The sequence below is a fragment of the Mobula hypostoma genome, chromosome 4 (assembly GCF_963921235.1).
Source record: "Mobula hypostoma chromosome 4, sMobHyp1.1, whole genome shotgun sequence".
NCBI classification, from domain to species: Eukaryota; Metazoa; Chordata; class Chondrichthyes; order Myliobatiformes; family Myliobatidae; genus Mobula; species Mobula hypostoma.
In genome coordinates, this window is record NC_086100.1 from 124874202 (window position 1) to 125162559 (window position 288358).

Here is a 288358-nt window from a genome sequence, read left to right on the forward strand (position 1 = left end):
CACTGGATGAATATCAAAGCACAGATGGAAATGCACACATGCTTGCTAGAGAAGATGAAAGAGCTCATTTGGCAGAGAACCAGTTTGCATGTTTCTTCAGTAGCTGAGTCTTAGGAATTAGATCTCCATTGCCATTTGAAACCTGAACTTAAAAGAGAGATGCTGAGTTATCTTTTCCTAACTTTTTTCTGGTATTCTGTAAGTACAAACTTCTTTATCTCACGTTCTTTCTTTGCTCCTTTTAAGATATTCCTCAAAAGCTCTTTTAATGAGGCATAGAACAGTTGCTGCAACAGCTTCCTTACCTGCATGGTATAAAATTTAACAATGCTCCATGAAGATATTTGGCAGGTTTTACAATGTTAAAGCCCTATATAAATACAAGAAATCCTCACTATTAATCTACCCAGTATAAACATCAAAGTAATATCACTGACGGGACCACAGCAGGTCTAAAGATTTTTTATACATGAGGGCCAAAGCATTATGGATAAGATAATAAAATGATACAATCCTGAACTCATATAAAGGCCTTCTGCTGTAGCCTGTAGAAAGAGAAAATCACAGAGGAAATGAATTGGAACTAGGCCTACAATGTCTCTCCATCGAAATGCTCATCTTTATTTTTAAACCCCAATCACAGTCCCCCTGTCATATGATCTTTGCAGTAATGCCTGCTTTGCAAGCTTTTTTAAGATCGCTGTTCCTAGAAATTGGACATATTTTCTTTCTGCACAAATTGCACATAAAAGCTGTTTTGAACATGGTAGATTGCTTATCAATTATTCCCAAGTAGAAAAGTGTCCATAAGAAAATTGTTCCGTGCACCTGACGTGACTCATGTTTGCTTGGTGTCAATGAATTATACCGTTGGTCACGATAGGCCATTGACACCTAGAACGTCAAATCTCTGGGTGACAGCAAAGACCTTTATAGTCAGCACACAACAAACTAGTGCTCACTTTGCAACTGCAATTAAAGAGTTTTCACCATTACAGTAATGTCCAAATATCTAACCCTACTCTTCAATAGACAATGCCATATCCAATAATTAACTGGAGGTCCTTTTACAGATTGCAGTCCATTTCTGACATCACATACTACCTGGTCCTCTGTTCAGAATGCAGCTTACAGAGGCTTGGGACCAATAGTTGGGAAGTTCATTACCACGTGGTAGTGGCATAGCGGCTGCCACCTTTCCATTGAGATTCTGATGGGACTCCATACTGTCAGCCCTGTTTTAACATGCAAACTAGTGTGCAATTTGTGCTTTAAGCAATGCATTCAAACATGCAGTTTCTCGAACAAGGTGTCAAAAACTTGTGAAGGAGGTAAATGCTACAGAGATCATATACAGGAGAGAATTTGAAGAATATCCCTCTTCTTATATGATGACAGAGTCGTACTGTGGTGCATGCAGCTGTCTCACAGTTTCAGCAAGCCAGATTAGATTCTGACCTCATCTCTTGCCTGCATAGAATTTGCATGATCTCTCGTTTACCACAGGGGTTTCCTCTGGGGTCTCCAGTCATCTCCCACATTCCAAAGGTATACTGGTTGACTTGATTGGTGATCAGTGGAGGAGGTATTAATTGGTATATGTGAGAGATCTCTCCTGGAAGGAGCATAGATTTGATGGATCTTACAGTCTCCTTTTATGTTTTAAGGAAATATGGAATAATACTGCACAATTTAGCAAATTATTTTGGAAGAAACCTATCTTTCCATTCTTAGGCAATCTAATGGGATCTTGGATGACTTACTTTTATTCAAGCTGAGTTACGAGGTGGTTGATGTGGCAAAAATGGACAGAAGGTTATCCTCCTCCTGCTTTGCGGACCTCTGTGTGCTCCTGACGAATGCATTTGAGTTCTCAAAGCCATCCTACATGTTCCTTCACTACTTCAATGGTCATGGCCAAGGATTCCCATGAACTAGTGCAAGTGTATCATGTGAATAATGCTACGAGGTATAAGCAAGCAGTTTTTTGTGAGTATGCCTGAATCTTTCTCTCTGTATTCTTGGTAGCCTCTTAACACTGCACAGCTTGGAATGGAGTGTCTGTTGTCTGTTTCAGGAGTCTGCTGTTGGGCATGCACATTTAGGTTACCACACTAATGGGTCATTAATTGACTTAAGTTGCTGGTGGAAGCTTGGGCGAAACCTAAGATATAAAAATTCTGGCCTATATGCACTTTAGATATCATCTGAGACAAGTGAGTATAATCAGGACCAGAATTCCAGGGATGTTGACCTGGGAGAAACTGCTGATGTTGGTTTCCTTATCCTATTAAGGATTTTGTAGAATCAACATTAGTGGTACCTCTCCTGTGCTTTCCAGTTCTTGCTCAGTGAAGTCCATACCTCAGGAGGAAAAAAGAGAATAGGGATCACACTGTCTAGAAGGTCATCATCTTTGATTGAGCCAAGTTTGAGATATTGATCCTCAAAATTAAATTATAAGCAGCACATGTTCAGCACATCAAAATAAGTCCAATTTGTATGCATTTCAATTCTATGTTTGGTTCATCGATAATTATAATCCTCCACCCCACAAGTGGCCATGACATCAGCAGTGCTGCGAATTCATTGGAGAAGTTGATCCTTAAAAGGATTTCCCGTAAAGTTATTTAAATACAATTAAGTATTTGGAGGAATGTTAAGGGGTTTATGGACTTGATGTCATTCATTATACATTTTTTGCTACAAACTGAGGGTTGAGCTACAATATCTTAGACAGAAGCTAGATGTATTCAAATTTAAAAACAAACATTCGCCAGTCTAATTATACACTCTAGGACACTTCCTGGCAAAGTGTTAATCTTTGATGGACGAAGAGTTGCATGGGTACAAGGGTTTGAAGTCGATCCACGTGCATCAGACATAAAGCAAAACAACCAGGCTTTAAGAGACAGAGGCCCAGAGGCAACAGATGACTGCAAGCACATTTACGCATGCCAGAAAACTGTAGAAACTTTAGCTGGACAGAAGCATATTTGGCAAACACTGTTATGAATTTACAATGCTCCTTGTCCAGTGTACATCACAGCCAATGCTCTATACACAAATCAGTCGAGTTCTAGGCCTCCACAATCCATGAGAAAGACTCCAGGAACATGGCTTCTATGAGAAAACAGGGTTGGACACTCTGAACACTATTTTTGAAAACTCACAGAAGAAAATATAAAGTAGTGCATCAAGAAAAGAATCTACTGCTATCCTGTCAACCCATCTTCATCATATTAGTATTCAGCTACAGGATTCTGATCTACTCTTTCCAAATTTCCTATATCCTGCATCTTAGTTAAGATTTAGACAAGCAGACTAAAGATTAAAATATGCCTTGTAGTGTATAAAATCTGTTAATTAGTTCCACTGCGCTATATGCAACTACAAACGTTTGTATTTATACCCTCTTACCTGTAGGCTGCTGCTAATTTTCACATATTCTAGCAAGTAATTATCAATGATAACAGAAAGCTAAATAAAGAATACTTCTATTGTAAAGTTTGCACGTATATAATGGTGTTTTAATGTGTCCTGAAAAACTCATTACATTGTTCTAGTTAAAAGGCTTTGGTTGCATACCAGCTTTCAACAGTTGAAGTGGAGGTTATGATGTCAATATTTCTACACTGCCATTTTATGTTTCAGTTAGAACTGTAACAGATCCAGACTATCTGAATGCCTTTTCCTAACTGCTCCTAGTCTACATCCTTGAGGCTGTGCAAACTTCTATGCAGATAGGCTACTTCTCGTTCAAGGACATTTTCTTTGCCTCCAGATCTTCATGGAATGAAGCAGTTATCTTTCAGAAGTCACTTTACTGGGACATCAGCCTTATAGCTTTGTTAAGTGGTCAGCCATTAGGTTCTTGGAAAATTTCTGAATCTGGTTTCTCTGAAACATCGAATGGGTTACCAGATCCCCAACAACTTCTATTTTGGCTTCCTTCAAAATCGGATGATCAGCCACTAAGAAGGTAAAAACAAAATATGTTAAAATATTACAGTGTCATATTTCCATAAATAATATTACTTAATTTGTTTGCCATCAGCCAAATAAATTTCAATTCCTGGGGAATACCCATTGGAAAATCAGTTCATTTGGTTAGAAGAGCCAAATAAAGTTTTATATAAGATTTACTGTCCATTAAGTTAAAAGAATGAAAATTTGGCAGGTTCCATAATGTGTCTATGCTTCTGATATCCACAAGACAAGTTTAGCTCTCCCAGGTCCTGTTTCTCCCTATAGACCCATTCCACAACCCCACAGCCATAAAACCTCTCCGAATCACATGTCCACCAGATATAATTCCTGGTGGATGTCTGCTGCTGCTGGACACTTACCCTTTTGCTCATTGGTTTTTGCTTTTAGACAAGGAAATGGACCCTGTCTGGGTAGGAAATGGGAGTTAAAATTCCCAGACAGCAAACAAATGAAAAAAAAAGCCTTAACATAATCAACAGGACCATAGCAACCCCTGCCTTGCTAGACTGCCCTGCAGCTACACTGCTACCCTGAACTCCGTGCAGTTTGGTCACTATCAGGACCACTTCACCTGTGGTTCACCACTAGTGGAGATTCTAAGCCACCAGTAGTGCATGCTGAAGGTTCCTGAAAAAACCAAAGCATATTATAAGGCTTTAAAATTATATATCTATCAGACCCTAATACAGTTAGGGGCAAAGTCTTGGTCCTTCCCCTCGTGATTGCAGGATTATGAATTCTGTTCATATTGTACTCTTGAATGAATTCTTTAGTGAAGTGATGCAAAATCCAAATGTAATCTAATCTTATCTGGTTTCTGAAAATTCTCATTTTATACTTTACATGGCAAAATATTCATACATATTACTTAAAGTTGAACAGTCATTCATTTATTCAGGTGCCTTGCCGTTTGGCGTGGGTGATCATGCCTCTCCATCCATCACGGTCCCTGACCCTCCGAATTGTAGTTGTTGCCTTCCCTGTTTCTCACCATGATGTTATTCCATCTATCATTTTCATTCTCTGTCTGCCTCTGCTTCTTTTTCCTTCCAGATTTCCAGTTGTAACTAAATGCTCTAATGTCTCTCTTCGCACGATGTGCCCAAAGAATCTTGATTGCTGTTTTCTGATTATTTTAAGTAATGTACGTTTTGTTTTCATTCTTTGTGGAACTTCTTCGTTGGTTATCCTGTTTGTATATGATATGCATAGCATTCTTCTGAGGAACCACATCTCTGCAGCATTGATTCTTTTTTCCATTGCATATGTGATGGTCCATGACTCGCAGCCATACATCAATATAGAAAGAATGTAGCAGCTGAGAGTTCTAAGGCGGATGTCAATTGCTATTTTCTAATTCGTTAGGATGTTTCTCATTTCTGTAAGTGCTGTTCTTGCCATTGCTAGTCTTGCTCTTATGTCTGTTTCGCATTTGCCATCAGATGTTACCCATGATTCAAGGTACTTGAAGTTGTGAACTTGTTTCAGGATTTCATTTCCAATATGATCCAACAGTTTGGGATATCAGGTTTCTTTGATATTACCATTACTTCAGTTTTCTTTTTGTTTAAGGTTAGGCCAAGTCTTTCGCTCTCTGTGTTGATGGTAGATACTAGGTTCTGTAAATTTACTTCACTGTTTGCTGTCAGTACAGTATTATCTGCATAGCGGAGGTTGTTGATATTGTATCCTACACTTATTCCATGTAGGTCTGGTATGGTTCTCATGATGTTTTCACTGTACAGGGAGAACAGGTCTGGTGATGGAACACAACCCTGTCTGACTCCTTGCTTTATTGGCTGATATTTACTAATCTTGTTGTCTATCGGTAAGGCTGCACTTTGTTGCCAGTTGAGATTCCTGATTATTCTTAGATCTTTTCCGTCGATATTAACATCTTTAAGCATTTTCATGATGGCTTTGTGTTTCACTGTGTCAAAGGCTTTTGTGTAGTCAATGAAACAGAAGTATAGGTCTTGTTGTACTTCTGTTGACCTTTCGATAATTTTCCTGAGGATATAAGTAGCGTTTGATGTTCCCTTGCCTTCCACAAAGCTGTACTGTTCCTCACTGATCTCTGGTTTAATTTTGTTTCTCATTCTGAGCATGATAATTCTAAGTAGAATTTTTATGAGGTGGCTCATTAAGCTAATTGTTCTGTGTTGTCCACACTATGGTTTCTTTGGCAGTGCAATGAATACTGTCTTTAAAAGATCTTCTGGTACTTTGCCACTGTTGTATATTCTATGCAATAAGATTGCTAATTTCTCTACACCAAAATCTTCTAGTGTTTCATACAGTTCAACCGGAATGTTATTTGGTCCTGAAGGTTTCCCCTTTCACATTTTCTTCATAGCATGTTCCACTTCTTCTTTTGGTATTGCTGGGCCCTGGTTGTTGTTGCCAATATCAAAGTTGTCCTCTCGGTCTTTGTCATCGTATAGGTCTTTGATGTATTTGTTGAACAGTGCTCGAATGAATAAAAACTATTTTTGAGTTCTGTTGAATAATAATGCACAGTAGATAAATAGCTCATGATTATTTCATATCAGCACATGACTAGGATTTCTCTACGAGAGCTTAGATGGTATTGCGGCTGATGGGCATAGGTGAGTCTTGAAAAAGCGACTCGGCCCAAAACGTCAACTGTTTACTCTTTTCCATGGTTGCTGGCTGGCCTGCTGAGTTCCTCCAGGCATTTTGTGTGTGTTGCTTTGGATTTCCAGCATCTGCAGATTTTCTTGTCTATTTTTATTAGAGCTTTGTTCCTGTCAATATTTCCTTCCTTTTAAGACCAACACTGCTGTTCATTCCTTCTTGGTTTAACAACTGTAACACTTAAAACTATATTTTACTGTGGTGTTTTCAAGCACTTTCTATCTTCTGTTCTGGGTTTAACACCAGATACTACCTAGTCAGTGCAAGATGTACAGAGAGTTTTAGGCCTTTCTGAATCTTTACCCTTCTGACACATTGTGAAAATGGTGTATCTGATAAGCATAAAGCAGATTCATCGGGATCAGTCAGATTACAATGGTACGGTTAGTGAGTGGGCATCGTTAAACTGAAGTATTAATTTTTGTGAATAGGCTGCTTTCCCCGGAGGAAAATGATAATAAGAAGGCTGCAGTCCAATGGCCTCACTTGGATACATATTCCATTTTAACCAGACATCATCCCAGAACAGTACGGTCTCCATTCTCCCAGCAGAATCTTGCTTCTGAAATCCAAATAAATTAGCTCTAACTGTAGTTATAAAACAGTTCACTAATGGAGCTGCTGTTTTCCCCATAAAGCTATCACTGGCTATCACAGCGCTTGCCCATCTCAACATTTTACCAGCCAACTTAACTCCAATTTTAATAATTTAGTCAGAATATATCTCTATCACTTCCACCAGTGAAATTTGGGTGGTGTTGATATTGGTGTTGAGAAAAACTAATGAAGGTCAGGAGTATTTCTGCTCTCACTCACTCTTTGCCTGGACAGAGCAAGGCTAGATTTCCCTGGTTCTCATTTTCTGCCCCACCAGTCTTCCCATCCTCCATAATCTCCACCACCTTTGAAGAGATTCTTCCACCAGACACATCTCCTGCCATTTCAGCATTTTGAAGGGACCATTCTCTTTAAGACATCCTGACATACTATTCTGTCTCCACCAATTCTTCTTCTTCTTACAGCTCTTGGCCATACAGGAGATATCAAGCAGTAGTAAATCAGAGCAACTGGACTTGCTGTGTTGTCCAGAAGACATTTCACCACTCATCTGAGAGGCTTCTTCATGGTGGGGAGTGTCCCATTTTATGAACTCTTTATAGCAATCACATGAAGATCGTTAAGTGTCATAGAGGTAATGAGAGGGTCATTAGTCTATCTTTGCATGAATGGAAGTGTGAACTGTTGTGGAGATGACGGGGTAAAGATGTTGGGACTGCATTGTAAATAGCTAACAAGAGAAAATCTGCAGATGCTAGAAATCCAAGCAACACACACAAAATGCTGGAGGAACTCAGCAGGCCAGGCAACATCTATGGAAAAAAGTACAGTCAATGTTTTGGGCCAAAATCTTTTGGCGGGACTGGAGAAAAAAAGCTGAGTTCCTCCAGTATTTTGTGTGTGTTGCTTGTAAATAACTGATAGGTGGTGTTGTACCTCACCCCCTCTGTTCATGGATGGGCTTTCCAGTTTGACAAAGGTGGCTTTTTTAACCACTCTTTCCTCCTGTTCTCCCTGTCCAAAATGTGCACATTGTTATCTTCAAAGGAGTGTCCCTTGTCCTTCAAGTGTACAGTTCATACTTCTATTCATGCAAAGATAAGACTAATGACCCCCTCATTACCTCTATGACTCTTAATGATCCTCATGTAATTGCTATATCTTTAAACAACCCACAGAGTTCATAAAATGGGATACTACCCACCATGGATCAGAACTGAAGAAGCCTCTTGGATGAGTCGTGAAATGTCTTCTAGAAAACACAGCAAGTCCAGTTGCCTTGATTTACATTGATCTGGATGACTGAGAACCTTCATAGACAAAACCACAAGAGATGCAATACCTATGCCTTCATGTCCAACTCCAACTATTCAGGGATCAAACAGTCCTTCCAGGTGTGTCAATGATTTATATAACCTCTTCCAATCTAGTGCACTATATTCAGTGTTTACAATTTAATATCTTCCAAACCGAAAAACCACATGCAGACTGGGTTCTGTTTTGCCAAACAACTGCATTAATACAGGAGTTCCTCATGTTTTCTGTTACTTGCTATTTTGATTTTCATCCACTCTGATTTGTCTGCCTGTGACCTCCTTCTCTGTTATAATGATGCCCAGCATAAGTTTGAGGAACAAAGGATCATAATTCTCCTTCCCTTTCTGTCACAATTAGCATGCGGCATTCAAGTACCATGTCAAGTCCTGGCCCTGGTGGCTTCCCAGTTCTGAGTCAAGTCCTGGCCCTGGCGGTCTGTGATTCCTGTCTTGTCGTACCCCCTTGTCTGAATCTTCTCTGCCCCTCTCACCTCTAGCCCTCGTCTGCAGCCCCCACCTGCACTTCGGTCTAGTTCCAACGCCGGGGCTAGATAGGTACTGTCTGGTGTTCATTCGTGTTGGTCTTGTTTTGTCATGTCCTCGCCTCCGTGGGGTAAGTCAGACCGTCTTGCTGTTGCCCCGTGGGGGGGTCATGTCTTGTCTTGTCTGGTCCTAGCCTCCGTGGGGGTAAGTCTGGCCGTCTTGCTGTTGCCCCGCGGGGAGTCATGTCTTGTCTTGTCTGGTCCTTGCCTCCGTGGGGTAAGTCTGGCCATCTTGCCGTTGCCCAACGGGGGTCATGTTCTGTCTTGTCTTGTCCTCACCTCTGTGGGGTAAGTCAGGCCGTCTTGCCGTTGCCCCGCGGAGGGTCATAAGTCCCGGCCCTATGTCCTGTACCCAAGGAGGGATCCCGGCTCTCTGTTCTGTGTGTGAGTCCCGGCCCTATGTCCTGTACCCAAGGAGGGGTCCCGACTCTGTGTTCTGTGTATGTGTCCATGGTTCCATGTACCTGCTCCCCGAGACCGAGGCTCTGTGTTCCCATGTTCCTCCTCTCCCTAGCCCATGTCATGTCCTTGCCTGGTTCTGGGGTCCGAGCCCGAGGCAAGACCCAGGTACTGGGTCCTTGCCCAGTCTCTGGCTCAGAGTCCATACCCTAGCCTCTTCATGTCTCCTCTAGTTCTGGGAGCCGATTCCGAGTCCCAGCCCAGACCCTTGTCCCAGCCTAGTCATAGTCCTGGGTCCTTGTCCAGTTTGCTACTCCTGTTACTGCCTTGCTCTCCTGGTATCATACAATAAACTAAATCTGAGTAACCTCACAAGATGTGTCTTGCATTTGGGTCCACCCTTGCTCCCCATGCCCCGCCATTGTGACATCCTCACCCTCCCTTCAGCTTGTTCCCAACTTGTTTTCTCCCCTTCCCATTTCTGATCAAAGGGTCTTCGATATGAAGTCTGATTCTCTTTCCACAGATGCTGCTTCAGAGTATTTCCAGAGTTTTCTGCTTGATTGTAACTTTTTTCAAGAATCAGTACAGGGACAATGTGCTTAAAAATAAATAAATTATTGGATCCTGAAGAAATTTATAAATAAGACATACAATTGACAGGAAGTTAATGGGTTTCTTTAATGAATATGGCTGTGGCTTTGGCGAGGAGCATGTGAAAGATAAAGCTCACTGTCTAATGTTAAATTGCTGTGAATAAAACCGAGAAGCACAAGCAATTAATGAGAAAATACAATAGCTCTTCAGGAAACGAGCTGCAGCCTGTACAAAACAATTTCCTTCAGTCAATTAATAATTGTTCATTGACAGAATAATACATCAATCTATTCATTACAACAATATGCTCTAATCTAAAAAAATAAATAACCATATCCTTGTGTGTAGTTTTTATAAACCAAAACAGGCAGCTGATGATGCACTATATCAGATTGATGACTTTAGCTCTTGGAAATTACCAAATATGTAATTGTATATAACAAGCTAACACACAACTTTGAATTAATAAATAAAAATAAGAATTAAACAATTTGATGGTTTCTTTTAAATAACAAAATAATTATGAACTCATTTTAATTCCCCAAATTAACCTAATCTATGTTGTAGTTCATAGATTAGGTTAAACAAATCTGTGCTTCCGAGTCGTGCATATTGAGGGAAAATCCAAGCTTAATTCTTATTTTCATTTTAAACATCACATTTCTGATTGATTTTAATAGCTATAAATAGGGCATATTCACAAAGTTTGCAATTTGAAGACAATAAGAGCCCCTAATCCAAACCACTAAATGTTCTCAATTCATTATTCAAATAATGCTGCATAACATTCTTGGCCAAATCGTTTTACAGATGATTCCAGAGATTGAGTCCTGAGATAAGGGGATTACCTAAAAGGAGAGATAATCAATACTTGATGGAATTTAGGAGAATGACATGCGATATCAGAGAACTTTGAGATTCTAAGAGGTGCAGACTGGATGGAGGCGGAGAGGATTTCCACTGGCTGCCAATATAGAACTAAGTCTATGGTCTCAGTATAAGGGTCAGAAATATGGGACTGCGATGCATGGATAAATATTTACTGCAGCAGACTATAAATTTGGAAAATTTTGCTTCAAAGGGCTGTGAAGCTCAGTCAATGAAAGCTCAATCAATGAACATAGCTAATGTTCTGTTGTTTAAGAATGGCTCTAAGCATTTGCCAGGAAACTATAGGCCTGTGAGCCTGACATATGCTATTGGAAGGTATCGGAAGTGATTGGAAATTAAGTATTTGGATAGACAGTGACTGATTGAGGATAGTCAGCCTGGCTTAGTGCATGGTAGGTCATGTAAAACCAATCTCACAGAGTTTTTTGAGGATGTTACCAGGAAGTTTCATGAAGTCAAGGTAGTGGATGTTGTCTACATGGACTTTAGCAAGGCCTTTGACAAGGTCCTGCATGGGAGGCTGGTTAAGGAGGTTTAGTCTTTTGGCATTCAGAATGATGTAGTAAATTGGATTAGACATCGGCTTCACAGTAAAAGCCTGAGAATGGTAGTGGATGGTTGCCTCTCTCTGACTGGAGACCAGTGACTAGTGGAGTGCCACAGGGATCAGTGCTGGGTCCATTGTTGTTCGTCATCTATATCAATGATCTGGATGATAATGAAATAAACCTGATCAACAAATTTGCACATGACACCTAGATTGGGGATGTAGTAAACAGCAAGGAAAGCTATCATGGCTCAGCTAGAACAGGGGTCCCCAACTTTTTTTGCACCGTGGACTGGTTTAATATTGACAATATTCTTGTGGATCAGCCAACGGGGCAGGGGGTGTTTAAGTAGGGTTGCCAACTTTCTCACTCCCAAATAAGGGACAAAAGTAGCAGTCAAATACGGGACACTTGGGTTTACCCCGAGAAAGACTACCATGACCATGAAGCCTTGCACGGGCACCTGTGTGCACATGCGTGTAGGTGCCAATTTTTTTCCTACAAATCGGTTTTGGCTTAATCTTCCTGAATCTGTTAAGTGAAACTACACTGTACATACATTATTTCTACTTTATACCCGCTGTGTATTTATCGTATTATTACTGCTTTTACTATATGTTAGTGTTATTTTAGGTTTTATGTGTTATTTGGTATGATTTGGTAGGTTATTTCAAGTTCAACAGTGCGTGACAGGGAATGGGGAAAGGTGCAGTTGACTCATATCGTTTCATATCTCCAAATCATATCGTTTCCTCGTAGCCCGGTAGCACATGCTTTGCGGCCTGATACCGGTCCGCGGCCTGGTGGTTGGGGACCACTGATCTAGAAAAATGTGCTGAATATTGGCAGATGGAATTTAATGCAGACAGGTGTGAGGTGTTGTACCTTGGGAGAACAAACCAGGGTAGGGTTTACACAGTGAGCACTAGGGCATTCAGGAGTGTGGAAGAACAGAGGGATCTGGGGTTACAGATCCATAATTCCTTGAAAGTGATGTTACAGTTTGAAAGGGCCGTAATGAGAATTTTTGGCACATTGGCCTTCATACATCAGAGTGTTAAGGAATAAGGATGTTATGCTGGAGATGTATAAGATATTGGTGAGGCCTAATTTGGAGTATTGTGTCCAGTTCTGGTTATCTATTTACAGGAAATGTATCAATAAAATTGAAAGAGTGCAGAGCAAATTTACAAGGATGTTGTCAGGACTTGAGGACCTGAGTTATAAGGAAAGCTTGAACAGGTTTGGACTTTATTCCCTGGAGCATAGGTGACTGAGGGGAGACTTGATAGAGATGTACAAAATAAGGGGTATAGATGGAGTAAATGCAAGCAGGCTTTTTCTACTGAGGTTGGGTGAGACTACAACTAGAGGCCATGGGTTAAGAGTAAAAGGTGAAATGTTTAAGGGGAACATGAGGGGAAACTTCTTTACTCAGACCCTGACGAAGGGTCTCGGCCTGAAACGTCGACTGCGCCTCTTCCTATAGATGCTGCTTGGCCTGCTGCGTTCACCAGCAACTTTGATGTATGTTGCTTGAATTTCCAGCATCTGCAGAATTCCTGTTGTTTACTCAGAACATGATGAGATTGTGGAATGAATTGCAAGTGAAAGCAGTGGATGTGAGTTCAATTTCAACATTTGAGGGGGAGGAGAAGTTGGCGGCGCGACGCAGTGCGTGCGGCCGCTCCGAATTGGTATCGTATTTGTGAAGTAGGATGCCGTGCACAATCTTGATTTGATGGAAATAGTAGTGAGAAGCACGGAGGAACATCTGGAGAAACTTCTGAAATGCCTGCTTCGCTGCCACTGCTACTGTGCGATCCAGAATCTCCGGAGGGGAAGGCCCCAGATCCTCAGCTTTGCCTATCGCCTGTTGCCGGGGCCGAGGTCGAAGCGCTGGGCAGAGATGGTGCTCGGTGTTCGGTGTTGGAGAGCTGGTCGGAGGCTCAAAGTTTTCGGAAGGACTCGGAGTCAGACTGTGGTCAGGTGCTTCCAGGATGCTGCATCGGCAATTTGCGGCGCTGGAAGCTCATGGCAGGAAGAGTTTTCTTCCTTCAACTGTCTGCGTGAGCTGATGGGACTTTCGAGAGACTTTGAGACTTTTTTTACTGTGCCCATGGTCTGTTCTTCTATCAAATTATGGTATTGCTTGCACTGTTGTAACTATATGTTATAATTATGTGATTTTTGTCAGTTTTTTTTTAGTCTTGGTTTGTCTTGTGTTTCTGTGATATCATTCTGGAGGAACAAACTGTATCACTTCTTAATGCATGTATTACTAAATGGCAATAAAAGAGGACTGCGTGTCCTCATAATCTAAAAAAAAATTTGGATAGGTATATCGATAGGAGGGGTTTTGAACACACTAGGGAATTTAAACTGTGCACAAAAGGTTGTCAACCTCTACCTCGTTGGCATGTTAAGTACATTTCACGATCGTATACAACCATGTTTCCTCTTCCGGTTTCTGATGCGGACAGTGTTGACAACATGGAGTTTGTGATGATTTGTCTGCAGATTTTAGAACTGGTTTATTTATACTGTTTTCATTGAAAAAAAATTACTTAATGTGCACATGTTGTTGACACTGGGCAAAAAGATTGCACAGCACAATGTTTTTGTGTACATTGATCATTACAAATTAGAGGGAACATTTGTAGGAACCTTAGCTACATATATGTGCCTAAGACTTTTGCATAGTCCTATACTTCTAATTCCTCCACTTTATTGCTCTAATATGACAAATTCAGTTGGGAGCAACAAAATATGAAGTATATGATAGGGTACAAATGGAGTCAGTTGGATGGGGTTGAAATGAGTCTGTTTTTATGTGAGAGGTATCAGGAAAAAGGTGATGAACTTAGAACATGGATCAGCATATGGAACTATGATATTATGGCCCTCAGTCTAGTCACCCTCTTGTTCTTCATATACTTGTAGAATGCCTTCAGGTTTTCCTCGATCTTACTTGTCAAGGTCTTCACATGTACCCTGTTCTTGTTGTTCTTCAAGTGACGGGGTTGGGGATTGTTATTGTTACTGTTTTCTTTCTGCAGGGGAGGGGGGAGGGACTTTGGGGTCGGAAGGAGAGTTGATGTCTTTTCTTTCATCAACTCCCATGGTCTTTTTTCGGCACATAATGACTATCTGGAGAAGACAAATATCAGAGTTGTTTTGTACATGCATACTTTGACAATAAACTGAACCTTTGAGCATGCCAATGTTAAGACAGGATTGCTGGAACTTTTGAAAAAACAGTTTCATGGAAAAATCTTCAATGCTGGATGGGATACATCCCAGATAACTACAGGAAGTGAGGAAGAGATTGCTGCAACCTTGGTAAAGATCTTTGTGCCTTCACTAGCTACAGGAGTAGTACCAGAATATTGGAAGATGGTGAATGTTATTCCTTTGTTCAAGAAAGGTAAAGGGAATGATTATAAACCAGCAAGTCTTACACCTGTAGTGGGCAAACTGTTGGAGAGGATGTTTAGAAACAGGATTTACAAACATTTGGATTTGCATAGTCTGATTAATGATAGTCAGCATGGCTTTGTGAAGGGCAGGTTGTGCCTCAGGAGCCTGATTGAATTCTTCAAGGAGGTGACCAAACAAAATGATGAAGGTAGACCAGTGGCTGTGGTGTATATGGATTTTAGTAAAGTATTCAACAAGGGCAGAAACATTGCATATATTTAATGCTGAGATGAATGTATTTCTAAACAGTAAAAGAGTTGAGAATATGGTGAAAGGGTAGGAAAGTGGACTTAAAGACTGTCAAATCAATGAGGATCCTACCAAATGAGCAGAATGAAGGTGAATGGCCTACTCCTGTTTGCACATTTATGGTCAGTTGCAAGTGCACACAAAATGCAGAAGACAGCTTATTGTTTATTGCGCTTCCCAGGAGCTTGTGATGGTAGATTAATACCATAATGTTTTAGTGCTGCCAGTAAAGTGCGACTGGTGCATTCAGGAGAAATGTTGATGCACAGCGACTTAAAGAAATATTCACATATATGAAGAATGCGTAATGTATTTTTGGGGTAGACTTTAGAATATACTGGGAGCGTTGCCAGGCTCAGTTCCAAACACTTCTAAATAAGGGAATGCACTTAACTATGTCTAACTTCAATACACATCAATCTATTGTATTTTTGTTACACTGACACACAATGAAATTAACATGTTCTATAACCACATGACTTATTTATATATTGTATGTAAGTCCACTACAATGGATTTCTAGATTTTGACAATTTGGGGAAGTTTTTGTTAAAGAGGGGTTGCTGTAGAACCAACATGTGGCATAGCTCCACTGCCTGACTTTACTGCATACTGTGGTGCTAGAAAAGATAGGATGTTGCTGTAATTGGCAGTTGGTCAGCAGACTTCATGAAAGGTTAGAAGTACCAATAATTCTTAAATACAACTAAAGAGGCAAGCAAAGTGAACAGTGAAGAAGATTTGGGGCTTTGCAGGATCAGAAAGAGGTTTCTGACTTAATGCAAGGGTAGTGTTTGTTGGGGTTTGGTTTCAGAAGGAAGGGAGATACTGACCTATGCCAGCTGCTGGCTGGAAATGTTGCAAGGCAATAGAGACTGATTCCAATGACGTCCTCAGTTTCCAGACAGAGGCACAGTCTAGGCTACAGTGTAGACAACATTTAGTTTGTTTCTCCATATAGTCTTCAGTCAGGTGCAAATAGCCTGCTGTTAAAGAAGTCCATAAGACATAGAGTAGGAGCAGAATTAGGCCATCTGGCCCATCGAGTCTGCTCTGCCATTCAATCATGGCTGATCTTTTTTTTTCCATCTCTTCCTCAACCCCAGTTCCCGGCCTTCTCCCCGTAACCTTTGATGAAATGTCCAATCAATAAACCTATCAATCGCTGCCTTAAATATGCCCAATGACCTGGCCTCCACAGCTGCATGTGGCAACAAATCCTACAAATTCACCACCTGAAGAAATGTCTCTGCATCTCTGTTTTGAAAGGGCGCCCCTCTTTCCTGAGGCTGTGCCCTCTTGTCCTACACTCTCCCACCATAGGAAACATCCTTTCCACATCTACTCTGTCTAGGCCTTTCAACATTTGAAAGGTTTCAATGAGATCCCCCCTCATCCTTCTGAATTCCAGCAAGTACAGACCCAGAGCTATCAAACGTTCCTCGTATGATAACCCTTTCATTCCTGGGATCATCCTTGTGAACCTCCTCTGGACGCTGTCCAATGCCAGTACATCTTTTCTAAGATGAGGGGCCCAAAACTGTTCACAATACTCAGGGTGAGGCCTCACCAGTGCCTATTTAAGCCTCAACATCACATCCTTGCTCTTGTATTCTAGAACTCTTGAAGTAAATGCTAACATGGCATTTGCTTTCCTCACCACCGACTCGACCTGCAAGTTAACCTTCAGCGTGTTCTGCACAAGGACTTCCAAGTTTCTTTGCATCCCAGATTCCTGGATTTTCTCCCCGTTTAGAAAATAGTCCACACATTTATTTCTACTACCAAAGTGCATGACCATACATTTTCCAAAATTGTATTTCATTTGCCACTTTCTTGCCCATTCTCCTAATCTGTCTAAGTCCTTCTGCAGCCTACCTGTTTCCTCAACACTACATACCCCTCCACCAATCTTCATATCATCTGCAAACTTGGCAACAAAGCCATCTATTCCATCATCTAAGTCATTGATATACAGCATAAAAAGTAGTCCCAAAACCGACCCCTGTGGAACACCACTAGTCACTGGAAGCCAACCAGAAAAGGATCCTTTTATTCCCACTTGCTGCCTTCTACCAATCAGCCAATGGTCCAACCATGTTAGTAACTTTCCTGTAATACCATGGGCTGTTAACTTGGTAAGCACCCTCATGTGTGGCATCTTGTCAAAGGCCTTCTGAAAACCCAAATATACAACATCCACTGCATCCCCTTTATCTATCCTACTTGTAATCTTCTCAAAGAATTTCAACAGATTTGTCAGGCATGATTTTCCCTGAAGGGAACCATGCTGACTTTGTACTATCTTGTCCTGTGTCACCAAGTACTCCATCACCACATCCTCAACAATTGACTCTAACATCTTCCCAAGCACTGAGGTCAGGCTAACTGGTCTATAATTTCCTTTCTGCTGTCTCCCTATTTCTTAAAGAGTGGAGTAACATTTGCAATTTTCCATTCCTCTGGCACCATGCCAGACTCCAATAATTTTTGAATGATCATTTCGAATGCCACCACAATCTCTAACACTACCTCCTTCAGAACACTAAGGTGCAGTTCCACTGGTCCGGATGACTTAGGTCTTTCAGATTTTTGAGCACCTTCTCCCTTGTAACAGTAACTGCACCCACTTCTCTTCCTACACACACTACAACATCAGGCATACTGCTAGTGTCTTCCACAGTGAAGACTGATGCAAAATACTCATTTGGTTCATCAGCCATCTCCTTGTCCCCCATTATTATTTCTCCTGCCTCATTTTCTAGCGGTCCTATATCCACTCTCATGTTTCTTTTATTATTAACATACTTAAAAATACTTTTACTATCCACTTTGATTTGCTAGCTTGCTTTAATATTTTATCTTTTCCCTTCTAATGATTTTTTTAGTTGCTCTCTGTAGATTTTTAAAAACTTCCCAACCCTCTATCTTCCCACTAATGTTTGCTTTGTTATATGCCCTTCCTTTTGCTTTTACAATAACATTTGACTTCCCTTGTCAGCTACGGTTGTACTATTTTACCATTTGAGTATTTCTTCATTTTTGGAATACACGTGTCCTGCACCTTCCTCATTTTTCCCAGAAACACACCCCATTGCTGCTCTGCTGCCATCCCTGCCAGCAGCTCCTTCCAATTTACTTTGGCCAACTCCTCTCTCATACCACTGTAATTTCCCTTACTCCACTGAAATACTGCTATATCAGACATTACTTTCTCCCTATCAAATTTCAAGTTGAACACAATCATATTGTGATCACTGGTTCCCAAGGGTTCTTTTACCTTAAGCTCGCTAATCGCCTCCAGTTCATTACATAACACGCAATCCAGTATAGCTAATCCCCTACTAGGCTCAATGACAAACTGCTCTAAAAAGCTATCCCTTAGGCATTCAACAAACACACTCTCCTGAGATCTGTTACCAACCTGATTTTCCCAATTGACCTGCATGTTAAAATCTCCCTTGACTACCGTAACATTGCCCTTTTGACTCGCCTTTTCTATTTCCTGTTGTAATCTGTGGTCCACCTTCCAGCCACTGTTGGGAGGCCTGTATATAACTGCCATCAATGTCCTTTTACCCTTTCAGTTTCTTAACTCAACCCACAAGGATTCAACATCTTCCGATCTCATGTCACATCTTTCTACTGATCTGATGCCATTCTTTAGCAGTAGAGCCACACCACCCCCTCTGCCTACCTTCCTATCCCTCTGATAAAATGTGTAACCTTGGATGTTCAATTCCCAACTACAACCATCCTTCAGCCATGATTCAGTGATGGCCACAATATCATTCCTGACGATCTGTAATATTGCAACGAGATCATCCACCTTATTTCTTATACTACGCGCATTTAGATACAACAGCTTGAGTATCGTATTTGCTGCCCTTTCTGACTCTGCATCCCTAATGATTTCAGACTCAGCTTGTTGTCTGCAACTAAGTCCCATCACCTGCCTGCCCTTCCTGACAAACTGACTGCACGTTATCTTTACTTTTTCTCTACCATCAGTCCTTTCCTGAGTCCCTTCACTCCATTCCCACCCCCTTGCCAAGTTAGTTTAAACCCTCACCAACAGCTCTACAAACCTGCCCGCAAGAATATTGGTCCCCCTTGGGACCAAGAAACAGCAAGGCATCATCTTTCTCATGGTCAATGAGAAGGGAAATCCTGAATTCCCATACTTCTCTTTCCAATCATGCTGTCAATTACTTTTCCTCTGAAGGTCATTTAATGCTATTTCCTTTGTCACAAGGTTTATGCAGATATTGAGACTGTGAGAATTCTTTGTCCCGTGTGACTGGAGATAGGTAATGATTAACTGTAAACAGCATAGGTAGTGTCTGTAGGACACTATTGTCCCAGAGATATTGGTGAACAAACTCCTAAGTCTAAATACACCACTGTGTAACTGGGTGTTGGACTTCCTAACCAACAGACCTCAGGATGCACCGCCCCCCATCATCCTCAACACGTGCCCCCAGGGCTGTGTGCTGAGCCCACCACTGCACACTCTGCTCACACACAACTGCATGGCCAAACACCCGAGCAATCCCCAGTGACACAACAGTGGTGGGGTTCATCGCCAGATGCAGCAATATCATGAAGGATTCCACCCACCCTGATTATGGACTGCCTGTCCCATTCCCATCAGGGAAGAGGCCACACAGCATCTATGCTGGCATCACTAGACTCAAAAGCAGCTACTTTCCCCCAAGCCATCAGGCTGGTCAACACCTTCACCCATTTGCCCACCATTACATACACTGCATATTACCTGACATCCCTTTATGTGCTTACAATCTGTCTATGCACTGTATATAACAGTTACTTATACATTGTGCTTAATAGAATTGTTTCAATATTTATATTTATTGTGTTTTGTTTTTATATTGTGTCCTTTACCCTTAGTGTGTTTTTTTTATGCTGCATCAGATCAGGAGTAGCAATCATTTCACTCTCCTTTACACTGGTGTACTGAAAAATGACAATAAACAATTATAAATCTTAAATCTGGAAACAGGGTTAGAAATTACAGTCAAAATTAGCAAACGTTTATTGCTATGAAACAGGTTTTAGGAACTAAGCAGGATAGGCTTGAGGTCAATGCCTTAACTGTTCCCAGCCTCCTGAGTATAATTAAAGTGCCAATCCATTTCCTGAAATTTGGTTGACTGCACACTATTGTACACTGCAGAATTTGGCAGGTTGCAGCTGCCTCTCTGTCCCACATGGAATTCTTTCCCATTTAACCATTCTCCCACACACAATCTGATTCACGCACCCATGTTAAATTTGTCTCCACAGTATCAGAAACTAAATTTTGTACATCATTCGTCAACAAATATCGTACAATATTGTCAATGACGGCGACACCTCCCTTACTGATAGGTTGAAGGCTTTCTATGGACAATTTGACCTATTGAATGATGTGACATTGAGGAAAACCCCCTCTCTTCCTGAAGAACAGGCACCCTCCTGTCTGGCCGTAGTTGAAGTGAGGAGGACCCTCGCCAGGGTAAACCCATACAAAGCTGCATACCTGGTCAGGTACTGAGGCCCAGCTAACAGAGGTCTTAATGGACATCTTAAATGTCTCTCTGAAACAGTTCACTGTCCCTGCATGCTTCCCAGCAGCCACCATCATTCCAGTGCTCAAATGAGCAATAGTAACTGGCCTAAATGATTATCGCCCAGTAGCATTGACATCAACAGTCATGAAGTGCCTTGAGTGGCTGGTAATGGATCATATGGAATCCCACCTTCCAGCTACATTGTACCCTTTCCACTTTGTCCACTGCTCAAACTGGTCCACTGATAATGCCATAGTATCAGGCCTCCATTCCTTCCTATACCACCCAGAAAATGATGCCTTGTATGCCAGGATGTTGCTCATCAATTTCTGCTCGGTGTTTAACATGATCATCCCTCAGAGGCTGGTGGGTAAACTGTCCTATTGGGACTCAACTCCCCCCTCTCTAAGTATTGGACTTCTTGACAGAAAGTCCCCAGTCAGTCCGAGTTGGCAGCAACACCTCAAGCTCTATCATGTTGTGTGTTAACCCCCTGCTGTTCACACTGCTGGCTCATGACTGCACTGCCAGATTCAGCTCAAACCACATCATTAAGTTCACTGCTGATACTGAAGTGGTTGGCAACAATGATAACCTCACCAACAACAACTATGAGTCGGCATACAGAGAGGAGGTACAAAAACTTGTTAAGTGGTGCAAGAACAACTACCCGAGTCTCAATGTGGACAAGACAAAGAGGTGATTGTGGACCTCAGGTGGAGAACTCTCCCCAGCCCCCATTCTAACAACTTTCTACAGGAGCACTATAAGCGCCCTTTCTGGCTGCATCATTGGGTGGTCCAGAAGCTGCAATGATTCCGACTGGAGGACCCTACAGAGGACAGTAAAAACCACCAGGAGAATCACTGGGGTCTCCCTCCCTGTATTTATGATATTTACTGTGAGCGTTGTAGGTGAAGGGCCTGAAGTATTGTTGTGGATCCCTCCCACCCATCCCACAATCTCTTTGACCCACTGCCGTCAGGACTAGGACTACTAGACAGGGTAGCAGCCTCTTCCCTCAGGCTGTGAGACGAATGACCCTGCCATCACCAAGGTCTCATCAATAGCTGTTTACTGTGCTGTTTTCTCTTTACTGTTTACCTACGCTTTACTACAAGCATTTTTAATAACTTAATTATAGAATAATATTTTGGTTGTATGTATATATGTTCTGTGGGAGCACTGTTGTCAGCACCACAGCAATGTTGTGTTGTTTGCTCAGATGACAATAAACTTGAACTTGAAGTATTTTATTGCAATCCAGAAATGATTAAAGCCCGCATGTGCCTCGGTAGCTGGTACAGTGTCTATTTGAAGATTTCCAATAATTGATCATGGGGTTCTGCTTACATTTTGCTTTTAACTGTTAGTGCAACAATTTAGTTTAAAAGTTAAATTTTACAGTTTATCACCAAAAAAGATATATATTTAATTCAATAATGTGTAGTCTAGATGTGGCAGAATATTCCATTTGCCTCCTGTAGTGATTTAGGATTACAGTGGTTCCTCAAATTCTTGTAATATTACAGGATATAACAGGAGGCAATTTAACATTGTTAGTAACGTTCATCCTTCTCTTTGTTTCTGTCAAACCACCGATCAACACCAAGGAAGGGATGGGAAAAACATAAGAACAGGTCATGCTTCTCAAGAATAATCCTTTTGATTAAGATAAAAAACCTCAAATATTAACAAAAACATTCTGTATCGACAGCTTCAAGTAGTGGATTTTTAAATGGGCTTCCCCCCACTAATTTTCATTTCCCTTCAAGAAAAGGGATCTTGGATGTAAAGGGGTTTCAGACATAAAAGGGTTTCAGCTTTTCATCCCAAATCCACAGCAGAAGAAATCTGCCAGAATAGCAGTATAGTGGATGTAGCTATCGTATGAACATAGTATACATAACATTGATTATAAAGCAGCTATGGTTGGTAAATTACAGAATTATTTTTCATACTTACATATATATTTGAAACCCTCTTCTCCATTCACTACGGGTCTCACCCATGTTGATCGGTAAGTTGAACGATCGCCCAAGCCAGCACCCGGAGGTGGATATATTGTAAAAGCCAACTCTACTACTTGTTTCTTTGTTAATGTTTCTGACTGACTGTTATAGGATCCTAAAACATAAAAAAGAAAATATTGAATAACCTTTACTTATTTTATTCAAAATTGATTAAACAAAATAAATACCCAATGCCATAGGCCAGAGAAATATGTTTATCTCTGCCCTTTATCCTTTAGTACGTTCGCTTCTCAGTATGGACATTTGCTCATTTTCAATACAGGACTTTGTTGTCCAGTGATGAAAATAGGGCTCCTTTATGAATAGTTACTGAACCAAGATGACAGTTTTGCTTTCTGACGACACAGATCTCTGACTAAGTCTTGTCTAAGTCTAAGTCTTGCAAAACTTAAATCACATCAAAGGAATCACTTCCCAATTAAGATAACAAACAACAGGAATTCTGCAGATGCTAGAAATTCAAGCAACACACATCAAAGTTGCTGGTGAACGCAGCAGGCCAGGCAGCATCTCTAGGAAGAGGTACAGTCGACGTTTCAGGCCGAGACCCTTCGTCAGGACTAACTGAAGGAAGAGTGAGTAAGAGATTTGAAAGTTGGAGGGGGAGGGGGAGATCCAAAATGATAGGAGAAGACAGGAGGGAGAGGGATGGAGCCAAGAGCTGGACAGGTGATTGGCAAAAGGAATACGAGAGGATCATGGGACAGGAGGTCTGGGTAGAAAGACAAGGCGGGGGTGGGAACCCAGAGGATGGGCAAGGGGTATATTCAGAGGGACAGAGGGAGAAAAAGGAGAGTGAGAGAAAGAATGTGTGTATAAAAATAAGTAACAGATGGGGTACAAGGGGGAGGTGGGGCATTAGCAGAAGTTAGAGAAGTCGATGTTCATGCCATCAGATTGGAGGCTACCCAGACGGAATATAAGGTGTTGTTCCTCCAACCTGAGTGTGGCTTCATCTTTACAGTAAAGGAGGCTGTGGATACACATGTCAGAATGGGAATGGGATGTGGAATTAAAATGTGTGGCCACTGGGAGATCCTGCTTTCTCTGGTGGACAGAGTGTAGGTGTTCAGCAAAGCGGTCTCCCAGTCTGCATCGGGTCTCACCAATATATAAAAGGCCACATCGGGAGCACCGGACGCAGTATATCACCCCAGCCGACTCACAAGTGAAGTGTTGCCTCACCTGGAAGGACTGTTTGGGGCCCTGAATGGTGGTAAGGGAGGAAGTGTAAGGGCATGTGTAGCACTTGTTCCACTTACACGGATAAGTGCCAGGAGGGAGATCAGTGGGGAGGGATGGGGGGGACTAATGGACAAGGGAGTCGCGTAGGGAGCGATCCCTGCGGAAAGCAGAGGGGGGGGAGGGAAAGATGAGCTTCATGGTGGGATCCCGTTGGAGGTGGCGGAAGTTACGGAGAATAATATGTTGGACCCGGAGGCTGGTGAGGTGGTAGGTGAGGACCAGGGGAACCCTATTCCTAGTGGGGTGGCGGGAGGATGGAGTGAGAGCAGATGTACGTGAAATGGGGGAGATGCGTTTAAGAGCAGAGTTGATAGTGGAGGAAGGGAAGCCCCTTTCTTTAAAAAAGGAGGACATCGCCCTCGTCCTGGAATGAAAAGCCTCATCCTGAGAGCAGATACGGCGGAGACGGAGGAATTGCAAGAAGAGGATGGCGTTTTTGCAAGAGACAGGGTGAGAAGAGGAATAGTCCAGATAGCTGTGAGAGTCAGTAGGCTTATAGTGGACATCAGTGGATAAGCTGTCTCCAGAGACAGAGACAGAAAGATCTAGAAAGGGGAGGGAGGTGTCGGAAATGGACCAGGTAAACTTGAGGACAGGGTGAAAGTTGGAGGCAAAGTTAATAAAGTCAACGAGCTCAGCATGCGTGCAGGAAGCAGCGCCAATGCAGTCGTCGATGTAGCGAAGGAAAAGTGGGGGACAGATACCAGAATAGGTTTGGAACATAGATTGTTCCACAAAGCCAACAAAAAGGCAGGCATAGCTAGGACCCATGCGGGTGCCCATAGCTACACCTTTAGTTTGGAGGAAGTGGGAGGAGCCAAAGGAGAAATTATTAAGAGTAAGGACTAATTCCGCTAGACAGAGCAGAGTGGTGGTAGAGGGGAACTGATTAGGTCTGGAATCCAAAAAGAAGCATAGAGCTTTGAGACCTTCCTGATGGAGGATGGAAGTATATAGGGACTGGACATCCATTGTGAAAATAAAGCGGTGGGGGCCAGGGAACTTAAAATCATCGAAAAGTTTAAGAGCGTAAGAAGTGTCACGAACATAGGTAGGAAGGGATTGAACAAGGGGGGTAAAACCGTGTCGAGGTATGCAGAAACGAGTTCGGTGGGGCAGGAGCAAGCTGAGACAATAGGTCGGCCAGGACAAGCAGGTTTGTGGATCTTGGGTAGGAGGTAGAAACGGGAAGTGCGAGGTGTGGGAACTGTAAGGTTGGTAGCAGTGGATGGGAGATCCCCTGAGCGGATAAAGTCGGTGATGATGTGGGAGACAATGGCCTGGTGCTCCTTAGTGGGGTCACGATCGAGGGGTAAATAAAAGGAGGTATCCGTGAGTTGTCGCTGTGCCTCGGCAAGGTAGAGGTCAGTACGCCAGACTACAACAGCACCCCACTTATCGGGGGGTTTAATAATAAGGTTAGGATTAGTGCGGAGGGAGTGGAGAGCAGAGCTTTCCGAAGGTGTGAGGTTGGAATGGGGACAAGGTGCGGTGAAGTTGAGACGGTTGATGTCCCATCGGCAGTTAGCGATAAAGAGATCCAGAGCAGGCAGAAGACCAGAACGGGGTCTCCATGAAGAAGAGGAGGGTTGAAAATGGGAGAAGGGGTCATCGGTGGGGGTGGAAGAGTCCTTGCCGAAGAAGTAGGCTCGGAGACGGAGATGGAGACGGCGGAAGAAGAGTTCCGCATCATGGCGAATGCGGAACTCGCTGAGGTGTGGGTGAAGAGGGACAAAGGTGAGGCCCTTACTGAGGACAGAGCGTTCTGCCTCAGTTGAAGGTCGGAGGGGATGGTAAAGACCCGGCACGGATGAGAGCTGGGATCAGAGGCAGGGGGGAAGGCTGGGGGTGTCAATGGAGAGGGGAGGGTTGGGGTGAGAGGAAGATGGAGCCTCTGAGGACCCAGGAGCTGACGATGGGATCTGAAGGAGATGGGATTGCAGAGTATTGGTGGGGGAAGGGGAGACGGGAGTCACAACAGCAGCACATAAAGACCCAGCCTGGAGTTCAAGGCTGGAATCTTGAGAGCTCGGATCAGAGGGGGGAGGGGGGAGGCTGGAGGTGTCAGTGGAGAGGGGAGGGTTGGGGTGAGAGGAAGATGGAGCGTCTGAGTACCCAGGAGCTGATGATGGGATCTGAAGGAGACGGGATTGCAGAGTATTGGTGGGGGAAGGGGAGACGGGAGTCACAATAGCAGAATCACACATCAAAGTTTCTGGTGAACGCAGCAGGCCAGGCAGCACCTCTAGGAAGAGGAAGAGGTACAGTCGACAATTAAGATAAACTTAGATGATGAAATTTACCACTGACTACCATCTGAGAAAAAAGGTTGTTTGAAAATGAAGACCTCATACAAAGCTTATGGTACACCAGGCTTTAATGATCTCTGCCCTCCTGTTTTCCTCTGGGTCATGAACTACTAACAGCTCAGGGCAGAGCAAAGCATTGAGAAGAAACTGCCAATATTCTAGCCACAAAATCCTCCCAAACCTCTGGCACAATAAGACAGCATCTGTATCCACTCCCAGATGAACATCCCAGCATTACACTAATTGGCTCTGTTGGTCAGGTCATGTTGTTTGTGTACTCAATACCAGATTCCTGAAATAGATACTCTATCCAAAGCTCTGCCCTGACAAGACGATAATAAATGCACAGAGAAACTGACTTAAGGATTTTCTCAAACCTTCCTTGAAAGAATCCTGAGCCTACAGCTTCTCAAGGAGGATTTAGAGGATTCAGTGTGGCACTGAAATCCTTAAGTCCATTCATCAGCAGGAGATAGAATATAAATGTCAGAAGGAATGCACCATTTCCCAAACCCACCTATCTGCCTGCCTCATCACCTCTTGTTCTGCTGGTGGTAGAACCTGCAGGTCCCACACTGAGGCTATCAGCCACCTTGGCACTCACAGGACTGAATGGAAGCAAGTCAGCTTCAATCCCAAGGAATTGCTTAAGAAGACAAAGATGCACCACATATACCATTAATTGGTTTCCTCCTCTGGTGAGCATTGCCCTCCTGACATTAGGAGTGAAGCTGCCCATGATAACTTCATTGGGAACTTGTCACACCAAATCTATTACCAAATAATAGGCACGTCAGGGCTGCATCAAAATCAAGGAAACCACTGTTCCTTGATTCCAAGAGATTCCAATGATACATCTCATTTAACAGAAAGGCACAATGGAATTCACCAACATTCAGACAAAAAGACCTCATCACTGACCATATGACACCAATAATTGGGTTAAGACCTATCACTCAAAATATGGAAAACATTGAACTAATACAAGCTGGTTAGGTGATTGTGCTATCTTTTACACTGTTGGAAACTCAGATCATGCTCTAGTTCTAACCACTGCAATGGAAGATAAACAATGGATTAATTTCTCAAAAAATGTCCCCTCTGACCTTTACCAGAGAACATGGCCAAGATTCATGACTTGGATGCAAAACTTAGACATTAATATATCTAATGATCCAATGACATGCAATAAGATTACCAACTGTAGTAAATAGCGATGGTATGAATTGGAATAGAGTTGAATGTGCAATGATTATTGGACAATATAAATTAACAAATGTTCATAACAAAGTGAGCTGGTAACTGTTAGAACTTTTAGTTTCAAGCTATGCGATTTGAAGAATGCACGATATAAATGTTATTTTCCTTTCACTATTGCCAGAGAAAACATCTGTAACAGCAGCAGTGACAAAAGTAAATAAGACACAGGCAGGATCTAATGGGTAAAACAATCTTTTTGAATTTGACACCGTGCCACTTGCATGAAAACTCCACAGTTACACTAATAAGTTCTGACATTTACAGTAACTTTCTAAATATACTATTAGTGTAAGAATTAAAGAATCTTTGTTACAGGTATTTTGTTGTGGGTTGTTTTACCTATTTTTCCTGAAAACTTTTTTCTGTCACTAATTGTAGATATTTTAAAGATACATGTTCCCAAACTTCTATTAACGGGGCTAAAAATATTTTAAAAATATTAAGTGACTAAGTTAAAACATTTCTCATAAGACTTCACATTCAAGAAAACCAGTTTCAAACTTGCTGTTCAGAAAGTAGATAATATAACATATAAGAGTAAGTTTAAAGTTACACCTGCTGTACTAGGCATCTATGTTTTGATATCATAAGAAGCAAGACTATCTAGTCTTGGAAGGGTGCACAAACTTTCTACTACTTATGATGCTAAATTTATTAAATCATACCTGGAAATCTGCAACACAGTGACATCTTCATCATAAAATAACTTCAAACCAAAGCTTTTATCCTGACTCTTAAAACATTAATTTAGGGCTGAAAAATAAAGCAATTTCCCGAAGAGCTTTTATGTGTCTCTGTGCTCAATTTAATAGACTTAGCAGTTCATTGCAAATTCACAGATACCAAATGAGATGGTCCTTAGTTCAACTCTGTCCGCTGGCAGAGATGCTTCCATGACTGCTTCAGTGCCAGAGCAACAGACAGACAATTACATACTTTACACAAACTATAAACATCTTTTGGAAGCATGTTCAATCTTTGCCTTCAGGTTTTCTCTGTCTTACAGTACATCTCCTGCTTTGGGCTATCTGGCTGCGTGGGAGACAGACTGGCAAATTTCTTGGGTCATAGTCAAGGCTTGGGACAGCTATCCCTAGTGCCTCTGGGCCCTCTGCTCAATCGAGACTCCAACTCTACAATCCTCTCTAAACTGTTTGGATTTCTGTTGTTGGCCATCAGAAACCATAACAGGAAAAGGAGATGGGCTGCTGAACTCCCATAACCATTTCATTCAGACTGTCAAGAAGTGAAAAAATGTATATTGCAACAATATTTTGCTTGCTACCTAAGTAAACTGAATAAACACAGACACATGTTGAAGTGCCATAAAAAGTGCTATAACAAATTGTTCATGCACCTAACGTGGCCTGTAGAGGTTGGTATTTGGATGATATATGCAAGTGGAAATCAAACCCGAATCCAGGCACCCAACCCGTACTATTTTCTGTCATAGCGGCTCATTCCATCCAGTGCAGTAATTAAAGATACAGCTTTCCAGTCTGCGTGGTATAGTCACACTTTATCAGTGAACAACCAACTCTGTTAGTCCTGACGAAGGGTCTTGGCCTGAAATGTCGACTGTACCTCTTCCTATAGATGCTGCCTGGCCTGCTGCGTTCCACCAGCATTTTGTGTGTGCAACGCTGTATGTGTCTACTTAAAAATTTGTCATCTATTTAAAGAATAATAGTCATGCAGGCCAAGTGATGATCCCATGTAAACTCAGAGTTTATCACTGAAGAAAATTCAACAGGAACATAATCAGAAGTTAAAGAAAGTGAAAATGCTGTTGATGCCTTGTTATTGGTGACTGATCATTTTCAGTCTACAGATCTCACTTCCTGTCTTATTTTTAAGCAAAACACACGCAAGCTAAAAATGTTCTTCTCATAACCGTGTTACCAATTTCACAAGTTTAAGTAAATTAAGAGTTTCTTCTATGTCTGATCGGTTTGAGACAAAGAATATTCAATTAAATGCTACAGAATACTGCCACGATATCAGGAGAGAAAAATCTTTCTATCTAATACTTTGTTCTCTTTCTCTTCATTGTAACAATGCTATCATTTGTGGATAGTGAACCACAAACGACGACTTTTTTCGTCGTTGATATAGCCAAAGATATCAGGACTACGAAGGGAGGCAGGATAACAAGCTGTGAGGGAGAACACAGTTAAGCCAATTTCATATCTTTCTGGGCATCCATGTGCATGTTCTATAACAGAGTTCACTGAGTAAAGAGGAACATGAATTTCCTCTATCTGTAACAGTGTAAAGTTAAAATCAATTCTTTCTAAGCATTCATTTGCTAATTCAGTATAGTTCAAGATTTATTGTTTGCATAACTATTTTAGAAGGGCTATGTACCATAGCTAACATAGGATAACAGGGCTAGTAAGCTGATTCCTTAATCAGGCAGTTACAAGAAGTTCTGACCAGCAAAGATAGGATTCAGAGCACTATCAGTGCCATCTGTGATATCTGTATTTATGGTTACAAATCTCAATATTGACAAAATAAACCATCAAGGAAATGGTCTAGAAAGTCAACACAGTGAAACTTGTGTTTCTATTGCAATATCTCATACGATCCCTAATTTTGATTTTCCTTTCATTAATTTGTAATGTTGTGCCTTGTCCTCTACCCAATTAAAACAATTAAAGTTCCATCTGAAACTTTACCAAGGTGCTTCAGGAAAAGATAACCAGGCAACAACTCATACAAATGCAAAAGAATAACGTGTTTTGAAGAGAGAACATCAGGAACAGATAAGGGAATAAGTCAGGTAACTGTTCTGTCAATGAAAATGATTATAGACTACCTGATCATTGGCTTCAACTCCATTCTTCAGCCCAAATCCCTTAAGCCTTGATTCCCATAGTGCAAAATCTATTTAACTTGGCCTTCAGAAACCTTAATAACTCAACATTCACAGCCCTTTTGCGGCTGAAAACTACAAAAATTCACAACTTTCAGACAGAAGATCCTTCTTATAGATTTTAACCTAAAGACCAATATCCTGAGTTTATACTCCATTATCCAGGTTCCACTTCTTGCGATAGAAGCTGTACAGGTTTCCCCCGCCATTGGAAGGTAGAGCGTTCCTATGAAACGGTTTGTAAGCCGGAATGTCGTAAAGCGAAGAAGCAATTACCATTTATTTATGTGGGAAAAATTTGTGAGCGTTCGCAGACCCAAAAATAACCTACCAAATCATCCCAAATAACACATAAAACCTAAAATAATGGTAACATATAGTAAAAGCAGGAATGATATGATAAATACACAGCCTATATAAAGTAGAAATACTTCTCTACAACGATTGCCTGCACAGATCTCCGTAGCAAAAATCTCATGCAAGCGCTATTGGCAAGAACACTCTCTCTAGTAACCTTTATGCTATGAAGCTGCCAAATCATACCAAATAACACGTAAAAATACACAGTTGATATAGAGTAGAAATAATGTATGTACAGTGTAGTATCACTTACCAGAATTGGGACAGCGCCGAGCACACTGATGATGGTGTGTTAGGCTGAGTCGTCGCAGACTGGAGTGGTGCAGTGGCCCCCACCCTCCAGGCAGTGAACCGATACCGATCCGCGAAGAATGCAGGGGTACAGCAGTAGCCGGGACGCATCCAGCACATTTTTAAGAAAAAAGCTGAAATAAACATGCTAATTAATTAGGTACCGCCCGGCACGTAATTGTCGGCCCAGATCAGAGGCGATTGCTGATTGCGTCGCCTCTGATCTGGGCCGACATTTACGTGCCGGGTGGCACCTAATTAATTAGCTTGTTCATTTCGGCTTTTTTCTTAAAGATGTGCTGGGTGCCTCTCAGCTACCGCTGCATTCTCCACGAATCGGTATCTGTCCGCGGCCCAGGGGTTGGGACCACTGGGGTGGTGGGACACTGGGGTGTCATCTCATCGTCGATCAGGGTAGGCAGCTCATCTTCTCCTATGACTGCCCACCTCGATGTTGAAGGTCGAGGTTCGTCGTCTGTTGTGGCTGATGTGGAAGGCTTGCTTGACTGCTTAGCCTCGCATATTTTTCTATCATACAGTTCTTTGTAAGCACTCAAACCGGCCTGCAAATATGCCCTAACCCAACGTACCCTTCCAAAATTAAATTCGTACTTTATCATTGCAGCGAAAATCTCACGCAGTTGCTTCACGTTCAGTTCCTGGGTGACTTCACCTTCGGTCGGTTTGCTACTGTATTCGGTTTTGATTGTTATCCTTTCTTCTTGCAACTGCATCAGTTCTTGGTTATGGGATGCCAAAACCTCTTCAACATCATTTTCGTCAACTTCCACAAGCCAAACTCACTTTGTCCTTACTTCGTTCACCACGATCGAAATGCTTAATCATGTCTAGTTTTGCGCTAAGTGTAACACCCTTACGAGCTCTTTTAGGCTTTTCCGATACCTTAGAACTCATCTTGCTAACAGCTGCTCACAGGCACGTGTTTAAGCAGTGCTGGCAAGAATGCCATTCCGAATCTGGGGGACAGCGGCTGCTCGGGGCACGTGGCGCGCTGCCTTTTATCGCGCGCTGATTTTTTTTCGCGCGCTGCCTTTTTCGTAACAGTGAAAACACCTTAGCAAAAACAGGGAACTAATGTAGGTCTTTCATAACAATGAGGTTTTGTAAAGCAAACATTCAAAAAGCGGGGGACACCTGTACTTTATATCAATGATCGAAGCTAGAATTAAGGACCCCAATACAACTAGTCAACAGTCATCAAAGGAAGTAGCTCTGATAGTTGAGTAATAGATCTTGAAAGGATGATTATTGAGGTTATCAGAAGTTAATCATTCATCCTCAAGACATCAATTTAGTTCCTCGGATCAGTGTCTTACACCCTCAAGCAAACGATCTAAGGGTCTTGGGGCCAACTAACTTCTACTGATTCATCAATGACCTTTTTTTCCTTAATAGATGAGAACAGATGTTAGCTGATGATTGCACAATTTCCTTTAGAACTTCTCGAAAAACAAAACATGTTTGGGTTAAGTGCAGCAAGACCTGTATACCGTTCAGGGATAGATTAATATGTAGCAAGGAACATTTACCACAGGAAAGTGACAATGATAGTTTTGGTCTTTGCGATATTTAGCCATCTGAAAGAGCAGCCATCCAGGAGTAAACATCAGACAAACAAGATGCATGGCAGTGTACAGAAATGTTATCATCCATGTGAAACATGGTAATTGTCTTTGGATGATGTCACAAAGCAACAATGTGTAGAGAGGGAAGAGGATTAAAAAATATGTTTTTTACAACTCTAGAGATGACAAAGCAGTATCAAAAAGCCACTGATGTATCTAGAACTGAATAGATAAAAGTGAAATCAAATAAAGGTCACATCAGCTGGAGCAAGCTGGTGTGATTGTCAAAGACCACAAAGAGATTGGAAAGTGGGAGCAAGTTTCATGGACTCAAGCTACTGATACAGAGGATGCAAGCTTTGATGTTTGTTGTTGGCCCATGAGTAAGAGCTAGATGATGAAAATTAAAGATGATACAAAAGGAAAAGTAGGACCATGTTTGTAGATGGCATTGCATTTAGAGATGCATGAGAACTTGGAGATATGGTAAAAGTTTCAAACATAAGGACATCATTTCAAGTACATTTATTATCAAAGAATATATAAATTATACAACTTTGAGATTTGCTTGCTCACAGATAGCTACAAAGCAAGAAACCCAAAAGAACCTAATTAAGGAAAAAAAAAGAATAAAAACGAAAGACCAACTCTTAGTGCCCAAGAGAAAGAAAAAAAAATACAAATCATACAAACAATTGAAGCGAACAAAAGCATTCCGAACCAAAACTGAGTCCTCAGATCTGAACCCCAGAGCAGCCTGGAGTAGGCCCAAAGCCTCACTTAACAGTTCATCAAATTAGCACACAGCACAGCAGCCAGAACAGCCTTCATAGCCTCAGCACCACGGAGATGACCATCACGGAGAACAAGTGAAATCGGATCTCATCATGAAAGACACCCTGTCTTTACAGTTTACCTGGGCCAGCGTTTAGATTGACCATACAACAGAAGATTGTGGAGAGTGAGCAAAATCAACACTCCTCCAATCTGGGCTGGCATTTAAATTGTCTGAATGGTGAATGGCACCTCACTCTAGGACCGGGCACCTCTGCTATGAAAGGCTCCAGGCCTAGAGCACGCTCAGATTTTGTCACCCAGCCAAAGCCACTTTCAAGCCCTTCAAAGCCGCTTGGTGCCCAGAGTGATCCGACCTCGCACCCGGGTCAGTTGTACAGGCATCAGAAATGCATCTGCAATGATTCTGCAACATAACATCTCGGCTCATCCCCCGAACTCACCTCACCATCACTCAACCCTTCACTGTTTGTGACGATAATTTAACACAATTTACCTCAGGAAAGGTCTTTTTAGTGATGTTTTAAGTCAGATTTCTTAGTTTTTTGACTACCAGAAAGCTGTCACACACGTCTGGAAGTGCCATCTCAACTGGAAGTGATCTATTTATAATGTCAGATGGCAACAGAGGATAGCAATAGATTGGGTGCTAACTCTGTTTGGATCTATTTTGGGATGTTACAGCAGAAAGATGAAACTACATCAGAAAAATGAAACTACGTGGTTGAACAACCCCCTCCAACCAATATCCAAGCAGCCTCTTCTTTCAGTTAGTCCTGACGAAGGGTCTCGCCCCGAAACGTCAACTGTACCTCCTCCTAGAGATGCTGCCTGACTTGCTGTGTTCACCAGCAACTTTTATGTGCGTTGCTTGAAATTCCAGCATCTGCAGATTTCCTCGTGTTAGCCTAGGCCAAACCTAAGGGGCCAATGACCAAATCTTCAGTCTGAATTAGGCAGTGGCTTATCTCTTTCTCCTCTGTTTTCACCTTGTTTCTCTTTCCTGTTAAAGGGAAGCAATCTTTCTCTGCAGGTGCAATGGTAACCTTACAATAGCACATGTGTTGAATGGGAAGGCCCAACCCGTATAATTCATGAACCTAGTTAATACATGGAAACACCTCAAGACCCATTCAATTGATATCAGTAATGTCCACAATCAGCTGCATACTGGCAAACTTACCACTCAGAATCCTCACATTTGTCACCAAGAGATTTTATTTACTTCAATGGGATTCTGGAAATCTGACAGAGCTAACAACCTGTGCAATGGAAAATAATGGGCTTGGGCTTGAAAAAAAGGCAAGGATAGGTACGTGGGACCAGAATTTTACAGCATTTATAGAAACACAGTTGAGGAATGGGCAGGACTCCCACTAGCTTCAAAAGGGCAACTATCATACTAGCGCTTTGAGAGGTTGGTTATGGCTAGAATCGACGACCTCAGCTTGCTGCAATCTGCCTATCGCCACAATCGACCTACACTGGATGCAATCTCACTGGCTCTCCACTCAGCCTTGAATCACCTGGACAATGGTAATACCTACGTCATACTGCTGTTTACTGATTACAGTTCAGTGTTCAACACCCTCAGTTCTAATCAACAAGCTCCAAAACCTGGGCCTCTGTACCTTGACTTCCTCAACAGAAGACCACAGTCTGTGCGTATCAGAAACAACACCTCCCCTTCGCTGACAGTCAACACTGGCGCACCTCAAAGATGAGTGTTTAGTGCATTGCTACTCTCTCTACACCCACGATGGTGCGGCTGAGCACAGTTCAGATGCCAGCTATAAACTTGCCGACAACACAGCTATTGTTGGCAGAATTTCAGAGGGTGATGAGGAGGTGTACAGGAGTGAGATAGATCAGCTGGTTGAGTGGTGTCACAGCAACAACCTTGCACTCAACGTCAATAAGACCAAGGAATTGACTGTGGACTTCAGAAGAGAGAAAGAAGAGAGGGAATATACACCAGTCCTCATCGAGGCATCAGAAGCGGAATGGATGAGAAGTTTCAAGTTCCTGGGTGTCAACAGCTCAGAGCATCTATCCTGGGACCAGCATTTTTATACCATTACAAAGAAGACACAACAGCAGGTATATTTCATCAGAAGTTTGAGGAGAATTGGTTTGTCACCAAAGACAATCACAAATTTCTACAGATGTACAGTGGATTGTATTCTAACTGGTTGCATCACCATCTGGTACGGAGGGGCCACTGAATAAGATTGGAAAACACTGCAGAAAGTTGTGTGCTCTGCCAGCTCCATCATGAGCACTAGTCTCACCAATATCCAGAACACCTTCAAAAGGTAATGCCTCAAAAAAAGGTGGCATCCATCATTAAGGACCCCCCTCACCCAGGACACGCCCTCTTCTCATTGTTACCATCAAAGAGGAGGGAAAGGAGCCTGAAGAAACACACTTAATGCTTCAGAAACAGCTTCTTCCCTTCCACCGTCAGATTTTTGAATGGACAATGAACCCCTGAACACTTCCTCTCTTCTTGCAGTACTTATTTAATTTAATTTTCTTTCTTATATATCCTTCTTGCTGTAATTAATAGTTTTTTATTATTATGTATTGCAATGTACTGCTGCCACAAAACAACAAATTTCATGACATATGCCAATGAGATTAAACCTGATTCTGAACAAATTATGAACCCTGTGTTCTGCTGACAATGGAAGTGAGTAATGATATGCCCAGTGGAATCTTCCACTAGTCATGTAATCACAGACGCATATGTGAAATTAACATCGATTGCCAGGAAATGTTTGGGCTGAATATGCAGATTATACCACAAAAGACAAAAAAAATCAATCTTTATTGCCAAATACTAATGTAAATTTAAAAATAGTGATTTTAATGACAAGGTTGTCATGACCTCTTTAGCACGCCAAGGCAGAAAGCAATGCATGACCTCTCTATCAAGTTTCAGGTGCAGATCATGAAAAAATTTCTAAATATATGCATTGTTACGAAGGCTCACAACTTCTTATGACAAACACAAACACTTTCTTTGCCACATATAGTTCTAGATATTTTCCAAAGTTGAGGCAACCATTATTTGCATTCAAACTAACTATTTTACCAAATTCACAAACTTTAGTCACCCAAAGAGGCACTTTGATTGAAGAATTTTGGGGGTAACTTTAATTTGACAGTAAGGAAAATGGAGCAACTATTCCTTTGATACAATCTTTTGCTGAACAGCTCAGATCAAAATTATCCAGCACCACACCTCAGACGCACATCAATACACCCTCAAACTGTGCTTTTATTCTCCTTTTTTGCTGTCATTGTGAAGAGCAAATACAAATCATGACCCTCTAGTTACCAATCTAAAATGAACAAAACTGCAGATGCTAGAATTTGGAACAAAACCAAGATGCTGGAAGAACTCAGCAGTGAAGCAGCATCTGTGGAAAGAGAAACCAGTGAATATTCTGAAGGCAGCGTCCCTTCCTCAGAACTACAGAGGCAATGTAGGTGTGGATTCTCCTGCACTTTGTGGTGTCTGTTATAGGTAGTCTATGTCTTAGAAGTACATAGGAAGTCAGGGATGACTGCTGTTCAGTAGACCATGAGCGTAAACCCTGGTTTGAAACTGGCCCTTGGGAAAGGGGATATTGAAGAAGAAATGAATCAGGGAGGGAGATTTTACATATACATATTCAACATTTATAGCATAGCACTCTGCACCTCTCTACTTAGTTTCCTTCATCTTTCATACCACCTTTCAAAACTCCTTCAAACCTCTCCTATACCAATGTTTCCTGTGCTGATTTTCTTTTATTAGATAAGGGTCCAATCTGCTCACAATATTCCAAGTGGAATACAAAATAAATGCCTGCCTGAATGGAACGTGTTTGATGGTCATTTCTGTGTTCTACGTCAGCTGTGTTCTACATCGAGCAATTCTTGGCATTGGTCAGTCTTGTCAACTCACAAGTAGCACAGAATGATATCATTATTTCAGCCTTAAAACCTGTTGCTTTGGGCAGATAAGGCTTGTCAGCTGTGGTTTAGATTAGATTATGAGAACACTCAGTCCTCTTTTATTGTCATTTAGAAATGCATACATGCATTAAGAAATGATACAAGGTTTCTCCAGAGTGATATCACAGAAAACAGGACAAACCAAAGACTAACACTGACAGGACCACATAATTATAACATATAGTTACAGCAGTGCAAAGCAATACCATAATTTGATGAGGAACAAACCATGGGCACTGTAAATAAAATCTCAAAAGACCCCGAGTCGATCGTCTCCCGAGTCCCTGATAGCAGGCAGCAAAAGGGAGAAACTCCCTGCCATAAACCTCCAGGCACTGTCAACTTGCCGATGCCTTGGAAGCAGCTGACCACAGCCGACACTTAGTCCATCCATCCGAAAACCTCGAGCTTCTGACCAGCCTCTCCGATACAGCCTCCTGAGCGCCATCCTCTGCCGAGCACCTTCGACCTTGCCCCGGCCGCTGAAACACACAAAGCCGAGGATTTCGGGGCCTTCTAATCTGGAGATTCTGGTTACCACACAGTAGCAGCAGCAGCGAGGTGGGCATTTCAGAAGTTTTCCAGATGTTCCTCTGTACTCTCACGTCCGTCTCCATCAAATCAAAATTGTGTACGGTCCCCTACTTGACAGATAACAGACATCACCACTGAAGTGGCCGCGCGCACTGCCGTCGTGCCACCATCTTCTCCTCCTCTGGTTGGCAGCTCATGTAGGAGAACGAGAACTCTGATCCCAAACCTCCGCTGCCATGTTGCTATACCCACTCATGGGGAAGACTTGGGAGCCCTTAAGGTAGTCCTATGCCAAGTACAACGCTGACTGGCAACTTCCATGACACCACTGATGCCAAACTTTCTCGGTCTCTGCTGTTCCTTTGGGTTCATCATCTGTGTAGAGAGGGGGAGCGTGCTGCATGGGCAACAGCTTCCTCTCCATATCATACAGTCCTGGCTTGCACATCAACTGAACATAGACAGCTAGGATGCAATACCCATAATTGACCCCAGCCAATGGAAGGCTTCAGGTTGTTCAGGGACAGTACATTGGTGGACACTCAGAGGGTAACGTCATCACTGCACTTCTGACCCAGGAAGCCTGCTAGATTAGTAAATTATAGATCAGCAGCCGTGGACTCATTTATTCAGCACTGAAAGAGCTCCACACCCGTAAATCTCTTGACTTTTAAGCAGCAACCATCCTCCGCCCTCCCCCACCAACTTTCCTATCTTCCATTCCTTTGCTTTCAGTCTCAATCACATTCAACACTGCCTCATGATCTTATGGCATCCAATTGTCCACTAAATTGTAACCTCCAATTCCCTGTTGATCCAAATCTCAGCATCTGATAGCTATCCCTTCCTCTTCTGCCATTATTAGTTCCTGCTCCCAATGACCCACACCACTTCAACAACAACATGCTTAGTCTTGATGCTGATCTCTTCTTTTCCACACTCTCCCTACAGTACATCAACAGTTGTTGATCTCCACTACTAATACTTCTCAACCTCCAAATGCCCTCTGCATTGTAAAGCCCTTCCTGCCCACCTCTGCCATAGGCTCAGTTAAGTCTGTGGCCAACTTTCTGAACCAGCAGTGGGATAGGGTGACCAGATGGCACAAACTCATCTGTAAAAATGAGTCAGTACCAGGACTGTTAAGGCCAAGGTGTTGGGCTCCAGTGAAGTACGTCAACGGCCAAAGTAGTTGTTGGTCTACTACATCTGCATTTGTCGAGCACACTGTTTTGGTGGCACTAAAATTGCTAGGCAATGATCCCTGATCCAATCTCCATGTTTTCCAATTTTTATAAAACTAGGTCACAGAACTGAAACTCAACCAGCCGTGATTTACATATCACAAATACTGCAGTCATGTTAAAAGTTAACTATCGATGGACTAGCACAAGCATTGTTGGCAATGTTGCTAATGTTGGCAATGGATGTGTGGTAGTAACACAGTTATGGCTATTGGGGTGGATTGGGGCAATGTCTCACCTTACAGGCTTACTGCAAATTCTGTCCCTTCTCCTTTTCCCAAAATGTAAGTCTTACATTGCTTATTAATTTTCTTTGGTGTAAAAACCTTAAGCTTTGTTTGTAACAATATTAAAAATGTACAGATTCATGCACTTTCCTAGTAAAGATTAATATAAATAGATGAATGGATATAGTAAGTTTAGATCTTGTTTTGGTTAAGGACTGCCCGAGATGTATAGGTCTCTGCTTGTGAAAAGAAGTTGTTTTATAAATATGTGATCATAAACACAATGCTGTAATGATTTATAGAATATATGAAGTGCTTTGTTGCAAGTAGATCTCATTTGTTGAAGGAAAATACATCTCCAGTTGCATCTAAACCGATTTTTTAAGAGGAAGACCTTAAGTTTTAACAGTGCGAAGATTCAGAAATTACTCTTCAAATTTTAGCAGCTATTCTCCATCCAAGTTAAGTGACAAGGCACAATTAAACAACAAGCTACAGATTCCATCAAAAACTGTTGGTATAACTCTCAATATTTTACAGTGGTCATCCGGACTGACCATTCACAGAGCAGTGAGGACTTGGTGTTTGCAAGTCTCCTCTCATTTTTAGCTGATAGAATGATAGAACATAACTCAAAGAATCGTCATATGGTGTATTTGAGTTTATCCAAATTGTACAGCAAACATAGATTGTTCAGAAAACAATCTAGTTAAAACATAAAGGAAACAAATGTCAGGAATAGTGTTGACATTTGTTTTATTTGTTTACTTTTGAAGGAAAATACAAACATATAGGAAGAAAATGTAGTTGATTTTTTAAAGTATTATATAATTATTTTGGAAAAAAGAATAAAACTGGTTATTCTTCCCAGGTTTTAACACCTAAAACTATATTGAACCACATGTCCCTGCGCAGGCAAGGTGTGTTTCTATGTGCCCAATAGTGACACTCAGTGGTGAAACAGAACTTCTACTGCAGTAATCTTACTGCATTATGTTAGATTTTAAAGTTGAGATGAACAGGAAATTTTCTTAACATGAAATGACGAAGCACATTTCAAAATTAATTCAATGCTTTCAAAGCATTTTCATTGCAATAAAAAATACATATTCCTTAGAATGGATTCTTATCCTCTTTAGACAGTCCCTTGAGATTGAAGATGACTAGAGACCAAAGACTAGCAAATTTCTATAAGTGTGCAAAAGAGAGCATTCTGACTGTAGGTATCACCGCCTGGTATGCAACTCCAATGTGCAGGATTGAAAGAGACTGCAGAGGGTTGCAGAATCAGCAACCCTCCATCTCCATCACGGCCACAACTCTCGCCACCGAAAGGCAGTGTCCCAAAAAGGCAGCATCGATTATTAAGGACCCTCACCATCCAGGACGTGTCTTTTACTCATCATTACCATTGTGGAGGTGGTAGAGGAGCTTGAAGACCCATTCTCGGTGTTTAGGAATGGCTTCTTCTCCTCTATCATCAGATTCCTGAATGGTCCATGAGCCTATGAGCGCTACCTCCCTAATCTTCTTTTGCACTATTTATTTATTGTAACTTATAGTAACATTTATGTCTTGCACTGTTCTGCAGGCTCAAAACAACATACGTCAGCAATAACAAACCAGATCCTGATTCTCATTCTGATCACTCTTGTTCTATGGTGCTAGAGGTCAAACCTGCGGCAAGGCAGGGACCTCAGACATTTTCACAGACGGGGGCAAAAGACATTTAAGCGAGGCAAGGGGAAAGCTTATAAGGCGAAACATACTTTCATCCACTGAGCAGGGTTTGAGAGTGCACCCAGTGCAAGGAGATGAGGGTATCAACATCATCCCAGATGCTTGATCTCTTCCTTGAATGGTCATGAGCCAAGGATTCCAAGAATTAGAGAGGATGTAACAATTTTTCAAGGAGGATTTAAACACATCTTTGAATATTTTCCTCTATCTGCCTGGTATTCATTTCCCCTGACTGCTTGGAGTAGAAGGTCTATTTGGGAGTCCAGATTTCTGCCATGTAGATTAACGATCACAATAAATTATAATGTCTTGAGAAATACATGATACATAAGCAGCTTCCTGTCTACTTCAAGGATGGTTTGCACTTGAAACATTCAAAAGATTGCTTTCTTTCCCTCTTCATGGGTACCATGGTAGTCTGCTGGAGAAGGAAACATGGATCAAGGGAAAGCTAGCCAACTGGATACAACATTCACTCGATGGTGTGAGAGAGAGGGTGGTAGTAGAGGGTTGGTTTTGTCAGACTGTAACCAGCATTTTGCTGCAGGGATCAGAACCAGATCCACTGTTGTTTGTCATTTATATTAATGATCATACCATACCATAATGGAGGAACATGTTTATGCCAGTCCTGGAACGACAGTCCATTGCTCCATGTACCCAAATCATTTTGTGTCAAAGAAAATTATGCTGAGAATGGATAGTTACTTTCTGTGCTTGCTTGTTTTCTTTGTTTATCATTAAAGGGACATATGTGTGATATGCCCTTTAAGAATCTTCACTCTGTGAAAAAAGCTCTCTCTGTGTATATATTGTTACACTGTATATGTTGAATGGGCTAAATCCAGTTGGTGTATTTAATAGTAGACACGCAGAAAAAAAAGCTGTTGTTCCTCTGTTTAATGGAGAACTTCACTATTTAACTTCATGGTACTCCAGCATCATCTGAATGATAATGAATCAAACAGGATCACACTTGGCTTTAATTTACTTAAAACCAGTGGCACTCAGTTACCACTGTGAGCTGTTAACCTTTATAAAAGTGTTCTGGAAATGGAAGGCTAAACACAGCAGAGAAAGATGGGGAAATGGTCTTCCAGCTCTCATACTAACTTAGCCTATGATTGATGGTTAGTTGAGACCAGACAGCTGACTGCAAAACAAATGTACCCCTGCTGGCACAGATCACTTCTTTCTCTCTGACTGCCAGACCAAATGAATTGCTAATGCTCCCTAAATGGAAATAATTCTTTTCAAATGCTTGACAGCAAAATGACTACTGGAATGGATTTGGAATATAAGGGAAGCAATAATTTAAAAAAATAAATACAAAACAAAACCTTCATTCAAAACCAAATGCTATAAAATCAGGCTAGTTAAATCCTAAATACATGCACACCTCTTTACAGAAAGCTAGGAAAGGTTGAGCTGAAAATCCAGTTTATAACGAGGTCAAGTATGCAAACCTCATACCAAAAGTCTCATAAAACTGCTGAAAAATCAGCAGCTTCTCTGAAACTACACCTATAGGTAACAGTGACATTAAAGGGAAGTACTACCAGCAGCAAGAAAAAGAAAAGTTCTATTACTTTTACAATGAAAGTTTACAAAGAAATTGTTGGCAATTCTAAGTGTTGGTTGGAAAGAGAGAAGCAGAAATGCGATGTACAGTTGAGTAAAGTTGACTACAGAGGCATGAGAGAGGAGCAAGTCAACAAGTTGATTGGAAGGGGGCCCTAGCAGGGCAGATGGTGGAGCCAGGAGTTTCTGGGAATAATTTAGGAAACACAATGGAATTTCATCCCAAAAAAAAAGAAATACGATGAGGCAACCATTGCTGACCAGGGAAGTCAGGGCAATATTAAAGCAAAAGAGAAGGTATACAATACACTGAAGATTAACCAGAAGCCAGAGGATTGGGAAGCCTTTAAAAGCCACAGAAGACAAACAAAAAGGCTATATGGGAGAAGCTGAAATATGAAGGATGGTAAACTAGCCAATAATATAAAAGAAGATTTCAAAAGGTATATTTTTAGATATATAAGGGTAAAAGAGAGACTAGAGGGGACATTGGTCTGCTGGAAAATGCTGCTGAAGAAGTCAAGTTTTCAGATGATGCCACAATAGGTGGAGGGAGAGGTAGTGTTGCAGAGGCAAGAAGATTGCAGAAGGACTTGAATAGGTTGGGAGAGTAAGTGAGGAAGTGGGATATGGAACGTAGTGTAAGGAAGGGTGAAATTATGCACTTTGGTAGACAGTAGACAATAGACAATAGGTGCAGGAGTAGGCCATTCGGCCCTTCGAGCCAGCAACGCCATTCACTGTGAACATGGCTGATCATCCACAATCAGTATCCTGTTCTTACCTTCTCCCCATATCCCTTGACTCCGCTATCTTTAAGAGCTCTATCTAACTCTTTCTTGAAAGAATCCAGAGAATTGGCCTCCACTGCCTTCTGAGGCAGAGCATTCCACAGACCCACAACTCTCTGTGTGAAAAAGTTTTTCCTCAACTCCGTTCTAAATGGTCTACCCCTTATTCTTAAACTGTGGCCTCTGGTTCTGGACTCCCCCAACATCGGGAACATGTTTCCTGCCTCTAGCGTGTCCACTCCCTTAATGATCTTACATGTTTCAATCAGATCCCCTCTCATCCTTCTAAATTCCAGTGTATACAAGCCCAGTCACTCCAATCTTTCAACATATGACATTCCTGCCATCCCTGGAATTAACCCAGTGAACCTACACTGCATTCCCTCCATAGCAAGAATGTCCTTCCTCAAATTTGGAGACCAAAACTGCACACAATACTCCAGGTGGGGTCTCACCAGTAAAGAGCAAAGGTGGAAACTATTTTATAACTGGGGCCAGAATTCAGAAATCAGAGGTGCAAGGGGACTTGGGAGTCTTAGTTCAGGATTCCTTCAAGGTTAACTTGTAGTAAAGAATGCAAGTGCAATGTGGGCATCCATTTCAAGGAGACTAAATGAATGGGTTAAGGGTTATGGGTAGAAGCGGGAAGAATAAAATTGAAAAAATATCAGCCAGGAGTAAAAGATAGAACAGATTCAATGCGCTGAATTAATTCTGCTCCTATACCTTGTGGTCTTATAATTCTGGCTTCATGTTATTAGCAACTGGACTATCACTTGAAGAATTTCAGGAATGATTATCACAATCCTTTATCTATAATGGGTGAAAGTGGAAGGTAGTGGATATGCCAGTTTTTAGTGTAAGTTGAAGTAGGCCAAGATATTTGACTGTGTAAATTCACAAGCTTATTCAGACTTAGCTGTGGATATACAAGTTGCTAAATTGTTTTTTACAACTTGTTTCTTTTATTAACAGAGTGACAGAGAAGTTTAATTGTCCATTCAATTCACTGGCTTTTTCCTCCATGTAATGTTCTCCTCATTTTAGTTCCTGTTCTCTTCTGCAAAGCTTAATCTATATCAGTATTAATGTCCATAATCACAACTATCTTATATTTTTTCCATCTCTTATTCACACTATCAATGTCCATTCCATAACACTCCAAAAATTCATTCTGCTCTCCTTTCTACTCTGCCCTACAAATGATCCTTACACTCCCTGTCTTCCCTATTTCCTGCTTAATCCACACAGCAGTACGTTTACTTCACACTGGCTTTCTTTAATCCTGTTTTCATTCCTCTCTCTGCTAGTTTTGATTCCTAATTAACTGAATGCAAAAATATACCATGAGTAGTTATTTTGATTATAATATCAAAAATTCTGAGTTCTTATGTTTCAAATATTATCTTAAAATTTTCAGTAAAATGCAGTCATTTAAAATTGCTTCATTAATTAAGTTTAAAAAGCATGCATAAAATTCACAGCTTGAAAGTGTAATGCAATGTCCGTGGCACAAGAGAAAGATGACATGCCCACTCGTTATGCTTAATGGTTTAATGTTGTCGAGTACATATTTACTTATTTAGAAATACAGCACAGAATAGCCCCTTCCAGCCCTTTGAACCATGATGCCAGCAACCCACCACTTTAACCCTAGCCTAGTGGCAGGACAATTTGCAATGACCAACTAATCTGCTAACCACTATAACTTTGGCCTGTGGGAGGAAACCTGAGCACCTGGAGGAAATCTACAGTTGAAGTCAGAAGTTTACATACACCTTAGTCAAATACATTTAAACACAATTTTTCACAATTCCTGATATCTAATCCTAGAAAACATTTCCTGTCTTAGGTCAGTTAGGATCACTGTTTTAAGAATGTGAAATGTCACAATAACAGCAGAGAGAATGATTTATTTTAGCTTTTATTTCTTTCATCACTTTCCCAGTGGGTCAGAAGTTTACATACACTTTGTTAGTATTTTGGAGCATTGCCTTTAATTTGTTCCATTCCTCCAGTCAGAACTGGTGTAACTGAGTCAGGTTTGTAGCCCTCCTTGCTCGCACATGCTTTTTCAGTTCTGCCCACAACTTTTCTATCGGATTGATGTCAGAAAATGATGTCAAGTCTGGTTCATCCTTGGGAGCAATTTCCAAACGCCTGAAGGTACCACGTTCATCTGTACAAACAATAGTATGCAAGTATAAACACCATTGGACCACGCAGCCATCATACCACTCAGGAAGGAGACACATTCTGTCCCCTAGAGATGAATGTACTTTGGCACAAAAAGTGCAAATCAATCCCACAACAACAGCAAAGGACCTTATGAAGATTCTGGAGGAAACAGGTAGACAAGTATCTATATGCACAGTAAAACGAGTCCTATATCGACATAACCTGAAAGGCTGCTCAGCAAGGAAGAAGCCACTGCTCCAAAACAGCCATAAAAAAGCCAGACTACAGTTTGCAAGTGCACATGGGGACAAAGATCTTACTTTTTGGAGACATGTCCTCTGGTCTGATGAAACAAAAATTGAACTGTTTGGCCATAATGACCATCGTTATGTTTAGAGGAAAAAGGCTGAGGCTTGTAAGCCGAAGAACACCATCCCAACTGTGAAGCATGGGGGTGGCAGCATCATGTTGTGGGGCTGCTTTGCTGCAAGAGGGACTGATGCACTTCACAAAATATATGGCATCATGAGGAAGGAAAATTACGTGGATATATTGAAGCAACATCTTAAGCCATCAGCCAGGAAGTTAAAGCTGGGTTGCAAATGGGTCTTCCAAATGGACAATGACCCCAAGTATTACTTCCAATTTGCTTAAGGACAACGAAGTCAAGGTATTGGAGTGGCCATCACAAAGCCCTGACCTCAATCCGATAGAAAATTTGTGGGCAGAACTGAAAAAGCGTGTGCGAGCAAGGAGGCCTACAAACCTGACTCAGTTATACCAGTTCTGTCCGGAGGAATGGAACAAAATTCCAGCAACTTACTGTGAGAAGCTTGTGGAAGGCTACCCAAAATGTTTGACCCAAGTTAAACAATTTAAAGGCAGCGCTACCAAATACTAACAAAGTGTATGTAAACTTCCGACCCACTGGGAAAGTGATGAAAAAAATATAAGCTGAGATAAATCATTCTCTCTACTATTATTGTGACATTTCACATTCTTAAAATAAAGTAGTGATCCTAACTGACCTAAGACGGGGAATGTTTTCTGGGATTAAATTTCAGGAATTGTGAAAAACTGAGTTTAAACATATTCGCCCAAGGTGTATGTAAACTTCTGACTTCAACTGTACATGTTCACAGGGAGGATGTGCAATTTCCTTTGAGGTGACATTAGAATTGAACTCCAAATTCTGACACCCCAGGCTGTAATAGCGTTGTGCTAAACCCTGATACGATGAGCGGCCACTTTATTAGGTACCTCCTGTACCTGATAAAGTGGCCATTGAGTTAATGTTTGTGATCTTTTGCTGCTGTAGCCTATCCATTTCAAGGTTTGATGTGCTGTGCAGAAATGCTTTTCTGCACACCACTGCCATATCGTGGTTACTTCAGTTACAGTCACCTTCCTGTCAGCTTGAACCAGTCTGGCCATTCTCCTCTGATCCTTTGCATTAACAAGGCGTCTTTGCCCACAGAACTGCTGCTTACTGGATGTTTTTATTTGTTCACTGGAGATTCTGCAGATGCTGGAAATCCAGAGTAACACACATGAACAAAATGCTGCAGGAACTCAGCAGATCAGAGGGCAGCCATGGAGAGGAATAAAGAGTCGACATTTCGGTCTGAGACCCTTTATCAGGACATGAAGGCCCTTGGCCTGAAATGTTGACTCTCTCTTCCTCTCCATATATGTGGCTGCATCTTCTGAGTTCCTCCAGTACTTTGTGTATGTTTAGTTCTCAGCTACTTAAGGACTTGAAATTAAAAATCTTCACAACAACAGATCGTAAACAAGCGATCTTTAATACTTTAAAACTATGCAAGGAAAGCCAGCTACCGTCTGATGGTTTTCCTGCTGCTCTTATTAAACATGCAATAGTCAAAAGCATGCAGCTGGACTTTCAGAGGAAATTCCAACAAGGTCAAATTCGAAGACCTGCTGTCTGGTTTTCTGACCAACTGATGTACATTGGTAAGCAGTGCAGAAGCAGATACACTCAGTGGCCACTTTATTAGGTTCCTGCTGTTCATGGTCTTCTGCTGCTGCAGCCCATCCACTTCAATCTTTGAAATGGTCTGCATTCAGAGATGCTCTGCGACACACCACTGTTGTAATGCACGGTTATTTGTGTTATTGTTTCCTTCCTGTCAGCCTGGACCACTATGGCCATTCTTCTCCGACCTCTCTCATTAACAAGGCATTTTTGCCCCCAGAACTGCTGCTTACTGGCTGTTTAATGCTTTTCATATCATTCTCTGCAAACTCTAGAGAGACTGTTGTGTGTGAAAATCCCAGGAAATCAGCAATTTCTGAGATACTCAAACGAGCCCATCCCACCGCAACAACCAATCCACAATCAAAGCCACTTAGATCACATTTCCTCCCAATTTTGGTATTTGGTCCAAATAACAACTGAACCACTTGACTACGTCTGCATGCTTTTATGCATTGAATTCTTCCACGTGATTGGCTGAGTAGATATTTGCAATAACGAGCAGGTGTTCAGGTGTACCTAATAAAGTGGCCACCGGGTGTAGATTGTCAGTCTCTGGGGGTCATCACTGAGCAGAAACTCAGTTGGAGCAAGCACATAAATATTTTGGCTACATCAGAAGGTATACTCTGGTAAGTGACTCACTCTTGACATATCAAAACAAATCAGAAAAATTCTCAAGTACTCACATGATGAGTCATAAGGAGGAGCAGGAGTAGGCCTTCTGGCTCAACATGACTGCTCTGCCATTGTTCATCTGGTTGTGTACTAAATTCCACTCAACTTCCTTTTCCCCATAAACCTTAATACCTCTACAATGCAAAAATCCAACAGTGGCTTAATTATAGTTAATGAGGTAACATCTACGGCTTCCACAGATTTATTGCTCTTGGAAAAACAGTTCCCCCTAATTTTTGTCCTAAGTCTACTCACTAAAATTTTCAAGTTCAAGTTCAGGTTTAATTATCATTCACCCATATCTGGATATCCACAAATACAGCCAAATGAATCTGCGTTCCTCTGGGGCTAAGGTAAGAAACAAAGTACCAACAGTCATACACAGCACAAGGCACATATAAGATAGCAAGTAAACATTCAGTCACACAATAAAGTATACATAGCCCAACTCCCCGAGTGAAATTACCTGTAAATTGGTGGTCATGGGTGTAATCAGCAAGAACAAGCTGTTCTCAACAGTCTACTGATGAATGTACGCACGTATGCATGCAATCTAGCATTGTCATTCTACCAATTGAAAACTGCAGGGCAGCACAACTGAGCAGGGGCAAGCCCCCGGTCCAGCTTGGACGTTGTGCTACAATGCCTCCATCCTCTCCTCTCCTGGACTGCTGCAACAGTCAAGCCTGCAGCTTGAGGCCCAGTCCTTGCTACAAATGAGGCCATGCAGTTCCCTCACCGCCTATCTATCTAATAAACAGGGCCCAACAGGGCCTTGTGATCGCAAGAGAAACATCCAAGACAATCACTTGCTGTCAGACTGCACACCACCTTCACACACCGACTCTGAAGCCTTTCTGTAGCAGGCCACTTCAAGTCCCGCTCCTTCAGCTTCTCTGCCAATGAATAGCTCACTGATGGAGTAGACCTGCAGTACATGAAGTTCTTAATGTCCAGCATTGACTTGCAATTGTAAAAAAGACATTTAAAAAAAAACACAAACACCTTTGGTTGGCCTCCAAGAGGCTGCTGCCTCCAAATGTGCCGCCATCCTACTGTAATCTTGAGACTATGCCCCCTAGTTCTAGTTTCACCTACCAGCAGAAACAACTACCCTGCCTCTATCTTAGCTATCACCTGCATAAATTTTATATGTTTCCTTTCATTCTTAATGGTGGTTAAGAAGTCTTATAAGTCAGGGGACTGAGTTCAAGAACATCAGGTAATGACGCAGCTCCATAAAAATCTGGTTATACCACACTTGGAGTATTGGGTGTAGTTCAAGTTCCTTCATTATAGAACGGAAGTGGAAACTGTAGTGAGGGTGCAGAGAAGATTTACCAGGATGATGCCTGGATTGGAGAATATGTGTTTTGATGATAGGTTCAGTGAGCTAGAGCTATTCTCTTTGGAGCGAAGGAGGATGACAGGTGACTTGATAGAATCAGAATCAGCATCTAATATCACTGGCATTATGTCATGAAATTTGTTAACTTTATGGCAGCAATATAATACAATACATGATAAATAAATATAGAGAAAAAACTGAATTACATGTATATATGACTATTAAATAGTTATGTTAAATATTGTTAATAATTATGTTAAGTAATGCAAAAATAATGGAAATAAAAAAAAGTACTGAGGTAATGTTCATGGGTTCAGTGTTCATTTAGAAATCGGATGGCAGAGGGGTAGATGCTGATCCTGAATCATTGAGCGTGTGCCTTCAGTCTCCTATATCTCCTTCCTGATGGTAATAGTGTAAAGAGGGCATGTCCTGTGTGGTTGGGGATCCTTAATGATGGACAATACTTTCCTAAGGCACCGCTCCTTGAAGATGTCTTGGATACTAAGAACACCAGTACCCATGATGGAGCTGACTAACTTTACAAGTTTCTGCAACTTATTTCGATCTTGTGCCATAGCCCCACCACTTTCCCCGTTACCAAATAGTGATGCAGCCAGACAGAATGCTCTCCACAGTACACTTGTATAAGTTTTCGACTGTTTTAGTTGACAATCCAAATTTCCTCAAACTCCGAATTGAATATAGCCACCGTCTTCTTTATGGCTGTGTCAAAGGTTGCGTCCAAGTTGGGTCCTCAGAGACCTATGCAACACCACTAGTTACCAACAACCAACCAGAAAAGGATAAGAACATAAGAACATAAGAAATAGGAGCAGAAGTAGGCCATCTGGCCCATTGAGCCTGCCCCACCATTCAATAAGATCATGGCTGATCTGTCTGTAAACTCAGCTCCATCTACCTGCCTTTTCCCCATAACCCTTAATTCCCTTAATATGTAAAAATCTATCTAACTGTATCTTAAATATATTTAGTGAAGAAGCCTCAACCTCTTCCCTGGGCAGGGAATTCCACAGATTCACCACTCTCTGGGAATAACAGTTTCTCCTCATCTCCGTCCTAAATCTTCTCCCCTGAATATTGAGGCAATGTCCCCTAGTTCTAGTCTTCCCTACCAATGGAACAAACTTTCCAACTTTTATCTTATCTATCCCTTTCAAAATTTTGTCTGTTTCTATAAGATCCCCTCTCATTCTTCTGAACTTCAGAGAGTATAGTCCCAGGTAACTCAATCACTCCTCATAGGTTAACCCCTTCATCCCTGGAATCAACCTGGTGAACCTCCTCTGCACTGCCTCTGAAGCCAGTATATCCTTCCTCAAGTATGGAGACCAGAACTGCACACAGTACTCCAGGTGCGGCCTCACCAGTACCCTGTATAGTTGCAGCATGACCCCCCTGCTCTTGAATTCAATCCCTCTAGCAATAAAGGCCAACATTCCGTTTGCCTTCTTAATAACCTGTTGCACCTGCAAGCCAACTTTCTGCGACTCATGCACAAGCACTCCCAGGTCCCTCTGCACAACAGCTTGCTGCAATCTTTCACCATTTAAATAATAAGCTACTCTTCTATTATTCCTTCCAAAGTGGATGATTTCGCATTTACTGATATTGTATTCCATCTGCCAGACCTTGGCCCACTCACTTAACCTATCTATATCCCTTTGCAGACTCTCCACATTTTCTGTACAATTTGCTTTTCCACTCAGTTTAGTGTCATCAGCAAATTTTTCTACGCTACACTCAGTCCCCTCTTCCAAATCATCAATGTAAATGGTAAACAGCTATGGGCCCAGCACCGACCCCTGCGGTACCCCACTCACCACTGACTGCCAACTGGAGAAATACCCATTTATACCAACTCTCTGCCTTCTATTAGTTAACCAATCCACTATCCATGCCAATACATTACCCCTAGCTCCATGCATGTCTTTAGTGATAGAGATTGTATCAAGGTCTTCATTTCCCATTGCATCTATAATCAGAATCAGAATCAGGTTTAATATCACTGGCATATGTCATGAAATTTATTGTCTTTGTGGCAGCAGCACGATGCAATTCATAATAATAGAGAAAAACTGTGAATTACACTAAGTATATACTGTACAGAAAATAGCTGAATTAAATAAGTAGTGCAAATAAAAAAATAAAGTACATGGGTTCAATGTCCATTCAGAAATCGGATGGCAGGCGGGAAGAAATTGAATTGTTCAGTGTGTGCCTACAAGTTTCTGTACCTCCTTTCTGATGGTAGCAGTGAGAACAGGGCATGTCCTGGGTGATGGAGGTCCTTAACGATGGATGCCACCTTTTTCAGGCATCGCTCCTTCAAGATGTTCTGGATACCATCTCTTCGTCACATCTCTCTTCTGCATGTTAGATGTCTTCGCCCACCACAAAAACCAACACAAAATGGTCATTCAAATCTACGACCATTTCCGCGTTATCCAATATTAATTCCCTCTTCTCATCTTGTTGTCTCATCTGTTCTGACAGCATTTCCCAAACTTACAACCACTATCACCAAAACAGACTGGAGCTGGAGGCATATGAGAATATGTTTCCAAGTTGTACTCCAACCTGACTTGAATATATATTAGTTTTCTTTTATTTTCTATGAAAATAATTCCTAGGCCTCCTCTTCAACAAATCAACAAATTTGCAGATGGCACCAAGATTGGGGTTGTAATGGACAACACGGAAGACTATCATGGCTTGCGGATGGATCTGGACCAGCTGGAAAGATGAGCTGGAAAATGGCAAGTGGAATTTAATGCAGATAAGTGCAAGGTGTTGCACTTTGGTAAGATCAACCAGGGTAGGTCTTACATCGTGATTGTTAAGGCACTCAGAAGTGCTGTAGAACAAAGGGATTTGGGAATACAGGTTCATAATTCATTGAAAGTGATGTCACAGGTAGACAGGGTAGTAAAGAAAGTTTTGGTGCATTGGCCTTTGTAAATAAAAGTACAAGAGATGTTGTATAAGACATTGATGTGGCCTAATTTGCACTATTGTATGTGATTTTGGTCACCTACCCCCAGGAAAGATGCAAATAAGGTTGAAAGAGTACAGAGAAAATTTACAAGGATGCCAGGACTGGAGGACCTGAGTAAAAGGAAAGATTGAGTAGATTAGGACTTTATTCCTTGCAACATAGAAGATTGAGGGGAGATTTGATAGCTGTATACAAAATTATGAGGGATATAGATAGGTTAAATGTAAACAGGCTTTTTCCCACTGAGGTAGGATGGGACTACAACTAGAGAACATGGTTTAAGGGTGAAAGGTGAAATATTTAAGGAGACTATGAGGGGAAAGTACACTCAGAGGGTGGTGAGAGTGTGGAATGAGCTGCACCAAATGAAATATAGCTGCTATCTTGCCTGCTTTATAACTGCATCGTTATGTTGGGACCTGTTTGACCCTCAGAGATCTTGACACCCAGGAACTTACAATTGCTCACTCTCTCCACTTCTGATCCCTAATCAGCTCTTTCGTCTTACTGACATTGATTTCAAGGTTGTTGCTGTGACACCACTCCACTAGTTGGCATATCTCACTCCTTTACGCCCTTTCATCTCCATCTAAGATTCTACCAACAATGGTTGTATCATCAGCAAATTTATAGATGGTATTTGAGCTATGCCTAGCCACACAGTCATGTGTATATGGAGAGTAGAGCAATGGGCTAAGCACACACCCCGAGGTGCGCCAGTGTTGATCATCAGCGAGGAGGAGATGTTATCACCAATCCGCACAGATTGTGGTCTTCCAGTTAGGAAGTCGAGGATCCAATTGCAGAGGGAGGTACAGAGGCCCAGGGTCTGTAACTTATCAATCAGGATTGTGGGAATAATGGTGTTAAATGCTGAGCCGTAGTCAACGAACAGCATCCTGACATAGGTGTTTGTATTGTCCGGGTGATCTAAGGCCGTGTGAAGAGCCATTGTGATTGTGTTTGCCGTAAATTTATTGTGGTGATAGGCAAATTGCAGTGGGTCCAGGTCCTTACTGAGGCAGGAGTTGCTTCTAGCCATGACCAACCTCTTAAGGCATTCCATCACTGTGGATGTGACGATAGTCATTAAGGCAGCTCACAGTACTCTTCTTAGGTACTGGTATAATTGTTGCCTTTTTGAAGCAGGTGGGAACTTCCAACCATAGCAGTAAGAGGTTGAAAATGTTCTTGAATACTCCCGCCAGTTGGTTAGCACAAGTTTTGAGAGCCTTACCAGGTATTCCACTGGGACCTGCCACCTTGCAAGGGTTCACCCTCCTGAAAGACAGACTGAGTTCCAGCAAGGTCAAGTTCAAGCACCAAGCCTGGTTTTCTGACCAACTGATGTAAATTAATAAGCAGCTCACATGCAGATACACTCAGTGCCACTATATTGTGTACCAGTGTACTTAGAGTGTATGCTTGTGGTCTTCTGCTAACGTAGCCATGCACTTCACCCAACATGTTGCACATTCAGAATAGCTCTTCTGCACACCACTGTTGTAATGCGTGGCTATTTGAATTACTGTCACCTTCCTGTCAGCTTGAACCAGTTTGGCCATTCTCCTCTGATTTCTCACATTAACGAGACATTTTTGTTCACAGAACTGCTTCTCACTGGCTGTCTTTTGCTCTTCACATCATCCTCTGTAAACTCTAAAGACTGTTGTGCATGAAATCCAAGACTATCCCCCTAGCTACCTCCCAACCCTTCCCCCTCACTTTGTTATTCTGACGTCTTCCCCCGTCCTTTCCAGTCCTGAAGAAGGGTCTCAGCCAAAAATGTTGACTGTTAGTCATTTCCATAGATGCTGTCTGACCTACTGAGTTCCTCCAGCATCTTGGGTGTGTTGTTTTGGATTTCTAGCAACTGCCGAATTTCTCGTGTTTATACTTTGCACAATAAGATCATTTAGCAACAGACCATGTTGAGCAGAGTGCATTGATAGTCATTTGACAGCATAATAGTGAACCTGAGCTTCCTAAAGATACTGCCATATAACGGAACCTCATCATCATCATCTGCCTGTGCGCTGTGCTGTGTGACTTCCTGTGAACTGCAGCTTTCTGACCTCCTCTGCTGTGCAGCTGTTTAGTGCCCATTATTTTCACTTACCCTACTCTTCATCTTGGTCTCAGCTGAGTTCCAAAGTATGCACACTAAGGCAGAAGCCATGCTGACATGATAGATCAGAAGTCCAATGATGGAGATTAACCAAATTATCTCTCATTTTAACCTCTCCCAATATTTGTGAAGAAAGCCTTTCACAAGTGCTATCAAGAAGGCAGCCTGTCAGTTTTAGAAACATAGAAACATAAAAAACCTACAGCACACAAAGCTGTGCCGAACATGTCCCTACCTTAGAACTACCTAGGCTTTACCCATAGCCCTCTATCTTCCTAAGCTCCATGTACCCATCCAGGAGTCTCTTAAAAGACCCTATTGTTTCCACCTCCACTGCTGCCGCTGGGAGCCCATTCCACGCACTCACCACTCTGCGTAAAAAAACTTACCCCTGACATCTCCTCTGTACCTGCTTCCAAGCACCTTAAAACTATGCCCTCTCGTGTTAGCTATTTCAGCCCGGGGGAAAAGCCTCTGACTATCCACACGATCAATACCTCTCATCATTTTATACACCTCTATCAGGTCACTTATCCGGTTTACTGCCTTCACATCTTGATTCATGGCACGTTCCATAACTACTGGCAATCCATGTATCAATTGATGAATTACTAAAAAAAACCTGTTAACATTGATTTTATTGATCACTTAAGCTATCAATAGCTAGGCCCTTCCAAGGGAGTTGACCGTAATCAGTTTGATATGCTGGAGCTTTGGGACCAGCTTCTCAATGTCCTGTCACTTTTGTTGGATTGAAGCCTTTATCCTCTCCCAAACCCATATGGTGCTACAATTTGAAACCGAGCCACTGATGTGCTGAGACAGAGAACACCTTGCTTTGTTAGCAAGAAATATACTGAGTCTACAATAGCACTCTCAATATTTATCCATTTTCATCAGTAGTCCTAGAATGGTTGTTACATATTTGATTTACATAATTCACACTTCTTGTAATTAATCAGCTTGAATGCAGAATCATGTCCAATGGTCTCTAGCCACAGGAGAGAATACCTCCTGTGATTTTATTTTTCGTTACTAGGCCTCCATTATTTATGACATTTTAGATAATGTTGTTAGATATTGATTTCTTCAATGCATTCACATGTTACAAAATTTATTTTTAAATCTAATTTTGAAATGTTTATGTTGTTTTGTTGATTGAAAATAATCTCGAATTTGGGAAAAGGACTATCATATAATGCACTTTTTCATTACTGAACCATATGAAGCATTCATAAATTAAATCACCAAGAATATTTTGTTTATAATCCCATCATGTTCCCGAACAATGACTGTGATTCTAAACCCAGTTACCCATACGGGAATTTTCTGATTTCTAATTATTGAATGTAAACCTCAGCTCCTACCTTGTATAAATAATATTAACTCAGTGGTCTTTATTATGTACACTTGACAACCTGCTCATTAATTCAAATATCTAATCAGCCAATCACGTGGCAGCAACTGAATACATAAAACTATGCAGACATGGTCAAGAAATCCTATTGTGGTTCAGATCAAACACCAGAATTGAGAAGAAATGTGAACTAAGTGACTTTTAACAGTGGAATGATTGCTGGTGCCAAATGGGGTGGCCTGAGTGTCTCAGAAACTGCTGATCTCCCGGGTCATACTACGACGCTGCTGTTGATAGATCTGCTCAGATAATGACAGCCGCAGCAACCCTGAAGGAGGAAAATCGGGTTGTTTGGCCTTTATATACTTATCTCTCAGCTGATTTTTCATCTTTTTGGAAAGTCAATTGTGATGCAGTAAGTTTCCGAAATGACGATCAATGAGCTGATTGTTAAGTATACAAAGGCCAAGCATTTGGAGGACATACAACAACTAACAGTGCACTGATGATGTCTCCTTGTTTGGTGGTGAAACACTTGTAAGTAAATTGCCAAGATTGGAGAACAACTCAACCCAACCATCTGAGCTACATATTTTCTCAATTACTTCCTATCTCTACTTTAGATGAATACCTACTAGTAAAGAACTTTCTCTTTTAAAAAAAAAAGCTATGTTCTCTAATCCTGCAATTTAAGCAGAACCTAGGTGAGATGCACCAAAAGTCGTGCTTCCTTGCATCCCTCCAGAGCCTCACATGCCTTCAAGCAGTAGAACTGGGGTAGTTGCTTATGTACAATGCTTAAATATTTAAAATGTATACCAGAATGCCACTTATGTCTTTAACACATGCCAAAATGAATGAATTAGCGACATGTCAAGCTAACCCAAAAAAAACAGTAGGACAATTTGACTGCTTATACTGTCTGACAACAGACATCCCACTCCAATAGCATTCCTGCAGAAATCAGAAGAAACCTAAGCTTGTATATTTTTATATGGAATTTTATTTGGGCTAAAATTGGCAAACGCAAACTGATTTCTTTCTAATGGGAGGCTTTTTATTATTGTCTGTGCCTGCACATGCCCATGACTTTGGGAGCTTTCTGCACTTTCTTACAACCACGATATAGAGTTTTTAAAACTTTTTGTCAGAACAACAGGATCTAAGGCTAATCAATCTAATGATTATGTTTGGAGAAGCAATGCATGCAAGTAAAAATTTTTTTTAAAAGCAAAAGAAATATCAATCTCTGGTAAATAAAGTGTTTGCTTCAAAGACATTTATAACATTAGCACAAAATTCTTCAGATACGTAAGAAGCCATCTGTACCAACCATGTCTGAGTGCTAACCCAAAGACCTTCAATTCTCCCAGGTCACTCTTACTGCCAGAGGACTTCGGTGTGAGCAAATCATGATCCATCAGGGTGAAAAATATCATAAAAAATATCCAAGGACTCTCAAAACGAACAATATTTTTTCCTGGAAAGCTGCTGAAAGTATCTGTTAATGATAGCTTTTGTATTGTTAGGAGCAATTTTTAAATCTAATTGCACTGTGAGTAAGTAGGTAATAACATTATAATTAGGAGCAGCAGTAGACTATATGACCCCTTGAGCATGCTTTGCCACTGAATAAAATCAATACTAATCAATTTGACCACGGCTCAGTTCAATAAACCTTGAGTCCCCTGTGAGTAAATATCTATCCATCTCAGCCTTAAGTATATTCAACAAGTCAGTCTAGTCACTCTTTAGTGAAGAATTCTGAAGTAATACAAATCTCTGGGAGAGGAAACTCTACTCCCAAATGACTTGTGGACGTGTAATCTCTCTACACTTCTAGTCTCCACCATGATAATCTTAGGGTCTTCCACTTCTTCCTTGAACATATGCTCAACCTGCTCTGTTCCACCAATAAACTCAGTTTCCTGGCTGGACAAATTCTTCTTCAATCCCATTCAACAAAATATTTGCTACATTCTTGATTTCATCCCCTCTCCCACTGGACAAAGCAAGAGATCCCTTGTTTCCCTACGTCTCACCAGTATTCGCATTTAATTGATCACCTTCCAAGAGACACAATTTTCCTTCCCCTCCCATTATAGCATTCCTAAAGAGCCATTCTCTATGTGGTTTCCTGATCCAATCTTCTATCCACACTAACCACTCCGCTTCGTGTCAATTTACCATGAAATCACAGGAGATGCACACCTGTGTGCTTTACCTTATTTTTGTCCAACTGGGCAGCTAAACTGTACTTCCAGTTGAAGCAGTGACTCACTTGTAGTGACTTTAACATAATGTACTACACTTGGTACTTCACAAGATGGTCTCCTCAATATTGGAGATGTCACGTATGGTGGAACATTTTACAGACATTTTCATTCAGTCCTTAGAGATCATGGTGAGCTTCTGAATTGAACTCCCGATCTCGTTCCCTGTCTGACCTTTCTGCCCATGGAACTCTGCACTCTCTCAATAAGACCCAGCGTAAGCTAGAGGAACAACACCTCATCTTGCGCCTAAGGCATGATACAGTCTTCTGGGCTTAATATTAAATTCAGCAATTTCAGGTAATTTGCGGTCTTTAAATCAAAACTGGTCAGTTCTGTTGTAAGATCATCCATTTGCAATATTAGCTCAGGTTTTCTTTCTCCAGAAAATCTGTTCAATTTGCCAGCCTTTGCCAATTTTCTGCTTTTGGTTTTAGTTCCCTGCAACAGCTTTGATTTGAATTTCACAATTTTTACATGTTCCCATGTTTGTTTTCTGTATCTCTAACTACATTGTTGCTATATTAACCACATGACTTTGTATCATCTTACAACACTGGCCTAACACCTTTCAAAGATATTCCCTTTATCCTATCCACCCATCCTCTCGGCAACTTGGAACACATATGATTTCCCACTTTTCCAGCTCCAAAGAGAGCTATTTGAGCTGAAACATTAACTATTTATCTTTACACAGATGCTCTCTCACCTGCAAAGTATTTTCAGTGTTCTTGGTTTTTATTTCAGATTTCCATCTTCTACAGTTTTTGATTTTCAGGAAATCTGCGTTAACTTCCTAAATGAATAAATTCTTCTGAAATTATGCCCCATATTTCTGAATACATGCATCAGATGAAATATTCCCTCAGTATTTACATTGTTAAGTTGTTCAAAATCTTATATTTCTCAATGAGATTGCCACTTCTAAATGCAGAATGTATAGGCCCTGCTTCTTTAACCTGCTTTTGTAAGACATACCTTTCAGCCCAGAATTCAACCTATTGAACTTCACTGAAATGTCTTCAAATGCAGACGCATACCTTAAGGACTGCCTGCACTACTCTAAGTGCTTCTTTAACAGAGTCCTGTGCAGCTGTAGTAAGACTTCACTCATTTTATATTTCATTATGTTTGCATAAAATTCAATGTACAGTACATTTGCCTTACTTGCTGTATGCACCAGTAAAGTAATGTTCTGTGGTCCAAATACGAGAACATCTAGATTATTCTGTACAAAGGTATTCTGATGTCTCTCTTTATTTAAATAATATCCTCCTTTTCTGTTCTTACCAAAATGGATAATCTCACATTTACCACTTTATACATCATCTCTCACTTGATCCATCTAAATCTCTTTATAATCTCTTTGTAGAATATAGAACACTACAGCACAGTACAAGCCCTTTAGCCCACAATGTTGTGCCAACCTGGTTAACCTACTCTAAGATCAATCCAACCATTTCCTTCTACATAGCCCTCCATTTTTCTATTATCCATCTGCCAGTCTAAAAGTTTCTTAAACGTCCCTAACATGGGCCGCAGAAAATTATTACACCAGTAGATACAGCAAGTAATCAAGGAGGCAAATGCACACTGATTTTTATTGCAAACATGATGAATTTCCTCCTCACAAGCAGCTTTACATCCTATACTTGTATTGCCAGTAGGTGAGACCACAACACATCAGTCCCTTCACTCAAGCCATTCATGAGGCCTGAAGTTGTTAGGAATTAACCTGTTACTATTAGAATTTTCATCCTGTCTTTGGAATTTGATGATTTTATAATGATCAGGACCACATTTGCTGTATTTCTTTATGACAGAGCCATCATTGAACCATCTATGCATTAATATTGAAATCTTTCTTCTTAAAATTATGGTAATTAACATCTCTCAAGATTATTTCTATTACTTTGTATGTGTCCAACCATCCCACTTGCCTACATCCTATCAAATCTATAACTATCTCTGCACTATTTGAAGTGCAAGTCAAATTTCCAAATGGTGCATTACAGTCTAAAATGTAGCTGATAAATAAATGATAGCACTGCTAGAGGGTGGTGAATTCATGAATTTACTACGCTTCCCTCCACCACCCAAGAGGTTTCATCTTTGTGTACACTCAAGATGAAAATGGTCTTTGGGATATTAAGGGAATTAAGTTTAGTGCAGAAACATGATATGGAGATAAAAGCTGAGTCATGATCTCACTGAATGGCAAAACAGGGATAATGGCCCAAATAGCCTCCTCTAACGTTTATTTTATATATATGTACACACACTTACTGAAGTGAAAAACACCACTTCCTACTTCCCTGAAGTTTGAGTAGGTTTGGGCCCTATATCTGTGAAAAAGTATGGAGAGGGTCCAGTGGATGTCTACGAGAATGATTCCAGGAATGAGACGGTTAATGTGTGAGGAGCATCTGAATGCTCTGCATCTGTAATTGCTGGAGTTCAGAAGAATGGATGCGGGGGGGGGGGGGGGAGGTGCCTCAGTAAAACCGACAGAATAAAGAAAGGCCTAAATAGACAATATTTCCATTAGTGGGACCAGAGGACACAGCTTCAGAATAGAAGGATGTCCCTTTAGAACAGAGATGAAGAGGAATTTCTTTCACCAGAGTTCGGTGAATCTCTGGAATTCATTGCCATGGACAGTTGTGGAGGACTTTGGGTACACAGAATTTAAAACGTCGGTTGATAAATTCTTGAATTGGACGGGTGTCAAAGATCGTGGGGAGAAGACAGGAGAATGGGGTTGAGAGGGAAAATAAATCAGCCATGATCAAACAGAGGAGCAGATTTAATGAATTGAATGGCCTAATACTGTTGCTATGTACTATAATCTTACGAAACTGCTAATATAACATAGCCACTAATAAATACAACAGGAATTGAAGAGGGAGGGCTTGGGCCAAATGTTTCTACCATACTAACAATCTGCTGGAAGAACTCAGACTTGGCCCTGATTTTACAATGATATCTGTTGGGTTCCCCATCAACAGGAAGATCCTTCTCTGTATACCCTTTCAAAATTCTGTGCGTCTTAGTGAAATTGACTCTCAAATGTTTGTACTCTAGGGAAAATAAGCCTAATTTATGTAAGAATATGAAGCTTAATTCTTCCTTTACATACTGCTGGGCCTGTGCTGAACTCCTTCCAAGACCAACATATCCTATTACAGTCTAAACAGGACTTTATAGAGTTGAAGAAAAAATGTTGTCATCTTCCTCTTCCAACCTTCTTAAATATAGAGGCTAACATTCCATTAGCACTCAATTACATTTTAGTTAATTAGTACAGATGGATTGTCAATCTCTTTGGACTTTGTTTTTCAGTGGTTTTCATAATATATAATAATTGCCTAATTATCCTTCAGCTTAAAAAGAAAATTTTAGAGGAAATGTCATACTTAAAGGCATTGAAATACTTCTGTTTCATCCTATACTAATCTGTCATTGTTTCTTTGAAATTGAAAACTCCTGCTGTGTACTTTTACTATGCTATCAATCTCTTGCAAAACTGGAAACCTTGGATATGATTGTCAATATTGTTGTGACTTTAATAAACATAGTGAATAACTGTGGTTCCAGCATAGATCATGTGGGAATTATAGGCTACTTAGCCTGATTTCAGTGGTTGCCAAGATGGTAGAATCCATTACTAAGGATGTTATTTCTGGGCACACAATAAAATAGGACAAATTCAGCATGGAAAGAGAAATCTTGCTTGTAAAATTTGTTGGAATATTTTTAAGAAATAAGAGGCAGGATAGACAAAGGAGAGTCAGAGGATGTTGCTTATTTGCATTTTTAACAGGCCTTTGACAAGGTGCTGCCATGAAAATACTAAACAAGATAACAGCCCATGATATTACAGGAAAGATACTAGCATTGTCAGCAGTTTGGCCTACTGGCAGGAGGCAGAGTTGGGATAAAGGAGGCTTTTTCTGATTGGTTGTTAGTAACTAGTAGTGTTCTGCCTGGGCTGGTGTTGGATCCGTTACTTTTCACATTATATGTTAATGATGGATGACATAATTGTGGCTTTGTGGCCCAGTTAGCAGAGATACAAAGATAGGTGGAGGGGGCAGATAATGTTGAGAAAACAGGGAGTCTGCAAAAGCACTTGGACAGACTAGGAGAATGGGCGAAGAAATGGCAGATGAATACAGAGTAGAGAAGTGTATGGTCATGCACTTTGGTAGAAGGAATAAAGGCTAACCATTTTATAAACAGGGACTAAATTCAGAAATTGGAGCAGCATAAGGACTTGGAAGTCCAAATGTAGGATCCCCTAAAGGTTAACTTGTATCTTGAGTTGGTTGTAAGGAAGGCAAATGCAATGTGACTAGATCAAGATGACTAGAATATAAAAACAAGGATGTAATGCCAAGACTTCACAAGGCATTGGTCAGACCACATTTGGAGTATTGTGAGCAGTTTTGGGCCCCATATCTAAGAAAGGATACACTGGCATCGGAGAAGGCCCACATGAGGTTTACAAGAACAATTGCAGAAATGAAAGGGTTAATCCATGAACCAGAATCAGAATCAAATTTAATATCATTGGTATATGTCGTGAAATTTGTTAAATCTTACAGCAGCAGTACAATGAAATACATGATAAATAAATATAGAGAAAAAACTTACATTTAAGTAAATATATGTCTATTAAATAGTTAAGTTAAAATGAGCGAAATAACAGAAATAAAAGTGTATTGAGGTAGTGACCGTGGGTTCAATGTCCATTTAGAAATCGGATGGCAGAGGGGAAGAAGCTGTTCCTGAATCGCTGAATGTGTGCCTTCAGGCTTATGTACCTCCTTCCCAACGGTAACAGTGTAAAGAGGGCATGTCCTGGGAGATGGTGATCTTTAATGATGGATGCCGCCTTCCCAGGGCACCACTCCTTGAAGATGTTTTGGATACTACAAAGGCTAGTACCCATGATGAAGCTGACTTTCTGCAACTTGTTTCAATCTTGTACCACAACCTCCCCCCACACCCCACCCCCCATACTAGACAGTATTGCAGCCAGTCAGACTGCTCTCCACAGTACATTTGTAGAAGCTTTTGAGTGTTTTAGTGGACAAACCAAATTTCCCCAGACTCTTAATAAAATATAGCCGCTGTTTTGCCTTCTTTATAGCTGTATCAACAAGCTGGCTAAACCAGGTGAGGGTAGCCGACGGGTCTCAAACCCTCGGTGAGATAGGGAGTTGTCTATCCCGGCATGTGAAGACAGACTCCGGCGGACTGAGCGGACAAGACAAATGGAAGGTCCAATGGTCAAGAAGGCGGTCTCTGCAAGCGTCGTGGAACGTGTAGAGCACAACAAGACACAGAAGATGTCCTGGTCATCCACTGCGCCCAGTCCCATCTCCAGCCGTCTCGACTCTTGTCTTGCCACTGGATCCAGATGGGAATTGGGAAGAGAGGGTGAGGCTGACGCTGCGCAACTCTCCCTCACTTAAATCCAAATCAAGCGCTAGTCTCGACACCATCAAGCTGGCTGGTGGCACAGTGACATCAGCGCTAGACTCCAGGAAGGAGCGAAGGTTCCCGAGTTCAAATCCAGTCGAGCTGCTCCCGGGCACGCTTTCCATCCGTGCCAGGTTGAGTGTGGAGCTAGCAACTCGACATCGTAAAAAGTACTAATGGTGTTGAGGTCTTCAACGATGACGATGGACGAACCTTATCACTGCATCAATAATAGTTGCGACCAGGTTAGGTCGTCAGCGATAGGTCCCAGGAACTTAAAATTGCTCACTCGCTCCATCTGAAGTTCTGTTAACAATGGTTGCATCATCAGCAAATTTATAAATGCTGTTTGAGCTATGCCTAGCTACTCATCCATGGGTGCAGAGGGAGTAGAGCAGTGGGCTAAGCACACATCCCTGTGGAGCACCAGGGTCAATGAGATGGAGATGTTATTTCCATTCCACACAGAATGTGGTCTTCTGGTTAGGAAGTCAAGGATCAATTGCAGGGGGATGTATAGAGGCCTAGGTTCTGTAGTTTTTTGATCTATAGCTGAGCTATAGTCAATAAATAGCATCCTGACATGGGTACTTGCATAGTCCAGTTGATCCAAGGCTGCATGGAGAGCCATTGGGATCAGATCTACTGTAGACCTATTGTGGTGATAGGCAAATCGCAGTGGGTCCAGGTCCTTCCTGAGACAGGTATTGAATCTAGCCATGACCAACCTCTGAAAGCATTTCATCAGCATAGATATGTGTTACTGGATGATAGTCATTGAGGCAGTTCATACTGCTCTTCTTGGGCACTGCTATAATTGTAGCCCTTTTGAATCGAGTAGGAACTTCTGACCGTAGCAGTGAGAGATTGAAAATGCCTTTGAATACTCCCACAAGTTGGTTGGCACGGGTTTTCAGAGCCTTACCAGGTACTCCATCGGGACCTTCTGCCTTGCAAGGGTTCGCCCTCTTGAAAGACAGCCTGACGTTGGCCTCCGAGACATAGATCACAGGGTCATCGGATGCTGCAGGGATCTTCATAGCTGTGGTTTTATTCTCCCTTTCAAAGAGAACTCATCTGGTAGTGAAGCATCGCTGCCATTCATGATGCTGGATTTTCCTTTGTAGGAAGTAATGGCCTGCAAACCCTGCCAGAGTTGACATGCATCCAATGTCACCTCCAACCTCTCCTGGAATTTTCTTCAGTTATGCAATAGCCCTCCTCAAGTCATACCTGGTTTTCTTATAAGACCTGGATCGCCAGACTTATGCCACAGATCTAGCCTTCAGCAGATTATGAGTCTCCTAGTTCATACATGGCTTTTGGTTTGGGGATGTACAGTAAGTTTCCGTAGGCACACACTCATCCACACAGGTTTTAATGAACTCAGTAACAACTGTGGCATACTCATCCAGATTCGAAGATGAATCCCTGAACATGGCCCAGTCCACTGATTCAAGCACTCTAGCTAGCGCTCCTGTGCCTCCCTGGTCCATATTTTCTTGGTCCTCACTACTGGTGCTGCAGTCTTTAGTCTCTGCCTATGCTCAGGTGGTCAGACTTTCCTAGGTGTGGGCGTGGAATAGCTTGGTAAACACTCTTGATGGTGGTGTAACGGTGGTCCAGTGTGTTATTTCCTCTGGTAGTACAAGTGTTTTGTTGATAATAATTATTTTGGCTTTAACAAGCTGGCCTGATTAAAATCCCTCAAAATGATGGGGAAAGCATCAGGATGTGCTGTTTCATGCCTGTTGATTACATCGCTCAGTTTGTCTAGAGCTTGTTTGACATTAGCCTGAGGTGAAATGTACACTGCTACCAAAATGATCACTGAAATCTCTCGTGGTAGGTAAAATGGCTGGAACTTAATTGAGAGATATTCCAGACCTGGTGTGCAATATCTGGATGTCACTAATACATTAGTACATCAGAGGAGGTGATGATGAGGGGTACACCTCCACCTCTGCTTTTGAGAGACTGTCTGACCTATCTTGACGATGTATTGTGATCCCATCTATTCAAATTGCTGTATCTAAAATGAAAAGGGTTAACTAAAATTCCATAAGAAAAGGACGCACGCATTCCTAATGTCCCTCTGAAACAGCACCTTAGATCTGAATTGTTGATTTTATTTACCAGAGACTGCTTGCTTGTCAGCAAGATAGTTGGTATTGGGAGTGGAAATCCTCGTTCTTTTTAAACGCACCATCAGAAACACATGAAGTCTATTTGATGACTTTAGGCCTATGCTCATTGGAGGTTAGAAGAATGAGGGAGGGGAGGTTACTGAAAGACCCAGACAGAATGACGTGGAGAGGATATTTCCAATAGTGGGAGGTATAGGACCAGAGATCACAGCCTCAGAAGGCAGGACAGCCCTTTTAAACAGAGATGAGGAGGAACTTTTTTAACCAATGGGTGAGGTAGCTGTGGAATTTATTATCCCATTCAGCTATGGAGGCCACATAATTTAGTATATTTAAAGAAGAGGTTAATAGGGTCTTGATTAGTAAGGGCATCAAAACTTTCATGGAGAAGGAATGGGGTTGAGAAGGAAAATACATCGGCCATGATTGAATCATGGAGCAGGATCGATGGGCCGAAAGGCATACTTCTGCTCCTATGTCTTTTGAGAAACACTTTATTCATTTGTGTACATTAACCATAGTCTCCATGTTCCACTAACTAGCCAGTTCTTTAATCAGACCAATAATTTGACCCCAGTTACATCAGTTTTAATCTATTATTCTTATCAAATGCTTTCGAGGTCCTTCAGAACTGAACCATGTAATGTCCTGTCTATTACAATAAACACTTTCTCAAAGAATTCAATTACGATATACCTTTTGCAAATCATCATTGCTCTTGCTGATCAATTAAAATTTCTTCAAATGCCCAGTCACTCTGTCCTTAATTATAGATTTCACTAACTTCCACATAACAGATGTTACAGTAACAGGTGTATAATTTTGTGGTTTCTACTTCTCACATTTCTTAAATAATGGAACTACACTTGTTTCAATTGGTTTGCTAGTTATGAAACTTGCATTTGTGTGTGAAAATGCCATTGGCACATTACACAAGAATGGACACCCAGCAGCTGAATGACGTTTTTAGATCACACATCTTTTCATTGCTGCTAGGAGGTTATATTATTACACATTTGGTCTCTCAGATGTTATGCCTGTTGCTGCTTACACAGTACAAATTTTCTCCATTTTGAAGTTCAGATCGCACCTTTTCTTTCCCTCCTCCTACGATATTTTGGCTATTAGTTTTCATACATTTCAGCTGCAAAAGCTTGAAAAATGCCAACGTACGTCATTGGCATGTATTAGCATATATTACCCCCCTTTAGACTACTTCTCCTAACTGACTCGAGTTTCAGAATTTTCTCACTTTTAGTTTAAATCAGTTGATGAGAAAACATTATTTTTCACATCAGTTTCTTTGCACTTGGATCTGTAGAAATAAATCCTTTTCCTGAAGTTTTTAAGTTTGCTTAACTTATTAAATTATACTTGGGCACAGTCAAGGAAGGTCATTGTTGAAACCAGAAGGAAAATGGTGTAAAAAAATGGATCAATGGCATATGTGAGGGTACCAGAAAAGCTTTTACCCAAATACCAAGAAATAAAGAGTAACATCTTAAGAACAGAATTATAATGAAGGATGTGTTGGCGTGTGGCCAAGTGGTTAAGGCATTCATCTAGTGATCTGAAGGTCGCTAGTTTGAGCCTTGGGTGAGGCAGCATGTTGTCTCCTTGAGCAAGGCACTTAACCACACATTGCTCTGCGACGACACTGATGCCAAGCTGTATGGGTCCCAATGCCCTTCCCTTGGACATCAGTGGCGTGGAGAGGGGAGACTTGCAGCATGGGCAACTGCATTCAACTTCTTCCATTCAACTTTGCCCAGGCCTGCCCCCTGGAAACTTTCCAAGGTGCAAATCCATGGTCTCACAAGACTAACGGATGCCTATATAATATGGAAGGAAAATGTAAGAAAGGAATGTGGCAATCAAGCAGCAATATAAAAGGGCAGAGCATCAGTTAAAGTTCTGTCATTTTCCCAATACTTTGTAATGCTCACATTACATTACAGAATGTCACTACACCAATACATATCATATAATTATAGTATACTGCACATAAAACTCTTGAGATGCTTCATGTTTTGCTAACGTTGAAGCAGAAAAGTTTCAAGGGAAACCTGTCAGTGGTCTAGGAAGAAAGAAACATGAAAAAATACAAGAACATTGTGGAAAATGAGTTCTGATGAACTGGCTCATGAAAAAAAATAATGGGAATACCTAACAGCTAAATGACTTGGACCCAATAATTTTACAGTATTAAGAAAATTAGAAGTTCTGAACAATTTGAAATTGTCTTCACCTCACACTATAAAAACACCAGGCCAAAATGAATTTATTTTAAATATATTTGGATAACATTCAGCAGTAACATGAAACCATAAGTTGTTGCAATACCGAGGAATCACTGAGAGCAAAACAAATCAACAAGAGATTATACAGCAGGTCACAGATTTAGGATAAGAGAAAGTTTAGAGTTTGCTAAGCAATGGCTGCAGTTGGTTGAAATGATAGTCATGCACAAATTATAACAAACTTAAGCGATGTTTGTTAGTAAAAAAAGGAAAATTTCTCTTGCTCCTCATCTTCTGCAAAGCTACCTATTGAAGCCTAGTGTTTTTTATGTATACAAGTATCCACAAAACTGCACAGTTCACCTGCTACCGCAAAGACCTTTTCTCTTTTGTTTTAGATCATGATTTAAGGGTCTGACATTACTTACTCAGCAATCTTTACCTTATAGCTTATAAATGGACTTGGAGTGGTAGCTGATCTAAACAATCTGACAGAACCAGATTTCCTGACTACTTTCTGCAGAAACTCCAATGAGCCACCTTAAACATCTAAGCCCACAATCTGGTTTGGAATGAGCTTCAGAAAAAAATGTGCAGACAATTCCCCTTTAAGGAAAGTCATCTTATTATCTTGTGAATATGACCTCATGTACATATTGCCCGAGGGCAGGGGATCTACTCAAATAAAAACAGTGAAAAAATCATTTAATTTATTTACAAAAACTTTTGAAAGGATCTATAATCAACAGCAGTCTCCTTTGTGAATAATAGAGCCAAAATCTTTGTATAGAATTGTGCAAGCTAAAGCTGAAATTATAGGGCCAAAGAGAAACTAAGTCATAGTCATTGTGAAATTAATTATATTCCATTTGTAATAATTTGCAAAAGGAAACTTGATATCTATAGCATTTGGCCAAGCATACATGAAATATCCTTGGTGATTATAACTATTTTAACTTCTATTTTCTATTGTGTTCACATGGTAAATCCTATTTGTTATCAGCAGAGGCTGTCAGCTTCATGCTTTAACTGCTGAGATTAGGTTCATTGTTCAAGGATGTTGGAATCTTACAGAAAGTGCCAGGCACTGCCTCATCTGCAGCTGTGCAGAGGTAAAATTGGTCATAAGGTAGCATATGGATTTCTGAATGACACGATTGAGTAATTGTGAAGTTTCTTTATCTTTGTCCCATTCCACCATTATCTCCAGGCTATATCACACCTCTTGTACCATTCTGCTGTTGACTGGAAATGTGAAGAATAATGACAAATCTGGAACCTGCTGGAAATCTGTGAAGTTGGTAGATCATGGAGATAACATCCTTTTGATACTAGCATTGCTGTAATGAAGCTTCTGTTCAAACTTATACCGTCTATTAACCTTCCCAAATGAACCCACGTTCAGCAGCAGGAAAGATCATGGGAATGTATACAATTTATTGAGATCAACAGCTAGTGGCAGATAATTGTGGTCTGATTCTATTGGCTGCTGCTCCAATTCTGAAATCTGCAGAGTGCCATAGAGTGAAGAATGTGACCTTGTCTTTTGATTCTGGATGTGAGTGCATGGGAACAATGCTTTGGGTTGCCACACTTCCTGACAAACACAACCTGATACAACCAAAGCAAGGGCCTCTTTGTTTATAAATATCATTGTGTGGTCAGCAGTACAGTAAAATGCGTGGAATGGGAGAAGGAACACAAGAAACGCTGCAGATGGTGAAAATCCAAAGTAACACGCACAAAATGCTGGGGAAGCTCAGTAGGTCAGGCAGTATCTATGGAGAGGAATAAAGAATTGATGTTTCAGGCCAGACATTTCATCAGGACTGCAGCAGGAGGAGAAAAAAGAATGGTGGGAAATTAGAGAGACCCTCTATGTCTTTGCTGCCAATAAACACAACTCCAATTATCCATTTATCAATGGTTCTATGCCTTTCTTTCTTTCACTAACTTTCACAATATACTGTATCTTAATGAAAATATCAAAGTCAATACAAAATAAGCAATCCAAAACAATCTTACAAATTAATCAACTTTACAAATTCCAACAACACTTCCCAACACTTTCACAAAATCATTCAGAATCTTCCCCAACACAAAGTTCTGCAATCTGCTGAGGGCCAGTCAGAAACATTCAAGTCTGGCGACCAAGAAAGTCACCAAAGGTCCAGGTACAATCTCCGGCAAGCCATCTCATGGGCAAAGGGACAATTCCAACTAAACTTCAATCAATGAAGGATGCTTGACAGTTGTGGCAGGACCTGAATACTCTCACCGCTTACAAAGTGAAATCAGGCGATAACAGCAGGATCACTTCCAGATGAGCTCAATGCCTCTTATGCTCGCTTTGACCATCAAAACACGTAGGAACCTCCCTCCCATAGCTCCCAAAGACCCTGTGATTTCAGTCTCTGATGCCGATGTGAGAGCATCCTTCAGGAGGGTGAACCCAAAGAAGGCATCCAGCTAGATGGGATACCTGGCTGAGTACTAAGGAAAACAACAGGAATTCTGCAGATGCTGGAAATTCAAGCAACACACATAAAAGTTGCTGGTGAACGCAGCAGGCCAGGCAGCATCTCTAGGAAGAGGTACAGTCGACGTTTCAGGCCCAGACCCTTCGTCAGGACTAACTGAAGGAAGAGTGAGTAAGAGATTTGAAAGTTGGAGGGGGAGGGGGAGATCCAAAATGATAGGAGAAGACAGCAGGGGGAGGGATGGAGCCAAGAGCTGGACAGGTGATAGGCAAAAGGGGTAAGAGAGGATCATGGGACAGGAGGTCCGGGAAGAAAGACGGGGGGGGGGGGAACCCAGAGGATGGGCAAGGGATATATTCAGAGGGACAGAGGGAGAAAAAGGAGAGTGAGAGAAAGAATGTGTGTATAAAAATAAGTAACAGATGGGGTACGAGGGGGAGGTGGGGCATTAACGGAAGTTAGAGAAGTCAATGTTCATTCCATCAGGTTGGAGGCTACCCAGATGGAATATAAGGTGTTGTTCCTCCAACCTGAGTGTGGCTTCATCTTTACAGTAGAGGAGGCCATGGATAGACATGAGTACTAAGGACCTGTGCTGATCAATTGGCTGGAGTGTTCACTGAGACCTTTAACCACTTGCAGTCCAAGGCACCCACCTGCTTCAAGCATGCTTCCATTATACCAGTACCTCTGAACACTGGAACCTGCCTCAATTAACGTAATCCACTGTGATTTGAGAGGTTGGTGATGAAACATATCAATTCCTGCCTGAGAAGTGACTTCGATCCACTCCAATTTGCCTATTGGTACAACAGGTCTACAGCAGGTGCCATTTTATTGGGTCTTCACTCAAGCCTGGAACATCTGGACAACAAAGGTGTAGACATCAGGATACCTTTTATCGCTACAGCTCGGCATTCAACACTATCGCCCCCTCAAGCCAATCAATAAGCTCCAAGACCTTGGCCTCAAGACCTCCTTGTGCAGCTGGATCCTCGCTTTCCTCACTTGCAGAGCCCAGTCGTTTCAGATTGGCAACAACATCTCCTCCACAACCTCGATCATCACAGGTGCACCAAAAGGCTGTGTGCTTAGCCCTGCTCTGCTCGCTTCACATTTGTGCATAGCTAAACGCAGATCCAATGCCATATTTATGTTTTCTGGCGGCACTACTAATGTAGGCTGAATCAAAGGTCGTGATGTACCAGCACACAGCTGAGTGGTGTCAAAACAACAACCTCTCACTCAATGTCAACAAGACCAAGGAGCTGATTATTGACCTTAAGAGGAGAAAACCGGAGGTCTATGGGCCAATCATCATCAGGGATCAGAGGTAGAGAGAATTAGCAACTTTAAATTCCTCAGTGCTCTCATTTCAGAGGATCTGTCCTGGGCCCAGCACATAAGTGCAATTACGATGAAAGCACATCAGTGCCTCTACTTCCGAGGCAGTTTGCGAAGATTCGTCATGACAAAGATGTGTGGTGGAGAGTATATTGACCGGCTGCATCATAGCCTGGTATGGAAACACCAATGCCCATGAGTGGAAAATCCTATAAAAAGAAGATACAGCCCAGTCCATCATGGGTAAAGCCCTCCTTGCCATTGGGCACATCTACATGGAGCATTGTCGCAGGAAAGCAGCATCTATAATCAGGGACTCCCCACCACCCGAGTAGTGGTGCTACTGTTGGGAAGAAGGTACAGGAGCCTCAGGACCCACACCACAAGGTTCAGGAACAGTTACTACCCCTCAAGCAGCAGGTTCTTGAACCAAAGGGGCTAATTTCACTCAACTTCACTCGTTCTACCACTGATCTATTCCCACATCATATGGACTCACTTTCAAAGACTCTTCATCAAATGTTCTCTATATTTATTGCTTATTATTATTATTTCTTTTTTCTCCTTTTTGTATTTGTACAGTTTGTTGTCTTTTGCACACTGGTTAGTGATGTCTTTCACTGGTTCTATTATGGTTATTAGAATTATTGCACATGCTCGTAAGAAAATGAATCTCAGCATTGTATATTTATTTTAATAATAAATTGACTTTGAACTTTGATCAACCTCTGACCTCCACCACCAGGAAGAACAAGGATGGCATAAACAAGGGAAAACCACAACTTGCAGCTTTTCCCCCAAGTCACACACAATACTGACATGAAAATATATTGGAATATCTTCATTGTCACAGCGCAAAGTCCCAGTCGTAAATCTCCTGATAAACAACATTCTGGGAATCCCTCTGCCAGAAGAATAGCAGCAGTTCACATTTTTGAATAAATAGAAAATTACTAATAGAAACGTAATATATCAACCTTAAGAATTTCCTTCATGTCTGTCTTCCATATGCCTTTATTTAGCCTGGTGCTCCTTCTCGGAGCAATTCCAATGGCTGTCATGCGACTGCTGAAAGACCTCTGGCTTTCAGTGATGGAAGTTGCAGAAAATTATCTCAAGCAAAACAAGTCCTTGAGCACCCCATCGTAGACTGTACTTTATCAGTAAATGTGATGGCAATCTGATCAATAACAGGAAGAGCTTTGGCAGAAGTGAGCTCATTGATGGTGTAATCCTAGAAGAGGAAAACAGATTCATGGCATATGACACTACTGCCACTAGTGTCCTGAGGGCATTTAACAATCCCAGCATTCTTTGGAAGGACAGATCACTAGGTCATTCTGACACAAGCCAAGACCCCCAGACAACAGTGTCAACAGTCTGATTTTGCATTGAGCCAAACATGTTAAGGAAATTGCCTACAACTTCCATGATGGAAATGTTTGGTTCCAAGCTCTATGAAAGCCATAAACACAACAGGTGCTAGACTCCTCCCTACTCTGTGATAAGCTCATTTATCACTTCCATGGTGGTTGGAGTTCACAGACTTTAAAACTGTTTTTCATTCTCTGTTGCTTTGAGGCCCCATGACACAGGAGGAACGCCTGCCTTCTAGATGGCAAAAATATTACCCACAGCATGACTGGGGATTTCTTCATTCTTGAAATAGTCTACATGGACTTTTGATAAGGTAACACACGGCAAACTGGTTAAGAAAGTAAAAGTCCAGAGGATCTAAAGAATAGTGGCATACTGGATCCAGACTTGGCTCATTGCTGGAGTAGTAAAGGGTAATAATGTTAATTGCAGATTCTGTTTTTGAAAGGCATGTGACTCCTTACTATTTGGTTGAATACGTTAATGATTTAGACATAAATGTAGCTAAGGTATTAAGTATGAAGATGACACAAAAGTGACAGTGTGATTGGTAATGAAGGGGAAACTTTTAAATTACTGACAATTCGGATGGTCTTGTCAGTTTTGCAGAACAGTGGCAAATAGAATTTAATCCAAAGAAGTGTAAGGTAATGCTTTTGAAGTGATGCAACAAGCAGGGGGAAGCAAATCCACAATAAATGTCAGGATATTGAGTGGTGTGGATGAACAGCAGGACCTCAGAGTGAATATCCATCGATCCTTAGAGATAACAGGGCACTCAATTAACTAAGTAAAAAGATACACAGGAAGCTTACCCTCATTAATGCAGGAGGTTATGCTGAAATTGAAAATAAGATGTAGCAAAAAAAGGGAGGAGAGATTGACATAAAGTAATTGTTCAAAGGACTAGAAGAGAAAAGTGTTTTAACTAAGAGGGTGACACTGATCTGGAACATGCAGCCTGAAATGACGACTGACCCTCAATACATCAGTACTCAGATGCGTACTTGAAGAGCTATTATTTATAGGTTTACAAGGACAGTGTTGGAACATTGGATAAGGTTGGATCAGCTCGGACAAGACTTCTATGTCACAAAAATATTCTGTTCAATGATGTAATACAGGCTTTCTGGCAGACCTGTTAGTGTAACCAAACACTTCACTTTTTGTTAACTCTCAACCTTTCTCTGAGAGTTGCTCCAGCAAACCCCTTACCTTGTGGGGGTGCGGGGAGGATCTGTGCTACTCTTTTTTCCTGCTTCAGTTTCAAGCTCTCGTTGCTGGTAACTCACCATGAAATGATCTGCCTCTGAGCTATCTCTAAATTTTGCATAACAATGAAGGTGAACTGATGCTTAAAGTGTGACATCCAGTGGGGATACTTAACTCCTGTTTTGCACGTTTTCCACTGCACAGCCAGTTTGTGAAGGTGTGAAATGAGGAAGTGTGGTCAGGATGGGAGGGAAAGTAAGAGATAAACACTTGTAACACCTGTAAACCTAAGAGACTGTAGATTGAGCAGGAACTGGAATGTGAGGAGGCGGTTTAGTAATGGCTAGTCTGTTGATTCCATTCACAGTGGAAAGCAATGAGAATAAAAATGGCAGTATTTAGAGGATATCCTGGAAGGTGATCACTTGCCAGGGTTATACTAAAGGTCTCCCAATAGTCATTGAGAATTAGAGTAACAGATCTGTAAGAAAATCACAAAACAAGATGTAACAGCCATGGGGATACAGTAGTGGGGATTTTAAGTTTCCCTATTGTGACTGTGATTGCCTACTTGCAAGAAGCTTGGATGAAGCAGAATTTGTCGGAAGTATCCAACAAGTTATTTCTTTTGGGAACTATGTAGACAGTTCTACCACAGAGGTAGCGATACTGAACATTATCGTAGGAAATGAAACTGGGCAGGTGGTAGAAGTGTGGGTGGGGGCAACATTTAGAGAGCAGTGAGCATAATTCTGCAAGCTTCTAGCAGGTAATGGAAGAGGATAGGATTGTACCTTATGTTAAGGTCTTGAATTGGGGGAAGGGTGATTTCAATAGTGTAAGAGAGGACCTGGTGAAAGTAGTTTAGCAGTAAATGCTTGTGGGTAAAATGACTGATGAAAATTGGAGACTTTGAAAGGAAAGGTACTAACAGTTTAGGTCCTACCTGTTCCAGTAAGTGTAATAGGAAAAGATAAAAATATGAGGAAACCTAGGATGCCAAACAATATTTAAGATTTGATCAGAAAATAAAGAAAACATATGGCAGATACGAGCAACATGGGATCAAAAGATTCTCTGAAGGAATACAATGTGTGGCAGAGAACTTAAGGAAAAATTAGAAGGGCAAAATGGATCCATAAAAGATCTCTGGAAAGTAAGATTTAGGGGAATCCCAAGTTACTTGAATAGTATGTTAGAAGCTTGAGTGTAACCGGACAATGAGTGGGTAGCCATAGGACCAAGGGGCAGTGTTTATATGAAGACACCTGGCAAATTTGTAAATTAATTTATTATTATCACATGTACTGAGGTACAGTGAAAAGTTTGCTTTGCATACTGTTTATACAGATCAGTTCATTAGAACAGTGCATTCAAGTAGTACACAACAAAACAACAACAAAGTCCTGATTAAAGTGTTACAGTTAAAGAGGAAGCGCAGTGCGGGTAGACAACAAGGTGCAAGGTCCTAACAAGGTAGATTGTGAGGTCAAGACTCCATCCTATTGTACTAGGGATTCATTTAGTAGTCTTACAGCAGGATAGAAGCTGTCATTGAGCCTGATGGTGCGAGCTTTCATATCTTCTGCCTGATAGGAGGGAGCAGGGAAGAGAGAATATCTAGGGTTGGTGGGTCTTTGACTACTTTACTGATGCAGTGAGAAGTGTAGACTGAGTCTATGGTGAGGAGGCTAGTTTCGGTGATGTGCTGAGCTGCGTCCACAACTCTGCAGCTTTTCACAGTTAGAAGCAGAGCAGCTGCCACTCCAAGCCATGATGCATCCAGACAGGATACTTTCTATGGTGCACTGAAAAAGAACAGGTGAGGGCTAAAGAGGACACGTTAATTTCATGAGCCTTCTGAGGAAATAGAGACATTGGTGTGCTTCCTCATCCATTGCATCAATATGATTGGACCTGGACAGGTTATTACTGATGTTTATTCAACTATTCAAACTTCATTTATTATCAAAGTATGTTTACAGAACATCACTGTGAGGTATACCTTTCCCACAAACAGCCACAGAACAAAGAAAACCATGGAACGTGTTCAAAGAAAAACATCGAAACTTCCCTCCCACATGCAGGTTAAAAAAAAACAAATCGTGCAAACAGCATTAAAAAAAAGCGAAAAACATAGAATATAAAACACAAAATTGATAAGAGTCCGGGCATATTCAGTTCAGCTCAGTGTTCATTTCTGCAAGCTACCCCGGTTCAAAATCGCCCAAAGTAGCAACAAGAAAAGAGTGTTTAGAAACCAGAAACATATCATAACATGAAACACAGAGTCCAATCTACTAACCACATTGATTAAACCTTGCCCATGATCTAGAATTCTGGCACCAGCTGAAAGCAAAGTACCAGATTGCTCAATCGGACTGAAAACACACCACCAAACCGTAGATCACTGGCTCCAACAGTAGCAGAACCACATTTGAAAGATGAAGAAGACATAAAAGAAGTGAAGAAGTAGTTTCGTGAATCGTCTGGAGGATGTTGCCCTCGGTCACGTTGTGCGTTGCATCTTCTTCCGGTTCCGTAGGAACGTAAATTTCTCAACTTTCTCGACCTCAGCAGCGTTGATGTAAAAAGGAACATGTAAAAATGCCCTTCTTCCTGAAGTTAATGATCAGTTTTGCTGATGTTGAGGGAAAGATTGTTGTCACTATGCTATCTTCTTCCTGTACTCCAACCCATGAGATATAACCCACTAGGGTAGCACCATTTGCAAACTTGTAGAGGGTGCTAGAGCAGAATCTGTCCACACACTCATGAGTGTATAGGGAGTAGAGTAGGGAGCTGAGCAATGTGGGAAAGGTTCTAAATGGATGCTTCTCATCTACATTCACCAAGGAGAAGGAAGTTAGTGAGTTTAGCATGTGGATAACCTGGAGCAAGTGGTCAGCATTAAGAAGAAGACAGTGCCAAATGTGATGGGATGCACAGGAATTTATAAATCCCTAGAGCTAGATTAGATGTATTCCAGATGGCTATGGGAAGCAGGGGAGTTGGAGCCCTAGCAGAGATTGTTTACAGGTGAGAGGCCAGAAGTGCGGAAAGTTGCTAATATTGTTCCATTATTTAAGCAGGACAGTGGAGGATAATCCAGGTCACCCTGGGCAGTTACTCCTTATGCTGTGGGTAGGGAAGTTATTGAGGAAAATCCTAAAGGATAGGATTTATGCACATTTGCAAAGGTAGGGGCTGTTCAGGGATATTCAGCATGGGATTTTGGCTTACTAATTTGATTGTTTTTTTCTGGATAACTAAGAAGACTGATGAAGGAACGGTGAATATGTTGTCCATATGTTCTTTAGTAAGGAATTTGACAGGTTCCATGTGATAATCTGGTCCAGAAAGTTAAAGCACATGAATTCAAGGCAAGCTGTTGATTTGAATCCAAAATTAACTTGGCGATGGGAGGCAGAGGGCAGTCACAGAAAGTTGTTTTTTTCTGAATACAAGTCTGTCTTCACTGATGTACCACAGGGATTGGTAGTGAGATCCAAGTTGTTTGTGATATATATTAAGAATTTGGATATACAAGGGGTGATTGATAAGTTCGTAGCCTAAGGTAGAAGCAGATGAGTTATACGGCTCTCGTTACATGCACATGCAGTTCAACTCTTTGAGTGATTATGCAGGAAGTTTGAAGTTAATAACTCATCGGGGCGATCGATAAGTTTGTGGCCTAAGGTAGAAGGAGATGAGTTATTAGCTTCAAACTTTCTGCATAATCACTCAAAGTGTTGAACTGCATGTGTGTGTAACGAGAGCTGTATAACTCATCTTCTTCTACCTTAGGCCACGAACTTATCAATCACCCCTGCTGTGGACACTTTCTGGAGGTCCAAGATCCGTATGCTCCAAGACCGCTGGACTAAGTGTGTAAATGTAGGAGGGGACTATGTTGAAAAATAAATGTGCTAGGTTTTCTAAAATTGACTCCTTCTATCTTAGGCCACGAACTTACCTAGTACTTCAGTGTCTGTGACTTGTATTTGGGTCCGCCATCAATGCCCCCTTATGACAGAACAGCCCAGTCATACATGGACCCAGCGACGCAGACACTGTCGTTTAACTCTCACCATCCTGGGATCCCTTCTGTCGAATACCACCCCCCCCCCCCATACGCCTGGGTCGTCCATAGTCCAGGAAAGCCTGTCTGGTCACCAGGAAGCTCCAATTGGGGGGGGGGGTGTACTGTCATGGTGGGGTCCGTGAAGTCTGCATTCTGGTTCGTCGATGCCTTATTCCGGGTTTTCCTGCTTTGCCTTGTTCCATTGGGTACCTTAATTGAAGCACCTGATTCTCATTTTGGGCTGGCACATAAATACCTTTCAAACCAAGGATTCCCTGCTGGACTGTTCCCTTCCCCTTCCTTCTGAAGCCTTGCTTGCATCCCTGTCAAGTTCAACTGCCAGAGTGAGACCGGAGTCTTGCCATGCCAAGATAAGGGACGATCTATCGTTAAGTTTGGAACTATCTCTTTGTGTCCCTGTGTTTCGTGTTTAGTGTCTCTGTCAAAGAAGAGTCCCGGCCCTAGGTCCTGTTCCCAAGGAGGGGTCCTGACTCTGTGTAAAACCCTGGCCCTAAGTCCCGTTCCCAAGGAGGGGTTCCGGCTCTGTGCTCTGTGTTCCTCTGTTCCAATCCTGTCCAAGTCAAGGCTTCATGTTCTCGTCCAGTCCAGGAGTCCCTCGGCAGTTTACCTCAGCAGTCATCCCGGCCCTGTGCCCTCCAAAGTGTCCCAGCCCTGCGTCCCCGAAAGTGTCCCAGCCCTGCGTCCCAAAGAGGAGTCCCGGTTCCGTATCCAAGAGCCTAACCAAGCCGAGTCCAAGAACCGAGCCAAACCTAGTCCAAGAGCCTCGTCCTGCCCTGGAGTACCTCGTCCAGTCCACATCCAAGGTTCTGAGTTCCTGTGTTCCAAGACCAAGGCCAGGCGCCATGTTCTAGCCCTGTCCAAATCTGAGCTTTGTGTCCTCATCTAGTTCTGGTTCCTCGCCCAGCCCAGTGCTGGAGATTCCTCGTCCTGTGCTGGGGTACCTCGTCCTGTCCTGTAGCCACGGCCTGTCCTTGCCAAGATCCTAGTCCCGAGTCCTAGCCTAGACCGGGGTTCTGGTTCCGAGTCCCAACCAAGACCTAGGTTCTGGGTCCTTGTTCAGGCTCTGGCTCCAGAGTTTCGTGTTCCTAGTCCAGGCTCCTTGTTTCTAGTTTCCCTTCCGGGTCCCGTGTTTCTAGTCCAAGTCCTAGACCAGGCCCTGAATCCTAGTCCTGTCCAGGGCCTGTGTCAATGTCCAGCGCCGTTTCTTCCTTACTCACCTTGCTATCTTGATAAACCTAGTCCTGTTCCTAGTACTTCAGTGTCTGTGTCTTGCAATTAGGTCCGCCATCAATGCCCCCTTATGACAGATAGTCAGAATCTTTTTCCTTTAGTAGGGGTATCAAGAAGAAGACAGTTCAGATTTAAAGTAAGAGGAAGAAGTTTTAAAAGATATTTGAGGGAATAGGGGTTTTTTAAACAAACAAAGTGGTTGATATCAGGAGCTTAATGCCAGATGAATTGGTTAACTTAGGTACAATCACTAAGTTTATAGGACATGTATAGATTGGCTCTTAAAAAGACAAGGATACTAGTTCAAATTTTAAAGTAAATGCATTATTAAAGTATGTAAACAATATACAACCTTGAGGTTCATCTTCTTGCAGGCAGCCACAAAAGAACCCGCAAAAAACACACACACACACAACAAAGACCAACAAACATCCAGGGTGTGAAAAAGAACACTTTGTGCAAATAACTAAGAAGTATATAAATAATAGATAAACATGAACTGCAGAGACCTCAAAAGCGAGTTTACATGCTGAGGTGAGTGAAATCAGTTCAGGAGCCTGATGGCTACAGGGAAACAGCTGCTCATGAACCTGGCAGCCCGGGACCCAAGACTCCTGCACCTCCGACCCAGTGGTAATCAGGGGAAGAGAGGGAGATGGGTTAAGCGCAGGCAGACGGGATGGGCTCAGGTTGGGAATTTTGCCTGACATGGAGATGTGAGCTGAACACTGGTTCACTTTCAAGTCTTGGGCCTTGCCACTTTAATCTGGCCTGAAGTCTGCCCAGCAATTTGTAAATGAAATTGTGCAGATGGGCTAAAAGGTTGGCCTGGACATAATGGAACAAAGGGCTCATTTCTGTGATTCTCTGACTCTGATTATCTCTTCTATTGACCTCAAACTTTAGATTACACCTCCAAAAATGCTGCCTGGCCCACTGAGTTCCTCCAGTGTTCTACCTTTTTGTTCCAGATTCCAGCATCTGTAGTCTCTTCTGTCTTTCGAGAAGTAGCGACACCCTAGCCTAAACATCTGCCCCTCTCTCTGCCTACCTCATTCTAAGAATAGCAAGCTGGCTTTTAGTACAGGAAGGCAGATTTAAGTGAAACCAGCTACAAATCTGGGCCACTACTGAGCTGATGTATCAATGAACTATGCAGTCTGTATGATCTTCACAAAGAAAATATTGAGTCGATCACATAGAGTTGGTATACTACATGTATTACATTGAATAAGTACAGGCCAAGGATGAAGTGTAAATCAGAGTTTTAATTTAGTCTCTTTTATATTTTCTCCAGCATATTAACATGTTCCATCTTAAATGACTCTGAAGCTCCTTGTGCAGCTGGTTGTTTTCAGTATAATTATGCATTATTTTGTGAAGCAATATACTAGCATTTCCTGAAAATGGAGAAAAAATTTACAAGGATTTTATATACTGTACCTGCATTGATCAAACCCCAGGTTTCATTAATTTCGCGTAGGGAAGGATAGTGGTCACAGTCTTGGAAGAAATTTGGTAACTCATTCTTATTAATTTCTTTCCAGAACTCTCTCTTTGCAAACATGTCTTCATATTCTGTGAACAAGCAAGACTACCTGAATCATTTACATTCAGATTTAGAGATTTTCATAAAATTCCACTAATTTATGACATGATGGGTTAAATGAACTGAATCTAAAATTACTTTGACAGAAATGATAATGTCTGGATTCATATAATCAATAAATTACAGTCCACAGGGTTAAAATGCCTCTGCATGAGCAATATTCCATTTTGTTTCCTTTCCTTTTTGTCATTTTCTTCCCTTCATTGATTGTGTTGCCATTAAACTACAGAACTATTCTAAGGCCAAGGATCATTAAATCTGCAGGATAGTAAGCCTATACCATCTTATTAAATACAACACTGAAATATAAAAATGAAATCTGGGAGGATGAGTGTGAACGGATCAGAAGGATGAGCTCTGGGAATATTTCTGGTCAGCAGAAATTACAACATATTGAGCACTGTAAACAAAATCTCCAATTAAAGGATTGCAATTAGGTAGATATTATGATATGTTGGTTTTTGAAAACATGTTAGTCAAGAAGTGGAAGTAATGGGAAAAGACTAATTCCTTCCATCACAATAAATAATGCCTCACATTTAGCCACAGGAATTGAAAATTAACTGTGCAATAAAGAGGAGGCCATTTAAGGGATGGAATGTGCACCACCATTTTCACTTTCATGAGCACTTGAAATCATCCATTGGCAGACCGAAACCTCTTCCAGTGATAGTTGTAAGTATCTTAAGTTTTATTTATTTTGTAGAGAAAGAGAAAATAAATTTGGATTATTCCAACTTTGTTCCTGAATATTTGTTCATAGCACAAAACTAGTTATTATTAGGCATGAATTCCATTTAAAGTGACAATTTGATTTAATTATTAAGGGCTAGCAAAGGAAATTACACTGAAATGTAGAAGGTGTGTACTAAGACTGGTTTGGGGTATAGGGAATTTTATCAAGTATTTGCCTATAGTGAAAATATGTAATTATTTTCTAATCAAAGGAGACAGCCCTGCTATATAATTACTCCAAATTAACAATGGATGTACCCTAGACAAATGTGTTCAGTACTGTTGTGAAAATTTTAAAGGGCAGGAAGAAATATAACAACATCTACGGAAATGTCCAACAAGTTAATGAACTTCTGAAATACCATATATGCATCCAGCATCCTCTAGTTTTATTTACCAATATCTTTCTTTTCTATAGCTATCATTTCTGAAGGGAACAGTTTCCTGATGTACACTATTAGTGCCAAAGATTTCCTGTCATTTGTTTGATAAAATGCCATGAAAAGGGCACTTCTGGAGGTACATTCCAATGCAATCAAGGGAGATGCAATACCTACCCTTCTATGTCCTTATTTCTTCCAGGAACCCAAACACACTTTGCAGACATAGCAGCAAATAATTAGCAATTTTCCCAATTTAATGTCTTGCATTTGGTGCACACAATGTTGTTTCCTCTCCACTCGAAAAATTAAATGCTGGCAATTGTATCTCCAATCCATGCTCAAGACCAACCTGAGCTTCCAGTCAATGGTCACATGAATTCTCCATGCCTTTCCTACTCTTTGCCTCCTGTATTGTTCCAATAAAATCCTAACAAGTATGAGGAACACCATGCATCTGCCCAGAGATGCTGCAATGTGAGGACTTAATATTGAATTTAACATTTTCAGATAAATGTTCCTTTTGTACAGATGTGGTTCTACTGTTTTGTTTTAATTTGTTTCCTTTTTCTTCTGCCTCTCTATACATATTTAATGTTACCACGACAATGTTGCTTCCCTCACTACACTTTGTCCATCTACCACTGCCCTCCTTTTCTCCCCCAATTGAAAGACTTCCTGTACAACAGTATTATTGTCAGCTCAACCACCACGCAGCAACCACTCTCACCCAAACAAGTTAAAAGGGCCTCAAACTCATTGGATAATTGAGGTCATTAAGGCTCTTGCACTCCTGCCCACTTGTCTCTTTACTTTAGTCACGTGCAGTCATGTCCCCCTGTTTCTGGGGCAAGGGTAAGCTTTCTGATAGAGAGGCAGTACTGCGGGTGGGGGTGATCTGGTGCCCTTGTGAGGAGGCACGGTGAATTTTGCACATGCATCTGTATACCTGGTAACCTCCAGGGACACTGAGTAGAGAATGGTGTTATATCCCACTGACATTCAGACTGCTCCAACATTGCTTCAATCACCAGTCTTGAATCTGACAGAACCTAAACTGTCGTTTCTTCCCTTCTTTCTTCACTCTGCATCTTGGGATGAACTCTTTGCTCACAAGGAAATGTATGAATAGAAACTACTCATAGAAAGAGCCTACTCAACAGAGCTGGACTACGCACATCTATACTCATGTCATTCTACAGATGCACAGGAGAGAGCATGCTAACAAGCTGCATCATACTGTGTCCAGTTCTGGTCGCCTCACCATAGGAAGGATGTGGAAGCATTGGAAAGGGTACAGAAGAGATTTACCAGAATGCTGCCTGGTTTAGAAAGTATGTATTATGATCAGAGATTAAGGGAGCTAGGTCTTTACTCTTTGGAGAGAAGGAGGATGAGAGGAGACATGATAGAGGTATATAAGATATTAAGAGGAATAGATAGAGTGGATAGCCAATGCCTCTTCCCCAGGGCACCACTGCTCAATACAAGAGGACATGGCTTTAAGGTAAGGGGTGGGAAGTTCAAGGGGGATATTAGAGGAAGATTTCTTACTCAGATAATGATTCGTGCGTGGAATACACTGCCTGAGTCAGTGGTGGAGGCAGGTACACTAGTGAAATTTAAGAGACTACTAGACAGGTATATGGAGGAAATTAAGGTGGGGGGGGTTATATGGGAGGCAGCATTTAAGGGTCGGCACAACAATGTGGGCCGAAGGGCCTGTACTGTACTGTACTATACTATGTTCTATCACTGCATGGCACAGAACCTGCACTGGAGTGGACAGGAAGGCTCGACAACAGGTTGTCAAAACTACCCGACGCAACACCGGCACCAGCCTACCACCATCGTATATATAGAAATATGCCGAGAAAGGGCCAGTAACATCATGAAGGATCCCACCCACCCTGCTTATGGACCTGTTGGTGCCACTCCCATCAGGGAGGAGGCTACATGGGATCCACAACAAGACCACTCAAAAACAATTACTTTCCCCAAGCAGTAAGGTTGATCAACACCTCCACCCAATAACCTACCCATCCACACCCCTACTTTGTCATTTCCTGTCAGTCACCTTATGTACAGACACTCCTGTGCCTAGTGCCATTTTATGGACATACAATCAACATATAAGCTATCTTGTGTATTTACAGTTAATGTGTTTTTTTTATTACTGTTACTTCATCTTGTGTTTTGTTTTGTGCTGCATCGGATCCAGATTTCATTCTCCTTTACACTTGTGTGCAGAAAATGACATTAAACAATCTTGAACCTAGAGTATCACTACTCCTGCAGAAGAGAGACCCGTTCCTTTGTGATTTCTCTGCTCCTAAAGTAGAGGTATCTGCTCATGTGTGGTATCTCTTTCTTCACCTGGGATCTTTGGACCCCCCTTTGCTGAGCCATTGCATGAAATTTCTCATGACTCAACCCTAACTGAATCTCAAGGTAGTATATGGTGACAAATATGTACCTTGATAATAAATAGTCTTCAACTTTAACTTTGAACTGCGATCCACTGTCTTTATTGTTACCACATTCTTCCCTTTTTCTGGTGCCCAGAGCTATACGCAGTACTCTAAATGTAGTCTAACCAACATTTCATAGATCTGCACGTGATGTTCCAGCTCTTATACTTGGTGCCTCTTTTTGAAGGCAAGCATACCAAGTGTGTTTTTCCCTGCCTTCCCCGTCTGTGTTGCCATTTTCAATGAACTACGGACTAACACACCAAGGTCCATTTGCACATCAATTTACTCTATGTCCAACAAGAATTTGACTTCCCAGAATGCATTACTTCACATTTGTTTGGATTAAATTTCATCTGCCATTGTTTCACCTAAGCTTCCAGCTGACATACAGTATGTCCCACTGTTTCCCTAAAACAACTTTTCTGTCATTGACTCCAGTAATTTTCAAGTCATCTGCAAACTTATGAATCGAACTACTGATCAGAATCAGAATGAAACCCAGAATCTCTGAGCTTTATTCTTGTATGATGTGAAATTTGTTGTTTTTCAGCAACAGTACAGTGCAAAGACAAAACTGCTATAATTTATAAAGTAAATAAATGGTACAAAAAAAAAGGAAGAACGAGGTAGTGTTAATGGGTTCATGGACAGTTCAGAAATCTGATGGAGGGGAAGAAGCTGTTTCTGTATTGATGAGTGTGGGTCTTTAGGCTCCTGTACCTCCTCCTTTATGATAGTAACAAGAAGAAGGCATGTCACAGATAGTGAGGGTCCTTCAAAATGGATGCCTCCTTCCTGAGGCACCTCTTCAAGATGTCCTCAATAGTGGGGAGAGTTGATGGAGCTGGCTGAGTTTCCAACCCTCAACAACCTCTTGTGATCTTGTTTTGGGTACACTGTATCATGCTGTAATGCAACCAGTCAGAATGCTGTATATCTATCAAAATTTGCAAGAATGCTTGGTGATATTCCAATTCTCCTCAAACTCTAACAGAGTAGAACTGCTGTCAGGCTTTTTTCATGATTGCATCAATGTGTTTGGCCCAGGATGTTGACAACCAGAAGCTTGAAGCTGCTTTCCACCACCCACCCTTCTTGATGACTGCTGCATATTCCCCTAACATCTCTGTCCTGAAGTCCACAATCAATTCCTAATTCACCATGGCCTCATCCAGGTCATTTGTAAGCATATAGCAAATTCATTTAATCATGTTAAACTCTGCAATGAGTTCATCATATAAACTATTTGTGAGGGAATGCAAACCTTGTTGATAAAACCTAATTTCATTTTGCATCTTAATTTCATTTTCTCCAAAATTAATATAGCCATCCTGTGGTACAGAGAACTGAATGCACTACCACAGAATAAAGTAATCTGAGCTCTTTTTTTCTGGACTTTTGGAAATATAGGGCAACATTCTATTAGTCTTATTAATTATCATTATTATTTATTATTGTTATTCCTATCCATTAGTTTTTAATGACTCTCCTTTTAGACTACTAGTCCACTGTTCTAGCTTCTTGCACTTTAGAAAATTCTATATTTAATCATTCCTGAGTCCTAATATTCACATAAGAACATACTAATATATTGCATCATTTTATTTACCTAGACCTTCTGACCCAACGAGCCTGTACTGCCCAAGTATACCCTGTGACATATTAATTTACAAAGCGGTATATCTTTGGACTGTGGGAGGAAACCAGGGCACCTGGAGGAAACCCATGCAGAACATACAAACACCTTACAGACAGCCATGTGAATTGAATTTGGTCACTGGCACTTAAACAAACTGGCATTACATCACCACCACATTTGTATTTACTTATTATCTCTGCAATCATTGTGTTCTCCACCTTCACAACGTCTTGCATCTGACTATTAAATTTTGTTTCTCGTATGTCCTATTTGCTCTATAGTAGCTGGATTTTCCTCTACTAATTTCCACCTGGAGCTCAGTTCTAGAAACCATTTAAAATTACTGAGTGGTTTATTGCAAATTTCAAGAGACTTTTAAGGAAGCACATTTGTCACCAGCACAAATAATGCACTATCCCTGATTTCCTCACCTGCAGACCACAGTCAGTCTGATGACACCACAGTTGTTGGCTGAATCAAAGGAGGTAACGAATCAGCATATAGGAAGGGGACTGAGTATCTGGCTGAGCAGTGCCACAACAACAACAACCGCTCACCCAATGTCAGCAAAGCCAACGAGCTGATTATTGACTACAGGATGAGGAAACTGGAAGTCCATGAGCCAGTCCTCATTGGAGGATGTGAGGTGAAGAGGGTCATTAACTGTGTTCTGGGACCAGCACGTTAAGTGCCATTACAAAGAAGGCACGGCAGCATCTCTACTTTCTTAAACGTTTGTGCAGAATTGACATGTCATCCAAACCTTTGACAAACTTCTATAGATGCACAGTATAGAGTATCCTATACCATGAGTATAGAGCATCCTGACTGGTTGTATCATGGCCTGGTATGGAAATACCCCTGACCAAGAATGGAAAAGCTTATAGCAAAGCAGTGTATCCATCGCAGGAAAAGGCTTCCCCACCATTGAGCACATCTACAACGAGTGCAGCCACAAGAAAGCAGCATCCACAATCATGGACCCCCACCAGCCAGGCCATGCTCTCTTCTTGCTGCTGCCATCAGGAAAGAGGTACAGGAATCTTAGGTCCCACACCACCAAGTTCAGGAACAGTTATTACCCTTCAGCCAGCGGGCTCCTGAACCATAAGACCATTAGACATAGGAGCAGAATTAGACTATTCAGTCCATCAAGTCTGCTCCACCATTCCATCATGGCTGATCCCAGATCCCACTCAACCCCTTCTCGCCATATTCTCTGATGCACAACTAGTGTAGATAACTTCACTCACCTCAAAACTGAACTGATTCCACAACCTATGGACTCACTTTCAAGGACTTTACTACTCATGTTCTCAGTATTATATATTCACAATTTTTTTTGTATTTGCATAGTTTGTCTTCTTTTGCACAATAGTTTTTAGTCTTTATTTCTGTAGCTTTTCATTGATTCTGTTGTATTTCTTTGATTCTGATGTGAGTGCCGGTGAGAAAATGACTTATACGTACTTTGATAATAAACTTAATTTTTAAAAATTTCGTTTGAAGTCAGTTAAAAATTTTGAAAAATGTAAATAATCAGGTAAGCAAGGAAATATAGTATTTCACTGCAATAATGTTTGAATCAATAAACCACTTACTTTTTTTTCTATTAAGCCACTCTTCGAAATCTGAGTATACCAAAGGTATTGGCTCCCAGGGAGCATCAAATCGCCTCCGTAGACGGGTCATCATCTGCCGATATTGTCTTACAACAGCTGAAAGGGACTCTCCATGGCCCAAAGCCTTTAATGAAAGAGATGAGTGCCATATTGCACATATTAATGGTTTGCATTTAACTATTCTGGCACAAACACATTTTTCCTATCTTATATTCTCAAAAAACTCAAGTAAATTTGTCAGACATGACTTGTCTTTCACGAAACCACATAGATTTGGTTTGATGAGACAGGGTACCCTGCATTAGGGCAGTTCAAGTAATGGAAATTCACCCTTATAAAATTTACAAATAATTACTGAAAATAACTGAGGCATGGAATTAAATGAAATCACTCTTACAGAATTTATGTGAAAAAAAGTAAACAGAAAATGTATACAGAGAACTAAACTACAGTAGTTTACCAAGGACATTAGTCAACAGGCTGCTGGTTCACAAGAGGCTATTTAAAATATTTGCTTTGGAAATTTCTTCTATTGCTACTTGTACAATGATGCTGTATCAAAACAGCCATTCCTAGTTAACTAAAAAAGCAACGCCTTTTCCTTCCACCTACATTATAATCATATCCCATTGCCTACCATTATCAGACATCACTCGTGGTTGAGTATGATTCTTCCCCTGGTGGTTGATTTGGTTACTTGTGGGTCCTGAAGTGACTGAAGAAGTTGATCTGTGACCCACAAGTCCTATTGCAGTGTTGGCAGGTGAAGGTCATTGAGGCGGTGATGGATGTAGCTGGTTGGGCCCTTCCCAGTCTCTCCTTGCACTGAAGCCACTTCGTCTCAGAGGGATGGTGGAGGTATGCTTTGAGCTGTGCAGTCCCCTCACAGACAGTCCTTCTCCAGCTTTCCCTATCCTGTGCTAATTCCTCCCATCCATTCAGGTTTCTGTGGCAATTCATCAGGTGGGTCTTGATATTGTCCTTGAACCTCTTCTTCTGCCCTCCAGGAGTGCATTTTGCATCCTTGAGTTGGCCGAACAGGAGTTGTTTAGGGAAGTGGGAGTCAGGCATACGGATGATGTGGCCAATTCATCGCAGTTGGTGTTGAGTTAAGATTGTGGCCATGGAGTTAATGTTAGTGTCCTCCAGGATGCTTGAGTTAGTACGTCTGTTCTTCCAGCTAATTCTTGGAATCTTTCGGAATCTTTGATGTAAGTTTCTAGGGATTTTATGTCCCTGCTGTATGCTATCCATGACTCTGCTCTATATAGCAAGGAGGGAAGGACTATAGCTTTATAGACCAGAAGCTTAGTGTTGGTCTTGATATCCTAATTTTCAAAAGCCCTTTCTCAGCCGGCTAAAGCTCCACTCGCACGGCTTATTTTGCGATTTATTTCAAGGCTGCCAAGATATGGGAAATGATCAGTGTTCTCCAGAGGGATGTTGTCAACTTGGATGGTTGGAGGTTTAGGAGCTTGATCTGGAGCAGGTTGGTGCAGGACTAGGGTTTTCTTGATGCTTAGATCAAGTCCCAGGAGCTTGTACGCTCTGGCAAAAGAATCAATTATGCACTGTAGATTCTCCTCAGAGTGAGCTACGATGGTATTGTCATCTCCATTTTTCACCTAATTTGTCAAGACATCTGGTAAAAGTCCATAAATTTTAGAGTTTGCATTGTCCATTCTTTCTTAGGTTGACTTTGTTTGTGGATTGATTGCCGACATTTTTCTAGCCATAATGTGCCTCCTCTTTAAGAGATGTGGGATAGTATAAAGTGATTTCATTACCTGTACGGAACATTCATGTTAGCTTGTACAGAAGACTCTCTCATAAATACTATACCTGGCAACCGGCCAGAAAAATGTGATCATCTACAGAAAGCAGTCCAGTGCATCAGTTCACAAACACCCTTTGAATGCCATCTGATGAATGCAATCTGAAATATCAGTGTTTATAATGATCATGATTGTATAGAAACTCAGAGCTTTTGTGGTTAGCATTGCACTTCCACATTGTATGCATGTTTGTCTTTAAATCTTGTGCTGTGTTTTAAGAATGTATGAGGTGACCAACTGTCCAATAAAACTTAGTCAAGACTAACTTAGCCTTAGAAGCCTTATTAGACTCACGCTAATTAAAAATCTTGTGCAGACTTACCTCAAGCTATACTCTTAACTTTGTAGGATCAGCAACATGATCAAAGAGTACCTTTTTGAATTTAATGTTTGCTTCTTGTTAAGCTGTCTCTGTTGAGTCTAATATTTTAAAGTTGAAGTTTATGCAGTTGATTGTCATTGGCATTTCCTTTGCCAGTGGAGAGCATCTTTATTGCTTTCTGAATTGCTTCCAAGGCCTAAGTGCTGATTTAAGTCATGATAACTTGTAAGTTATGAGGTCCTCCTCCAGTTTCAGTCTGACCAGGAAACTGTACAAAGTTATCATAACCTCTGCAGATGTCATTGTTATTTCTTTTGGCACAAACACAATTAGTCATTGTGGTTGAGCAGGGAATGCAATCTCTATAAAGTTCAGTATCTTTGGCAAGGGGGAGAGGAGAAGGTTTTACAGTATAAATGTAAATGGGCCAGTGTGTGGGTGGTCATAGATAGATGGCATGTAATGATATTTCATAATATCCTTAGATGAGACTTTAAATATCTAACCCCCAAGGATTACAGAAGTTATGCCTCAATGACTAAAGTGGGCATTAACTTTAACAAAAATTTGCGGAGGGTTGGGAACCAAAGTGTTAGGGCTGAGGATGGAGCAGCTGGTATACAAGTCAGTGCAGTTTGTAGTGAGACTGTGAGGAATGACCGACAGATGATAGGGCAAAATTGCAGTCAGTGGGACAAGTTGAAGTGTAACATGGGGGCAAATATAAAAAGGGTGATGAATCCAGGACTGTAGGTGTTATATTTGAACGCATGCAGTGTATGAAATAAGGTAAATGGAATTGTAGTGCAGTTAGAGATTGGCAGGTATGACGTTGTGGGAATCATGGAGTCATGGCTGAAAGAAGATGATAGTTGGGAGCTTAACGTCCAAGGATACGCCTTGTATTGAAAGGACAGGCAGGTAAGGCAGGGGATGGGGTAGCTCTGTTGATAAAAAATGAAATCAAACACTTAGAAAGGGGTGACAAAGGATTGGAAGATGTAGAATCCTTGTGGATAGAGTTAAGAAACTGCAAGAGTAAAAAGACCTTAATGGGAGTTAATTGCAGGCCCCTGAACAGTACCCAGAATATGGGATATAAATTTCAATGGGAAACAGAAAAGTCATGTAATAGGGGTAATGTTACAATAGTCATAGTGGATTTCAATATGCAGATAAATTGGGAAAATCAGGTTGGTGCTGGATCCCAAGTGAGGGAATTTGCAGAATGCCTATGAGGTGGCTTTTTAGAGCAGCTTGTGGTAGAGCCCACTATGGGAAAGTCAACTCTGGATACAGAGTTTTGTAATGAACCAGGTTTGGCAGTGATTCTTCAGTCACTCAACGATGTTTATGCACACTTTGAAATGGAGAATAAAACTACAACTATGAGGATACCTGCAGCATCCAGTGACCCTGTGATCTCAGTCTCAGAGAACAACATCAGAACAACTTTCAAGAGAGTGAACTCTTGTAAAGTGAAAGGCCCCAATGGTGTATCTGGTAGGCTTCTGAAAACCTATGCCAACCAAATGGCGGGTGTGTTCAAACATATTTTCAATCTCTCTGCTACAGCCAGAAGTTCCCACCTGCTTCAAAAGGGCAATGATCATACCAGTGCCAGAAAGAATAGGGAGAGCTTCCTTAATGACTATCATCCAGTAGCACTCACATCTACAGTGGTGAAGTACTTTCAGACGTTGTTTATGGCTAGTATCAAGTCCAGCCTAAGCAAGGACATGGACCCTCTGCAATTTGCCTACTGTCACAATAGGTCTACAGTGGATGTGATTATCTGGACTCACGTTAGGTTGCTGTATATTGACTACAGCTCAGCATTTAACACAATCGCTTCTACAGTTCTGATCATAAAGAACCAAAGCCTGGGTCTCTGTACCTCCCTCTGCAACTGGATCCTCGACTTCCTCACCAGAAGACCACAGTCTGTGTGGATTGGAAATACGTCTCCACCTCGCTGATAATCAACACTGGTGCACCTCTGGGATGTGTGCTTAACCCACTGCTCTACTCTCTCTCTACACCCCTGACTGTGTGGCTCGGCACAGCTCGGATGGCATCCATAAGTTTTCTGATGACACACAGTTGTTGGCAAAAATTCAGATGGTGATGTGGAGGCGCATCAGAGTGAGATTGATCAGCTGGTTGAGTGGTGCAACAGCAACAACCTTGCACTCAACATCAGTAAGACCAAGGAATTGATTGCGGACTTCAGAAAAAGGTAAGATGAGGGAACGCACACCAATCCTCATTGGGGATCAGCTGTAGAAAGGGTGAGCAATTTCAAGTTCCTGGGTGTCAACAGCTCTGAGGATTTATCCAGGGCCCAACATATTGATGCAGTTACAAAGAAGGCATAACAGCTGCAATATTTCATTTTTTTAGGAGTTTGAAGAGACCAAAAAGACACATACATTTTTGCAGATATACTGTGGGGAGCATTCTAACTGGCTGCATCACCATTTGATATGGACATAGGATCGAAATAAGCTGCAGAAAGTTGTGAATTCAGTCAGCTTCATCATGGCCACTAGCCTCCGTAGTATCTAGGATATCTTCAAGGAGCAATGCCTCAAAAAAGCAGCATCCACTATTAAGGATCCCTATCATCCAGGTCATGTCCTCTTCTCATTGTTACCATCAGGAGGACGTACAGGAGCCTGAAGGCATACACTCAATGATTCAGGAATAGCTTCTTCTTCTCTGCCATCAGATTTCTGAATGGACATTGAACTCATGAACACTACATCACTATTTTTTTTTCTCTTTTTGTACTAATTATTTAATTTAACTTTTTTAATATATACACATATATACTTCTTACTGTAATTTACAGTTTGATTGTAATGTATTGCAACGTCCTGCTGCCACATAACAACAAATTCCACAATGTACGTCAGTGATATTAAACCTGATACTGTATCTAATTCTGGAGCTTAAGGTAAAGGAATCATTAATCAGGGTTTGAGGGTCGGCACAACATTGTGGGCGGAAGGGCCTGTACTGTGCTGTACTATTCTATGTTCTATGTTCTATATTAAGAGGCAGTGATGATAATATGATAGAAATCACCCTGCAGCTTGAAAGGGAGAAGATAAAGTCAGATGTATCAGTATTACAGTGGCGTACAGGGAATTACAGAGGCTTGAGGGAAGAGATGGCCAAAGTTGTTTGGAAGAGGACACTGTCAGGGGTGATGGCGAGGCAGCAATGGCAGGAGTTTCTGGTGGCAATTTGGAACTCGAAGGATGTATACATCCCAAACATTAAGAAGGATGTGTATGGGGAGATGAGTAACATTTTTGTACCAACGTCAATGATCCATTATCTGGGGAAAAAAACACAAAAGAATTACAATAAAATGATTGTCATTCAGCACAAAAAAAAGGATTCTAAAGGGAGAATCAGGCAACTGTGGCTGAGAAGGGAATTCAAAGGCAGCATAAAAAGAAAAAGTGAGGTCATATAATACAGCAAAAATTAATGGGAAGTTAGAGGATTGGGAGGCTTGCAAAACCAGTAGAAGGCAACTGCAAAAACCATGAAAAGATGTTTAAAAATCCTTCTGTAGCCTCTGCTTCATCAACACTACCTGCCCCTCCACCTATCTTTGTATCAACTGCAAACTTGGATATATTGGGAGAAAGAGCAAAGAAGCAGCAGATGGAATATATAGACAAGAAGCAAATGGTCAGGCACTTGTAGAAGGAATAAGGTGTAGACTATTTTCTAAATGGGGAGGAAATTCAAAAATCAGAAGGACAAAGTGACTTGGGATCCTTGTGCAGGATTCCCTAAAGGTTAATATGAATTCTATCATATTATCATCACAGTCTCTTAATGATCCCTTTACCTTAAGCTCCAGATTTAGAATCAGAAACAGATTTAGTATCACTATATTGCAGGCTGTATTGGTGGTGAGGAAGGCGAATGCATGCTAGCATTTATTTCAAGAGGACGAGAATATAAGAGCAAGTATGTGATGGCTTTATAAGGCATTGGTCAGACCACACTTGGAGTATTGTGAGCAGTTTTGGGCCCCTTATCTAAGAAAAACTGGAGAGGGTCGAGAGGAGGTTTATGAGAATGATTCTGGGAATGAAAGAGGTAACATATAAGAAGTGTTTGATGGCTCCGGACCTGTACACGCTGGAGTTTAGAATAATGAGGGGATTTCTCACTGAAACCCATTGAATATTTAAAGGCTGAGATAGAGTGGATGTGGAGTGGATATTTCTTAAAGTGGGTGAGTCTGGGATCAGAGGGCACAGACTCAGAATAGAGGGACATCCATTTAGAACAGAGAAGAGAAGGAATTTCTTTTGCTTAGGGCTGTTGAATCTGTGAAATTCATTGCCATGGAAGGCTGTGGAGGCCAAGTCATTAAGTATATTTAAAGTGGAGGTTGATAGGTTCTTGGTTAATCAGGGCATCAAAGGTTACGGGGTGAAGGCGGGAGAATGTGATTGAGAAGCACAATAAATTAGCCATGATAGAATGGCGGAGCAGACTCAATGGGCTGAATGGCCTAATTCTGTTCCTATGTCTTATGTTGTTATGGTCTAATTGGAAGGGAGAATATGTTGCAGCACATTCTGAACATAAAATATGTCGAGTATATTGTTTGAAAAGCAAAATAAAATCCTGCAAATGCTATAGATCTATAATTAAAGTACTCAAAATATTCAACAGGTCATGGAACAACAGTGAAAATGCTTCTCCATGGACGTTGCCTGACCTGCTGAAGATTGGAACATTTTCTCAGCTTAGTAACCCAGCAGTGTGATCAGTCTCCGTGCCAATCAACTGCACTAAACTGATAGAGCTTGGCTTGGAGTTGACATTTGTGAATGTCTGAAAGAGGCATTTGAGTCTTAAACAAACAAATTAGCGATTATAGTTTGCTGAAAGATCTTATCCAGAAATGAGGAGGTGTCCTTGCCTTCAGCTGCTGTGGCCTGAGCTGTGGAACTCTGTCAAAACATCTCTGTCCCTTTTCATTTCTTTCCTTCTTCAGACATTCTAAAACCTGCCTCTTTGACAATACTTTCAGCCCACTGTCATTTTGTGTTGGTGCTGAAGTGAAATCGGCAAGCACTGGGGGCATCTTACTATGCTGAAAGCCATGTACAAATGCAGATTGAATGTTTCTGTTTTTTCATTTTCTGGAGCCAACGGAAACAGGGATGGTTCCTGATTCTAGAGTTGATCCAAATGCTGTCTGCCCACCTCTATTGTCACAACATCCACAATCATCAAAATTGACTGTGATCAAACCTCGTAAACAAAATTTTCTCTTAAGGGTTAAATAATCCATACTTAAGGCAGTCAGTCACCCCACTGCCCTGAATGCTCTTTTGTCTGATTTATCTGGCCTTGCCCCACTATTTATCTAGCCTTTACAAAAGCAAGAGCAACTCTGTCTCTCCAGCACTAAAACCATCCATAAGTTCCATATTTTTTTCATTTAGTTTCTAGATACCTTCTCTGGCTGTTTCCATGTGAATTTCCAGAAACATCTGTGGTTACCTATCAAATGACTGTAATAGTACAAGTTATTTTTAATGCAAGTAATGTTATTATCAAGTGGACCAAGGGTACTATTTCTCCAAGAAAAATTTTATTTTGAAGTACCAAGCGACAAATTAGAAGTTAGAGTTATGAGGAAGATGAAACACTCACCTTAATTTTAATCTTATTATAGGTGGTACGCAATAGCCACCCTCGGACAAACTTCTGAATATAGGTAGCTGCCATTTTTTGTCGATAAGGACTTGGGCTTTTCCTCTTGGGGTAATAAGCATCTATAAGTTCATCATGTGGTCCGGAATTTTCCAGTCTTCGAGTGCGCATAATATTGAATTTTTTTAGGCTGCAGAAGATTAAATTCAAGGTTAACATCCGGATAATCTCATGTTGAGACAAGTTGATACATTAAGGTGGTCATGACCTGATCTTAGTCTAATAGTTACTTTCTGATTTTATGTATTGCCCATAATGGTTATAGCTCGGTAAAGAATGATCCTTGATAGAGAGTTCGTGCTGTTGACTTGTTTTTAAAAGGAAAAGTCAGACTGTGTAAAGAAATTATATAATGTACTTAATGTCATGATTTTTATGAATCTATCTTTCTGTCAAACATAGCTTCACTCCTATTCTTGGCTGGACGAGAAGCTCTATTCTTTTTATTATTGGCACCATGTGATGTTGGTTCTCACGGAGGAGATATTTTGAAGCCAGCTGCAAGAGAAATATAAATGAGCTCAAAACTCGTGAACTCTGTGGCTCAGAAAACTCACTAAAATGCTAAATATTCCACTGAGACTAAAAAAAAATTATCTGTGAAGGCATTACTACTCGTTAGTCATTTCCATGGCAAATACCCACTCTCTCTGTAGCATCATCTGGTTAAACAGTACTGGAATAACAAACTGATCTAACTAGATTTACATTTTGAAGAATGAAGATGAAAGAAAGAGGCTGATATGTACATCCATAGTGAACAGTGAGGTGTATCTGCCCCAGAAGTGTAAAGTCCAGATCAGGGTTTCTCAACTGGGGTTACATGCAACCCTAGGGTTCCTTGAGGGGTTGCTTGGGGTTTCTCCAGAGATCGTGATTAAAAACAAACATTGTTTTTTGAACTTCACATGATGCACAATGCCAGAGCGCACAATGATGGGCAATGACCAAGCAGCCCTGTTAGCAATTTCATTAGAGGTCTCTCAGCCCAGAATGGCAGTGCGTAGTAGGGTCGTGTTTTTTTGGTTCAGTCCATTCTGAGCTTTTGACGTGAGATAGGGGAGGCCGTTGATAATTGGTGAGTGCTGTATTGCACGGAGGGGAGGATGGTAGGTTGATGAGGAGCATGAAGCGTGTTTTCCAAGCATTGAATGTAATCGCCCAGCATGGGCTGTGACGTCAGCCTCTCCCTCCCATTGGAAAGCAATGAACAGTTTACTGTTGTTTTCAAATTCTTACATGTGTGAGCAAGTTTTTTTTTTGTTTAACAAGCATCAAGAGCAAAGATAGAAATTGTCTCATTTCAGTTGAAGGTGAAATCCGTGTGTGCTTATCTCAAGTTTGAACCAAAATTGAGTATTTGTGCAGCAAAAAACAAGCACAGGTTTCACACGCCAGGCCGATATTTCAGCTTGATCATGTCACTTTGTAAGAAAATGTTTTTTTTAAAGTCTTGTATAAAATTGTGTCTTAGGCTATATTTTTATTTAACTGCTTTGGCTTATGGATTTTAGTAACCATACTATTTAACATTGACAATCAATTTTCATGTTGTAAATAGCATTAATGAAAGGAGAAAAAGATTAATATCAAGAAAGGTAAGCTACCTGTTTTTTTCAAGAAAGGTTGGCTAAAGATTCATTCTCTACTCAAAAGAGCATTGACAATTATTTTTGGATTATTATATCTACATCTTACTGATCACACTAACACATCATGATCTGTAGATATAATAATTTTTACACAAGGGTTCCCTGAGATCTGAAAATTATTTCAAGGGTTCCTCCAGGATGAAAAGGTTGAGAAAGGCTGGTCTAGACCTTACCCAGGAGAATTAAAGATATTTGGAATAATTTTCCTGCAGCTGCCAGCAGAAAACTTTCATATGAACAGGAACTGAGGAACTCAACTTCTTCCACAGATCGCACAAAATTATCAGTTTTGACCTAACCAAATCAGTTCATTTGCAAAAGAAACCTCAACAATATTTCTTCTAAATTCCAAAATGCCATCCAGAATTTCCAGGTTTATCTATTGATAGTGTGTTGCTTCTGTTAATAGATTTGAAGATTCAACAGCTTGGGAGCCTCAAAAATCACAGGAATGATTTTTTAAAATCCTTTCAAACCTATTTCCAAACTAATTTAAGTCCAGGTCCCTTCTGAAGGATGCTTGCTTTTGATAGAGAGTCATAGAGCTTTGCAGTACAGAAACAGGCCCTTTGGTCTATCGAGTGAGCGCCAATCTATTACCCAGCTTGGTCTCATTGACCCGCATTCGGATGATAGACCTTCATACTCCTCCCTTCTATGTACTTATCCGAATTTCTCTTAAATGTTGAAATCGAATCCACACCTACCATTTCTGCTGGCAGCTCGTTCCACACTTGCACCACCTTCTGAGTGAAGGAGCTCCCCTGAGGTTCCCCTTAAACACTTCACATTTCATATGATCTCAATGGAAAAAGTCTGCTTGCATTTCCCCTATCTATAACCCTCAAAGTTTTGTATACCTCTATCAAATCACCCTTTATTCTCCTAAGCTTCAGTGAATAAAGTCTTAACCTATTCAACCTTTCTCTATAACTCAGGTCCCCAAGTCCTAGCAATATCTTTGTAAATTTCCTCCATACTCTTTCAATCTTATTGACGTCTTTCCTTTAGGTAGATGACCAAAACTGCACACAATACTCCAAATTTGGCCTTGCCAACATCTTATACAATTCCAACATGATGTCCCAACTCCTGTATTCAATACTTGGATTTATGAAGACCAATTTGCCAAAATCCTTTCTTAACAATCCTATCTAACTGTATTGCCACTTTCGAGGAATTATGGACCTGGATTCCCAGATCAGTGCCCTACCACTCACTGTATAAGTTATATCCTGGTTTTACCTCCCAACGTATAAAACCTCACACTTGTCTGGATTAAATTCCATCCACTATTTTCCATTCCATATATTCAGCTGCCCCAGATGCCGCTGCAAGCTCTGATAGCCTTCCTCGCTGTCCACTATGCCCCAATCTTGGTGTCATCTGCAATATTGCTGATCCAGTTCACCACATTATAATCCAAATTATTAATATACATGACAAACAATAACCCAGCACTGATCCCCGCAGCACACCATGAGTCATAGGTCTCCAGTCAGAGGGGCAACTATTTTCTACCACTCTCTGGCTTCTCCCACTACGCCAACGTTAAATTGAATTTACTACTTCATCTTGAATGCCATACAACAGGACCTTTGGATCAGCTTCCCACGTGGGACTTTGCCAATGCCTTACTAAAGTCCACACAGACAATATCCACTGCCTTTCCCTCATCAACAACAGGATGCTGGAGATCTTTTACCAGTCTGTTATAGCGAGCTGTTGTAACATTCCTGGTGATCTCCTTGAAAAACTCTATAAGATTGCTTAGTCGCAACTTACCATGCACAGAGCCATGTTGACTATCCGTAACCGGACTTGTCTATTCAAATAGTTATATATCCTGAATCCTAAGATACCTTCCAAAAATTTACCCACTAGTGATGTCAGGCTCGCTGGCCTATGATTTTGCAGGTTATTATTAGAGTCTTTCTTGATCGATTAGCTATCCTCTATCCTCTGGCAGCTAATCCATGGCTGAGAATGCTTTAAATGCCTCTGCCAGGGCCACTGCAAATTCTGCACAGGCCTCCCCCAAGGTCTGAGGGGACACCTTGTCAGGCTCTGGATAATTATCCACCCGAGTTTTTCTCAAGATAGCGAGCAACTCCTCTTCCATAATCCGGATATGGTCCACATCCTCTCTACTGCTTTGCCTCAGTTCGATGGACTCTGTGTCCATCTTCCAGATAAATGCAGATGCAAAAAAAATACATTTAAGATTTCCCCCATCTCTTCGAGCTCCATGAATAGATGACCACACTGATCTTCAAGTGGACCAATTTTGTCCCTCACTATCCTTTTGCTCTTAATATATTTGTAGAAGCCTTTGGGATTCTCCTTCATGTTGTGTGCCTGAGAAACCTTTTACCCTCTTAGCTCTCCTGATTACTCTCTTAAGTGCTCTCTTCCACTTCTCATACTCATTAAGCAGCTCATTTGCTTCTTGCGATCTATCCAGACACCTCCTTCTTCTTCTTAAATAGGGTCTCAAAATCCCTCAAAAAGCAAGGTTCCTCAAGTTCTCTTCATAGACAGAAAACACATCTACAATTTCTAAAACTGGATAAACCTCTGCTTTAAGTATACCCAATGACTTGGCCTCCACAGCTGTCTGTGGCAATGAATTCCACAGATTCATCACCCTCTACATAAAGAAATTCTTCCTCATCTCTGTTCTAAAGGGACGTCATTCTGTTATGAGACTGTGCCCTCTGGTCCTAGACTCCCCCACTATTGGAAACATCCTATTATGTCCACTCTAGGCCTTTCAATATTTAATAGGTTTTAAAGGGATCCACATCCATTCTTCTAGACTTCAGTGAGTACAGGCCCAAAGCCATCAAACACTTCTCATATATTAACACTTTCATTCTGAAGCTCGTTCTCATAGCTCCTCTGGACCCACTCCAACACCAGCACATTCTTTATTAGATAAGGGGTCCTATACTGTTCACAATACTCCAAAAGCAGTCTGACCAATGCCTTATAAAGCCTCAGTATTACATCCTTGCTTTTATCTTCTAATATTCATATTCTTCCTTTATATTCACATTCCAAATGAATGCATCTGCCTTCATTGGCGCTGACTCAACCAGCATGTTAACCTTTAGGGAATCCTACAGGAGGACTCCCAAATCCCTTTGCATCTCTGATTTCTGAATTTTCAAAGAGTTGTAACAGATTTGTCAGACAATATTTCCCCTCAAGAAAACCATGCTGACTTTGGCCTATTTCATCATGTGCGTCCAAGTACTCTGAAACCTCACCCTTAATAATGGTCTCTAACCACTGAAGTCAGGCTAACTGGCCTATAAATTCCTGTTTTTTGCCTCCTTCGCTTCTTAAAAGATGGAGTGACGTTTGAAAGTTTCCCGTTCTCTGGAAACATTCCAGAATCTAGTGATTCTTGGAAGATCATTAGTAATGCCTCCACAATCTCTTTACCTCCTTCTGAACTCCAGAGTGTAGTCCATCTGGTCCTGGTGACTTACTTTCTAAGGAAGCTGAGATCCTTCAATGTATAGCAGGACGTTGGAGATCTTTTACCAGTCCATTGTAGTGAGTGCAATCTTCTTTGTGGCTTTATGTTGGGAGAGTAGCATGGATGCTGCTGATGCAAAAAGGCTGGGTCCGTCCTTGGCTACAACCTTGTTTCTTCTGAGTTAGTGGTGGAGAGGAAGTCACTAAACGAACCGTTATCTATTATGGACAATCTGGCACATCCTCTCCATGACCGACTGAAAAAGCAGCAGAGCACCCTTTCAGACAGGCTCACTCACCTCCATTGTCACAGGATTGTTACAGAAAATCTTTCCAACCAAATGCAATAAGCATATAGAATAGTCCATCTCTGTGCAACAGGAGAAAACACATCATAGTACAATAGTCTCTGTTCTATTATTTTGTACATTATTATTGCACAGTATTGCACATTGGTACATTATTATTGTCTATATTAATATTCTGTACTTTATTTTTAGCTATTATTATGATATTTATTATTATTTATTATTATTGCTAAGTGCTTTTTTAAAATGTTGCTGCTGTAACAAAATAATTTCCCACTAGGGACCAATAAAGTATTTATTATTATTACTATTGTTATTATTGTTATTAACTACCTTCAGACCTTTCAGCTTCCCAAGCACCTTTTCTTTAGCATTTGCAGCTACACTCACTTCTGCTCCTTGACACTCACCAATTTCTGGCATACTAAAGTTGTCTTCCATAGGGAATATTTATTGAGGTCATTTGACATTTCTTTGTCCTCCATTAGTACTTCTCCAGTGTCATTTTCCAGCGGTCCGATATCCACTCTTGTCTCTTTTTTACTCTTTATATATCTGAAAATACTTTTTGTATCCCCCTTTTACGGTATGTTATTGTTTTGCTTACCTTTATACTTCATCTTCTCTCTCTTTTCACTTTCTTGGGTTATCTCAGAATCGGAATCTGTCTTATTATCACTGACATATGCCATGAAGTTTGTTATTTTGTTGAAGCAGCACAGCGCAAGACATAGAACATGCTGCCTGACCTGCTGAGCTCCTCCAACATTGTGTGTGTGTTGCATTGTTATAAGGTACAAGAACAAGGGGGAGAAAAGTAGTGTAAAAAAGGAATAGTAAGGTAGTATTCATGGGTTCGTGAACTATTTAGAAATCTGATGGTAGAGAGGAAGAAGGTGTTTCTAAAACATTGAGTGTGCATCTTCATGCTTCCGTTCCTCCTACCTGGTGGTGGTAATGAGAAAAGGGTATGTATCAGATGGTGAGGGTCTTTAATGGTGATGTTGCCTTCTTGAGGCACTGCTATTTGGAGATGTCCTTAGTGGTGGAGAGGTTTGTGGCTGTGTTGAAGCTTGCTACAGCCATCTGCAGCCGCTTTTGATCTTGGAGATTGGAGACTCCGTAGCAAGTGGTGATGCAACCAGTCAGAATGCTCTCCACAGTACAACTGTAGTAATTTTCTTTTGTGACCTATCAAATTTCCTCAAACTCCTAATCAAGTATAGCCACTGACATGCCTTCTTCATGATTGCATCAATATGTTGGGTCTGAGATGTTGATGCCCACCCTGTCCACTGCTGACCTCACAATAAGGACTGGATAACGTTCCCACAGTTTCCTCTTCCTGAAGTCCCAATCAATTCCTTGATCTTCCTAACACTGAGTGCAAGGTTGTTGTTGCAGCGCCACTCAACCAGCCAATGTATCTTGCTCTTGTAGGCCTCCTTGTCACCATCTGAGATTTTGCCAGTCATAGATGAATTTATAGATGGCATTTGAGTTGAGCTTAGCCACACAGTCATGAGAGTAGAAAAAAGAAATGCTGTGGGCTAAGTACACATCCTTAAGGCGCACCAGGGTTGCTTGCTAGCGAGGAGGAGATGATATTACTGATCCACACTGACTGTGGTCTCTAGATGAGGAAGTCAGCGATCCAGTTGCAGAGGGAGGTACGATGGCGCAGGTTTTGAAATTTGTTGATTTGTACTAAGGGGACAATGGCATTGAACTCCAAGCTGTAATCAATAAACTGCAGCCTAACATAGGTTTTGCTGTTGTTCAGATGGTCCAAAGTTGAGTGGAGAGCCAATAAAGTTGCACCTGTTGTAGACCTGTTGTGGTTTTCGGCAATTTGCAGCGGAACTAGGTCCTTGGTCACGCATGAGTAATTCTAGCCATGACTGACCTCTCAAAGTAGATGTGAGTGCAGCCAGGCAAAAGTCATTTCAGCAGCTTACTCTGCTCTACTTGAACACCAGTATGGCTGATGCTCTTTTAAAGCTGGTGGGTTTCCAACTGCACAATAAGAGGTTGAAGATATCCTTGAACACTTCAGCCAGATGGTTGGCACAGGTGTTCAATACCCAGCCAAATGCATCATTGGGTCTGACACCTTGCGAGGGTTCACCCTTTTGAACGATTATCTGACATTAGCCCCAGAACACAGATTTGCCAGATGCCAGATGGTCACCAGATGCACTGTGGATTCACTCAGGTGTAATTTTATTCTCCATTTCAAAGCATTCATAAAAGGTGTTGAGCTCATTGAATTGCGAAGCATCACAGCCATTTATGTTGTTAGGTTTTGCTATAGGAGGTAGTAGCAAGCAAACCCTTCCAAGGCCATCTTGCATTCGACTATATCTCCAATTTCACACAGAATTGCTTTCTTGCTTTTACGATGGCCTTCCATTGATCATATATGGACTAATTGTGGGCTTCCAGGTTGCTGGTCATGAATGCCACAGATCTAGCCATCAGCAAAATGCAAATATCTTAACTTATCCATGGCTTCTGGTTTTTGTATATCCAGTAAGTTTTTGAAGGCACACAGTCATCTACACAGGTGTTGATGAAGTCAGTGACGACTGTGGTATATTCAAATTGGTCCAGAGATGAATCCCTGGATATGGTCCTATCCAGCGAATCAAAGCAGTCCTGCAAGCCTTCTTCTGCCTCCCTCGACCATACCTTCACAATTCAGTCTCTGCCTATGTGTCACATATACTACATTAGTAGTCATAGTCATATTCATAGTCATAGTCATACTTTACTGATCCCGGGGGAAATTGGTTTTCGTTACAGTTGCACCATAAATAATAAATAGTAATAGAACCATAAATAGTTAAATAGTAACATGTAAATTATGCCAGTAAATTATGAAATAAGTCCAGGACCAGCCTATTGGCTCAGGGTGTCTGACCCTCCAAGGGAGGAGTTGAAAGTTTGATGGCCACAGGCAGGAATGACTTCCTATGACGCTCTGTGCTGCATCTTGGTGGAATGAGTCTCTGGCTGAATGTACTCCTGTGCCCACCCAGTACATTAAGTAGTGGATGGGAGACATTGACCAAGATGGCATGCAACTTAGACAGCATCCTCTTTTCAGACACCACCGTCAGAGAGTCCAGTTCCATCCCAACAACATCACTGGCCTTACGAATGAGTTTGTTGATTCTGTTGGTGTGTGCTACTCTCACCCTGCTGCCCCAGCACACAACAGCAAACATGATAGCACTGGCCACCACAGACTTGTAGAACATCCTCAGCATCGTCCGGCAGATGTTAAAGGACCTCAGTCTCCTCAGGAAATAGAGACGGCTCTGACCCTTCTTGTAGACAGCCTCAGTGTTCTTTGACCAGTCCAGTTTATTGTCAATTCGTAACCCCAGGTATTTGTAATCCTCCACCATGTCCACTCTGACCCCCTGGATGGAAACAGGGGTTGCCGGTACTTTCAGCCTTATTTCAGCCTTACTTGGCTACGTGAGTGTTATCATGAGATGAGAAGGTTGTTGATAAAGTACCAACATTTAAAAAAAGAAAGTGATGAATGGCGTAACTATAGGTTAATCCTGCCTCATAGTGGTGGAAGGGAAACAACTGATAGTATTCTGAGGAGCAGCAGAAATCAACATTTAGTGTAATGGTTCCCAACCGGGAGTCCACGGGACCACTGGCTAATGGTAGGGGTCCATGGCATAAAATGATTGGAACCCCTGATTTAGAGGGACAGAGATTAATGGAGGATCATTAGCATAGTTTGAGAAGAGCCTGTCTGATGAAGTCTGAAACATTGAACAAGTTTTCTTTTACCAGTTACCACCTGACCTGCTGAGTATTATCAACATTTTCTGTTTATATTCCTGTCTAACTTGACAGAATCTCATTTTGTTTATAAATGCATTTCTCCTCTTGCAGATCAACAGATTTAACAACTTTACAACACAGCAGTGAGAAGTGCTTTTTCATAAATACATCAACAAACACATCAGAAATACAAGGCATTGAATTAGAAAATTGAGCGCTGCATAAAAAGGCTGTCAATTTGCTATTGCAAACTTTGGATTATTGTCTTGAACTAACCTTTGCAACACTAATCGCTACATCAGTAGTGCAAAATCATAACCACTTTAACCAGTTTGCACTACAATGCATATTTTTCTGTTCTAATTGTCCACAGGTTATGAAGCAAAGTAGATACAAAACACTGCAGATGACGGGATCTGGAACAATAAAGGAATTGCTAGAGGAATTCAGAAAAGGAATAATCGATTTTTGGGTTGAAATGCAGTGTTGATCCCTCCTTTCCCTCCACGAATGCTACCTGACCTACTGAATCCTTCTTATTTTTTTTTTGCTAATGAAGAAATGTAATTAGACAATTAAAGAACAAATATATTAATTTCCGGTAAGATGGTATTGTGCTCAGACACAGTGGACACTTCGGGCCCAATCAAATGTGCATGTGTGTGTCCCATACACCTTTATTACGATTGCAAGTCTCTGCTAGATACGAAGAACATCAAGTTTTGCAGGATTTTCTACTGCCCTCTGGTGTTTACTCAGTGCTGCCCTCTAGTGTTCTTCCAGTGCAAGAACAATGTGGACCAGGACAACTTACCATCAATCTGCAGTCAGAATCAGAATTAGAATCAGAATCAGGTTTATTATCACTGGCACGTGTCGTGAAATTTGTTAACTTAGCAGCAGCTGTTCAATGCAATACATAATATAGAAGAAGAAAAAAAATAATTAATAAATAAATAAATAAATAAATAAATAGATAAATAAATAACAGCATGCAGTCATGCCATTCAGAGACTTGGGCTATATTTTTTTTTCTTTGTGACTGTATGTGCTTCTGAAATCGTAACACTATGTGTTACTTGTGCTATGTGCTATGTGCTGTTGGTAATGTGTTTTGCAACTGGCCCTGGAAAAACACTGTTTTGTTTGGCTATGTTCATGTATGGTTGAATAATAATTAAACTTGAACTTCAACTTAATGCATCAATGCATCACTTTATCTATAAGGTAAGCTCCTTACAGTAAAATTTTTGCAAGGTTCTCCAATTATCTGCTATACCTAGGTCAAAATATTCAAAAACTATTTCAGCATAACATAAATATAACTTCTGCTAAGCTTCTCTGACTCTTTCACTAAAGTAAGCCCCAGTAGAATGTATATCATATTAACATAACAGATTATCTATCCTAGGCCCAGCAATTAATGCAATCACATGAGACACCTGCCATTGTCTTTACTTTCCTAGACGTTAAGGAGATTTGGCATGCCACCAAACACTGTAACAAACTTCTACAACTGTGCCGTTGAAAGTAACCCAACTGCTTGCATCATGGTCTGCTATAGCAATTCAAACACCTTGGCAATATAAGATGCACAAAGTAGTGGACCAATACATCACTGGCACATACATGTCCAACATCTGTTGTATCTAAATGAGGCACTGCCTCAAGAAGACAATATTTATCACCAAAGACCCCCAACATCCAGCCAAGACAACTTCCTTCAGCTACCAACAGGGGGGACGTACAGAAGACTGAAGACACACATCGCTGATTTCAAGAATAGTTGTTTCCCTTCAACCATTCATTTCCAAACTAACCTGCACAACACTAATTACTACCTCAGTGGAGTAACACTATGACTCCTTTGGCCAGTTTCCACTACAATGAACAGTGTTTGTTCTAATTGTGTTCCTTCTTGTACAGTTTTACATAGTTTATGTTTCAGTTATGTTTTTTATGTGAATTTTGTGTATCAGATGCAATGTGCTTGAGATTCTGCATATTATTGCACCTGTGCATACATGTACTTGTGCATATGATAGTAAATTTGACTTCAACTTCGAAAATAGTCGCAGGAATGGGCCACATGATGTCACACTGGGGCATTGGGAATGGACCCTAATGCGAGACACAGACACTGAAGTACAAAGAACAGGACTTGACTGGAGTAGGGACGTGACAGGATACAGGCAAGGAGCAGGGACAAGAACGCAGACTAACCAAGCAAGGACATGACATGGCTTCAGGACAGGATGTGGCTTGGGTCTAGAGGCCTGAGCTTGGAGACAGGCTGGGGTCTTTGCTCTTGAGGCTTGAGGCTGGGGTCTTGGATCTGGAGCTTGGCTTGGGATCCTCAAGGCGTGGAATCTTGGAGCTTGGCTGCAGGATCCTCGAGGCTGGGGTTCTTGGAGCTTGGCTGCGGGATCCTCGAGGCTGGGGTTCTTGGAGCTTGGCTGCGGGATCCTCGAGGCTGGGGTTCTTGGAGCTTGAGATTGGCTGGGGATCCTCGAGGCTGGGGTTCTTGGAGCTTGAGATTGGCTGGGGATCCTCGAGGCTGGGGTTCTTGGAGCTTGGCTGCGGGATCTTCGTCTTGAAATGCAGAGGCTGATAACTCGGAAGCTGGAGCTGAGAGACTGACTGAGAACTGAACATCAACATAGAGCCGGGACTTGTCCTTTGACAAGCCGGGACTCATCTTTAACACGACACTAACATGAGACAGGACAGAACATAGACATAGAGCCGGGACTTATCCTCCGACAAGCCGGGACTTATCTTTAACACGACACTAACATGAGACAGGACAGAACATAGACATAGAGCCGGGACTTATCCTCCGACAAGCCGGGACTCATCTTTAACACGACACTAACATGAGACAGGATGGAACATAGACATGGAGCCAGGACTTATCCTAAGACAAGCCGGGACTCAATTTCATCTCCACACCAAGGTGGGACAGGTCCCTCCATCAGGTAACGGCAAAATGGCCGGACTTACCCAACAGAGGTGAGGACAAGACAAGACAGATCCCCCTGCAGGGCAATGGCAAAATGGCATGACTTACCCCATGGAGGCGAGGACAAGACAAGACCCTCCGCAGGGCAATGGCAGAACGGCCTGACATACCCCACGGAGGCGAGGATAAGACAAGACAGATCCCCCACAGGGCAACGGCAAAACGGCCTGGCTTACCCCACAGAGGTGAGGACAAGAAGAGACAAACACCAGAGAACAACAGACAGTTCCATCTCTGCTCCGGGGAAGCTCCGAGTCAGTTCGGCCAGCAAGCTCAACTGGCTACAGAAACAGCCAGATCCCTACCTAGCTCGGAGTGGCTGGCAGCCACTTAGCTGGCCCAGGAAACAGCCAAATCCATACTGCAAAGACAGCTCCGACTACCGACAGCAAGGCTCCACGAAGCGATGGTTCTCCAACACGGCCTAAAGATGACAAGTGGCTGCTCTAGCCTTCCACCGGCAGGTTGCTTCCAGAGGAACTGACAAGACAAAACTGGCAGCTCACACTCAACCCCAAGGCTACTTATATTCCAAGCCCCAAGATGGGAATCAGTTGCCTATGCTTAACTCAATCAAACGAGGGACAGCTGGAAGACCCGGAGTCCTGAGTGCACAGACTGGACCGTGAACCGGAATGCGGACTTCACGGACCTGACCATGACACATGACCCCTCATTCAATATGATCATGACTGATCTGTCCCACATCTTTTCTTCTGTGCTGGTGTCATTCTAATCTCTCAAAAATCTTATCAACCTCCTCTTTAAATACCTCCTTTGTTTAAGCCTCTGGGTTAGAGGATTCCAGATGTGTTTCAATGAGATTATTCATATCAACTCCAAAGAATAGTAATCAAACATTTTTAGGTGTTCATGTTATGACAATCCTCTCATCTCAGAAATTGGTCTAGTGAACCTCAGAAGGGTGGCCTCCAATATAATATATCTCTCCTCATCTAACAGAACCAAAATGGTATATAGTAGTCCTATGTGTCCTCACAAATATTCCGATAACTGAGTAAAAATATCCCTGGAAATTGCGTCTCAAGGACTCAGATGCCTCAGATTTCCCTCCGTACTCCTGGCCCTACAATCGACTGACTCCCTGCCCTGAGGGACATTACCTCTGAACCAAAGTTGCAGATCTAACTAGTTGATTTCTATTTTCTAAGTTGTTTGTGCCCATCACCAATACTTTAAAACTCATAAATTACATCCTTCAGATTACAGAAATTGTAAAAGCCTGGTGGTGCTGACATTCTTCAAAATCTGGAAGAGCATTTTCAACATGTGAGGTGGATGCTTGTGTGAGTGCCCATGTGTGTGACATTATATGTACATGATGGACAAAATATTATCTGCTGCAGAAGAGACCTTTACTCCTCTTATCACGTAATCTTGATTTGGTGTCAGAAAAATGAGGGAGGATTGGGTTCTGTTTCTGGCTGGGAGTAAGCAAGGCTGCAGTTAGCTGCTGGGAATTAAGTTGAGGTTGCAGTGATTGGGAGAAGGAACCATGAGGCTGTGTGGGTGGTGGGAACAGCTAATAATACTATAAAGCCTGAAGGAAAGTTGTTACAAAGGCTAAATTACTTTTACTTAAAGTGAACTTAAACAAAGTTAATTCCCAGCTCTAGAATCCAAAAGCTATGACCTACTCATCAGGTCTATACCATCAACCAGGCATTGGTGAACAAAAGTCATAGAAGTGTTTTATATGGACATCATATGCTCATACTGGCAGCTTCCATATTGTATTAGATTTTGTCCTCTGAGTAATAGATCTTGATTTTAGTCAGTGTTTGGCTTCCCTAAGAAATTTAGTCACAGCATGCATGATAGAATTCTTAGGCCAATTTTTTTAAATGCCTTAAAAGTTCACTTTATGGCTTTGACACCCAGCTATGATCTGAAAATTAATTTATAATTCCTGGAGAGACTAGAATAATCCTAGGCAGTTGACAACTCAATGTATATTATGAGAAAAATTCACAAAATCATGCTTGCAAGACTGACCAAGAAACTTTCATCTCATTCAGAACAAAGTAAAAGATTCCATACTAAGTTTTGAAAGAAAGATTTCAACCAATCTATCGATGCATTTTAAATTACCGAGGTGAGAAATTAGTGTTCACAGACAGATGGTGGAAGAAAGGAATACAGAGAGTAGCACTGGTAAAAATTGTTATGAACAACAGGCTTAATGAAAAAATCTTTGGCAAAGACTCAAATAGCTGTTAATCTAATGATTTTTAAGGTTTTTTTTTGGCTCTGGGTGTCACTGGCAAAGCCAGCTCAATTGCCTATTCCTAATTGCTGTTGAAAAGGTAGTAGTTGCCAGGCTTTCCGAACCATGGCAATCTTCTGGTGGGGCTACACGGGCAATGCTGTTTGGAAGGGAGTTCCAGGATGAAAACTCTGCTGTGAAGGAGGACTGACAACATATGTCCCTAATCATGATAAAAGTGCAGCTTGGAGGATGTAGCTAGTGTTTTTCTCATATGTCTGCTTTCTTTGTCCTTGTGGTGGATGCTGTAGCTCTGTGGGAATTGTCAGAGAAGCTTGGGAAAATAACTTGACTGCATCTTGTAGATGACACGCATTGCAGCTGCTGTGTGCCAATGGTGAGAAAATAGTGCAGTTGAGAGGGTACCAACCAATGGCCTGTTTTGTCCTTAGTAGTAGCAAGCTTCTTGAGGGTTGTTGGTACTGCACTCATCCAGACTAGTGGAGAGTATTCCATCACCCTCTGATTTGTGTCTCATAGATGATGGAAGTGCCACAGATTTATGCAACTGATCTAGGTGACTTACTGGTTAATGGAGAGACATGGATGCTGATGGTGGGGGGCACATGAAAATGGTATTGCCTTGAATTGCAAGAATAGAAATACAATGCCTCTGGATGGAGATAATCATTGCTTGGTAGCTTTGATTAGTTAGTATTTCTTACTACTTGTCAGCCTGAACTGCCTTGCTGCACGGGATGCTTCATTTACTGAAGAGTTGTGAATGGATCATCAGTGAAAGGTCCCATTTCAGCAGACACAAGAAAGGATGGTTGATATTTCAGTTTGAGACCTTACATCATTATCATTTCTGACCTTATGATAGAAGAAAGATCATAAGTGAAGCACAAAAAGATATTTAGGCCAAGGACACAGATCTGAGGGACATCTGTGATGATATCTGGTGCTGAGACTATTGGCCTCCAACAACCAAAACCATCTTAATTTCTGTCAAGTATGATGCCAGCTAATGAAATATTTTCTCTTTGATGCCCATCGACAAGTTTTACGAGAGCACTTTGATGTCACACTCATTCAAATACGACCTTGATGTGAATGGTACTCATGCCCACACCATCTATGCTTCTTTGCTCTTTGCTTCACATTTCGACAAAACTGTGATGAGGCCTGAAACCATGTAGTCTTGCTAAATCCAAGCCAGGCATCAGTTACTGGTGAATGAATGTCACTTGATAGCACTGTCACAACCACATGCAACACCTTACTGACAACCGATGGTAGACTGATTAGCCTGTAATCTCTTTAACTTTAGAAACACCTTCAATCTATGTATTCATACTATAATATTAAAATAGTATATTTTGCATTCTTCTCAAAATAAGAACTCTATGAAATCTAGTGAAAGGTCATCAGTTTAAATTTTAGTTTCCACATATCCTGTCTGATAGTGCTGAATATTTCTAGCAGTTACGAACGCAAACACGAGGAAACCTGCAAATGCTGGAATTTCAAGCAAGCACATAAAAGTTGCTGGTGAATGCAACTTTGCAAAGTTGCTGGTCCTGACGAAGGATCTCAGCCCGAAATGTTGACTGTACCTCTTCCTACAGATGCTGCCTGGCCTGCTGCATTCACCAGCAATTTTTATGTGTGATTATTTCTAGCAGTTGCTCTTTTTGTATTGCACATAAAGCAATCCTGTAATTCCTAAAGAAGTCAGTCTCAGTTTGTTGTAGCCCTCATTGGTGCATCATAGGTCGTAGGTTCACAACCCACTCCAGAGAGTTGAAGACATAATTAAGGATGATACATTATATCTTACATAGAAGAAGTACTGTATGAGCAAGCACTTGCTGTTTCAGAGGGATGCTATGCTCAGGGGCTACTCCTCTAAAAGCTCATGTGGTGTGAGTTAAAGGTGAGTGTTCCTGTCTCAGTCAATGACACTAGTAGGAATAAATTATATTATCATTGATGTCATCATTATCATAATGCTCTTTGGTGGGAGGTTGGTGTGTACACTTCTAATGACAAGAGTCCTAAACTTCAGAAGTACGTTTGCTCGAAGGTACTTCAGTATTTCTTGTCCTAGAAGAGATAACTGAATTCACCAATGCTTGCAGTACAATTCCTGTAGTATAAATAAGTTAATTATTTAACCTTAAACTGGTCCAGTTAGCAAAATTGACAGCATTTTCTTTAGTTCAAATTCAAGTTCAAATTTATTTTCATTCAGCCATATACATGTATACCACTGAATGAAACAATGTTTCTCTGGACCAAGGTGCACAACGCAGTACATATAATGCGCACACAACACAACACATAAAGTATCTGTCAAGTTCTCTCAATAAATCATAAACCCACACCTTCTTCCTACACAGCACTTTGAATTCTCCACTCCCTATCTGGGCACTCAGATGTGATAGGCATCTCATTCCCCTCTGCTTACAACCACATTCTCTACTACCCTGGGAACTGCTGCAAGCTGGTTACTACTGGAAAGCTAAGAGTTACACAATTCAGCTAAAAGTTTTCTCACTTCACACTGGAGCCACCTACTTTATATGCAAGCCACCTCCCCCTCTTCCTCACAACTTGTTGCTTCCCCATTTGAACAAGCACACTTTCTGAAACCACCTCCCACATCTAAATAACCCATTTCAGGTCCACAGAAGAATCTCACTCCCACTCTTCTTTCATGATAAGCTGTAGAGCAAAAAGCAGACTTTGGGGAGCTGAACTCAGTTTTTTAGTCCTACCTCCAGTGTAGGAAACTGAAAACTTAGGGCACATTGTAGTCAAGGGCTGTTGAATTTTCATTCATATTAATAACCTATACGTTAGCATTTGAAGAAACAGTTTACAGATTTTCTGTTAGTAATAAAATTTGCAAAGATGTTTGTAAAGGATTCTCAATAACTTCAAGATAACTCTATTTGTTGGACAAGTCTTTCATGAAAGTTGTTTTGCTCAGGTAAGTTCAATGCTCTATAATTGTGCAGGTGAAATGCTAAACATGCATATATAATGGATTCTGTTTAATTCGGACACATTAGAACCAGTGCATTTTGGCTCAATTAAGTGGCTACCCCAATTAGCTGAAGTTTCATGGAAATAGTTAAAAAGGTATAAAAAGATCAAGCAAATCTTAATGTTGTATAATTTAAACATTCTTTGATATTAAATGTACTTGAATCTTGAATCTTGAAAAGACAAACTACTATTTAACCAAGTAACAAATTATCTATTCAAATGAAATACAGAACAAATAGTAACACTACCGATACTACTACAGTACTCTAAAACTGTGTATTAGTTCTTAATTGCTCTCGACAGAGGAATTTATCCAGTGCACCTGTATGCTGCTGTGTTCTTTTGATTGATTGTAAATGAACAAAATCAGTGCAGGCACCTAGTGCCGGGATAATGGACTACCTTCATACAATGTTATCGATGATTGCACTCTCCAAATCTTCGTTTTCATTGTATATTTGTTGATACCTTCAAATTTTATGTAGTTCCTAACTTATTGACATAGTGAAATTGCTTCACTTTCACTCCTGGCCATTTCTTGCATCTCCAAGCATGGATGCTTGAAACCACAGTGAGCAAAACAGTTCTAAAAATCCCCGGCTTTTCCTGCTGTTGGCGACCGAGATTGAGGTCAAATCGTTCGGATAGAGATGGTCCTCGGTACTTGGTGTCGGAGAACTGATCAGAGGCTCAAAGTTTTCAGATGACTCAGAGTCGGACTGTGTTCGGGCATGGCAGGGAGAGTTTTTCTTCCTTCTCCCGTCTGTGTGAGATGTGGGACATTTGAGAGACTTTGAACTTTTTTACTGTGCTCATGGACTGTTCTTCATCAAGTTATGGTATTGTTGCACTGTTGTAACTATATGTTATAATTACGTGGTTTTGTTAGATTTTTCAGTCTTGGTCTGTCCTGTGTTTTGTGATATCACACCGGAGGAAATATTGTATCATTTCTTAATGCATACATTACTAAATGACAATAAAAGAGGACTGCGTGTCTTCATAATCTAAAAAAATTGTTTTACTCCTTACTTCTCATCAACTATCAGTGACAAAATTCACTGCTTTTTGAACATAGCACATGCAACTGACGTGATCGAAAAACAATTCACTGTGTAGTGTCTAATAGCCACACAAATGCACACTGGTGACACTAGTTAGAAACTGCTCAGTAAACTGTCTCCTGTCCCAATTAAGCCGCATGGTGTCACAAACAAATGAAGGGAATCCCAGCTCTTTGTTCTTTAAGAGTTGTCCCAAAGAAGCGGCTGCCTTGATTACACGATGGCCCAATTAACCAGAATCCACTGTACATTGTAAGAAAAGGAAGAAACCAGTCTTGAAACAAAGAGACTCAGGACTCATTCTCCAAAATTAATATCCAAAGTTATAAAGTTATGTTTTACACAGGCAGAGCTCTAGGTTGAACTGACAGTGCAATGCCATATAAAACAATGTATACCATTTTAGTCCTGCACATCAGTTAAGCCTCAATTATAATTTGCATTCAGACTCTATTCCCTCACAGTACAAGCAACAATAAAGCTTCCAAAATGATGCAGAGGAGGGCGAAAAGATTAATTTCTAGTTTCAAACAATCTAGTTGACTGAGAAGAAGCTTGAAGACCAGAATCTTGCAAACCTCTGAAAATTGATTTCTTTGATTGAAGGTGTGACGAGAATACACATAAAATTAAGATGTTTGCTGGCCTGGGTTAGCATCAGTGACATCAGCAAGTGGTCTGCCACCTGCCCTCAGGGGAAGGAGAGATAAGGAACAATGGAGCAGCGTCTGGAGATGTGTAATGAAGGGACGGGGGAGAGAGAGCTGTCTGGAGCGGCTCCCCCCTTTGAACCTTGAACTGTTTGAAGTGGTGGACAGGCGATACCCCAGCAGGGGGATAAAAAGGGGCCGGTTTGCTCAGGAGACACGCCACCCGAGGTAACAAGAGCCTGGAAGCGGTACGCTTCTCACGAGTCGGTGGGAAGTACCAGACAACGGCCAGGGTGGAAAGGTACGATCAGCGGGAACCCGGTGTGTGTCCGCCCTTGCCTGGGTGCCGGGTTCACTGCAGATGATCGACCGCATCTGGAGGAGGGGTCACAGTCGGTGACCTCAGGTGACATCACCAAGGACCCGCCCAAAAAGCTGCTTGTGAGCCATCTCGCTGGTCTGTGAGTGAAGCCGTGCTGAATGATCAGTCGTTCTCGTTCTCTCTCTCTCTCCCCCCACGTCGTCCATTGCCATGGCAACGATTGCTGCGAACTGAACTACTAAACTGGACTGAACTTTGAGTCACTTTGAAATTTGGTCATTTACCCCTAGACAACGATAGAGCTTGATTGACGCTGTTATCTTAATTCTGTGCACATGTGTGTTTACCATCGCTGAACTGTTGCATTTATTATCCTTTCGATTACTGTGTTGCTTGTTTCTTTAATAAAACTTTCTTAGTTCTAGTACTCCAGACTCCAACTGAGTGATCCATTTCTGCTGGTTTGGCAACCCAGTTACGGGGTACGTAACCTAAGGTACATAACAACGTAAGGACTAGAATCTGCTTATGTGAGTTACCATGAGAAGTGCAGATATTACAAGCCTGTTTTTTGATTCCCTTTCCCTGGAAAAATGACTGTGTATATTCACATTATGTATGCCCACAGATCCTGAGGAGGCATTGGATTGCACATAATTAAGCACTTGGCAGGATCCAGTAAATAGTTATATATAATACTTAGATCCAATAAATAAAGTTAGATTTAAGCAGAGTGGCCATTGTATGAGTGGGCCAGTGTTGGAATGGGGAATTGAAACTTTGGATCATTGAGGTTTCAATGAGGAGAGGCTTAGGCTGTAGGCAGATTTTCATCGTTTTATATTCTTTCTTTCTTATCGCACATACAGTGGGGATGCCAGACACTGTCTTTATCTCTGGACCATTTCCAACAGCTCCCTCCCCTTTCTCGATCTCACTGTATCTACCTCCGGAGACAGATTATCTCCTAATGTCTATTATAAAGCCACAGACTCTCACCGCTTCCTAGACTATACCTCCCTCCACCCTGATACCTGTAAAAACACCATCCCCTTCTCTCAATTCCTCCGTCTCCACCGCATCTGCTCTCTGGATGAGGCTTTTCATTCTAGAATGAAGGAGATGCCCTCCTTTTTCAAAGAAAGGGGCTTCCCTTCCTCCATCATCAACACTGCCCTCAACCCCATCTCTTCTATTTCACGCACGTCTGCTCTTACCCCATCGTCCCACCACCCACCAGGGATAGGGTTCCGCTGGTTCTCACCTACCACCCCACCAGCCTCCACATCCAGCACATAATTCTCCGAAACTTCCACCACCTCCAAGGGGGTCCCACCACCAAGCACATCTTCCCCCCCCCACTTTCTGCTTTCCACAGGGATCACTCCCTACACGACTCTCTCGTCCGTTCGTCCCTCCCCACTGTTTTCCCTCCTAACACTTATCCTTGCAAGCAGAACAAGTGCTACACTTGCCCCTTTGACCCTTCACCTCCTCCTTCATAACCATTCAGGGCCCTAAACAGTCCTTCCAGGTGAAGCGACACCACCTGTGAGTCCGTTGGGGTCATATACTGTGAGCAGTGCTCCAAGTGTGGCCTCTTGTATATCGGCGAGACCTGACGTAGGTTGGGAGACTGCTTTGCTAAGCACCGCCAGAAAAAGCAGGATCACCCAGTAGCCACCCATTTTAATTCCACTTCCCATTCCCATTCCGATATGTCCACCCATGGCCTTCTCCACTGTCGAGATGAGGCATAACTTAGTTTGGAAGAACAACTCCTTATATTCCATTTGGGTTGCCTCCAATCTGATGGCATGAACATCAATTTCTCAAACTTCTGGTAATGCCCCGGAAGAGTGTAAAATATTGGATGGATTGGACACAGTAAGGGGGCATTAAATGGCCCAAGACCCTTGAACTTCAATCAACTGCCAGAGTTGGGACAACCTTGGAAATCGCAGAAACTCTGATCATCATTTACAATCCTCCTGGGTATCAGAATGGTGGCAGAGGACTGAAAGGAAGCTAAAAGGCAGCTGTTCAAAAAGACAGGAAGGAATAAGCTGAACATTACATACCAGTCTGTTTACCTACAACAGTGAGCAGAGCAGATTACTAGAATCAGTTCTGAAGAACATTACAAATCGTCATTCAGAAGAGACAGTGAACATGGACCTATAATGGAAGATTCTGTCTGAGTAACTTGACTAAATATTTAAATCAGGTAACAATGGTTGAGTAATGCAATGCATTTGATGTAGCCTAGATGGAGTTTAGCACTGTGCTTGACAAGACTCTGTGTGACAAGTTCTTGGTCATTTCAACAACAGAAACAACTTTACTTACACAGAATACACCCTTCAGGAACTTAAATACCTTAATCAGATTCTCTTGCAACCTCTTCAGCTCTAATTCAAACAACCCACCTTTTTCTGATTTATCCACTTAAAAAGACACTTAACTCTGGAATTATTTTGGTAAGCTGATTATACACCTTTCGGTTGTACCCAAAAGTGTGCCAGCAGGTAACGGACTCCATATCACGTTGTGACAAAACTAGTGTTTTATATTAATTTTTCGAACTTTGTATTTCCTAATGAGATAGAACAGAGTCCTTCAGCCCATTGACACCGTGCTAGCTTATGGATCAATCCTAATACTCACTAATTTCTCCTGTAACCTATTCTCTGACATTCCCATCAACTTCCCCCAGATTCTACCTTTCACCTACACAGTAGGGACAGTTTACAATGGCTAATTAACCAACTACTTTGCATATATTTGAGACATGGCAGGAAACTGCAGTATCCCTGCAGAAACCCACATGGAGGCATTGAGAATGTTTAAACTCCTCATAGAAAGTACCAGAGGTCAGCAGACAACATGCTACTATGCTTCCCAAGACTTTGTTGTTCAGGAATCTGCATGCTTTTAACCAGTTTCTCGACCTGGCCAGGTATTGTCAAAAATCCTGTACAGGAAGTATATAACCTCACTTACTTCTTGCATCCTTTTTTTTGAATTGCATCATTTAGTTTATGTTGACTTTTCTCATTTTCTATGCCAAAATGTAGCACTTTACATTTTTAGCATTGCATTTCATTTGCCACATATCCAACTATTTCATCAGCTTTTTCTTCGTCTCATTGATATCTGTTACTCTCGTTTTCAAAGTTCAATGACTCCCTAAATTTTGGGTAATCTACAGCTCTGTAAATTGTACCCTGTACATCTAATTCCAAATCATCAGAATATAATAAAAGCAGTAGCGTAGCACAGGGGAGATAATCAATTCTGCTCTGCGGAAACATGGCAAAGGGAGTTCAGTCTGGAAAATTGTATGGTGATAGTAAGGAAACACAATAAAAGTAAATGAAATGAGCAAGTGTATCTTTAAAGGTAGCAGTTCGTGTCAACGTGGTGGTTAAAAGATGTATGGTTTTCTTTCCTTGAGTGAATATAACAGCAGGGATGTTATGAGCACAAGACTCCAAATCAAAAATTGACTGTATGACAAGAGAAATTAAACATAGGGTTAATAGAAGAAATAGGCTTACAAAGTTACCAAAACAGCAATAGGCCTGTGTATTGGGAGAACTTTGGAACTCAGCAAAGCAGTTGATAACGAAAGGCAAAATAAAAGACAGACTGGTCAGAAACATAACAATTGTCTGTTAAGAGTTTTAATAGGTAGATATATAGAGTTGAAAGGGCAAATGCAGGTCTTTAGAGAAAGAGATAGGAAACTGTACAATGGAAAATTAAAAAATTAAGAAGAATTAAACAATTGCTTTGCATCTGTCTTCACAAAAAAGGGACACATAAAACCTGTCAGATATATAAGAATACGAAGTGTCCAACAAGAATGAACTGAGAACTTAGTGAGCTTGAAATCTGGTAAATCTGAAGGACCTAATGATTTACAAACTAGAGTTTTGAAAGATGTGGTTTTAGTGATGATAGATGCTCTGGTTATCAACTTCTAGAGTTCTAAAGAATATGAAGTTGCTTCTACAGGTTAGATGATAAGAAATGTGACAACTCTGGAAGGAAGTGCTGACCTGTTAGAAAATAATGGAATCTATAACAAAGGATATGATAACACAGCACCTTGAAAAGAATGACAACATTTTGCAGAGTTAACATGGATTCATGAAAGAAAAATCATGATTGACTTTGGCTAAAATAAATAAGGATGAACTAGTGGATGTGGTGTATTTAGATTTTCAAGAGACATTTGATAAAGCCCTGCACAGGAGGTTGGTAAACAAAATTAGAGCATATGGAATCGCTGCTGTCATAAAGAAACTGATGGATAATTGATTAGAGGACAGAAAGCCAAGGATGGGAATGTCCAAAATTGTTAGGTTAGACAGCAGTGGCTAGGTGCTTGGACACCTGCTATTCCCAATCTACATCAACACTTTGGCTAGTGCATCAGGTTTGTTATAACCAAGCTTGCTGATGCTACTAAACTAAGTGGAATTCTGAAAATAGAGGAGGACGTCTCAAGGCATTTGGGGGGATGGGATATGTAAGAAGTTGGGAGGTCAAATATTATCATCATCGTCATCGTCATGTGCCGTGTTGTATGACATGGGCAATCATGGTCTTCCATCTATCTTTAATCTGAGAAGTTTTAATAGGCTCCTCAAAACTCTTGCCTGCCCATCTCCTGATATAACTCATGCATGTCATGAACTATTGACTGTAACTTATTTTTCAGTCAATTTTTCCCATCACTGCAAAATGTTCGAGCTTCTCTTTCCTCAGTATATGCCCCAGAAATTCCAGCTGCCATTTCCTGATTGATTCTCTTCTCATTCCAGATTTTCTCAACACTTGGTCATTAATTACTCTGTCGTTTCATGATATTTTCATCATTCTTCTCAAAAACCGCTTTTCCGCAGCTTCGAGTCTCCCCTCATTTTGCTGTGATATTGTCCAGCATTGGCTTCCATATGTTAGCATGGAATGAAAATATTACCACAACATTCTGAGTTTTGTACCCATAGAAATTATGTTATTGCTCAAATACATGAACATGCATTTAGCAATCCCAATCCTTCTAAATTCAACATCAGCCCTAGCATCAGATGTTTTTGTGGTCCCTAATTAATTTAACTTTTATGTTTGTTTAATGGCTTTTTTGTCCAGTTTCAGTTTGTATTTCTGTATTTAGAACACAGATCATACAACAGTACCGCACAGTAACAGATCAGCCAGCCAATAATGTTAGGCCGAACCAGCTAAAAAGCTAATCAAAAACACCCGAACACGAATCCCTCCTATGTACACCATGTCTATATCCCCCCATCTTCCTTACACCTATTTGCCTCTACCACCATACCAGGCAGCGCATTCCAGGCATCCACTACTCTGAATAAAAAACTTACCCCTCACATCCCCTCTGAACCTACCCCCTCTCACCTTCAATGTATGCCCTCTGGTATTAGACAGTTCAACACCGGGAAACAGATACTCTCTGCCCATTCTGTCTATGCCTCTCATAATCTTATAAATCTCTATCAGATCTCTGTTCAGTCTCCAGCACTTCAGAGAAAACAATCCAAGTTCATCCAGCCTCTCATTGGAGCACATGCCCTCTAAACCAGGCAGCATCCTGGTAAACCTCTTCTACACCCTCTCCAAAGCCTCAACATCCTTCCTATAGCGGGGCGACCAGAACTGTACGCAGTACTTCAGATGTGGCCTAACCAGAATTTTATTTCTTTTTTCTTCATGAGAATCATACATTTGTTCTTCTTGCAGTTGATGGTCAATCCTCTCTTTGCACTTTCTTCGACAAATCTATCTAGTATTTCTTGGATCTTCTTTTCAGAAGTAGCTATCAGCACTGTGTACAGTCTCCTATCCCAATAAAGCGCCATTGTGTCCCAAATAAATGAAGTGGATCCTGGTTATCTGCTCAATTAGTCTTTGTCCTTTAGGAGTTGTCCCAAATAAGTGGCTACCAATTAACCAATGGCCCAATTGACCAGAATCCACTGTAGTTTCATTGTCAACTATCCATCTTCTAACCAAATTACCTTAACGTAATTAAGGACTCCTATAATCTTTGCATCATCCCCACAATGCATATCTTGGATTCATTTATCCTAGGTTGACACCACAACCTACCTTACCTCTCGTGCTCTCAGCCCACATTTCTTTGTTTACAGGTCACTTCTGATAAGACCAAAAGTCTGACGAGGAGCTAATGGTTTTCGTGAGAGCTTATGTGACAGAGAATTCAAGCCACTTTCCATGCCCAATGAGCTGAAGAGTGATATTGACAGTGGTCCAGAAGTGCATCATCTCTCAACCAAAGAATGTAGCCCACATAAGGAAACATTCTTGAAAAGAAAGTTGAATAAGATGGAAGTAATTCACTTACATTTGTTGATGCAATGCAGCTTTTGCTTTTCTCTTAGTTTCATGCTGGAGTCTCTTGTTGAGCAGAACTTTATGCCGTGCTTTCATTTCAGTATCTTTTGGTCGGTTATAAATGGTCCTGATTTTCTCAGTAAACAATTGATTCTGCCTGTTGTGGAAAGCACAAAAATAGAATCAAAGTGGATGTGATGAATGACATTTATCAGGCCAGAAAAATACAACATGGAAAATGTAATTATTGGAAAGAAAAGAACAGAAGTTTAGATACATACACATTGAAAAATATTGATTCTTCAGCATCTTATTAATTACATAATATTTACAGTATAAAATTAGACTATTTAGTTCATGCAACACACATACCACTTTTCAACTTTTTTCAGTCAAACTTGCTAACATATCCTTCTTTTCCTTTCTCTCTCATGTTTTTCTCTAGCTTCTTCTTGAAGCCTCAGTTTGACTCAGCTGCTCTTTGTGGTAATAAGGTCACATTCTAATCATCCTCTGAATAAAGAGGCGTCTCCTGACTTCCCCAAGGGATTTACAGGTGATTAAACTTATGTCCTTGACCCATAGCTCCTATCTAACCTTCAGCTGGAAGCATAAGTTTAGAAAGTGAATAATCTTAATTAAAAATGCTAAACCTGCATCATATGGTAATCTCTACCAGTTGATCTTGATACAGGTTATATGCTGTATTCAATCTCATTTGTGATATTTTGATATGGGACACTTCCTTTCCTTTAGTAATGCACAGTTCATGGTGATTAACTGCTTAATCCTGAACAATGCATGCATTAATCTTCATCAAAACTCCAGCACATTAAAGGGCATCTGTTCACCAAGGTACTGTATTACTTACTGAGTTTATCATTTGCCATTTTTCCCTGAAATATATGAAAGAGGCAATGCTAAGGATGGAAAATACTGGGCTTCTCAACCTTCACGTCTTTTGTTATTGAAGTATATAAAATTATGAGGGCATAAAGAGAGTAGATGGAAATGTCAAATAGTAAAGTGCATGGCTTCAAAGGGAGAGGGGGGAAGTTTAAAGGTGACAAGTTTTTAAATACATAGTGGTAGGTGACTAGAATGCCCTGGCAGGAGAAGTGGTGGAACAGATACAATTGCAATGTTTAAAACAAATTTAGATAAGCACATGAGCAGGTAGAGGATTGAGGGATATAGACCATGTGCAATTTAAAGTAGCATCATGTTTGGCACAGAGATCATAGGCTGAAGGGCCTAGTCCTATGCTGGACTGTTCCCGTGTGGAATGTTCTCCTGTGTTCCAGAGAAATCAATACAAGTTTGTGCAATTATCCAGGCCATATCCTGGTGAACCTCTTCCACACTCTCTCCAAAGCCTCAATCACACTCCGATAATGTGACTACCAAAGCTGCTCACAATACTCCAAACGTGGCCTGTGTTACATCCTGTACATTTCCTGTTCTGTGTTTCCTCTTTAATCTGTGTTGCAGTTCCTTCGGACACCCGCAATTACCCTTCTATTGTCGGCACCTGCTGGGACTGCTTAAAAACACGGCCACTCCCACTCCCACTCTCTCTCTCTCCCATTTGGCAGCCAGCACACATCACCCTTTTCCCCTTTACCTTAATTTTAAATTAATAAATATTTTTTGTTTGAAATTCCAGTTGTGGCCTGACCCCTTTGTCTTAATTCCTGAGAGCTGAGGTTGTAACATAATGGGGGCTTGTCTGGGATAAGAGTTCCTCCATTGCCAGAGGAATATCTGCTGCACCAATGATATTGCATGATCAGGGATTTTGGATGGATTGCTGCAAGCCTGCTACCAACCAGGAAGCTTTTGTGTAACCATATCCTTGCACCTGCTATGCTACACCACATAATGCTTGGCAACTGTACACTATCTTTCCACCAAAAAGGAATACTGCCTACATTCCTCACTCAACACTCTTTTGTATCCATTTCCAACAAAGCTGCCCAGATCCACTTGCTTTGTGCTTATTTCCTCTGCATACTGTATCTCCTTGTCTCCATACTTCTGGGAATTTCTGCACGCCTGACTCTATCTTCTCAGTTTCTTCAGTTCTGCCTGGCATTTCCCCAGAGCCAAATTCTCCAATTTGGCTTTATGTTCAGCCTGGTACTTCTTCAATGTGACACTTAAGAACTTAGCATCAAACTCAACCTTCTGCTCCAGTTGCATCAGCAGCTAATTGAATTGAATTGTTGAACACTTTCAATATTTCTTCAAGCTCTATCTGAATTTGCCTGTGGACCTTGGCCATCTGGAACAAAACATCTCCCATCTCATTGGAAACTTGACTTTCACTGGCTGGTTGACCCATTTTTACCAGGGTTTCAATAGCTTTTTGCTGCAAAGGATACACCTGTTCTTGTTTTCTTGATCTAGATTTTCTCTGTACCCATGTAGCTAGAAAACGCTTCTTCATAAGACTTCCCCATACTGATGAATTTTCTCAGTTTGGGATTAAACTGGTCCATAATGGTCTTGTACAGGACATACCACCTGACCGAAGATTTAAATAGCTGAAGCTGATTTCCTGACTTCTCACAATACAAGGTCTAGTATGAGACCTTCCCTGATTCGACCATCTACAGCTCCTTCCAACTATGTGACATCCCTCACTATCATATCTGACACACCTAAATCTTTAAAATGTTGAGATGCCAGCCCTGCATTTCTCTCAACCAAGTCTCTGTAATCTCTACAACTCTTTAGTTCCGTGGACTAATTCAGACAAATTCATCTGCCTTAGTGTAACATTACTTCTGCATACCAGTCCCATGGTGCTCATTAATTTGGTCCTGCCCATCCTTCCTTTCATAACCTAACGTCTACACTCTCCTCAATCCTTCTGCCTGCTGATCTACCACTCTGGTTCTTATCTCCCTGACATTCTAGTTAAACCCGTCCCAAATAGCACCTGCAAACCTACCTGTGAAGATATTGGTGCCCCTCCTGTTTAGGTGCAACCCATCCTTCTTGCACAGGTTCCCTCGCCAGAAATGAGATCCCAATGATCTACTTACCCGAAGCCCTCACCTCTGCAACTGCTCCACAGCTGCTCAACTTAACTCTTCTATCTTCACATCTCTTGCTTTGCCAGCACAAGACTCAGAGAGTAATCTTCAGATTACAACCAGAGAGGTGCAACTTTTTAACTTTCTGCCTAGTTCCCTAAACTCCCTTTGCAGGATCTCATTTTCACTTCCTGCCTACATGGTTAGTACCAATATGGACCACAGTCGCACTGACTGCTCACCCTCCTCTTTCAGAATGTGTTGTGCCTGCTCAGAGACGTTTTTGACCATGGCACCAGGAAGATAGCACGCCACGGCCGGCTGATTGAAGGTGAGAAGGGTGAGGAAATGGAAAGGATACTGACACATTGTGCCCCTCTGTGTGCCTACTTGAGCCATAGTGAGGATAATCAGACTGTTCGACATGTGCACTTCACTTGCAGATTCACTTGACACAAGTGCCTACGAAGGGATAGGGAGTTGCCTCACAGCATTCAAGAAGTGCCACAAAGCATAAGCAAGGCCACTTCCAACCCCCATCAAGAGTGTGTCTTTTCCAGCCTGGAAGTAGTGCACACCTTAACGTGAGCCAGAATGAACAGCCACAGCGCAGCATAAGACCATAAGATACAGGAGCAGAAGTAGGCCATTCAGCCCATCAAGTCTGCTCCGCCATTCAATCATGGGCTGATCCAATTCCTCCAGTCATCCCCACTCCCCTGCCTTCTCCCCATACCCTTTAATGCCCTAGCTAATCAAGAACCTATCGATCTTTGCCTTAAATGTACCCAATGACTTGGCCTCCACAGCCGCTTGTGGCAACAAATTCCATAGATTTACCATCCTCTGACTAAGCTAATTTCTCTGCATCTCAATTCTAGAAGGACATCCTTCACTCCTGAAGTCATGCCCTCTTGTCCTAGACTTCCCTACCATGGAAAATAATTTTGCCACATCTAATCTGTTCAGGCCTTTTAACATTTGGAATGTTTCTAAGAGATCCTCCCTCATTCTTCTGAACTCCAGGGAATACAGCCCAAGAGCTGCCAGACGTTCCTCATATGGTAACCCTTTCATTCCTGGAATAACTCTCGTGAATCTTCTCTGAACCCTCTCCAATCTCAGTACATCCTTTCTAAAATAAGGAGCCCAAACTGCACACAATACTTCAAGTGTCGTCTTACGAGTGCCTTATAGAGTCTCAACATCACATCCCTGCTCTGATATTCTATACCTCTAGAAATGAATGCCAACATTGCATTCGCCTTCTTCAGCACCGATTGAACCTGGAAGTTAACCTTTAGGGTATCTTGCACAAGGACCCCCAAGTCCCTTTGCATCTCTGCATTTTGAATTCTCTCCCCATCCAAATAATAGTCTGCCCATTTATTTCTTCCACCAAAGTGCATGACCATACACTTTCCAACATTGTATTTCATTTGCCACTTCTTTGCCCATTCCCCTAAACTATCTAAATCTCTCTGCAGGCTCTCTGTTTCCTCAACACTACCCGCTCCTCCACCCATCTTTGCATCTTCGGCAAATTTAGCCACAAATCTATTAATCCCATAGTCCAAATCATTGACATACATTGTAAAAAGCAGCAGTCCCAACACCGATCCCAGTGGAACTCCACTGGTAACCGGCAGCCAGCCAAAATAGGATCCCTTTATTCCCACTCTCTTATTTTCTGCCAATCAATCAATGCTCCACCAATGTAGGTAACTTCCCTGTAACTCCATGGGCTCTTATCTTGCTAAGCAGCCTCATGTGCAGAACCTTGTCAAAGGCCTTCTGAAAATCCAAGTACACCACATCTACTGCATCTCCTTTACCTACCCTGCTTGTAATTTCCTCAAATAATTGCAGTAGGTTAGTCAGGCAGGATTTTCCTTTCAGTAAACCACGCTGGCTTTGTTCTGTCTTTTCATGTACCTGCAGGTACTCCATAATTTCATCCCCAACAATCAATTCCTACAACTTCCCAACCACTGATGTCAGGCTAACAGGTCTATAGTTTCCTTACTGCTGCCTCCCACCATTCTTAAATAGCGAGGAACATTTACAATTTTCCAGACATCTGGTACAATGCCAGAATCTATCAATTCTTGAAGGATTATTGTTAATGCCTTCACAACCTCTCCAGCTACTTCCTTCAGAATCCAAGGGCGCATTCCATCAGGTCCAGGAGATTTGTCCACATTCCGACCATTAAGCTTCCTGAGCACCTTCTTAGTCGTAATTTTCACTGCACCTACTTCACTTCCCTGACACTCTTGAATGTCTGGTATACTGATGATGTCTTCTACTGTGAAGACTGATGCAAAATATACATTCAGTTCCTCTGCCATCTCTCATCACAATATCTCCAGCGTCATTTCCAATTGCTCCTATATCTACCCTCAACTCTCTTTTACCCTTTATAAAAAAACTTTTAGTAACTTCTTTGATATTAGTCGCCAACTTCCTTTCATAATTCATCTTTTCCTTCCTAATGACCTTTTTAGTTTCCTTCTGCAAGTTTTTAAAAAGCTTCCCGGTCCTCTATCTTCCCACCAGCTTTGGCTTCCATGGATGCTATCTCTTTTGCCTTTACTTTGGCTCTGACTTCACTTGTCAGCCACAGTAATGTCCTTCTTGCATTCGAAAATTTCTTATTTGGAATATCTCTCTCTCGCACTTCCCTCATTTTTCACAGAAACTCCAGCCATTGTTGCTCTGCTGTCCTTCCTGCTAGGGTTCCTTTCCACTCAACTTTGGCCCGTTCTTCTCTCATGCTATTATAATTTCCTTTATTCCACTGAAGCACTGAAACATTGGAATTTAGTTCCTCCTTCTCAAATTTCAAAGTGAATTCGATCATATAGTGATTACTGTTTCCTAAGAGTTCCTTAACCTTAAGCTCTCTTATCACTTCCAGATCATTGCACAACACCCAATCCAGCACAGCCGATCCCCTAGTGGGCTCAATAACAAGCTGTTCTAAAAAGCCATCCTTTAGACATTCTACAAATTCTCACTCTTGAGGTCCAGTACTGGCCTGGTTTTCTCAATCTACTTTCATGTTAAAATCCCCAACGATTATCATGACATTGCCCTTCTGACATGCCTTTTCTATCTCCTGCTGTAATTTGTAATCCACATCCTGGCTGCTGTTTGGAGGCCTGTATACAACTGCCATTAGGGTCTTTTTACCCTTGCCATTTCTTAACCCTACCTATAGAGACCTTACTCCTTCCGATCCTATGTCATCCCTTTCTAATTATTTAATATTATTTCTTATAAACAGGGCCACTCCACCCCCTCTGCCTACTAACCTATCTTTCCGATACACTATATATCATTGGACGGTCAGCTCCCAATGGCAGCCATCCTTTAGCCAAGTTTCAGAGATGGTGACAACGTCATATTTGCCAATTTGTAGCTGTATTTCAAGATTGTCCATTTTATTTCTTATGCTATGTGCATTCAAATATAACACTTGCACTCCAGTGTTTAAAAACGCAAACACGAGGAAATCTGCAGATGCTGGAAATTCAAGCAACACACACAAAATGCTGGTGGAACGCAGCAGGCCAGGCAGCATCTATAGGAAGAGGTACAGTCGACGTTTCCAGCTGAGACCCTTCGTCAGGACTAACTGAAAGAAGAGATAGTAAGAGATTTGAAAGTGGGAGGGGGAGGGGGAGATCCGAAATGATAGGAGAAGACTGGAGGGGGAGAGATGGAGCCAAGAGCTGAAAAGTTGATTGGCAAGAAGATACAAGGCTGGAGAAGGGAGAGGATCATGGGACAGGAGGCCTAGGGAGAAAGAAAAGGGGAGGGGAGCATCAGAGGAAGGTATAGTGAGAAGGACAGAGGGAGAAAAAAGAGAGAGAAAGAAAAGGGAGAAAATAAAAATAAATAAATAAATAAATAAGGGATGGGGTAAGAAGGGGAGGAGGGGCATTAACAGAAGTTAGAGAAGTCAATGTTCATGCCATCAGGTTGGAGGCTACCCAGACGGAATATAAGGTGTTGTTCCTCCAACCTGAGTGTGGCTTCATCTTGACAGTAGAGGAGGCTATGGACAGACATATCAGAATGGGAATGGAACGTGGAATTGAAGTGTGTGGCCACTGGGAGATCCTGCTTTCTCTGGCAGACAGAGCGTCGATGTCCTGCTCTCTCTGGCGGACAGAGTGTAGATGAGTACTTGATGCTTTCTGTTGTAAATCATCCCACTGGCTGTGATTATGCCTCATCTCCTGCCTGTCATTTCTATCATCTCTGTTGCACGCTATCTTTGATTTATTTCTGTTTTCCCCTTCCTCAGCCCTATCACTCCGGTTCCCATCCCCCAGTTTAAACCCTCCCTAACAGCTCTATTAAACCTACATGCTAGGATATTGGACCCCTTTGGTTTCAGGTGTAACCTGTCCTTTTTGTACAGGTCGTACCTCCCCCAGAAGTGGTCCCAATGATCCAGGAACCTAATGCCCTATGCCCTATACCAGTCTCTCAGCCACGCATTAATATGCCTGATCATTCTATTCCTGTGCTCGTTAGCATGTGGCACAGGCAGCAATCCTGTGATTACTACCCTGGAGGTCCTGCTTTTCAGCTTCCTACCCAACTCTCTGAATTCTGTCTTCAGGACCTTGTCCCTTTTTCTACCTAAGTCATTGGTACCAATATGTACCAAGACTTCCAGAGCAGTTGTTGGAGCAGATTCCTGTACTAAGGCACATATAAAGATTAATCATGCCTCAACAGAGTCTGGAGCTGCTCCAATCAAAGCTCTGCTTGCTTCCACCCACAAGAACACCACTCATTTTCATGATCTGAGAGAGATCAATTGGAAGCACATGGTCATCAGAAAGCAGAGCACTACCACACAGAATTGACCATTTATCTTTGGTGCAGATATGAAGGATTTGTCAGGATCTGTATAGTACACATAGCCAGTTCAAAGCCTAATCCTTTGAAGGTTGAAGGTATTATCACATCTCACCACTCTCCTACAACTATTTTTTGACAACAGTGGGCTGGACTGGGAGGTTGAGATTTCATTTTTAGTGTATGACAAATCAGTTATGAGCCTGATAGGAGCAGAATAGAAACTGGTTGGAGTCTGGTGGTACATGCTTTCAAGCTTGGGTGTCTTTTTCCCAACAAGATCAGGAAAAAAGAGAATGATCAGAGAAGTCCTTGATCATGCTGGCTGCTTTCCAGAGGCAGAGGGAAGAGTAGGTAGAGTCAATGGGGGTGGAGTGGAAGAGGCTGATTTGTGTGCTGGACTTTGCTAACTCTAAGTCTGACCCTAATGAAGCAAATCTGCCGAGGGAAGATATTATGTAACTAACTTAAGGAACAAAATTTACTGACGTCAGAAAAGCTATCCTAGTGCTAAACTAAATTATTCTTCTCATGTCAGTAAGTTTCGTTCTTTAATTTAATTATGTGATACTCTGTCTCACTGTCTCACTGCTTTATTTCACTGAATGTCAGTGATTCCTAAAAAAGAAAAAAAGCACAAAGAATAAATGGATGACAGGTGAAATCAAAAATCTGATGGAAGAAAGGAGACGGAAGAAAGTAAATCCTATAGAATATATGTCCTTAGATAAAGAAGTTAAAAGCTTATGTCAAAAAGCCAAAGAAGAATGGTTAAACCAGGAATATGAGCAAATAGAAATAATCCCTTTTACTGATCCAAAAGGTTACATCAACAAATCAAGAATATCACTGGTAAAAAGCTCCTCTGTTCTTCAGGTGGATGTTTGAAAGCAAAGGACGGTATCATTATCATGGAAAAAGATGAGATTATGAACAGATGGACTAAGTATATTCAGGAATTGTTTGAAGACGATCAAGGTGAAAAACCAGAAATTAAGAAGAACATTGAAGGTCCAAGTATTTTAAAATCTGAAGTTGTAATGCAATAAATAAGATGAAGAAAGGAAAGGCAGCAGGTTCTGATGAATTAGTAATGGAACAAGTTATTGCCCTTGAAGATCATGAAATTGAAAAACTTACTGATTTAATCAATGACATTTATGAGACTGGAATAATACCAGAAGAGATGAAAAAATCAGTATTTATCACTCTTCCTCAGAAGCCTGGAGCAATAGAATGTGAATTACATAGGACCATAAGTTTAATGAGTCATATCACCAAGATACCTCTAAGAATTTTGATGACAAGAGCTGAAAGTAAGATACAAGCTGAAATAGGCAAAGAACAATGTGGTTTTGTGAAAGACAAAGGTACAAGAAATGCATTATTGCTGTTAAGGATACATTCAGAACGCGCTATTCAAGTGCAAAAAGATTTGTTTGTTTGTTTTATCGACTACACAAAAGCATTTGATAAAGTGAAGCACAATAAGCTATTTGAAATATTACAGAAAACTCTAGATCTAGATTCGAAAGACCGCTGCCTAATCAGAAATCTGTACTGGGAACAAACTGCCGTTGTAAGAATAGATGGAGAAGTGAGTCAGTTTACGAAAATCAAGAGAGGCATTAAGCAAGGGTGTGTTTTCTCCCCTGATTTATTTAATGTGTACAGTGAAACAATATTACAAAAAATAAGAGACATCTTGGAAACCAAAGTTGGCGGTAAAAAATTCAATATTTTCAGATATGCAGATGACACTGTGTTAATTGCAAGTACGGAGGAAGAACTACAAAACTTAATTGATATAATTGTTGAAGAAAGTGCAAAAATGAGTCTATCTATCAATTGCAAAAAGACAGAATGTATGGTGATATCCAAAAACAAGGAGAATCCTATCTGCAGGCTGAGAACAAACGGTGAAGACATAAAACAAGTGCAGAACTTTTGCTGCTTAGGAAGCTGTGTGACATCAGATGGTAGGTGCGACTTGGAAATCAAAAGAAGAATAGGGATGGCAAAAGACACCTTTACAAGAATGAAGAGTAGACTGACCAATACTAAACTAGGCATGACAACCTGCCTCAGAGTACTGAAATGTTACGTTTATCCAGTTATGTTCTATGGCTCAGAATGTTGGACAATATCTAGTAACATGAGGAAACAAATTGTAGCAGCAGAGATGTGGTTTTTGAGGAGGATGCAAAGAATATCATGGACGAAATGAATATCTAACGAGGATGTCATGAACAGAGCAAACACAAAAAGAGAAATAATGTATGAGATCATGAAAAGGCAACGTAACTTCATTGGACATGTGATTAGGAAAGAGGAGTTAGAATGCACGGTAATTATGGGAAAGATTTAAGGGAAGAAGGCAAGAGGAAGACAAAGACAAATGATGATGGAGACAGCAGCCAGAGAACTGGAAATGAATACCAATGAATTGATCCACTTGACCTGAAACAGGAGCCTGTGGGCCATGGCAGTCAAAGCTCAAACTGGGCGTGGCACCTGATGATGATGCATCTATTCTTGCATGAAGACTGCTGTCAGGCTGCAGCAGAAAGGCACAAAAGAATAAATCAATGGGGAACGTGGACAAAGGAATGACAGGTGGAACTTAATGCAGACAAGTGTGAAGTGATTTATTTTGGGTAGTTGTAGCAAGGCAGGATATACACAGTAAATGGCAGGGCCCTGGAGAGTATGGTAGAACAGAGAGACTGGGGTGGGGGGGAGGTGGTATAAGAACATAGTTCCCTGAAAATGGTGGTGCAGGATAATGAAGAAGGCACATGGTATACTTGCTTTCATCGGTCAAGGCAATGAATACAAGAGTTGGGACATCACGTTCCAGTTGTACAAGATGTTGGTGGGAATTCATTTGAAATATTGTCTGCAGTTCTGGTCAACACACTGCTGGAAGGATGTTATTAAGCTTGAGAAGGTGCTGAAAAAAAATTCACTGGATATTACCAGGACTGGGAGCTCGAGTTATAAGGAGTCACTGGATAGACTGGGACTATTTTCCCTGGGACGAAGAAGGCTGAAGAGTGACCTTACAGAGGCCTTATAAAATCATGAAATATGTAGATATGGTGGATTGTCACACTAATTTTCCAAACCTAGAGGGTTTAAGTTAAAGATGGGGAGGGGGAAATTTAAAAGGGGACCTGAGGAACAGGTTTTTCGGACAAAGGTTGTTGGGTATGTGAAATCAGCTAACAGAAGGAGTGGTAGGAAGAGGGACAATGTTTAAAAGACATTTGGAGAGGTTCATGGATAGGAAAAGTTTAGAGGGATATAAGCCAAACATAAAGCACATGGGACTAGCTCAAGTAGACATCATTAACGAGTTGGGCCGAAGGGCCTGTTCCTCTGCTTTATTACTCTATGACACTAATAGATAGATATTGTGCTTGCATTGAATGTTGGTTATATAGGCTGAAATATTGTTTACAGAAGCACAGAAGGTCCACCTGAACACTCAATGTGTGGATATAATAAATGTGTTGCTGTCAATCACATGAGAATAGTGGATGAGGTAGCTAGTTTCTCACTGACATTGCACAACTGTTTCATTTTCAACACTTGTCAGCCATCTTCTTGACAGTTTCTATTCCAGCACTGCACAAAGAGAACAAAGCAAGATCCCTTTGGACCAGAAAGTCAAAGATTCAAAGTACACTTATTATCAAATTATGCATGCAGTATACACCCCTGAGATTCATCTTTCCACAGACATCCACAAAACAAAGAAACACCATGGAACCCGTTGAAGGAAACCATCAAACATCCAACAAGCAAAAAAAAAGAACAAAATGCGGTAATAGAAAAAAACGAGTGAAAAACACAGAATATAAAACATCAAATCACAGACTGATTGAAATAACCTGGGAATGTTCAGTTTAGTTCTGTTTGGTTTGATTTAGCACTGTGTTGTTCATTGACTGCAGGCCACAGAGACAGCCCACCCTGATCAAAATTGCACAAAATAGCAATAAAAAAAGGACTAACCAGAAACCAGAAACACGAATAACATGATCTGCAAAGTCCAGTCCACAAATTGTATTGATTAAACCTTGCTCACGACCCAAGACTCCAGCAGAAGCAAGTGAGAGAGAGAGGCTGGGCACACAGAAGCAGCTTCCTTCAGGAATCATAGGAAGAAACTGAGCAAGTTGTTGATCTGAAATATTAACTCTCCACAAATGCTGCCTCACTCACTGACTGTCCCAGCATTTTATGTTTCTATTCAAAAACATTATATTTATCTCTTTGGGAAAATTACATTTTATTTAACAAATCTGTTTTAAAAATATGTTGTGCCCCACCAAGGCAGGAAGGGGATTTTGAGACCTCAGTGGACAACAGGGACGGTTTTGTGACACTACTAGATTCCCTTTTCTCTGAGCTTTTGTTTTGTTTATTTTGTTATAAATTGTACTTCAGCTCATTCCCCCTCCAAGTCATTAGCATCTTTATTTTTCAAGTTTAATCATAAACTGGCATAGTTCTAGAGGCTTTTAAATCCAGGGAGATCAACTTCCAGATGTGCAGTATTTGAGAAAAATTAGAAAATAGTCTACGCTTTTATTCCTTCTACCAAAGTGCATGACCATACACTTCCCTATTCTTTATTCCATCTGCCACTCCATTGCCCATTCTCCAAATCTAAGTCCTTCTGCAGACTCCCTGCTTCCTCAGCACTCCCTGCCCATCCATCTGTCTTTGTATCGTCCACAAATTTGGCCACAAACCCCTCAATTTCAACATTAAAGCAAACACATATAATGTAAACAGAAGCAGTCCCAACCCTGACCCCTGTGGAACACCACTAGTCAGCAGCAGCCAACCAGAATAGGCCCCCTTCATTCCCACTCTTTGCTTCCTGCCAGTCTGCCAATCTTCTATCCATGCTGTTATCTTCCCTGTAATACCATGGGTTCTGATCTTGATAAGCAGCCTCATGTGCGACACCTGGTCAAAGGCCTTCTGAAAATCCAAATAAACAACATCTACTGACTCTCCTTTCTCTATCCTGTCCGTTATTTCCTCAAGGCATTCCAACAGATCTGTCGGGGAAGATTTTCACTTAAGCAAACTATGTTGCCTTTGGCATATTTTAACATTTTATCAAGTACCCTAAAACCTTATCCTTAATAGTGGACTCCAATATCTTCCTGACCACTGAGGTCAGGCTAACTGGCCTATAATTTCCCTTCATATACCTCCTCACTTCTGAAAGAATCGAGTGACATTTGCAATTTTCCAGATCTCCAGAACCATTCCAGAACCTAGTGATTTTTGAAAGATTATTACCAATGCCTCCACAATCTCTTCAGCTACCCCTTTCACAACCCTGGGGTGTAGTCCATCTGCTCCATGTGACTTGCCTACCCTCAGCTTCCCAGGCATCTTCACCTTAGCAATAGGAACTGCACTCACTTCTGCCCCCAACACTCTCACTCCTGCATACCGCTGGTTTCTTCCACTGTGAAGACTCGTCTGCTATTTCTTTGTCCTCCTTTATTACCTCTCCAGTGACATTTTGCGGTGGTCCAATACCTACTCTCACTTCTCCTTTACTCTTTATACTTTTGAAAAAAAACTTTGGGTAGCCTCTTTGATGTTATTGTCTATCTTACCTTCATATTTCATCTTTTCTCTCCTTATTCCTTTTTTAGTTGCCTTCTGTTGGTTTTTAAAAGCTTCCCACTAACTTCCCACTATTTGTTTGTTATATTATATGCCTTCTCTTTTGTTTTTATGTTGTCTTTGACTTCACTTGTCAGCCACAGTTGCTTCATCCTCCCTTTAGAATACTTCATCTTTGGGATGTATCTATCCTGCACCTTCCGAATTCACCCCAGAAACTCCAGCCACTGCTGCTCTGCCATCATCCCTGTTAGTGCCCCTTCCAATCAATTTTGGCCATCTCTTCTCTCATGCCTCTGTAATTCCCTTTACTCAATTGTAATACTGTTACATTAGACTTTATCCTCTCCCTCTCAAGCTGCAGGGTGAATTCTATCATATCACATTATGACAACTGCTTCCAAATCAAATCTGGTTCATTACCATAATACCCAATTCAGAATTGCCATTCCTCTAATGGACTCAGCCATGGGCTGCTCTAAAATGCCTTCTCATAGGCATTCTACAAATTACCTCTCTTGAGACCCATCACCAACCGGGTATCCCTCCCTCGATGACCGTAATATTTCCCTTTTTACATGCCTTTTCTATCTCCCGCCATAATTTGTATCCCACGTCCCGGATACTGCTCAGTGGTCTATATGTAACTCCCATCAGGGTCTTTTTATCCTTGTAGTTTCTTAACTCTACTCACAAGGATTCTACATCTTCTGATCTAATGTTACCTTTCTCTAAGGATTTGATTTAGTTTTTTATCAATAGTGCCACCCCACCCTCTCTGCCTACTTGCCTGTCCTTTGATAAAATATATATTCATGGTTGTTAACCTATGAACTACAAACAACTTTCAGCCACCACTCAGTAATGCTCCCAACGTCATACATGCCAATCTCTAACTGCACTACAAGATCATCTACCTTATTCGGTATACTGTATAACACCTTCAATGCTGTATTCATCACCCTTTATAATTTTGCCCCCATGTCACAGTTGAACTCATTCCACTGACTTCAATTTTGCCCTATCATCTGTCTGTCCTTCTTCACGGTCTCATGATACACTGCATTGACTTGTATACCAATTGCCCTATTCTCAGTCCTATCGCTCCAGTTTCCAACCCCCTGCCAAATTAATCTAGGTTAGTTCATAGCCTTTGGTGCTATCTGTGTGGAATTCCCAATATGACCACATAGGTTTCCTCTGGGTGCCCCATTTCCTTTCACATCCCAAAGACATGTCAGTAATAGGTTAATTGACCACTGTAAATTGTTTCCAGCACTGGTGAGTGGCAGAATATAGGGAGAGTTGATGGAATTGTGGAAGAATGAAGTATGATTATTGTAACTGATTGATGTAAATAGGTGTTAGAATGTAGGCACAGAATAAGATAGACAAATGCCTGTTTCCATGTTTTATGCCTCTGACTTCTTCAGTATTTAGGATACAGATGGACTTCAACCAGCAGCAAATTTCTCTGTTTCTAAATTTATTAAGGTAGTAAGTCTACTGGTGAAACAACTAATGATGGTTTGGTCTAGGACATTGCCCTGAGCTTAGAGCTATTATTTACCTTCTCCACCGATACTTCACAATAAAACACATAAAATGTCTCCCAAAAGAAAAGGCATGCCTACCTATGCCATTCTATCTGTTCGCTCAACTGTTTCTTATTCTTTGCTTTTTTTATTTGTGGCATCTCCAGAACATATTCTTTCCTGACATATCTTGTGACAATATCATCGGTATCCAAAGCAGCATTCACATTCTTCTGATGTTTGGTGACTTCAGCCTTTGCAGCCTATAATGCAAAAATTGTATGGATACATAAATTTAACCACTATCAAATGAAAGAAAAGAATACACCCTGTAAATGATATAACAAATTTGTTTGGAAGGTGTTTTACCATAGGAATTACTGACCCATGTTTCATTGTGAATGCAAAACTCCTCTGATCTTGAAGCAGTAACTACAATCAGTGAGACAGTGACCAATTCAGTATTTCACTGGAATTATAATTGTTGATCATGCTGACAATTCTGGTCGCAATGTATTTTGGCAATCAATGATGATCATGCATTTTTGAATGGAGAACAATCTACAATATAGATAGTACTATGCAAAAATCAGGCACCCTTGATCTTTAGATAAATTTTGCTTTCAATGTTTATATTTTGACTTCTGCATTTGTGTGTCAGTAGAGAAAAAACAAATTTTAGATTTCTAAACATTCACTTTCCAAAAAAATTAAATGTTACAGGGAAAAGTTTGTATTTTGTTAAAGAAAGTAACATATTAAGTAATAGGCCACTTTTCAAATAAATTTTACTTTGTAGGTATATCGCCCCCTGCACGATTAAACAAAGATAACAAACTGGTGCTAATGATCAATGACATAATGAGTAGAATGAACTGAACTGATAACTGAAACAGAAATGGGTGTAAAAGGAATCAAACTGGGCAAAGGACAACCAGACTAAAAGGTGAGGATGTGGCTGATGTGACAGTTTAATCCTCAAATCATCAATTCTTACAACATGTCAAGAGTGAGCATAGCAACAAGACACATAATAGTCATTCTGCAACAGCAAGGCCTCTCTCAGGTAGAAAATTTCTGGCAGCAAGACTTTCAAGATGTGCAGTCCAAGCTCTTCCGAAGAAACACGAATACACAGACATGGTTGAGGACCTGAAACACAATGGTTGGCCATGGAAACTGAGTGAGGCAGACATCAAACTGACACTCCTTCTAATTTGGAAGAAGTACAGTATTGCTGTTAGCTCTGAACTCACAGAAACCATTGGAACCCAAGTGCATCACTCTACAGTCTGGAGAACTCTTGTCAAAAGTGGTCTTCATGGAAGAGTTGCTTCTAAGAAGCCATTCCTCCAAAGTGGAAACAAAGGCAAGAGACTGATTTACACACTAAAGCACAAGGGCTTGGGGCTGAACAATGGCAGCAATAGACAGACTGACAAGCCAAAATTTAATTTTGGAGGAAGGAACAGGAGGAAGCTTGTTTGTAGAAGAACTGGAGAAAACCACATGGATTGGTGCCTGCAGCCATCAGTGAAGCACAACAGAGGTTCCCTGCAAGTTTGGGGCTGCATCTCTGCAAATGGAATTGGTGTTCTGGTCAGAATTAATGGAATGATCAATACTGAGAAATACGGGCAGATTTTCATCCATCAAATAAATATCTTGTCTGATCATCATACTGCAACCGGACAATGGCCCCAAACACATGGCCGAGGTAATAAGGGACTATTTTCAGTGAGAAGAAGAACAAAGAGTTCTGCAACAAGTGCTATGGCCTCCACATCAACCTCCACCTCCACTTGATCTCAACATCACCGAGGCTGCCTGGGATTACCTGGAGAGACAGAAGCAAGTGAGACAGCCAAATTCTGCAGAAGAACTGTGGCAAGTTCTCCAAGATGCTTGGAGCAACCTACCAGCTGAATTTATTTTTTAAATAAAACTGCACAGCAGTATACCGAGGAGAATTGATGCTGTTTTAATTTTTTTGATATTTAGAAACGTTATTTTTGAAAGCATCTTCACTTTAGAGAACGTTTTACGCGTGCCTAAGACTTTTGCATGGTACTGTATCTCTATGATCGAAAGCACAAAACAGCATTCTCTATGTTTTCTGGCCCTATGCTGCAAAATTACAGTTTTGCAATGTAGTATAATAATTCTACACGCAGAAGTGAATTTTTGTACAAAAATTATAGAATCATGGCAGCAGGAAAGCCAGGCTACTCAGCCCATCAACACTATTTAACTTTCTAGCTTTCTCCATGGAATCTCCTAAATTCTAGAACATGTCTCAAGGATTGCAGGGAAGCATTGTAATTTCAAAGGACAGGGAGAGAGCATAGAACTTTCGGTCAGTTAATCAGTCACCTACAGAAGGAAACATTCTGGAGTATTTTTTTATGGAAGTGGTAAAAGTCCACTAAGAAGATCAGGCAGAATTTACATGAACTTATGAAAAGTGAATCATGGTTGACAAATTTTATTGGCAGTTATAACAGGCAGAATAGATAAGGATGAACCGGTTGTTGTATTGGATTTAAAATAGTAGACCTTCAATAAGATGCCATCCAAAACTAGAACATGTGTTATTGGGAATATACTAACATAGGCTGAGGATTTATCAACAGATGGAGTTGGAATACACAGGCACGTTTTGGATTGGGATTCCACACTGTTCACAGTCAATATCCATAAATTCGATGAAGAGATAAAGAGTAAAATGTCTAAGTTTTCAGATGATGCAAAACTAGCTGGCAGTATGGCTATGAGGAGGGTCTAGAGACACTGCAGGGCAGACAGGCAACAGCAATTTCCAAATCATTACTACAAAAAGATTTCTCAGTGGGACATCCCTGGCTCCTGGCTCTTTTATCAACCATTTTGAATCTGTGTCTGCTTCTCCACTCACCAACACTGAGAAGTCTTTTTTCTTTATTTACTGTGGCTAGACACATATTGATTTTAAAATGTTATCAAATCATCCTTTGTCTCCTTTGATGTTTGGAGAGCCACACTAGCTTCTGCAGTCCATGCACGTACTGTACCTGAAATCCCAAATGCACTAGCGGTGTTTTCTATGTCTATTCTGTATGCCTTCCCCGGGACTTTCATCTTTTTCCTATATTTTAACAGCCACAATTGCAGCTGATTATGTCTGCAATAATAAAATAAAACATGCTTGTGTTTGCACTCTGTAGTCCAGAAATTCCAATGTGCAGTGGAATATTTAAGTGTGCAGTTTTGCTCCTGGTTTTCTGTTCTGTGAAATGCTGGTGCCTTGTGGTGCTGAGATATCCTCAGTAGCATACAATGAAATACTATGGACATCCAGGTGGCACTTGACTCAAATTTACTGACTAAGTATGGCTGTTAAAGGTGCAGCCTAACTTTGATAAGATGCATGCAGAAGTAGGACTACAGTACGTGTTCTGCCTGAGCAGGACCAAGCCCATGGTGCCTGGGCAATGGTTGCCTTAAGTAGGTGTCCTTACAAGATAAAAATCTTTTCCTTGCTGCTGCTCTCAGTTATCACCACCACATAAATTCCCCCACTATCACATCTCAACTAAACCAGATCCCAAACAGACCACAATTTCAGCAAACAATTATAGACTTATTCCAATGCCCCAACCCTAATTTGAAGTCTTTATTCTCCAACTATTAACTCAACTCTCCCCCCACTTCCTTAAATCCCTCTCTTTGATGATTAACAACTTGTAATCTATAAGTTATGTCCTATTTTTTTTCTACTCACTTCACCTTTGCAAAAGGAGCAGTGGAAAAGCCTTTGGGGGCATTAAATGTTTAAGGATTTGGGCCTAGTATGCAAAGGAACATTACAGTGTTGGAGCCACATAGGAAACATATTCATACTTCATATATAATGTCAATTCCTTGCTGCAAAGAATTTATATTTCTATATTTATAAAATTTAGGACTCTGTATATTTTGTGAAACTGGTTCCACAACTGCTCTCCTTGTTAACTTTTTTTTCAAACAGAAGTGAACCAGGAATTTATGGTAACTAATACAACTAAAACATTAACTTACTGTATAATTGGGAAATAACACTGTTAAATGATGGCAAAAATAAATAGTTCTTACTTTGTCTTCAGGCTGGAAGTTCATACTAATTGGTCTTCCTGTCTTGGATCGCTCAGTTTGAAAGTTGGTTTGCCCTTTTACAGTGGCCTTTTCCGGTTTCCAAATTTCTCCTTCTACTTTTCCTGAAGCTTTTAGGTCTATGCGATGACCTATAACACTCAAGTGAAAGTCTTGCACTGTTTGCTGATAATCAAAAGTAGAACTAGAACGTTCTTGGAAATCAACTGGCTTGAGCAATGCTAAGTGAACTTGCTGACCTTGACAAAGTTTTATTGATAAATGTCCTGTTTTAGTTATATGTGTTAAGAAATTCTCATTGGAGGAAGTCTTTAGTTTGCAGCCTGTTGGTGCCTCACCATTTTGACTCTTTTGAAGAGATGAAGTGTTCTCTTGCTTCATTTTGTCACGTTGATCTTCTCCTGTTGTAGTTGGAAATGTTGATGTACCATGCTCCTGGAAATCTGCACTGAACTCTAGTGTTTTATTAATTTCATGTATGTTATCTCTGGCTCTAATTTGATCATGATCATAAAAAGACCCTAAAGACCTTTCAGTGGTTGAGATATGCACTCTATTTGTTACTGATATATCTTCAGATTGGTCAGGTATCTCACTGAAAGTGATTTCAGTCTTTTTACAATTGCAGAGTAATTGGATGGTCTTTTCATATTCCTTTCTGTGTGCTCCTACATCATCAATTTTTTTCTGTTTCAGCATCTTATTTGCATCTTGAGACTGATTAATATACAAATCGGGAAGATTTGCTGAGCAAACCCCTGGTATTTTGTGATATCTTGCCACGCAGACAACATAGTTAATTCCACGATAAAACTTTGCTTGACAATCATAGCAAAAGAAAGGAGTCAAGCTACTAGCAGACTGGCCAATTTGTTCAGGATCTGATCTCTGCAAACTATAATGATTCCTTTTATTAATAAATATATGACGAAAATAAAAGAATAAGTTACTTCAATCTTTGCGGCTGTTTTGGAGGGAAAACGTGGCAAATTTACTTTTGTTTGTTTCTAACTATATAAAATTTGGGTTGTAATATCACAGTGGCCCATATTTTGCTGAAATATGATAACAACTCCATGGTCTTTGCTTTTATTGATATTTGTCCCCTTTGCCTTCTCTTTCAATTTGAATAATTAATAATACAGAAACAAAAGGTTAGAGTTGTTACTAAATTTTATGAATAAACTTTTTACAGTATGGCAACGATCAGTGCAATTCTATTAATTTATTTTGCTCATGAAGAAATACTTAGTTTTTTTTTAAAGTCAATCTTGAATATTGTAAATTCTTCTTGAAGACTTACTAACATTTACTTTTTAAGTTATTTTCTTACTTTTCCCTTTGACTCTTACTTCTATCTCTCTCAATCTATTTTTTTCTGATTATTTCTCTTTATGCATCTGATTGGAAGAATTCTTTATCATCATGTCAATGGCAATAATAGTGTCCTCAGAAACTAGTGTACATAACATATGGTTAAGATTTGAAACTGTTGAATTTTTATTGAATCTGGAAGGACGTAAGTTACGCAGCTAAAATATGAGATGATGTTTCTCAAGTCAGGCTGAACTTCATTGAAAGACAGGGATATCAAACATGTGAGTTGGATAAAGAATTAATATGATGGACAATTTGAAGTTTGACATCAAAAGTCAAAGTAAATTTATTAGCAAAGTACGTATATATCACCTTGTGATTCTGTTTTTTTTCTGCAGCCAGTTACAGGAAAATAAAGAAATACAATAGAGTTTATAGAATTTTAATGAAAAGCTATACATACATAAAGACTGACAAAAAAACCCATGTGCAAAAGAAGGCAAATCGTGCAAAATAATTTAAAAAAAAGAAAATAATAATACTGGGGAACATGAATTGTAGAGTCCTTTGAAAGTGAGTCTATAGGTTAGATTAGATTAGATTATGAGGACACTCAGTCCTCGTTTATTGTCATTTAGAAATGCATGCATTAAAAAATGATACAATGTTCCTCCAGTATGATTTCACAGAAACACAAGACAGACCAAGATTAAAACTGACAAAAACCACATAATCATAACATACAGGTATAACAGTGCAAAGCAATACTGTAATTTGATAAGAGCAGACAATGGGCACAGTAAAAATTTTTCAAAGTTCCGATAGCCCCAACATCTCACACAGACGGTAAAAGGGAGAAACTCTTCCTGCCATGAGCTTCCAGCACCCCAAACTTGCCGGTGCAGCATCCTGGAAGCACACGACCACAGTCCAACTCTGAGTCCATCTGAAAACTTTGAGCCTCCAACCAGCCCTCCGACACCGAGCACTGAGCACCGAGCACCATCTCTGTCGAGCGCTTTGACCCCGCCCCGGCCACCGAGCAACAAGCAAAGCTGAAGATTTGGGGCCATCCCCTCTGGAGATTTCAGATCAGGCAGTAGTGGCGGCAGCGAAACAGGCATTTCAGAAGTTTCACCAGATGTTCTTCCGTGCTCTCACGTCTGCCTCCATCAAATCAGAATTGTGCACGGCATCCTACTTGACAGATAACAGATCCTCACTGGAGAGGCCATGCGTGCTGTGTCGCAGTTATAGAGTCATTTCAGCAGTGAGGTGAGTGAAGTTATCCATGTCAGTTCAGAAGTCCAATGGTTGTAGGGCATTAACCATTCCTGAACCTGGTAGTGTGGCTTCTGTAACTACCGTCTCATGGTCATAGTGAGAAGAGAGCATGGCCTAGATGATGGAGATCCTTGATGATGGATGTGGCCCTCTTGTGGCAGCGCTCCTTGTAAATCTGCTCAACGATGGACTGGACTGTATCCATGCTTTCTGTAGATAGTTTTGTTCCTGAGCATTGGTGTTTCCATACCAGGCTGTGATGCAACCAGTCAGGATACTCTCCACTGTGCATCTATAGAAGTTTGCCAAAGTTTTAGATGACCTGCTGATCTGTACAAAGCTTCTAAGAAAGTAGAGATATGATGGAGATGGTGGAACTAAGAAAAGAGAATGGCATTTTGAGAAATGACAAGGTGGGAAGAGGAGTAGTCTAGATATCAGTGAGAGTCAGTAGATTTACAAAACATACCAGTCAACAATCTGTCTCTACATTTGGAGACAGAGAGATCTAGAAAGAGGAGAGAGGTGTCAGAGATAAACCAAATGAATTTAAGGTGGAAGTTGGAGCCAAAGTTGATGAAATTGATGAGCTCAATTCAGCACCAATGCAGTCGTTGATGTAGCGTAAAAAGAGTTGGGGAGTATTTCCAGAAACAGCTTGGAACATGGACTGTATCACTTAGCTAACAAATAAGCAGGCCTAACTGGGGCCTATTTGGGTGCCCACCGCTACACCCGTTTGAAAAGAGTGTGAGGAGCAAAAGAGCAAGTGTTGCGTGTGAGGGCCGCTTCCTCCAGATGGAAGGGAACTGGTAGGTTTAGAACAGATACTTTGCTTCAACCATTTGGCTCTTGAATGAACCTGTACAGCCCTAATCACTATCTGGGTATAGCAACACTAAAACACTTTGCACTAGAATGGATTTTGTTTTTGTTTTGGTTTTATTGTGTATTTTCCTGTAAAATTTGTGCATAATTTATGCTCAATCTGTGTTTTTCTTGGGAATGCTGTGTATCTGATGCTATCTGCCTGTGATGCTGCAGCAAGTTTTTCAGTGCACCTGCGTATACAGATACTAGAGCATATAATAATAAACTCAATTTTAACTTTGATTTAGGGCCATATAACAGAAATTACCTCTCATCCTGTCTATTTTCCAGTGCAGGATCTCTCCATGCATTTGTTCCAGATACACCGATGATCTTTTTATCCTGAAACTAAATTAGCAGTGTGAAAATTAAGTTATATTTTAAATCAAAAATTTAAATTCAATATTCTTAAAAAACATACTCAAAATGTATATTTTGCATACATGTTTTTATTAAGTACTATTTTAAGTATGATTAATCATTGGAACTGATTATGATTGTAATATAAATTGGTGGATGTTTTAAATATATATATTGGATGCTAAACAGGATGTGTTGTAATACTCTGTGACAATCATAAATTGATGTTATAGTTTCAAAAAATTGGACTGCCTATTTAAGATTGAGATGAGAAGAAATTTCTTCTCCTAGGAGGTCAGGAATGGTTGGAATTTTGGAGATATGGTTATTGAATACTGTGAATTCTGGTTAATTGGGATGCATCAGAACCAATACATTTTGGCCCAGTTAGGAAACTTTCACAGAAACAGTTAAAGAGGTACAGAAAAGATAAATTCCCATTTAACTGAGTATTAAATTATGTATTTAAATGAAATGTAGAACAAATTAGAATACTACTAAAACTAATACAGTATAGTACTATAAAACAGTGTATTAATTCCTAATAATTATCAATGGAGGAATTCATCCTGTGTATGCTGTTGTCCTGTTTTGATTGACTGTAAATGAACAAAATCAGTGCAGATAATGAACTGGTATCATTGCCTTCCTCCATGAAGTAATGTTGTAATCCAACAATAAATTTCCTGGCATCCTTTAGAGTCACTAGTTCAAATTCAGATGTGTTATCTTCATCATGTTCCTTGTCTTCATATTTCCAGCCTTGGTGTTGTGATACAATGCTTTCGACGATTGCATCCTCCAGATCTTCATTTTCATTGTAACATTCAAGAGAATTATCGATACCTTCAAATTCTTCATAGTTCCTAACTTGATGAAAAAGTATTTGCTCTAAGCATGGTGTAGTGTCTAACAGCCACACAACTGCATGTGACTGATGCTAGTTAGAAACTGTTCATCAACAGTCTTCGGTCGCAATTAAGCAGCATAGTATTCCACATTAATAAAGTGAATCCCAGTTATTTTCCAAATTTGTTCCTTAAACGTTGTCCAAGATAAGCAGCTACCCTGTTTAACTGATGGCCCAATTTACCGGAATCCACGGTATATTCAAGGTTGAGGCAGAGTGATTTCTAGTTTATAAAGGAGTAAAGGGTTATGAGGAACAAGGGGGGCAAAATAATTGACGTGAAAATTACCAGTAATCTTATTGAATAGCATGTCTGGCTTTAAGGGCCATACATCTTGCTTCTATTTTTAACTTTCCCATAGAATGTATATGTTTACAATAAATAGAAAAAAAGACAGTGTCAAGACATTTTTAAATAGTGATTCACAAGGCTTATCAGAATCAGTAACTTGATGTTCATTTTTCATTAATGATTGTAGACAAAACCTCAATAACACATTATGTTATGAGGCTATATACAATTACGATTTTTTTTTGATAATCAGTAAAGTTAATTTGAATTGTAGTTAGTTTATTAATGTCACATATACCAAGATACAGTGAAAAGTCAAGTCAAGTTTATTGTCATTTAATTATTTACATTTATATAAACATATAATGTATATGGAAGCGAGACATTTCTCTGAACCTGGGTGTTAAGCACAGTAGTACATTTAACACTGAAGGTAAGGATAAAATCTACATATGAATCACAGATAATAATAAACTAAAGTGCATTAATATTAAATATTGTAAGGTACGGAACAGATTAACCAGTGAAACTTTGAATGGGTGTTCAGAAGCCTAATGGCCTAAGGGAACAAACTGTTTCTCATTCTGTTTTTGTTTTTATGCAATCAGAGTCTCCTGTCAGATGGTAGAAAGTCAAAGAGGATGCTGGATGAATGGGTGGGATCCTCCGGGCTCTGCATACACAGTGCTCCGGATGAATGTCCCCGATGGGTGGCAGGGATTCCCCTATGAACCCCTCAGTTGTGCTCAAAGTCCATCATTGGGACTTCTGGCTTGAATCTCCACTTCTGATAACCTCAATGGTGCAGTTAAGATGGGGGGTGGGGGAGGGGTGGAGGCCTTCTTTGCCTCAACCTTCTTAGGAAGTGGAGGCAGTGTTGTTGTTTAGAGAGATGATATTAAGGGACCGGGTGAGGTCATCCATGATGTGAACTCCCAGGAACTTGGTACACATCGCTCTCTACGGAAGAGCCATGCATTTGCAGAAGGGGATATTTCATCTCCACCTTCCTGAAGTCCACAATGATTTCCTTGGTCTTCTCCATATTCAGAGTTAAGTTTTCCTTCCCATACTAATCCACCAAGCGCTCCACTTCCTCTCTATACTCCGTCTCATCATTATTCTTGTGGATGTCGTCTCATCCACAAACTTCTTGACACGGTTTGAGCTGGATCTTGTGACGCAGTCATGTGAACAGCAGCGGGCTCAGCACACGGCCTTGGGGAGCGCTGGTGCTCAGCGTAATGGGATGAGACGTTGCTGCCCACACAGACTGAATGTGGCCTTTCTGTTAAAAAGTCCAGTATCCAGCTGCAGAGGGAGGTGATGAGACCCAGTGAGGACAGTGTCTCCACCAGTTTCTCGGGTATGGGACCCTATTTTCCAGGTGGGACAGGACAGAGTGGAGGGCAGAAGCTATTGCATCATCGGTGGATCGACTTGAGTGATAAGTGAACTGGAAAGGGTCCTATGTACCAGGGAGAAAGGCTTTAATGACCAGCCGTTCAAAGCATTTCATAATGGCTGATGTTAACGCTACCGAACGATAGTCATTTAGGCAGGTTACCGTCACCTTCTTTGGCACTGGGATGATGGTTGCCACCTTGAAAACTGAGGGGACAATGGATTGTTCCAAAAAGATGTTGAATATATCCTTCAGCTGGACTGCACGGTCTTTCAGAACCCAACCTGGTTTATTATTGGGACCTTGCAGCTTTGCATGGGTTGACTCTGACCAAGGTCTTTCTCACTTCAGCTTCAGCCAGACAGAGTGTCTGCTCCCCTGGAGGGAAGGGTGTCTTCTTTGCCAGCACTTTGTTCTGCGCATCCAACCGGGTGTAGAAGACATTCAGCCTCTCAGGAGGGAAGCATCCTGGTCACTGACACACAGGGTAGTCTTGGCCATCCACACGTCATTTCAAAACATAAGTACATTCGGAGGAAAGCAAAAACAGAATGCAGAATGTTGCTTAACAGTTATAATTAGCAAGAAAGCACTGTGTAAGTAGGCAGTTAAGATGCGAGACCATCAGGTAGACTGTGAGGTCGAGTTCATCATTATCATATAAGATTGATTGTGATTAGGAAAAAATGTGCTAACTAAGAGAAAATGAAAAAAAAAATTTGAACTCTCAGAATTCTCAGAAGCCAAGTTCAAGAGACAGATGTGGAGCTATCCACATTCAAATATTCAAAAATTCAAATATTTTTGAATTTTGTTCTTTTATTTTATGTGATGTTAGTAAGTTGATTTAATATGATTTAATAGGTGGATCTGATCCAAGGGATGTCCTTCTGTTCTGAGGCTGTGCCCTGTGATTCTAGACTCTCCCACCCGTTCTATTTAGGCATTTTATACTAAGTCCAATCCCACTTACAGAACCTGTGAGTTGAAATGCCTTTGAAATTGTGAACATAGTCTCAATTTGGTGTTTGCACTGCATATTATCAGGCATCATACCTTACTAGTTAAGAAAAATCTGTCATTCAGGACACTGGTGGAAGCAAAACCTTAGAAGGACTGGGATGGATGTAGCTACTCGAAACACGCTGTTGTGCAGTTCCAATGTCATGGATCTTTTGACAGACTTTGTGAGAATATACATACTTAATGGTGGCTATCAAAGACTAACCTGAAGACTGTGGTAGAGTCAGGATTATTGAGTTGGTGCGTGGTGTGTCATTATTGCAAATAAGATCTGCAGCCAACTTGTTCGTATTGACCAAGGTGCCTACCCAAGCAAGTCCCATTTACCTACGAGTGGTCCACATCCCCGAACTTGTCCAAACAGCTTTTAAACATAATTTTCCCTGCTCCTACTGCTTCCTCCGGCAGCTTGTTCTATACACCCACCACCCTCTGTGTCCATTCACATTATCTCTGCCCCTCATGATTTTACAAAGCTCTACAAGACACCCTTTAGCCTGCTTTGCTCCAGAGAATACAGTCCCAGCCTATCTAGACTCTCTTATAAATCAAGCCCTTCAATCTTGACAACTTTCTTGTGAATCATTTCTGCATCTTTCTACTACTTCCACTAGTATGACACATGATATTCCCACAGTTATCTGACTATCACCTGTAAAAACGCGGTTCCTTTCTTTCCACCACATCTGTTTCCCGGATGTGGCTTTCCTTCCCAGGACATCCGAGAACAAGGTTTCCCTTCCTCCACCATTGTCACTGCCCTCACTCCCATCTTCCCACCGCCCTAACAGTGACAGAGTTCCCTTTGTCCGTACCTACCACCTCATGAGCTTCTGCATCCAACTCATCATTCTCTACAACTTCTGCCATCTCCAAAGACATCCTACCACCAAACACATCTTTACCGCCCTCCAAAGGCAACACTTCACCTGCAAATCTGCTGGAGTCACCTACTGAGTGTGGTGCTCCCAATGTGCCTCCTCTATATTGGTGAGACCAGTTGTAAATTGGAGGACTGCTTTGTCGAGCACCTCCACTCCACCCACCAAAATCAGAACTTCCTGATGGCCAAACATTTTAATTACCATTCTCATTCCAACATGTCAATCTATAGCTCCATCTTGTGCACAATAAAGCCACCTCCAGAGTAGAGGAGCAACACCTTATGTTCCGGCTGGGTAGCCTCCACCTTGATAGCACGAATATTGATTTCTCCTTCCAGTAGAAAAAAATCCCTTTCCCCCTCTCTTCCTCTTCTACTCCTCACTCAGGCTTTTTGCCTCTTCTCACTATCACTTCCCCCTGGGTTCTCCCCCCGCTTCACTTTCTCCTGTGGTCCACTCTCCTCTCCTATCAGATTCCTTCAAACTCCAACACTTTATCTTTCCTACAAACTGGCTTCACCTACTGTCTTTGAGCAATCCTCCTTCCCACCACCCCACCTTTTTATTCTGGTGTCTCCCCCCTTCCTTTCCAGTCTTGAAGAAGGGTCTCAACCCAAAACATAAACTGTTTATTCATTTCCATAGATGTTGCCCGACCTGCTGAGTTCCTCCAGAATTTTGTGTGTGTTGCCTATGCTATCTGTATTGCTTTGGTTCAAAGAAACAAAATGTTCTCAGAAATATGAAGACATGCTGAAAACTGTGAGGGCAATATTAACAACATGCAGAGATCCCCTACTCTGTGAAAGTGAGTCTTAACAGCACATCATTTTTCAGAGACGTGGAAATGAATATCAACACAAAAATTATTTCAGAAAAATAGATCTGTGAACATATTCTCTCAGATCTAACATGACCAAGAGCGGGTCCAGGGAAAGAAATGCCTCCTGAGTGGATACAACCTCTTTGAGGGTTCATGTAAATCTGGCTCAGTAACCAGACTAGTCCAAGAAACTCATTTTCAAAGCAGTCTGTGAAACAATTCCAGTTTGGGTTCACCCGGAATCAATTATGGAACTCTCAGATTGTAGAAGGTCTATTTAGAGAACTTGCCCCTAGTGCAAGGAACATAAAATTAACATTATATAGTACAATATAGATCAATGAACAGCGGGTGAAGAATATCTAAAATGAAAGCATATTAAACTGTGCTATGATAAATACATAGATGAAGAACTAATTAAATAGTGACAGATTATCTCCTTTTTTCTTTTCTTTTTAAATCTTTTTATTGAGTAAGTATACAAAAAAGGTAAGCCATATAAACATTAATACAATGTTAAAGTATAATAAAATTCCAAAAGATAACAATACCAAAAAGAAAATACTACAAACAATGTAATTTAAGCATAAGAAACCAAGATAACATAATAGTATACTAAATTTTATATATATCAATGGAAAAAAAAGAAAAAAAAAACCCAAAAAAAAACCCACCGTGCAGCTAACTAAAAGCAAGGCAAAGCAATGGGCTAACTTGAAACCAAACAGAGTTAAACTTAAAATCACGTCCTCAATCCCGACCTCCATTAAAAACAGTGAAAAAAAACAAGAAGGGTAAATATTACATTAAATGAAAATATCGAATAAAAGGTCCCCAAATCTGTTCAAATTTAAATGAAGAATCATAAAGGTTACTTCTAATTTTCTCCAGATTCAAGCATAAAATCGTCTGAGAAAACCAAAAAAAGGTAGTTGGAGCATTAAGCTCTTTCCAATGTTGTAAAATACATCTTTTCGCCATTAAAGTAAGAAATGCAATCATTCTACGGGCTGAAGGGGAAAGATTACTAGAAATTTTAGGTAGTCCAAAGATAGCAGTAATAGGGTGAGGAGAGATATCTATATTTAATACCTTAGAAATAATATTGAAAATATCTCTCCAAAAAGTTTCCAAAGTAGGGCAAGACCAAAACATATGAGTTAAAGAGGCTATCTGCCCCGAACATCTATCACAGAAAGGATTAATATGCGAGTAAAAACGCGCTAACTTATCTTTGGACATATGTGCTCTATGAACCACTTTAAATTGAATTAGGGAATGTTTAGCACAAATAGAGGAAGTATTAACTAATTGTAAAATCTGCCCCCAATCATCCACAGAAATGGTAAGCCCCAATTCCTGTTCCCAATCTACCCTAATCTTATCAAATGGAGCTTTCCTAAGTTTCATAATAATATTATAAATCATAGCCGATGCACCTTTCTGACATGGATTAAGGTTAATTATCGAATCTAAAATATATATAGGAGGAAGCATTGGAAAGGAAGAAAGTATAGTACTTAGGAAATTTCTAACTTGTAAATATCTAAAAAAATGTATTCTTGATAAGTTATATTTATTAGATAATTGTTCAAAAGACATAAGGGAACCATCTAAAAATAAATCCAAAAACCGTAAAATACCCTTAGTCTTCCAAGTTTGAAAAGCGCGATCCGTAAAAGAGGGAGGAAAAAATATGTTACCTAAAATAGGAATCGCTAACCCGAATTGATTAAGATCAAAAAATTTTCTGAATTGAAACCAAATGCGCAAAGCATATTTAACTATCGGGTTAGAGACCTGCTTAAGACGTTTCGAATCAAAAGGAAGAGAGGAACCTAAAATAGAACCAAGTGTATAACCCTGAACAGATTGTAATTCCAATGCTACCCATTTAGGAATAGATAGTATGTCCCGGTCAAGTAACCAAAATTTCATATGTCGAATATTAATAGCCCAATGACAGATTATCTCCTACATCATAATTCATATCAAAATACCCTGGAAATAGTAAATACGCTTGAACTTATCTAGGAATAAATGTAAGTAATTTCAAGATTCTGAATAATAATTCTCACTCAGATATCCATATGATCCAAGATATCGTACACTAATGGAAATCGATCAGAGTACCCTTAAAACTAAACAGCTGAGAAGCATTATGTTTTCAACCAAATTGAAAATACAGTAATTTCTGGTTGGCAGACAAGGGACACTGTTTGCTGCCTGCTGAATAAATCTACTTATAAAGACTTGGCAGCCTCTGTGGCATTTCCCTTTCTCAATGTGAGCTGCTGTTAGGCAAGTTCTGCACAGGATATGTGTCAAGCGATAATAATAACATGAAGCTGCTGAGTGCTTTGGAGAATTATGACAAGCATCAATGTGAATAAAGAACTCCAGCTTTTGTTATAGCTTTGAAACACTTTACAGAGTGAAATAAATATTGTGACATATAAATAGGATTTAAATGAAACTGAAATAGAATCGATAAAGGACATGGATTTTTGAAATAATTCCTGAGGGAAGCAGACTTGCTGCAGTAAGTATCTTAACATACCTGCTCATCGACAACCGCTCCCTCATGGAAAGCAGGGACTGGCCTGTTTAAAAAGAATTGAAGCCCCTCCCACTAATGTCTGCTTAGCTGATGGTGTCATGGCACCAGTGGAGTTTAATTCTAGCGCATGTGGTCTCTTTTTGTTCTGTTGCTGTGAACCAGGTAGAAAAGGGTGCACGGAAACGGTCGACAGTGGTGGTGTGCTGCAGTAAAGAGGGCCTGGGTGCATATTTTAGTTAGGTATTTGCCACAATGTGTATGTTTAGTCCTGCCAATTCAGGCAGATAAGTATCTGTAACCGAGTTTAATTTGAAGGGTTTCTCCGTAACTTCTGCCACCTCCAACGGGATCCCACCACTAAGCACATCTTTCCCTCCCCCCCCCCGCTATCCACAAGGATCGCTTCCTACTCGACTCCCTTGTCCATTCGTCCCCCCCATCCCTCCCCACTGATCTCCCTCCTGGCACTTACCCTTGTAAGCGGAACAAGTGCTACACATGCCCTTACACTTCCTCCCTCACCACCATTCAGGGCCCCTGGCAGTCCTTCCAGGTGAGGCGACACTTCACCTGTGAGTCGGCTGGGGTGATATACTGCATCCGGTGCTCCCGATGTGGCCTTCTATATACTGGCGAGACTGGGAGATTGTTTCGCTGAACACCTACGCTCTGTCCGCCAGAGAAAGCAGGATCTCCCAGTGGCCACACATTTTAATTCCATGTCCCATTCCCATTCTGACATGTCTATCCACGGCCTCCTCTACTGTAAAGATGAAGCCACACTCAGGTTGGAGGAACAACACCTTATATTCCGTCTGGGTAGCCTCCAACCTGATGGCATGAATATTGACTCCTCAAACTTCCGCTAATGCCCCACATCCCCCTCGTACTCCACCTGCTATTTATTTATATACACACATTCTTTCTCTCTCTCTCCTTTTTTTCCCTCTGTCCCTCTGACTATACCCCTTGCCCATCCTCTGGGTTTTTCCCCCCTCCCCCTTTTCTTTCTCCCTGGGCCTCCTGTCCCATGATCCTCTCATATCGCTTTTGCCAATCAACTGTCCAGCTCTTGGCTCCATCCCTCCCCCTCCTGTTTTCTCCTATCATTTTGGATCTCCCCCTCCCTCCCACTTTCAAATCTCTTACTCGCTTTTCTTTCAGTTAGTCCTGACGAAGGGCCTCGGCCCGAAACGTTGACTGTACCTCTTCCTAGAGATGCTGCCTGGCCTGCTGCGTTCACCAGCAACTTTGATGTGTGTTGCTTGAATTTCCAGCATCTGCAGAATTCCTCATGTTTGCGGGTTTACTGAATGTTTTGTCCTGTTAATAGTTAACCTACTTACTGGTAATGAGTGTCTTCTGTCTCCACTCACCAAACCCATGATTTCCCTCATCAATTAGTGCTGCGAGCAGGGTTCAGTGATTGAACAGAAGACGAACACCTTTATGAGGAAAAATAAGAGAAAGATCCCTATTTGAGGAGTGCCGGGACCCAAGGTGTACCGACAACAGTGGGACTTGGGAGTTTCACCAGCCTACTGATTACAAGATGCCCATAGACTGGTCAGACAAGTTGGACTCCTGTGGGGTGAAAATGGGATACCATATCCTGTCCATACTTGTTCCCCGAGAAGAAGGGGAGTTAGTGCGGTGCCTTCTGGCTGCAGGCAGCCATGATATAGGCTGATTTATACTTGTGCACCAAATCAACGCCGTAGGTACTGCGTAGCCGTGAACCCTATGCAGTGCCTACGCGGATCCCTACGCCATAGCCTGACGCGCACCTCTCCCAAAATGTAACTACGCATCACGGCAACGCAGACCGCAACCACGGTGATTGGTCTGCTTGGTAGCATCGCATTTCCTCCTACGCTGCAATAGCTTCCCATTGGCTGACTGAAGGGCAGGGAAGGAACCCTGGCTACAATGCTTTCCATAAAGCTTTACAGACCTCCGAAATTATGGAGGACACATTTCCCTTTTACGAAAAAAGACGCTCACTTTAAACTTGTTTACCACAAGAAAGACTACCATGACCATGGAGCCTTGCATGGGCAGGTGTGTACGCATGTGTGACATACGAATGCATGATGTGTACGTGCCCAAATAGCAGAGTGAAACAGACACACCAACGCACCAGTATAAATGCTCACAATGGCGTTGCCCACTTGTGTAGGCTACGGCGCAAGCTTGATGCACAAGTATAAATCAGCCTTCAGGCAGCAGCATGAGATAATCTCACAAAAGGAGTAAGAGGCCAACAGTTTGAGGGATGAGGTGGAATTGGTAAACCAGCAACATGTTACCATGGGAGTGGTAGACCAGTCAGCGTAGACCTCGGCCAGAGTGTTAGAGGATAACAGGACAGAGACGGCCTGTCGGTGAGTGAAGGTGCAGCAGTTATAAGCTGCCCACAGCGCTAACAGACAACCAGCCACCCTTGAGGTCCGAGCTTGTGGGGATACAACCTTGACACGTGGGTTGGGGTAGGGACATTTGGTTAAATGGTGAGGATGGGGAAGAGATGTTAGAAGAGAGCCTTGGAGACCCCCCTCTAAATGAGTTCCCTTTCCCTATGCAGCTATGTCAATACAGCCCAGACCAGTGGCCACAAGGTCCCTGACCCATTTAGGGGGACCACAGTACATAGCCCTCTCAAGCCTCCTTGCAACCGGGTGAGAAGCAGCAGCAGGCAGGGGGAGAGGGACCTGGGGAGGACAACACACCAGGTTTCACCAAGATGAATACCATGCCAACAGAGAGTATTTTGCAGAGGAACTGATGGAGTTTGGAGACAGATTTAGGCAGAAGCCAGGGAAACTCAGCATGGTTGCTGAGGATCTGGGATTGGGGGGATTGCCGGACTGAGTCCAGCCAACCGGAAAATGGATGTCTTGTTGGGGGGGGGGGGGGCGCATGTTGTCCCACCACATGATCAACAATGCACTGAGAGTGCCAGCCGCTTCCCACAGGGCCAAGGAATTGTGATGGAGCGGTGAAGGTCAGATATCCCTCACTCTTTGAGTGGGATTTGCAGCCCTTGGAGGACTGGAGCACGGAGGAGGAAGGGGCCAGTGATCTTCACCAGTGGTCTCAGGTCACAGGGATCTGTTATGAAACTGACGTCCCACCGGAGGATCAGAGACTAACTTTGACCGCGGTGGGATATTTAGTTAAAGCAGCAGCTCATGGTCGAAAGGGAGAGGTGCTGTCCTTAGTGGGACCATCAGTAGGGGGCACTGTGGACACCACCTTCAGATTTAGAAGGGATTCGAGAACACGGGGGGAAGGGTCCCGTAGTCAGGTGCACAAATTGAATAAGTGGCCAGGGGGTGAGAGCCCCTCGTGACCCTTAAGGAAATGTCTTTGGCATGCTCAGAGCCAGGGTCCCGAGGCAGCAGGCTGATGGGGTTCTTCTCCAACCCTCTATGCCTTGTAGAGGGAACACTGCCAGGGGAAGGGAGGCAAGGAGGCTAATTCTCTAAGCCCTGCCCCGACGAGGGCTCCTCCTGCCCTCCTCAGGATTCCCCGCATTCTGCTTGGTCCAGAAAAGCAACAGTTCAATAGTTCCATCTAATATTAGAGAACTGTATACCATATACATCCAGAAGTTCTCTTACTTTGCAGACCTCCATGAAAACAGAAGAGCGCCCCAAAGAAGGAGTGACAGTTAAAACATTAGAACCCCGAAACCCCCTTATATCCCTCACTATCGGAACTTCAGTGGCAGCTGATGTCGGGCGGTGGGTGGCACCCGTCTGGCCCACTCAGCTATGAAGGAGTCAGGGCTCCTGGCAGATATACTCAGCAGCCCTTCCACCAGCTGGAGGACTCAAGGCCTTATGTACCTATTGCAGTGCACTGGGAGGAAGGGAATGGGCAGCCATGGATGGCACTGGACAACACTAGTGCAAAGCTCACCATCATTCCAGGTAATCCCAGTCGCTGATAGGGTCCCAAGGCTACTATAGAGGGATTAGGGGGCTCACTTCTTCCCGCTCAGAAAGTTACTTTGCAGGTGGCTATCAGATCACGACAGATTGGACCAATGACTGTCTTGATGGTGGCCTCCCTAGTGCATTGGGAGCAAGAACGTACTGAGGGGTAGATCCCTGCAGACAAGTAAGGGTTGTTTTACCTTCTGGGTGGAACGGGTGAAGGAACTGGTGGGTTTGGGCCAAGTGGGGGCCTTTGGTGATCCCACCTTCCACCAAGAGGGTAAATACCAAGCAGAATAGGATCCTGGAAAGCCCCAAGGACACTGGGGAAACTGTGCTGTGGGAGGGGCTCATCCGCCCTATAACTCCCCCCTATAATAGCCTGGTGTAGCTGGTATGGTATGGAAGGGGATAGCATGACCATCAACAACAGAGAGTTGAATAAGTATGCACCGCCCCTCAAAGCTTGGCTGGCGGACTGGAGATATGTCTCTACCAAAGGAGGTATAGGGCATTCCTTCCCTCCGCTAGCTTGAAGATCACCCTTGGGCAAGATGTAGCACTGCTTAGCCCCCTGGTTAGGGTTAAATGAAGCAGGTGGTGGAAGGTTGTATGAGCAGCTGCTGCATATCGCAAGTCCTGGTGATGTGACCGCTGACTCCAGGCAGACAATCTCTACAGAGTGTTGACAATGGCTGGGGGGGGGGGGGTCACCCGTTCAAAAAGACACTGTCCAGAAGAAGGCAATGGCAAGCCATATCTGTAGAAAAAAATCTGTCAAGAATAATCATGGTTATGGAAAGACAGTGTTCATCCCTCTTTTGAGGGATAAAATGCTGCAGTATGTATTCTAACTTACCTGCTCATCAAAAGCCACTCCCCATGGGAGGCTGGGATGGCCCACCTAAGGAGCCTTGTAGCCCCTCCCACTCGGATCCATTTAGCTGATGACATCATGACGCCAGCAGAGTTTAAACCTAGCGTGTGATAACCATGCAGTCTCTTTTCACTCTTGGGTTGCCATAGACCAGGTAGACGAGGGTGCTGTGGTACCAGTAGACAGTGGGGGTGTGCTGCAGTAAAGAGGGCCCAGGTGCACATTTTAGGTACTGTGAGTATTTTCCACTGTGTGAATGTTTGGTGTCTGTTTTGTCCTGCAACTTCGGGCACTCAGCTTGGATAAGTATCTGTAACCCAGTCTAGTTTCAATGGTTTACTCAAGGTTTACTCACAAGAGATACTGCAGACACTGGAAACTTAGAGCAATACACACAATGCGCTGGAAGAGCTCAACAGGTCAGGTAGCATCTATGGTTGGGAACAAACAGTCAACATTTCGGGCCAAGGCCCTTCATCAGGATCTATTGATGCTGCCTGACCTACTGAGCTCCTCCAGCACATTGAGTGTATTATTCAATGTTTTGTGTGTTTTACTCTGTTTTCTCTTGTAAATTGTTAACCACTTACTGGTAGGGAGTGTTTTCTGTCCTTACTCACCAAACCCATGAACCTGATTTCCCACAAGACTCCATGTATTAAAATTTATTTTTCAGAGTCGGAGAGTTGGTAAGAATAATGGATTTGTATGATTTTAAAAACTAATTAGTAATATACTCATAAATGCATAATATCTTGAATGACTTACATAGCAAGAATAGCAGACTACACCTATTGTATCCTCTGGATTTTCTTACTTGTGGATGCCAGATGCTGCTGTCTTGTTTCCAGCCCAATATAGGAAGTATTGACAGTTTTTCTGTCCGTAGAGCCAAATATTTTGGGTCATTGTGAGTCGGGTTTATTGCCCTTCTGAAGTATTGTTCACCATTTTCTTACTGACATACGCAATATATTTGCAGTACCAATTTAAGGATATGTAGATTACTCACTTAACAGAGACATAAAAGTCTGCAGATGCTGAAATACAGAGCAAAAGCATAATGCTGGAGGAACTCAGTTGGTCAAGCAGCATTTGTGTAGGCAAAGAGACAGTTGATGGTTCGGACTGAGACCCTGCAGCAGAGGCCTGACTGAGTTGAAATTACTTTTGCTCAATATTAAAACAAAAGTATTAGCATCTTTGCAAATGTAGAGGAGTCTATAAATTATATGCTATAAATTTAACTGACAATAATTTCTAAACTACATCTGATTAAAACTCAAAGATTTTTCTCACTATTTTCTAATTACTTCTGTATACCAATGTAAAGTAATTGTACTGTATATCCAACTTTAATAGAAATGTGACTAAAATATATCACACTTTTTCTCATACCTTCTGGCTTGTGGTATCACTTTTCTGTAAAAAGGAGCTGAGAGCTTTTTGTGCATTGCTTTGTGGTACCAGCTGCTTCTGTCTTCTGCTTCTCAAGACTTTCTTTTTTAAGTGTGCTTGAAACTCTACAACAGGTCCTGAAGTTTCTGGTGATATGAGTCCTCTCCAATCATGATAAACTTTTCCTCCTTGTGGAAAAAAATGTTAATTTGTGGCAATAAAAAGCAACAACTTGGTTCCAATAAGATCTTTGCATGGTTTAAATTGTTAAGTCTATCTTTTGCATTACTGTATTTTAGTTTACATACAGAGGCAAACTAATATTAGCTGAAGGTAAATCATGACATTAAACCAACAAATAATCTGATTTGTTTCTTATGTGTCTTATGCTACTCTAAGGTTTATGCACTCAATACCATGGGATAGAGAAGAATCAACAGTAAGAACACTGTTTTCAGTTCTGAAGGTGAACTTAATGAGTTGGGTATATCATAGGGAAGCAGAGACTCCAAGCAATAATGAAAGTAAACAGCGGGACACTGTCAGCAGCTTGGGAACAGACCTTTAACTTGCTGCCTCTGTTTCAAAAAGGAGGAGGTTCAGCTTTTAAGGAAATTGCATCAGATTAGATCTCTGACCAGAAATGCAAAGGATTATTTTAAAATCTGGAAAAAACATCAAGGGTCAAAGGATTAGACTTTTATTTATTTTTCTTGTGAAGTGTCCAACTGGTTCAATTACTTTCTAATTCAGTTCAAAGATTCAGTCACTTAAATGTCCTTTCTGTGTGCCATGATTGTTCAGATATTTTTTGCAGCTGTTAAATAGATTCAAATAATGGGTTGACCCAGATACTCCTGTCAAAATAATACGAGGGTAAACCACATACAGATTTTTAAATGGACAACAGCGACAGCAATTTCAGGAGAAGCAGATGCACAACTAAACACAAAAATGGCTTTTTATTTTTATTCATTCCTGAGATGTAGTAGTGCTGACAAGTTGTTTATCCTTAAGTTACCCAGTCAACCAAATTGGCAGGTTTACAGTCGCATATAGACTACATTGGGTAGGGATGGCAGATATCTTTCCTTGAAGGACATTCATGTGCAATGGGTTTTAAGACAATGTAGCACTAATATTATTCCATTCCCCTCATACCTCTTCTCTTCTCCTCATCTGCCTTTCACCTCCCCCTGGTGTCCCTCCTCCTTCCTTTTTTCCCATGGTCCACTCTCTTCTCCTATCAAATTTCTTCTACTTCAGCCCTTTGCCTTTTCCACCAATCACCTCCCAACTTCTTAGTTCATTTATTCCCACCCCCATCCCCATCTACCAGCTTCACCTATCACCTTTTAGCTTGAACTCCTTCCCCTTCCCCCCTCCCCCCACCTCTGGCTTCCCTCCCCTTCCTTTCCAGTCCTGATGAAGGGTCTTGTCCTGAAATGTCAACTGTTTATTCACTTCCATAGATACTGCCCAACTGCTGAGTTCCTCCAGCATTTTGTATGTAGCACTTTTATTGAAGTAGCCTTTCTAAAAATATATATATTTAATTTTGTGAACTAAGGTTCTCTAATTGCCACAGTTGGATTCAATGGTCTACAAACTTGGCATTTGGTCCAGTAACTTCAGCATTACCCGAAATGCACTTTCACATCATGAAAATAGTATCTTGGTGCTTGACATGAAGTTCCTGTACTAAATAGATAGGAACTAAATTTAGTGCCCGGTTCAGCTGAAGTTTTTTTTGTGATGAAATAATATTGAATGTTGCTGAATTTCCTCACCGGTATTAGACATTTAATACTGGAGATGTCAAATCATCTCCCTTCAGCTTTTAATTGTTAGAAGTCTTGTAATAACTTATTTTTTTCTTATTTATTTTTTCTTTGCTCTCTCAATTCAGTGTTTCACTGTCTCTGTGTACAGTTTTCATAGTGCTTCAACTAGATTGGTGGAGGAGATAAATGCTTGTTTTTCTTGCAGATGATGCTGTGCTAGTCATACTTACAACTCCAGTGCAAGTTTTAATAAAAATTACTTATAGTCTGGAGTCATTTGATAACATGCCACCTAAAATTTTGAGCCGCTTAATTAAACGAAGAAAACACATTGATCACACTTCAAAGCACACGAAGCCTTCCGTTGCTCCGGGTTGACCATGCATGTTGCATCCCAGCTGTCTATGTGATACACAAGCCGTTACACATGTTATGGAAAGGAATCTGTGCCCATGTAGCAAGCTCCCCATCTCCACTCAGCTGGTGAATCCAAAGGAACCACAAAAACCAATACAGTTCTGCACCAGCAGAGTCGTAGGAGTTACCGGTCAGTGTTGAACTTAACATAGGACTGTCTTAGGGACTCCAGTTCCATTTTTCCTCAGGGTTAACTCCTAAAGCCTTCCACATGAGTGGGTATAGCCACAAGGCAGTGGAGGCTTGAGATCAGAGTTTTCCTTCTCCAAGATGAATTGCCAACCATGGCTAAGGAGCCCCATCTGCTCAAAGCGATTTGCTTTAAGGCACCTGTAACCTACCTTTGTCCCTTATCCTGTCAGTATAAACAGTTCTGTCAGGCTTAGTAGCAAAGCCGCACGTTTGCCAGGAGCTAGACATGGTTGTCAGAGTCTATTTGAGATACACGCCATTGAATTGAATTTAATTGGATTGACATTATATCTTACATCCTTCACATATATGAGGAGTAAAAATCTTTATTTTACATCTCCGTTTGAATGTGCAATGAGCAAATTATAGTCATTTGTAATAGTTGGTATGTACAGTAAGATATACAATAGAACAGTTAATATAACTTAGAAATACAATTGTGTCAGCGTGAATTAATCAGTCTGATGGCCTGGTGGAAGAAGCTGTCCCAGAGCCTGTTAGTCCTGGCTTTTATGCTGCGGTACTGTTTTTCAGATGGTAGCAACTGGAACACTTTGTGGTTGGGGTTACTCGAGTCCCCAATGATCCTTCGGGCCCTTTTTACACACCTTTATTTGTAAATGTCCTGAATAGTGGGAAGTTCACATCCACAGATGCGTTGGGCTATCCACACCACTCTCTGCAGAGTCCTGCGATCGGGGGAAGTACAGTTCCCATACTAGGCAGTGATACAGCATTTAATAGGTAATGGGAGCTTCTCCCCACTACCACCCCCAACTATAACAACCTTAAGGAAGCATTTGAACTGATAGGGTAAAAAGCACATCCTGCTGTTTAGACTAATAATAGGAATGTGTCAGGGTGGAATTGGCTGAATCGGGGCAAAACGTCAAGAATATTATATCTAATTTAAACACAACAAGAAGGAGAAACCTATCAGCAGGCTGAGAATAAATGGGGAAAACATAAAACAAGTACAGAACTTTTGCTACTTAGGAAGCTGGGTGACATCAGATGGAGGGTGCGACTTGGACATCAAAAGAAGAATAGGGATGGCAAAAGACGCCTTTACGAGAATGAAGAGTAGACTGACCAATACTAAACTAGGCATGACAACCCGCCTCAGAGTACTGAAGTGTTATGTTTATCCAGTTATGTTAAATGGCTCAGAATGTTGGATAATATCTAGTAACATGAGGAAACAAATTGTAGCAGCAGAGATGTGGTTTTTGAGGAGGATGCAAAGAATATCATGGACGAAACGAATATCTAACGAGGATGTCATGAACAGAGCAAACACAAAAAGAGAAATAATGTATGAGATCATGAAAAGGCAACGTAACTTCATTGGACATGGGATTAGGAAAGAGGAGTTAGAATGCACGGTAATTATAGGAGAGACTGAAGGAAAGAAAGCAAGAGGAAGACAAAGACAAATGATGATGGAGACAGCAGCCAGAGAACTGAAAATGAATACCAATGAATTGATCCACTTGACCCGAAACAGGAGTGTATGGACCATGGCAGTCAAAGCTCAAACTGGGCATGGCACCTGATGATGATGATGATGAAACGCAACAAAAACCACTTGAGTTGTTATCTTCCATTGCAGGTTAAGATTTAATTTACCAAGATCAAAAACAGGCCATATTCTGAGTAAAAAATTAGAAGATCCTCTCATTAATCAGGGCAAACTCTTTAACTGAGCTATTTCCTCAAGCACATAGATGTGAACATATTCTACAAACTGTAAAACACAGTAAAACTCCAGATGCTGGCAATGTGAAATAAAATGAAAGAATTTTGCAAACACTGAGCATCTGTGAAGACAAATACTGAATTAACATCTCAAATTAATGGTTTGTCATTAGAACTGGGAAAAGTTAGAGAATAAACATGTTTTAAATTCCAGAAGAAGTTGAGAGTAGTGAGGACAAAAGACACGCCAGTGAGGGAGCGGTGACCAAGACAGACTAAATGATGTAAATTGTGACCGGGCGTGGGTGGTGACAGCTTGATATTCATAAGGGGTCAGTCTGGGTGAAGTTTCCATATAGAGAGCTGTGACTGTAAGATACCGAACACACTGCAGTTGCTGGAAATCTGAAATCACAGAAAATGCTAGAAATACCCAGAAGATCAAGCAGCATCTATGGAAACAGGAAATTAGATTTAGCATTGTAAGTGATGACTTTTTGTGAGAAATGACCAGTTGTGACACAAACTGGAAAGACTGCTGATCTGAAATTGTTGGATTCAACGTTAAATGCTGAGGGCCATAATACTCGGGGGATGGGATGGTGATCCTCAAACTTGGTATAAGAGACCAAAGATAGAGGTCAGAGTCAGAACAAAATGGAAAACTAAAGCGCCAATCAACTGAAGGCCCTGTTCTGCTTCTGCAAACTGAAAAAAGATGTCCTACGTAGTGTTGTTTCCGGTGTAAGAGTACCAAATGAAATGCAATAAACATGAATTAATGCAAGTGAATTGTTCCTTGGATTCCTGGATGGTGGAAAGGGAAGAGTTAAAAGGGCCATTATATCATCTTTTGAAGTTGTTCTGATTAAAAATACAGAATTTACTGAAAAAACTGAAAAATGTGTATCCTTGAAAAAATATATTAAAGGGCATAGTATAAACTTTAAAATTGAGGATCCTAAAAATTGGTTTAGAAAAATAACCTTTTTGTGTGTGAGTCATTCATAGCAGTTTTTGATGCACATTCTGAAGTATTTGTGCATATGCCTCAAATTTCTCATCTCTGTCTTTTTCTCAACAAATTATTATGCATAATATACATTTTGTATGTAGTCCTTCATTGGATTTGACTTAATGTCCCATTTTAAAGGAAATTGGATGGCCTCTTCCTGTTATAATTCATCCTAGCATTTGTGTCTTATTTCTGTATTTCTTACAATAATTATGTCATTAACATGCATGGTATTCATAATTTATTGACAGAAACAGGACTGCAAGCTTATTAGCTTTGACTCTTGAGTTTCAGTTATAATAAGGTAAGATTAAATGACACATCAAGTGACTGAAGGGTCCCACTGGATATTAACTTTATCACCACTGAGTCACATGAACAAGGTTTATTTCCATGTGTTGCCCTCTTACAGACTGGCAGCACTGATAAAGTACCTAGGCACCTTGGAGCAAGTCTGTGCCACCTGTAGCCCCAGTAATCAGTGTTGCAGCAACCTAAGGCTCTGTCAGACTACTCCACGATGCTGGGGGGAGGGCAACCATATTGAAATAGTGCATCATTTACTCCTGCCTTTCTCAATTACCAACGGCTCTCCCAGTTTCAATGACATGCAGTAGTTATGGTAAACTTAGTAAATAGCTTCTCTGTGTGAAAGCACAAATTGTGTCCTTCCACATGTAAAGGAGAAAAATAATAACAGCAAAGCCAGGATGCTCTATTTTGCAATTTTCTAGTCACACCAAGATTGGCATTAGGAGAATCAAAAGCGGGTGAAATCCAGTTTCCAGATTAGTATTATAAAAACAGGTGGAGAAGAATAAGGCACCCTTATTAAAATAGTTATTTGTACCAATAAGCCCATTTCAGTTGACTTAAAGGCACCATATCAAATAATTTCTATTAAGTATTTCAAACAATATTGTTAAATAGAAAATTAAAGGAATTCTGTTGCACTCCTGAAATTAGTTCATTCAAAGTAATTACATTGCTGATTATACAAATTTCCTTCAGTTAGGAACTTGAATAGCAAATTAATCAGTGCAATTTCGAAGGGTCTCAGCCTGAAACGTCGACTGCACCTCTTCCTAGAGATGCTGCCTGGCCTGCTGCGTTCACCAGCAACTTTTATGTGTGTTAAGGAAAGAGAAGTACAGAATAATGTTGAGACAGCATTCCTTAAACTAAAGATGTTAAAGGATATTTTACAGTAAAGCTTCAAAATATGTTGTGAATGTTTGGACATATCAAAGCGGGGTCAGGGCACATTCCCCTGGTATGAGATAAATATATTTGTTAGCTGGAATCCAAATGAGGAAATGGAAATCCTAGTATCAGTATCTTTGGATGGAGAAGACAGACTATTTAATTACATTGTTGCCATCAAAGTTGTCTTCTTTGGAATAGTTATCTAAACAAGATAGTTTATGATGAGGTGAGTTAAGCCAGACATAGGACAGGTCCTAATCACATTAATTAAACAAGAAAGAGTTGGTTTGGATACTGCTTATTATTAATTGTTCTAGTAATTGAGTTTTAGTAATTAGGATAATGATCAACAGTGAACATTTACCAACATGCACCCCACTCCCAACAATATTTTCCAAAGCACGGTAATTAAGCTTCAGCATTCTAGATAAAACATAGATTAATCAGCAACTCTTCAAGACATATCCATTGTGCTAATTTAGCCCAGCTGAATTAGGTGAAAAGCATAAAGAAAACCAAGGAGGTATCTACTGCTGCCTGTGATCTGTAATGAAACATCCTACTGTTCAGTGTTCAATTGACCAATCCAAAGGAAGAAAATCATCACTTCTACTACAAATTGTATGTTTGTTTTAGACCATAGACGAGAAGACAAAGGAACAGAACTAGGCCATGCAGCCCATTAAGTCTGCTCTGCTATTCCATCATGGCTGATTTATTATCCCTTTCAACCCCATTTCCTGCCTTCTCGCAGTAACCTTTGATACCCTAACTAATTAAGAACCTATCAACCTCCGCTTTAAATATACTCAATGACTCGGTGTCTGTGGCAATGAATTCCAGATATTCACTATTTCCTGACTAAAGAAATTTCTCCTCGTCTCTGTTCTAAATGGACAGCCCTCTATTCAGAGGCTGTGCCCTCTGGTCCTAGACTCCCCCACTATAGGAAATACCCTCTCCACATCCACTCTATCTAGGCATTTCGATATTCAATAGATTTCAATGCGATCCCCCTCATTATTCTAAACTCCAGTGAGTACAGGCCCAGAGCTACCAAATACATCTCATACGTTAACCCCTTCATTCCTCGTCTGGACTCACACCAATATCAACACATCTTCTCTTAGATAAGGGACTTAGAGTTACTCACAGTACTCTAAGAACAGTCTGACCAATGCCATATACCATTGTGCTATGATACATGAACAGTATCTGTTACTTCTTCATCCTTTCTCTATTTGGATAAACTGATCTATTTTAAGGTTAGAATTTTGCACTGGCTCCTTACTACACAAACTTTTTTGATTTCAATAAACTTTAAAATTGTAGGATTGTGGGGAGGTGGTATGTGTGGGTGTAGTGATGGAAGGTGGATGTTGGGGGTGGGTTTTTAAAACATGTTGTACTCCAGTAGTCTGAGTTTCTTGTCAGGTTTGTTAAAATCATCTCTGGGAGCTCTTAAATCTGGGGGATAAAAATGGTATCCAAGAATTCAGCTGTTCATACATTCAGATAAGAATAATGGGCAATACATATTCAGGACAAACCACTATAAATTCTCCTTTATAGGTTCCCTTACAGGAAGAGTGATCAGCGTTCCATGAAGGTTAACAAGCAATTGGATCTTTCTGGGTGGAATGGGCTGGATAACTTCTGTCATTTGTGACTCTTGCTATTTTATGACATCATGCATAATACATATTTGTCCGTGATGCAACAGGACTAAAAACAAGTGGACCTTTTCATCATTAACTCTGGCAAGCATTCGGCGAAGGTTTGGCAGACTGCTTCCAAAGTTCCTTTAAAAATACTGCAATGATATACTTCAACCCAAAGGAGCAGTTAGAATCATTCATTCGCATAGGAAATTCTTCCAATCTTTTCCCTATAATCTGGAATTGATACTGAACTGCCTCTAGCAGGGAAGCTTAAAATGAAATTATCACTAATGGAAACAGGTAAGCGCTAAACCTTTCAATGAACTATCTTTTGTTTATCTGTGTAAGAGATGTTTAATGCTGGGGGTAAAATAATTTCCATTTCAGACAAGTATTTTCAGCTCAGTGAACTTGTGGATTAGAAATAATACTGAAAACCAAATGCTAAATGTATTACCCCACTAAAACCACGATGGATACCAGTGCATCTCTCCCCACACTTTCAAAGCAAAAGGGCTTTCCGAAAGGTGGTCACATCCTGAGGACAGCATGCTTGGCACTGTTCCCTTTAAGCTGCATGGGTGCACGCACATAGACTTTGTTGCCACACAGCTGGAATTTTAGTTATATAATGTTAATATAATTTTGAACTTATGCTAATATAATTTTGAAATCTATGTTAATATAATTGTGAAAAACTCTGTAAATAATCGTGTGTTAATGAATATAACCCATAAGTTTTCTAAATAATAAACATACCATAATTTTTGCTTTGAAATATTTTAGAGCTTTATTTACATTGTCAGTGCTTCAAATTACAACACTGTTAGAAATTCTAACAACAGACACAGACTAGAAGTCAGTGGTTCATTGTTAATAAACTGCCAGCCCACTGAGCATCAACAACTTGAAAATTTACAAAACATGAAAGATTTTCTTTGTTGTACTGTATTTCATCATAACCTTCAGTTAATAAATAAAATCAAAAGTATGTGATTTTTCAATGTTCATTCTAAATATTCATAGTGTGCATATTAAAAGGTTGTAGTGATAAAAGTCCTCCATAAACTTAATAAGTACTTCTTGTGGTTTTATATCAAATTGTGTTTGATAGCATCCCTGTGAATTACATAGAATGTGTTACTTGTTTAAGAGGATAAATAAAGTGAAGTTTTGATAAATTAAAAGCTTCCACATTACAAATATTTAAATCATTCAAAATTAATAAAAAATGTTATCAAAATTGTGGGTTGGTGAACCAAATTGTGACAAGCAAGATAGTTTATTAAATAAAAAGCATCAGGGTAACTCCTATAATTGGGGTTGGTGAATGTGCTGTGGGTCAGAGGAAGGGAGGCAGTGCTGGTGAGGAAGGGTTTGTAACATACTGAAAAATAACACGTGCACATACCCTGGTCTCCCTAACCTCAAATGATCTGTCGATCAAGTCCTATGAATAACTGGTGTAGAGAGTATTCAGGATGTGGTTGAATGATTCCTAGCTGGCTTTACATTTGCCAGAAGGTACTATCTTTGATTTGAGAGCACATTACTATCCTTCCAGGGCCAAGATATTTTTTTCTGAGATCTAGTATGGTAGATCTGTGCTAACCAGAAATTTGTACAGCTAGAGCAAAATTTTATTTTCCAGATCTCAAGACATAGAGTCTGAAATTTTATTAACTTTCTTAACTATTTTCAAACCATTTTGTCAAATATTATATTAATAATCCAAATTAAATATCTTTGAATCACCACTGTAACTAGTAACCAAAAGTATTTGTTTATCGTTTTCTTTGCCCCAATATAGATGGTCACATACTTACGTTTCTTGAAATTCATTAAAAATGATCTTGCTTAGTATCTTATATCAGCATTGTATCTTCATAATTTTTATCCTCCCATTTCCCCAGCTTATTATGCAAGCAAGCATTGTGACATCAGAAATCTAGATATACATTTTGTAATTTCACTATCAAAAACATTAATGTAGAGCAGGGGTTCCCAACCTGTAGTCCACGGACCCCTCAGTTAATGGTAGGGGTTCAAGGCATAAAAAAGGTTGGGAACCCCGATATAGAGGAACTTTAAGAGACAGCTTAGATTTTTGTGAGATCTCTAGCCTCCTCCTTTGAACTTGAATGTGAGCCTATTATGATCTTTAGACCTAGGGTAACAAGAACGGGAAATGGAAAGAGAAAGGGGAGGGTACTTACTAGAAGTTAGAGAAATTAATGTTTATGCCATCAAATTGGAGGCTACCCAGGCAGAATATGAAATGTTGCTCCTTCAAACTGAGTTTGGCCTCATCATGGCAGCAAAGGAGTGTATGGACAGATATGTCAGTAAAGGAAGGACAAGTTGAAATTAATTGGGTAGCCACCAGAAACTTCTGCCTTTTGAGATGGACAGAGCAAAGGTGTTCAACAAAGTGGTCCCCCAATCCGTGTTGGGTCTCACTGTCATAGAGGAGGCTGCACCAGGAAGACTGGATACAATAGATGACCCTGACAGATTCACAGGTAGTGTCACCTTACCTGGAAGGACTGTTTGAGGTCTTGAACACTGGTGAGGGAGGAAGTATAGGGACACGAGAAGCATTTGTCACACTTGCAGGTTAATTGCCAGAAGGGAGATCAGTGGGGAAATCTCCCACTTTTCAAGCCAACTCCAAATGCATTCAAGGTATGACATCAGCCTCGGATTAAATTTCATTCTACCATATGCAGTTCCCTGCTGAAAGTATGCTGGTAGTTAAATTCTAGACCTTCGTTATTATTTGCCCTGTGTAATGCTATAGGAGTTTAGGAAAATATTACTAATCTCCTGAAATTTATAAACACTTTTACAGTCTTTGCCACATATGAACAAATACACGGGAGTTTATCGCCATACAAAAAAGCAACAATAATGAATGGTTTGTTTTGATGTCATTGCAGTCCTGCTTTCTGAACTGTGCTTTGTTCTTGCAGTCAAAGTAGTGGTCACATAATATTTGCTAATACTTACAGCATAAAAAAAAGCTTAACATAATCATATTTGTTCAGATTGATAGAAACAGTATTTGGTAAACACTCAAGATTTCTTTTGTGTTCATGTATAGTTCAGCCTGGAGTAAAAGCATTTACTTCTACTTAAATTTTGCCATTTGTGATACAGTATCTTACATAACAAACCTTGTCTTTTCAACATGGAAATTTCAGCTATTCACAGCATCAATTTGTTGATCAATTAACAGAGTTAGCTAAAGCTGTAAGAACATAGAGAACTATCACCTGGGGACAGGGTTTAGAAACCAAACAAAAAATATTAATGGCAACTACAATATATAAATTCATCATTTTGCAAACTAGTAAGTATCTTGATTAGTCTTTTAAAGTTAGAAACATACCAGAAGCAATAAAACTACAACTTGTGTTGTAATGTATATATAGGATATATTCCAGCATTTTTTTATATTTTAAGAACAAGGAAATTCAGAAATTATGGAAGGCACTTGAAAACATACCAATGAAGTTTACTTTTGAAAGAAGCTGAAAATAAGAAAGGGGAGAATTGGGAAAAGAACTCTGAAATTTTTGAAATAAATAATTAGTGGGTACCAAATGTTCTTCATTACAATATTTTCTTTGATCATAACAAGATTTCAGTATTCCAGAATCATAATTGAAGTACAAATGCAAAATATTATTGATGTTATGGGGTACTGTTCCCCTAAACAGCGTGGGTGTGTGGTCACGCAATAACTTTAATGCTCCCATGCACATAGCCTTGTCAACAGCTGGTTTAAAAATAGATAAGAAACAGTTTACAAAACATTACAGATTTTCTTTGTTTTATTTTATTTCATTATACCCTTCAATTAATAAATAAAATCAAAAGTATGTGATTTTTAAATTTTCATTCTAAATATTCATTGTGTTTATAATACAAAAATAAATACTTAAGCTTTTCAGGCTGTGTAAAAGTTTCCTGCTCAGAGCAATGGTTGGTCTGTGCAGCTGTAAAAAAAAATTAGACAGAATATTGTATGTGAGAAGAAAATAGTTGTGTTTTTTTAATCTATGACCTTTCAAGGAAAGTGTTCTATTAAAAGTCATTACTATTTCCTGATAGAAGCTGTCTCATTTATGTCTTCACTAAGGAGGACATAAATAATCTTCCAGAAATAGTAAGGGACAGAGGGTCCAGTGAGATGGAGGAACTGAGTGAAATACATGTTAGTAGGGAAGTGGTGTTAGGTAAATTGAAGGGATTGAAGGCAGATAAATCCCCAGGGCCAGATGGTCTGCATCCGAGAGTGCTTAAGGAAGTAGCCCAAGAAATAGTGGATGCATTAGTGATAATTTTTCAAAACTCGTTAGATTCTGGACTAGTTCCTGAGGATTGGAGGGTGGCTAATGTAACCCCACTTTTTAAAAAAGGAGGGAGAGAGAAACCGGGGAATTATAGGTCGGTTAGCCTAACGTCAGTGGTGGGGAAACTGCTGGAGTCAGTTATCAAGGATGTGATAACAGCACATTTGGAAAGCGGTGAAATGATCGGACAAAGTCAGGATGGATTTGTGAAAGGAAAATCATGTCTGACGAATCTCATAGAATTTTTTGAGGATGTAACCAGTAGAGTGGATAGGGGAGAACCAGTGGATGTGGTATATTTGGATTTTCAAAAGGCTTTTGACAAGGTCCCACACAGGAGATTAGTGTGCAAACTTAAAGCACACGGTATTGGGGGTAAGGTATTGGTGTGGGTGGAGAATTGGTTAGCAGACAGGAAGCAAAGAGTGGGAATAAACGGGACCTTTTCAGAATGGCAGGCGGTAACTAGTGGGGTACCGCAAGGCTCAGTGCTGGGACCCCAGTTGTTTACAATATATATTAATGACTTGGATGAGGGAATTAAATGCAGCATCTCCAAGTTTGCGGATGACACGAAGCTGGGTGGCAGTGTTAGCAGTGAGGAGGATGCTAAGAGGATTCAGGGTGACTTGGATAGGTTGGGTGAGTGGGCAAACTCATGGCAGATGCAATTTAATGTGGATAAATGTGAAGTTATCCACTTTGGTGGCAAAAATAGGAAAACAGATTATTATCTGAATGGTGGCCGATTAGGAAAAGGGGAGGTGCAACGAGACCTGGGTGTCATTATACACCAGTCATTGAAAGTGGGCATGCAGGTACAGCAGGCGGTGAAAAAGGCGAACGGTATGCTGGCATTTATAGCGAGAGGATTCGAGTACAGGAGCAGGGAGGTACTACTGCAGTTGTACAAGGCCTTGGTGAGACCACACCTGGAGTATTGTGTGCAGTTTTGGTCCCCTAATCTGAGGAAAGACATCTTTGCCATAGAGGGAGTACAAAGAAGGTTCACCAGATTGATTCCTGGGATGGCAGGTCTTTCATATGAAGAAAGACTGGATGAACTGGGCTTGTACTCGTTGGAATTTAGAAGATTGAGGGGGGATCTGATTGAAACGTATAAGATCCTAAAGGGATTGGACAGGCCAGATGCGGGAAGATTGTTCCCGATGTTGGGGAAGTCCAGAACGAGGGGTCACAGTTTGAGGATAGAGGGGAAGCCTTTTAGGACCGAGATTAGGAAAAACTTCTTCACACAGAGAGTGGTGAATCTGTGGAATTCTCTGCCACAGCAAACTGTTGAGGCCAGCTCATTGGCTATGTTTAAGAGGGAGTTAGATATGGCCCTTGTGGCTACAGGGGTCAGGGGGTATGGAGGGAAGGCTGGGTTCTGAGTTGGATGATCAGCCATGATCATAATAAATGGCGGTGCAGGCTCGAAGGGCTGAATGGCCTACTCCTGCACCTATTTTCTATGTTTCTATGTTTCTATATGCTGTGCATTTCCAGGATTTAGTTTCACTTCAATTAAATAATCAACATAACTCAATGGAATTATGGAACATACATATTATTCCATATTTTAATATTCTGCACAAGCTTTCTGTGAAACCATTGCATTTTATATGTTCTGAAATTTAGTGTCCAACCATCCTTGCACATGACTAAATGGAGAGCAATAAAAGCCGTGAAAAGAGAATTATTTTAAGAGGAAGAACGTCAGTGACATTATTTAACCTGGTGATTGACTGGGTTATGAGGCAAACAATGAAAAATAAGCAGAGAGGCATTAGGTGGACTCTATTCTCTACTTCAGAAGACCTTGACCTTGCAAATGACCTCTCATTACTATCACACACATACCAGAAACGCAAGAGAGAACTCTGTGTACCTTGGTGGACGGGCCGGATTCAGAGTCAGCCAGAGAAATACCGAGACCATAACCTCAAAGTAGAGACTCTTCCTCCCATCAAAGCATTTGCCGGCGACTTTCTCAGCACGGGCAGGTTCACCTTCCTGGGCAGCATCATTCGCCAGGCTGGTGGGACCAGGAACGACATCTACTGCAGACTCAGCAAAGCTAGAAATGTCTTCAGATCAATGAGCAACATATGGGGATCAACCAACTACAGTGCCCACCCCAAGGTGATGCTGTACCAAAGCTATGTTCAGTCCACATTCTTGCGTGGGTCAGAATGCTGGTGCATAACAGAGAATGACCTTGCCAAGTTGTTATCGTTCCACACCATAAGCCTTCAGAAGATCCTCCGTATTTTCTGGCCAAGAAGGATACCCAAACACCCCCTGCTTTTTCAGCATCATCAAGAGGACATGGCCACAATCATCATGAGGAAACATTGGGTGATGGATTGGGCACATGATGAGAAGAGAAGCCAACTCCATCATCAAGACAGCACTTCACTGGACCCTGAAGGGCAAAAGAAACACAGGAAATCAAAGACAACTTTGCGCCGTACATTAGAGGGAGAGATGGGGACCGTGAACCACACCTGAGCACAATAGAGAAGATGGCCAAGGACAGACAGAGATAGAGGATCGTCACTGCTACCCTAAATGCCAGCAGTGTAATGGGCAGTGACTAATGTTGGAATAAGAAATGCTTTGCTTAGGGATTAGTAGAGGCAGAGTCTTTGCATTAATTAAGGTAAAATTATATAAATGTTTGTCATAGAAGTAAATAAAAGGAAATGGAAATAATGAGATTACTTTTACAGTGAACCAACAGAAAGCCAGTTAACCAGTAAACCAAATGGTGTACTTTTTTTGCTGTAAATATCTATGCATTAATATCTAAGTTTTCACCTGGGATCTCATGGAAATAGTCACTTTATCTCCCTTGACCAAATAAAAAGTAGATTGTTCCTCCAGGTCTATGTAAGCCAGACCATTAACAACAGTTTTTGAAAGAAACCCGACCTCTAATCAGTAACCAGCTTGACTACACAAAATATTTTTGTTGACTCACTCCACAGTGCAAAATGTTAGGGCTCCAACATGCTGTACCATCCAACAAGTTACTAATTTTAATTCCAAAACCTTTGCTATCTTGTGAAATCTGCTTTTTGAGTAATGAATTAAAACAACATTTTAGTAAAACAAACACATTTCACCACAACTTGAGTGCTACATATAACAGATGGTTGTGGACACATTGTAAAAGGCCACTGCTACATCACCCTTGCTGGGAATTAGCAGTGTATCATGCTGTGGTGAGAGTTATTGCAAGAATTGTAAACCGTACCAACAAACTTGGTTAAGAGTTGCAGCAAGTGACAAATCTTTAGAGGTGTGATCTAAAATTTATAATGCAAATTTTGTTCCATAAATATCAAAACAATTTTCAACTCCGTTTCTTAAAGTAGTTGACTTTAAAAGCCTGAGACCTTGAAATTCCATGGGAATAGTTTCCTACACAGCCTTGAGAGGACACTAGTTCTAGCCATAAACACAGGTGGGGAACTGTTACAAGTAACCAGTAAAGTTTCCCATTTGAAAATGATAGCTGTCAAAACTTCATGCTTTTATGATGCAACTGGAGTACATGATGTTTTCACTAAAATTCATGGTCTCCTTAACCATTGCAAATATAACCGGACCTAGAAAATTAATTTGTACTATTGTCAATGGAACTGGAACAAAGACCAAAATGGAATACCTGTTGCTTTAGCTAACCAAATCAAACCAAAATACAAAAGAAAATCCCCTCAGAGTAGTTCTTTAAAATAGTTTCCTCCCATCTCAGATTCTTACATCCTGCTTGAGGAGTGGCTTGAGCTAGGGTTTTTTCTGAGATTTTCATTAAATTTGCTAACAATTTATTGCTTTCAAATGAAATATCAGCACAATACAAATAAGTAAAGTTGCACAAATGACTGTTCTGAGTTCAATTTATGGTCGAGCATTACACTAACTGCTAAACTACAGCGCTTCCCTAAAATGGGTCATACCAAGAGTCCAGGGGCAGCCTGCCTCTGTTGGGATGAAGGGTCACGTACCATGTTCAGGGAACCTTGCTGACAAGAGAAATTTAGGCTCTGGTCAGGAAAAAGGAAGCATACATTGCTTTTAGGCAGATGGGTATAAATTCTCTGACAAATAAAAAGAAAGTTTAAAAACAGGTTTAAGAAGGAAATCAAGAGGGCAAAATGAGGGTAAGAGGTGGATTTGGCAGACAGAGTCAAAAATAATCCCAAGAGGTTTTTCAGTTATATTAACAGTAAAATGGCCCTCTTAAAGACCGTCAGAGCCACGTATAAATGGAGCTCCAGAAGCTAGCCAAGATTTTTAATGTTTATTTTTCCTTGATGTTTACTAAAGAGAATATCATGGATGCCAAAGATATGAGGGCATTAAGCAGTGAGATCTTGAAACATATGCATATTACAAGGAAGGAGGTATTTGCAATCTTGAAGCGCATTAAGGTGGGCATGTCACCAGGGCCTGAAAAAATGCATCCCCTGACTTTATAGGAAGGCAGAAATGAAATCACAGTGGCCCTTGTAGAGATGAATGCTTCATCGTTAATCACTGGTAAAGTTCCAGAAGAGTGGAGGGAGGCTAATGCTGTTCTATTGTCCAAGATGTAGCAAGGACAGATCAGGGAACTACAGGCCAGTGAGTCAGACTTCAGTTGTAGGGAAGTTACTGGAAGGAATTCTCAGACAAGAACCCCAGTCAAGATCTGATCAGGAATAGTCACCATTGGTTTGTTTGTAGGAGGTCATGTCTGACGAATCATTTGGAATTATTCAAAGAGGTAACTGAGGGGATAGATAAAGCTAAGGCAGTGGAAATAAGGCTTTTGACAAGGTCCCACGTGGTAGGCTGATCTGGAAGATGAGGTTACAGGGGGATTCAGAACTGACTCGATGATTGGAAGCAGAGGAGATGGTTGAATGTTGATTCTCCATCTGGAGGCCTATGACTATCGGGGTCAGTGTTGGGTCCTCTGTTATTCATTATTTATGTAAATAATTTGGATGTGAATGTACATGTCACAATTAGCAGGTTTGCTGACTATTAAATCAGGGCTCTTCTTGCAGGTTACAAAGAGAGGGAGTTATCAGTTAGGGAGATAGCCTGAGGAACTGCAAATGGATTTCTGCCTTGGTAAATGTGAAGTGATAAATACTGGACATTCAGACCAGGTATGATCTATATAGTGAATGGTGGGGCACTGACAATGATGTTGAAGAGAGGTACCTAGGAGTACAAGTGCACAATAAGCAGACACAGAAGTAGAAAGGGTGGTGATGGTATTGAGAATGTGAGTCTTCATCAGACAGGGTATCAAATTTAGGAGTACGACATTATATTACAGTGATACAAGTCATTGGTGAAACTACACTTGCAGTACTGTGTGCAGTTTTTGCCACCCTATATTCGTAAAGACATTGTCAAGCTGAAGAGGGTGCAGAAGAGATTTATAAGGATATTGTGTGGACTAGAAGCTTGAGTTATGGGAAGAGGTTGGCCACATTAGATCTTTATTCCTTGGAGCATAGGAAAATGAGAAATTTAAAGTTCAAAAGATCAAAGAAAATTTATTATCAAAGTACATATATGTCACCATATACAACTCCCAAATTCATTTTCTTATAGGCATATTCAGTAGATCCACAATAGAATAATAATCATAATCGAATCAATGAAAGACCGCACCGACTTGGGCATTCAACCAATGGGCAAAAGACAAGAAATGGTGCAAATACAAAGAGGAAAGAATAATAATAATATATAAATAAGTAATAAGTATCAAGAACACAAGACCAAGAGTCCGTGAAAGTGAGTGCATAGGTTGTGGGAACATTTCAATGATGGGGGCAAGTGAAGTTCAGTGAAGTTTTGGCTCCCCTTTAGTTCAACAGCCTGATGGTTGAAGGGTAATAACTGTCCCTGAACCTTGAGGTGTGAATCCTGAGGCTCCTGTACCTTCTTCCTGATGGTAGGAGTGAGAAGAGAGCACGTCCTGGGTGGAGGGCATCCCTGACGATAGATGCTGCATTCCTGCAACAACACTTCATATACACGTGCTCAATGATGGGGAGGGCTTTTACTCATGACGGACTGGGCATAGCCACTACTTTTTGTAGAATTTTCCATTCAAGGGACCTGAGAGAAATTTATAAAATTATATAAGGGGTATGGATAAGGTGGATGGTCATAGTCTTTTCCCCGGGATTGGTGAGTCCGACAAGAGGGGAGAGATTTAAAAGAGACCCAAGAAGTAACTTGTTGACACAGTGGCTGCTGAGTATTCGGAATGAGGAGGTGGTCAAGGCAGGTGCTATTGTCATATTTGTGAGGCATTTGGATAGGTATATGGAGGAGAGAATTATGGAAGCTTATGGCTGAACACAGGCAACTGGAACTAGCAGGACGGATACTTTGATCAGTAGTACCAGTGGGTCGAAGGGCTTTTTTCTGTGCTGTATTACATTATGACTTATTTTAAGACATAAAATCATGAGGGGTCAGGACAGCAGAAAGGAAGAATACTGGTAGGACATAATTGGATGTATAGTTGAAGAGCTGTGACCTGCAGGGCTACAGATCTAGAGATGAAAGATAGAATTTGGCTGGAAAGGCGGAGAGGCTAATGTCAAACTGAGTGATGTATTGTGGATCATTAATGACCATGAATCACATTGCTGTGAGATTGGATTTATATAGAAGCCAGACCACATAAGAACAACAGATATTCCCCCCCCAAGGACATTAATGAACACAATGAGCTTCACAGAGGATTCATGCTCCCAATTACTGGTATTGACTTTATAGCTCCATTTTACTTAATTAATAGAATAGAATGGAATACAGCTTTATTGTCATTGCTCAAGATTGCAGTGCTACTCCAGTCTGTGCAAAATAGAAATTCACAATGCATGCGGTATGTCTTAATTATTAAAAAATTCCCAAACTGACATGCAATAAGTGATTTTGATGGTGCATAACACTCAATGGCCATTGGCAAGCTGGGTTGTAGCATTAGTCAACTGCACAACAGCCCTCTGGAAGAAGCTGTTTTTCTGTCTTATTGTCTTGGCTAAGATGCTTCTCTATCTCCTTCCAGATGGCAGGAGATTGAACAGAGCGTTCGGAATGAGATGTGGTCCTTAGTGATGTTATATGCGTGCTGTAGAAACCAAGAGTGGTAGATAGTCTCCAGGTCCAGTAGTTGAGTCCCAATGATGTGCTAAGCCATCTTGAACACCCGTTGGAGTGTTTTCCCTACTATTAAGGTTGTTTCAACGGACCAAGAGAGCTCCTCGGTGATTTTCAGCCCCAAAAACTTGAAACTGGAGACCCTTTCAACTACTTCACCATTTATGAATAGTGGGGCTTGTTTGGGATCTCTTGTCTTCCTGAAGTCAATTATAATTTCTTTTGTCTTCTTGATGTTGAGTGGTAGGTTGTTTTACCTGCACCAATCAGTTTCAGCACCTCCTTTCCATGTGTAGATTCACTATTGTTTGTGATTAGGCCAATCACAGTTGTGTCGTCTGCAAATTTGATGATTGAGTTTGTAGCCTGAGCAGGAATGCAGCCATAGGTAAAGAAAGAGTAGAGAATTGAGCTCAGCACACACCCTTGCAGGACACCGGTGTTCAGAATTGAGGGTGGGTGTGTGCTGATGTGCACTTGCTTAGTTTCATGTTCTGGGTACGATTAGTGAGGAAGTCCAAGATCCAATAACAGATTAATGTGCCAAGGCCTAGATTGACAGAAAGTTTGTTCGGTAGTTTGGTGTTAAAGGCCGAGCTGTAATCAATGAAAAGCATCCTGATGTAGGTGTCTTTGTTTTCCAGGTGTCCCAAAACACGATTAAGGGAAATAGAGATGGCATCTCCAGCTGATCTATTCGCCTTGTAGGCAAACTAGTGCTGGTCCAGGATAAGTGGGATTATATCCATAACGTGGGACATGACCAATCTTTCTAGGCACATGGCAACTATGGGAGTGAGTGCCACTGGTGTGTAGTCAATAAGACATTTTGCCGCTGTCGTCTTGGGGATTGGTATGATGGTTGATGCTTTGAAGCCTGCTGGAACAAAAACCTGGATCTAATTGAAGGGCGACACAGTAATGTCATTTCATTTTTGCAATTGTGCTGGAATTCACACTGCCTAATAGGGGAGTGAAGACTCTCACAACAAAGTTACTTAGTCGTCTCTTTCCTTCTATGTGGATGTTCAGACTGTTGCTATTGAAATGTAATATGTTTGAATGGAGGCAGTCATTCTCCAACCAACTAAGATACATACAAAGTTCAAAGCAGACTCTCTGATTCTAGCAACACCATTAAATCTACTTTCTTGCAATTCAGAGGATAAAGGATGACATCATATTTAGGTTGTCTCACCAGCACCATCAAATGTCCAAAAGATCAAAAAGACTTTGGACCCACTTCCCCATGGATAAGATTGTAACTGTGAAGTAATGGCTACTACTGATCTCCAGAAGCTCCTTCCAGCAGAACCTATTCTTTTACCTCCCCTATCCCACCCAACCTCCAGCTCCATCATGAATTTTTATTGTACAGATAGCGTGAAGGAAAGAAAGATGAGGCTAATTATTTGTCCACACAATGTAACTAAGCAGGATCACCATATCATGACACACGTGGATCTTATTAAAATTATGATGCAACAAGCATCATCAGATATGGAACTGGTAGTCTCAGAAGATCAGAGCAATGAGCTCATACTTAACAACTGTTGATCAGAACATGTAAAATGCATAACACGGTTTATCTTCTGGGAATGCAGAGATGCGCACTCTTTGCAGGAAGGGAATTTCTTCACAAAAATTGTAGTTTCAGCTAAAAAGACATAATTTCCAATGTTTGTGAGATCAAGTGAGTACTGTTTGGTAAGATACTGTTCAGTGCAGGCACATCTGTTAACTCATCAGAGTGGAACCTTGAACAGTTAAATGGAAGCTGTTGATAATATGATAACTCCAGTAAATACAAGATCAATAAACAAACTGAATCAACCACAGCCTGAGTACCCGCCGACAATTCTGGTAACCACATTATGGGATTAATTTATAGCACTAGTGTACAAAATGATAAGAGTATTTGGATTTAACTTTGATCTGATAGGATGAATGGAAGCTCTGTGATTTGAAATCTGCAGAAAAGAGTAGTGAATTATGACATATTTGAGAAATGAAAAATGAGAAATACCGAATTTATACAGATTACATAACAATCCAGGAGATTTCCAAAATGACATGGACTTTGGTACCTCTTCCTGTTTAACATTGGTTTCTCCTTCACTTAATCAAATTGAGTATTTCTCTTGCTGGTCACCTCACTCTTTATCGGGGTGTTATTATTCAGTTGTCCATAAGGAAATCTGGTGGAAGGTTAAATTAAGCAGCATGCCACACACCAATGTATTCCTTCAGACCTTAGTTGGACTCACTGCAGATAAAATTATATTTTTAATAATACTTGTAATGTAAAATAATTAACTTCAATGGAACCAAATGTAGAGGGCAGGGTGCATATGACAGCTCAAGTTCTCATGTGGGTTTCATGCTGGCAGCTAAATATGATTTCCTTCTCCAATTTTTGTTGGCTATAAAGTTTAAAATGCATAACACAATTTACCTTCTGGGAATGCAGAGATTAGCACCTTTCATGGGAAGTGATGAAATCATAGTTCCAGCTGGAAAAAAATTATTTCCAATATTTGCAAGATCAAGTAAGTACTGTTGGTAAGATATTGCTCACAGCAGGTACAGTGTCCCTGTTAAACTCTCTGGACTGGAATCTTGTGTAGTTAAATGGAAGTTGTTGATAATTTTATAGATGAAGCCTTTGGTTTAAATATTCAATGTCAATTCAATACAACAGGCAAAAAGCAAGATGAATAAACAATAAATGTGTTCATAATTTTGCAGGTTGAATATTTGCAGGTGCCTCATGTGCGGAAACTTGTTAAAGGCCTTATAAAGGTCCAAGTAAACAACATCCACCGACTCTCCTTTGTCTATCCTGCCTGTTATTTCCTCAAAGAATTCCAACAGATCTGTCAAGCAAGATTTCCCCTTAAGGAAACCATGCTGACTTTGGCCTACTTTATCATGTGCCTCCAAGTACGCCAAAAGTCAAGAATAGACTCCAACATCTTCCCAACCACTCAGGTCAGGCTAAAAGACCTACAATTTCCTTTCTTCTAGTTAGAGCAAATTTTTTGGGTTTAGCAATTGACTTTGGCTACCAGTCTCCACATCTGAAAATGTTTTGTGGTTTGTAATTTAGAGTGCAACTCTGAACAATGGGTTCCTAAAAGCCCTGGATCCCAGACCAGACAATGCTGATTAAAAATCATTTGAATGTCTATGGTGTGGACGCCAGTGGGGAGATGTGAAGGTTGTATGTAGTTTTGGTTCGGAAATTGCGCCATCTTGGATCGCAAGACCCTGCAGCGGATAGTGAGGTCAGCTGAGATGATCATTGGGGTCTCTCCTCCCACTATCACAGACATTTACACCACACATTGCATCCACAAAGCAAACAGCATTATGAAGGTCCCCACGCACACCTCATATAAACTCTTCTCCCTCCTGCCATCTGGCAAAAGGCACCAAAGCATTCAGGCTCTCACAACCAGACTACGTAACAGTTTCATCCCCCAAGCCATCAGACTCCTCAATACCCAGAGCCTGGCTGGACACCAACCTACTGCCCTCTACTGTGCCTATTGTCTTGTTTATTATTTATTATTATTTATTGTAGTGCCTGCACTGTTTTGTGCACTTCATGCAGTCCTGGATAGGTCTGTAGTCTAGTGTAGTTTTTGTGTTTTTTCTTACGTAATTCAGTGTAGTTTTTGTATTGTATCATGTAGCACCAAGGTCCTGGAAAACATTGTCTCATTTTTACTATGTTCTGTACCGGCAGTTATGGTTGAAATGACAATAAAAAGTGACTTGACCTGACTTGACTTGAAAGAAAGCATTGTCCATCCGTTATAAAAATGGAGTTGTCCTTTGATGTTTGGCACATAAAATATCGAGTCCCAGCTGGGCCAGCCAGGCCTTACGACAGAAAGCATCTCCGGTACTTTTCTCTGGCGATTTCATTCATGCAACAACATTTGGTATCAGAAGTGGGATACCTTCATGACCCATCGTGTGACCAGCAATCTTAGCAGTCTAAGTGGGTGAGTATTTTTAAAAATTAGCACTTGGATCTGTTCGATCGACGGTACGCGGGAACACGAGGTGTCACAAACAAGGAGAGCTGAACTGGTAGATATAAAGGTAGAGTGTGCGCCTGCATGTGTGTTTATGTAAGCCAGGAAACTGCGCGTAAATTTGGTGAGACAGTTCCGAAGGGTGGTTACCGATGGTTCAGGGCGTCAGAGTGGGGGTATGTATACCTGTTCAGGGAGCTGCATTTTAGCAATCCTGTTTTGCGAGTGTGATGCAAAGGAATACAGCAGGCATCATGAGGTCAGGTGCTCAAAAGTGGCAGGTTGTGGAGTACATACTCTGCAGTTTTAAGTATGTGCTGTTTAACTGGTACCCGCCATTTATATTTTGCGTAGTGTGGGAATTAGTGTGGAGATATCTCAGGGAAAGGTTTTACCCAGATCTATCTGTCAGGATAGCACATATTGAGGTCAGGCAACGTCAGGTCGAGAAACCTGATGATCCAATCCAGCCCTTAATTCTTGATTTTTTATGACCATTCATAAGCCTTTCACCCCCGGGGAGAAACAGAGCATTTCAGCAGAGTTGCCCACACTTAAAGTTGCATGTGGAAATTCGGAATTCTGGCACAAGGTCGAGGAAATAGTTGAGATTCACCAGATGCACCCTAAAGATATACATGTGTTGGTAAAAGTGAAGTGCCTGAGGAATATGTGGGACAGGATGGCCCAGGGGCTGTGGGATGGTACATGGACAACTACAGGGAACACAAGCAATGAAGAAAGATATCGCTCGTTTAAAGGGGAAAGGAGGCAGCAACTGGGGGAAGGTGAGAGTAACTGGGGAACAATAATGTCAGTGATTCAGAGAGCTGATGAAACAGCCACAGATTAAGCAGAACGTAAAGGGTTGGACAATGCAGAACAAGAGAAAGTATGCAGATACTGGAAATCTGAGTAACACACACAAAATGCTGGAATAACTCAGCAACTCAGGCAGCATCTACAGAAAAAAAAAGTACAGTCGACGTTTTGGGCCGAAACCCTTCAGCAGGACTGGGGAAAAAAAAGCTAAGGAGTAGATTTAAAAGGTGTGGTAGGGGAAACACAAGGTGATAGGTGAAACCTGGAGAAGGAGGGATGAAGTAAAGAGCTGGGAAGTTGTGGCAAGCCCTGCAACAATCCTGAATGGACTGTATCCAGAACATGAAGTTTTTTCTGTCCAGGACATTGCTAATGGATTTTGGGGGCTCCCCTTAGCACCTGAGTCCCAAAACCGATTTGCCTTCTGGGTGGGCAGCAGTATACGTGGACCAGACTCCCCCGGAGAATCCACAATAGCCCAGCTATTTTTCATAAGGTCATGGCACAGACTTTGGAAAAGCTCGATCTAACACAGCACGGGTCAACCAATTTACGATGTGGAGATGATCTACTAACTGTTTCGGAAAATGAAGCAGGTCATTTGGGGGTGATAGCCGGTGTTTTAGAGATACTGCAAGACGAGGGGTCTAAAATCAGTCCACACAAGGCTCAGACAGGAAACTGTACAGTACCTAGGCTACACCATTCCCCAGGGGAGGAAGAATGAATCAGGTGACAGACATTCGGCAATCAGCTTCATGCCCCTTCCAATAAACATAAAAGGAGTGAGGAAGGTAATGGGTCTATGGAATTTCAACTGTAAATTCATACCAGGGTTCTCAGCACTAGTGACCCCAATATAGGCTTTGATTGAAGGAGGGAAGACTCCTCTGGAGGAAGTAAAATGGGGGCCAAATGAGGAAAAGGCACTTATAGATATCATGAAAGCCCTGGTCTCTACACCCACGCTAGAATTACCAGATGTGGCTCACCCCTTTCACCTACACAGCAGCGACAGAGTGGTGGTGCAGGACCATAGAGACAAAAGAAAGCCGGTGGCACATTATCCAAGGAGACAGACACTCACTGCAGTAGGACTTCCCCACTGCGTTGCAGCTTTAGACTGCGTCCTGTGGGCAATACGAGTAAATGAACTGATTGTAATGATGGGACAACTCATACAACTCACACCTCATACCATTGTGGAGCTCCTGAATACCAGGAGGCTGAGAGCAGTCACTGCAGGTACTTAGCACGGGCACCAAAGACAACAACTGCTGGAAGCAGTGAGTCTGTCAGCAGAGGCAGCAGTGATTAAAGTAAAAGCTCACCAGAAAGGGGAAGAGCAAGGAGCAGAAAGGAAATGAGTGGACAGACACCACTGCGAAGAAGACAGCAGCGAAACAAGAGGCAATTGATTTTGCAAGTGTCCAGGAAGCAACGACGGAAGCCAGTTTAGTAAAATTATCTGAAGAGTTGGAGGCAGAACAGAAAGAGAAATGGAGGAGATAGGGAGCAAAGGAGGGAACAGATGGGGAGGAAAGAATCGAGGCACCACCATGTATTAGGCAGATACTACTGAAGTTATATCATGGGGTGATGCATGAGGGTAGTGTTACATACCCCGTGGGTATCTTGTGACTGTCTTATGAGCATGATGTAATGGCCTTGTGGAGCTCACATGATGTAATTTTCCCACCAGTGTGAGGTCACATGATGACCTGTTCTCAACAGGTGTAAAGGAGACCCCAGGTGTGACGCAGTTAGTTTTCAGTTGAGTTGTTGTTTGCTTCGTTAGTTACTCCGTTCTGCTGTGTATTTGTCTCATGATGCAGTTTCCTTTTAAAACAGAGTTTTACTTTCTATTATAAGATAAAATCATTGTGCTGGCAGTTTCACCAATCGCTGCCAGCTTTGTTGGCGTATTTTTGATTTACCTTTACAGTAGTATTGGAGAGTGAAGACCTTACTAAAGGACGGGAACCTGAAGGATTGGAATAAAGTTGGCGTTTTTCGGCGGTTTTATAAAGGATCGACCTTATTAAGTCTTCATTCAGAAAAGTGTCCTGTATCTGAGATAACTTCTGCAAGAGCACGGAAGTTTGTGCAGTGTCCACTCGCCAGGAAAAGGTCAGTTCCTTTAAGCCATTTTATTTCCTTCATCGTGAATCCTTTGGAGAATCAGCAGTAACGTCATGTCTTCGAAGAAATCATTTCCAGAGAAGTCTCTCCTGATTGACTGTGTAAATCACTTGGACTCTCGAATTTACCACTTTAAGAACGGTTTTCGAATTTACCACTTTAAGAACTGTTCCGGAGTTGCCGTATAGCAGCTAACTTCTGGTTAAGTTAGTCGTCTGAATACTTTTTGCTATTGTTGAGCAGAGTTTAATAAATGTTTGTTTGTTTTTTATAAAACCTGCCTCAATTAATAATTCATTGTTGCCGATCATGTGACAGTAGGCAGAGCATGATCACAACCCTCCAGCAAGACTGGTGGTGGGCAGAGATGTTGAGAAATTCTGCCACCATTGTACTATTTGTGCCCAGCATAGCCCGGTAAGGGCATAAAGCTACCGCTGGCATATCAGCCACAGCCAAAGGGACGCTGGGAAAACATTCAGATGGACTTCCCTGTCAAAAGGCAGAGGCAAATGCTACTGTTGAGGAATTATGGATCACTTCACTCAGTGGGTAAAGGCATTCCCAACAATGGTCTGCACTGCCAGCACCACTGCACGGATTCCAGGATAGGTCTTCTGAGGTGTTGATGCCCAGGAATTTGAAGCTACTCACTCTTTCTACCACGGACCCATCAATGAGGACTGGTGTGCTTTCTCCCACCTCCATCCCGAAATCCACAATCAACTCCTTGGTCTTACTGACATTGAGGGCAAGGTTGTTGCTGAAACACTACTCAACCAGCTGATCTCTCTCACTTCTGTGCACATCCTCTTTGCCACCTGAAATCCTGCCAATAACAGTGGTGTCATCCGTGAACTTATAGATGGTGTTTGAGCTGTGCATAGCCACATGGTCATGAGTGCAGAGAGAGCAGAGCAGTGGGATAAGCGCCCATCGTTGAGGTGCGCCAGTTTTGATTATCAGTGATGAGGAGATGCTACTACTGCTCTACAGTGACTGTGGCCTCCCGTTGATGAAGTCAGGGATCCGACTGCAAGGGAAGATACAAAGGCCCGGATTCTGAAGTCTGTTGATTAGTACTGAGGGGATGATAGCATTGAATGCCAAGCTGTAACTGATAGCCGGCAGCCTGATTGCATTGCAGTTCTCCAGATGGTCCAAGGCCAAGCAGAGAGCCAGTGATATTGGATCTGCTGTAAATCTATCAGGCTAGGCAAATTGCAACAGGTCCAAGTTCTGTTGCAAACAAGCGATAGCTCTAGCTATGAAAAATCTCCCAAAGCACTTCATTACAGTAGATGTGAGTGCTACCAGGGAATAGTCATTGAGAAAACTCAGCATGCTCTTCTAGAACACTAGTCTCATTGATGCCCTTCTGCAGTAGATAGGAAAGATGGGAACCTCTGACTGCAGCAATGAGAGGTTGAAGTTGTCCATGAGCATTCCATTCGGTTGGTTGATACAGATTTTCAATATCTAGCTAAGTATGCTGTCGAGGCCTGACATCTTGTAAAGGTTCACCCTCTTGAAGGATGTTTTGACATTGGCCTCTAAGACAGACCAAAGGTTGCCAGATACTGTGGGGATTTGCACAGGTAGAGTGTGATCTTCCCTTTCTAAGTGTGCATAAATGGCATTGATCTCATTAGATGTCAAGCATCACAGCTGTTTATGCTGCTGGGTTTTACCTTATAGGAAGTAATGGCCTGCAAACCCTACCACATCCAACTGTGTCTCTAACTTCACACAGAGTTGCCTTTTCACTCTCATGATCACCTTCCATAGATTGTATGTGGATTTCTTGTAAGGTTCTGGTTCTCTGGTCTTGAACACCACAGATCTAGCCCTCAACAGGCTGTGAATCTCGGATTCATCTATGGCTTCTGGTTTGAGTATGTTTGGTACTTGCACCACTCATGCAGTGCGTATAACAATGCATGTCTAGCACTACTTAAGGGCAGCTCCTCTAGATAAAGAGGAAGTTTCACTGTAATTACTGGAAACATAGGAATTTTCTTCAAACAAGGATCATTTGTGATATTATTAAGTAATGGCTTCAGTGGTGAGTAAATATATACCAATTATTTTAAATGGATTCACTCATAATAGGTTCTGTATCTACAGTGAAACAAGGAGTCTCCTAGAAAATAGGTGGTGGGATGGAATGCTGATGGATGTCATTGCTGGGAAATTTACAGTCCAAAAATGGATGGAGTGGTAAGAAGCTTATTGATTTTGTATGAGTTTTCAAGGTGAGTAACTTGATCTTCAACTGGCCTTTCAACCAAATATAGCCCCAACTTTATCTACTAGAGGACATCATTGTCTTTAATAGAATTGGCCTTTATGAGATGCTAAACGTGATATTGAAGTGACAACTGTATGTGTCCAATGAACAGCATAGTTGATATTGGCTGCATAGAAATTTAAGGTAGTATGTGTAAATGCATTGTGAAGAGTTCTTATGCCCCCTTTCATGTGTTATCAAAATTCTTTCCTTGAAGTCTTTACTGAAAAGGAAGAGATTATATCTGAAACGTAATTCACTAAATACCCAATGCTCACTAATCAACCTTTCACAATATTCACTGGCCTTACCATAACCAAACACACACAGTGTTGTCAATTGAGAGTGCATGACTGACGGATAACATGCAGTGGTGTTTGTTTTGGGAGCCCCATCTCTTTCTCCTCAGTCTCTGCAGACTGAAAAGCTGCTGTAAGTATAGTGGAGGTCCAGAGAATGGCAAATACCACTACAATCTTGGCAATAGTAGGTTGACTGGTTTATCTTTGACAGTAGGGGAGGCTTAAAAAAACAATAATTGGAGTAAACAATTAATAGTCACATGGAAAGAAGTGGTTGCAAGGACAGTCAGAATCTTTACCCCACGGTAGAAATGTCAGATATCAAAGGACATGCTTTGAAGGTTTTAGGGTTGCAGGAAGGGGTGAATTTTACATAGAGAGTACCTGAAATAGTTGGGTAGTAGTGGAAGCAGTTTGGAGGAGTTTAAGAGACATGTGAATATGAAGGGAATTGTGGAATATGGATGACATTCAGGAGGAGGACGTTTAGTAGAAATTGGCATCGGCACAATTGGCACAACATTGTGGGCTGAAATTAGCACAACATTGTGGGATGAATGGCCTGTCCTGTACTGCACTGCTCACTGTAGAAAGTTCAGAAAATCCTCCCAAGGGTGGGGATCCCCAGTTCGGGTGGACTCGGATCGGAGCACATTTCACAGGGTCCGTGATGAAGGAAATGTGCCAACTGTCAGGGATTCGACTTAACCTTCCATTTAAAACTGTAAGAAACCAATTCACTTATTTGGGTGTAACAATTACTAAGAATTATAAATACTTATTTAAAGAAAATTTTCTTACTTTATTAAATAATATAAAAAAACATTATCAAATTGGTCATCCCTTTCGTTATCATTGATTGGTCGAATTAATTCTATTAAAATGAATGTTTTACCTAAGTTTATATACCTCTTTCAGGCATTACCCATTTTTATTCCTAAATCCTTTTTTGACTCTCTGGACTCTATTTTATCCTCCTACATATGGAAAAATAAACGTCCTTGATTGAATAAAGTCCATCTCCGGAAAGTTAAAAAGAATGGAGGTTAGCTTTACCAAATTTTAGGTTTTATTACTGGGCAGCTAATATACGGAATCTCACATTTTGGTTATACTATATTAATCACGAGGACTATCCCAGGTGGGTTTCTTTAGAAGCTAACTCGGTTAATAAATTTTCTATTATCTCCCTTTTGGGATCTTCACTTCCTTTATTTTTAAGTAAGATAACTGAAAATGTGGTAGTCAAACATACTTCGAGGATTTGGAAATCACTTTGGTTTATTGAGATTCTCCCTTTCTAGTCCCATTTTTAAAATTTTTTTTTAAGCCTTCTATAACTGATGTAGTTTTTAAACAATGGGAAAGATTGGGCATTACATGTTTCCGGGATCTGTTTGTGGGAGGAAGTCTTTCTTCGTTCGAACAATTGTCAACTAAATATAGTTTACCAAAAACCCATTTTTTTCGGTACTTACAAATTAGAGATTTTCTGCCATCTCAATTATATACATTTCCTAATAGTCCTGATAAGAACGTATTAGATGAAATTGTTAATATGAAATCATTCTATAATGGTTCAATATCCAATATTTATGATATGTTGTTGGGAATGAGAAATGATTCTTTAGACAAAATTAAAAATCTTTGGGAACAAGACTTACAGACCTCAATTTCTGAAGAAATTTGGAATGAGATTTTTAAATTGGTTAATACTTCATCATTATGTGCTCATCATTCCTTCCTACAATTTAAAGTGGTTCATAGGGCTTATATGACCAAGGATAAGTTATCTCATTTTTATATGGATATATCACCCTACTGTGATAGGTGTAACAATGGAGAAGCTTCATTTATTCATATGTCTTGGACATGCCCAAGTCTTGGAAAACATTGGAAGGAAATATTCCAACCCTTTTCTGTACTCTTTAAATAAAATTTTAAGCCTAATCCTTTGACTGCCCTATTTGGTATTGTTGGAAGCAAAGATATCATTTTGAAGACATCTGATTTGCACATTCTGGCTTTTATCTCTCTTATGGCTAGGAGGGCGCTTTTGTTTAAATGGAAGGATGCTGTTCCACCTAATTGCGCTCAGTGGTTTCGGGATGTTATGGCATGCCTAAATTTAGAAAAGATTCATTGTTCAATCTCTGAATCTAACCAAGATTTTCAAAATTTGTGGGGGCCGTTTTTAAATTATTTTCATAAACTTTGACTTCTTGTGAAAGTACAGAAGTTGTTTAATAGTATATTTTATTATCTGATAAGTTTTTTTTCTTTTTTTTCCCAAACAGTTTCGACTTTGGTAGTGGGTGTAGATCTTTTTTTAATAGAATTGTTTATATTCTAATATACAAATTAATCTAATCTATATGAATATAGAGTAAGGAGTTCGTTAATTTGATTCAATATACTGTCTCTGGTATTATTATATTTTTTCTTTTGTTTTATAATATATATTCTCTTGGACTCCATATTCTTCCATACAGAAATCAATAAAAATATTGGAAAAAGAAAAAGGGATTCGACAACAGTTCCACATACATTACCACTCTCAGAGTTCAGGAATGGTAGGAAGGATGAACCAAACAATTCAAAAATACTTTAACCAAAGCTATAACTGAGACAGGAAAGACACGGGTTGGTGTATTACCAGGAATCCTGATGAGATTGTGAGAAACCCCACTCCACCCACTGAGTCTCAGCACCTACGAATTATTGATAGGGTGAGCAATGTGACTCTCTTATAAGGTAATTACAAGTTGTGATGAGCCTGTGGCTTACAGGGATAGATTGACACAGTATGTGAAAGGCCTTTGTAACCAACTTAAAGTGTTGAAGGACCGAGCAGAACAACAGCAGCACATTGGTGATCAGAGAAAGCCGGAGGGAAAGGAGATAGTCCTCCCAAAGTTGGTGACCAGATCATGGTGAGGATGCTGCCTGAAAGGGCAGGGTTTGCTCCCAGATGGATAGGAGCACAGATGGTTCTTTTTACAAGTGACACTTGCGTCTGTGTGCAGACTTGGTGAAGCAGCCAGTGGAAACATTGGACTCAGGTTAAACCGTACGAATCACCTTGTTGCTCCCACAAAGTGGTAGATCAAGTGTACCCAGTGACCTTGCAATTACAGAGAACTGAAGGGATGAACACCAACCGGCCACCCCAGAACTGACCACATGTGAGGAAAACAGACCAATAGCAAATGCAAATGCAGAAGACACCGTTACGTACCCCGTAACTGGGTTGCCAAACCAGCAGAAATGGACCACTTAGTTGGAGTCTGGATTACTGGAACTAAGAAAGTTTTATTAAAGAAGTAAGTAACACAGTACTCTAAACATAAGGATATAAATGCAACAGGTTAGCAATGATAAAACACACATGTACACAGAACTAGGATAACAGGATCAATCAAGCTCTATCGCAGTCTAGGGGTAAAATGATCAGTCTCAAGTGACACAGAGTTCAGTTCAGTTTAGTTCAGTTCGCAGTAATCGCTGTTGTGCCGTTGGGGGGGGAGAGAGAGAGAGAGAGAGAGAGAGAGAGAGAGAGAGGAGAGAGTGAATGATGATATTCAAATTGGATTTAAACAGACCTTTGATATTCCTCGCAGTTAGCTTTCGGGAAAGCCCTTTGTAATGTCTTCTGAGGTCACCGACTGTGACCCATTCGTTCCGGATACGATCGTTCTTCTGCAGTGAACCCGGCACGCAGGCAAGGGCGGACACACACACCAGGTTCCCGCCGATCGTACCTTTTCACCCTGTGCGTCTATGGTCGGTCCCGCAACCAGACCTCCAAAAACTCCCACCAACTTGTGGGGGGGCACAACGCACTTCCAGGGTCTCGTTATCTCGTGGTGTCGTGGTGTGTCCTTGCCTTAGCGAACCTGTTCCTTTTATCCCCCTGCTGGGGTATCGCCTGTCCATCAAACTTCAAATAGTTCAGGTTCAAAGCAACCAGTCTGACAATACTCGGAACTGTGTCTCTTTTCGTTAATCTCTCTCGTCTCTCTCTTATTAGCATTTTGAATGTTTCCGCCATTTGTCTCTCTCTTATCTCTCTTATCGGCATCAATCTTCTGATAACTTGGTCTGTTGTCACACCCCTACCCTTCAAAGGATTTTTACCGGGGTAAGAATTATAGGCATGAATACATTATTAGATACACACAAATATGCATGTTCATCAGGTATTTGGCTAATACAGAGAACTCTGAGTTGTCAACACCTTGACAGACAGTCAGCAATCACATTTTCCGTTCCTTTTATGTGTGTTATTTTAATAATCCTCTAAGACCAGGCTCCAACTTAGCAAACTTCATAGTGACCAAAAACACTAATGAGTTGTGATCAGTGTAACTTCTCAGTGGTTTTCGTCCCAGACACAGATAACAAGGATCGTCCCACACCAACTTAGCATTCTTTGGCAAGGGCTTAGTAAGAGGGTGGGTAATATCCGCAAAGTTGTTTTTTTTTTGCAAAACTTCTGATAGTACCCCACCATCTCCAAGAACCTTCTCAGGGCTCTCTTGTCTGTCGGGGTGGAGACTTCAGAGATAGCCCGCACCTTAGCTTGCATCGGAGCCAGCTGTCCCTGTCCTACCACATATCCCACGTAAGTGACCTTCGCGTGGCCGAACTCGCTTTTTGCGAGGTTCACTGTCAGGCTGGCTTCAAACAGCCGTTTAAGCAGTGCCACAATGTGCTCCTCCCACGTGTCACTCCAGACCACTACATTGCCAATATACGCTTCTGTGTTCTTTAGCCCTTCTGTCACTGAATTAATCATCTTATAAGGCTGTTGCTCACTAGGCTGACCTGATGTACTAACAATACCATGTCCCGGCTCTTTGCATCGCCGCGGGACATTCGGGCATACGTGTGCGTGCCGTTTAATTATCTCTCTTAGCGGGTCACTTTGTTCAGGGATTAAGGGAAAGAACTCATCAGCAAAGTCGGTCAACACAATAGAGTTCTCCCATCTGGTCGGCACCACACTTATCTTTTCAAAATGGGTCCTCCCCTTATCAGGTGCCACCCTAGCCTCATAAATTTTCGCGATAACACCGACTAGGTTTGTTCGCCAATTGTGGCAAGCTGTTAGCATATCAAAAGCCTCTAACTGTGTCAACTCACCTCTACAATAGTCAATAACATCCTTCCTCCTGTGTGGCCAGTAAGACTCTTTCATGATTCTACCAACTGTTTTCCTCCCCACAAAATGTCCATCGAGGGGTATCTTGTGGGCCAGGTTAAGAATCTCATCCCATAAATTTTTGGCACCACCCCCCATTCCTCATCTGCGGGCACGGTACTTGGTCTCCATTTCTTCCTTAGTACTCCCTCCTCCACACAATAGCCCACTGGCTCCCTTTTTAATTCTGCTTCGGAGAGAGCTGTCTCCGTCAAAACCATCAGCTCCTCGTCTCGCTCCTGTGCCTGTACAAATTCCTTCCTTGCTAATGATAAATCTACCTTAATTTCCGTTTCACTATGCTGCGCCTCATTTTCTAACCCCTTCTGATACAAGGCTGGTAAAAACGTCTCAGCCAAAGCTATATTTACTTCGGCAGCCTTCCTAGACATACGCCGAGTCACTGCGCAAACGGGATAAACCTGTGAGTCCATGGGCGGGGCCTCAATCCTGGCAGGCTGGCTTGTCAATCTTACTGCTGGGTACACCTCTCCACCGGCGAGGTCATTACCGAGTAAGACCTCCACGTCTTTCATCAGTAGTTCGGGCCTCACCCCGATCGTGACTGGTCCAGAGACCAAGTCGCTTTTTAGGTGTATCTGGTGCAAAGGTACTACTTCAGTCCCTTTTCCAATGCCTTTTATGACCCTGACCTCCCCAGTCTGGGTCTCTGAACTAAAGTCTAACATAATCTTTAATATCAATGACTGACAAGCTCCAGTGTCTTGCCAGATCCGTACTGGAACTGGGTTTAACCCCTCCTTCACCGACACCAATCCGGCCAAGATAAACCTCTCGCACCTTCCTGAACTTTATCAGACCTCTTCTCTCCTAGCGGTTTGCTTACCAGCTCAATACAGCCAGTCGGAACCACCGTTTTTCCTTTCCCCGTCTCCTTCTTTGGGGCAAAGCACCTGGACGCAAAGTGTCCGACTTTCCCACAATTATAGCATATGACCCCAGGAGACTTCCTACCAAATTTCTCCCGGTCTACCTTATCCTTCTCACTAGTCCCCGGCTTACTTACTGACTTTTCTGGCGGACTCTCCTCACCGTCCTGACTACCCTTCTGGTAGCCTTTACTCGGGGTAAACTTCGTTTTATGTGTCAACGCGTACTCATCCGCTAACTTAGCAGTTGCGGCTAAAGTGTCTGCTTCTTTCTCATCTAGGTAGGGTCTCATACCTTCAGGGACACAACCTTTAAACTGCTCAATCAGGATTAGCTGTAGCAGTCTGTCATAATCCCCACTGACCACTTTCGAGGCGCACCAACGCTCACAATATGTCTGCAGCTCACGGGCAAACTCTAAATACGTGCGGCCCCACTGCTTCCTTGCATTCCGGAACCTCTGCCGGTATGCCCCCGGGACCAACTCATAAATCCTGAGTATGGCCTCTTTCACCACCTCATACCTCTGGGCATCTTCTGCAGACAAAGCCGAGTAAGCTTGTGGGGCCTTTCCTTTAAGTACACTCTGAAGCAAAACAGCCCACTTATCCCTCGGCCAGCACTGACTTGCAGCAACTTTTTCAAAATGGAGAAAGTACCGATCAACATCGGTCTCATCAAATGGGGGAACCAGCCTAACCTCCTGGGTCACCCTGAACCCTCCACCTTGGTTCGGCACGGGCCCCTGTGCTGCCATCATCTTTAACCTCTCCAGCTCAAATTCCCTTTCCCTCTGTTTCTCCAACTGCCTCTCTTCTCGCTCCAACTGCCTCTCTCTCTCTTCTTGTTGTCGTTCTAACTGTTTCTCTTCGTGCTCTAGATGCCTTACCCGGAACTCGTGCTCGAGTCTCAATTTTTCAAGCTGCACCTGTACTGCGTCTCCACCAGGTTTTCCAATAGATATCACCTCCAGCTCCCCTTGGGGAAACACACCTTTAGACACATAATGCTCTATGATAGCTCTGTGCATCTCCTCTCTCCTCATTGTCGACTTCCCCTTAAAAAGATTCAACCGTTTGGCCACAGCTGCCAATTCTGCTTTCCTGACATCCTCTAATGCCTCCAAGGTCAGCGCCTTTAGAAATTCCTCAATCTCCATTTCTGCTGTTTGCCTTTTCTTTCTTTCGGGAATTTTAACCCAATCAATTTACCCAGTCCCAAATTTAGCGTTCAAAATCCCGGACAAGCCCCCACTTATGTTACGTACCCCGTAACTGGGTTGCCAAACCAGCAGAAATGGACCACTTAGTTGGAGTCTGGATTACTGGAACTAAGAAAGTTTTATTAAAGAAATAAGTAACACAGTACTCTAAACATGAGGATATAAATGCAACAGGTTAGCAATGATAAAACACACATGTACACAGAACTAGGATAATAGGATCAATCAAGCTCTATCGCAGTCTAGGGGTAAAATGATCAGTCTCAAGCGACACAGAGTTCAGTTCAGTTTAGTTCAGTTCGCAGTAATCGCTGTTGTGCCGTTGGGGGGAGAGAGAGAGAGAGAGAGAGAGAGAGAGAGAGAGAGAGAGAGAGAGAGAGAGAGAGAGAGAGGAGAGAGCAAATGATGATATTCAAATCGGATTCAAACAGACCTTTGATATTCTTCGCAGTTAGCTTTCGGGCGAGCCCTTTGTAATGTCTTCTGAGGTCACCGACTGTGACCCGTCCGTTCCGGATACGATCGTTCTTCTGCGGTGAACCTGGCACGCAGGCAAGGGTGGACACACACACCAGGTTCCCACCAATCGTACCTTTTCACCCTGTGCGTCTATGGTCAGTCCCGCAACCAGACCTCCAAAAACTCCCACCAACTTGTGGGGGGGGGGGCACAACGCACTTCCAGGGTCTCGTTATCTCGTGGTGTCGTGGTGTGTCCTTGCCTTAGCGAACCTGTTCCTTTTATCCCCCTGCTGGGGTATCGCCTGTCCATCAAACTTCAAACAGTTCAGGTTCAAAGCAACCAGTCTGACAATACTCGGAACTGTGTCTCTTTTCGTTAATCTCTCTCGTCTCTCTCTTATTAGCATTTTGAATGTTTCCGCCATTTGTCTCTCTCTTATCTCTCTTATCGGCATCAATCTTCTGATAACTTGGTCTGTTGTCACAACACTGAGAGCATGACAGAAAGCCGTGAATAGTGTGATTGTAATGGGACTCTGTAATGCAGGCTGGTTGCTTAAGGTAGATGATTAGTTGAACAGCATAGAACAGAAAAGATATTGAGACAATAGATGGGGAGGGATTTAAGTTAAAGCAGAGACAGAAGTTCCACACCTAGATGGCATTTTTCACTGAGAAAGATTGCACAGGACATCTGAAGCCAGTCAAGTTCAACCTGAATGGGGAGTGAATACAAATGAGCTGTGCCCTTTCAGTAGTCTGGCCAGTGATTGACTGGACAGTTCGGAAGGGAGTGCCATCAGGGAGAGGACCTTGCAGTCATTCAAATAGAGAACACCCAACCATTTCCTGTATGTTGATGAGAGGGCCTGTGAGCCTGATGCACTTACCTTGCTGGTGCTCCTGGAAAGAGAGTTTTAGCTACCAGAGAGTGAAGGGGTGAAGATGAGGAATGTGATTAAGTTGCAATCAGCCAGCAGGGGAAGAGTGAACAGGTGTACAAACAAAACCACATTTCTAAAGACCGTTGTCCAAATTTCTAGAACAACCTGTCTGCTTTGCATTTTGTAGGTAGTGATTAGGGATGATAGGGTAGATGTAGAGGCACAAAAAATAATTGGGGGGAGGTTAGATTTCAAGGCTGGGCATTTTTACTGTGCTACTTGATTAGATCTTCTTTTTGGTTGGCTTCTCATGTTTCAAATTAATTTTTGTCCAGGAGGGCCAAGAAGAAGGACTGTGATTTTTGGTTTAAGGACCTATCCATTTAGCAATTTATTTTGGCTGCCAGTCTTCACATCTGAAAATGTATTGTGGATTTAATTGGAGTGTAGCTCGGAACAATGGGTTCCTAAAAGGGAGACACTGCCTAGTGGAGCAGTCATCGACAGAGTGGTCTGGCTTGGGCTCATTCAGGCTTCAGCAAGGTAAGTGGGTAAATGGACGTCGTTTTTTTTTATTTCCATTGTATTTTTTTTGGAGGAATAGAGAGCATGTCTGTAGGCTTAGTACTTCGCTCAGGGTGTCAGATGTGAGTGTCCTAGGATTCTTCCAGTCTCCCAGATGGTCACATCTGCACCAGCGGCACCGAGATGCAGCTCCTGAGAGACTGTGTTAGGGATCTGGAGCTGCGGCTTGATGACCTACATTAGGGAAAGTGAGCAGGAGATAGATAGGAGCTACAAGGAGTTAGTCACCTTGAGGCTGCAGGAGTTAGATAAGTGGGTGACAGTCAGGGAAGGGAAGGGAAGAGCTCAGATAGTAGAGAGCACCCCTGTGGCCATCCCCCTCAGTAATTGTTATCTCATTTTGGAAGCATTTGGGGGGGGGGGGGGGGGGTGACCTGACAGAGGACGACCACAGTGATAGGGTCTCTGGCACTGAGCCTGGTTCTGTGTTGCAGAAGGGAGAGAAGAAGATGAAGAATGCAGTAGTCATAGGGGATTCCATAGTGAGGGAAACAGACAGGAGGTTCTGTCAGCCTGGGGGTAGGGGATGTCTCAGATCAGTGCAGAGCACTCTGAAGGGAGAGGGTGAACAGCCAGAAGTCTTGGTATACGTTGGTACCAATGACATAGGTTGAAAAAGGGAGGGGGTCCCGAAGAAAGAATACAGGAAGTTGGGTAGGAAGCTGAAAAGCACAGCCTCCAGGGTAGTAACCTCAGGATTTCTGCCTGTGTCACATGCTAACGAGAGCAAGAATAGCATGATCAGGCATATTAATGCGTGGCTGAGAGACTGGTGTAGGGGACAGGGCTTGGGGTTCCTGGTTCACAGGGGCCTCTTCTAGGGGAGGTACGACCTGTACAAAAAGGATGGTTTACACCTGACTCCAAGGGGTCCAATATCCTAGCATGCAAGTTTAATAGAGCTGTTAGGGAGGGTTTAAACTAATTTGGCAGAGGGATAGGAACCGGAGTGAGGAAGGGGAAAACAGAAATAAATGAAAGATAGCGTGCAATGGAGATGATAGAAAGGACAGGCAGGAGATGAGGCATAATCACAACCAGTGGCATGAGTTACAGGGCAATAGAGGCGTGGTGCAGTTAAAACAGAAATCAACAAATACTGGACTGAAAGTGCTATATTTGAATGTACGCAGCACAAGAAATAAAATGGACGATCTTGAAATTCAGCTACAGATTGGCAAGTATGATGTTCAGAGTAGGCCATCTCTGAAACTTGGCTAATGGATAGTTGCCATTGGGAGCTGAACGTCTAAGGCTATATAGCGTATCGGAAAGATAGGTTAGTAGGCAGAGGGGGTGATATGGCCCTGTGTATAAGAAATAATATTAAATCATTAGAAAGGGATGATATAGGATCGGAAGGTGTTGAGTCTCTACGGGTTGAGTTAAGAAACAGTAAGGGTGAAAGGACCCTAATGGCGGTTGTATACAGGCCTCCAAACAGCAACTGGGATGTGGATTACAAATTACAGCAGGAGATAGAAAAGGCATGTCAGAAAGACTATGTCATGATAATCGTTGGGAATTTTAACATGAAAGTGGATTGGGAAAACCAGGCCAGTAATGGACCTCAAGAGAGAGAATTTGTAGAATGTCTAAGGGATGGCTTTTTAGAATAGCTTGTTGTTGAGCCCACTAGGGTACTGGCTATGCTGGATTGGGTGCTATACAATGATCCAGAGGTGATAAGAGAGCTTAAGGTTAAGGAACCCTTGGGGAAAAGCGATCACAATATGATCGAGTTCATATTGAAATTTGAGAGGGAAAAAATAAAATCCAATGTGTCAGTATTTCAGTGGAATAAAGGAAATTACAATGGCATGAGGGGGGAACTGGCCAAGGTTGACGGGAAAGGGAAAATAGCAGGAAGGACAGCAGATCGGCAATGGCTGGAGTTTCGGTGAAAAATGAGGGAATTACAAGGCAGATATATTCCAAATAAGAAGAAATTTTCAAATGGAAGAAGGACACTACCGTGGCTGACAAGTGAAGTCAGAGCAAAAGTAAAGGCAAAAGAGAGGGCATACAAGGAAGCCAAAGCTAGTGGCAAGATAGAGGAATGGGAAGCTTTTAAGAACTTGCGAAGGAAACTAAGAAGGTCAATAGGAAGAAGAAGATGAATTATGAAAGGAAGTTGGTGACTAATATCAAAGAATATACTAAAAGCTTTTTTAAGTATATAAAGGGTAAAAGAGAGTTGAGGGTAGATATAGGACCAATAGAAAATGACGCTGGAGATATTGTAATGAGAGATGCAGAGATGGCAGAGGAACTGAATGCGTATTTTGCATCAGTCTTCACAGTGGAAGACATCTGCATTATACCGGACATTCAAAAGCGTCAGGGAAGTGAAGTATGTGCAGTGAAAATTACGACCGAGAAGATGCTCAGGAAGCTTAATAGTCTGAGGGTGGATAAATCTCCTGGACCTGATAGAGTGCACCCTTGGGTTCTGAAGGAGGTAGCTGGAGAGATTGCGGAGGCATTAACAATGATCTTTCAAGAATCGATAGATTCTGACATTGTACCGGATGACTGGAAAATTGCAAATGGTTAAGAAGGGTGGGAGGCAGCAGAAAGGAAACTACAGACTTGTTAGCCTGACATCAGTGGTTGGGAAGTTGTTGGAATTGATTGTTAGGGATGAGATTACAGAGTACCTGGAGGCACATGACAAGATAGGCCAAAGCAGCATGGCTTCCTGAAAGGAAACACCTGACTAACCTACTGCAAATCTTTGAGGAAATTACAAGCAGGGTAGACAAATGAGATGCAGTGGATGTGGTGTACTTGGATTTTCAGAAGGCCTTTGACAAGGTGCCTCACATGAGGTTGCTTAGCAAGATAAGAGCCTATGGAATTACAGGGAAGTTACTAGCATGGGTGGAGCATTGGTTGATTGGCAGAAAACATAGTGGGAATAAAGGGATCCTATTCTGGCTGGCTGCCAGTTACCAATGGAGTTCCACAGAGGTCGGTGTTGGAACTGCTGCTTTTAACGATGTATGTCAATGATTTGGGCTATGAGATTAATGGACGTGGCTAAATTTGCGGATGATACAAAGGTAGTTGGAGGAGTGGGTAGTGTTGAGGAAACAGAGAGATTGCAGACAGCCTTAGATAGGTTAGGGAAATGGGCAAAGAAGTGGCAAATGAAGTACAATGTTGGAAAGTATATGGTCATGCACTTTGGTGGAAGAAATAAACGGGCAGACTATTAATTAAATGGAGAGAGAATTCAAAATGCAGAGCTGCAAAGGGACTTGGAAGTTCTTGTGCAGGACACCCTAAAGGTTAACCTCCAGGTTGAGTCATTGGTGAAGAAGGCAAATGCAATGTTGGCATTCATTTCTAGAAGTATAGAATATAAGAGCGGGGATATGATGTTGATATGATATGATGATATCATAAGGCACTAGTGAGACCACATTTGGAGTATTGTGTGTAGTTTTGGGCTCCTTATTTTAGAAAGGATATTCTGACATTGGAGAGGGTTCAGAGAAGATTCACGACAATGATTCCAGGAATGAAAGGGTTACCGTATGAAGAATGTCTGGCAGCTCTTGGGATGTATTCCCTGGAGTTCAGGAGAATGAGGGGGATCTCATAGAAACATTCATAATGTTAAAAGGCCTGAACAGATTAGATATGGCAAAGTTATTTCCCATGGTAGGGGAGTCTAGGATAAGAGGGCACGACTTCAGGATTGAAGGACGTCCATTTAGAACGGAAATGCAGAGAAATTAGTTTAGTCAGAGGGTGGTATTCTGTGGATTTTGTTGCCATGAGCAGCTATGTCATTGGGTGCATGTAAGGCAGAGATAGATAGGTTCTTGATTAGCCAGGGCATCAGAGGGTATTGGGAGAAGGCATGGGAGTGAGGATGACTGGAAAAATTGGATCAGCCCATGATTCAATGGCGGAGCAGACTCGATGGGCTGAATGGCCTACTTCTGCTCCTATATCTTATGGTCTTAATTGCTGTGAATCCCGGACCAGACAATGCCAATTAAAATTCATTTGGTGTCTGTGGTGTGGATGTGAATGGGGAGGTGTGAAGATTGTGTGGAGTTTCAAAGAAAGCATTGTCCATACATTGTAAATATGGAGTTGTGCTTTAGCACAACGCTTTTCAGTACAAGAGACGTAGGTTCAATTCCCGCTGCTGCCAGTAAGGAGTTTGTATTTTGTCTTTTATTTGGAATAATAAAAGACCAAGAATTAGTAAATGTCATTTTAAAAAGTTGAGAAAGGATGGAGGTCTCGCTTTGCCTAATTTAAGAATGTATTACTGGGCTGTTAATGTGTGATATGTGTCCTTTTGGTTACACTGGGTTGATAAGAATGATCGGCCAATTTGGATAGATTTGGAATTGAAAACTGTGAAACAGTTTTATTTAACATTATTGGGAGCTGCTTTACCTATACAATTAGCTAAGGTTGCTAATTTAAGTTTATACCCTGTGATTAAGCATTCTTTACAAACTTGGCTCCAGTTCCGTAATTTTTTTTTAGTCTTAAAAATTTTAAACTTTGCAGTTTAATCTATCGAAATTACTTTTTTAAGCCTTCTTTGAGTGATCCAATTTTTTTACTTTGGAAAAATAAAGATATTAATTCTTTTCTGGATTTATTTAAAGAAGATAGACTGATGTCTTTTGAACAATTAGTTGATAAATATTCTCTTTCATACTCACACTTTTTACAATACCTTCAAGTTAGACATTTCTTGCAAAAATATTTAAGTAATTTTCCTTACATATTGGATGCCGACCTGTTAGATACTATTAGAGCATGAACCCTTTGATGAAGGGTTCCATTGGAAGAAATTATAATTTACTATTACAATGGGATAAGCGTCCTTTATTTAAGATTAAACAAGATTGGGAAAAGGAACTTAATTTGACTTTTATGATGGAAGACTGGACGCAGATTCTGAAGTTGGTTAATTCTTCTTCGATCTGTGCTAGTCATTCACTGATTCAATTTTAAATTGTACATCGTAAGTATTTGATGAAGGAGAGATTGTCTAAAATGTTTCCTAATGTTGATAGTTATTGCGATAGATGTAAAACTGAGACAGCTACACTAACACATGTTTTTGTTCTGTTCTATACTGGAACAGTTCTGGAAGTCATTTTTTTGTACAATTTCTAAAGCACTTAAAATTAATTTACAACCGAACAAATTAACTGTGCTTTTCGGAATAATTCTTCAAAATACCTACGGTATCTCCTTGTCTGACCAACATGTTATTGCATTTGTTACATTGATAGCTAGGAGGGCCATTTTGTTGAAGTGGAAGGATACATCGGCTCCCATTTTGTCACAATGGTTCTCTCAAGTGATGTTATGTCTTAGTCTGGAGAAAATTAAAAGTCAAACTTTAGAACCTATGTTTGATTTTGAGAAAAGATGGGCTTCATTTGCTCGTTACTATCATTTGAGTTAATTGATAGATTTCCTCCACGACCTAATTGTAAATTTTTGTTTTTTTTTTCTTGCTGGTGGCTTGATGTTTACCTTTAGAAGCTTTTTGTATGATGCATGGCTCCGGGGTTGAACACCTAATGGGGATTTTCCCCCCTTTTTCTTTCTTAGTAGGGTTTTTTCCTTTTTTTTTGACACCAAAAATTTTCAGTCTTTAAAACAATGTTTTTTTTCTTGATACATTGTAAGTGTTGCCTACTTTGATGTACTGTTGTTAATTTTGGATAATAATAATAAAAAGATTTGAAAAGAAAGTAAATTGTCCTGTGATTAGGTGAGGATTAAATTGGGGGATTGCTCGGTGGCGTAGCTTGAAGGGCTGGAAGGGCCTCCTCTGTGCTGAGTCTCAATAAATAAATAAATATTTTTGTTATATTATATGCCCTCTCTTTTGCTTTTATGCTGCCTTGGACTTCCCTGGTCAGCCACAGTTGCCTCAGTAGAGCTACTAGGACTTGATGTTTCAATCCCTATGGTAAATCAGCACTCTCGATGTTGGCAGTGAGCTTGGAGTGGTGACAAGGAGGGAGGGTAGGTACGTCATCGGGGTCATCAGGTGGGCACCCTCCTTCTTTGACGTTTCGTTGATAAGCCCACAACGTCGTCTTTCTATTTAGAATACTTCTGCAACTTTGTGATGTACCTATCCTGCACCATCTGAAATGGCCCCAGAAACTCCAAACATTGCTATTCTGCTTTGTTCCCTGTCCATACTTCCTTCCAACCAACTTTGGCCTGTATATCTCTCATGCCTCTGTAATTCCTTTCACTCTATTAAATACTGATACAGATGACTTTATCTTCTACACAAAATAATCTGCAGATGCTGGGGTCAAAGCAACACTCACAACATGCTGGAGGAACTCAGCAGGTCAGACAGCATTCGTGGCAAAGATCAGTCGATGTTTCGGGCCGGAACCCTTCGTCACAAAGGGTTCCGGACCAAAACGTCAACCGATCTTTTCCACGGATGCTGCCCGACCTGCTGAGTGACTTTATCTTCTCCCTCTCAAACAGCAGGGTGAATTCTATCATATTTTTATCACTTCTCCTAAGGGTTCCTTTACCTTAAGCTCCCTAATCAAATCCGGTAGTGGGTTCAACCACAAGCTGTTCTAAAAAGCTGTCTCATAGGCATTCTACAAATCCCCTTTCTTGGGATCCAGCACTAACTTGATTTTCCCAATCTACCTGAATATTGGAATCCTCCATGACTATCATAACATTTCCCTTATATGCCTTTTCTACCCTGCATTGTAATTTATATCCCACACCTTGGCTACTGTTTGGAGGCCATCAGGGTCTTCTTACCCTTGCAGTTTCCCTCCTCTGAGGTTACTGCCACTGCCTACCTGCCTATTCTTTCATACAATGTACATCCTTGGATGTTAAGTTCCCTACTATGATCTTCTTTCAGCCATAACTCAGTGATGTTTACAATGTCATACATGCCAATCTCTAACTTCAATTCAAGATCATGTACCTTATTCTGTATATTATGTTCATTGAAATATAACACTTTGTGTCCTGTAATTATCATTCCTTTCAATTTTGGTCCCATATTACACTTTAACACATCCCACTGACAGTAATTTTGTCCTATCATCTGTCTGTCCTTCCTCAAGGTCTGACTACACACGGAGTCTATATGTATATCAACTGCACAATCCTCAGCCCTATCTCTCCAGTTCCCACCCCTTCCAAATTAGTTTAAACCCTCCCTAATAGCTCAGAAGAATATTCATTTACCTTTGGGTTCAGGTGTAATCCATCCTTTTTGTACAGGTCATACCTTCCCCAAAAGAGACGTCAATGATCCAAAAACCAAAAGTCCTGCCATTCCTTCATCTATAGTACCATCAAATTCCTGCCCTGACTAGCACATGGCCCTGGGGATAATCCAGCAATTACTACCCTGGATGTCCTGCTCTTCAGCCTCTCCCTAACTCCCTATACGCGCCGTGCAGGACCTCTTCCACCTTCCTATCTATGTCATTGTGCCAATGCGCAGCATGACCTCTGGCTGCTCACCCTCCCTCTTGAGAATATTCTGCAGCTGTTCTGAGACCTCCTGGACCCTAGCAGCTGGGAGGCAACACACCATCCGGGTGTCTCTCTCATGGCTACAGAATCTCCTGTCTCGCCTTCTAACTATTAAATCCCCTATCATGATTGCTTTGCTTGTCTTACCATTCCCTGCAGAGCCTCAGAGTTAGTCACGGTGCCACTGGCCTGGGTGCTGGGTTCTCATGCCCTGATAGGTCATCCACCCACCCCCTCTCCAGAAGGGTATACTTGTTGCTGAGACTAGTGTTGAAATTGCAGGGGCCCTGGCAGAAATATTTAAAATGTCGCTGTCTACAGGTGAGGTGCCAGAGGATTGGAGAGTGGCTCATGTTGTTCCGTTGTTTAAAAAAGGATCGAAAAGTAATCCGGGAAATTATAGGCCGGTAAGTTTAAAGTCGGTAGTAGGTAAGTTATTGGAGGGAATACTAAGAGACAGAATCTGCAAGCATTTGGATAGACAGGGACTTATTAGGGAGAGTCAACATGGCTTTGTGCATGGTAGGTCATGTTTGACCAATCTATTGGAGTTTTTCGAGGAGGTTACCAGGAAAGTGGATGAAGGGAAGGCAGTGGATATTGTCTACATGGACTTCAGTAAGGCCTTTGACAAGGTCCCGCATGGGAAGTTAGTTAGGAAAATTCAGTCGCTAGGTATACATGGAGAGGTGGTAAATTGGATTAGACATTGGCTCAATGGAAGAAGCCAAAGAGTGGTAGTAGAGAATTGCTTCTCCGAGTGGAGGCCTGTGACTAGTGGTGTGCCACAGGGATCAGTGCTGGGTCCATTGTTATTTGTCATCTATATCAATGATCTGGATGATAATGTGGTAAATTGGATCAGCAAGTTTGCTGATGATACAAAGATTGGAGGTGTAGTAGACAGTGAGGAAGGTTTTCAGAGCCTGCAGAGGGACTTGGACCAGCTGGAAAAATGGGCTGAAAAATGGCAGATGGAGTTTAATACTGACAAATGTGAGGTATTGCACGTTGGAAGGACAAACCAAGGTAGAACATACAGGGTTAATGGTAAGGCACTGAGGAGTGCAGCAGAACAGAGGAATCTGGGAATACAGATACAAAATTCCCTAAAAGTGGCGTCACAGGTAGATAGGGTCGTAAAGAGAGCTCTTGGTACATTGGCCTTTATTAATCAAAGTATTGAGTATAAGAGCTGGAATGTTATGATGAGGTTGTATAAGGCATTGGTGAGGCCGAATCTGGAGTATTATGTTCAGTTTTGGTCACCAAATTACAGGAAGGATACAAATAAGGTTGAAAGAGTGCAGAGAAGGTTTACAAGGATGTTGCCGGGACTTGAGAAACTCAGTTACAGAGAAAGGTTGAATAGGTTAGGACTTTATTCCCTGGAGCATAGAAGAATGAGGGGAGATTTGATAGAGGTATATAAAATTATGATGGGTATAGATAGAGTGAATGTAAGCAGGCTTTTTCCACTGAGGCAAGGGGAGAATAAAACCAGAGGACATGAGTTAAGGGTGAGGGGGGGAAAGTTTAAAGGGAAAATTAGCCGGGGGGCTTCTTCACACGGAGAGTGGTGGGAGTATGGAATGAGCTGCCAGATGAGGTGGTAAATGTGGGTTCTTTTTTAACATTTAAGAATAAATTGGACAGATACATGGATGGGAGGTGTATGGAGGGATATGGTCTGTTTGCAGGTCAGTGGGACTAGGCAGAAAATGGTTTGGCACAGCCAAGAAGAGCCAAAAGGCCTGTTTCTGTGCTGTAGTTTTTCTATGGTTTCTATGGTTTCTAACAGGAGAACCTTCTCCTGGTGGTCATCTACCCTCTGCACTCTGGGTGTGACCACTTCAGGACCCGGATGGTCCTGAATACATCCAGCTCCAGTTTCTTGGCCTTGTCAGTCAGAAGCTGCAATTCTATGCACTTACCATAAATACAGTCATCAGGGGGAACTGTCAAGTACCTTGAAATCCCGCAGCTTATAGGAGGAGCATTCCTTAACTACCATCTACCATACTAGAGTTGCCTTAACTACCATCTTGCCTACAATTGTTATGCATCTAACTTCTCAAGCTTGAGTTCTAGCTTGTGCCAGTTCTTGTCCAGGTCCATTGAACAAAAGCCTGACCACTCTAACATTGTCCATTCCAAAAATGGCCACTCCAACAGTGGCCACTCCGCTTACCCTTCCCTTCTTGCCCCTAGCAAGTGCTTAAGTGTTCATTATGATTGCAGCCTGCTGAAAATTGTAAGCATTGCACACCAATGCAGACCTTAACTGAAGGATTGAGACCTTTATTATGATTTAAAATGCCTGACTGTACTTGTATATCATCAGGGAGCTTGAGAAATCAATCTACTTTGAGGTAAGAAACCTAGTTATCACTAGAGTCCTAATTGCATGAAGTACTAGCACCAAATATTAAATCACATAAAGTAAATAGAGCAAAGAAGCCATTCAAACTCATCAGTAAATCCTGCTTCCCAGGTCTTGGTCCAATATCTTATAGGTTATGCTCTTTAAATGGTCAAAATGACAAAGGAGAAGTTAATCTGTATTAACAGTTTAAATCCAGCAGCATCACTGCATATAATGGCTATACAGCGCAGTTTGTTGTTGAGCCTACTAGAGGATCAGCTATACTGGATAGGGTATTATGTAGTGAAACAGAGGTGATTAGGGAGCTTTAGAGCCAGTGATCACAATATGATTGAGTTCCACTTGAAAATTGATAGGGAGAAAGTAAAGTCTGACAGAGCAGTATTTCAGTGGAGTAAAGGGAATTACAGTGGTATGAGATGGGAGTTGGCCAAAGTAAATTGGAAGGAGATGCTGGTAAGGATGACAGCACAGTAGCAATGGTGTGAGTTTCTGGGGAAAATGAGGAAGGTGCAGGATAGGTGTAATCCAAAAACAAAGAAATACTGAAATGGGAAAATAGTACAACCGAGGCGACAAGGGAAGTCAAAGTTAATGTAAAAGCAAACGAGAGGGCATACAACAAAGCAAAAATTAGTGGTAAGACAGAGGATTGAAAAGCTTTTAAAACCCTACAAAGTGCAATGAAAAGAATCATTAGGAGGGAAAAGATGAAATATGAAAGGAAGCTAGCAAACAATATCACAGTGGATGTAAAAGCTTTTTCAGGTAGGTAAAAAATAAGAGAGATGAAATTGGATGCAGGACCACTAGAAAATGAGGCAGGAGAAATAATAACAGGGGACAAGGAGATGGTAGATGAACTAAGTGAATATTTTTCAACGGTCTTCACTGTGGAAGACACTAACAGTACGCAAGATGTTGAAGGGTGTGAGGAAAGAGAATTGGGTGCGGTTACAAGGGAGAAGGTGCTCAAAAAGGTGAAAGACCCAAGGGGAGATCAGTCACCCAGACCAGATGAACTGCACCCTAGGGTTCTGAAAGAGGTAGCGGTGGAGATTGTGGTGACAATATTAATGTTCTTTCAAAAATCATTGGACACTGGCATAGTGTCACTCCACTCTTTAACAAAAAAGCAAGGCAGCAGAAAGGAAATTATAGACCAGTTAGCCTGACCTCAGTGGTTGGGAAGATGTTGGGGTCAGTTGTTAAAGATGAGGTTATGGAGTACCTGGTGACACAGAACAAGATAGGACAAAGTCAACATGGTTTCCTGAAGGTAATATCTTGCCTGATGAAACTGTTGGAATTTTTTGAAGAGATTACAAGTAGGATAGATAAAGGGGATATAGTGGATGTTGTATATTTGGATTTTCAGAAGGCCTTTGACAAGGTGCCACACATGAGGCTGTTTACCAAGTTAAGAGCCCATGGCATTACAGAAAAGTTACTGGCATGGTAGGAGACAGAGAGTGGGAATAAAAGGATCCTTTTCTGGTTGGCTGCCAATGGCTAGTGTTATTCTGCAGGGGTTGGTATTGGGACCACTTCTGTTTATGCTGTATATCAATGATTTTGATAATGGAATAGATGGATTTGTTGCCATGTTTGCAAATGATACACAGATTGGTGGAGAGGCAGGTAGGTAGTGTTGAGGAAACAGGTAGGCTGCAGAAGACTTAGATTAGAAGAATAGGCAAGAGAGTGGCAAATGAAATATAATGTTGGAAAATGCATGGTCATGTGCTTTGGTAGTAGAAATAAATGTGCAGGCTATTTTCTAAATGGGGAGAAAATCCAAAACTCTGAGATGCAAAGGGACCTGTGCAGAAGACTTGAAAGGTGAACTTACAGGTTGAGTCGGTGGTGCGGAAGGCAAATGCCATGTTAGCATTCACTTCAGAAGGTCTAGAATACAAGAGCAAGGATGTAATGCTGAGACTTTATAAGGCACCGGTGAGGCCTCACCTTGAGTATTGTGGACAGTTTTGGGCCCCTCATCTTAGAAAAGATGTGCTGGCATTGGAGAGGGTTCAGAGGAGATTCACAAGGATGATTCTGGAATGAAGGGGTTATCATACGATGAACGTTTGATGGCTCTGGGCTGGTACTCGCTGGAATTTAGAAGGATGAGGGAGTATCTCATTGAAACCTCTCAAATCTTGAAAAGCCTAGACAGATTAGATTTGAAAAGGATGTTTCCTATGGGGAGGTGTCCAGGATAAGAGGCTACAGCCTCAAATAGAGGGGCATCCATTTAAAACATATGCGGAAAATTTTCTTTAGCCAGAGGGTGGTGAATTTATGGAATTTATTACCACAGGCAGCTGTGGAGACCAGGTTGTTGTGTGTATTTAAGGCAGAGCTTGATCGGTACCTGATTGACACGTCATCAAAGGTTATGGGGAGAAGGCTGGTGAGTGGGGCTGAGGAGGCCTAAAAAGGATCAGCCATGATTGAATGGCGGAGCAGACTCGATGGGCCAAATGGCCTAATTCTGCTTCTGTGTCTTATGGCCTTATTATAGGAAGATCATGGTTCTAACAAAGCTAGTGATGCAGCAGTGGAAATCATCCAGCAAACTGTAACAAATAAGAATTTATTCATCTACGACATAAAAATCTGGGGATTTTTTTTTACATCACCATCATGACAGCAAACTGAAACACAATTATTTTTCCAGAAATGTCTGAATCTTCTCAACAGTACATTCAGATACTCCCGTGAGATTTTAAACTCTTCAGAAAAAACAATGAAACATATTTGACTTTTTGATTTTTTTTAATATTTCTCTTTGCTTCCTGATCCATTGTTCTCTTTGAGATATTTCGTGAAGCAGGGAGGCTGAAGATACAGACCACAAAGGTCTTGCAGACTCGATATCTCCTCAGCTTCCTATTCTAATACCTTGATTCATCATCCTTATTACTTCTGCGAGATATTGAAAGCTGTTGTTCATCAACTGAGATACTCTGTTCTTATATGGCATTTTCGATTTTGTTAGCATTTTAAAAGACGCAAAGGAAAGAAATGAGAAACCTTTTAAATTTCAAAGTTTAGAATGCTCTTAGAAAAAGTTCCGTATCAAGATTTTCCATAACACAATGTGCATATGCAATATGAAATGTGACCAGAGAAAAAAAATTGTGCTTATTTATTCACATAAATTTAGTGACAGAAAATTTATTCTTTATCACAAACTTTTGTAAATCCTGTAAAGGCAAATTTCTGTTACCTATATGACTGTAACTTAGGGATCGGCTGTATGGACAATTTGACATTACTTGAATCAATCAGAACAAAAGTTTGTGATACCTAAAAGTTAGTACTATCACATTAACTTGCAATTAAGTTGTATCTTTAATAATCTAACAAAAATCAATGTTGAAACACAAAAGAAACTATTAAGAAGGAACGCTAAACGATTGATAAAAGAGTAGGGCAAGAGTCAAGTTGGGTACACGGGAAATCTGATTTGGAGTATCACTGAGCTCTTTAATACTGGTAGGATTATAATTAGTGAACAAAAAGGATCAGCTGAGGCACTGGTGACCAAGGTGCAATACATACCAGTATACACACAGGTGATGAGGAGTGAGTAGCCTCATCATCAAGGTGTGGGGGATAGTAGAGCATTGTATAACAGCTGCATCTTAAAGGAACATAGATCTGAATCAGCATTGTGGCAGTAGAACTGCTGATTCAGGAGCAGAACGGGGCAAATTTACAGAACCAACTCATGATCAAGTTAAACATGAAAAAAATCCTTCACTATGAGACTAGACTAAGAAAAGTCCTGAAGACAAGGACTCTATTCTTTCCAGTGTTGATGTTACTATTAACAATTTGGTCAGAAATGCAGCTTGTTCTGGAGCACAACTTCAGCCCTACAGTTGACCACAGTCAGGGCCCACTGACGTTTAGATAAGAAAATTAAGTTATGGAATAGATATACAAGATGTGAAATGCTATAAGACTAAGCTACTCTCTATCAACTTTTGAAAGGCAAGTTTAGAAATGATTGCCAGAGCTTCTTAAAGCAAGGAGTGCTTACCATATGACATGGTTCCTAGGTTGAATAAAATGTCTTGCAATTAAGTTAGGATGGAATTGAATTTTACAATGTGCTGTACTTCCCATCTAATGTGTTTGAACGGCCTTCTTTACAAGTATTTTACAAAATAGTTATTTCACATTTTGCCTCCATCTCTCCTAAAAAAACAAATTCGAAAACATTGTAGATTGAAAGCATTTGTTTTTACCTTTAGCAAAACGATGTTGAGGATTTTCTTCAGTAGCTTTTGATGCAGTTTGAAGCAGGTAAACAGGCATGCTTAACAACATGAAAACAGATCTCAATTAATGAAATCAAACACTTATGTAATATTTTTCATTTATTTAGTTTTATCTTAAAATCTCTATGTGACAGGAAAACATACATCATAGTACAATTGTCTCTGCTTTATTATTTCATACATTATTATTGTACATTGGTAAATTATTGTGTACATTATTATTCTGTCCTTTATTACTCATTAAGTCTACACACTGCTAAGTGTGTTTTTAAATGTTGCTGCTGTAAGAGAAAGGATTTCCCTCCCAGGATCAATAAAGTACTTATTACTATTATTAAAATACATTTGGACAATCGATGACAAACCTCTGAGATGGTATGTATAACTTCATGTATATTTACAGTATTTGCAAATGAAGTAACATCTGAAGCAAAGGAGAATAGAAATTCTACTGTTTTATATCAAACCAATATACTGTGTTTTAGAGAGGAGACAACCCACATTTCCTTTCAACAAGCTTTACTCTGATTTTGAAACAGATATTGGAAATATTTTGATGTTTACCTCTGTGCCCTCTTTCCAGTTGACACATTGATTTGCGGAGTGGTGGCATTGGCTGTGTTTACCAAATCACTTAAGTTTAGAGAAGCTGTAAAAAAAAATTGTGAAAGAAATGACGCAGAAATTGTTCACTGCAGGCAATCAAGAATTGTATTCAGTGAAGCAGAGTTTTTGGGATACCACATTCACATAATATGAATATATGCTCTGTATAATGAATCAAATCAATGTACTGTCCTGAATTGTGTCATTATATTTTGTAAATAAAGTACATTCTTGGGAGAAAAGGCTAACAATGATATATTATTGGTGCAAATCAAACAATGGAGCACTATATGTATAATCCACACTAAGTTTCGATGTATCTCTAATTTTTTGACTTTGTGCATTAATAATAGCATGTATTGGTATCACACAGTATTTTTCAAACAGATGCAGCCCCAATTAAATACTTATCTTCTGAGAACTTAATGCACTGTAACATACTTCTTCACAAATCTGAAGGACTACAAGCAACACAGTTAGTTCAACATAATCAGTAATGCAACAGACAGCACTCATCTACCTCTTATGTTTTCTTAGTCACAGACTAATTTTGATAGCTAATAATTATGCAATCAAAGAGAAGTTATGTAATATCCTTTAAAGAGATGGGTAAGAATTTGAAAAAAAAAAGCAAAATCTCTCCATGATCTTAAAAAATTAGTTGCAAGGCCAATTGACCATTTGCATTAGGAGTGAACGTATAAACCATCATATATAGATATAAAAATGGTAACTCTTTTTCAAATTGATAATAGACAATAGACAATAGACCATAGGTGCAGAAGTAGACCATTCGGCCCTTCGAGCCTGCACCGCCATTCTGAGATCATGGCTGATCATCTACTATCAATACCCGGTTCCTGCCTTGTCCCCATAACCCTTGATTCCCCTATCCATAAGATACCTATCTAGCTTCTGCTTGAAAGCATCCAGAGAATTGGCCTCCACTGCCTTGTGACGCAGAGCGTTCCACACCTCCACAACTCTCTGAGAGAAGAAGTTCCTCCTCAACTCTGTCCTAAATGACCTACCCCTTATTCTTAAACCATGCCCTCTGGTACTGGACTCTCCCAGCATCTGGAACATATTTCCTGCCTCTATCTTGTCCAATCCCTTAATAATCTTATATGTCTCAATCAGATCCCCCCTCAATCTCCTTAATTCCGGCGTGTACAAGCCTAGTCTCTCTAACCTCTCTGCGTAAGACAGTCCGGACATCCCAGGAATTAACCTAGTGAACCTACGCTGCACCTCCTCCACAGCCAGGATGTCCTTCCTTAACCCTGGAGACCAAAACTGCACACAATACTCCAGGTGTGGTCTCACCAGGGCCCTGTACAAATGCAAAAGGATTTCCTTGCTTTTGTACTCAATTCCCTTTGTAATAAAGGCCAACATTCCATTAGTCTTCTTCACTGCCTGCTGCACTTGCTCATTCACCTTCAGAGACTGATGAACAAGTACTCCTAGATCTCTTGGTATTTCTCCCTTACCTAACTCCACACCATTCAGATAATAATCTGCCTTCCTGTTTTTGCTCCCAAAGTGAATAACCTCACACTTATTCACATTAAACGCCATCTGCCAAGTTTCTGCCCACTCACCCAGCCTATCCAAGTCACCTTGAATTCTCCTAACATCCTCATCACATGTCACACTGCCACTCAGCTTAGTATCATCAGCAAACTTGCTGATGTTATTCACAATGCCTTCCTCTAAATCATTGACGTAAATTGTAAACAGCTGTGGTCCCAATACCGAGCCCTGTGGCACCCCACTAGTCACCACCTGCCATTCTGAGAAACACCCATTCACTGCTACTCTTTGCTTTCTATCTGCCAACCAGTTTTCTATCCATGTCAATATCCTCCCCCCAATGCCATGAGCTCTGATTTTACCCACCAATCTCCTATGTGGTACCTTATCAAATGCCTTCTGAAAGTCAAGGTACACCACATCCACTGGATCTCCCGCGTCTATCTTCCTGGTTACATCCTCGAAAAACTCCAATAGATTAGTCAAGCATGATTTGCCCTTGGTAAATCCATGCTGGCTCGGCCCAATCCTATCACTGCTATCAAGATATGCCACTATTTCATCTTTAATAATGGACTCTAGCATCTTCCCCACTACTGATGTTAGGCTAACAGGGCGATAGTTCTCTGTTTTCTCCCTCCCTCCTTTCTTAAAAAGTGGGATAACATTAGCCTTTCGCCAATCCTCAGGAACTGATCCTGAATCTAAGGAACATTGGAAAATAAGGTCACCAATGCATCTGCAGTTTCCAGAGCCACCTCCTTTAGTACCCTAGGATGCAGACCATCTGGACCTGGGGATTTGTTAGCCTTCAGTCCCATCAGTCTACTCACCACCGTTTCCTTCCTAATGTCAATCTGTTTCAGTTCCTCTGTTACCCTATGTCTTTGGCCCATCCATACATCTGGGAGATTGCTTGTGTCTTCCCTAGTGAAGACAGATCCAAAGTACTTATTAAATTCGTCTGCCATTTCTCTGTTTCCCATAACAATTTTTCCCAATTCACTCTTCAAGGGCCCAATATTGTTCTTAACTATCTTCCTTCTCTTCACATACCTAAAAAAACTTTTGCTATCCTCCTTTATATTCCTAGCTAGCTTGCGTTCATACCTCATTTTTTCTCCCCGTATAGCCTTTTTAGTTAAGTTCTGTTGCTCCTTAAAAATTTCCCAATCTTCCATCTTCCCACTCACCTTAGCTCTGTTATACTTCTTTTTTAATGCTATGCTATCTCTGACTTCCTTTGTCAACCACTGTGGCCACTTTCCCCCCTTTGAAACCTTCCTTCTCTGGGGGATGAACTGATTTTGTACCTTGTGCATTATTCCCAAGAATACCTGCCATTGCTGTTCCACTGTCTTTTTTGCTAGGATATCCGACCAGTCAACTTTGGCCAGCTCCTCCCTCATGGCTCCATAGTCTCCTTTGTTCAACAGCAATACTGACACTTCTGATCTGCCCTTATCCCTCTCAACTTGCAGATAAAAACTTAATAACGGATGGCCTCCTCTACTGTAAAGATGAAGCCACACTCAGGTTGGAGGAACAACACCTTATATTCCGTCTGGGTAGCCTCCAACCTGATGGCATGAACATTGACTTCTCTAACGTCTGCTAATGCCCCATCTCCCCCTTGTACCCCATCCATTATTTATTTTTATACACACATTCTTTCCCTCACTCTCCTTTTTCTCCCTCTGTCCCTCTGACTATACCCCTTGCCCATTCTCTGGGTTTCCCCCCCACCTTGTCTTTCTCCCCGGGCCTCCTGTCCCATGATCCTCTCATATCCCCTTTGCCAATCACCTGTCCAGCTCTTGGCTCCATCCCTCCCCCTCCTGTCTTCTCCTATCATTTTGGATCTCCCCCTCCCCTCCCACTTTCAAAGCTCTTACTAACTCTTCCTTCAGTTAGTCCTGATGAAGGGTCTTGGCCTGAAACGTCGACTGTACCTCCTCCTAGAGATGCTGCCTGGCCTGCTGCATTCACCAGCAACTTTGATGTGTGTTGCTTGAATTTCCAGCATCTGCAGAATTCCTGTTGTTTGCGTTTAATAAAAAGTACAGTGTTCTCTTTTTTTCCAGCAAATTGTTTGTATCACTGTCCTGGACTTTATTTTGATAACTCTGAATTTCCGTGCATACATAGTTTGTTGTTTCCTGTTAACATTGCAATGCTCTACATACCGTCCTTACACATCTAGAGAAGAAGGATGTTTATGTGAGAATGCTGTCCTTAGACTACAGTTCAGCATTCAACACCATAGTTCCATTGGGCTCGACAAGAAGCTCAGAGAGCTCGGTCTAGACCCTGCCTTGTGCAGCTGGATCCTGGACTTCCTGTCAGACCACCGTCAGGTTGTAAGAATGGGCTCCCTCACTTCTAACCCTCTGACTCTCAATACAGGTGCCCCTCAGGGCTGCGTACTGAGTCCCCTCCTTTACGCCCTGTATACCCATGACTGTATCACCACCCACAGCTCCAAACTGCTAATTAAATTTGCCAACAACACTACATTGATTGGCTTTATCTTAAACAATAACGAGGTGGCCTGCAGGGAAGAAGTCATCTCTCTGACACATTGGTGTCAAGAAAACAACCTCTCCCTCAATGTCGCAGAAACAAAGATGTTGGTTGTAGATTACAAGAGGAATGGAGACATGCTAACTCCTATTCACATCAATGGATCTGGGGTTGAGGGGGTAAAAAGCTTCAAGTTCCTCGGCATCCACATCACTGAGGACCTCACGTGGTCTGTACACACCAGCTATGGGGTGAAAAAGGCACAACAGCGCCTCTTTCACCTCACACAGTTGAGGAAGTTCGGTATGGGCCCCCAAATCCTGAGAACTTTCTACAGGGGCACAATTAACAGCATCCTGACTGGCTGCATCACTGCCTGGTATGGGAACTGTACCTCCCTTAATCGCAAGACTCTGCAGAGAGTGGTGTGGACAGCCCAGCACATCTGTAGTTGTGAACTTCCCATGATTCAGGACATTTACAAAACAGAAGTGTAAAAAGGGTCCGTAGGATCATTGGGGACCCAAGCCATCCCAACCACAATCTATTCCAGCTGCTACCATCTGGGAAGTGGTACCGCAGCATAAAAACCAGGACCAACACGTTCTGGGACAGCTTCTTCCACCAGGCCATCAGACTGATGAACTGAGTGTACTCTATATTACATTGACTGTTCTATTTATTATAAATTACTATGAATTACTATAATTGCACACTGCACATTTAGATGGAGACATAACATAAAGAGTTTTACTCCTCATGTATGTGAAGGATGTAAGAAATAAATTCAATTTAATGTAGTTACACACTCTTCCCCACCCAAAAAAATTAACTATACCAAAAAGTGTTACTCCAAATGTTTTGAGTTTGAAAACAAAGTTGTTGGTTGTACATGTGTTATCTTTCTTTTTCTGCAAAAGCTCTCAATCTTAAGTCTGTCATTCTCACCTGATAAAACCATGGAAGATTGCTTTAGAGTTATCAGCATGGGCAGTTAATTCAAATCTAAGTATGTACACATTATTAATATTCTGCATTTCATAAGCATATATGAATATTTGTTGTGAGATATGCTGAGCCCACTAGGCCATGCTTAAGTGCCTGAAGTACAGCTGTTGAAGCAGTGTTAATTCAACAAACCTGTGATCACCAGTAATTTTAATGGGAAGCAGCTTTGATATTTCTTTTTCAGCTGTTTCAGTGAGTGTTTTTTATGCTGGTGGATCAAACAATGAACAAACAATGGTTTGACATTAATTGGTAAAGAGCATTGCGCCATAAAACAAGCCGCAATAAGTGGAGGAGCCACTCCAATGACAAATGTGCTGGAATTTCTGGGTCATCTTGACACAAATAAGCTCTTGGCAATTCATTATCCACAGATCAAAAGTGCAGAGGTCTTTCTGCCAATCACCCTAAAGTGAGTTTACAGCTTACAGCACAGATCAATATCGCTCATGTAGTTATTGCATTACACTGTATAATTGTTATTTTCTTTGAAATTTAACTTTCCTATGCTCGTTTGTATTTCATATAATTACCTATGCATATACAGTTGTTTAGTGTGTTTCCTAGTGGTCACAATCCTTCAGTATTCTGAAGCTTCTTGGCAAACACATTATTTGAATAGGGGCTATCTGGTTGGTTATCTCTTACTTACAAATAGGAATGGAATGTTTGTTATCTGTGGAAATTCAATGGCGTGAGCAAACTGATATGAGAAGAGCACGCATACTGGCTTGCTCTCTTTTTGTTTGTTCTCTTTTCCTGTTATCGTCTTCTTTCTTGCTATTCTTCTTTACCAATTCCTTGTTCTCTTAATGCTTAATAAATCGGAATCAGAATCACGTTTAACATCACCGGCATATGTCGTGAAAGTGCATTGTACAGAGCTATGAAACAGATTGAAGCAGTACGAGAAAGCTCAGCAGGGACCTCAGGTGGGTGGTCCTGCCAGTAACACTTCTTTTTGGGAAACACCCCTGCACTGGACAGTCCAACGAGATAGCGCCACCATCCGAACTCCAAGGAATTTTAATACAGTATGGACGTGACATGGACTCTACTGCAGCCTCTAGTGACTCAAATGAGGGTGACAGTGATGAAACAATAGGATTAGAACCAAAATCAGGTTTATTATCAGTGGCATGTGACATGGCAGCAGCAGTTCTAAATGTAGGCCCCTGGTAAGCCTTAGGCTCTCTCAGATCGCTTCCATCTAGCGGGGAGCAGCCTTCGGCCCTGCCAAACTGGGTAATCAAGTTTGTGTGGATGCTGTGTGTTGTGTTCCCTGTGTAACATCTGTACCCCGTCAGTGCCCCGAAATAACATTCAGTCCACAATGTGCAGTTAAACAATTAAGATTTTATATTTAAGTATGGGGTTAGTAGAGAAACAAAAGAAAAGGAAAACAAATAAAAGGTGCCAATAATTTCATAAACATGTCCAGTGCACAAACGTTGGAGCTCACGGATTCCCTTTCACTGATCCTCCTTCACCCGTTGTCGATCCCTGGGCTCCCACCCCGAGCCCAGGCCCAGTGGGTCCGGCAACTGTCTCCTCAAGCTACGTCTTCTCTCTTCATCCTCTTCACGCCTTCTCCCCCGAAGCCCGCACAAACTAACAGCTTTCACACAGACAGAGAGAACAACATCTATCCCAATTGGTTACCAAATGAATACAAGTTCCATTATCACTAATTATAATCCAAACATACTGCTATAGAGAACCACTGTCTCAGCAGTTAACAGTACAGAGCAGCCATTTTATTCACCTTAGCAGTAACATAAAAGAAGAAAGCCTTACAAATACAATACATAATATTGAAGAGAAAAAAGATAAAATAAAAAAATAATAGTAATAATAATAAGTAAATCAATTACAGTATACGTATATTGAACAGATTTTTAAAAATGTGCAAAAAAACAGAAATATTGTATATTAAAAAAAAGCACGGTAGTGTCCAAAGGTTCAACATCCATTTTGGAATCGGAAGGCAGAGAGGAAGAAGCTGTTCCTGAATCGCTGAGTGTGTGCCTTCAGGCTTCTGTACTTCCTACCTGATGGTAACAGTGAGAAAAGGGCATGCCCTGGGTGCTGGAGGTCCTTAATAATGGACATAGCTTTTCTGAGACACTGCTCCCTAAAGATGTCCTGGGTACTTTGTAGGCTAGTGCCCAAGGTGGAGCTGACTAGATTTACAACCTTCTGCAGCTTCTTTCAGTCCTGTGCAGTAGCCCCTCCATACCAGACAGTGATGCAGCCTGTCAGAATGCTCACCACGGTACATCTATAGAAGTTTTTGAGTATATTTGTTAACATGTCAAATCTCTTCAAACTCCTAATAAAGTATAGCTGCTGTCTTACCTTCTTTATGACTACATCGATATGTTGGGACCAGGTTAGTTCCTCAGAGATCGTGACACCCAGGAATTTGAAGCTGCTCACCCTCTCCACTTCTGATCCCTCTATGAGGATTGGTGTGTGTTCCTTCGTCTTACCCTTCCTGAAGTCCACAATCAGCTCTTTTGACTTACTGACATTGAGTGCCAGCTTGTTGCTGCGGCATCATTCCACTAGTTGACATATCTCACTCCTGTACGCCCTCTTGTCACCACCTGAGATTCTACCAACAATGGTTGTATCGTCAGTAAATTTATTCGCGGTATTTGAGCTATGCCTAGCCACACAGTCATGTGTATACAGAGAGTAGAGCAGTGGGCTAAGCACCCAACCCTGAGCTGCACCAGTGTTGATTGTCAGCGAGGAGGAGATGTTATCACCAATCTGCACAGACTGTGGTCTTCCAGTTAGGAAGTCGAGGATCCAATTGCAGAGGGAGGTACAGAGGCCCAAGTTCTACAACTTCTCAATCAGGATTGTGGGAATGATGGTATTAAATGCGGAGCTATAGTCGATGAACAGCATCCTGACGTAGGTGTTTGTGTTGTCCAGGTGGTCTAAAGTCATGTGGAGGGCCATTGTGATTGCATCTGCCATTGACTTACTACAGTGATAGGCAAATTGCAATGGGTCCAGGTCCTTGCTGAGGCAGGAGTTCAGTCAAGTCATAACCAACCTCTCAAAGCATCTCATCACTGTCGATGTGAATGCTACAGGGCGATAGCCATTAAGGTAGCTCACATTATTCTACTTAGGTACTGGTATAATTGTTGCCTTTTTGAAGCAAGTGGGAACTCCTGCCCGTATCAGTGAGAGGTTGAAATGTCCTTGAATACTCCCACTAGTTGGTTGGCACAGGTTTTCAGAGCCTTACCAGGTATTCCATCGGGATCTTCTGCCTTGTGAGGGTTCACTCTCTTTAAAAACAGTATAACGTCGGCTTCTGAGACAGAGATCACAGGGTCATCAGGTGCAGCGGGAATCTTCACAGCTGTAGTTGGGTTCTCCCTTTCAAAGTGTGCATAAAAGAAGTTGAGTTCATCTGGTTGTGAAGCATCACTGTCATTCATACTAATGGGTTTTGCTTTGTAGGAAGTAATGTCTTGCAGACAATAGAGTAAGTCAACAACTACTGACCATTATGAAGTTTATTCTTATATTATTTGAACATAGAACATTACAGGCCCTTCAGCCCATAATGTTGTGCCAACCATGTAACCTACTCTAGGAACTGCCTAGAACAGACAACCCCAATAGGCGGACCGCGGGCCAGGTCCGGACTGCAAGAACCAAATGTCTGGACCGCGCTGACCCATTGGCACTTACGTGAACGCACCTGTCATAACATGTAAATAAAGCGTGCGCTGCTCTAATTTATTTTAACCTCATCCCACACCGTACACTTGGCCTACATCCCCGTAGAGCGCGCAACCTACTACACGCTCTCTACAGTCCTCAACTAGACAGTGGCACGCACCAGCTACCCGCCTGTCATCTAAGAAGCGAATCTGTCATCTAAAAGCGAATCTGTTATCGAAGCGAATTGTTACCAGCAGTAAGTCACGGACCCTAAACCAAGAACAACATGGCCTGTGCGAAAAAGCGCAAAATCGACCAGGAAAACTGTCAGTTCAAATCTGACTGGACTGATCAGTTTTCTTTTATTTTATTGGACAATGCCAATGCTAAACTCACATGCTTAATATGCATGCAGTCCGTAGCTGTCCGCAAATCAGAAAATATAAAGCGGCACTTCAACACTATGCATACTGCCACTTTTAATGCCAACTACCCCGAAAATCAGATCAACGCAAACAAAAAATTGCAAATATGATAACATCATACAAGCACTCCGTTTCTACTATCTGTAAGTCAACACCTGTATAAGAGAGTGCAACAGCTGCATCATTATATGTGTCATGGAATCTTGCCAAAGCTAAGAAGCCATTCACTGATGCCGAGTTGATTAAAAGGTGTGCAATCGATATGGTTGGCAAAGTTTTAAGTCATGATGAGAAAACCAAGAAAACGGTTGTGGAGCTATTAAAGACGGTGCCATTGTCGGCTAACACGGCAACAAGAAGAGTAGAAGTTTTAGCGGACAGAAACAGACTCTCCAATGCACATCTTGGCCAGTGCCTCAGGATTGTGACAACAGAATACAGGCCCAACATCAGAAGGATTGCCTTATCCCGTCGCTGTCACTTCTCTCACTGATTTGTGAGCGAATCAAATTACTTTTTCCATTTATCAATCTTATTGTGGTATAATAATATTACAACAACAATTTCATTTATAGCTACACTTCATACTTCAAATGCTACGTAGCTTAATTAAAAAGAACAAATAGATTAAATGAGAGAACAGAAACAATGGAAAAGGCAGTACTACTAAAACTCCTTGTGTGGAAGAGAAGCGGTGAAGACTACCAAGTGTGTGTGTGTGTGTGTGTGTATGTGTATGTTAAGCCCCAGATAAGTTCTCAATGTGACAGCTGACAATTGATAGCTAGAGTCATAATTAAGTGGTTGGTTTTGGACTTATTTTGTTTCAACAGTGAACTTTTTTTTCTTGTGTGACCCACAACACAGGCTTTGAGAATCCCAAGCCTAAATTATTATTACTACTACTACTACTACTACTACTAATAATAATAATAATAATAATAATAATAATAATACAGTAATAATAATGGTAATAGCAGCAACAACATCATCTGCCCAAAAAACTTACCAGCGCAATGAAAAAAAACCCTGGTCATTTTGGCCCTTGGCTTGGCATGCTTGACATAATTTGGCCCTTGTGGAAAACTAATTGGGGAACCCTGGCCTAGAATTTTCCTAGCACATAGCCCTCTATTTTTCTAAGATCCATGTACCTATCTAAGAGGCTCTTAAAAGACCCTATTATATCCACTTCCACCGCCGCCACCAGCAATGCATTTCACACACCCACCACCCTCTGTGTGAAAAACTTACCCCTGACATCCCCTCAGTACCTATTTCCAAGCATCTTAAAACAATGCCCCTTGTGTTAGCCATTTCAACCCTGGAAAAAAGCCTCTGGCTATACACACAATCAATGCACCTCACCATCTTATACATCTCTATCAGGTCACCTCTCATCCTCCGTCGCTCCAAGGAGAAAAGGCCAAGTACACTCAACTTATTCTCATAAGGTATGACCTCCAATCGAGGCAACATCTTCGTAAATCTCTGCATTCTTTCTATAGTATCCACTTCCTTCCTGTAGTGAGGTGACCAGAACTGAACACAGTACTCCAAGAGAGGTCTGACCAAGGTCTTATATAGCCATAACATTACCTCACGGCTCTTGAACTCAATCCCGTGGTTGATGAATGCCAACTCACCATACACCTTCTTAACAACAATGTCAACCTGCACAGCAGCTTTGAGTGTCCAATCTACACAGACCCCAAAATCTCTCAGGTCCTCCACAATTCCCAGCTTACCATTTTTATATTATATTCTGTCTTTAAATTGGACGCACCAAAATGAACCACTTCACACTTATCTGGGTTGAAGTCCATCTGCCACTTCTCAGCACAGTTCTGCATCCTATCAATGTCCCGCTGTAACCTCTGACAACCCTCCAGACTATCCACAACATCCTCAACCTTCGTGTCATCAGCAAACTTACAAACCCACCCTTCTACTTCTTCACCCAGGTCATTAATATGTTACGTACCCCGTAACTGGGTTGCCAAACCAGCAGAAATGGACCACTCAGTTGGAGTCTGGATTACCGGAACTAAGAAAGTTTTATTAAAGAAATAAGCAACACAGTACTCTAATAAAAAGAATAATAAATGCAACAGTTCAGTAATGATAAACACACATGTCCACAGAACTAGGATAATAGGATCAATCAAGCTCTATCGTCGTCTAGGGGTAAATGACCAGTTTCAAAGTGACGCAAAGTTCAGTTCAATTGAGTTCAGTTCAGTTCACAGTAATCACTGCCATGCCGTGGGAGCAAGAGAGAGAGAGAGAGAGAGAGAGAGCGAATGAATATTCAAATCGAATTCCAAACAGACCTTCGATATTCCTCACAGTCAGCTCTCGGGCGAGCCCTTTGTAATGTCTTCTGAGGTCACCGACTGTGACCCCTCCGTTTCAGATACGATCGTTCCTCTGCAGTGAACCTGGCACCCAGGCAAGGGCGGACACACACCAGATTCCCGCCGGTCGTACCTTTCCACCCTGTGCGTCTATGGCTTGGTCCCACGACCAGCCCTCCAAAAACTCCCACCGACTTGTGGGAGGCACACCGCTTCCAGGGTCTCATTACCTCGTGGTGTCGTGTGTGTCCTGCCTTAGCGAACCTGTCCCTTTTTATCCCCCTGCTGGGGTATCGCCTGTCCATCACACTTCAAACAGTTCAGGGTTCAAAAAGGAGCCGATCTTGACAGTTCTCAGACCGCTGTCTCCTTCCGTTAAACTCTCTCGTCTCTTCATTAACATTTCCAAATGTTGCTCCATTGTCTTCCTTATCTCTCTTTCTCCTGAAGATAGGTGGCAGATCAACTGCTGATCCCACTGGTGCCAGCACAGGACAGTTAACATCTTAGTCTATGTGTACTTTTTGTAACCCTCTTTCGTCACAAATAAAAATCACAAAGAGGTGGGGTCCCAGAACGAATCCCTACGGAACACCACTGGTCACTGACCTTCATGCAGAATGCAAACCATCTACAACCACCCTTTGCCTTTTGTGGGCAAGCCAATTCCGGATCCACAAAGCAAGGTCTCCTTGGATCCCATGCCTCCTTACTTTCTGAAGGAGCCTTGCATGGAGGACCATATCAAATGCCTTACTGAAATCATATACATTATTGTTCTGCCTTCATCAATATGTTGTTTATTTTTTATTTACCAATTTACCCTACTCACAATGTGCCAACTGATTTGACACGTAATGTATACCTGCATGTGTCACGTGAATTTGCTGTTTCTGTTAATGACTCTAGCTGTTGGGTATGTCAATATATACTGCACACTTTGAATGAGTTACCATAGATAAGATGATTCTTCAAAATCATGTGGCATTAGATCTTCTCTTTGCAGTTAAGAGGGAACATGTGCAGTTATAGGCAAGGAGAGTTGTACTTACACATCTGATAAATTTGAAGAACATAAACTAACTTGGCTGATCATATTCATAAATTGATCAGTGTGTTTATAATGGTTACAATTCTTTATTCTAGAAGCTTCTTAGGTATCACTTCATTTTGAGTAGGGTCTATCTGATTGGTTAACTCCTATGTACAAATATGATTGGAGGAACTGTTATCTATGGAAATTCCATGGAATTAGGAAACATGTATAAGGAGAGCAGAGCATGCTGGTTCACTCTCTTTATCTTTGTTCTTCTTTCCTGCTATTGCCTTCTCTCTCGCTACTCTCCTTTCCCAATCCCTCTGTTCTTTCAGTGCTTAATAATTGTGAGCAACAATTTTTATGCTTCATTCTTGACTTTGAAAGAACCTTGGCTCAAGATCATCAGAATCCGACATAGTGAAGCAACCTACAGAAATATATTTTCATTTAGCTCAAAAAAGTGTTAAGTGCAGTAACACTAATGCGGTTACATCCCCCACCCCAATCACATTCACAACCACTGCTGCACCCTCAATGAGCCCTCATTCACATACTTTAATTTGTGTTTAAATGCAATTTAGATATGAAACTGTAAATGCGATCTCGCATTTCACATTATAATCATTAAGCAATGTTCTAATAAAATACTGATCAATAAAATTATAAGATGTCGACTGAGTATCTTACCTTTTCTTTTGAAAACTGGATTCTCTGTAGGATTCTGCTGTGATGAGTCTTGAATAAATATGGTCTTGTCGATTAGTGGCTGGAAGTTCTCTTTTTGCTGATATTCAGCAGGACTCTGGTGCTCAGTCAGCTGGTAAAAAGCACCCAGATAGTTAATGTTTTTCAAACAAAATGAATTCCGTCTTCCTTTAAAGTTCAACAATCTACTGCGGGGATATCTTAACTCTCTATCTGTCTTGTCTTTTTGTACATCTTAAAATATTCAGTTGCATAAAATCTTTGACGTTGAATCAATGTGTTGGTTAACCTCTGTTGATTATATTAAGATTTATATATACCTTATATAGCATGTATGGCAAACTACTCCCGTCAATATAATACACTTCCAAGTGCCATGGAAAACAGGATGAAACTTTTTTGATCTGAATTCACTTTTTTTTTATAAATACCCTGTGGTATTTGGTATTGTTTATGGATGCATTGTACATTTTACGCAATTTCTATATTTTCAATTTTAGAAAAGTGAAATATGGAGATTTTTCAATTCCACTTCTCCTATGTTATAATAACATCAAAGGAATCAAATATGTGGTAACCGAGAAGATTACATTTTGACTCTTTAGACCATAAGACATTGGCCCAAAAGAGTCTGCTCCACCATTCAGTCATGGCTGATTTATTTTCCTTCTCAACTCCATTATCCTGCCTACTACCCATAACCTTTGACACCTTGACTAATCAAGAACCTATCAATCTCCATTTTAAATACTGTATACCCAATGACTTTACCTCCACAGCCGCTTGTACCATTGAATTCCACAGATTCACAGAAATTCCTCATCTCTGTTCTAAAGGGATGTCCTTTCATTCTGGTCCAAGACTCCCCTGCTATTGGAAACATCCTCTCCACATTGACTCTATCTAGGCCTTTCAACATTCTGTAGGTGTCTGTGTTGCCCTTAAGGCATTTATTTGACTTTGTTAAATTTCCACTTTAAATAATTTATTTGTAACTATTTTCTAGTTAAAGTTAAAGATAAAATTCATTGTCTATGGTGTATCGCAGCATGGGATGACGTCACCTCTGGTTTCGCCGCGCAGGGTAACTTCCGGTTTAGGGAAGATGAAAAGGTGGGGCCGTGCGTGCAGCATGTAAGTGAAGAGCTCCGTGTCTACCCACAAGGAAACATTATAGAAGCAATGCCGTAGGTCCATATGACAGTATTTGAAGTGAAAATATTAACGCGGATTCTGTTAAAGGAATTGGCGAATGGAGCAGAGTGCGTGGCGGCTTTTCAATTTCAAACGCAGGGTCGGCTCGAGCCCGGCGGCAGTTTGACGCGACCCCTGCTTCCCTGGGTGGCTGAAGACACTCGATAAAAGAAAAGAGCACACGTGGTCTCAAGAATGAAACAGACGCTGTATGTGTATTTTTTTTAATCAACAGTTTTCACCATACAATGTTATGTGGAAGAGTGAACGGTAAATGGTTAACCTTACTACGTCTCTGTCTTCATTGGCTCCAGTTTAACTTGGTGTTTAGTCAGAATTTCAACACACTGCACGAGAACAGTGTCAATAGGGATTCCCCCAACCACCCCACCCCACTCTTCTAAACTCCAGTGAGTACAGGCCCAGAATGATCAAATCCTCCCTGTGCATTAATCCTTTCATTTCCTGGGCCACTCTTGTAAACTTCCTCTGAACCTTCTTCAATGCTAACACATCTTTCCTTAGATATGGGTTTTCTCCAGGTGCTCCTGTCTCCTCCCACTGTCCAAAGAAATACCAGTTAGTAGGTTAGTTGGTCATTGTAAAGTGTCCTGTTAGGCAAGGGTTAAATCAGAAGCTGCTGGGCGGTGTGGTTTGAAGAGCCGGGAGGGCCTATTCCATGCTAACTAAAACTCTTTAATTACTCCAAATGTAGTCTGACCTATGCCTTATAAAGCCCCAGCATTGCATCCTTGTTTTTATATTGTAGTCTTCTCAAAATGAAGACTAACATTTCATTTGCTTTCCTTCCCACTGACTCAACCTGCAAGACAGACTTGCACTAGGACTCCCACATCCCCCTGCACCTCCAGTAACTGAACTTGCTCCGTTTAGACAAAGTTGCATGACCTTACACTTCCCGACACTCTATTTCACCTGCCAACTTTTTTGCCTACGCTCCTATCTGTTGAAGTCCTTCTGAAGACTCAACGCCGCCTGCCTTTCCACTTATCTTTGTGTCATCCGCAAACATTGATGATAAGCAAACTAAGGTGGGGCCCATTCCTGCAAATCTATGACTCTGCTGGAGGTTGGAGGCGCTGGGAGGGTGGAATGGTTTTGCCGTTGTTGCTTTGTTGCTTGGTAAGTTCAGCTTCATTGTTGTTCTGCCGAGCATTGTGGGCATGCTATATTGGTGCCGGAATGTTCAGTGTGACACTTGCAGGCTGCCTCCAGCACACCCTTGGGTGTGTTGATTGTTAATGCAAATGACACATTTCATTCTATATTTAGACGTACATGTGATAAATAAATATGAATCTGAAATGATAATAGACTTTGGAAGTTCATAAATGACTTAAAAAAGATGAGCCTTTTTATCATATTGAAATTAAGTGTGAACAGTAAATAATGAACTGCTCAATATAGATATAGATATGGACAAAGTTTAAGCTCAATATAAACGTAAGAGAATCTGCAGATGACAGAAATCCAGAGCAACACACACAAAATGCAAGAGGAACTCTGCAGGTCAGGCAGCATTTATGAAAATGAATAAACAGTCAACGTTTCGGGCCGAAACCCTTCATCAGGACTGGAAAGGAAGGGGAAACACTTCAGAATAAAAAGTTTGGTGGAGGGGGGAAGGAAAACAAGCTAGAAGGTGACAAGTGAAGCCAGGTTGGTGGGAAAGGTAAAGGACTGCAGAAGAAGGAATCTGATAGGACAGGACAGTGAAATCTGAGGAGAGAAAGGGAAGAAAGAGGGTCACCAGAGGGAGGTGGGGAATAGAAGAAGAGAGAAGGAGGAGGGGAAAAGAAAAGGAGAAAAATACTGGAAGGATGAATCAATACCTGTGGCATCAGGTTGGAGGCTACCTAGACAGAATTTGAGATGTTGCTGTTCCACCCTGAGAGTGGATAAGCTCAGTGCCAAGGCAAGAGGACAAAAGGCTAATTCTGAATAAAGAATGGAAGTTCACATTATCTCAACTGTGACACCTCATGTATATGGATTTGTTAAAGGAGAATACCTGAAATAATCCAAAGCAATTTTAAAAGTGCTGGTTGTGTGAATAGATAAAGACAATGTCTTTTAAATCTTGATTTAAATTGTTTTACTGAAATCAACCAAGATTAAAGCTACACAGCTGAATAGATAAATAGCTAAAAATCTGATTTTCAATTTGCCAGCAACTACAGGCTCAGAATAATCAAACATTCCTTGTACATTAACTCTTTCATTCCCAGGATCATTCTTGTAAACCTCCTCTGGAACTTCTCCAGTGCTAGCACATCTTTCCTTAAATATGGGGCCCAAAGCGACAACAAACAGGAACTCATTGATGTCGAGACCAATTACAAAGTCTCTCTATGTCCCTCACCTGAAACCAGCCAAAATAACAGATGCCAATGAGTAAGCTTCAGGTTCTGGCCTACACAACATTAGTTTAAAGAAGGCATCTTGCCTATAGCAAGTTGTCCACAAATATAATAACTTAGGAGACTTTCATTTAAGTTCAAAACTGCTTTAATTTTTTTCTCTCCCTGCCAGATTGGTCATTATCATAGGATAATAAGCCTACCATATGTTGAAGGTGTTCATGTAGGTGAATGTGTGCACGTTTGGGGAGGAAGCGTATATTTGCTGTGTGATAGTTAAAGCATCTTTCATCAACTGCAGCCATCTGAAACTATCCTAGCCAATTTTCAGAGGAAAAAAATAAGTTGGTGTTATAGTCACACAATAACAAACTTGAATATCAACACACGCACAGTGGCAAGGTGTTGTTCTGACATAGAAGGCATGCAGCTACGTTCTATTTTCATTCTGTTATTAAAGTACAATTTAAAATTTTTTGGCGTGGATCTCTTTTAGTTTCTTATTCAGTAAAAAGTGGGTATTTCTCAATTCATATTACTTTGGCTGTACTTATACTCGCCCCATTTAAAAACCATTTCTTTGTCTACATATATGACATATATTACTTATTGCAATAACCTTTTCAATATGCATCTGAATAATTACAGGTGTGATGTATAACAAGTTTAATAAGAAAGTATTTATATAATGTTGGCATAAGTTCCTTCAACTAAAAACTCTTAAGGCACAAATTGCTGTTACATTCACGCACCAAACATAAGAAACATTGTTCCTGTTGCAATTAAGTTAGCTTTTCCTCCTTAATTTTTTATATTCTTCTAAGGCCCAAGAGCAGCAAATCTTCAAACACACAGATTTCATCTGGTGACACCTCATTATTCTTGCCTTCAGCAATATAGTACACAGTATATACATGTTTATTGCATGACAATTTTGACAACATTTTATATTTCCCACATTTCTGTGAAAGGCTATATTTTGAGTAATAGACAGGCTGAATTAAGGCAACTGTATTCTTTGAGGAAGTGATAAACCAATTTGATGAAGGTAGAGCAGTGGATGGGGTGTACATGGATTTTAGTAAGGTGTTTGACACAGTTTCCACAGGATAGGCTCATTCAGAAAGTCAGGAGACATGGGATCCAGGCAACTTTGGGTGAGTGGATTCAGAATCAGATTGCCCACAGAAAGCAGAATGTGGTAGTAGATGGAGAGTACTGTGTCTGGAAGTCGTTGCCCAGTGGTGTCCTCATGGATCTGTTCTGGGATCCCTGCCCCCTGCCCTTCATGATTTTCATAAATGATTTGGGTAAGGAACTGGGTGGATGAGTTAATAAATTTTTAGACAATACAAAGGTTGGTGGTGTTGTGGATAGTGTGGAAGGCTGTGTTGGTTACAACGGGATGTTGACAGGATACAGAGCTGGTCTGAGAAGTGGGGGATGGAGTTCAATCCAGAAAATTGTGAAGTGATACACTTTGGAAGGTCAAACCTGAAGGCAGAGTACAAGGTTAATGGTAGGGTTCTCAGCAGTGTGAAGAGACAGAAAGACCTTGGGGATCCAGATCCATGGATCCCTCAAAGTTGCCATGCAAGTTGATTGGGTGCTTAAGCAGGTGTATGGAATGTTGGTCTTCGTTCATTGGGGGAATGAGTTCAAGAGCCCTGAGGTAATGCAGCTCATTAATACTCTAGTTAGACTACATCAGGAGTATTTTGTTTATTTCTGGTCACCTCATTAAAAACGTAATTGGTGCATTATAGTGTTGTTGTGTAGGATGACGACAACATTTCTCTTACGCACCTTACACTGCAAGCTTTAGTTGCACCTGAGTCCCAGAGCCCAAGCCTGGAAAGTTTAGGGACAAGAGTGGGAGACCTGATTGAGGCCTGGAACTATGTAGACTTTCTGGAGATTAGCCTTGTGGGAGGATGCGGGGGGGGCTTAATTGGGTGTAGGAGTATACTTGAGAGTATCAGAGTGTACACTGGGGTTGATTGGGGTGTAAGGTCTGGGTCTGGATATGGGACATTCAGGTGAGAGGATAAATAGATCATTAGGTAACATTTTGAGGGTGGAAAAGGGACAAGGACTGGATAGATCAGGAGAGAAGTAAGTACAGTAACAGAATTTAGCTGAGCAGAGCCCTTGTTGTGAGGAACGGTGGGATAACATAATTGTCCTAGATTCAGTTGTGTTCCAAAGTGGACAACCTGGGATTTTCCACATACAATCCCACTTGGATTTCATCTGGAAACTTATAAATATGACATTTGTTCCCTTCAGCCATATCATTGATATATATCCTGAATAGCTGAAGGCCAAGCAGTATCCCATTATTCACAGCTTGCTAAATAGGGAAAGGTACATTTATTTCCAGTCTTTGCTTTCTATCTTGTAACCAATTTCCAACCCATACTATCTCAACTCCATAAAATCTAATCTCAATCACCAACCTGCTGTATGCAAGCTTATTAAATCTCTTCTGAAAATCTATATCGACTGATTCACTTCATCCACAAAGAACTCCAATAGGTTAGACAAACATGATTTTCATTTGCAGAAATTCATACTGACTCTACTCAATCCCAACATGTTTTTTTAATTATTCTGTTGCAATGTTTATAATTATATGTAGATTCAAACATTGTTACTTCTAGTTAAGTTAGGTCAGCAGTTTCCTGTTTTCTCTCTGCATTCTTTCTTAAATTGTAGGGTCACTATATAACAATCTGCAGATATCATTCCAAAATCTAGGAAGTTTTGAAAGATGATGATCAATGACCTATTATTGCCATAGCCATTTCTTTCAAAGCCATGAATTAATCAAATTGTAATTTTATTGCTTTTCACTATCAAAAGTATTTCTCGTTATTTTACTGGCACCATTCTCTTTTGATTTCTTATTTTCACTAAACCCTTTGTTTTCTAGCATTTCTTGCTACTTTTTGCATCTTCTTCTGAGAAGACAGACCAAAGTATTTTCTTTGACATTTTCTATTTTCCATTATAAATTCTTCTATTTCTGTCCATGGGGACCCTCATTTGGCTTCACCAGTCCTTGTTTTTTTTTAAAGATACATCAGCTATTTAAAATGTCTACTGTTAAACAAAGGAATTATCAACACGGGAAAATCTGCTGACGCTGCAAATCCAAGCAACACACTCAAAACGCTAGAGGAACTCCAGCATTTTCTGTGTGCTGCAAAGAAATTATCAAGTTATTCACCATTTAATTGCTACTTGGTTTGTGAACTTTGAAATTTAATACACTTTTTTTTATCGGAATTAGCATTCTGCTTCGTAAATTTTGAACTATTTGGCGGTTACGTGTCAATGGAGACATGTGTCAATGACGGTTTTGGACACGAATCTGCTGCTTGCCAAGAAGGTCTGAATTAATAGCTCTTATCAACTTTCCTTCACATTTTTTCCCAACGTGAAAGAAAATAGCAAGCAAGTCCAAGTATGAGGTGAGGCCTGAGCAGTCAAGGCAGTGGGAGGCTAGCTAAGGTCGTCAGGAAAGGAGTGGGAGTGGGATAGAGTGGTGAGGAGTGTTATGGCAGTGATCAGGGTTGTCATATTGGGTTCTACAGGAGTGATCCATGCCATTACCAGGGTTTTGGAGTGAGGGCAGGCTGATGATGTAACTCTATGAAGACCTTGTTGCTCTCAGAATGAAATATATACAGGCACATCTCACCATCACACAGAAGAACATGCCTAGCGTTACATAATGATCTGAACTGGTAATCATCGGAATCATGATACACTCCAGTAAAAGTGAAACAACTCTCATTCTAGCAGTTGGATAAGACGCAGTAGGATGGTCCAATAGGTTAAGGAACATGGGATCCAAGTTGAGCTTTCTAACCAAATCCAGAACTGCCTTAGTGATAGGAGGCTGAGGATGGTGGTGGAAGAATGCTCTTCTAATTGGAAGTGGCATACTGTAGGGACGAATGCTGGGAGCATTGCCTTTTGTGACATATATTCATGACTTACAGTAGATGTGAATGTAGGGGGTAACACTAGTAACTGCACAGGTAACAGGAACATTGCTGTTGTCGAGGAAAGCTGTCTAAGACTACAGCAGGATATAGATCAGATGGAAAGCTGCATGGGGTGTCAGCAGATGGAATTTAATCATGAGAAATGTGAGCAGATGCATTTTGGGAAATCAAATAGATGTAAGGCCCATGCAGTACATGAGAGGGGGCTAAAGAATATTGTTGAACAGAGGGGCATCCAGTTACATATGATGTACATGAGAAAGTGTTAACAAATATTGTTGAACAGAGGGGCACTAGGTTTAAGCTCCCTGAATGCGGTAACACAGATAGTTGCAGTGATATGCTTGCCTTCAATGGCACAGAACATAAGAGATGAAAGGTTACCCTTTACAAAACATTGGTTAGACCACTCTTGGATCATTCTGTGTAGTCCTGACAACTTACTATAGGAAGGATGTGGTTGCACAGGAGAGAATGCAGAGGATGTTCACCAGGATGTTGCCTGGATTAGATGGTTTTAGTTATGGGGAGCGACTGGATAGACTGGCCTGGTTTTCCTTGGACTAAAGGATACAGGTATAGATAGGGTAGACAGAATCTTTCTTACTATGTTAGGAGTATCGGAAACAAGAGAGCATTGGTTTAAGGTTAAAGGAAGGTGTTGAAAGAAGATCTGAGAGGAAAGTTTTAATTTTACACAGATTGATTAATATCTGGTATGTACTGCTATAGGAGGTGGTGAAATCAGATACAATCACTATGTTCAAGAGACATTTAGGCAGACATTTAAAAAGGCAAGGCAAAAAAGGATATCAACGTGTATATTGTATATGTCACTATGTACGCTTTATCCTGACATACATTTCTTGCAGGCATACAAGTAAGCTCAATAGAATCAAGGGAAACTACACACAAAGATGGACAAATAGCCAATGTGCAAAAGACAACATATTGTTCAAATAAAATAGTAAACTAAAATAATAAATAATAAACAAATAAACAGGTGGATAGATAGATAAATAAATAAATATGGACATAAGTTGTAAAGTCCTTGGAAGTGTGTCTATAGGCTGTGGAATCAATTCAGTGTTGGAGTGAGTGAATTTATTCGCCCTGGTCCGGCAGCCTGATGGTTGAGGAGGTAATAATTGTTCCTGAAACTACTGGTGTAGGACTTGAGGTTTCTGTACCTCCGTCCTCATGGCAGCAATGAGAAGAGAGTGGTGGGGATCCTTGATGATGGATGCTGCTTTCCTGCAACATCGCTCTGTGCCAATGTACCCAGTGCTTAGTGGTGGGGAGAGTTTTACCTGTAATAGACTGGACTGCATCCATTACGTTTTGTAGGATTTTCTGTACAAGGACATTGGTGTTTCCATACCAGGCCATTATGCAACCAGTCAGTATACTTTCCACCATCCACTTAAACAAGATTATCAAAGTTTTACAGTAGAAGACATGCGAATCTTCACAAAGTTCTAAGCAAGTAGAGACACCTCTGTGCCTTCCTTCTAAAGGTACTTATGTGTTGGACCCAGGACAGATCCTTTGAAATGATAACACTGAGGAATTTAAATTTACTGACCCTCTCCATTTGATCCTCTGATGAGGATTGGCTCGTGGACCTCTGGTTTCATCCTCTTGTCATCAATAATCAGCTCTTTGATTTTGCTAACATTGAATAAGTGATTGTTGTGGCACCATTCAGCCAAATTTCAGTTCAATGCCTTCTTACTCAGTACCTGGCCAAGAACTAAAGACCTGTGCTAATCAACTAGCTGGAGTGTTTTCTGAGATCTTTAACCTCTCACTTCAGCAGTCAGAGGTACCAACGTACTTTAAGCAGGCTTCAGTTATGACAGTGCCTCAGAAAAACATGGTGACCTGCCTCAATGACTGTCGTCCAGTAGCACTTACATCCACTGTGAAAGTGTTTTGAGAAGTTGGTCATGAAACATATCAACTCCTGCCTGAGAAGTGACTTAGAGCCATTCCAATTTACCGTCCATCACAACTGGTGCACAGCATGATTATTTTTATATGAGTATTTTTTAAACTATTAACTTACACATCTCCAGTAACTCATTAGGAATGTGTCCTGGATTTGAACTTTGTGGTAAGTTAGTGCTTTCACTACAGGTTGGTGGAACCACAAATAATCAGAATATTCAGGCAAATCATTGAGCAGAGAAGGCTGACTGACACCTTTTGTCAGCTGAAGGAGTTTTACACTCCAGCTTTATCGCCATAATCATGAAAATTAGTCCAGTTGTCCTTTGGAAACCCCTGTTGAATCTGCTTCCCAACCTATTCCAACAATTGTTGACAATGCTCGCCTTGATAAAATGCCTCCTCATTAATCTTTCTTTTAAAAGATAACTTCTGATTAATGATGGCAAGAAGAAAACTTCTCCTTGAATATTCTACCAAAAACCTATCATAAATTTGTCACTATTATACAGTACTTCTTTCACCTCTGTTCTCAGCCAAACAACACAGTTTCTTCCATGTATCCACATAACTGAAGTCAGGGAATTGAATTCTCAATGCAGAGTAAAATACTACATTGAGTACCTAGTGCTAGCAACCAAATTAACTTTGTGTACATAATTCAATTATGTATACCGCATCACTGCAATTGGCACTCTTTTTTTTGTAGAATTTCAAGCTTCAGTTCAAGATTCAAGATTCAAAAAACATTTATTTCAAAGAATGTATAAATTATACACCTTTTGTCTGCTTACAGGCAGCCACAAAGCAAGAAACCCAAATACCCCAATATAAAAAGAAGAAAGACCAAAACCCACTACACAGAGAAAAAGAAGGAACAAAGAAGCACAAATCACGCAAGCCAACAGCACCCTGAGCATTCTGAACCCAGCACACTGACACCCCAGATCTGCAGCCAGAGTAGGCCCAAGCCTCAGTCCCAATTCATCACACCAGCGGGGCAAAAACGCACAGCAGCCGGATCAGTTCACGGCCTCAGTGCTGCGGAGATTCACATTCACAGGAGAGTGAGCAAAATCATCCTGACCCTTGCCTCCGTCCCTGCCAATCAGGCTTCCAGTCTCTCAGTGCCGGGTGGTGCTTCACTCTCACACCCGGACTCCTGTGCCATGACACACGCAGGCCGCCCAGCCCGAAGCCATTCTCAATCTCACCAAATCACGGGGCATAAATGGTTTAAAGTTAACTTTATCGTTATTATTATGGTGACATTCCATCACCGATACATACTTCCTTGTTTTAATTATTTTTGGGGAAGAAATGAAGGCTTCTTTCTCTTTGGATTAGAAATGTAATACTTCAGAAAGCTTTTGGACGGTAAGGAGAAAATTGAAGAAGAAATACAAACACCTCAGTTTCTTCAGACATTCCCACTAACATGAATTTATTTGACAAAACTATATGGAGGTGGGTGACCAGAAAAGGGAATTCTGCTCAGTTGCTGAAGGAAAGTTTAATTTCCCAATATACTGAGAATTGAGACAGGTGAGAGAACCAAAATTTTAACAGTGAGTTTCTTGAAGCAACAAGAGGAGGGAGCTGAGAGGGTACATCAGCTCTGAGTTTTAAAACAGGTATCAGAGCATCTAGCTATCTTTTCTGGCAGAACTACGGCTGCTTAGGAGCAACTGAAAGAGAGAAAGCAATGATTTGTAATGCTCCAAGGACATGTACGAGCGTTGTTTCAAAATATTAGTGTTAAGTTTCCGGATTTGAACTCACATAAGTCAGCCAGAGTTTAACGTGATGAGTGACTTTTCTTCTGACAACACAAAACCTTTCAACCCATTTATAAGGCTTAATTCAAGATTAAATATCCTGCACTTGCCTAGATAAGCACAGCTACAACAACATTCAAATCACTCAACACCAACCTGGACAACGCAGATTTTAGACTAGCATTCAAAACTTTGCCTTTTGCAGTGACTCTATCCAAGACTTGAAAATGGAGGCAAGGACAGGATATTGTAATAGTTAAATTACTGGACCAGTAGCCAGATTTTTGGACTATTGATCTATAGTCATGTGATTGAATCCCTCTATGATAACTGTAGATTAAATTCCATCTCTGTGGTGCTGAGACTATGAAGACTACCCTGGCTGCTGTGCTCCGTGCCCGCTAATATGATATACAGATAAGCGAGGCTTTGGACCTACTTCGGGCTGTTGCGGGGTCTGGATCTGAGGACTCAATTTTGGTTCATTATGCTGCTGTACGCTTTAATTGTTTGCATGATTTGCATGTTTTTTTTCTTTCTCTTGTGCATCAAGTGTTGGTCTTTTATTTTTATGTTCATTCTTTTTTCTTTTAATTGGGTTCTTCCAGGTTTCTTGCTTTGTGACTAGCAATGAGCAAGAAAATCTCAGGATTGTAAAATTCTTTGACAATAAATGTGCTTGAGTCTTGAAATTCAAGCAATTAAATGAAGCCTGGAGTCTTTAAAATTAGTTTCAATAATATTAGCAACTAAACTACTGGCTTGTTGTAAAAAAAAAACTATCTGGTTTACTATTATTGGGTGAAAGCAGGGGAGTGGGGATGAATGGATGAAGTGGATCAGCCCATGATTGAATGGCAGAGCAGACTCGATGGGCTGAATGGCCTACTTCTGCTCCTAAATCTTATGGTCTTATGGTCTCATTATTCTTTAGTGAAGGAAATTTGTCATTCTTACCCAGTCTAGCCTAGAACGTGACCCCAGAACCATCAATGTGGTTGACCATATAACTTGCCCTTATGTTCAAGGTAATTATAATGAAAGAAAATGCCACTATTGTTAGTGACATCCACAATGAATGAACAAATAAAAAAAATTACTGTACATGTACGTACCAAGAGTATTCCGGAGTTGTGTGAATATAGCAGATATTAATTCAAACAAGAAGTAGGCTCAGTTGTAATTGTAAATGTAAATAAGTTCAGAAGACTTGTAATTAGCCTTCAGTTCTTTTTTTGTAAATCGCAAACAGTAAATTTAAGTTAAAGCATGGGCTGCTCCACAAACTAAGAGATTGAATATGCAAGAGCCATACGTTAAGACAATGGGGCTGTGGTAATTGGCTTGCATCAAACCAGGCAACATGACTACATTATTGTGACTAGAGTGAAATCTGGCAGACCAGATGGATGTTGTCACGCAACACAGCAAACATGGTCACTGGTATAGGCAATCAATCGTTTTTGTGTACTTATCACATTTGTGCAATCATAGACAGCCCTGACAACATTAATCTTGGGTGTCTGGCTCTCTGTTGTCAAAAGATTTTAGAATATTTGTTTTGCTTAGTTTCTCCCAAAGGAGTTTGGACCTCCAGAGGTGTCTTATCAATTACAATGTGCTTCCACTATGTATCTAGCATTGAAGTTAACATTGTCATTGTAACTATTGAAATTGTATTGAATCACCTTTGATCTTAAGGGTATAAAAGTGTGATGTACTTTTGGGTTTGTAAGCCTCTACTGAGAATATCTGCAGAATGATATCTGCTTGTTGTGCTGAATAAAGACGTCTATTATCACCAGCTTCAGTGTCTCTCCAGTGACTTCAATCGCAGTCACAACAACAACATCTGCCAAACCTGAGAGCTCTACCACCAAGAAGGAAAAGAGTAATGGTACTTGGAACCCGACACTTACCTCGATGTCACATGCTGTCCTGATTTGGAAATATATTGCTTTGTTCATCATTACTGTACTGGAACTTCCTTGCATATAACATTTTGAGAGTAGATCCCCCAGAAAAACAACTATTTAGAATGGCAGCTCATCTTCATATGAAAAAATAAGGGTCGTGTAATATATTGACCTTGCCAGTGAAGCCCACAAGCTTTAAAATACAGGGTAGATTTTGAAAAAAATGACCATACACTGACTCTGAAAGGTGGGTTGGACAAAGCACGTCTGGCTATTGTGCTGTTTTCTATTAAAGTTGTGTTACTTAGTGAGGTTTCCAACTGGATTCCATCTGCAAGAGCATAACTAAACCTTGCTGTCCTTACCATTATTACTATATTCCAATCATTCTAAGTAGTTCCTCCTCTTCCAGTCAAGATGGTGCCTACCTCCAGTCTCTGTCAATGTTTGTTGCTAAGTAGGTAAGGACTGTTTTGGGGACAGAGAGGGTGGTTAGGGCGAAGGATAAGTTATAGGGACAGGGAGTTAGTGATTAGTTTCTGGCTATTTTATATCAGCATGTATATCAAATCATCACTAATTTTCTCAGATGAAGCTGATATTCAAGGCTATCCTCCCAAGTTAGGTAATCTGACTGTTTCATTTATATGTAGTTGACTGAGAAATTACACAGATGACTCTGGCAGAGCCTTGGAATGATCACAAACAGGAATATAGTCACTTTAACCCCCACAGGTCTGACAGGGAGCAGGTCTTATTCAAGGAGGATGCACAAACTTACTACCTGGCAAAGTGGCATAATTTGCCTCAGTAACTCTCAAAACTGCATTCACAGCAGCTCTTCAGGACTGCCAAAGAATTCTAAATTACTGACCCACTTCTTCCATGGCAGGGAGTTCCCAGCTGTTTCCTTTCTTACTCAGGATAAGTTTGGGAATCAACAAGTTTGTCAGATTTATTATCCAGCAACTGTTTCAGCAACTTGAACCCAAAACCTCCCCCTCCTCTAATGAGACATTAAAAACAAGCTTTATGACAAAACAAATTTTTATTTGCAGTTTGAATATCCATTGTAAACTCTCACCTCTCTAGTAAAAAGTAGTATTTCCAAGATTAAATTGTTCATTTATAAAGTTTAAACAGCAAAAAGAATATATAAGGTGAAGCTGTTGATCCATTTTCCTTGTGAAAGACTATAACCTTTGTTTTAGCAACAAACACAAAATGCTGGAGGAACTCAGCAGGCCAGGATGCTGCCTGACCTGCTAAATTCCTCCAGCATTTTATGTGTGTTGCTTGGATTTCCAGCATCAGCAGATTCTCTCTTTGGAACTTTTGTTTTATTTATGTTGGGTTCTGAGCATCACCGACAAGGTCAGCACTTACTTACTGCCTGTTCCAAACTGCCCAGTGAGCAGTCTTCTTGAATAGCTGCACTCCTTCTAGTGGAAGTTTGCTGGAACAGGCATCCAGGACATCAATCCACAATAACAATGGGCTAGTGATGCATGTCCAAGTCCCGATGGTGTCCAACTTCAAAGTGAAACTCTGTATGATCGTGTCCTAGTTATTTTGATTGACTGAGATGCAGTGCCCTTCGAGCCACACCGCCCAGCAACCCGCAATTTAATCCTAGCCTAATCATGGGATAATTTACAATGACCAACTAACCTACCAACGTACAATCTCCTTCCAGGCAGTGGCAGGAATTGAACCTGGGCCACTGGTACTGCAAAGCATTGTGCCAACCACTACGCTACCATGCTGCCCCAAACTGGCACACCAGGAGCATACCCACACAACCACAGGGAGAACATACAAACTCTTTACAGGCTACATTATCATGCCCTCGTCCTTCCTGGTGATAGAGGTCATGGTTTTACAGGTGGAGGTGGAGTAGTGAAGGAAGTAACTACAGTTCATTCTGTAAATGATACCATGTGCAGGGGAATGATTAGGGTGCTTGACGGGGCACCACTAACCTGTTTGCTTCATTCTGGATGATGAATAGCTTCTTGAAAATTGTGATGTTGCACTCATCCAGGTAAGAGGAGAGTGCTCCATCATGCTCCAGACATACACCCTGAAGATGGTGGAAATCCCTTTGGGTGTGAGTCACGCACCACACTTGTGAATGTCAATCCCATTTCTGATCTTATGAAGGAAGGCACAGATCTGATGTAGCAGTGCAAGATGACTGGGTCTAGAACACTGATCTGAGGAACTCCTGTAATAATATCCTGGGGCTGATACAATCAATCTCCAATAACCACAATCATCTTCCTTTGTGCAGGTTATGAATTGAACCATAGGAGTATTTCCCCTCAATGCCATCCACTTCATATTTACCAAAGTGACTCAATGCCACATTCAGTAATTACATGCAAATGTATAAATGAATGAACTGAAATAAGTTCTCATGTTGAAGGAATCATTCAGCTCTGCCCCTTACACATGTAAACTGTGAAAGAAATGTTTTCTAATGTAAAGTTAACTGAATTTTTAGCTGAAATATCGATAGAAAAGTACTCGCTTTTTCTACCACATGGTGATGAGCTAAAAGTTGATTTTGGCATCTAACCTTCTGCATGAAGCTCACTGTCAGTTATGGAAACAAGGCAATGAATACACATTAAATAAACAAATCAGTACAAATCTGGAGCAGTAAACCATTACTTGAGAATATTCTCCATTGGAAGTACGACCTTCTAACAGAACAAGAAATGTTGATGAGTCTGAAATTTTAAGTTTTGCTTGCTGAAAGAAAATTAGTATTTATTTCCCTCATAACAAGCTGGAGGAACTCAGCAGGTCGGGCAGCATCCGTGGAAACGATCAGTCAACGCTTCCATGGATATTGCCTGACCTGCTGAGTTCCTCCAGCTTGTTGTGAGTGTCGTTTTGACCCCAGCATCTGCAGAATATCTTGTGTTTAGTATTTATTTCCCTAGCATCCACTGTGCCCATCAGTGAAACTCAGAAATATACTGTGCATAAGATATCTACAAATGAAGTACATAATTTGTGGCATTACTTTGTTTCTTTATACGCAGTACTCATTTTACTGGATTTTTCGAAACTGTATTAATACTGCAGGTGGAAGGGTGGAAATACGTCTCTACCAAAGGAGTTGTAAGGTGCTCCCTTCCTCCACTAGCCTGTAGGTTACGCTTGGGCAAGGTGTAGCCACTGCTTATTCCCCCCTCCAATCAGGATCACATGAACAGGTGATGGATGGTCCTTTGAGCAGCTGATGCATATAACAAGTCCGGATTATGTGACCACTCATCTCTGAAGAGTATTAATAATGGTTGAAGAAAGCAATAGCAAACAACTTCTGTAGAAAAATTTACCAAGAACAGTAATGGTCATGGAAAGACCATGACAGCCTAGCCATACAACATGGCACATAACGAACGATTAATACTGCAAATGCTATGAAGGTGAGTCCCCCAAAGACCAATGTATCATGTAATCTCTCACTTTTTATAAAGTTAAAAGTGGGGAATCAGAAGATAATGAAATGGGGGAATTGATCTCTGAAAGACGTTGAAGACAAATATACCCATTTAATTAAACATTAAAGCTCATGGACTGTAAATTTTCTGTTTCTAATCAATATTGTTTGGAGAGTATTTAATCAAGAAACAGAAGGAAACAATTATTCTTATAAAATAATTGCATTACTGTTGTTGATTTGGGAAGATATTATTGAGCGGTCTGTTGTATAGCCCAAGGCCAATAATGAGGAATGAAAGGATATTTTAGGATTTGCTATGTTTTGATACAGAAAACTGATTGAGTAATAATTCTTATGATTACCAATTAGATTATATATTAATGCTTGGACTTTTATTTCCACATTAGTGCAGAATTATATCTTATAATTGTGAATCACTGCACAATTTCCAGCAGATTGACCTTTCCTTTCATTGGAACAATTCTGACAACTAATTTTTTTGCAACTCATTTGTAGTCAAAATCCTTCAAATGTGCATTTACATTGCAATGCAGTTGCCAAAGAAACAGCTTCCATTTTCGTCAGTACAAGTATGCTCAAATGGTTGTATTATACTGATTTTTCCAACAATAATTTTCCAATTGTTTGAACTCTGCTGGAAAATGGCCAAACATAACTTCAAGTAGTCCTACTTTCACTACATAATTTGTGAACCAAAATGTTGGTTTCTGTAAGAGGACTCAGATTAAAACAAAAACAGGACATTTTTTAATCCGGTATCATTGAGATTGAGATGCACCATGGAATAGCCCCTTCTGGGTCTTTGAACCACGCTGCCCAGCAACCCCTAATTTAACCCCAGCCTAATCATGGGACAATTTCCAATGATTAATTAACCTACAAACAGGTATGTCTTTTTGGGCTGTGGAAGGAAACCGGAGCACCCGCAGGAAATCCATGGAGTGACAGGGAGAACGTACAGGTCGTGGCAGGAGTTGAACCCCAGTTGCCTGCACTGTAAAACGTTGTGCTAACCACTAGGCTACTGCGCCACCCTATACCCAGTCTCCTCAAACTCCTAGTGAGATATAGCCGCTGTTGTGTCCCCTTTGTAATTGCATCGATATGTCGGGCCCAGGATAGATCTTCAGAGATGTTGACAGCCAGGAACTTGAAACTGCTCACTGTTCCCACCGCTGACCCCTCGATGAAGACTGGAGAGTATTCCCTCAGCTTCCCCTTCTTGAAGTCGACAATCAATTCCTTTGTCTTACTGACGTTGAGTTAAAGGTTGTTGTTGTGACACCACTCAACCTGCTGATCTATCCCACTCCTGTACACCTCCTCATCACCCCCTGAAATTCTGCCATTTCGAAACTTAGAATTGGTGTTTGAGCTGTGCCTAGCCACACAGTTGTGGGCGAGCATAGCAGTGGGCCAAGCACACCTACTTGAGGTGTGTTAGTGTTGAGCAGGAGGTGCACCGACTAGGCTCTCCCAATGAGGAAGTCAAGAATCCAGTTGCAGAAGGAAGAACAAAGGTTCAGATTTTGGAGTTTGTTGATCAGTACTGAGGGTATGATGGTGTTAAACACCGAGCTACAATCAATAAACAGCAGCCTGCTATAGGTATTGCTGTTGTCCAGGGCCAAGTGGAGAGCCAGTGAGATTACATCTACTGTAGATCTATCGTGGCAATAGGGAAATTGCAGTGGATCCAGGTCCATGATTAGGCAGGAGTTGATTCTGGTCATGACCAACCTCTCAAAGCACTTCATCACAGTATATGTGAATGCTCTTCTTGTGCAATGATATGACTGTCTCCATTTTGAAGCAGATGGGAAATTCTGACTGCAGCAGTGAGAGATTGAAGATATCCTTGAACACTGTCACCAGTTGGTTTGCACTGGTTTTCAGTACCCTACCAGGTATATCATCAGGACCTGACACCTTGTGAGGGTTCACCCTCTCGAAAGATGTTCTGATGTTGGCCTCGGAGAGAGAGAGAGAGAGAGAGATCACAGGGTCCCAGATGATGCAAGGATTCGCACAGGTGTAATTTTATTCTCCATTTCAAAGTGTGCTTAAAAGGCTCATCTGAGAGTGAAGCATCACAGCTATTCGTGATGTTAGGTTTTGCCTTGTAGGAAGTAATGGCCTGCAAACCCTGCTAGAGCTGATGTGCATCTGATGCCGTCTCTAACTTCAACTGGAATTGTTTTTTGCTCCGTAAAATAGTTTTCCATGGGCCATACCTACCCTTCTTGTATAGTTCTGGATTATCAGTCTTGAAGGCCACAGACCTAGCCCTCAGCAGACAATGAATATCCTGGTTCATCCATGGCTTTCGATTTGGGTATGACCAGTATGTTTTCGAAGGCATGCCATCATCCACACAGGTCTTGAAAAAGTCAGTGACAACTGTGATGTACCATATTCATTAAGATTCAAAAATTAATCCCTAAATATTGTCCAGTCCACCAACTCAAATCAGTCTTCTAAGTGCTCCCCTGCCTCCCTTGATCATACCTTCTGGCTCCTCACCACTGGAGCCGCAGTCTTTATTCTGTGCCTGTACACTGGAAGTAGAAGTACAACCAAGTGATCAGACTTCCCAAAGTGTGGGGGCTGGATGGCACGTTAAGCATTCTTGATGGTAGTATAACAGGGGTCACATAAAAGAGCTTTGACCAGCAGCCAATCCAGACATTGGAAGATTTGAGAGGAGGGGACTTCAATCAGGTCCACTGCCCAGGTACAAAAGGCAGCAGTGAGCCACCACAGCGATAGAGTTTTGACCAGTGAATAATCGGCGTTTGGGATTGATTAGTAAGAGCAAATCAAAGGGCAGGCAGGGGTAAGTGCAGCAGCTGTCGTCTGAGTGGACCGAGTGGTGATCTTGAGGCTTTAGCTCTTCGAGGCTTCAGCCAAGAGAGGTTTCAGTCAGAGAAAGCATAAGAAAAGAAAAGCTCAAGCTTCTTTTTTCCCTTCCCTTCTTTATACCTCCTCAGCTAGGATAGTAGAGATGCCATGCAAGACAGTGGAATGCTCCTCTTGTGGGATATGGGAAGGCAGGGAGACCTCCAGTGTCCCTGGTGACTACAACTGCAAGAGGTGCATCCAGCTGCAGCTTCTAACAAACCACGTTAAGGCGTTAGAGCTAGAACTGGATGAACTCCAGATCATTCAAGAGGCAGAAGGTGTGATAGATAGGACATATGGAAAGGTAGTTACACCCAAGGTGCAGGACACAGGAAATTAGGTGACAGTCTGGAAAAAGAAAAGGGTTAAAGAGCCAGTGCAGAGTACCCATGTGGTGGCCATCTCCCTCAACAACAGGCACATTACTCTGGATACTGTCAGGGTTGGAGGGGGGGGTGGGGGCGGGAATGACCAAACAGAGGAAAGTCACAGTGGTCGGGTCTCTGGCACTAAGTCTGCCCCTGTGACTCAGAAGGGAAGAGGGAAAGAGGTATGCTGTGGTGAAAGGGTATTCATTAGTTAGGGGAATGGACAGGAGGTTCTGTGGGTGAGAACAAGATTCCCAGATGGTATGTTGCCTCCCAGGTGCCAGTGTCCAGGATATCTCGGATCAAGCCCTCAGCATTCTTAAGTGTGAAGGCAAACAGCCAGAAGTCGTGGTCCATGTAGGTACCAATGATGTGGGTAGGACAAATGATGAGGTTCTATATAGGGAGATCAGAGAGTTAGGTGCTAAGTTAAAGGGAAGGACCTCCAGGGTTGGGATTGCTACACATGCCACATGCTAGTGAGGATAGAACTAGGAAGATAATATACTTTAATACGTGGCTAAGGAGTTGGTGTAGAAGTGAGGGTGTAAGATTTTTGAATCATTGGGCTCTCTTTCAGGGAAGGTGGGACCTGTACAGAAGGGAAGGTTTGCACCTGAACTGGAAGGGGACTAATATCCTAACGTTTGTTAATGCTGCACAGTGGGGCTTAAACTAAAGTTGCAGGGGGATAGGAACCAGAGTGCCAGAACAGTTAGTGGAGAGGTTGTGGAGGCAGATGTTGGTAAGACCTCAGACAAAGTTAGGGATCAAAAGGTTGAATGTGGTGTGACTAGTGTCCTGAGCTGCATATATTTCATAGGAAAGACAGACAATAGTACTGAAGATGAGGTAGCTGGTTTACCAACAGAGGCAATGTGTAGTGAGGAGAGGCTGTTGATAGGGAAAAATTGCAGTCAACAGGATGAGTTGCAATGTAAAAGCCAGACAAAATCAAAAAGGGTAAATACAGGATTGTAAGTGTTATATTTGAATGCGCACTGAATATGGAATAAGGTTGATGAACTTGCAGCACAGCTGTAGATTGGCAGGTATGATGTTGTAAGTGTCACTGAATCATGGCTGAAAGATTATAGCTGGAAGCTTAATGCCCAAGGATACACATTGTATTGAAAGGAGAGGCAGGAAGGCAGAGGGAGCAGCGTTGCTCTGTTGGTAAAAAATGAAATCAAATCATTAGAAAGAGGTGACATAGAGTCGGAATTGTGTATAAAGCTAAGGAACTGCAAGGGAAAAAGATTCTGATGAGAGTTCTATACAGACCCCCAAACACTAGTAAGGATGAGGTCTACAAATTACCACAGGAGATAGAAAATACATGTCAAAATGTCAATGTTACAACAGTCATGGGGTCTTCAATATGCAGGTAGATTGGTGTTGTATTCTGGGAGGGGGAATTACTAGAGTGCCTATGAGATGGCTTTTTAATGCAGCTCTCGGTTGAGCCCACTAGAAAATCAGCTAATCTGGATTGGGTACTGTGTAATGAACCAGAATTGATTCGAGAGCTTAAGGAAAGGAACCCTTAGGGGTAAATGATCATAGTATGATTGAATTCACCATGAAATTTGAGGCAAAGTTAGGGTCTGATGTATCAGACATAGAATGGAGTAAAGGGAAAGGGAATTACAGAGGCATGAGAGAGGAGCTGGCCAGAATTGATTGGAAAAGAACACTGGCAGGGATGATGACAGAACAGCAATGGCTGGAATTTCTGGAAGCTATTTGGAAGGTTCAGGACATATACATCCCAAAGAGGAAGAAGTATTCTAAAGCAAAGATGACACAACTGTGACTAACAAGAGAAGTCAAAGCCAACATCAATAGGGCATATAATAGAGCAAAACTTAGAAGTTAGAGGATTAGGAAGCTTTTAAAAATCAACAGAAGGCAACTAAAAAGTCATTAAGAAGGTAAAGATGGAATACCAAAGTAAGCTAGCCAATAATATTAAAGAGGATACTGAAAATTTCATCAGATACATAAAGTGTAATAGAGAGACAAGAGTGGATATCAAACTGTTAATGGGGGACAAGAAAATGGCTGATGAACTGAATAAGTATTTTGTATCAGTCTTCACTGTGGAAGACACTGGTAGTAAGGTGGGAGTTCTAAATGTCAGGAGTCATGAACTGCGTGAAGTTACCATAACCAGAGAGAAGGTACTTGGGAAACAGAAAGGTCTGAAGGTAGATAAGTCACCTGAACCAGATGGTGTACATCCCAGGGTTCCAAGATGGTTAAAGAGATCATGGGGGCATTAGTAATGACCTTTCAAGAATGACTAGATTCTGGAATGGTTCCAGAAGACTGGAAAATTGCAAATGCCACTCCACTCTTCGAGAAGGGAGAGAGGTAGAAGAAATGAAACTATAGGCCAGTTAGTCTGGCCTCAATCGTTCAGAAGATGTTGGAGATGATTATTAAGGATGAGGTTTCAGGGTAATTGGAGGCTCATGATAAAATAGGTCATAGTCAGCAAGGTTTGCTCAAGGGAAAATCTTGTCTGACAAATCTGTTGGAATTCTTTGAAGAAATAACAAACAGGATAGGCAAAGTAGAACCAGTTGATGATGTGTACTTGGATTTTCAGAAGGCCTTTGACAAGGTGCCACACATGAGGCTGCTTAACAAGTTACAAGCCCATGGTATTACAGGAAAGATTCTAGCATAGATAAAGCAGGGGCTGATTAGCAGGAGCCAAAGAGTGGGAATAAAGGGAGCCTTTCTGGTTGGCTGGCAGTGACTAGTGGTGTTCCACAGGAGTCTGTGTTGGGACCGATTCTTTTTACATTATATGTCAATGATTTGGATGATGGAATTGATGGCTTTGTTGAATAGTTTACAGACGATATCAAGATAGGTGGAGGGACAGGTAGTTTTGAGAAAGTAGAGGGGCTACAGAAGGATTTAGACAGATTAGGAGAATTGGCAAAGAAATGGCAGATGGAATACAGTGTCAGGAAGTGTACTGTCATGCACTTTGGTAGAAGATATGAAAGGGTTGACTGTTTTCTAAATAGAGAGAAAATACTAAAAACTGACATGCAAAGGGACTTGGGAGTCCTTGTGCAGGATTCACCAAAGGTTAATTTGCACGTTGAGTCTGTGGTGAGGAAGGCAAATGTAATGTTAGCATTCATTTCAAAAGGACTAGAATATAAAAGTAAAGATATAATATTGAGACTTAAGCACTGCTGAGGCCTACTTGGAGTATTATGAGCAATTTTGGGCCCCTTATCTTAGAAAGGATGTACTGAAAGTTCAAAGAGGATTCACAAAAATGATTCCAAGATTGAATGGCTTGTCATGTGAAGAGCGTTTGATGGCCCTGGGCCTGTATTCACTGGAATTCAGAAGAATGAGGGGTGACCTCATTGAAACCTATTAAATGGTGAAAGGCCTTGATAGAGTGGAGGTGGAAAGAATGTTTCCTATGGTGGGAGAGTCTAAGACCACCACCACAGAATAGAGGGGCATCCTTTTAGAACGGAGATGAGGAGGAACTTCTTTAGCCACACAGAAAGAGGTGAATCTGTGCAATTCTTTGCTACAGACACCTGTGGAGTCCAAGTCTTTATGTATATATAAGGCAGAGGTTGATAGGTTCTTAACTGGTCAGGGCATGAAGGATACGGGGAGAAGACAGGAGAATGGGGCTGAGAGGAAAATTGGATTAGCCATGCTGAATTGGCGGAGCAGACTTGATGGGCCAAATGGTCTAATTCTGCTCCTATATCTTATGGTTTTATGGGTCAAGTGTGTTGGCTACTCTGATTCCACAGGTGATATGTTGGTCGTAGTTTATCAAAGACTTCTTCAAGCTTATTTGATTGAAATCATCCACAATGATAGGGAAGGCATCAGGGTGCGCTGTTTTTGACTGTTGATCACAGTGCTCAGCTCCTCCAGTGTCTGTCTGATGTTGGCAAGAGTTGGAATGTACACAGCTACCAGGATGATGGCGGAAAACTCCCTAGATAGATAAAATGGATGACATTTGACCGCTAGATGTTCCAGGTCGGATGAGCAGGATTGAGACAAAACTGCCATGTCTATGCGCCTGGGTGAGATAATCATAAATCATACCCCATCTCCTCTACCTTTAAAAGATTCCAATATCCTGTCTTTGCAATGACTGTTGAAACCCTTGGGCTGTGGCATTGATCCAAAATAGTCTTTTAGCTCTACTCACGATCCCTCCTTCCCACCTCTTCCATCAGCTCACCACAACAATCCATACTTTGATAACTTTATTCTACCTTCAATTTTCTATTCTTAATGGAAACACTTGGAGAATGTGTTCTACTTCAACACATTAGTCATAACTGTGTCATACCTGCTTTGCTTTCCACACTTCAGAATGGTGGAGCATCCAAAGAAAACGTCTTGCAGTCGGGGAAAAAATGAACAAGGGCCGCTCTAATTTTAATTCCAAATTCTGCCTTGAGGTTGCCATGTGAAAAGAAAAAAAATATTCAAGGATCTGCTTAAAGCCTCCTTGAAGAAATGCAATCTCTGACCCATGATCACTCAGAATGAGGAAGAAGCATTCAGGTTGGTATTGCTGAGTCTATGCATCAGGCATATAACAAAGGTTCTGTGAAGGAAGTGGAAGAAACAGACTACCTCACAAACTACCCATTCACCCATCAGCCACTATCTGACCCCACTATAGAGGAGACTACACCTCCCCTAACAGCCTTCCCCTAACACTTCATAATCCTCAAAACCAGAGTGGAAGCAAGACTTCCTTGATCTTGGAATGGTTCAGAAAATAGAGAAGAACACACAATACTTTAAGCTTCATTTCTTAAAACATTTTGCAACAAAAGGCCTGAGAATGAAATGCTCCTTGTTCATCAGCAAAAGCTGTCTTAATCAGCCTGTTCTCACACTGAAGAACTTCACACTATAATACTTTACTAGGAACATTAATGATTTAATAAATAGCAGTTTAAGGGTATTACTGTTCAATAAATATTTTCTACTTTCACCTAATCATTTACAAATATATGTTGCTGTAACTAATTCATATTGATCACCAAACAAACTTTGAAATTTGATTAATTTATAAACATAATTAAACCCATTCTAGCATATTACTAACAAATAGGCTGTTGTCCATTACCATACAAATTACCCTCACCATTTTAAAATTGACAGAAGGTTTTTAAGATGTGACCAACGGGACAGATTAGACAATTATAGGGATTGTTCAGAGATTTTTAGCAAGGTATTTTCATTCATGAGACAACTTTCAAAATGCAACATCAAAGATTGAAAGATTGTTTGTTTTCAAACAAAATAATTGCAATATTTAAAATCTCATACAACCAGCTGATCTTATTTTGTGCAAATCCTTTTTAGGTTATAATCTTAACGTATTATGTAAGAGAATATGTTAGAGATAAGATATGACATGGATTTACCAAAATACTGCCAGAGACGGAGAGAGACTGTTGAGATATAAAGACAATAAGACATAGGAGCAGAATTGGCCCATTCAGGTCCATGGAGAGATAACTATTGTATTTATAATTAGCTTAATAATAACTAGCAGAGAGAGGTAGCAAAGGCTGCTTTTCAGATTGGATACTGTGACTAGTATTTTTTTTTACAAAATATACTTTATTCAAAAATAAAATTATGTACAATAAACCATTCAATGACTGTGAATCCTTTATAGATGTTTCCGTTACGGTCTATACATTTCCACACTTTTAGCCACCCACGTGGCACTCTGTTGTTGCACCTATCCACACCACTGTTGAGGGGTATATTCCCCGCCACCCGACCCCTCGCACTCCCACGGGAGAAGAACCCTAAACCGTGGTCCTTCCCCACCGGGCCTTTGTGGTGGCTGCACCAAGTTTCAGCGTGTCCCTCAGCACGTACTCCTGCAGCCAAGAGTGTGTCAGTTGGCAGCATTCGCCCACGGACATTTCCATGTGCTGGTAGATCATCAAGTTTCAGGCCGACCAAAGAGCGTCTTTCACAGAGAGTCCTCTGTTATGCAGCTGCTGGGGATGAAACATGACACTAGCCCATCCATCCTCCTCCACACCCTCGCTGCGAACTCACAGTATGCAAAGAGGTGGGTCACAGACTCTTCCTCACTGCAGTCCTCCCGTGGGCAGCGGGGTGTGGAGACGACATTCTGGGTATACAGGAGGGATCTGACTGGGAGGGCCCCTCTCACCACCAGCCAGCGAGGTCTTGGTGCCTGTTGGTGAGGTCTGGTGATGAGGTATTATGCCAGATGAACTGGACGGTCTGCTCAGGGAACCACCCCACTGTGTCAATCACGTCTGTCCTTCTCCTGCATTGCCTGCAGGACATTACGTGCCGACCACTGCCTGATGGCCCTGTGGTCAAAGACGTTGACCTGGAAGAACTTTTCTACGAAGGACAGGTATGGCGGCAACGACCCGCTGATTGGGGTGTTGCGTGGAAGAGAGGCCAGACCCATCCTTCGTAGCCAGGGCAACAGGTAGAACCTGGGCACATAGTGGTACTTGGTGCCCACATATCTGGGTTCTACACACAACCTGATGCAGCCACACACGAAGCTGGCCATCAGGGTGAGGGTGACATTGGGAATGTTTTTGCCCCAATTATCCAGGGACTTGTGCATGACGGCCCATCTAACCCACTCCATCTTGGATCCCCAGACGAATCTGAAGACGGCTCAGGTGATTTCCAAGCTGTAGGGATGTGTCACAGGAAATGGTGCTAGGACCTTTAAGGTTTGTTATTTATATAAATAACTTGGACATGAATGTACCAGGCATAGTTAATAAATTTGTGCATGATTCTGAAATAAGTGGTATCATAGATGGTGAAGAAGGTTATCAAAAATTACAGGAGGATCTTGATCAGCTGTAAGTGGACCAAAGATTGGCAAATGGCTTTCAATTTGGATAAGTGTGAAGTGTTGCATTTTGGGAAGTCAAATGAGGGTAGTTCTTGTATGGCGAAGGGCTGAACTCTGTGGAATGTTGTGGAACACAGTGACAGTACAAGTACATAGTTCATTAAAAGCAAAGTCACTAGTAGGCAGCGTGGTGAAGGAAGTATTTGACATGCTGGCTTTCATCATTCAGGACACTGAGTATAGGAGCTGGGATGTCATGTTGCAGTCATACTAAGTGTCAGTGACAGGGTAAGTTCAGAGGGATATTGACTAAACTCAGGCAAATGGGACTAGCTTGGTGGGCACCATGTTCGGCGTGGTGATTCGTGACAAAGGGCCTGTTTCCATGTTCTATTACACTTCGACTCTACCTCACTTTTCTTTACTTCATTTATTTTTGTGGGTAAAATAAAAAAATTGTTTTTCTGATATATTGACTGCCGTTATAATCCAGAGTAAAAATACAGAACAAGAACATAACGAATTACTTTTTGAACAGCATATCAGGTATCTGTTCTCAACAACACTATAAAGATAATTGTTGTAATGGGCAGTGAGTTTCACAAAATCTCTTAATCACCCTTAATATAAAGCAGTTCAAATTAATTCAGAAGTTCAACTGCCACCAACAACCTTCCATTGGATGAAGCATTCAATGTTTGCATCTGAAAAGTTGCTTCTGTCTTTGGCATACTAAAGGAGCATGGTACAACTTCAAACTCACCACAAAGACCAAAGTACTCTTGCATGGTTAACACTTTCATGTATGACAGGAGTGCACATGACATCTTATGAACTCCAAAAACAAAATTTAAATAGTTTTCATTTTTACTGCATTCATCTCATACAAAACATCAGATGGTAAGACAGAAGAATCTCCACAATCATGACTCTCAGGGCAAATTTATCAAGTAATCAGGAAGAATTTGCTGATTATTGTACTTGAGCAGATTGGATAATGGTTGCATACCCAGGGACATACGAAAAAGGTTAAAAAAAAATAACAAGATGTCACAAGCTTCAATATAAAGCTGCAGGCAAAATACAAGACATTTAAAAATGATCCTGGCCAATGGAAACCTGGTGAATGGCGGAACAAGTGGGCATCAACGTCTTCAGCAGGGCACCAAAGCTTCTATCAGGAAAAGCTTCAACAAGTTGAAGAGGAGAGAGCCAGCAAAAAAATTGTAGTTCCTAAACTATCCACCAATAACACATAGACTTGGAACCACTACCCTAGATTATGCAACTCTTAGATTGGACTATTTAGGTACATTAGACACCAAAGGTTACTTATAGATAATGCTGCAACATCCTCTATCTCCTGCAAAAATAAACTTGCCAGCATTTATCTCATTGGAGAATTAATGTCAAGATAAACCTAAAACAGATTTAGTGAAAAAGAGATGAATCCTTATATGCAGGGATTTTATTAGACCATGCCCCTTCCATGTTCAGTAGCTGAGACAGCAAACATCGCATTATGTAGAAAATATTTGATGCAGATCAAGATATGGTCCTTTTGGGAGAACAGAGTTGAATGTGATTCATATGGCATTGAATCAACACAAATACAAGAACTATGATACGGAAAAGTGTCCTTGAAAGGAAGCAGATTTCACAAAGTAAGAATAGAGAAGACAGTTCCAAAGGGAAAAAAGAAGCAAAAATTTTGAATTTACAGTTTTCCTGATTCAAATACCATTCGTCCTTTGTCTGAGAACCATTGAGTCAATGGAATAATAATAATAACTTACTTATAGAGCACCTTTCAAAGTGCAAACATGAAAATAAAAGATAAAAAGGTGTTAGTTAAAAGCAAGGTTGCATAAACAGGTTTTGAGCTGGTGTTTAAGTGTCAACTGAGTCTGCATTCCTTATAGTTTTAGGTTTTGAGTTCCACAGTTCAGGAGTATAGTTAAAAAAAGTTGACCTGCTAATTATCATTTGCGAGAGACTGTTTATATTTAAGACATTGGCAGAAGAAGACATGAAAGCCCAAGCAGGATTATAAAACAAAAGCGATTCTATGATGAACTCCAGTCCCAGACCAGTAACAGCTTTAAAAACAAGTAAGGGAACTTCAGAATCAATTCTAAAAGGTACAAGAAGCCAATGCAGAGTAGCGAGGGCAAGTGTAGTATGCTCCCTCATCTTGGCTTTAGTTAAAAGTCCAGCAGCGACATTCTGGATGAGTTGAAGTTTGTCCATAGATTGATTTGGAAAGCAGTAAAGGGGCATTGCAGTAATCTAGTATGTTCAATATAAAGATATTAGTTTTTCAGCATCATTATGTAACAGAAACAGACATACCTTTGTAATATTTAATAAGTGCAGAAATGCTGCTCTGGTCACCTTAGTTATGTGGAACTTAAAAGTCAAATTCGAATCAAGGCTTGTTACTTCTGATTTTCCAAGGGGAGCTAAGTTCTCAAGTTTATCTCTTTTGGCTTTGGAACCAACCAGAAGTATTTCAGCTGTATAATCGTTTAGTTTTAAGAAATTATTGCTCATCCATTTGTTTATTGCAGTCACATCAAAAATCAGAGAAGATAGGGTGTTATCATCATTAGGATCAAGCAAGATAAACAATTGTGTGTCATCTACACAGCTATGGAAAATTATGATACTCTAAAAGGTCATCATAGCTCCTTGAGTTGAGAAAGAGAAAATCAACCTAATCCCACTTTCATGCCTAGAACTCTAGCCATGAAGATCATGGCTTCTCATGTGCACCTGCAAGTACCTCCATTTAAATGTGAAGAGGCTTTCTGACTCCACCACCCTTTCAGCCAGTGAAGAAAATATATATTTTTTAAATTTCCCCTCTAATCCTTCTACCGAGTAGTTTAAATCTATATGTCTGGATGTTATTTAACCCTCTGCTAAGAAAAACAAGTCCTTCCTGCTTGTTCTACCTAGATTCATTGTATTTTTATATATTTCAATTAAGTCTACCTTAAGCCTTCAAAATAGCTCCTGCCTCTAGACTACTCACAGAACCAAAATTTTTCCAATCCCATCAAAATCCTTTAAATCTCTTGACATTCTTCACTGAAATCACTGATGTGGTCTATTTGGAATTGTATAAATACTATCTTAGCCTACATGCTTTTATATTCTAAGCCTTGACTAGTAAGCAAACCATCTGTGTGTTTTTCAAAATAGCTTATTCACAAGTCTTGCATCCTTTAAGAATCTACGAACATAGAGTTCAAGGAACCTTGATTCCTTCATGTCTCAGGAATCTCACTTACTTTGTTCTCTCTCCATTTAAATTATCCACTCTTCTCTAAATTAAATTCCATTGGCCTCTCTTTTACCCAAGGGAACAGGTTATCTCAAACATTTCAAATAAGAATCATGCCATTCAGCCACTCATGCTTGCTCCAACATTCAATAAGATTATGGCTTAATTTTGCCTGAGTGACACCTTCCTACACTAACCCTCTATTCTTTGTGAGGTGAAGTTTGCTAAGTTCTTCTGAGATAGTATTTTGAGACATTATCTAGATATACCAAAGAAGGTTCTATACTTGGCTTCATCTTAGGAAATGAAACTAGATGGAAGGTTGAAGTGTTAGTTAAGGGAAAATTGTGAAACAGTGGCATGAGTCTGTATGTTTCAAGATAGTTTTGAAAAGAGATAAGGTTGGTCCTCAAGTTAAGGTTTTAACATCAAGGAAGACAGATTTCAGCATGTAAGATATGACCTGGTGAATATAGATTTGGAGAAGATCAGATTCAGAATCAGATTTATTATCACCGTCTTATATGACATGACGATAAATGTTTTTGCTGCTTTGCAGTAATACAGTGCAAATACATAAAATTGCTATAAATTACAAAATAAATAAACTGCACAAAGGAATAATAAGGTAGTGTTCATGGATTCATGGACTATTCAGAAATCTGATGCAGAAGAAAGAAGCTGTTTCTGAATCATCACACCAGTGGCTCTACTTTGTAAGTAGTCTTAAGAGATTTGGTATGTCACCAAAGATTCTTGCAAATTTCTCTAGATGTGTGGTGGAGAGCTTTCTGTCTGATTGCATCACAGTCTAGTATGAAGGCTCCAATGCACAGGATTGTAAGAGGGTACAGATGGTTGTAGATTCAGCCAACATGAGATTATTTTAAACAGTTCAAGGGCAGCATGTTATAGTAATGTAAAAGGAAAAGATGATAAGATGAGGGAACTTTGGTTTGATTATGGAAATGAAGGAAGTATATAACAGGCATAGGCAACTATAATCAAGCAAGAGGGTGCAGGAGAGTAGTTAAAAAGGGAAAGTATGATGACAAAAAAAGGTTGTGATATATCCTTGGCAGGAAAGATAAAGCAGATTCCTAAATCATTCTACAAGTACTTTGGGTGCAAGATGGTAGCCAAGAAAGAAAGAGTCCTCTTTGGGCTATATACAGTATGTGTGGAGCCAGGGGCTATAGACAAGACCCAAAAGGGAATGCAAGGGAGTTTGCATTCAAGATAAGGACACGAAGGATTGAGAGTTGACACACGGAAACACAGAGTACCTGGAACATATAGCTGTTTATAAGGTGGAGGTGTTATACTGTATGCTTCGGAATACATAAGAGTGGATATATCCCCATGGCCAGTTGAGAACTAACCGAGGATGCTATGGGAAGTAAAGTCATAGAGTCATAGAATGCTACAGCACAGGAACAGGCCATTTGGCCCATCTAGACAATGCTAACTATTATTCTGCTTAGTCCCAGACCATAGCCTACACATGCTTCTCTAAATTTTTCTTTAATGTTGAAATCGAACCCGCATCCACCACTTCTGCTGGAAGTTTGTTCTACACTCTTACTACCCTCTGAGTGAAGAAGTTCCTTCTCACATTGCCCCTAGACAATTCACCTTTCACCTTTAACACATGACCTCTAGTTATAGTCTCACCTTAAGGTGAAGATGCGGGGGCCCTGGTGGAAATTTGTGTATCTTTGTTAGCCACAGGGAAGGTACTCAAAAACTAAAGATAATGTCATGGTATTACACTCGGTGGTCAATGGTCCTTTTCAACATTGCCAGTGACCTCAACCAGGCCAACTTTAACAGTATGTTAGCAAAATACTATCCACAAGATTTCTGTCCCACCAACAGCCCAAAATCTCTCAACCATTGGTATACAACCATGAAAGATGGCTACTGAGCCACTCCCTGTCCTCCCTTGGGTAAATCACACCACCAGGCTGTGCTCTGACTCCCTGCATTCAAACAGAAGTAAAAATAGAAAGATCCGGTATAGAAGGTCATACAATACTGGTCTGAGGAAACTTATGAGTAATTGCTTTGAGTCAGTAGATTGGTCCAGGTTTAAAGACCCAGTTGCCAGCCTAGTTAAGTATGTAACTACCACCATAGACTTTATCAGCAAGTGTATTGATGACTGTGTCCCAAAGAACACAATCTAAGCATTCCCAACTGGTAACCATGGATGAATCAGGAGATCTACTTCCTACTGAAGTCTAGACTTGAAGTATTCAAATCAGATGACCCTGACCTTCACAAAAAATTGGTATACAACCTCCATAAAGCTAGAGTTGCTAAGAGACTGTACCAGTTCAAAATCAAGTCCAGACCAGCTGTGAGTTGAGGCAGGGCTGGCATGCTATAACAAAGTACAAAACAAAGTTGGGCAGCATCACCAGCAAAAGCACATCCTTTTCCCGATGAGTTAACATATCCTACATGCGCTTTGAACACAGGGGAATGGGTATGTCAACATTCCCCCCACTCCACCTCTGAACCCTGAGTCACCACTGCTGACACAAGATCTGGAGAGTGAACCTGTGGAAAGTACCTGTCCCTAATGGTGTCTCTGGCCCTGTCCTTAGATCCTGTGCAGATCAGCTGACAGGATTACTTGCAGAGATCTTTAACTTCTCTTCACTCTGTGGATCCTATCAGCTTTAACAAGACCACTATTATCCCAGTGCTTAAGAAAAACAAGATAACATATACAATAAATGGCTACCATCCAGTGGCTCTGACATCTAACATCGTGAAGTGCTTCAAGGGGCTGATCACAGCAGGCGTTAACTACAGCCTTCCAGATAACCTCAACACACTGCAAAGACTGAAACATGTCTACAACGATGCCATTCTCCTGGCTTGGTATGACAACTGTTCGGCACATGACTGCAAGAAAACCTGCCTCCCTTCTATGAGTTGTGTCAATATTTCTTACTGCCTCAGTAAAGCAGCCAGCATAATGCAAGATCCACACAACCTGGATATCTTCTCTTCACCCCACTTCCCCAGGCAAAAGATAGAAAAGCCTGAAAGCATGTGCCACTAGGGTCAGGCTAGCTTCTAGCCAACTGTTATAAGACTATTAAATAGTTCACTAATACAACAAATAGGACTCTTGACTTCACGATCTAACTCTTGCACCTTATTGTTTACCTACACTGCATTTATTGTGTAGCTGTAACACTTTATTCTGCTTTGTTATTGTTTTATTTTGAACTATCCCTACCTCTTGCATAGTGTTCATACAGATCGCAATGCACTATGTAATGATCTGATCTGTACATGTGACAACAATAAAACAATTTCAATTCCAATTCCAAGTTCCTTAATGGCAACCAGTTTTTTTTCTAGATAACAGGAAAATTATTGAAGGAGTGATCAGTTGGAAAAACCAAGACTGATTAGGGATTGTCCGGCATGGCTTTTTGAGGGGAAAATCTTGTCTCACCAATTTTATTAGATTTATTGAAGAAGGGATAGATGAAGGTAGATGTCCATATGCCCTTAAGAAAGATATTTAACAGATCTCACATGTAGGCTGGTCCAAAAGGTTCAGGCAAGAAGGATATTTTGACTCAAAAAATGGTGATGCTGTCAATAGCAAGAAGGGTCATCTAAGGCTACAACAGAATATAGAACCATTGGAAAGTTGGGTGGAGCATTGGCAAATGGCATTTAATCCTGACAAGAACTAGGTGATGCATTTCAGGATGTGAAAAAGGAGTGGGACACATATATTAATTGGTAGGGCTCTAAGGAATGTCCAACTTTAATGTACTCAGCAAATAACAAAACAGGTTGCTAGGGTGGTGGAGAAGGCATATGGCATGCTTGCAACTTTACAACATATTGACTTGGAGCACTTATAGTCATAGTCATAGTCATACTTTATTGATCCCGGGGGAAACTGGTTTACGTTGCAGTTGCACCATAAATAATTAAATAGTAATAAAACCATAAATAATTAAATAGTAATATGTAAATTATGCCAGGAAATAAGTCCAGGACCAGCCTATTGGCTCAGGGTGTCTGACCCTCCAAGCGAGGAGTTGTAAAGTTTGATGACCACAGGCAGGAATGACTTCCTATGACGCTCTGTGTTGCATCTCGGTGGAATGAGTCTCTGGCTGAACGTACTCCTGTGCCCAACCGGTACATTATGTAGTGGATGGGAGACATTGTCCAAGATGGCATGCAACTTAGACAGCATCCTCTTTTCAGACACCACCGTCAGAGAGTCCGGTTCCATCCCCACAACATCACTGGCCTTGCGAATGAGTTTGTTGATTCTGTTGGTGTCAGCTACCCTCAGCCTGCTGCCCACTACCCTCAGCCTGCTGCCCCAGCACACAACAGCAAACGTGATCGCACTGGCCACCACAGACTCGTAGAATATCCTCAGCATCGTCCGGCAGATGTTAAAGGACCTCAGTCTCCTCAGGAAATAGAGACAGCTCTGATCCTTCTTGTAGACAGGCTCAGTGTTCTTTGACCAGTCCAGTTTATTGTCAATTCATATCCCCAGGTATTTGTAAACCTCCACCATGTCCACACTGACCCCCTGGATGGAAACAGGGGTCACCGGTACCTTAGCTCTCCTCTGGTCTACCACCAGCTCCTTAGTCTTTTTCACATTAAGCTGCAGATAATTCTGCTCACACCATGTGACAAAGTTTCCTACCATAGCCCTGTACTCAGCCTCATCTCCCTTGCTGATGCATCCAACAATGGCAGAGTCATCAGAAAACTTCTGAAGATGACAAGACTGTGCAGTAGTTGAAGTCCGAGGTGTAAAATGGTGAAGAGAAAGGGAGACAAGACAGTCCACTGTGGAGCCCCAGTGCTGCTGATCACTCTGTCGGACACACAGTGTTGCAGGCACACGTACTGTGGTCTGCCAGTCAGGTAATCAAGAATCCATGACACCAGGGAAGCATCCACCTGCATCGCTGTCAGCTTCTCCCCCAGCAGAGCAGGGCGGATGAAGTGTTGTCTACAGTTCTGGCTACCATGCTGTAAGAATGATTCACCAAGATATTGCCTGGATAGAAGAACTTCAGTTATAGGGAGGAAATGGATAGGTTGAATTTGTGTTTTTCCGTGCAAAGGTGGGTGAAGGGTGACCTGACAAATGTATGTACATTAGCAAGAAAGTTTGAATATAGATAGGGTATTTAGTGAAAATATTCTTTCCACGGTAGGTGTTTCAAAGGTAAGATAAAGTGAGAGGAAAGAATTTTAAAGAGAATGGGAGGGATAAGATTTTTTACAGAGAATTATTGATATCTGTAATGCACTGCCAGAGGAGATAGTGGAATCAGATATAACCACTATACTTAAGAGGCATTTAGACAGACACTTAAATAGACAAGGCATATAAGATATCTTCTTAATAAGGACAAATGGAATTACAGGTTTCCCTCGCTATCCGAAGGTACAGCGTTCCTATGAAACGGTTCGTAAGCCGAAATGTCGTAAAGCGAAGAAGTAATTACCATTTATTTACATGGGAAAATTTTGTGAGCGTTCGCAGACCCAAAAATAACCTACCAAATCATGGCAAATAACACATAAAACCTAAAATAACAGTAACATATCACGCAAGTGCTGTTGGCAAAAACACAGCGCTAGTGCTCTCCAGTAACCTTTAAACTATGAAGCTGCCAAATCATACCAAATAACACCTAAAGATACACAGCCTATATAAAGTAGAAATAATGTATGTACAGTGTAGTATCACTTTCCGGAATCGGGAAGACAGCGCCGAGCACACTGATGATGGTGTGTTAGGCTGAGTCAGAGTTTGGGTAGTGTAGTCGCCCCAACCCTCCAGGCCACCGACCGATACATTGCCGCAAACCATGCAGGGGTCCAGCGGTAGCCAGGAGGCACACAGCACATCTTTAAGAAAAAAGTCGAAACAAGCATGTTAATTAATTAGGTGCCGCCCAGCACGTAATTGTCGGCCCAGATCAGTGCCGACTTCCGATTGCGTCGCCTCTGATCTGGGCCGACAATTATGTGTCGGCAGCACCTAATTATTTAGCATGTTTATTTCGGCTTTTTTCTTAAAGATGTGCTGTGTGCCTTCCGGCTACCGTTGCATTCTCCGCGAATCGGTATCTGTCCGTGGTCTGGGGATTGGGGTGGTGGGACACTGGGGTGTCATCTCGTCATCGTCTGTTTCCATTAGAGCAGGCAGCTCATTTTCTTCTATCTCTGCCCGCCTCAATGTCAAAGGTCGAGGTTCGTCGTCTGCTGTGGCTGATGTGGAAGGCTTGCTTGACTGCTGAGACTCGCGCATTTTTCTATCACACAGTTCTTTGTAAGGACTCAAACCATCCTGCAGTATCCCCTAAACCGACGTACCCTTTCAAAATTAAAGTCGTACTTTATCATTACTCATTCGGTTTCGATTGTTATCCTTTTTTCTTCCAATTGCATCAGCTTTTCATCTGTCAGTTCTTGGTCATGGGATGTCAAAACCTCTTCAACACCATGTTCGTCAGCTTCCACAAGCCAAACTCACGTTGTCCTTACTTCAAAGTTGCTGGTGAACGCAGCAGGCCAAGCAGCATCTATAGGAAGAGGTGCAGTCGACGTTTCAGGCCGAGACCCTTCGTCAGGACTAACTGAAGGAAGAGTGAGTAAGGGATTTGAAAAGGTCTCGGCCTGAAACGTCGACTGCACCTCTTCTTAAAGATGCTGCTTGGCCTGCTGCGTTCACCAGCAACTTTGATGTATGTTGCTTGAATTTCCAGCATCTGCAAAATTCCTGTTGTTTGTCCTTACTTCGTTCACCACGATCAAAACGCTTAATTATGTCTAGTTTTACACTAAGTGTAACATCCTTACGAGCTCTTTTATGCTTTTCCGATACCTTAGAACTCATCTTGCAAACTACTGCTCACAGGCATGTGTTTAAGCAATGCCGGCGAGAATGCCGTTCCGAACCCGGGGGAGAGCGGCTGCTCGGGGCGTGCGCTGCCTTTTATCACGTGCTGATTTTTTATCGCATGCTGCTTTTTTTTCATAACAGTGAAAACACCTTCTGAAAGCGAAAACAGGGTACTAATGTAGGTCTTTTGTAACAGTGAGGTTTTGTAAAGCGAACATTCGAAAAGCGGAGGACACCTATAGTGTAAAAGGGCAAAAAGCTTGGCAAGGAAGTACTGGACTGAAGTGACGATATCTGTGCTGTGCAATGCTAAAACCTTTCAATAGAACATAGAACATAGAAAACTACAGCATATTACTGGCCCTCTGGTCCACAATGTTGTGCCAACCATGTAACCTACTCTAGAAACTGCCTAGAATTCCCTTAGTGTATAGCCCTCTATTTTCCTAAGCTCCATGTACCTATCTAAGAGGCTCTTAAAAGACCCTATTGAATCCACTCCCACCACTGCCACTGGCAGTGCATTCCATGCACCCACCACTCTCTGCTTGACAGTTAGAGAGTACAAGACCCAGACTTCCTAAACTCTCATTTAACAACAAAGATTAAAGCTATCTCTATCACTGTCAACTAGAAAACTGCAAATTATCTATTGTCTATCACCATAAATGTTTTGTAATGACCCCTGCATTTAAATCTAAATCAATAATTCATACTACAGGAATTGATCACCGAAGTCTGTCAAATCCTAATCAGCACAAAACCACCTGCCAACAAATATCCTTAGCTCCCTGATATGAATTAATTTGGGATCTAATTTTCCACTTTTCCTTGGACCAGCTGTCACTTAAGATGCCTCATGAAAAAATATACAAACTACATCAAAGATTCTGCCCTCAGAAACTTTTCTTGTAACCTCACCGAGACACTCAATCTAGATAATCAAGCATAGCCTTTCCTTAACAAACCTGAGCTGAAATATCTTGAATACAGAGTCTGCTTTTAATACAGTTCTTGAATTCCTCAAAATTGATTCCCAAAAATTGCCCACCTCTGAAATGAAACTAACTGGTCTGGTACTTTATCTCTTTATTTGTTTCCTTTGGAGATGTAACATACAAGGGGTGATTGATAAGTTCGTGGCCTAAGGTAAAAGGAATCAATTTTAGAAAACTTAGCACATTTATTTTTCCTACATTTACACACTTAGACCAGCGGTCGTGGAGCATACAAATCTTGGACCTCCAGGAAGTGTCCACAGCAGGGGTGATTGATAAGTTTGTGGCCTAAGGTAGCAGGTGATGAGTTATACAGCTCTCGTTGTATGCACATACAGTTCAACTCTTTGAGTGATTATGCAGAAAGTTTGAAGTTAATAACTCATCTCCTTCTACCTTAGGCCATGAACTTATCAATCACCTTGCTGTGGACACTTTCTGGAGGTCCAAGGTCTGTATGCTCCACGACCACTGGACTAAGTGTGTAAATGTAGGAGGGGACTATGTTGAAAAATAAATGTGCTAGATTTTCTAAGATTGACTCCGTCTACCTTAGGCCACGAACTTATCAATCACTCCTCGTAGAACTCAGAAAAACAGTACAGTGCAGGGACAGGCCCTTCAGCCCATCATGACTATGCTGACCATGATCCAATCTAACTCATTCTATAAGCCTGCACATGGTCCATATCTGCCTCCTCCCCCATTTCCAACCTGTTTATGTGTCTGTCTATAATACAACTTCGGCAGTTCTCTTGAGCCATTCTTAGCACGGGACTACTGAAAAATTATGGTCAGAACCTTTGCATTGCAACCCTTACTTTTTCTAACAGTGAGGGATATATTTAATTCCAGCCTGGTGACTAATCAACTTCCAAGGATATTTCCATTCCTGTTACGTTTCTCCCACTTAGTATTTCATATACTTCCTCCCTGACTACAAATTTGGCAGTATTCGTTAAAAACCTTGCCCACATCCTTTGCTTCCACAAACAGGTTACCTGTTTCATCTACAACAGACCCTACTATTTCCTTAACTATCCCCCTGTTCTTTATGTGCTTCAAAAACATTTTATTTTATTTGGCAATACAATTTCATGTTCTCTCTTTGTTTTTCTAATTTTCCTTCTTAGTTCACTCTTGCACTTCTCATCGTCTTCTAGCTTTCTGCACTATTAAGCACTCAGTGTCTGACATAAACTTTCAATTTTTCCCTGTCACTTTGCCACCCAGGGGCTCTGCATCTGGCAACTCAATTCTTTATCCTTATAACAACATATTCATCCTGAATACCTGAGACCAGCTTACCTTCAAGCAGCTTTTGCCAAATCATTTTCCAATCCAGTAACATTTACCTTACCCCAATTTAAAATACATGTTACTACCTCCTTTTCCATCATGATATAATCTAAGAAAATTATGATTACTATCGCAGATCATCCCACTGATTCTCCTTCCACCTGCTCAACTTCTTTTCCAAAACTAAATCAAAATTTACTCACTGCCCTCTCTCCTTCTTGTTGGATGTTCAACACGTGGACTGGCAAAACATTCTGAATGTGATTTAGGAACTTTGCGCCCTCTATAAAGGTTACACTAACGGCATCCCAGTTATTTTTATATTATGGTAATTAAAAACTCCCATTATTGCTCCTGTGGTGTCTTATGTTTTGTACCCCGTAACTGGGTTGCCAAACCAGCAGAAATGGACCACTCGTTGGAGTCTGGATTACTAGAAACTAATAAAGTTTTATTAAAGAAATAAGTAACACAGTACTCTAATCGTAAGGATATAAACGCAACAGGTTAGCAATGATAATACACACATGTACGCAGAACTAGGATAATAAGAATCAAACCAAGCTCTATTGCAGTCAAGAGAGAGAGAGAGAGAGAGAGAGAGAGAGATGCAATTTGGTTTCAGACAGACCTTTTAAATGTCTTCGCAGTTGGTTTCGGGCAGACCCTTTGATGTCTTCTATCCCGCTGTGGTCACCGACTGTGACCCCTCCGTTCCGGATGCAACCGTTCTTCTGCAGTGAACCCGGCACCCAGGCAAGGGCGGACACACACACCAGGTTCCCACCAATCGTACCTTTACACCCTGTGAGTCTATGGTCGGTTCCCGCGAACCGGACCCCCAAACCCACACCAACTTGTGGGGGCACACCGCTCTTCCAGGGTCTCGTTATCTCGTGATCTCGTGGTGTCCCATGCCTTAGCGAACCTGTTCTTTTTATCCCCCTGCTGGGGTATCACCTGTCCATCAAACTTCAAACAGTTCAGGTTCAAAGCAACCCGTCTGTCAATATTCTGAATTGTGTTTCTTTTCCGTTATCTCTCTCTTCTCTCTCATTAACATTTTGAACGTTTCTCCATTGTTTCCCTTATCTCTCTCATTAGCATCAATCGTCTGATAACTTGGTTTGGCGTCACATTTCATACTTGTCAAACTAACAGAGATGATAGAAATTTGAAATACAAATACAAATTGCTTGAAATACTCAGGAAGTCAGCCAGCATCTGGGAAGAGATACAAGGTCAATGTTTCAGGTCAAGGAACCTTCGTCATAATTGGGAAAGAGGAAACAAGTTAGCTTTAAAATGCATGGTCCATGGGGAAGGAATCACTCGGACAAAGGAACCATCTCTGATAGGGTGAGGCCAGGGTTGCCTTGATGGTAAGATGAGATGCCTAAATTGATAGATTAATGAGGGTAGGCTGCAACATGCTTAGACTGAAAATGAGGAAAGGAATGTGAGGTAGCACTGTTAGAACAAGGCATCAGAGCAGTGATAAGGAATGATATAAATTCAGAGAATTGTGATGTGTTGTTGGTTTGGGTGGAAATAAGGAAGGAATTGTCTAAAGACCCCAAGATCTTGCCTCACTACAGGACAAAGCATAAATGGGAATATATCAACAGCATATAAGAAGACAACTCCAATTATAATGAGTGATTTTAATTAACATATTGATTGGATTAATCAAACTGGCAAGGATGCCATGGAAGAGGAAATCGTAAGATACATCAACAATATTTCTTAGTGCAATATATTGTAAAAACTACCTTGGAATTGGGTATTTTAGATTTGGACATCATAAATCACAAATGGTAAAACTCCAGATACAGCTTCAGAGCTAGTATTAAACTTCAAAATCAGTTTCTTTAGCTGAAATAAGATTTATTCTGAAGGCATAAAGAAAGGGATTTTTGGAGTGAGCCGGAAAAGAAGGTTACGGAAAAGGTGAGAAGGTTAGAGGTGGCAGCTATTTCAAGTATGTTCAGCAAAAATCTAAACCAAGCAAAAAAATTGCAAATATTAAAAAGATGAACTAACTGTGGTTAACAAAGTAATTCAGGAAAAAAGGTTAAGTCAAAAACTAGATCATATAAAGTGGTAAAAGTTAGGGATAAGCCAGGAGACTGGGAATTTGTTCACAGAGACAAACGAGGTAATGTGGAGGGAAAACTGATCATGAAAGTAAATTAGCAAGTTATATTAAAACAGCATCCATGAATATATAAAAAGATGAACATAGCTCAGGTAATTGTGGGACATGTGGAATTTATAACAGGAAACAAGAAAATGGAAGATAGCATCAGTATTCAAGGTGATGCTATCCCAAGATAGCGTAAACACTATTTGGTAATGGGAATTTGTTTATTATTGCCAGGTGTACCAACGTGCCGCCAAAAGCTTTTGCTTGCGTGGCATCCAGACAAATCATCCTATACGTAAGTACTTCATGGTGATGCCAAAGTGAAAATGATCAGCATGGGAGGAGTCCTTGATTATGTTAGTTACTTTTTTGAGTGAGTAGAAAATATAGATGAACTCATTGGAGGGAGGCTGGTTTCCATGCTGGATTGGGTTAAGTTCACAACTTTCTATAATTCCTTATGCTGTTAGGGAGAGAGGTTGTCATACCAAGCTCTGATATATCTCAATAGAATGCCATCTAAGGTACATCCGTTGAAGGTCATGAGTCAGCAGGATATACCAAATTTCCTTAGCCTTTTGGGGAAGTAGAAGCACTGGTATGCTTTCTTGGCTACTGGTGTGCTTTCTTGGTATCTACGTGGCTGGACCAGGACAAACCACTGCTGAAATTTGCACAGTGGAACTTGAAGCCCTCAACTATTGGGGTCCTTAGACAGGGCCGCATGCTTTGTGTCAGTTCCTGAACTCTATGACCAGCTATTTTGTTTTGCTGACAGTGAGGAAGAAGTTCTCTTCTTCACACTATGCCACTAGCCTATCTCATTTCTATACTTCATCATTGTTTGATATCTAGCCCACCACTATATTTCAAATGCCATGGAAGCACTTATAAAAATCCCCTTTATGACGGGAAAACCACTGAAAAAGCTGATGGCTCCACCTCTGCCCTTCCTAAGGAGCCAGTTTGGGGATACTGGAAGATTAATGAGCTTTTCCAACACGTTTTGTACTTACATCCAACAAATTTGATTTTCTGTCTCCCCTAAATGGTTTGGAAGTGCAACTCTTCCTTCATTATTCTTCAAATGTGTAACTCACCTTTGGAGATTCTTCCTCCTTTAGTTGATTGACTCGCATTGTGCTTCTACATTCTGGCAACTGAGCTACAAAAGCACTTCTAGAAGCTGCATTCTTCTGTTAAAAGAGACAAATAAAACAGGTTAAAGAATTTTTTTTGTCTGAAACACTTTTCAAGTAATATAAATTCAAAGCCAATAAAGCAAAATTCAATAACAAAATATTGACTTTGTGTCATATTGTGCTAGAGAATGCAAGTTTGACATTGTTACATGTTCTATACTTCGTTCAGATGTTTAACATCTTTTATTAGTGTTGACTGTTTATTCTGTGTGCCTGCAAATAAGGAATTTGATCCACACCACAGTCTTTTCACAGAGCCAAATTCATCTTTCAGTCTGCCGCAGCTGGTAATAAAAATGAAAGTATGCAAGCCCCAGCTTTTCTATGTCTTTAAACATCAGGAATGCTCATGTCCATAACAAGTACAAACAAGACAAGCCAAGAAGGAGCTGGACTGTCTCTTTCACTTTTATGAGTTTTCTGCAGAGAACAAGGCCTTACAAAAATAGAAATGCTGAAACAATTTGACCAGTCAAGCACCATCTGTGGATAGAGCAGCCAGGTTACCTTTCAAGTCAAAGACCTGTCAACAGAACTGAGAATGAGAGAGAGCAAAGTAGTCTAAAGAGCAGATAATATGGGGGAGGGCAATGGATGGAATCGGGGAAATGTTTATAATAATGCAAAATGGTGTAGCCATTGAATGTTCAATGGAGCTACCATGTCTGTATAACATGTTGCTAATAGCGTAAAGTCTGGGTGACGTACATCTATGCCTATAGGAATAGGCTGAGATGGAAAGAGTTGGGAGTGTGGTCCCAAATAAGGCTTGATCAAGGACTGCTCCAGGCCTATTTGGAGGGATGGGGAACAAAAGACAGGGAAAGCTCAGACCTTACACTTCTAGGGGGCCAGATAGCAACTTGCAAAAATTGCTGCTGCCCTTTGAAGAGGAGTTATTAACACTTTCCTTACTGGTCTGAAATAGGAGAACATGGGTCCTAATTGCAACAATATTAAGATCACAATTAAATTACACCCATTAAATTAATGCTCCCACTTACTTCCTGATGAGCTGACTGTCCTTCTCTCTTCCTCTCACACATAGTGCCTCTGACCTGAAGACTTGGTACAGGAACAGATAAAGAGAGTATAGTAATAGGCAGAGGAAAGAAAGGGTAAAGGAATTACCAGTCCCAATACAAACAGAAGAGTGAGTTATCTGAAGTTAGAGTATTGAGTCCTGCAGGCTGCAACATGTCTAGATGTAAACTGAGATGTTGTTTGTCAAGTTTACTTTGGACCTTGTAACATTGTAGAAAGGCACCGACACACAGATCAGAATGGGAGTGGGACAGTAAATTAATATGGCAAACAAACCATTAACTCAATGTCATTCTTGCAGACTAGCAATCGCCTAATATCCTCAAATGAAACAATAGGACAGGTGTAGTTTGGGGCCTTACACTTGAGGATGTCAATCAAAGAAGCAGTCCATTCAGCAACATGCAAGTGATTGAAGAAGAATGAACACTTCTCCATGTCAGCTTGTACTGGGAGAACATGGGTCCTAATTACAATGTGATTAAGGTTTCAACTAAACGACAATATTATGGAAATTGTCTTTTCCAACTGCTGCCCCACGCACTCAACACGCAAGTCAGCAGCAGCCTTGCCCATGCAGGATTGTTCACAGAACGGTGTGGCATGCTTCTGGGTTGCATTGATCCAAGTACAGGAGCCACACCTCCTCCAGCAGGGTGTGAGATGGAACAAAGAAGCTCTAACTATCTGGCCATCAGTACCATGTGCTGCTCAGCTCATTCTCCACTCTCAATGAAAATTGATGGTAGGCTTCTGAGCAAGGACAGCAATTGTCAGTAGTGGTAGTCACAAGGCAAGTAAGTATAAAATATTGTTAATCAGTTATTAATATAGCATAAGATGTTTATTACCATCAAAACAAATATACTTTTAAAATACTTTTATTGATAAAAGGTCAAAATCACTACACTGCATTAGTCTCAGACAAATGAGGACATTGCACCAGCAGGAATAATCTTCTTCACTGCAGGCCTCACATTCTCAAACAAGACACTCATATTACCAGAAAGCACCTGTTGAATGAGCTACAGGTATGCAGAATTTAGAGGAAAATGGTAAAAAGTCTATTGCAATGGAAGACCTATAAAAGTGAACACAGACTTGAAATACCCTAGTGCTCACATTTGTCTTACAAAAGGTGAACCCAATGTTAGTGGCAACTTACTGTATATTTGGCAAAAATAATACAATATCAGACTACAGTGCTCTCTTGTAGCTACACACATTTAGTGTTCTGAACTTAAGCACAGAATTTTGATCTTAATTTCTGGTACCCTTGATACCCTAGATGCGAAGAGTACTGGAAGCACTAAACCAGAGAAATATGGGAGACAATCCTGAAGTTGATGGAAGAATATTTTCACTAAATCGTAAACATATTGTCTAGAGATTAAGTGCTATGCTGTTATCTGCCGATTCACCTCAGCATTTTACGGTCATGATTGGATGTCAACAGCACAAGTATCTGTTCATCTGGCAACCCTTCCATATAAAGAAAGCTGTGCTAATCCTATCGGTTCCTCATGGATTTCACCAAGCTGCCATGCAACAAATACATCTGGGCTCCAGCGCCAAGAAGGACCCTCTGCATCTGAGTAAATTATTATGGCAACAGATCTATGGCTACCGTGAATTACTGAGAGGAAGGAAAGGGGCACAGGCATGCCCACCCTGTAAACTCCTTTACCAATATTTGCATAGAAGCTTTGGTGGATGAAATGCACACAAGGAAGGAGATGCTTGTGCTAGGGAGATGAAGTACAACAATGAGGAGACACTGGAAAGAATGGATTGCTATGCTGTCCATGGGTGCAGATAGTACCATGACTCTGTAGAAGTCTCAAAGTGAAATGTCTAATCCCTCAGCTTCTGTCTCAAATACCCTGCCTTCAGAATGAATGCTAGCTGTATTGCCTTTGATATGGATTTAGAAGCTGTGATGTCAGATATACACCTGAACTGGAGGAGATCCTTAACACGTTCTGTAGCCTGTTCTTGAGGGTTCCAATGGTACTGGGGAGTGATGGTGCAGTCCTTTTCCAGGATGTCGCCAGTTTTCTCCAACCACAGGATACATTCCTCTTAGCTTTACATCCAGTTATCCCAGAGTTTGGTAATACCTGGTGGGATGCAGGGATCAGATGTTACCTGTTCCTTGACTTGAGGTTAGCATGGGAATTCATTTAAGAGCTAAACTGTCTCTCCATCTAAAGTAGGTTGACATCCAGCAGCATGCAGCAGCCACGCAGAAAACATTTAAAGGCACTCATAAGTCAGTAAAGGGTTAAGAGAGCATCTGTCCTCAAAGATCTTTTCACATCTCATTGATCTAATAGGCTTTCAAAATGTATTCACTTCAGGGATTGGACATTTACCTAGATCAAATACTACTCAGTTTGTTTATATGCAGACAATTAAAGGAATCATATTATCCACTTTCATTGCAGCAAGATATAACAGTATTTTACTATTGGATGGTGGTCCATCAACAATGGTGAATCCAGAGGATAAAAGTAAAATGACATGCATTAATGGCTATTGCCCTGATATCCATCATGAAGTGCTTCAAGAAGTTGGTCATGGTACACATTTTCAGCCTTTCAGACAACTCTGGCCCACTGCAGTTGGCTTACTGCTGAGACAAGTCTACTTGCTAAAGAATTAGTCCAATATTCAACCCGCCTAGAAGCTTGACTTTCTTTCCTCATTTGCTACGTATGCCATATGTGTCACTGCTTGCACTAATTACTCAACTGATTATTATTCACACTTTTTAGGTTCCACAAGCTTCCCACATCATAAGAAATGTCAATTTACCATTATCTTCCTCACATTCAATCCCTTACGTTTTTATCTCATTTTCCCTCTAACTACTTTTCCTTGCATCTCTCCAATCCCCACCTTGTGGTTTCCTTCTGCCCAGTGCACTAAAAATACTCACATTCAATAAATCACATAAGTTATCCTTTTCTGTCCTGCTTTTAAAACTTCCTTACAATGTTCCTTGTATCAGCGCCAAACTCTAACACCTTTCCCACAACCAACCCTCCAACTGCTATCACCCCTCTTCCCAACTATATACACTATAATGTCAAAACAAATTTCACCATCCTTGGAAAGGCCATGAGATTATATTTTATATATATAAACCAGACATCTCACCCTGCAAAAACTCATTTCAGGGAGGTAGCACCATCAATTTGCGGGAGACTCCCGGGAGATGTGGGATGTCTGTAATAGAGTAGCTCCTTAGCAGCTAGCCAGCTAGTTTAAATAACGTTAGCTAGGCTAATGAATGAATGACACCTGTTAAACTCACCTCAGCATGTCTTTACAGTCTTAACCCACCCTGGGCAATAGAAAAGTCACTGTTGCAAACAGGGCAGCGAGCAACACTGTCATTATTTTTGACCCCTATTAGGCAGGGGTGCACTTTAGTGTAGTCTGGGGTGACGTACGTTTCATATTTTCTTTTTTTGGAACATCTCACTCTTGCTCTTGCTCTCGCTCTCTCGCTCGTGGTCGCTCTCACTCGCACTTGCTTTCTCGCTCTTGCTCTTGCTCTCTCGTGCTTGCTTTCCTGCTCTCTCGCTCTCGCGCTCTCTCTCTCTCTCTCTCTCGTGGTCGCTCTCACTCACGCTTGCTTTCTTGCTCTCTCTCTCTCGGTCTCGTGCTCACTGTCTCGTGCTTGCTTTCTTGCTCTTGCACTCACTCTCTCGCTCTCAAAAAAAATCAATTTCCGGGACATTGTATATAATTTGCGGGCATCAGGGAGCCACTATTAATATGCGGGAGACTCCCAGGACTTCCGAGAGAGGTGGGATGTCTGATAAACTTTTAGTAAAATGTTTCTGGAAGCAAAAATGAAATTCATTTGCTTATCCACACTGCTCGTGGCTACATTTACAATAACGAGTATTCACCTCACTGAATTCCTACATACAGGTAGGTTCAAAGATAAGAATAGACATTGATCGGGCAGTTGAAGAGTTTGCCATGAGCAAACAGTTAAAGGAAAAATCACAAATAAAGCAACAAATTCAATTGAAGCTACTACTAAGGAGCAAAATGGTACTCCAACAAATCAGCCTCAGCTCTAATTTTTCAGTTAATGGATGCCGCACTGACTTTCACAAAATGTCATGAATCAGATTGATGGTGCAACTCATTAATTCCTCAAATAAAAGAAATTTTGCTAAGATTAACATAGCATTTTAGGTGGATTGACACCTAAAGAAATTATATATTTCATAATTTTGTTTTCAAAACTTGCTACATTAGAATGCAAACAGATGGAAGACTTGCAATCTCCCGATGGGAAAAGTTACGAGGTTTGAAAGAAGCCCCTGAAAGATAAACACAAGAGACTCTGCAGATGCTGGAAATCTGGAGCAACACACGCAAAATGCTGGAGGAACTCAGCAGGCCAGGCAGCACGTTCACTCCATCTGCATGGAGAAGCAGTCAATGTTTCAGGCCAAAATCCTTCATCCGGACTGGAAAGGGGCAAGATGCCAGAATAAGAAGGTGGGAAGAGGGGAAGAAGGACTTGCTAGAAGGTGACAGCCAAAACCAGGTGGGGAGGGAAGGGGGATGAAATAAGAAGCTGGGAGATGATAGGTGGAAAAGGTAAAGGGCTAGAGAAGAAGAAATATAATGGTATGTTGGCATTTATAGAGAGAGGATTCAAGTACAGGAGCAGGGAGGTACTACTGCAGTTGTACAAGGCCTTGGTGAGACCACACCTGGAGTATTGTGTGCAGTTTTGGTCCCCTAATCTGAGGAAAGACATCTTTGCCATAGAGGGAGTACAAAGAAGGTTCACCAGATTGATTCCTGGGATGGCAGGACTTTCATATGAAGAAAGACTGGATGAATTGGGCTTGTACTCGTTGGAATTTAGAAGATTGAGGGGGGATCTGATTGAAACGTATAAGATCCTAAAGGGATTGAACAGGCTAGATGCAGGAAGATTGTTCCCGATGTTGGGGAAGTCCAGAACGAGGGGTCACAGTTTGAGGATAGAGGGGAAGCCTTTTAGGACCGAGATTAGGAAAAACTTCTTCACACAGAGAGTGGTGAATCTGTGCAATTCTCTGCCACAGGAAACTGTTGAGGCCAGTTCATTGGCTATATTTAAGAGGGAGTTAGATATGGCCCTTGTGGCTATGGGGGTCGGGGGTATGGAGGGAAGGCTGGGGTGGGGTTCTGAGTTGGATGATCAGCCATGATCATAATAAATGGCGGTGCAGGCTCGAAGGGCCGAATGGCCTACTCCTGCACCTATTTTCTATGTTTCTATGTTTCTATAATAGGACAGAAGAGTGGGCCATGGGAGAAAGGGATAGAGGAGGGTCACCAGGAGGAGGTGACTGGTAGGTGAGGAGAAGAAGTAAGAGGCCAGAGTGGGGAAATGAAGTAGAGAGAAGGGGAGGGTAAAAATTAAATGGGAGTTAGAGAAATCAAGTTAAGGCTTACTGGACAGAATATGAGGTATTGCTCCTCCAGCCTGAAGGTGGCCTCATCATGGCAAAAGAGGAGGCCATGGACCAATATGTCAAAATGGGAATGGAGATAGGAATAAAAAATGGTTTACCACCAGTAAATCCTACTTTTGGGGACTGTATACTGAATCTGGAGCTCCCAATGCGGCCTCCACTAAATTAGGGGGCCGTTTTGTCAAGCACATTCGCTCCATCTTCAAAAAGCAGGATTTCCTGGTGGCCAAGCATTTTAATTCCTATCCTTAATCCTATTCCAACATGCTTCTCTTCTGCCACAATGAGGACACTCTCGATTTGGAGCAGCAACACCTCATATTGATTTAAGGTAGCCTCCAACCTGATGTTATGAAGATCAATTTCTGTAACTTCCAGTTTGGTCCAGAATTGCCACTTTGCACCTGAGATTGCTTTCCGGAGATCGTACCTGTACCTCTTGTATGTCACTTGGTCGCCAGACTTGAATGCCTCTGATCCGGCCCTTGGCAGGTTGTGGATCTCATGGTTCATTCAGGGCTTCTAGCTGGCGAAGAGTCTGAATGATTTTGTGGAGACACACTTGTCTATGACTAACCTTTATAAAGTTTGTGACAATTGTGCTGTAGCATTCAGATCCTCTGATAGGTTTTTGAACACAGCCCAGTACACCCAGTCAAGGCAAACCTGTAGCCCCTCCCCTGCTCCTCTGACGATCTCTTTGTTGTCCTTATCTCTGGAACTTTGCTCTTTAGACTCTGCCTGTATACAGATTGGAGAAGGACAGCCAAGTGATCAGGTTTCCCAAAATGTGTTCTGTGTATAGAATGGTAGGTATTCCTTATCATAGCATGGCAGTGGTTGAGTGTGTTGGGACCCTGGTCCTGCAGATTATATGCTGATGATAACTATCCAGAGATTACTTCAAACGAGCCTGACTATGATTTGAAATGCATTGGGAAGGGCTGTTTCTTGTTTGTTAATTGCAGCATTCAGTATCTCAAGTGCCTGATTAACGTCAGCTTTTGGCGTATGTACTATGAACTGTGGTCAGGATCAAAGAGGAGAGCTCTCTTGGTAAGTAGAATTGTCAGGACTCAATCATTAGATGTTCCAGGTCAGGGAACAAAAGTGTGACAAGACCACTGTGTCCCAGCATCACAGAGTTTATCATAAAACACAGACCTCCACTTTTGTCTTCCCTGAATCAACAATTTGCTCCATCCTGTATATAAAGAAGCCTTTTGGTTTTGCCAACGTATCCAGCCATGTCTCTGTGAAGCACACAACAAATTCTCATTTCCCTCCGAAACAGCAATCTTGCCCTTAGGTCCTCAATCTTGTTCTCCAGCAGCTGTATATTTGCTAACAAGATGCTGGGTAGAAGAACTGAATCTTCTAATTCTTCTGCATTTCAGTCTGGCTTTCAGTCCTTTCCTCCTCCCTCTCTTCCAGCCAAGGCAATATATCTTCATCCACTTAAAAGTACCAGAACACTTGAGAGTTAAATCCTCCAAGTCCTTTAGAAGGTTTTGAAATCGCTAATTGATTAAGACTGTTCAAAAGTATGTTGCTTAAAGGCAAATGACAGGCTACAGACGCAGTGAGAGTTTAGAAGTTTTGAAAAAGCCTGCAACGCGTTGCCGTGGTTCATCTGTGCCACCTTGATGGCCAGGTGGAAATAGCTTGGCCTTTTCTTGATGCTTCCATTCATTCAAGAGTTGAGAACAGAGCTGTAGTTAAGGAAACTGTGAATAGAGAATATGTGCAACCACTTACTTATAAAATGGATGTGCAAAAGTGGTCTTGAATTTCTGAGTTCTCTTGAACTTCTGCTTTGACTTAGCTTAAGATAACATTTACACCATTTCTCTGGGTCTTGCATCAGAGTACAAATATTATGCTGGAAATTTGTAAAAACTTCAATGGAAAATTAGGACCCATATATTTTCCCCAATATTAACATTGGCATGAAATTATTTTTCCATTTTATTTTCTCTTCATGTGGCTGCTAAATCAGGTTCTGACTTCCATTAGAAAGCTGGATAAATTTGAGGACTTGGTAAGGGAAATGTAGATCTACATGGGTCAGAAGACCTTTTCTGCTTCTTTTTGCATGTTGAAGCAAAAGGGATGTGCTTTAAATTCCAAGATTTTGTGAGTTGGAGGCAGCTATGAGGTCAAATATTTTAAAATCACAAGCCTAACTCCAACCTGTCCACTTGGTTTTAAAGGACAGAGAACAGAGAGGGGGTCAAGAGGCAGATTAATCAATGAAATTTTAACAAGATTCATGTCTCCATTGTATCTGGATTTTTAATTTAATACATAGGAACAGTTTTCATATTGTCTCAGTGTCCTATACACATTCATACAGATTGGACAATTTACATTGACAAATTAACCCATTGACGCAGATGTTTCTGGTTGTGGGAGGAGACTGGAGCACATGGAGGAGACCCACACAATTACAGGGAGAATGTGGAAGCTCCACACTGATGGTGCCCAAGAATAGGATTGAACCGGGTCTCTGGTGCTGTGACTCAGCTACACTATTAGCTGTGCCAATGTGCTGCCCATTGGAGTAGTCCATTATGGTATGCAAGTCTGGTGGAGCAGGGTTTTTGCCAGCCCTCACAAGCCTACCTCTTCATACACTCTTCAAACTGCCCAAATTCTCATTGCCCATTGCCCCACATCTCCGATTTGCTCTGCCATCCATTGGCATATCATTTACAGTACATTTGCTATTTTTGGAGGTTTTATAGAACAAAGTGTTAGATTTACAAATCAAATTTTCAATAAGTAGATCAGTGGAATTCAGGTCTGGTGACAAGCGATTTCCGTAAAGCCACCTCACGTATGTTTAGTGACAATTCTGGACCAAACTTGAATCACCGATGGATGCTCGACAGCTGTGGCAGGCCTGAATGCTATCACTTTGTACAAAGTGAAACCAAGCCACACAGGAGACAACAGGCTTTCTCTCCCAGATGAGCTCTATGCCTCAATGCTCCCTTTGACCATCAAAACATGGAAGCACCTTCACAAACTCCCATGGTTCCCAATGAACCTGTGATTTCAGTCTCTGAGGCTGATGTGAGGGCATCTTTAAGGATGGTGAAACCATGGACAGTATCTGGCCTTCATGCAGTGCCTGGCTGAATATTAAAGACCTGTGCTGATCAACTGCCTGGAGTGTTCACCAATATCTTTAACAACTCGCTTCAGCAGTCTGAGGTACCATTATGCTTCAATCATACCAGTGCCTAAGAACATGGAAATCTGCCTCAGTGACTATCATCCAGTAGCACTTACATCCATTGTGTTTTGAGAGGTTGGTGATGAAACAAGTCAACTCTTGCCTGAGAAGCGACTTGGAACCACTCCAATTTGCCCACCATCACAACAGATCCACAGCAGATGCCATTTCATTGGCTCTTCACTCAACACTGGAACATCTGGACAGCAAGTATGCACACACACATCAGGGTGCTCTTTGTTGACTACGGCTCAGTATGCAATATTATCATCCCCTCAAAACTAATCAGTGAGCTGCAAGACCTTTGCCTCAATATCTCCTTGTGCAATTGCATCCTGGGTTTCCTCACTTGCAGATGCCAGTCAGTTTGGATTGGCAAAAACATCAGCTCCACCAGCACAGGAGTACCACAAGGCTGTGTGCTTAGCCCCCTGCTCTACTCACTTCACACTTATGACTGTGAAGCTAAGCACAGCTCCAATGCCACATTTAAGTTTGCTGTCAATGCCACTGTTGTTGGCTGAATCAAAGAAGGTGACGAATCAGCATATAGGAGAGGGACTGAAAATCTGGTTGAGCAGTGCCACAACAACAACCTCTCACTCAATGTCAATAAGACCAGGAGCTGACTTAAAGAGGTGAAAACCAGAGGTCCATGAGCCAGTCTTCATTGGGGATCAGAGGTGGAGAGGGTCAGCAACTTTAAATTCCTTTGTGTTATCATTTCAGAGGATCTGCCCTGGGTCCAGCATGTAAGTGCCAGTACAAAGAAAACAAGGCAGCACCTCTACTTATTTAGAAGTTTGCAAAGATTTGGCATGATATCTAAAACTTTGACAAACTACAATAGATGTGTGGTAGAGAGTATATTGACTGGCTGCTTCATGGCCTGTTATGGAAACACCAATGCCTATGATCAGAAAATGCTTCAAAAGTAGTGGATACTGCCCAGCCCATCACAGGGAAAGTCCTCCCCACTATTGTGCACATCTACACGATCAAGGAACACCATCACCCAGACCATTCTCTCTTCTTAATGCTGCCATCGGGAAGGTGGTACAGGAGCCTCAGGGCTCACACCAGCTTCAAAAACAGATAATACTCCACAACCATCCAGCTTTTGAATCCATGGTATTCACTTTGCTCAACTTCACTCACCCCATTGCTGAACTGTCCCCACAACCTATGGACTCACTTCAATACCTCTTCATCTTTTGTTCTCAAAATTTATTGCTTGCTTGCTTGTTTGTTTGCTTATTTACTTATTTATTCCTTTGTACTTGCACAGTTCATTGTCTTTTGCACATGGGTTGTTTTTCCATACTGTTGGGTGCAGTCTTTCATAGATCCTATTGTGTTTTTTGGATTTACTGTGTATGCCCGCAAGGAAACGAATCTTAGGGTTTGTATATGGTGACACGTATGTACTTTTGATAGTAAATTTACTTTGAACAGGCAGCAAGGGAAAAGTCAAAGAGCCAATTGTCATGGGTTGCTTACACATTAGTTTTATTGCCCATCTATTAATGTTTCAGACATATTTCCAGAATACCCCTTCAGTCCAGGATGATGATGAAAATGAACTGGAAGAGTCTAGTTTGGGTTATGAATTTGATTCACAATATTGTATATGATAAGTTCTTGATTTTATTTCTTAATAAAAGCATCAAGCAGAAGCCAAACATTTTCTCAAGCAGGAAGGCAAATAGAAAAGGAAGGGCATTAACACCATTTCTCTGGGAATTCCTCTGCAATACTGAGCTTCCGCTGAGAACTTGGAAGTTACATTTTGTTGTGTGAAAAATAAAAATAATTATTCCACTGATTTATGATGACAGCTTAGACTCAGCCTGTGCAATTAATTCTGTGGTTTGAGCCTTGCAGGGGATTTCACTGATTTTGAGTCACTGACATCAGTTTCATTACTAATTGAACACAAAAAAAGATTGCAGATGGTGGAAACCTATAACAGAACAATAAATGCCAGGAATACTCAGCAGGTCAGGTTGTTTCTGCAGGGAAAGAACAAGGGTTAGTGTTTCAGGTCAATGACCCGTAATCAAAACTTAAAAAGTTTGGAAATGGAAAAGCGAGCAAACAAGCCTCAGACGTACCCACGCAAGACTGAGGGATACATCATGCCTCACAAGACTGATGGAATTATTTAAGCATGTGACAAAGCACACTGTTGAATGCAGAGCAGTGGGTGTGGTGTACATGGATTTTAGTAAGGTATTTGATAAGATTCTTCATGGTAGTCTCATTCAGAAAGTCAAGAGGAATTTGATCCAGGGAAACTTGGCTGTGTGGGTTCAGAATTGGCTTGCCCAGACAAGGCAGGGGGTGGTTGAAAATGGAGCATTTTCTTCCTGTTGATTGGTGACCAGCAGCATTCCACAGCGATCTGTTCTGGGACCTTGGCTCTTTGTGATTTTTATAAATGAGTTGGACGAGGAAGTGGAAGAATAGGTTAGTAAGTATGTTGATGACACAAAGTTTACTGGAGTTATGGATAGTGTAGAAAAACATAAGAACATAAGAAATAGGAGCAGGAGTAGGCCATCTGGCCCATCAAGCCTGCTCTGCCATTCAATAAATCATGGCTGATCTGACCATGGACTCATCTCCACCTACCTGCCTTTTCCCCATAACCCCTACTATGCAAACATCTATCCAACCTTGTCTTAAATATATTTACTAAGGTAGCCTCCACTGCTTCATTGGGCAGAGAATTCCACAGATTCACCACTCTTCAGGAAAAGCAGTTCCTCCTCATCTCCTTCCTAAATTTACTCCTTCAAATCTTGAGGCAATGTCCCCTAGTACTGGTCTCACCTACCAGTGGAAACAACTTTTCTGCTTCTATCTTATCCATCCCTTTCATAATTTTATATGTTTCTATAAAATCTCCTCTCAGTCTTCTGAATTCCAGTGAGTACAGTTGCAGGCGACTCAATCTCTCCTCATAGTCTAATCCCTTCTTCTCTGGAATTAACCCAGTGAACATCCTCTGCACCACCTCCAAAGCCAGCATAACCTCCCTCAAGTAAGCAGACCAGAACTGCATACAGTACTCCAGATGAGGCCTCACCAGTACCCTGTACAGTTACAGCACAGCCTCCCTGCTGTTAAATTCAATCCCTTTAGAATTTTGGTAAATTATCACCAAAACCTCTACTACAACCTCTGACATTTCTTTCAGTACCCTGCAATGCATTCCATCAGGACCAGGGGACTTGTCTATATTTAGAGCCACAAGTTTACTCAGAACTACCTCTTTAGTGATAGTTATTGTATGGAGGTCCTCGCCTCCCTTCGCATCCATATCATCTCTCTTCAACAGGACATTGAAAGGATGCAGAACTGGTCTACGAAGTGGCAAATCGAGCTCAATCTGGAAAAGTATGAAGTGATTCACTTTAGAAGGTCAAATTTTAAGGCTGAATACAGGGTTAATATCAGGATTCTTAGCAGTGTGGAGGAACAGAAGGATCTTGGGGTCCATGTCCATGGCTCCCTCAAAGCTTTCTCACAAGCTGACAGTGTTGTTAAGAACGGGTATGTTATGCTGGCCTTCATTAGTCAGGGGATTGAGTTCCAGAGCCTCAAGAGAATGTTGCATCTCTACATAACCTGGTTAGACCAAACTTGGAATACTGTATTCAGTTCTGCTCGCCTCATTATAGAGAGGAGATGGAAGCTTTAGCGAGGGTGCAGAGGAGGTTTGCCAGGATGCTGCCTGAATGAGAGAGTAGGTCTTGTGAAGAGAGATTGAGTGAGCTGGGGCTTTTCTCTCTGGAGCAAAAGAGAATGAGAGGTGACTTGATAGAGGTGTACAGGATGCTAAGAGGCATAGATCGAGCTAATAGCCACTAACTTATTCCCAGAGCAGAAGTGCCAAATATAAGGGACATCATTTTAAGGTGGCTGGAGGAATGTATAAGGGAATATCAGAGAGTGGTGGGTGTATTAAACATGCTCCCAGGGGCAGTGGCAGAGGCAGATGCATGAGGAACATTTAAGAAACTCTAAGCTAGACACATACATGATATAAAAATGGAGGGCCATATAGGAGGGAAGAGTTAGATTAATCGTAGAGCAGGTTATAAGGCCGGCATAACAGCGTGGGCTGAAGGGCCTGTACTGTACTGTTTTATGTTAGACAATAGACAATAGGTGCAGGAGTAGGCCATTCAGCCCTTCGAGCCAGCACCACCATTCACTGTGATCATCCACAATCAGTACCCTTTTCCTGCCTTCTCCCCATAACCCTTCACTCCGCTATCTTTAAGAGCTCTATCTAACTCTTTCTTGAAAGAATCCAGAGACTTGGCCTCCACTGCCTCCTGAGGCAGAGCATTCCACACAACCACAACCCTCTGTGTGAAAAAGTTATTCCTCAACTCCGTTCTAAATTATCTACCCCTTATTCTTAAACTGTGGCCTCTGATTCTGGACTCCCCCAACATCGGGAACATGTTTCCTGCCTCTAGCTTGTCCAATCCCATAATAATCTTATATGTTTCAATCAGATCCCCTCTCATCCTTCTAAATTCCAGTGTAAACAACCCCAGTTGCTCCAATCTTTCAACATATGACAGTCCCGCCATCCAGGGAATTAAACTCGTGAACCTACACTGCACTCCCTCAATAGCTACAATGTCCTTCCTCAAATTTGGAGACCAAAACTGTACACAATATTCCGGGTGTGGTCTCACCATGGCCCTGTACAACTGCAGAAGGACCTCTTTGCTCCTATACTCAATTCTCCTTGTTATGAAGGCCAGCATGCCATTAGCTTTCTTCACTGCCTGCTGTACCTGCATGCTTACTTTCAGTGACTGATGAACAAGGACACCTAGATTTCGTTGTACTTCCCCTTTTCCTAACTTGACACCATTCAGATAGTAATCTGCCTTCCTGTTCTTGCTACCAAAGTGGAAAACCTCACATTTATCCACATTAAACTGCATCTGCCATGCATCTGCCCACTCACCCAATCTGTCCAAGTCACCCTGCATTCTCGTAACATCCTCCTCACATTTCACACTGCCACCCAGCTTTGCGTCATCTGCAAATTTGCTAATGTTACTTTTTATCCCTTCATCTAAATCATTAATGTATATTGTAAATAGCTGCGGTCCCAGCACCGAGCCTTGCGGTACCCCACTAGTCACTGCCTGCTATTCTGAAAAGGACCCATTCATCCCTACTCTTTGTTTCCTGTCTGCCAGCCAATTTTCTATCCATGTCAGTACCCTACCCCCAATATCATTTGCTCTAATTTTGCACACTAACCTCCTATGTAGGACCTTACCAAAGGCTTTCTGAAAGTCCAGGTATACTACATCCACTGGCTTTCCCATGTCCATTTTCATAGTCACATTCTCAAAAAATTCCAGAAGGTTAGTCAAGCATGACTTCCCCTTCATAAATCCATGCTGACTCGGACCTATCCTGCCACTGCTATCCAAATATGCCGCTATTACATCTTTTATAATTGATTCCAGCATCTTCCCCACCACTGATGTCAGACTAACTGGTCTATAATTGCCTGTTTTCTCTCTCCCTCCTTTCTTAAAAAGTGGGATAACATTAGCTACCCTCCAATCCACAGGAACTGATCCTGAATCTATAGATCATTGGAAAATGATTACCAATGCATCCACGATTTCTAGAGCCACCTCCTTAAGTACCCTGGGATGCAGACCATCAGGCCCTGGGGATTTATCAACCTTCAGTCCCATCAGTTTACCCAAAACCATTTTGTGCCTGATGCGAATTTCCTTCAGTTGCTCTGTTACCCTAGGTCCTCTGGCCACTATTACATCTGGGAGATTGTTTGTGTCTTCCCTAGTGAAGACAGATCCAAAGTACCTGTTCAACTCGTCTGCCATTTACTTGTTCCCCATGATAATTTCACCCGTTTCTGTCTTCAAGGGCCCAACTTTGGTCTTAACTAATTTTTTCCTCCTCACATACCTAAAGAAGCTTTTACTATCCTCCTTTATATTTTTGGCTAGCTTACCTTCGTACCTCATCTTTTCCTCCTGTATTGCCTTTTTAGTTATTTTCTGTTGATCCTTAAAAGTCTCCCTATCCTCTGGCCTCCCACTCATCTTTTCTATGTTATACTTCCTCTCTTTTATTTTTATACTGTCCTTGACTTCCCTTGTCATCCACGGTCGCCCCTTACTACCCTTAGGACTTTTCTTCCTCTTTGGAATGAACTGATCCTGCACCTTCTGTATTTTTCCCAGAAATACCTGCCATTGTTGTTCCACTGTCATCCCTGCTAGGGTATCTTTCCAGTCAACTTCTGCCAGCTCCTCCCTCATGTGTCCATAGTCCCCTTTGTTCAACTGTAATACTGAAATAATGTAATAATGTTCTATGTTCTAAGCCCACAGACCTTCTTAAACTACTTCATGACGTTCACTAAGAATTCCCACCCTGCTCTCATTTTCACAAAATCCACATCTGACTTGTTTTTTTTTTGGTTTCTTTATCACCACCTCAATGGATAGGTTAATAACCAATACCCATTCCTGCAAAAACTCAATGTATTGAGTAACAAACAAGATTCATCCTACACTAACTCCTTCCACATCCTTGTCGAGGTCTTCAATCAAGCTAGCTTAAAGAAATCCCTGCCTAACTACCACCAGCACAAGACCTGCAGCATCAGAGGACCCAACACACTTGATCACTGCTACACTACCATCCCTCAACCTCATTTTGGGAAATATCTGACTGCCCTCCTCCTACCTGTATATCGGCAGAGGTTAAAGAGCAAGGTATCAAAAATAAGGACAACAAAGAGGGGGGCATGAGAGGCTGAGGAGCAACTTTGGGATTGCTTCAAATTGGTGGACTGGGCCATGTTCAAAGACTCATCAGAGGACCTGAATGTATACGCCAGTTGTTACGGACTTTATATATACACTCGTGGACGAGTGCATACTCACAAAATCACTTGGAGTGTTCCCAAACCAGAACCTTTAGCTGAGCCAAGAGATCCTCAATCTGCTGAGGGCTAGATCACTCCCATTCAGGACTGGTGATCTAGGAAAGTACAAGAGGTCCAGATATGACCCCCGGAAAGCACTGCCACATGTGATGTGGCAGTTCTGGACTAAACTAGAATCACAGTAGGATGCTTGACAGCTGTGGTAAAGCTTGAATGCCATCACCTTCTACAAAGCAAAACCAAGTATTATAATTGACAATATACCTGGACAACCTACCTGGACAATGAAATTGCACACATCAATATGCTGCTCAATATTCAACAGTACAGTCCCCACTAGGGAACAGGCAATTCTGGATTGGGTGTTGAGTAATGAACCAGATTTGATTAGGGAGCTTAAAGTAAAGGAACTCTTAGGAGACAGCGATCCTAACATGATAGAATTCACTCTGCAGTTTGAGAGGGAGAAGCTAAAATCAGATGTATCATTATTACAGTGAAGTACGAAGAACTACAGAGCCATGTCTTTAGAGGAGCTAGACAAAGTTGATTGGAAGGGAACACTAACAGGAATGATGGCAGAACAGCATTGGCTGAAGTTCTGGGAGAGCAATGCGAAGGCACAGAATAGATATATCCCAAAGAAGAATAAGTATTCTAAAGACCACAAGATATAGGAGCAGCAAACATGAGGAATTCTGCAGATGCTGGAAATTCAAGTAACACACATCAAAGTTGCTGGTGAACGCAGCAGCCCAGGCAGCAACTCTAGGAAGAGGTACAGTTGACGTTTCAGGCCGAGACCCTTCGTCCGGACTAACTGAAGAAAGAGCTAGTAAGAGATTTAAAGGTGGGAGGGGGAGATCCAAAATGATAGGAGAAGACAGGAGGGGGAGGGATGGAACCAAAAGCTGGACAGGCGATTGGCAAAAGGAGTATGAGAGGATCATGGGACAGGAGGCCCAGGGAGAAGGAAAGGGGGTGGGGGAAGCCCAGAGGATGGGCAAGGGGTATAGTCAGAGGGACAGAGGGAGAAAAAGGAGAGTGAAAGAGAAAAAGAATGTGTGTATATAAATAACGGATGGGGTACAAGGGGGAGGTGGGGCATTAGCGGAAGTTAGAGAAGTCAATGTTCATGCCATCAGGTTGGAGGCTACCCAGACGGAATATAAGGTGTTATTTCTCCAACCTGAGTGTGGCTTCATCTTTACAGTAGAGGAGGCCGTGGATAGACATGTCAGAATGGGAATGGGATGTGGAATTAAAATGTGTGGCCACTGGGAGATCCTGCTTTCTCTGGCGGACAGAGCGTAGGTGTTCAGCAAAACAATCTCCCAGTCTGCGTCGGGTCTCGCCAATATATAGAAGGCCACATTGGGAGCACCGGACGCAGTATATCACCCCAGCCGCCTCACCTGGAAGGACTGTCTGGGGCCCTGAATGGTGGTAAGGGAGGAAGTGTAAGGGCATGTGTAGCACTTGTTCCGCTTACAAGGATAAGTGCCAGGAGGGAGATCAGTGGGGAGGGATGAGGGGGATGACTGGACAAAGGAGTCGCGTAGGGAGCGATCCCTGCGGAAAGCAGAGAGTGGTGGGGGGGGGGAGGAAAGATGTGCTTAGTGGTGGGATCCCGTTGGAGGTGGTGGAAGTTACAGAGAATAATATGTTGGACCCGGAGGCTGGTGGGGTGGTAGGTGAGGACCAGGGGAACCCTATTCCTAGTGGGGTGGCGGGAGGATGGAGTGAGAGCAGATGTGCGTGAAATGGGGGAGATGCGTTTGAGAGCAGAGTTGATGGTGGAGGAAGGGAAACCCCTTTCTTTAAAAAAGGAGGACATCTCCCTTGTCCTGGAATGAAAAGCCTCATCCTGAGAGCAGATGCGACGGAGGCGGAGGAATTGCAAGAAGGGGATGGCGTTTTTGCAAGAGACAGGGTGAGAAGAGGAATAGTCCAGATAGCTGTGAGAGTCAGTAGGCTTATAGTAGACATCAGTAGATAAGCTGTCTCCAGGGATAGAGACAGAAAGATCTAGAAAGGGGAGGGAGATGTCGGAAATGGACCAGATAAACTTGAGGGCAGGGTGAAAGTTGGAGGCAAAGTTAATAAAGTCAACAAGCTCAGCATGCGTGCAGGAAGCAGCGCCAATGCAGTCGTCGATGTAGTGAAGGAAAGGTGGGGGACAGATACCAGAATAGGCACGGAACATAGATTGTTCCACAAAGCCAACAAAAAGGCAGGTATAGCTCGGACCCATGCAGGTGCCCATAGCTACATCTTTAGTTTGGAGGAAGTGGGAGGAGCCAAAGGAGAAATTATTAAGAGTAAGGACTAATTCCGCTAGACGGAGCAGAGTGGTGGTAGAGGGGAACTGATTAGGTCTGGAATCCAAAAAGAAGCGGAGAGCTTTGAGACCTTCCTGATAGGATTTGGAAGTATATAGGGACTAGACATCCATGGTGAAAATAAAGTGGTGGGGGTCAGGGAACTTAAAATCATTGAAAAGTTTAAGAGTGTGAGAAGTGTCACGAACACAGGTAGGAAGGGATTGAACAAGGGGGGA

At 41.3% G+C, this 288358-nt stretch overlaps 1 protein-coding gene across 1 annotated transcript; it reads right to left on the bottom strand.

Annotated features, from left to right (window-relative positions):
• Positions 1–3421: 3421 nt before the first annotated feature.
• LOC134344913 (IQ domain-containing protein M-like) lies at positions 3422–134710 on the bottom strand. The gene is made up of 7 exons (XM_063045047.1): positions 134583–134710; positions 122654–122800; positions 96596–96785; positions 88718–88862; positions 81723–81857; positions 22767–22928; positions 3422–3974 (listed from the first exon to the last, which is right to left on the bottom strand). Exons 2-7 carry the CDS (start codon positions 122737–122739, stop codon positions 3841–3843), a joined length of 852 nt encoding a protein of 283 aa, XP_062901117.1. The 5' UTR covers positions 122740–122800; positions 134583–134710; the 3' UTR covers positions 3422–3840.
• Between the last annotated feature and the right edge of the window lie 153648 nt (positions 134711–288358).

Bases quoted from the DNA above. Each gene is read 5' to 3' on its own strand.
- LOC134344913 (XM_063045047.1), bottom strand. From the start codon at position 122,739: ATGAAAGCACGGCATAAAGTTCTGCTCAACAAGAGACTCCAGCATGAA. The intron at 88,863-96,595 runs GTGAGTGTTTCA...CTTTCATTAAAG, and splicing joins ATAATAAGATTAAAATTAAG to GCTTTGGGCCATGGAGAGTC. The intron at 81,858-88,717 runs GTAAGTGGTTTA...GCTTGTTCACAG, and splicing joins GTGGCTTAATAGAAAAAAAA to AATATGAAGACATGTTTGCA.